General features: G+C 47.5%; 10 protein-coding genes and 1 pseudogene across 17 annotated transcripts in view; 8 read left to right on the top strand and 3 right to left on the bottom strand.

Moving 5' to 3' along the window:
- The window catches only part of EXOC3L2 (exocyst complex component 3 like 2), a 49,361-nt gene extending 38,227 nt beyond the window's left edge, over nt 1–11,134 (top strand). Inside the window, exons 10-12 of the mRNA XM_053401738.1 lie at nt 377–532; nt 4,239–4,360; nt 10,737–11,134. Coding sequence (XP_053257713.1) covers nt 377–532; nt 4,239–4,360; nt 10,737–11,049 — 591 coding nt within the window. The 3' untranslated portion in view covers nt 11,050–11,134. The remainder of the gene's footprint in view (nt 1–376; nt 533–4,238; nt 4,361–10,736) is intronic.
- A 25,819-nt stretch (nt 11,135–36,953) lies between these two features.
- Nucleotides 36,954–41,853, top strand: POLR1G (RNA polymerase I subunit G). Its single transcript, XM_053399141.1, has 3 exons — nt 36,954–37,056; nt 39,591–39,729; nt 40,764–41,853. Exons 1-3 carry the CDS (start codon nt 37,014–37,016, stop codon nt 41,851–41,853), a joined length of 1,272 nt encoding a protein of 423 aa, XP_053255116.1. The 5' UTR covers nt 36,954–37,013.
- Nucleotides 41,854–42,139: 286 nt separating this feature from the next.
- ERCC1 (ERCC excision repair 1, endonuclease non-catalytic subunit) lies at nt 42,140–60,114 on the bottom strand. Of its 3 annotated transcripts, none has more exons than XM_053401786.1 (10): nt 59,721–59,820; nt 52,653–52,744; nt 50,448–50,759; nt 49,574–49,677; nt 49,216–49,315; nt 47,291–47,367; nt 45,627–45,726; nt 44,710–44,781; nt 44,054–44,122; nt 42,140–42,441 (listed from the first exon to the last, which is right to left on the bottom strand). In XM_053401786.1, the coding sequence occupies exons 2-10, from the start codon at nt 52,731–52,733 to the stop codon at nt 42,388–42,390; spliced, it is 969 nt and encodes a 322-aa protein (XP_053257761.1). In that variant the 5' UTR covers nt 52,734–52,744; nt 59,721–59,820; the 3' UTR covers nt 42,140–42,387. The 3 variants fall into 3 exon arrangements, with proteins under 3 accessions (XP_053257761.1, XP_053257762.1, XP_053257760.1); XM_053401787.1 differs by having other exon boundaries at nt 52,634–52,744; XM_053401785.1 differs by lacking the exon at nt 52,653–52,744 and having other exon boundaries at nt 59,721–60,114.
- Nucleotides 60,115–60,188: 74 nt separating this feature from the next.
- On the top strand, nt 60,189–229,355 carry LOC128420217 (zinc finger protein 501-like). Its single transcript, XM_053401769.1, has 2 exons — nt 60,189–61,822; nt 229,345–229,355. Exon 1 carries the CDS (start codon nt 60,269–60,271, stop codon nt 61,685–61,687), a length of 1,419 nt encoding a protein of 472 aa, XP_053257744.1. The 5' UTR covers nt 60,189–60,268; the 3' UTR covers nt 61,688–61,822; nt 229,345–229,355.
- On the top strand, nt 65,501–79,469 carry LOC128420226 (B-cell differentiation antigen CD72-like). Its single transcript, XM_053401792.1, has 7 exons — nt 65,501–66,198; nt 66,302–66,391; nt 68,417–68,506; nt 71,851–72,123; nt 75,383–75,552; nt 77,563–77,639; nt 79,123–79,469. Exons 1-7 carry the CDS (start codon nt 66,129–66,131, stop codon nt 79,247–79,249), a joined length of 897 nt encoding a protein of 298 aa, XP_053257767.1. The 5' UTR covers nt 65,501–66,128; the 3' UTR covers nt 79,250–79,469.
- Nucleotides 83,476–95,457, bottom strand: LOC128420228 (uncharacterized). Of its 2 annotated transcripts, none has more exons than XM_053401794.1 (5): nt 95,178–95,457; nt 88,785–89,043; nt 87,108–87,141; nt 86,621–86,741; nt 83,476–84,258 (listed from the first exon to the last, which is right to left on the bottom strand). In XM_053401794.1, the coding sequence occupies exons 1-5, from the start codon at nt 95,233–95,235 to the stop codon at nt 83,951–83,953; spliced, it is 780 nt and encodes a 259-aa protein (XP_053257769.1). In that variant the 5' UTR covers nt 95,236–95,457; the 3' UTR covers nt 83,476–83,950. The 2 variants fall into 2 exon arrangements, with proteins under 2 accessions (XP_053257769.1, XP_053257770.1); XM_053401795.1 differs by having other exon boundaries at nt 88,785–89,056.
- On the top strand, nt 96,933–121,279 carry CIPC (CLOCK interacting pacemaker). 5 transcript variants are annotated; one of them, XM_053401771.1, is made up of 5 exons: nt 96,933–97,041; nt 100,002–100,181; nt 116,771–116,981; nt 119,241–119,422; nt 119,606–121,279. In XM_053401771.1, the coding sequence occupies exons 3-5, from the start codon at nt 116,792–116,794 to the stop codon at nt 120,482–120,484; spliced, it is 1,251 nt and encodes a 416-aa protein (XP_053257746.1). In that variant the 5' UTR covers nt 96,933–97,041; nt 100,002–100,181; nt 116,771–116,791; the 3' UTR covers nt 120,485–121,279. The 5 variants fall into 5 exon arrangements, with proteins under 5 accessions (XP_053257746.1, XP_053257747.1, XP_053257748.1 ...); XM_053401772.1 differs by lacking the exon at nt 100,002–100,181 and having other exon boundaries at nt 96,937–97,041; XM_053401773.1 differs by lacking the exons at nt 96,933–97,041; nt 100,002–100,181 and adding an exon at nt 107,969–108,582.
- LOC128420238 (cytochrome P450 2C20-like) lies at nt 126,048–137,223 on the top strand (annotated as a pseudogene).
- Nucleotides 143,710–157,242, top strand: LOC128420216 (cytochrome P450 2B1-like). Its single transcript, XM_053401768.1, has 9 exons — nt 143,710–144,441; nt 144,778–144,940; nt 146,969–147,118; nt 151,238–151,398; nt 151,618–151,794; nt 153,385–153,526; nt 154,549–154,736; nt 155,515–155,656; nt 156,892–157,242. Exons 1-9 carry the CDS (start codon nt 144,265–144,267, stop codon nt 157,071–157,073), a joined length of 1,482 nt encoding a protein of 493 aa, XP_053257743.1. The 5' UTR covers nt 143,710–144,264; the 3' UTR covers nt 157,074–157,242.
- Nucleotides 193,453–216,326, bottom strand: LOC128420212 (cytochrome P450 2G1-like). Its single transcript, XM_053401763.1, has 9 exons — nt 216,056–216,326; nt 212,691–212,853; nt 210,760–210,909; nt 209,050–209,210; nt 206,477–206,653; nt 204,502–204,643; nt 199,559–199,746; nt 196,991–197,132; nt 193,453–193,942 (listed from the first exon to the last, which is right to left on the bottom strand). The coding sequence occupies exons 1-9, from the start codon at nt 216,236–216,238 to the stop codon at nt 193,761–193,763; spliced, it is 1,488 nt and encodes a 495-aa protein (XP_053257738.1). The 5' UTR covers nt 216,239–216,326; the 3' UTR covers nt 193,453–193,760.
- LOC128420213 (cytochrome P450 2G1-like) lies at nt 226,833–243,442 on the top strand. The gene is made up of 9 exons (XM_053401764.1): nt 226,833–227,083; nt 233,000–233,162; nt 233,273–233,422; nt 234,461–234,621; nt 234,943–235,119; nt 236,683–236,824; nt 238,744–238,931; nt 241,097–241,238; nt 242,789–243,442. Exons 1-9 carry the CDS (start codon nt 226,904–226,906, stop codon nt 242,968–242,970), a joined length of 1,485 nt encoding a protein of 494 aa, XP_053257739.1. The 5' UTR covers nt 226,833–226,903; the 3' UTR covers nt 242,971–243,442.
- Nucleotides 243,443–243,793: the final 351 nt, after the last annotated feature.

Genomic DNA, 243,793 nt, shown 5'->3' on the forward strand with positions numbered 1-243,793 from the left:
TTTCTGCAAACAGTGGTACCTCGGGTTAAGTACTTAATTCGTTCCGGAGGTCCGTTCTTAACCTGAAACTGTTCTTAACCTGAAGCACCACTTTAGCTAATGGGGCCTCCCGCTGCAGCCGCACAATTTCTGTTCTCATCCTGAAGCAAAGTTCTTAACCCGAGGTATTATTTCCGGGTTAGCGGAATCTGTAACCTGAAGTGTATGTAACCCGAGGTACCACTGTTTTCCATAGGTTTTTGTATCCATTCTTCCTCATTTGCTGGGACTTCCTCTTCTGTCCATCTTTTGGGCGAGTACTGTTCTTGCCCCTGTAGCTGCATACATGAATAAGTTTCTGTGCAATTTAGGCAGCTGTTTCCCTGTCTCTCGCCAGATGTTGCTGAAGGATGTGCACCGCCGGGTGCTCATCGAGTATGTCCGGCCCCTGATGCGAGTGCGGTTCGTCTGCACCACTTCTAAGATGAGGACCAAGATGGCAAACAAGCTGCGGCGCGAAGCCAAGCAGCTGGAGGAGTTCTTCACCCACCTGGTGAGGACCATAGCTGTCAACTGTCCCTTATTTGGTGGGAAAGTCCCTTATCCCAGCGCCGTGTCCCGCTGCTGTCCCTTATTGATGATGTCCCTTAAATTTCCCGGGTTTCAAAGGAAGCAGCTCCTCTCCCTCCCTCCCTGCCGGCCAGGGAGGAGGGAGGCTCCAACTGTGTTGCTTGGCTGCATTGCTCACCCAATAAGGAGTCTAAGAACGACTGGGGGGTGGAGCTTGCATGCCTTGTGCCGATCAAATCGGCCGCATTGCCTGGGGACTCACCTTTGATCAGCGCTTCCCAGCGGAGAGGTGACGTGGTTTTCCTTGCCGCATCCCCTTTGCCGGGTTGCTGCGCTGTGGGAACCACCGCTTGAGGCTTCGTTTGGCTGCTGGCTGGGCTTTCTGCCTTTGGCTCGGAGGGGCTCAGAAGTTGAATAATAATAATAATAATAATAATAATAATAATAATAATAATAATTTATTATTTATACCCCGCCTGCAGACTGATACCCCATCACCGACAATTCACAACAGTGTGATAAAATGCCAGAATTATGGGGGGGGTTGGGGGGGACGTTCTCTGAACGTTTGGCAACACGTAATTTCCGAGTTGTTTTTTCACCTACTGCTAAAACGCCTTGCATTCTTCTACCAAAGCGAAAGTCCTGTTGCATAGTCAGATTTCATCAGGCACCCGCACAGGGGTGCCGAAAACTGAGCTTTCTTCCGTGTCCTTTACCTCCAGTCACCCCCAGCGCCAAGGCATTGTTTACCAGAGTTGTTTTCCTTGTTGTTCTAGGAGGAGGAGCTGTGGTAGTAATTATATCCCCTTCTCTGAGAATCATTCAAGGCAGCTTGCTGCAAAAATAGAAGCAGTGTTTTGTTTTGGTTTTTTAAAAAAGGTGCAATCAAAAACAAAAGCAGTAAAAATAGCAGGCCTTCAAAGGGCCGTAGCTCAGTTGGCAGAGTCTATTCCGCATGTAGGAGGTCCATAATAATAATAATAATAATAATAATAATAATAATAATAATAATTTTATTTATATCCTGCCCTCCCCGGCCAAAGCCGGGCTCAGAGAGGCTAACAACAAGTCAAAATAGCACAGTGTATATAAAATCACACAGTCAATTAATTAAAATACATTCTAAAATCAATTCAGAATCAAATTAATGGCAACCTTGGGGCTAGAGTTCTGTGAGGATTACAGAAGGAGGGGGTCAGGCTGTGCCTTGGCCAAAGGCCTGGTGGAACAGCTGTGTCTTGCAGGCCCTGCAGAAAGATGTCAAGTCTCGCAGGGCCCTAGTCTCTTGTGAAAGAGCGTTCCACCAGATTGGGGCCACAGCCGAAAAGGCCCTGGCTCTGGTTGAGGCCAGTCTAACCTCCCTGTGGCCCGGGATCTCCAAGATGTTTTTATTTGAAGACCGTAAGGTCCTCTGTGGGACATACCAGGAGAGGTGGTCCCGTAAATATGAGGGTCCTAGGCCGTATAGGACTTTAAAGGTTAAAACCAGCACCTTGAACCTGATCCTGTACTCCACCGGGAGCCAGTGCAGCTGGTATAGCACCGGGTGAATGTGATCCTGTGGCGAGGGATCCCATCTCCGACGGCATCGTCAGGAACCCTGCCTGAAGCCCTGGGGAGCAGCTGCTACTGCTGCCAGCCCCGACCGTCCTGAGCTAGATGGACCCAATAGTCTGACTCAGTATAAAGCAGAGGTATTAAGCAGAGGTTTGATGGCCATCTGTCACGGATGCTTTAGCTGGGATTCCTGCATTGCAAGGGGTTGGGCTAGATGACTCTTGGGGTCCCTTCCGATTCTACAATTCTATGGCAGCAGATTCCTTAAAACCAGCAGTCCCAAGAGCAATGTTCACAAAGTGTCAGGGCAGTCATCAGGAGCAGGTCAGCATTAAATCACATGGAGTAAGCCAACTCTTTATTTATCCTGGTCGGCTCAGGAGCACAGCAACTCTTCTCAGAAGGTCGTGCCCCTACGAGGCAGTTGTGGAGGCTAAAGATCCACGTCTTCCCACAGCTCCAAGTCTCCTCCTCCACCAAGTTCTTCCCCAGCAATCTGAGACTATGCCAACGTGCCTGTATCTTCCCTTTCTCTTCATGCCTCTTTGGGTCCTGGGAGACCAGAGGGGAGGGGAGCCTGTCGCGGCAGGAGAGGGAGACTCCCTGGCTTCTTCTGCAGTCTGCCTCCACTCTGCCTCTTGGACCCTCTCCTCAACAGCCTCCTCTTCTGCCTCTGAGTCTGGACTGCTCTCCGCCACAACCTCTTCCCGCTCACCAAATCCTGCTACCCTTTCAGCTTCCAGCATCTCCTCCCCACAGTCTGCTCATCCTCCTCCCTCTGACCACATCCCACCACCCCTGCCTCTGAGCTTTCTTCCCTTGGGGTTTCCCCCACTAGTCTGCACCCGGCCAGTCATGACACAAAGGCAACTTGAAATCAGCCGAATTGCTGAAATCCCTTTAAAATGGTAGAATGATTGGCATTAAAAGCCGGTCGGAAGAAGAACGTTTTCGGTGGTGCTCTACGAACAGCTCTGAAAGTTCTTCCTGGTGTTTAGCTTGAATCTCCTTTCTTGTAACTGGAAGCCATGGGTTCGAGTCCTGCCCTTGAGAGCGCGATGTGGCAGCCATCTTTAAATATCTGAAAGGTTGTCACATGGAGCAAGCTTGGGTTGGACTGGATGACCTTTGGGTCCCTTCCAGCTATGATTCTGTGAAAAAGATGGATGGCTGAGGGTGCAAAGATTATCATCTTCTGTCCCTGAAGCTGAGTTACAGGCGCCACCCAATATACCCCGGAAAGGTCAGGAAGGACGTGCTATTGTAGGTGCCAGCACAGAGGAGGTGTACAAGGGGATGTTGGGTCAAACAAAATAAGATCAAATCTTTATTATCGCGGTCCGTGACAACACAATGTAAAGCAAAACAAAATTTGTTGTTGTTGTTTAGTCGTTTAGTTGTGTCCGACTCTCCGTGACCCCCTGGACCAGAGCACGCCAGGCACTCCTGTCTTCCACTGCCTTCCCGCAGTTTGGCCAAACTCATGCTGGTCGCTTCGAGAACACTGTCCCACCATCTCGTCCTCTGTCGTCCCCTTCTCCTTGTGCCCTCCATCTTTCCCAACATCAGGGTCTTTTCCAGGGAGTCTTCTCTTCTCATGAGGTGGCCAAAGTCTTGGAGCCTCAGCTTCACGATCTGTCCTTCCAGTGAGCACTCAGGGCTGATTTCCTTCAGAATGGAGAGTTTTGATCTTCTTGCAGTCCATGGGACTCTCCAGAGTCTCCTCCAGCACCAGAATTCAAAAGCATCAGTTCTTCGGTGATCAGCCTTCTTAATGGAAACAAAATTAAAGAAGCATAAAACACGATAGGGAATGCTGGGTGTGGTTTGCCAGCTGCTGAGAGCCAGTGATAGCGGTGTGGGAGGGACCTGGGTTCAAATCCTCCACTCGAGCACGAGGCTCACTGGGTGTGACCCATAGCAGGGAGTTCCAAAGGTCAGTTCTGATTTTATTTTGTTTTTCTCCCCAAAAAATGTCATTTCCTGGTGTTTGTTTTGCAGAGGCAGTTCATAAACTCTCCTGTCTCCTTGAGTCGGAAGGGGTTATCTATAATTAACTCCCGTCCCTACTTTAAGGCTGCTGCTGTCCCTTGCTTGACCGTCTCCTGTCTCCCTCCCTTTCCTCACAGGAATCCACCTCGTCCTGGCTGGACAAGGTTGTTCCACACCTGGCAGAGATCATTGAGCTGGAAGACATCGCTGCCATTCAACTGCAAGTGGGCTTCCTCGCAAGAGATTTTCCCGACGTGCAGTGAGTTCCCGCACTCATTTTTTGTGGGGGTGGGGAGGCCAAACCTTCTTTAACTGCGGGGGGGGGGGGTTGTTGTAGCCATAAACATTTGGAGCAGAACATTTCCCAGATCTGAAGGCTAGAAAAAAAAACCAAAACAGGAAGCATCTCGTGAGAATGTAACATGGACAGCAGAACTTAACAAGAGGTTGTCTGGGTTTGCAGAGTGCATAGGAAGACATTGTCCCAGGGCACGGCGGCTGCAAAAAAATGGCGAATTGCATGCTAGGAATCATTAGGAAATGAATTGAAAATATAAGTCCCGAAATCATAAATGCCGTTAATGCAAATCTACGGTGCAACGTGTGCAGTTTTGGTTGCCTTGCCCCCAAAAGAGATACTGTAGAGCTGGAAAAGGTTCACAAAGGGCCACCAAAATGATCAAGGGGATGAAGAAAGGTTGCAGCCTCTGGGACTTAGAGAAGAGGCGGCATGATTTGTTGTTGTTGTTGTTTAGTCGTTTAGTCGTGTCCGACTCTTTGTGACCCCCTGGACCAGAGCACGCCAGGCACTCCTGTCTTCCACTGCCTCCCGCAGTTTGGTCAAACTCATGCTGGTAGCTTCCAGAACACTGTCCCACCATCTCGTCCTCTGTCGTCCCCTTCTCCTTGGGCCCTCCATCTTTCCCAACATCAGGGTCTTTTCCAGGGAGTCTTCTCTTCTCATGAGGTGGCCAAAGTCTTGGAGCCTCAGCTTCTGGATCTGTCCTTCCAGTGAGCATATGCCTGTTGTCTTTGTCCATGGAGTTTTCTTGGCAGGGATACTGGAGTGGCTTGCTGGTTCCTCCTCCAGGTGAAAGCTTAAAATCAATCAATCAATCAATCAATCAATCAATCTTTATTATGAAGGCGCCCTAAAGACACTAAAGCAAAGATTATGGGATAATACACACAGTGACTTGTGATCTCAATCACACACAGTCTGTAGTCTGCTGGCAGTAGGAGTACAATATGGGCATGTCTTTAAGTTAACACCTTACATTAAAAAACAGTACCAAATTATCGAAGGTTATTCACCAAAGCCAGACTAAACTTCCTTCTGCAGTGTTGGATGGCAGGTTGAAAGGAGTTCCCTACCAGGACAGACTTTGCTCGTGTGCTCAAGACATTGATTTCATAAAACATATTTTGCTGCACTGTGCAAAATATGAGCAAGCCAGGGCTGAACTGATACTACCCTTGCTGGTACCTTTCCCGGGAAAATCAGAGGCTCACTATGTCAGGTTCCTATTGGAAGACCGGACAAACGCTAGAACATTAGCAGCGGCGAAGTTTTTATCAGTGGTTACGAGAAGCTTATAAAAATGAGAAAGAGAGAACAGAGAAAAGTTTTTCTCCTCCTCTCATAGTTCTAGAACTCGTAGAACATTCAAGGGAGCTTGGACGCTGGAAGGATCAGGGCAGGTAAAAGAAAGTCCTTCTCCGTGCAGCACAGTGTTAAACTGCGGAACTCCCTGCCACAGGAGGCAGGGATGGCCACTAACTTTGATGGCTTTCAAAGAGGGATGGACAAAATCATGGAGGAGGAGAGGGCTGTCGAAGGCTACTAGCCATGAGGCCTTTGCTGCTGCTGCTAATAATAATAATAATAATAATAATAATAATAATAATACTTTATTATTTATACCCCGCCCATCTGGCTGAGTTTCCCCAGCCACTCTGGGCGGCTCCCAATCAAGTGTTAAAAACAGTACAGTGTTAAATATTAAAAACTTCCCTGAAGAGGGCTGCCTTCAGATGTCTTCTAAAAGTCTGGTAGTTGTTGTTCTCTTTGACATCTGGTGGGAGGGCGTTCCACAGGGCGGGTGCCACCACCGAGAAGGCCCTCTGTCTGGTTCCCTGTAACCTCACTTCTCGCAATGAGGGAACCGCCAGAAGGCCCTCGGTGCTGGACCTCAATGTCCGGGCTGAACAATGGGGATGAAGATGCTCCTTCAGCTTATTCCTCTGTCTTTGTGATGCTACTTCAGAACAGTTCCAGTTCTGAGTGGCTGCAGCTTCTGTGAAGCCACAAGGATGTCGGCAGGGGCCACCCAGGCCTCACCCAAGTCCTTGCCTGACCTCCTGATCCCACGCGAACGGGCCCTTGGCCAGCGCCAGGCAGCCTCGCTCCGTGCGAAAGAAGCACGAGCTCAGAGCTCAGTTATCCATCAAGGCTGCGATCTCCCATTGGGAGAGGAAAAGGCCCATCAGGTGGGGATGTGCGCAACCTGAGGCCAGCGAGGAAGCTTCTCGGGCCCTGAAACAGGACGCTCCAGACCTTGACCTCTTCCCTGCGGAGAAGCAAAGCCAGCGGCTCAGGGCCACAGCCGGGTCAGCGGCCGCTCAGCGCCTTTTCCCGGGCTGTGGCTGGAGGATTGGGCAGCCCGGTCGCATCTTCTGAGGGCGCAAGAAGAGAGACAAGGGAAGCGTGCTTAGGTGGGACTTCCTAAGAGGAAGAAAAACAGCTCCCCTGGGGGAACCAGCTGCTCAGGGAGGATGCCTGTCCTCGCGCTAGTTCTAAGAGGGAGCTAGATAAAGTTTCTCAGCGCTGCGGGAAAGGGTTGGGCTCTGTGGTCGGTTGACCCTGTGGCCGTGTGGCTTTAATCTCCACAGAGGTCCCCCCCCCCCCCTCTCTCTCTCTCTCTCTCTCTCTCTCTCTCTCTCTCTCTGCCTCTGGCATCCTCTGCCTCTTTCCTGAATGGGGCTGAACGTTGGGAGGTTCACGACAGATAAAGTCTTCCTTGACGCAGCATAAACTATGGAACTCCCTGCCACCGGAGGCAGCAGTGGCCGCCGACTCAGAGGGCTTTGTTTTTACTTCCCCCCCCCAAAAAATATTCATTTTATAGCACAGTTAAACAACACAGACAGAAAAACAAACAATACAAATTCTTGTCTTATCCTTATTTTTTCTAAACATTGTTAAGTGAGCTTCCCCAAGTCCCCCCTATCTGATTTTCATTTTACCTCACCTTTAGCAGTTTACATATATCATAATTTCTAGCCATTTTTTATCACACTCACTTTTACCATAAAAATCTTCACATTTTATCACAAATAATACTATTTTAAAATACCCTATCTTCTACTTCTAACCCTACAGCCTATATCCCCTTCCAGAACATATTCTTTCAAGTATTCTTTAAACTTCTTCCAGTCTTCTTCCACCGTCTCTTCTCTCTGGTCTCGGAGTCTCCTGGTCAGTTCGGCAAGTTCCATATAATCCACTGACTCGGAGGGCTTTAAAAGGAGATTGGACAAATTCATGGAGGAGAGGGCTATCGATGGCTGCTATGATCTGTCTCCACGGTCAGAGGGAGCAATGCTGAACACCAGTTGCTGTGGAAGGGAGAGAGCTCTTGTGGTCGGATCCTGCTTGCTGGTCTCCCAGTGAGGCATCTGCTTGGCCTCTGTGTTGAGCCTGTGCTTTGCAAGCAGGCGGGTTCGATCTCTTGACATTTGCATCCTGAGAACAGGATGTTGGACTCATGTTCCAATGGAGCCTCCAGGTCCAGAGGCAGTCTATCTAGATTCCTGGGTTCTTAGGGGTATTTGGCTACTACTCTGAGAACAGGATGGGACGTGGATGGCGCTGTGGGTTAAACCACAGAGCCTAGGGCTTGCCGATCAGAAGGTCGGTGGTTCGAATCCCCGCGACGGGGTGAGCTCCCGTTGCTTGGTCCCTGCTCCTGCAAACCTAGCAGTTCAAAAGCACGTCAAAGTGCAAGTAGATAAATAGGTACCGCTCCAGCGGGAAGGTAAATGGCGTTTCTGTGTGCTGCTCTGGTTCGCCAGAAGCGGCTTAGTCCTGCTGGCCACATGACCCGGAAGCTGTACGCCGGCTCCCTCGGCCAGTAAAGTGAGATGAGCGCCGCAACCCCAGAGTCGGCCACGACTGGACCTAATGGTCAGGGGTCCCTTTACCTTTACTGAGAACTGGGCTGGATGAGCCCCTTTTGGCCGGACCCAGCTGGCTCTTCTCATGTCCTTGCCTTCGCCCCCACCCACCACTCTTGCTTGAGCCCTGAAGCGGAATCTGAAGCAGGTAGCTCAAGTCCCTTAGGGATGCCAGAGGGTGTCTTCCTCCTTCCTCCAAGAATGGCCAGAGGAGTCACTCCCGGTTTTCCCAGGACGGAGGGGAGGCTGGCAAGCTATAAATACCCGCCGCCTGCTTCCACGCTGCCCTCGCAGCTCCCTCCAGCTACCAGCCGGCTGCGTCACTCGGCGAGGGTGAAGGCGCTGCCTTATCGTGCCTCCTCTGTTTGCTTCCCTTTCCATCTTCCTGCTTATTGCATCCTTAGGAATTGTTTCGGAGGCGACAGATTGCCCGCTAAGTGTGGCTGACGGACGTTTCCTGTTTTATCTGGACCCTTTCGGGTTTCTTGTTTCTTGGAAGAGGAAAGAGAGAGAGAGAGAGAGACGTTCAGCAAGCGAAAAACAAGCGGCTGGCCTTCAGACGGGAAGTGGGCTCTGTAGCAACTTCCTGGAGAGGGTGGCAGGGCGAGAACTGGACTGGCCGTGCTGGGAGCCAGAGGTCTCTGCGACCCTTCTAGGCTAGAGAGGTGCTGTCCTGAATTCTTGGAGGAAGAAAAGGTCTTGAGAATGTTGAGGACTGGAGCAAAAGTCTGCCCAGCGCCATGTCTCTAACTTCAGGCCTTAGGAAGTGAAAGCACAAACCTTGTAATAATAATAAAAAGAAATTTGTTGTGCCCATCTGGCTGGGTTGTCCCAGCCACTCAGCCTGCAAATGGATGGATCCAGATTAATTGTCAGCCTCTGGGCCCATAGAGCCCATCTTTCTCATATACAGACACACACATGCACACAGATCTGGAACCACAGGTCATCCCCGCATCTGGAGCCAGGGCAGGATCAGGCCCCTGACTCAGCCCAGCTGGTGCTTGTTGCAGGGGAACCTGTGCAGACTGAGGCTCTTCAGAATCAGGCCCCAGACTTGGTTCAGATGATGCCTGAGGCAGAGGATCCAGTGCGGACTGAATCTCCTCTGGTTCCGAGCGAGTTCTGCAGTTTAAACTTTCTGGCTATTAAACTGTTGCACAGCGGGAGCCTTGAACCCTGAAAGATTCCCCCAAAGTTGCCCTGCTGAGCAACCACCCTGATCCTTCCCTCTGAGCTTGCACCTCTTCAACCCAGCTTGCAGGGGAGAAGGGAACAGATCCTGTTGCCGCAGGAGTATGCAGGTCACACACGACCCCCCCACTTGGGGCATGCAGGGAGGAAAGAACAGTACCCCCTCCATCACCCAGAATCGCCACCCTCCCCGGACGGTGCTCCCAGAGAATTGCGGAGGAAGGAAGCTCTGCGCTTTGCCAGGCGAGACTTCATCTGAGAAAACCCTGCTACGGTGGGGGGTGGCAGCAAGGCTGTTGCGCCCGGGTGGCAGCGGTGGGGATGGTCAGCAGGGGACGGATGCAAATTCACAATTAGCAGAGGCCTTTCCGAAGAAGCTGGGCGACTTCCCCTCCACACCGCAGGGTTCTCCGGTGCTGGGAAAGAGGACCTCAGAGGGCCCATTAAAGCGGCGGCCAGCCTTGCGCCAGGCCTCTCGCCCCCACCTTATGGACAGCCGGCAGAACGGGGCTCGGCTGATTACACGGGCCCAGCGCCAGCTTCCTGAAGTTAACGAGACATCCGAAGCAGCAGCAGCAGCAGCAGGGCTTTAAATAAACTGTCTCGCAAAGACGCGTTTTTGTGGAGCCAGGGGGCAGCTCCTGCGGACCCTTGCCTCGCTTGGACCTGGGGGCGAGAGGGGGAGGACAGGACTGTTTGGGTCTGGGGTAGGGCTGGACCAGGGGTCAGCAACCTTTATCAGCTGTGGGCTGGTTCACTGTCCCTCAGACCATGCGGGGGGCTGGACTATATTTTGGGGAAAAAATAAAATGAACGGATTCCTATGCCCCACAAATGACCTAGAGATGCATTTTAAATAAAAGGACGCGTTCTAGTCATGTAAAAACACCAGGCAGGCCGCACATAGAACCCAGAGATGCATTTTAAATAAAAGGACACATTCTACTCATGTAAAAACACCAGGAAGGGTGTTGTGGCGGGAAGGTAAACGGCATTTCCACACGCTGTTCTGGTTCGCCAGAAGCGGCTTAGTCCTGCTGGCCACATGACCCGGAAGCTGTACACTGGCTCCCTCGGCCAGTAAAGCGAGATGAGCACCGCAATGCCAGAGTCGGCCACAACTGGTCAGGGGTCTCTTTGCCTTTACCTTTTAAGTCCTGTAATGTACTATGATAACGTTTACCAATGTAATATAAGAACGTTAACAAATAAATAAAATGCAAATTCAAAAAAAGAAGAAGAAACTTCTCTATCTCCTTCTGCAGGAAGAAGCACGTGTCTGCCATCTTGGACATCCGCGGTCTGCAGAACCAGACCCACCGGCAGGACGTCCTGGCCGCCATAGAGAGCCTGGAGCTGACTGAGGACGGGGAGGTTCCCTGCCTGGACCGGGCCTTCTTCAACGAGATCCCCACCAGCAAGGTCTTCTGCGTCCGCCTCCAGCTGCGCTGCGTCTCGGTCCTGGGGGTGACCGGACTCTCCCGGCTCCGCCAGATGCCTTGGCGACGGCAGCAGCAGCAGCGGCGGCGGCAGCACAGGCGGCGGTCCAAAGAGAGCGGAGCCGAGTCGCAGGTGTGAGGACGGGCGCCCCGCCAAACAGTGGACTCCCTGTCTCAGCCGCCAGGTTATGGGGCAGGGGCCTGGAGCCTCCCACAGGGGGGGTGCCTTTTCCGCCCCACCCCCCAAGAGCCTCCCACTGCAGGGCTCACACTCCGAACCAGGACTGTGGCACCCACTCCCTGCAAGAACCAGATGTATCTGTTGCCTGCATTTTATTCCGCAGCCCAGATTCCGCAGGCATCCTGGCTGCGTTTCAAAGTACCTGGGCGGTTGAAGGAAAGGACACCTCTCCTATTAACTGGGGTGCAGGTTTAAAACTTTAAAACTAAGGTTGCAAATGGGGACAGGGAGGGAGAATTTTATCCGTTAAAGAAGAATCCAGTTCTGCCTGGAACAGGGAAAATCGAGCCACTGGTGTATCATGAGAGATGGGCAAAATCATTTATTTAAGTCGTGTTGGGAACCTTTTCCAGGCAGAGGGCCACATTTCTTCTTAATTAACCTCCCAAGGGCCACAGGTGGGCGGTGCCAGAGGTCAAAGTGGGCGGGGCAATGGATGTAAATTTTTACCTATGTATAGTGGGCTCGATTCTGCGCATGCTCCCTCAAGAGGCAAACAAGAAACATCATCAGAGTTCCAGGCCAGGTGGAAACTTTCCAGCGGCCCAGGGAGGGGTGTGGCCTGGAGAATGTTCTGGGGGCCACATGGAGAGGACTCGGGGGCCACATTCAGATCCTGACACACACCTACAACGTGAACTGTTCACTCGTCGAGGCTCTGCTGCATAATTCAGTTCCTTATATGGCAAGAGATGTATTGGGGTCACCCGACCCTCTGCTCAAAGTTGGGGGCACACCTCCCCTCCCCCCACTTCCGCGACTCAGTTTCTCCCTTGGACCAGGGGGCGGATGGTTGGCACAGGGCAAAGCGAGGGTTGGAGTAAGCGAGGCCTTAAGGGAGTAAGTATACCTGCTCTGGATGTATGTATGTATAAATAAATAAATGCATATTAATTTAATACCACCCTTTCTTTTGCATATTTTGGGATGGGTGTATGGCTCTAAACAGCCGCCAGCATCTTCAAACGAGGCCTTTCTCTGCCCTTGGGAATGTGGCTGGGTCAGGAGGGGGAGGGCTGGTACCACCAAGGAACTCCTGGTCCGTGTCAGTCGTAGACTCGTGGAGCTAGGGAGTTGGAAGGGACCTCCAAAGGTCATCTGTTCCAACCCCTGCAATGCAGGAATCTCAGCTAAAGAAGCCCTGACCGATGGCCATCCAATCTCTGCTTTAAAACGTCCTTCCGAGGGAGGCTGTTCCACTGGCAAGCAGCTCTTATCCTCAGAAAATTACTCTTAATAAATTAGTTGGAAACTCATTTGAATCCAGCGGTTCAGGTCCTACCCTCTGGAGCAGCAGAAACAAAGCTTGCCTACAAGGAAGGTTCCACTTGCGCTGTGGCTAGAAAGCACCATTCCCAGAGGTTTTCCACTTGTAATGGGTCCAAGCGATTTCCTTTTCAAGGGCAAACACACTCTTTAGTGACAGATCGGAACAAATGGAGGGGACGTCCTGTATTGCTCTTTGCTCCGACTGAGCACTAAAGAGTGATTTTCCCCAGGGAAAAGCTGCGGGACCAGAGGAAGGGTGGAGAAGCCCAAAGAGAGAAAGACTAACCGCCTTCCAAGTCACAAAGGTCTTTCAACTGTTAACTGAGAAATCTGAGGGCTCCTTGGACAAAATAACAAGGACACCAGCCAGGAAGACCAGAGCAAAACAGCAGCCAGTAGGCTTGGTTTTGATTGAAGACTGTCGTGACAGGACTCCCACCTGCCACAAGGTGGACGAGATGGAAGCCCCAAACAAAAGAGCCCCAAACTTTTATTAGCAGCTAATCCCCATGTTACACCCCCCCCAAACTACATCACGGTTACATCATGAAAGGGGAGGTCTGGTGGCAGTAATCTGAGCATCCTGGACCCTGCCCCATGGTTCCCCTTGCCCTCCACCAAACACCCATCAAGTGTAACAAAAGAGATATTTACATTTCCCTGTTTCCCACCCAAGTTAATCACACCCTTTTGTCTTCATCTGGGTTTGTTGTTTCTGGCATGGCTACCTGTCTGGCACTCAGGTATCAGGAGGCCAGGAATTATCACTCAGGTAGAGGAGCTGCTGAGGAGCTGAGCTCGCATGTCTATATGAATTTCTGAAGTTTTCCCAGTGAGCCAGTACAGAGATGCATTTATCAGGGAATTCTTACATTTAGTATCGTGCAGCAAAGGCCCTTTGAATAGATAGGAAGAAACTGATGGAGTGTTTTGTGGGGACAAATCACAAAAGCAATTGTGCTGGTTTGGTGGTGGGCTGCATGTGCATGATATCTGCTGGAGGGGCAATCCCCCCCAACCTATACATAAATTCCTGCAACATCTACCTAGTCACCTGCTGGCAAGATCCACTCACAGCGGTGACCAGGCCAAGCGCTCCTGAAAGCCTGCCTTCAGGAGCTAATAGCTCAGAGCTTGAAAGAACAATCGCATGATGTTCTTGCTAATGTGTCTTGATTGCTTTTTAGAGGAGGGGGAAAGCCCCCCCCCTTTCCTCCCCGCCTGCCATTAGTCCTTCTCCGGTGAGACTCAGAAAAGCTTCCAGGAAGACCCTTGCCCACCCAGCCTCTCCCCCCTTAACGGCTGAGGACGGGGACTCCCCTCCCAACACATCCGCCCCCCCACCTCCCAGACGCAATAGGGCAGGAGCTAACCTGAGGCTGGCTTAATGAGTTTCCCAGCCACATGGCTTAATTGCTCTCACACAGCCTCCTTCCTTTGGGATCTGCTGGATCCCAGCGGCTTCCCCCAGTGCTGGAGGGGGCTGGGGCAGGGGGCAGGGCAGCGAGACGGAGTCAGGGACTCAAACCACCCCCCCCAGACATTTTGGTGCCTAAGGCAGAAAACATCCTATTCCTTCCTCCTCCAGTGGTGAATCATTAACAACTGAATGGCAGGTTTTAACTGTGCCCCAGAAGCTGTCCGAAGCAGCCCACCTCTGCCTCCTGTCCGACAGCATGGCCCGGGCTAGCTTGCCACCTGAGCCGTTGGTGGGGCTTTGTGTGACGAAGGTTCGAGGTCAGGCCCAGATCTTAATCAATTTGGAGACATGGTTTGCAGACATAATGTTCTCCCTCCCTGGGTCAGGGGACATAGTGAGTCAAAGGTAGGCTTTGTGTATTCCTGGAAAAGTCCGAAGGATGGAGGTACAGGGAAGACCTTGGCTGGCAGAGCGCTGAGGGGGCTGGTACAAAAGGTCAAGGCCAAGGTGGAGGAAGCAAGAGTGCAAGGGGCCAGGGTTTGCTATGGCCAGAGGCTAAGGACGCAGAAGAGGAATCTGGCTCAGGTCACATTTAAAGGTGACCTTTCCCCCTGCGCTTTCGGAAACCGGTTCACAAAGAACTGAATCACAGCCACTCTCTGAAATTTGCATGGCTCTGAATTTTGCACACAGTGCTGGGCCCGGGGGTAAGCCATGAAACGCAGTCCAGGACCGGTCCAGAATAAAAAGGTTCTGCTAGGAGTCAGTCCGACAGGGCCAAGGCAGGAAACCAGGCAAGGACAGGTACAGGATCTCAGACAGGATCTGGTGAACAGCAATGTTAACCTGGGGCGGGGTCCGACAGCCTTTTATCTTTGTCGGGGTAGCGGCCGGTCCTGATCCTCTGGCAACTCACCTCCCTGTTTTGCCCAGAGGCGAGCACTCCTCCTGCGAGTACTCAGGTCTCTCCTTCTCTCAGACCTGAGTCTCTGCAGCTCAGCAGATGTCGGTGGGTTACTAGACCCAGGGGCCACCTCAGCCTCCCCTGACCCAACCGGTAGTGGAGCAGCTGTAAGTGATGGCCCAGCTGGAGGCAACGAGGGAATCCCCACATCTGGAGCCAGGGCAGGCTCAGGCCCCGGACTCAGCCCAGCTGGTTGTTATGTACTGAGTTGAATAGGATCCAAAATGCAGCAATCTGATTGGTCCTAGAACAATAGGATTCAGAATGCAGCAGTCTGATTGGTCCTAGAACAATGCAGCAGTATGATTGGTCTGCAGGAGCCACCCAATCCAGCTCCAGATGGAAGTGAATCCACAACCTGATTGGCCTACAGGAGAATCCCGGAATTAGCCAACCACGTGCAGCCCATTGTGTAAATAATGTATATAAAGCAGATACTTTGGGGGGACTTTCATTCCTCCTCACAACTATGAGATGAATAAAGAGCATGAAATCCACTCTCGACTCAGAGTATATTTCACTTGTGTTTGCTGCAGGGGAACCTGTGCAGACTGGGACTCTTCAGGATCAGGTCCCAGACTTGGTTCAGATGGTGCCTGAGGCAGAGGATCCGGTGCAGACCGAGTCGCCTCTGGTTCCGAGTCTGAGCCTGAGTCCCAGGCCATCAAACACACCTCCACTAAAATAGTGCTCACAGAGCGGCACATACGAGGGCAAAGAATGCAATATAAGATGCCCATAGCAAGGGAAACGGTATGCAATAATGCATCCTATCAAGAATGCACAAATCGCTGTGCAAGAATGTTAGCAAATCCCCGATAAAAGGCTGCCAAATTTTCACAAGGGACTAAAAAGCACATTGCAAACTGATGTGCAAATGCAGAGAAGTGAGCTTTTGATTGGAAAAAGGAGGAACTGAGAGAACTAGAAACAGAGAGATTTTCCCTTCCCTAGCCAGAGCTAGGAGCAAATAAATTCAGGAGGAGACGGTGGAAGAGGAATTGTTTGTTTAAATATTTATTTATTTATTTATTTATTTAAACACACAAACACACACACACAGATATATTGTTTCTTTAAAACGATGAACCCCAAAAGATTACTTGCAGGGGTGCACTCTGCACATGGTCTGAGGCACTCTAAAAGAATAAAGCATGAGCCCAGAATGGATTCCCTTTTCAAATGGAATTCATTCCTTCTGTTTTGAGCTCCCAATTTCTGAGGGCAGGGTAAGGCAGGAAGGTCGCCAGGAGGGGACACTCTGTGCAGGCTCAGAGGTGCTCCACTCTGAGTGCCTGCAGCAGAACGTGACTTCCAGATGCACACAGAGCCTCTCGCCTTACATCTCGGCTGACAGGCTTGTGTCCTCTTCAAACTTAGTGCAGCCAACCAGCCAGGGATTTAACAAGCCTCCTGTTTTTTACTGCCCGCTGGGAATCGCTGGAGACAGGAGAACTGTCAAACACCCGCATATTCAAAAGCTGAGCCTGCAACAAAATGTTGTAGCATGACACCTTTGCCTCCTAAGATGAATGCCCCACCTGCTCAGAACTGCGACCAGCCAGCCAGCCGTGTCTGGATCCTAGATCCCTTCCACCTCTATGAGTCTAAAACCTCCCAATATCTTCAGATGTCTTCTAAAAGTTGTGTAGTTCTTTATCTCCCCTGACATCTGGTGGGAGGGCGTTCCACAGGGCGGGAGCCACCACCGGGAAGGCCCTCTGCCTGGTTCCCTGTAACCTCACTTCTTGCAGTGAGGGAACCGCCAGAAGGCCCTTGGAGCTGGACCTCAGCGATGGGGGTAAAGACGCTCCTTCAGGTATACTGGGCCGTTGAGGGCTTTAAAGTTCAGCACTAACAATGAATTGTGCTCGGAAACATACAGGGAGCCAGTGGGCTGATTTCTGGGGTGAGGATGGGTGGCGGTGGTTGTTTAAAATCTGTTTTGCATTTTCCCAAGCATATTCCTGCCCACTTTTGCTTCTCGGTGGTCCCACACTGGTGCCAGTCCTCGGAACATGCCTTTGCCGGAAGAAGAAGAAGAAGAAGAAGAAGAAGAAGAAGAAGAAGAAGAAGAAGAAGAAGAAGAAGAAATAATTTTATTTATACCCCACCCTTCCTGGCCAGAGCTGGGCTCAGGGTAGCTAACACCAATAAAATCACAGTAAAAACATAATAGGGGGAAAAGAGAAGGGGGAAAGACCCCCAGTTTAAAATACAGGTTAAAATGCAATTTAAAATGCAACCTCATTTTAAAGTAGCTGATAAATGATTTCATGCCTAAGCACCTGGCAGGTTGCCTGCAACTGGCTTGGAGGCAGGCTGCTTTGAACCAGCTTGGGCCTGTGTTCCTATGTGCCCTGGCAGTAGCTCAGCACCAGAAAGGCCCCAAAGATTAATCCCCAGCAACATCTCTAGGTAGGGTGAGGATCTGGGTCTGCCTGAAACTGTGGAAAGTCAGTGCTGCTAGCCAGTGCAGAAATTACCGTATGTTTTGCTCCATAAGATGCACTTTTTTCTTCCTAAAAAGTAAGGGGAAATGTTTGTGCGTCTTATGGAGCGAATGCGTGGTCCCTGGAGCTGAATTGCCCAGGGGCGAAAAGCAGATCATGCTCTCTTTTTTTGAAAGAGGGAAGGGGGTGTTGAAACAAAGCCGCTGATCGGCAAGCGATCGGGAGGGAGATAAGGGACGCTAGCGATAAAGGAGGCTGCCTGGGAGGGGGGAGGTAAAAGCCCATGGATCCTCAGGATTTTTGCATTTGGTCACCCCAAATTCACCATCAGATCACATAGCATGTCCATGGCTACAGCCTGCACCAAAAACACACACACATCCACTGTTTCGTGGGGCCACAATGGCGCAAAAACGTGGTTACAAAACACGGAGCCACGTGGATTCTCAGGATTTTTGCACTGGGCTACCCCAAACTCACTGTCAAATCACATGTCTGTGGCCACAGTATGAACCACAAAAATCATACATCCACTGTTTCATTCAGAATATTTTTTCCCTGTTTTCCTCCTCTAAAAACTAGGTGCGTCTTATGGTTAGGTGCATCTTATGGAGCGAAAAAGACAGTACTTAGCTGCATGGACCAGTAGTCTGACTCAGTATAAATCAGCATCCTCTGTTCCTACAGGGGCTGCCACAGTCCGGACACGACACCCATTGGCGGAAGCAGCGCACTGGGGCAGCACGGCCTGTCCCGGCGCACCAGCTATGTCTCAGTTTCTCAGGGACATTTTTCGGATTCAGCTCGGAAAGACAAACCTTCCTTCCCCCAGCCTCCTCCCCGCCGGCCCCGCCAGGGGATATTCCACCCCCAGCACAGCATCCCCTATCAATCCCTCTCGTGTCCTGACCTGTCCAGAAGTAAACACAGGCGGGAAAAGGCCGGACCATTTATCCTGCGAGATGTAAACTCTCTTGATGGATGAAGAATAGCTGCGGCCGTGGCCAGGGCCCTCCTGCCAACGCAGACGCCTCCAGGGACCACTTGGCGGTCTGCTTGTGTTAGGAAAGTTAACACTTGTCCTCGGTGACATTTCCTAGAACAGTCCTCCTCCTCTCCCCCCGGCCGCCATCCCCTCCGTCAAAAGCAAAACAAACACCCTGAGAAAAATGTCTCTGCCGGGATATATTCTGCGCTCTCAAACCCACAATTCTGGGTGACCAGAAAAAGCTTGCCTCCCTCTCCCACGACACTAGAATTCGTGGGCCGAATGCCAGACGGATAAAAGAAAGCCGTTCATGCAACACAGGGTTGAACTATGGAACTCCCTGCCACAGGAGGCTGTGATGATGTTGTAAACAAAATCTGCCCTTTCCCCCTAATAATCATAATCATAACCATTTATTATTTGTACCCTGCCCATCTGGCTGGGTTTACCCAGCCACTCTGGGCGGCTTCCAACAAAGACCAAAAATACACTAAAATGTCACACATTAAAAACTTCCCTGAACAAGGCTGTCTTCAGATGTCTTCTGAATGTCAGGTAGTTGTTTATCTCTTTGACATCTGGTGGGAAGGTGTTCCACAGAGCGGGTACCACCGCCAAGAAGGCCCTCTGCCTAGTTCCCTGTAGCTTTGCTTCTCGCAGTGAGGGAACTGCCAGAAGGCCCTCGGCGCTGGACCTCAGTGTCTGGGCTGAATGATGGGGGTGGAGATGCTCCTTCAGGTATACTGGACCAAGGCTGTTTAGGGCTTGCAAGGTCAGCACCAACACTTTGAATTGTGCTCGGAAACGTACTGGGAGCCAATGTAGGTCTTTCAAGACCGGTGTTATATGGTCTCGGCAGTCACTCCCAGTCACCAGTCTAGCTGCCGCATTCTGGATTAGTTGTAGTTTCTGCGTCACCTTATGGGGTATCTAAGAGCCCGTATAGAGTCCTTACATGGGTTCCCTATTGGTAGGAGAAAATAACAGAGACCAAGCAGAGAATATTGAGAAGCAAAGCAGCTAGTAAGCCTGATCTTTATTGATCTGTTGCAACAGGGTGCTCCCCTCACACGCAGGAGAAAGGAGGACCCAGAACCAAGATGTGCCTGCCCTTATGTAGTCATTTTAAATTCCCTGCCCTGGAGCTCAAAACCACCCCTCCATACATCATACATACATAACAGAAAAGGTGGACTACAACAGAAATTTGAGTGTTGTTGTTTTTCCTATCTGGAAGGTTTCCCCGATAATGCCTTATCTTATTGCCTTTCCTGATAGTTTGCCCATTCCTTTTGAAATGGTGATTGCTTAATTCCTGCGACAATGGGTAGCTTCCCTCACACACACCCTCCCTCCTTGCAGAAAAACATTTGGTCAGCTTGGGAGTCAAAATGGTTTCAGGAGGTCTTCCTGTGCTGCTCCAGACATTGGTACATTTATGAACATTTATTATATATATATGACCTTAAAATTCTATTACAATGACCGCCATGGATGGGTTTGAAAGAGGGTTGGGCAAATTCGTGGAGATGGCTAGCAGCGGCTACTAGCCGCAGTTGGAGGCCGCAATGCTTCTGAACGCCATTTGCTGGAAACCGCAAGAGGGGAAAGTGTTGCTCTTTTGCTCAGATCCTGCTGTCGGGCTTCCTATAATGATGAAACCCCTGTGTTTCAAACAAATATCAGTAATATCCAAAGACAACACGATGACCCACTGTTTCGTGGAATTCTTCTTCAGCACAGCTACATAACTTTATGACCACTGCTCCATAGCAATTGTTGTTGTTGTTTAGTCGTTTAGTCGTGTCCGCCTCTCCGTGACCCCCTGGACCAGAGCACGCCAGGCTCTCCTGTCTTCCACTGCCTCCCGCAGTTTGGTCAAACTCATGCTGGTAGCTTCGAGAACACTGTCCCACCATCTCGTCCTCTGTCGTCCCCTTCTCCTAGTGCCCTCCATCTTTCCCAACATCAGGGTCTTTTCCAGAGAGTCTTCTCTTCTCATGAGGTGGCCAAAGTCTTGGAGCCTCAGCTTCAGGATCTGTCCTTCCCATGAGCACTCAGGGCTGATTTCCTGAAGAATGGAGAGGTTGGATCTTCTTGCAGTCCATGGGACTCTCAAGAGTCTCCTCCAGCACCAGAATTCAAAAGCATCCATTCTTCAGCAATCAGCCTTCTTTATGGTCCAGCTCTCACTTCCATACATCACTACTGGGAAAACCAGAGCTTTAACTATACGAACCTTTGTTGGCAAGGGGATTTCTCTGCTTTTTAAGATGCTGTCTAGTCCATAGCAATTGTTGTTATACAATTCCATTCACCATATAGTTGGGTTTATGAAGCATTTGGAATCCATCAAGAGTGCATATTTTGTGACTTTCAGAGATTTAGAAGATTTCTGTTTATTTGGTTTTGCAGAGAGTGCATATTTCATATATTTCATATTGTTCAATGTTCTGTATAGATTATACAGAGTATATTGACATCGCATTGTTGTACTTGGTCACCGTGTTGCCTTTGGATATTACTGGGCTTCCCATGATGGGCAGTTGGTTGGCCACTGCGAGAACAGGGCGCCGGCGGACTAGATGGGCTCTTCTTGCATTCTTGTAGAAACTATGGGAGGAGCACGCTGAGGTTTGCTTACTAATTTATTTTGGAAAAACTATACAGTGCTTTTTCGTCAAACCAACCCACCCCGAAACCGTTTACGAAAAAGATAAAGCAATAAGCTCAACGGTAAAAACAATGCTTTGAATCATTCGAAAGATAAAATCAGGTTTGTGGTGAGCAAATGCTCCTCCACCCTTCCTGCCTTCCTGTAGCATCTCCTCGTCTCTTTCTTATTTGCAAAAAAGTCTGATTATTTTGAGAAGCAGGGGAGCTTTTTACGCAAAGGAAGAGGGTGCTCAGCCAACTTCCATTAAAGCAACCTGGGTTTTTACGTGGCCCGATAATCCCACCTGAGAACAGCAAATATCCAGTGTAAGGGAGTTCCGCAGGCCGTATCCATTTGAATAGAACGAGCAGTTCTGTCCTGAGCTGTTTGTCTCTTAGCTATTGAGTAGATGACCAGGTCTAAAGGAAGGGCAGGATGGGGGGGAAGAGAACCAGCCCCACAAACGAATCATTTCCAACTTGTGGAAGGGGGGCGGGAGGTCTGCTTTGAAACAGTGTCCAGCCCCAGAGAGGAAGAAAGTGGCCTCTATTATTAGCTGCCCCACAGATGGCCTGGCCAGCTTCCCCCACCCCACCCCACCGCCAGTCATGAGGCTGCCAGAGAAACGGGCCCGACTAGAATGAGGTGGCAAGGGAAGAAATAAATCTAGCGATAGCGTCAGACCTGTAGGTCGGTTAGGCCTTGAAGGGGGGGCGCCTGGCAGCCCTCCTCGGTCGGGAGATGCTTGGCGCAAAGGGTCAGGGCGCTGTGGGTCACAGGGCAGCGGCCTGGGGGAAGGAAGGACCCCGCCTTCTGCTGCCCCCCCTTTTCCAACTGCCCTCCTGCACGTATTCCCCCTGGACGGAGCACCAGAGGCGAGGGGGTGAGGGGGGTCAGAGGGATGTTTATTATCTGGGAAACGCAGGAAAACGCTCCAGCTCAGAAGTGCATTTCCTTCAAAACAGCCCTGCCTCTCCAAAAAAGGGATAAAATACGTTTTCGTGCAGGGAAGGGAGCAGCCCAGCGAGGGCCAGAGAGAGAAGGGGGTGGCGGTGCGTGAGAACGTCAGGAGAGCCTGGTTTTTGTACCAGGCAAGGGCCTTCTCTAGTCCAGCATCCTGTGGCCAAAAGGAACCTAGAAATCTAGATAGACTGCCTCTGGACCTAGAGGTTCTCCAAGAACACAACAGCCTGCTGAATCAGGCCAAAGGGGGCCCATCTGGTCCAGCATCACAGCGGCCAACTAGATGCCCATCCTAAGAAACCCACAAGCAGGATTCAAGTGCATGAGCAGTTCCTGCCATTCCCAGAGGTAGACTGCCCTGGCCATGGAGGTTCGGCTGTTTCAGTAGACCTTCATATGAAGAGCCCTGCGGGAGCAGGCCAAAGGGGGCAGTGGCCAAATATCCCTAAGAACCTTGTTGTTGTCGTTTAGTCCTGTCCGCCTCTTCGTGACCCCCTGGACCAGAGCACGCCAGGCACTCCTGTCTTCCACTGCCTCCCACAGTTTGGTCAAACTCATGCTGGTAGCTTCCAGAACACTGTCCAACCATCTCGTCCTCTGTCGTCCCCTTCTCCTTGTGCCCTCCATCTTTCCCAACATCAGAGTCTTTTCCAGGGAGTCTTCTCTTCTCATGAGGTGGCCAAAGTCTTGGAGCCTCAGCTTCAGGATCTGTCCTTCCAGTGAGCACTCAGGGCTGATTTCCTTCAGAATGGATCGGTTTGATCTTCTTGCAGTCCATGGGACTCTCAAGAGTCTCCTCCAGCACCAGAATTCAAAAGCATCCATTCTTCGGCGATCAGCCTTCTTTATGGTCCAGCTCTCACTTCCGTACATCACTACTGGGAAAACCATAGCTTGAACTATACGGACCTTTGTTGGCAAGGTGATGTCTCTGCTTTTTAAGATGCTGTCTAGGTTTGTCATTGCTTTTCTCCCAAGGAGCAGGCGTCTTTTAATTTCGTCGCTGCTGTCCCCATCTGCAGTGATCATGGAGCCCAAGAAAGTAAAATCTCTCACTGCCTCCATTTCTTCCCCTTCTATTTGCCAGGAGGTGATGGGCCCAGTGGCCATGCCTAACACAAAAAAACTTAAACATTTTCCCCGCCTCATTATATATCATTTCCCAGAAAGCTTTTACCACCCCACACTACCACCACATATGATAAAACGTACCCTCTTTCCTTTTTCCAGCACATGTTTGAACTGGTTCTATACATTTTGGCAATTTTACCAGGCGTCAAAATACCAAACGGCGCATCATTTTCCTATGATTTTCTTTCAACGAACAGGAGGGAGGCTATTTTAAGCTGCCCGTCTCGGGGGCCCTTCTGTTGTGAGGATGACACATTGCCATGGCGCTGAGCAAGCCGGAGGAGGGCATGGGCTGCAGGACAGAAATAACACCTTCTCGGCCTGGAAGGCAGCAAAGGGAAGGATGGCCAGACGGACGGACGGACGGGAGGAAATGCTTCATACGGATGCATCACCCACGTCAGGAGCTGACGGGGCAGCTGGGTCGGGCAGGCGCTGGAGCAGGGAGAATTGCAGGCCCGCACGCCAGGGGTGTGGATGGGTGTGAGAGAGACACCTTTAACATTCTCTCTTGTTTACAAATGTTTGTGCCCCGATATAGCAACCAGATGAGCTGTGAACAAGGGCTGGTCTTTGTCTAGGGGATTCCCTGTCTCCCCATGCCATGAATAATAATAATAATAATAATAATAATAATAATAATAATAACTTTATTTATACCCACTCTCCCTGAACAGTAAAATTACAATTTAAAAAAACAAAACCAATTTAAAATTCAGGTTAAAATATAATTTAAAATGCAGCCTCATTTTAATAGTAGCCCATAGATCAAAACCGTAAGGGGAGGGAAACATAAGGGTCAGACTGAGTCCAAACCAAAGGCCAGGCGGAACAGCTCTGTCTTGCAGGCCCTGCGGAAAGATGTCAAGTCCCGCAGGGCCCTGGTCTCTTGTGACAGAGCGTTACACCAAGTCGGGGCCAGTGCTGAAAAGGCCCTGGCCCTAGTTGAGACCAATCTAACCAACTTGTGGCTTGGGACCTCCAAAATGTTGTCATTTGTGAATCAGGAAGTCCTCAGTTAGGGATTCTTGAGCTGTGATTCCTTCATCACAGGGGGTTGGACTAGATACCCCTTGGGAGTCCCTACCAACTCTTCTTCTTCTTTGGCGATCCCTCGTAGCCGAGTAAGGTTGTCTTCCATAAACACGGCCTTAACAGTGCATCCGTAAGTGACTGTGGAGGCCAATTCTGGATCCACACGTCCTTCCACAGTGGGGACATTGGTTTCCAGGCGGGAGTTGATCACGGTGTGGATTTGCCAAGCGTGCCTTCCTCTTAGCACATTTCTCCCTTGCGTCCTGAGTTCGAGTGTCTTCAAAGCCCATGACACCTTTGGTAAAGGCTGTTCTCCAACTGGAGCGCTCACAGGCCAGTGTTTCCCAATTGTTGGTGTTTATACTACATTTTTAAAGATTTGCCTTGAGAGAGTCTTTAAACCTCTTTTGTTGACCACCAGCACTACGCTTTCCATTTTAAAGTTCGGAATAGAGTAGTTGCTTTGGAAGACGATCGTCAGGCATCCGCACAGCATGACCAGTCCAACGAAGTTGATGTTGAAGAATTATTGCTTCGACACGGGTGATCTTTGCTTCTTCCAGTACACTGGTATTAGTTTTGGGATTAGAATCATAGAATCATAGAGTTGGAAGAGACCACAAGGGCCATCGAGTCCAACCCCCTGCCAAGCAGGAAACACCATCAGAGCACTCCTGACATATGGTTGTCAAGCCTTTGCTTAAAGACCTCCAAAGAAGGAGACTCCACCACACTCCTTGGCAGCAAATTCCACTGTCCAACAGCTCTTACTGTCAGGAAGTTCTTCCTAATGTTTAGGTGGAATCTTCTTTCCTGCAGTTTGGATCCATTGCTCTGTGTCCGCTTCTCTGGAGCAGCAGAAAACAACCTTTCTCCCTCCTCTATGTGACATCCTTTTATATATTTGAACATGGCTATCATATCACCCCTTAACCTCCTCTTCTCCAGGCTAAACATGCCCAGCTCCCTGAGCCGTTCCTCATAAGGCATCGTTTCCAGGCCTTTGACCATTTTGGTTGCCCTCCTCTGGACACGTTCCAGTTTGTCAGTGTCCTTCTTGAACTGTGGTGCCCAGAACTGGACACAGTACTCCAGGTGAGGTTTGACCAGAGCAGAATACAGTGGCACTATTACTTCCCTTGATCTAGATGCTATACTCCTATTGATGCAGCCCAGAATTGCATTGGCTTTTTTAGCTGCCGCGTCACACTGTTGGCTCATGTCTAGTTTGTGGTCAACCAAGACTCCTAGATCCTTTTCACATGTACTGCTCTCAAGCCAGGTGTCATCCATCTTGTATTTGTGCCTCTCATTTTTTTTGCCCAAGTGCAATACTTTACATTTCTCCCTGTTAAAATTCATCTTGTTTGCTTTGACCCAGTTCTCTAATCTGTCAAGGTCGTTTTGAAGTGTGATCCTGTACTCTGGGGTGTTAGCCACCCCTCCCAGTTTGGTGTCATCTGCAAATTTGATCAGGATGCCCTTGAGTCCATCATCCAAGTCGTTGATAAAGATGTTGAATAAGACCGGGCCCAAGACAGAACCCTGTGGCACCCCACTAGTCACTCTTCTCCAGGATGAAGAGGAACCATTGATGAGCACCCTTTGGGTTCGGTCAGTCAGCCAGTTACAAATCCACTGAGTGGTAGCAAAGTCAAGACCACATTTTACCAGCTTCTTTACAAAAATATCATGGGGCACCTTGTCAAATGCCTTGCTGAAATCAAGGTAGGCTACATCCACTGCGTTCCCTTCATCTACCAGGCTTGTAATTCTGTCAAAAAACGAGATCAGGTTAGTCTGACATGACTTATTTTTCAGAAATCCATGCTGACTATTGGTGATCACAGCATTCCTTTCTAGGTGCTCACAGACTGTTTGCTTAATGATCTGCTCCAGAATCTTCCCTGGTATTGATGTCAGACTGACTGGGCGGTAATTATTTGGGTCCTCTCTTTTCCCCTTTTTGAAAATAGGGACAACATTTGCCCTCCTCCAGTCTGCCGGGACTTCGCCTGTTCTCCAGGAATTCTCAAAGATGACTGCCAATGGTTCTGAGATCACATCTGCCAGTTCTTTTAATACTCTTGGATGCAGTTCATCTGGTCCTGGAGACTTGAATACATCTAGACTAGCCAAGTATTCTTGTACTATCTCCTTAGTTATTCTGGGCTGTGTTTCCTCTGCTGAATCATTTGCTGCAAATTCTTCAGGTCGGGCATTGTTTTCTTTATCGGAGAAGACTGAGGCAAAGAAGGCATTGAGGAGTTCAGCCCTTTCTGTGTCCCCTGTTTGCATTTCACCATCTTCTCCTCTGAGTTTCTTTCCCACTGTTTCTTTGTTCTTCCTTTTGCTACGAACATACCCATAAAAGCCTTTTTTGTTGCTTTTAACCTCTCTAGCAAGCCTGAGTTCATTCTGTGCTTTAGCTTTTCTGACTTTGTGTCTACACGTGCTGGCTATTTGTTTGAATTCCTCTTTGGTGGTTTCCCCCCTTTTCCATTTTTTGTACACATCCTTTTTTAATCTTAACTCAGTTAAGATTGATTCAGTGAAGGGGACCCTTTTTCACAGGGCTGGTTTTCTGATACAGAGAGAAGGGCAAAGACCTAGGATATGCTTATTCTGTAATTGAATGTGTGTTTATTCTGCCTAGGGGTCTTCTTTCTCCTTATTTGGCCCATGTTTTTATGATTTTTGCACATTGACTCAAGCAATAACACCACAACCTGACCACTATCAGGGTGGGAATGAGTTCTATATCTGCTGAAAACATACCGATAACCCATATTTGAGCTGCAATGCCGCCCTGATAATGGATGTTCTAATCACAAGCCGTTCCAGATATAAGTATCAAGCAAGTTTGTGGTTACCTGGCTGTTGCAACCTTATGGCCTTTTGAAAAAGCAACATTTCTGTATCCAGGGCAGCTGTCTACCAGCTCCATCTGGTATGCAGGATGAGACCCTCCCTGCCCGCAGACTGTCTCGCCAGAGTGGTGCATACTCTAGTTATCTCCCGCTTGGACTACTGCAATGCGCTCTACGTGGGGCTCCCTTTGAAGGTGACCCGGAAACTACAACTAATCCAGAATGCGGCAGCGAGACTGGTGACTGGGAGTGGCTGCCAGGACCACATAACACCGGTCTTGAAAGACCTACATTGGCTCCCATTACGTTTCCGAGCACAATTCAAAGTGTTGCTGCTGACCTTGAAAGCCCTAAACAGCCTCAAAGGCCCAGTATACCTGAAGGAGCGTCTCCACCCCCATCGTTCTGCCCGGACGCTGAGGTCCAGCTCCGAGGGCCTTCTGGCAGTTCCCTCACTGCGAGAAGCAAAGCTACAGGGAACCAGGCAGAGGGCCTTCTCGGTAGTGGCGCCCGCCCTGTGGAACGCCCTCCCACCAGATGTCAAAGTGATAAACAACTACCTGACATTCAGAAGACATCTTAAGGCAGCCCTGTTCAGGGAAGTTTTTAATGTGTGATATTTTAGTGTTTTTTGGTTTCTATGGAAGCCGCCCAGAGTGGCTGGGGAAACCCAGCCAGATGGGCGGGGTACAAATAATAAATTATTATTATTATTATTATTATTATTATTATTATTATTATTATTACTCCTCACACACAGATCTCAGGGAACTTCACAGCAACATGAAAACACAAAATACATAATAAAAATGAAACCATCGCCCCGCTCCCTCAAACACAAATTAACAAAATGGGGCAAGCTGAGGGTGAGGGCAGATGCCCAGAGCTAAGACTTAGGAGTCCTTCAGACAACCAATTTCATAACGCCGGAATTCTTGGACATCCAAGGAAGATGAACGCCTTGGAAGATTCAGGAGAAGAGGTGATTCTTCTTCACCCAGTGCAGAGTTCAACTACGGAACTCCCTGCCACAGGAGGCATTTGAGGGCCACCAACATGGATGGCTTTCAAAGAGGATGGGGCAAATCCATGCAAGAGGAGAGGACTATCGATGGCTATGAGCCAGGATGGAGGCAGCAATTCTGAATTGCTGGTTGCTGGAAAACACAGGAGGGGGAAGTTGTTCTTGGGTTCGAATCCTGCTTGTACTCAAGCCAGGCTTGATTATTGTAACTCGCTCTATGCGGGGCTGCCCTTGAAGCTGACCCAGAAACTCCAGCGTTCCTCCAGGCCGGGGCCAGTGTTGAAAAGGCCCTGGCTCTAGTTGAGGCTAATCTAACTTCCTTAGGTCCCGGGACCACTAGGGTGTTGCTGTTTATGGACCTTAAGGTCCTCCACGGGGCATACCAGGAGAGACGGTCCCGTAGCTACGAGGGTCCTAGGCCATGAAGGGGGTTGGACTAGATGACCCTTGGGGGGTCCCTTCCATCTCTTCCAACTGTGATTTCTGTCAGCGGCCAAAGAGCTGTTGCATTTCCTGGCCTTCCTTCACCCCTGAGAGCAACCGGCCATCTCCCTCCCACCCCACCCCCCAGGGGAATAAAAAAGCAACAACCTTTCTGTCTGGTGCCACAAACTTTGCTTGAGATCATCAAGGAAGCAGGAACAGCCCCGCACTATTTTGAGACACATCCCTGGCATAAGAGGTCTGGTCCTCTGAAGGAAGCCCAAGCATCCCTTTGGCTGCGAGGTGAGCCAAGGACATGGGGTTGTTTTTTCTTCAGATTCCCTTCCCTCCCAGTTCTGGATCCCAGTCGACAAAAGAAAACCCGCTTCCTCTATGCCAGACAGACGAAAGCCTGGGGAATAAGCTATTAGGGGGTACTGAACGTATCTGTTGCGGAGGGGAAGGGGGGGCAGAGTGCGTAAAATGGGAGGGGCTTGGCAAAAATGTGCCACTCGGTCACTATATTGAATAAACAACAAGAAATGCTGTAATGTTCGGATGAGGGAAGAGGTTGCATTTCCTGGGCTTTTGACAGCTTCAAGTCATTTCCTGAATGGGCACAGAGAACGTGAAGATGTTGGGTTGAAAACTGATCGATTGAGTCATATGGCTCTTTCCTACAATGAGCTGCTATTAGAATTCATTAATTAAATTTGTACATCTTCATCTTCAGATCCCAGGGCAGTTCTCCACCCAAAAATTTACAATACAAAACCCCCCCACAAAATAATAATAGTAAAAATAAGAACAACCACAAAACAATCATCCCAGCTCCCTTCGAGCAGCTGCCCAAAGTTATGGTGAATATTCAAAAACTTCCGAAATGCAGAGCATTGGAAATACGGCTATGCAAAATGGGGAGTGAGCCGTTGAGTTATAAAATGACAAAAATTCTGCAGTTTGGCAAGAAATTCAATATTACCAACAAAAAGAAAAGAAAATGCAATCTAGGCTTAAGGACATAAAACCAAAGCAAAACAAGAGTTCAACGACAGCCGCGTTTGTGGTCTTGCTGCACGGCACCCCTGGGTGCTTGGCTTAAATGCAGTTCGGAGTGGGTGGGGTGAGGACAGAGGAAGAGGCTGCAGGATCAGGCCAAAGGCCCATCGAGTCCAGCATCCTGCAATCACAGTGACCAGCCAGTTGCCACACTGGGAAATCCACAAGGAGGACATGAGCACAAAAGGAAACTCTCCCATTCCTGCGGTTTTGGGCAACAGGCATTCAGAAGCATTGCAGACTGTCTGAAGGGGAACCATGGCATTTTGAATGTGCTTTGTGGCTTGGCTTTGTTAACAGAGAACTCTGAGGGCTCTCTTGGACAAAAAACAAGGACACCAGCCCGGAATACCAGAGCAAAACAGCAGCCAGTAGGCTTGGTCTTTATTGAAGACTGTCGCCACAGGACTCCCAACTGCCACCAGGTGGAACAAGATGGAAGCCCCAAACAAAAGAGCCCCCAAACTTTTATTAGCTGCTAATCCCCATGTTAAGGGACACGGGTGGCGCTTTGGGCTAAACCACAGAGCCTAGGACTTGCCAATCAGAAGGCTGGCAGTTCGAATCCCCACGACGGGGTGAGCTCCCGTTGCTCGGTCCCTGCTCCTGCCAACCTAGCAGTTCGAAAACACGTCAAAGTGCAAGTAGATAAATAGGTACCGCTCCGGCGGGAAGGTAAACGGCATTTCCGTGCGCTGCTCTGGGTCGCCAGAAGCGGCTTAGTCCTGCTGGCCACATGACCCGGAAGCTGTACGCCGGCTCCCTCGGCCAGTAAAGCGAGATGAGCGCCGCAACCCCAGAGTCGACCACGACTGGACCTAATGGTCAGGGGTCCTTTTACCTTTACCTTTTACCTTCTTCCAGAAGCTGAAAGAAATCATTTCTGGGGTGCGCACAATCCTGCTCTATCTCTGCAGCTTTCTTATGGCACCTGGAAGCGTAGATTTGATCCAAGGTGGGAAGAGTGCACCCAATTATTCTCTCCGCAGTCTTTACAACCCTGGACAGCATTGATTTTTCCCTGACTGTGCAGCTCCCAAACCACACACGCAGAGCATAAGTTAATACTCTCTCCACAGCACAATGGTAAAATGCCATCAACATTTTGGTCCTGTTCATCAACGTCTTTCCTAAACCACAGTGCCTGATTCTTCGTGGCGAAGAAGCAAAGGAAGAAAGATCTCAGTGGTGCAATAAGTGGATTTAATCAAATAAGCAGACGGGGGGGGGGCAAAGGCGAGGGAATGGGGTACAGGAGGGCAGCAGGTTCCAGGTGCTCAGATCAGACACCCCTGCAGAAATCTAGCCAGGTGACACCCCCTTTGCAGACACTCAGCCCCCCCCCAGCCCCTCCTGTAGAGTCAGGGCACCATTCCAGGGAGGAGAGAGCAGAAAGCCAAAGAAATGGGCAGGATCCTCCCTTCTCGTGGCTCAATCTCAAACCACATGCAGTGATGGCGACGCTGCCCCAGAGAGAAGAGGGTTCACTTGCAGGGCAAGAAGAATTGCCCTCCCCACAAGCCAGCTGGCAGTGCCAGGACAAATACTGGTGTTTTTTTCAGGGAGAAACCAGCCAAACGGGACGGATGAGAGCTCTGGGCGATGGGCCTTGTCTGTTTAACTTTGTGCCTCCACCACAGATTTTCTGGATCCTGACGCTGTGGCCATCATCGCATCCCTTGAGACCAAACCCCATACTTTTAACTGTGCACACTTATGCCTACAGTGGTACCTCGGGTTAAGTACTTAATTCGTTCCGGAGGTCCGTTCTTAACCTGAAACTGTTCTTAACCCAAAGCACCACTTTAGCTAATGGGGCCTCCTGCTGCTGCCGCACCGCTGGAGCACAATTTCTGTTCTCATCCTGAAGCAAAGTTCTTAACCCGAGGTAATATTTCTGGGTTAGTGGAGTCTGTAACCTGAAGCGTATGTAACCTGAGGTACCACTGTACTGCAGAACCGAAGTCTGCATATTGCTGTGGGTTTGGTGGGAGGGGTCAGTCTGGATGATGCCCTGAGTCCCTTCCCGTTCTCGGGATTGGAAGATAACAAGAACATCAGAAGAGGCTGCAGGATCAGGCCAACAGCCCATCTAGTTCCAGCATCCTGTTTTCACAGTGATACCCTAAAGCAGTGATGGCCCTCCCGCTGTTTTGGGGCGACAGTTCCCATCATCCCTCCTGACCCCTGGTCCTGTTAGCTAGGGATGATGGGAGTTGTAGTCCCAAAACAGCGGGAGGGCCAAGTTTGGCCATCACTGCCCTAAAGGGAAACCAGTAAACAGGGCCAGTGCAGAGTGCAAGAACCTTCTCAAGTGGCTTTCATTGCTGTCTCCAGTCACAGAGGCAGAGAAGAGCTATCCTGGCCAGCAGCCCTCTTCTCCACGATTTCTGAATCTGGGGAGGTGGAACGTAGGAGAGCGAGCTTGCCAAACCAGTTCATTCGTCTAGGTGAACGGTTCTGGCTGACTGGTTAGGCCTCATGACTGGCCTAGCCAAAGTTGCTCTGTGCCGTGGAACCCAGAATCGTAGCGTTGGAAAGGGGACGCAAGGGTCATCCAGTCCAGCCCCCTGCAATGCAGGAATCTTTTTGCCCGCGCGTGGCGCTGTGGGTAAAAGCCTCAGCGCCTAGGGCTTGCCGATCGAAAGGTCGGCGGTTCGAATCCCCGTGGCGGGGTGCGCTCCCGCTGCTCGGTCCCAGCGCCTGCCAACCTAGCAGTTCGAAAGCACCCCCCGGGTGCAAGTAGATAAATAGGGACCGCTTACTGGCGGGAAGGTAAACGGCGTTTCCGTGTGCTGCGCTGGCTCGCCAGATGCAGCTTTGTCACACTGGCCACGTGACCCGGAAGTGTCTGCGGACAGCGCTGGCCCCCGGCCTCTTGAGTGAGATGGGCGCACAACCCCAGAGTCTGTCAAGACTGGCCCGTACGGGCAGGGGTACCTTTACCTTTACCTTTAGGGCCTGAACACACGACCTTCAGATTAAGCATCTCAGGTGTTTCTAAAGGTAAAAAGGACCCCTGACTATTAGGTCCAGTCGTGACCGACTCTGGGTCACGCCTGTGCGGTGCTCATCTCGCTTTACTGGCCGAGGGAGCCGGCGTACAGCTTCCGGGTCATGTGGCCAGCACGACTAAGCCGCTTCTGGCGAACCAGAGCAGCGCACGGAAACGCCGTTTACCTTCCCGCCGGAGCGGTACCTATTTATCTACTTTCACTTTGACGTGCTTTCGAACTGCTAGGTTGGCAGGAGCAGGGGCTGAGCAATGGGAGCTCACCCTGTTGCAGGGATTCAAACCGCCGACCTTCTGATCGGCAAGTACTAGGCTCTGTGGTTTAACCCAAAGCGCCACCCGCGTCCTTTTTCAGGTGTTACTACTAGCATATAAAACCCTTAACAACCTGGGACCAGTGAGTTAGTTATTTTGCAGATTAGTTGCACTGCAGAAGGTGTGCGGGGGAGACCACAGATTCTAGAAATGCAAAATAACTTTTGCTAGGTTTTAATAAGTCTGCCTTCAGGGATCCAACTGTGGACTGATGTAAGTAAACTTATTTTATTGACTTTGAATAAGATTGTGGCGTATTTATTCTTTTAAGAGGGATTCAAGGGAACATACCAGGAACGTACAATTCAATCTGAGACAGACTGAACTGTATAATAGTGAGAGGCTCACACGAGCCTGCAACCAGCTATCTGCTGTGCATGTAAAAAGGGGGATGTAAACTCTGCTAAGTAAAGAAACTTGCTAATGCAAATCAGGAAGGATACTAATAAACAACATATCCTCCCCTGCCACCCTGAACATTCCCACACTTTGGAACTCCCTGCCTATCAAGCAGGCAACTTCCCTGTGCTCTTTTTGCTGACTGCAAAAAACATCCTTGTTTAGACAGGCCTGTCCAGATGCTTAGAAAGTTGGTGTGAACTTTACATTTTAGTATTTTAAGGTTTTGTATGTTTTAAACCATTGTTGTAAATTTCGCTTGATTTTATTGTTTTTTCCCCTTTTGTAAACCACTTGGAGGTTCTTGCTGATTTTTTTATTTTAAACAATCAAGTGGTATATAGATTTTGTGAAATAAATAAGAGCTGAGATTGCTACCCTGGAGCACTGGACAGCCATTGCTGCCAGCTGAGCTTGATAGATCAATGGTTGCACACGTCTGCCCGACAGTTGCTGGGGGTAAAAGATGAACAAACCCTGGAGAGACCTTTTGCCTTATGGGGACCCCACTGGGGTGTCTGGCTGGGCAATGAGAGAAAAAGGGTACTGGGCTCTGTGGGAGGTGAGGGCACTTAGGTCTGATCCTCTAAGCATGGCTGTCAACGTTTCCCTTTATTCCAAATAGGATTCCTCGCAAGAAGAGGGAAAAGTTGACAGCTGTGCCTCTAAGGCCGTTACCGATTTAGTTCTGGTTGGTTCCTGCTCCTCTGCCTCCCCTGCTCACACTCCTTAATTTAGTTAAAATAATCGTCTGGTGATAATCATACTGTTGCACCCCCAGCTGTGCATTAACCTTTTTTTTTCTGCTGCAAAATTCATTTTTAAAAACTCATTTACTCCATAAAAATTATACTCCGCTTGAAAGTAAAAAAACAACACACACCCTCAAAGCTGCTTACAAAAAGACAAAACAATAAAATCAAGGGAAACAACAATGCTTTAAAACATACAAGTTAAAATACCAAACCGGATTAAAATTCACATTATTATTTTTTACATACGGAAGCACCAACTGGCAATGCAACAGTGACACCCAGTGGCGTAAAGAAGAATTGCAGGGTACATATGGACCACAAATTATACACCGTAATATGCAAGATCACTCTCCCTTTTCCTTTGGATTAACCAAGAGTCACGACCCTGCTCACTAGAGTTGAGCGGGATCTTCATGCATCACCCACAAGCACACACTGCAAAGGCACCAGCCTCTCTGCTTCGCTTTGGCCACGAAGCCTGAATGAACATGAACTTTAAATAATAAATAACTAACCCACTTGAATTGATTTTGACCTTATTATTACATTTAAGAACATAAGCACATGAGAAGAGCCTGCTGGATCAGGCCAAGGGCCCATGTAGACCAGCATCCCGTTCTCACAGTGGCAACCAGATGCCACAAGAAGGATCTGAGCGCAAGAGCAACTCTCCCCTCCTGCAGTTTCCAGCAACTGGGATTCAGAAGCATCCCACCCTCCTGTGGGAGGGAGTTCCGCAGTTTAACTATACGCTCTTTGTTTTTGCAGTCTATGGGACTCTCAAGAGTCTCCTCCAGCACCAGAATTCAAAAGCATCAATTCTTTATGGCCTTCTTTATGGTCCAGCTCTCACTTCTATACATCACCACAGTGGTACCTCGGGTTACATACGCTTCAGGTTACAGATGCTTCAGGTTACAGACTCCGCTAACCCAGAAATAGTACCTCAGGTTAAGAACTTTGCTTCACTATGAGAAGCAAATGCGGCGGCGCGGCAGCAGGAGGAGGCCCCATTAGCTAAAGTGGTGCTTCAGGTTAAGAACAGTTTCAGGTTAAGAACAGGCCTCCGGAACGAATTAAGTACTTAACCCGAAGTACCACTGTACTGGGAAACCCATAGCTTTAACTATATGGACCTTTGTCGGCAAGGTGATGTCTCTGCTTTTTAAAATGCTGTCAAGGTTTGTCATCGCTTTCCTCCCAAGAAGCAGGCGTCTTTTAATTTCCTGACTGCTGCCACCATCTGCAGTGATCATGGATCAAACCTCTCCATTCTGAAGGAAATCAGCCCTGAGTGCTCACTGGAAGGACAGATCGTGAAGCTGAGGCTCTAATACTTTGGCCACCTCATGAGAAGAGAAGACTCCCTGGAAAAGACCCTGATGTGGGGAAAGATGGAGGGCACGAGGAGAAGGGGACGACGGAGGACGAGATGGTGGGACAGTGTTCTCGAAGCTACCAGCATGAGTTTGACCAAACTGCGGGAGGCAGTGGAAGACAGGAGTGCCTGGCGTGCTCTTGTCCAGGGGGTCACGAAGAGGCGGACACAACTAAACAACAGCAACTTCATTTTATCTTCTGACATTCAGCTTCACGGGATGTCCATGGGTTCTAGTGTTCTGAGAGAGGGAGAGAAACGTTTTTCTCTCCACTTTCTCCATGCTGTGCATAACGCTGCAAGCTTCTATCACGTCCCCTCTTCCTCGCCTTTTCTCTAAACTAAAAGTAAAGGGACCCCTGACCATTAGGTCCAGTTGTGACCGACTCTGGGGTTGCGGCGCTCATCTCGCTTTACTGGCCGAGGGAGCCGGCGTACAGCTTCCGGGTCATGTGACTAGCATAACTCAGCCGCTTCTGGCGAACCAGAGCAGCGCACGGAAACGCTGTTTACCTTCCCGCCAGAGTGGTACCTATTTATCTACTTGCACTTTGACGTGCTCTTTTTTAAAAAATTTTTTTATTAAGGATTTTCTTGTTTTACAGAAGTGTAGTGCCTCGTATTTGAACTGCTAGGTTGGCAGGAGCAGGGACCGGGCAATGGGAGCTCACCCCGTTGCGGGGATTTGAACCGCCGACCAGTGGCATAGCGTGGGTTGTCAGCACCCGGGGCAAGGCAAGTAATTTGTGCCCCCTAACCCGTGGATTTGCGCCCCCTAACCCTAACCCCCAGATGTTGCGCCCAGTGCAGCCGGCCCCCCTGCACCCCCCACGCTACGCCACTGCCACCGACCTTCTGATCGGCAAGTCCTAGGCTCAGTGGTTTAGACAGCCCCAAAAGCTGCAACCTTAACTCTGTTGATATGGATGCCCCAGCCAGCAGCATATATCCAGGGGCTCAAAGGGAAGTGAAGCATCTCTGAGTTTCCCCAACTCCAACTCGCTTATACAGTGGTACCTCGGGTTAAGAACTTAATTCATTCCGGAGGTCCATTCTTAACCTGAAACTGTTCTTAACCTGAAGCACCACTTTAGCTAATGGGGCCTCCAGCTGTCACCGCCGATTTCTGTTCTCATCCTGAAGCAAATTTCTTAACCTGAAGCACTATTTCTGTATTAGCGGAGTCTGTAACCTGAAGCGTATGTAACCTGAGGTACCACTCTATAACTTAAGAGCCCTGAAAAAGCGCGGGGGGGGGGGACGCATGGAGAAGACCCAATCCTAAGCACATCGACTCAGGAGCATGGAATTGTAGAGTTGGAAGGTCTCCCCCGGGGTCATCTAGCTCAACCCGCTGCAAAGCAGGAACACTGACCACCACAGCCGTCCCTAGGTGGGCTCGAACCAGCAACCTTCTGGTTAGCAGCCAGATGCACTGACCGTCCCTCCCCATCCCTTGTGCTGCCCCCCTGCTAAATCTCCCTGCTGCCAACCCCCGTTTGGAACAACGGCAGCTCTCTATAGAAAAATCACATTGAGGTCGGCGGACAAAAAATAAAGGGGAAAAGGCGAGCTCGTTTCCCCTTTAAGGGCGGGGAAGGTACCATTGTGCTCTGTCCGGGGGACGCCGCTGACGTCATCCGGCCGAGAGTGCCTGAGAGCGTGGAGCGTACCAAGAGCCTCCCCCCTCCGATGAGAGCCCGGAAGCGGCTGCGGCTGCCAGGAGCTCCACGTGGGCGCTGCAGCCATGGAGGTGCGGGGCGGCGGCGGCCGGAGCGGAGCCCCGGAGGGTGAGCTGGGGGTGGGGTGGGGCAGCAGGTTTTTCGGCCCCCGTTTCCCAGAAGGAGCCTAAGATGGGGAGGCTGAGAAGGGGGCGAGGCAGCTGCAGGGAAGCGGAGTGGAGCCTCCATGCTGGTCCTTTACCTTTCCCGCCCCGACCTGGCCACAGTGATCCATGCAACGGTCATCTCCAGGCTTGACTACTGTAACTCGCTCTACGCGGGGCTGCCCTTGAAGCTGACCCAGAAACTCCAGCAGGTGCAGAATGCTGCAGCAAGGCTCCTCACGGGGTCCCTGCCATGGGAGCATATTCACCCAGTGCTTTTCCAGCTGCACTGGCTCCCGATGGAGTACAGGGTCAGGTTTAAGGTGCTGCTTTTGACCTTTAAAGCCCTTCACGGCCTAGGACCCTTGTACCTATGGGACCGCCTCTCCTAGTGTGCCCCACAGAGGACCTTAAGGCCCATAAATAGCAACACCCTAGAGGTCCCGGGCCCTAAGGAAGTTAGATTGGCCTCAACCAGAGCCAGGGCCTTTTCAGTGATGGCTCCAGCCTGGTGGAACGCTCTGTCTCTTGAGACCAGGGCCCTGCAGGATCTGATCTCTTTCCTCAGGGCCTGTAAGACAAAGTTGTTCCACCTGGCCTTTGGCTCAGAATCAGTTTGATTCCCTCCCCCTCTTTCTTTTTTCCTTTCTCCTCCTGTGATGAGATTGCTCCCTAATTGTTTAAATGTTGTGTCTTAATCTTTCAAATTGTATTTTAGTCAATTAATTTAATTTAATTAATTAATTTAATAGTAGTAACACCTGAGATGCTTAATCTGACAGTTGTGTGTGCAAGGGCAGTGTACCTGCAGAGGGCGTGGAGCAGAGGGGGCCTGTGGTCCTGATGCCAAAGGGCCTGCAAGGTCTCCCTGATGTTTAGTCATTTAGTCATGTCCAACTCTTCGTGACCCCATGGACCAGAGCACGCCAGGCACTCCTGTCTTCCACTGCCTCCCGCAGTTTGGTCAAACTCATGCTGGTAACTTCGAGAACACTGTCCAGCCATCTCATCCTCTGTCGCCCCCTTCTCCTTGTGCCCTCCATCTTTCCCAACATCAAGGTCTTTTCCAGGGAGTCTTCTCTTCTCATGAGGTGGCCAAAGTATTGGAGCCTCAGCTTCAGGATCTGTCCTTCCAGTGAGCACTCAGGGCTGATTTCCTTAAGAATGGAGAGGCTGGATCTTCTTGCAGTCCATGGGACTCTCAAGAGTCTCCTCCAGCACCAGAATTCAAAAGCATCCATTCTTTGGCGATCAGCCTTCTTTATGGTCCAGCTCTCACTTCCATACATCACTACAGGGAAAACCATGGCTTGAACTATACGGACCTTTGTCGGCAAGGTGATGTCTGTGCTTTTTAAGATGCTGTCTAGGTTTGTCATTGCCTTTCTCCAAATAAGCAGGCGTCTTTTAATTTCATGGGTGCTGTCACCATCTGCAGTGATCATGGAGCCCAAAAAGTAAAATCTCTCACTGCCTCCATTTCTTCCCCTTCTATTTGCCAGGAGGTGATGGGACCAGTGGCCATGGTCTTGGTTTTTTTGATGCTGAGCTTCAGACCATATTTTGCGCTCTCCTCTTTCACCCTCATTAAAAGGTTCTTTAATTCCTCCTCACTTTCTGCCATCAAGGTTGTGTCATCTGCATATCTGAGGTTGTTGATATTTCTTCCCAGCCTTTCGCATGATGAGTTCTGCATATAAGTTAAATAAGCAGGGAGAAAATATACAGCCTTGTCGTACTCCTTTCCCAATTTTGAACCGATCAGTTGTTCCATATCCAGTTCTAACTGTAGCTTCTTGTCCCACATAGAGATTTCGCAGGAGACAGATGAGGTGATCAGGCACTCCCATTTCTTTAAAAACTTGCCATAATATAGTAAAGGTAAAGGGACCCCTGACCATTAGGTCCAGTCGTGACCGACTCTGGGGTTGCGGTGCTCATCTCGCTTTACTGGCCTAGGGAGCCGGTGTACAGCTTCCGGGTCATGTGGCCAGCATGACTAAGCCGCTTCTGGCGAACCAGAGCAGCGCATGGAAACACCGCCAGAGTGGTACCTATTTATCTACAGTGGTACCTCAGGTTAAGTACTTAATTCGTTCTGGAGGTCTGTTCTTAACCTGAAACTGTTCTTAACCTGAAGCACCACTTTAGCTAGTGGGGCCTCCTCCTGCTGCTGCGCCGCCGGAGCACGATTTCTGTTCTCATCCTGAAGCAAAGTTCTTAACCTGAAGCACTATTTCTGGGTTAGCGGAGTCTGTAACCTGAAGCGTATGTAACCCGAGGTACCACTGTACTTGCACAGTGCTTTTGAACTGCCAGGTTGGCAGGAGCAGGGACTGAGCAACAGGAGCTCACCCCGTTGCGGGGATTCGAACCGCCGACCTTCTGATTGGCAAGTCCTAGGCTCTGTGGTTTAACCCACAGCGCCACCCGCATCCCTTACTTGCCATAATACTGGGGGCTATTTACTGACCTCTCCAATCTCTCTTCCCCCCCCAGGACCGCTGCGTTTTGAGTGCCCGGAGGAGTTCGCTGCCAGCCCGTTTGCCCCTGGGCCGCCCCTCAGCCCTGAGTCACTCCGAAGCCCCTCGAAGCAGCTGGTGCTGATCAGAGCCCCCGCTAACTTCAGCCCTGAGAGGTAGCCATGTTTGTGTGCATGTGAGCATGAGCAAGCTATGGAAGCCTCAGGTCACCTTTCCGCAACCTGGTGCCCTGCGTGTTGGACTACAACTCCCATCAGCCTCAGCGTCACAGGGCCACACTGGTTTCAGCCGAGGGGAGTTGTAGTCCTGGGCACCAGGTTGGAGAAAGCTGCCTGAAGATGGGGGTATTTTTATTATTGTTAATTACCTTTATTGTTCACCTTTTTTTGCCACTCAAAAGCGACTTGCAATATTTTAAGCAATCACGTATGTACCTTAAAACCAACTTTTAAAAAAATCTAAAAGACAACGATGTAATTTATTTACAGTGGTACTTTGGTTCTCAAACTTAATCTGTTCGACTCCCAAAACCGTTTGAAAACCTTCCAAAAAACGTTCGCAAACTGGAACACTTACAGCGTTCGGGAGCTGATTTGTTCGGCAACTAAGCCGTTCGGGAACCAAGGTTTGACTGTATTTATTTTACACTAAAACGTCCCATCCATGCAAAAAGACTATAGAGACTTACAAGTCAAAAGCCTGGTTAAAAAGGAATGTTTTTGCCTGGTTCCAGAAGATATGGAGTGATGATGCCAGGGGAGCATCTTGTGAGGAGCCACCACTGAAAAGGCCCTGTTCTCATGTCACCACCCTGTGGACCTTTAATCAAGGGGGAACACGAAGAAAGGCCTTGAATGATGATTGGGCGGTCCAGGCTGGTTCACATGGGGAGAGGTGGACCTTGAGGCATTGGGGTCCTGAGCTGTGTACACCTTTGTTGGTCAAAACCAGCAGTACCCCCCAATCGCTCTTTTCTTTGGGGAGGAGCAGGGACAGTCTGCGAATGAGTGTGCAGGGTCAGGTCTGGTTGTTCCCAGGTTCTGCAAATACAGCGTTCGCTTGTGCAACCAACATCCTGTAAAATAATACCTTTTGAAAGCTTTGTTGCATCTGCTTCTGTGTGGAAATGCATCTGTGTCCTCTTCCATGGCTAACTCTCTCACATGTTCCTTGGTTCCTGCCCCCCCAGCCTCGAAGGCCACGCCGTGCCCCTCATGGGCTTCCAGATTCTGAAGGCGCCGCAGTCAGACGGGACCCAGAAGGTCTACCACGTCCAGGCGACTCCAGGGGACCGGGGTAGCAGTGCCCGCCTGCTCGTCCCATCAGGCCACTTGGACCTCCTCACCTGCGCACCCCCTTTCAGCAGCTCCCTGACTTTTTGCGAGAGGTACGGAGACCCCAGTGCCAACCAGCCCCTCTTCCCTGTGGCAGCCAGACCGGCCCCCCAGATCCCCGAAGGCCTCAAGCAGCGCTTCCTTCCTTTTGGGGGCTGTCTGAAGCGGCCCCCTCCCGTGCAGGAAGCTGCCGAGGAGCACCCGCGGAAGAAGAAGAAAAAGAAGCGGACCCTCGAGAGGGTGGCGGACCCCCAGGAGCACCCCCTGGTGAAGCAAGAGGAGTCCCAGGCGAGTGTAGGTCCGGAGGCAATTTCCGAAGGGCTGGTGGTGCAAGGGGAGATGGCCCCCGAGGAAGGGGCTGGGGAGGAGGGGCGCAGGAGCAAGAAGAAGAAGAAGGAGAAGAGGAAAGAAGAGCAGGAAGAGAGGGTGGTGGCACCTGGTGAGGCTGAGCCGAGGTCCCACACAGGGAGTAATGGCAGCCCCGAGGCAGGGGGGAAGGCTGCACACAAGCATAAGAAGAAACGGAAGCATGAAGAGGAGGCAGCTGTGGTGCCGACGGCCTTGGTGGGCCCTGCCTGCCTCGAGACCGAGCCGGGCAGGGAGCTGAGCAGCCTGGGGGGCAGCCCCCAGGCCTGCCTGGCACAAGTCAAAGAGGAGCCTGAGCTTAGCCCTCCCAAGAAGAAGAAAAAGAAGAAGAGGGAGAAAGCCGAAGAGGAACGGGGGACGGTGTCGCTGGAACCCAGCTCTGTGAAGCAGGAGCCGGGGGGTTGGGGGGAGCTGGAAGCCCCCTCTGGGCCACCCGGAGGAGAGGGGCAGTGGGAAGGGGAGTCCTCTGAGCCCAGAGCGGAGGAGCTCAGCCAGAAGCATCACAAGAAGAAGAAGAAGAAGCACAAGAGGGAGGAGGAAGCGTCATGGAAGGAGGAGGCGGCGAGCGAGCAGGAATGAAAAGCTGCCCTCCAGCTCAGGTCTGGGACATCTTGCAGGGTGGGGCGACAAAAACTCCTGCCTTTTCTGAGAACAATGTCCCCTCCACCTCTATGAACTCTACGCAGCTTGTCCGGTTGCTGCAGGAGACAGAGATTTGAAGGGGTCCCTGGTTTGCCCACAGCTGCTCAGATCCTTATTTTCTGCCTCTGGGTTAGATAAGGAGCTGTGAAGCGGGAACCAAACTTTCTTTTTCAGCAAAGCTTGCTCCCTCCACCCAAGAAGAATAAGGGAGAATCTGGGGGAGTGGGTTTTGCCACACAGTGGTTGTTTTATTGCAAAGTGGGTGGGGAAAAAGAGAAATATCGTTGGCTGCTGGAAAAATAAAAGGTTTTGTCCCCTTCCAGGAGGTTGTGCTCCTCTGCTGGGCTCCCTCAAGGCACTGCAGGCAGCTGAGTTTTTGAGCTGGGAGGTTTGAGGGGTGGGGGGACGGGGCGCCAGACAACAGACTTGCAGAGAACATGCTCCTGGTCTTCTCGCCACGGAGGCCCCGGCTCACTTGGCAGCTTTGAGGAATGGCTGGTGCAGGACGTCAAAGAGCCTTCTGGCCTGGAAGAAAAGGGGTGCCCAGTGAAAATTGGGGAGACAAATGTTCAGTGTGTGTAGGAGGGAGGGGGGGTTGTGGGGATTCCCATGGGTGCTGCTCTGGGGGGATCTGTGAGTGGAAAAGGAGGCTCTCTCTGTAACCCTCTTCCCCAAAGCAGTCCCAGCCCTAGGTAAAGGTACCCCTGCCCGTACGGGCCAGTCTTGCCAGACTCTAGGGTTGTGCGCTCATCTCACTCTATAGGCCGGGAGCGAGCGCTGTCTGGAGACACTTCCGGGTCACGTGGCCAGCGTGACAAAGCTGCATCTGGCAAGCCAGCGCAGCACACGGAACGCCGTTTACCTTCCCGCTGGTAAGCGGTCCCTATTTATCTACTTGCACCCGGGGGTGCTTTCGAACTGCTAGGTTGGCAGGCGCTGGGACCGAATGACGGGAGCGCACCCCGCCGCGGGGATTCGAACCGCCGACCATGCGATCGGCAAGTCCTAGGCGCTGAGGTTTTACCCACAGCGCCACCCACGTCCCTAGTCCCAGCCCTAGGAGACCCCAAAGCCATTGCAGATCAGAGTCCTACCCTTAGTCCCCAACAGGACAGATGCCTGAAACCCTGGACAGCTTGCTGCCAGTTAGATGATCTATTGTGGTATCAGGCAGCAGCTTCTGCTGCTATTTAAATCAGCTAGCTCTGTGTTGAGAATCGTTGAAGACTGGGATGTTTACTTTTCAGGATAAGGCCCACAGCTTAGCTGCTTGCGTCCTGAGATGCCTCTTATTACTTACTTTGATTTGCTGCTTCTGCAGTGCTCACTGTTCACCACCAGCAGCAGCCTCCCAGTCATTGCACACTTAGTTTCCCACAATGAAATCCCTGACTCCCTTCCGATCTTAAAGTCACTTTTGATAGGGCCCACGAGGCTACGCTGCTGCAGCTGTGTCACCCATGGGAAATGCAGCCCAGGTTGCAAATCCAGCCATTTTGCACTTTCTCCCCCTTCAGTCCTGAGAGCGAGGTAAAGGACCCCTGGATGGTTAAGTCCAGTCAAAGGTGACTATGGGGTTGCGGCGCTCATCTTGCTTCCAGGCCGAGGGAGCCAGCATGACTAAACCGCTTCTGGCGCAACGGAACACCGTGACGGAGACCAGAGCGCACGGAAATGCCATTTACCTTCCTGCTGCAGCGGTACCTATTTATCTACTTGCACTGGTGTGCTTTTGAACTGCTAGGTTGACAGGAGCTGGGACAGAGCAACGGGAGCTCACAACCGTTATGCAGATTCAAACCGCCAACCTTGCAATCGGCAAACCCAAGAGGCTCTGTGGTTTAGACCACAGCGCCACCCGCGTTTCCGTGCGCTCTAGTTTCCATCACTGTGTTTTGTTGCGCCAGAAGTGGTTTAGTCATGCCGGCCACATGACCTGTCTGTGGACAAACACCGGCTCCCTTGGCCTGAAAGCAAGATGAGCGCCACAACCCCATAGTCGCCTTTGACTGGACTTAACCGTCCGGGGGTCCTTTACCTTTTACCTTGCAAAGTACCTGACTACAGTACTACGATGTGGCAGGCCTTGACCTCCCACAAGCCGACGAAAAACTATTTGTGCATTGGACAGCTGTACCTTTTGGGGCCCGATCCCTGGGCACAGGGACAGATCCTCCTTGGAAGCTTGGATGATGCTTTGCAGCGACTACAAGGCAAGAGTTAAAAAGTTAAAAAGCAAGTCTAAGAAGGAAGAACAGGGCTTAAGAGTTCACAAAGTGTTCTGCAGCAGGGCTGGGGAACCCTTTTCAAGTCTAGGGGCCGTGTTCCCCGGACGGGACCAGAGGCCAAGGCAGGTGAAGCTGTGGATGCAAATACTACCTTTATACAGTAAGCTAGCTGCTACACAGACGCCCGCACCCCTCTCTGCCCGCCCAAAGAAGCATTATTGCTGCATTCCAGCTTGTCAGAAATGCTCAAGGAGGCTTTGAGGCAGGGCTGATGGGCGGTGGGGGCTAGGGAGACATCTGAAGGCCAGGCAGAAGAGGCTTAGAGGGCCACAATTAGTGCCCTGGCCTGAGGTTCCGCAGCCCTGTTCTGTAGGAGGGCCACAGGAAGTGTTTCCAAAAGGGAATGAGGATAGTGGTACCCTGAGTGTATTTTTAGCGCTGAAGCCGTCCCGTCCCTGCAGAATATCTCATTTCTGGGATGAAAGGGAAGGGCTTTTGGATCAAAGGGCATAAGCTGCCAGACTCTTGAAAACTTGCCCCTCCCATGCCAAGGAAAGACACTCACTCCGAAGGTGGTGAGCAGGCTCAGGGTGTCTGTCTTGTTCACCGATTTCACGCTGGTCAGGCAGTCTGTCACCTGCAATGAGAGAAGGAAGAAGAAGAGGAGTTTGGATTTGATATCCCGCTTTATCACTGCCCGAAGGAGTCTCAAAGCGGCTAACATTTTCCTTTCCCTTCCTCCCCCACAACAAACACTCTGTGAGGTGAGTGGGGCTGAGAGACTTCAGAGAAGTGTGAGTTGCCCAAGGTCACCCAGCAGCTGCATGTGGAGGAGCGGAGACGCGAACCTGGCTCACCAGATTACGAGACTACCGCTCTTAACCACCACACCACACTGGCCAAGCCTAGGATAGCTCAGTCAGTAGAGCAGGAGGCTCTTAATCTCAGGGTTGTGGGTTCAAGCCCCATGTCGGGAAAGAGATTCTTGTGTTGCAAGGGGTTGCGGTAGATGACCCTCGTGGTCCCTGCCAACTCTCTAATTCTGTGGAAAGCTCTGCAGCACCTGACCTGCAAAGGTGATGGTTGGGCATTTCTATTCATTTTGCAAACTTCAGAGAGGAATGAATGCAAGTAGCATTTCAGGAAAAGCACGCGAGGGAGATGCTTGGTTTTAGAGATGGCAAAGAACAGCAGGGCAAAGGGTGATCTGCCATACGTGTGGTGGTCAAGGACTTACGGCCACTGTCTCCTTAAAAACAGTGCTGCCACCATACCTTTTCCATCTGGGATAATTTGGATGACAGGCAGGGGAGGAAATAGACGCTGACAACCTGTTACCCAAGTGGCGGAGTTGGAAAGGGCTCTCTGTGTGTGAGAGTGGGAATAAAAAAGGGGCAATTAGCCACTAGGGAAGACGAGCCTGATCTAGGCCTGTGGCTCCCTAGCTAACACGGCTGAGGCTGGTGGGAAGGAGTTTCTTACTCTTGACAGGTAGTCCCGGTCCACTTTCTCCTTCAGCAAGTCGGCCGGCTTCTGCTCGTAGGCTTTGTAGGTTTCCAAGTAGCGTCCTGCTTCCTCTGGGCTGGAGAGGGGAAAGAGAAGCCGAAGGGCTCAGCAGACCCACGTCGGAACACAACACCCCCTGTTTCATGAGCAAAGCTTGCCAGCAAGTTTCATGGTTGCCTTTTTTTCCCCTGGGGGGAAAAATCTAATCTGTTGACAATGAGGACTGGAAACTTAGGTTCATCGAGTAGCTGACAAGCTGGGGATTCTGCACGTGGTGCAATGTGTGTCGCCACCTCGACAGGGGGGGGGCAGGTGTCATCTCATAAGATCTTGGGGGCTGGGAAATGCTTTCCAAAAGGGAGTGTCTCATTCCCTAGATCTTTGAAGCAATGCAACTGCGGTTGGAGGATGGATGGCAGCTAACAGATTAAGGTTGAATCCTGACAAGACAGAAGTACTGTTTTTTGGGGACAGGAGGCAGGCGGGTGTGGGGGACTCCCTGATCCTGAATGGGGCAACTGTGCCCCTGAAGGACCAGGTGCGCAGCCTGGGAGTCATTTTGGACTCACAGCTGTCCATGGAGGCGCAGGTCCATTCTGTGTCCAGGGTAGCTGTTTATCAGCTCCACCTGGTACACAGGATGAGACCCTACCTGCCCGTGGACTGCCTTGCCAGAGTGGTACACGCTCTGGTTATCTCCTGCGTGGACTACTGCAATGCACTCTACGTGGGGATACCTTTGAAGGTGACTCAGAAACTACAACTAATCCAGAATGCGGCAGCTAGACTGGTGACTGGGGGCGGCCGCAGAGACCACATAACACCTACACTGGCTCCCAGTATGTTTCCGAGCACAATTCAAAGTGTTGGTGCTGACCTTGAAAGCCCTAAACGGCCTCGGTCCAGTATACCTGAAGGAGAGTCTTCACCTCCATCGTTCTGGGAGTTCCCTCACTGCGAGATGTGAGGTTACAGGGAACCAGGCAGAGGGCCTTCTCGGTGGTGCTGCCTGCCCTGTGGAACGCCCTCCCACCAGATGTCAAAGAGAACAACAACTACCAGACTTTTAGAAGACATCTGAAGGCAGCCCTGTTTAGGGAAGCTTTTAATTTTTGATGTATTACGGTATTTTAATATTTTGTTGGAAGGCGCCCAGAGTGGCTGGGGAAGCCCATCCAGATGGGCGGGGTATAAACAATAAATTATTATTATTATTTATTATATATTACCCCTAGGGGTGGGCTGGGGCAGCCTGCCTCCTGATGCACAGGAATCCACCCTCTGCCATGGAGTCCAGCAGCAGAAAAGGCTTTGTAAATGGGAAGAGGCAGGCTGAGGGCTGGATTGGGAGGGAACTCGCTGAGCACACAGACCAGTCCGCGAAAGAATGCAGCCATCCGCCATTTTCTGGGGCAGAGCCAATTCCAGGTCCTGCTGCTAGAAATCTGGCTTTTTAACCTGGATTTGCACGCAGGATCTTCTGCACACCAAGTGCTGCTGAATCCCCACTCCTTACAAACTACCTTGGGCCAGAGTTAGACCACATTCAGGCCAGTGATTCAGAAGCTGGAAACTTCCTCTATGCTGTTGTTTCGAGTTTCTGCAGATGCCTCCCCGCCCCCTTACTCTTTGGTCCTCACCTCCAGGCCAGGATGAGGGTACAGTCAGCGAGGATGCAGATCTTGGCCAGCTCCTTCAGTGCCTGGTGTGGGTCTTTCTAGAGGGAACAAGGAAGGAGTTGGGAAAATGAGCCACACAGGTCTGGAGGGGGTAGAGAATGAAGGGTGGAAGGAGTGGGACGTGAGTGGCGCTGTGGCTTAAACCATAGAGCCTAGGACTTCCCGATCAGAAGGTTGGCGGTTCGAATCCCCACAACGGGGTGAGCTCCCATTGCTCCTGCCAACCTAGCAGTTCGAAAGCACGTCAAAGTACAAGTAGATAAATAGGTACCACTCCAGCAGGAAGGTAAAGGGCGTTTCCGTGCGCTGCTCTGGTTTGCCAGAAGCGGCTTAGTCATGACCCGGAAGCTGTACGCCGGCTCCCTCAGCCAATAAAGCGAGATGAGAGCCACAACCCCAGAGTCGGCCACGACTGGACCTAATGGTCAGGGGTCCCTTTACCTTTACCTGTGGAAGGAAGGGAATCTGGCTGCTGCGTCAAAGAAAAGACCCGCCCAGCCCAGGATCCCCTCTCTCAAGCAGAACGTGAAGGGAACAGTTCACAGTTGGCGTCTGGGGATTCCTCCGACGTCACGGAGAGGGAAAGAACACAAGAAGTGCCTGGTGGATCAGGCCAAAGGGGGCTCATCTAGTCCAGCATCCTCTTCTCCCAGTGGCCAAATACCCCAACGAACCTAGGAATCTAGATAAGACTGCCTCTGGGCTTGGAGGATCCATAAGGACATAAGAACCTGGCTCAGGCCAATGGCTAAAAATAATAATAATAAATTTTTATTTATACCCCGCCCTTCCTGGTTCAAAAACCGGGCTCAGGGCGGCTAACAACAAATTTAAAACAATTATAAAAGTAGCATGAAATACAGTATAAAAACATGAATAATAATAAAATTCAAAAATCACTTAGATAATCACCCGGGCTAGCTGGCTGAATTAGTCCTACTTGGGCCAGCGAGGAGGCCAGGGGAGAATTAGCTGTGGGGTCTCAGAGCAGGTGATCTTCATAAAAGGGGAGGGGGAGGGAAGAGAAGGGAAATAAAAGATCAGGCTGAATTCAAATTAAAGGCTAGGCGGAATAGCTCTGTCTTACAGGCCCGATGGAAGGAGGTTAAATCCTGAAGGGCCCTAATCTCGTGGGACAGAGCATTCCACCAGGTCGGAGCCATCACTGAGAAGGCCCTGGCCCTGGTGGAGGATAGTCTGACTTCCTTAGGGCCCAGGACCTCTAAACTACGTTTATTCATGGACCTTAAGGTCCTCTGCGGGGCAGACCAGCAGAGGCGGTCCTATAGATACAAGGGCCCTAAACCACAAAGGGCTTAGTTCAGTATCCTGTTCTCACAGTGGCCAAACATATACTCCAAAGGGAAACTGACAAGCAGGATCCCCTCTCCCTTCATTTAGGTTTCTAGCAACTGGTAGTCTGAAGCATTGCTGCCTCCAGCTGTGGAGCCAGAGCTGAGCCATGATTGATAACCTTCTCTTCCATGAATTTGTCCAACCCTCTTAGAACTATCCAGGTTGGTGGCCTTCACTTCCTCCTGCAGGCGTGAGTTCCACAGTTTAACTCTGCTGCATGAAGAAGGACTTCCTTTGGTCTGTCCCGAATCTTCCAACACTCAGCTTCGCTGCATGAATACAGGTTCTAGCATTAGGAGAGGAAAACATCTCTCTTACCTGCTTTCTCCTTGCCATGCGTAATTTGATAAGCTACCCTGACACACCTTGCTTGTCTTTTCTCTAAACTGAAAGAGAAGATGAAAAGAAGTGGCTTCTGTGGTCCAGGGACTGAGAATAGGGGATGGCGGATTTTGTGGAGCTGGCAGCCCGAGCCGGAGGGAAGGAGAGGACTGGAGTCAGAGGAGGTGAAGTGGTTCAAGGTCTCTCACCACATCGACCTGAAGCAGCAGCACCTGCAGCATGTATGTCTTTCCGAGGTGGCGCAAGCGTTCATGGATGTAGCCGGGGTTCAGGTTGTGGTACCGGAGACTGTGGGTGGCAGAGAGATAGAGAGAAAAGAAACCATTCAGAGCAAGTTTTATTTTGTCAAAAGGGGTGCACCAGCTGTGTGGGAGAGGCTGCCAGGCCCTTTAAATGGTCTTTGCCAAATCTCAGGGCACAGGTGAAATGTTACATTGCTGGAGAGACCCCTTTCCCAGCAAAGATGCTATATGGTTCAATGCTTGATTTGCAGGCTGCCTGAGCCGCTTGGGGTGTGCTCAGATGCTTGTGTCTGCCAATTCTCACCTCAGGAAAAGGGCACAGGTGCTTTGGCCCAGCACGTAATCCGGGACAATCTCGCCAAACTCCCAGGGCACATTGCGGATGAACTTCAGGATAGGGTTCCCCCTCTGAGGAAAGAAGGGGGTAAAGTGAGGAGTCAATGGGCGTCAGGGTTTCAGACGCAGCCCGAGGTCGTAGAAGCAACTAGGTGAGTGAGAGAGGAAAGTGGGAAGGCAGACACAGGAGGAAGGGGCCAGAAAGGAGAGGCAAATGATCTTGCCGCCTCCTGCCAAATTCTGCCAAGGCCCTTTTACATGGACACCTGGAGCGGTTTTCTTGACAGCTGTGAGCACGTGACACTTTCAGATTTAAACTGGGGCTCAGCCCTGGAAGCAGTTGTGAATGCCTGGCCTGCTCATACAGAGAAGGTAGTCTCTGAACATGTGCAAAGTGCTTTCTCCTTGCCCCCTCGAAGGCTGCCAAGATGGAGGAAGAATGGTTTACAAGCAAGGTGGGGCCTGGGGCTTTTCCCTCTGTGAAACTAAGCAGGGATGTCCAATGGAGAGAGTTTCTGGATTTGAGTTCAGGAGGTCTGGCCTGGAATTCCTGCAAAGCCATGGAAGTTTATACAGTAAGCGCGGTCGGTTCCACACATTAGCTGTGATTCCGGCATTGCACGGGGTTGGAGTAGATGGCCCTTGGCGTCCCTTACAATTCTATGGTTCATTTGGGATTTCGGAACTGCCCTGGGATCTGTTCGAAATCAACCACAGCTTGACCTACCAATCTAGAGCAGCCTCTGGGTGCCACGTAAAGCCAGCAGAATGGTCCAAAAGGGAAGGGGCTGAGAGAGGAGGAGGAGGAGTCCTTTGCCTGCTTGCCCACTCCCCTCTCTCACCTGACGGGGGCTGACGATGATGCTGTTGTGTTTGGTTCCTGGCTTTGGCGCTGGGTTCAAGGGGGGTGCTCTGTCTTCCGTTGCGCTTTGCACAACAGGGAGGCTCTTGTTTTCGCAATGTGGAGGGGGCACTCTTGGGAGAGCAGAGGCGGCGGTTGTGGCAACAGGTGCTCCTTGCTTCACCTGAGGAGCTGAGGAGGCCGCCACTTGTCCAACGACATAGTCTGCATACGATGCGCCCCCTGGCGCAACTGGGGCCTCGGAGGCTGGCGAGGCTTTGGCTGCAGAAGAGGGTTTGAAAAGAAGTTTCACCTGGAAATAGAGAGGGGGGGGGAGAGAATGTTGGGTGACTGAGGAATTAATTTTGGCTCTGTTGGAGAGGAGAGACGGTGGCTTCTGTGAGGGAGGGAGCTCTGTGCGTGTGTTGGGTTTCAGTGTGAGCATACGGGTGAAGATTATTTACTGATTATTTAATAATAATAATAATAATAATAATAATAATAATAATAATAATAATTTATTATTTATACCCCGCCCACCTGGCTGAGTTTCCCCAGCCACTCTGAGCGGCTTCCAATTATGTGTTAAAAACAATACAGCATTAAATATTAAAAACTTCCCTAAACAAACAAAGCTCAAAGTGGTTTACAATGGGAATAATACCACAAAACTATAAGTAAAAACAGCTCTTTATATCATTATAAAATCAGCAATAAACCAAAAACAGATTAAAACATGCACCAAACATTCTGCATGCTTATTTTGCATCTCTGGCTAGGCTTTTCTGGACAAAAATGCTTTTAGCAGGTGCCGGAAAGAGTTCAGTGAAGGCACCTGCCTGATATCCATAGGCAGGGAGTTCCTAGGTGTAGACACCACCACACTAAAATATTTCGTTCTTACAAATGTGGAATGGGTATTGTGTTGCACCTGTAACAGGGCCAGTTCCAACGATTGAAGCTGTTGAGTGGGCACTTGTAGGTGTTACGAAAAAGGAGCAATGCAGAAGCGAGCTCCAGGTGGCTGGAATGGAAAACAGGATGTTGACGTTATGGGACTGTACTGTGGGAACCAGGGACGGTCTATTCAGTGCACTGAGCTCCAGATGTTAGCTCAGAGTAGCACATGACCCTGTACTGGAAGTACATGGGTGGAGTTATTCTCTCTCTGCAGTTGGGATGAGAGGGTACAGACATGATTTCTCTGTACTGCTGGAAAGACAGGAATAAAAGCATGTAAATATATTTCTGTCTGTCTCTATCCCCTCCCTGGGAATGGGAGGGGGAGGAATGGTGTGTTCTTCTTCACGTTGGGAAGAATCGCCGATAAAGACCTCGCCTTGATCTTGCCAGGAGTCGCAGGCAGGGAGGTCAACAAGGATTCAAGCCGGGCACCTGGAGGGTGGCCAATTTCCTCTGGACTTCGCTGGCTCTGCTGGCTTGAATCAACAGTAGGCTAAGGGGATCTCGCAGGTGAACTGGTCTATGCTGCAGCATTCTGCACTAACTGCAACTTCTGGGATGAGTGTGAGGGAATCCTCACCCAGAGCACCTTGCAGCAATCCAGTCTGCAATCCAGTGCATGAACTACAGAGGTCAGACCTTCCCGGTTATGAAACCAACTGATGTCCATGTTAAAGTTTGTGGGTCGTAAATCCTTTGACCCATGGAGTCTGCTGCAACGGCACTGCAATAAATTTTATTTATTGCCACTCCGACAAACTTCAGTGGCGCCCACATGCTTCAACTCGCGCGCTGCCACTCTTCTCAGTTCGGACATTAGCAGAGTTCACACGCAGCGTAAAATGGCTTTGTCTGTGTCTGCGTGGTGTCTTCAATAACTCAGCTTGACACCAGTGCTTCTAATCTATCCCTATTTATTTAGAAGCATTCAAAAAAAAGAAAAGAAAAAACCTACAGAATCTAGCTGCATGTTTGCAGCTTTCTGTCTCTAACAAAAACGACAGGACCTTGCTAACGTTCCCAGACAGACAGACTGCTCTCCAAAGAGAGCTCAGCCCCCAAAGAGAATAGATCAAAGGAAAATGCCGGTCACGTGGGCAATCCACCCAGTGAATCAAGAATGCTCCTGGAGTGTTAACTCTTAACTGTCCAGAACCACAACAGTCCAGTAAGATTTCAGGGGTGGGGGGAATAGTCCTCAAAGAGAGATCTTCACAACCTCACCCAAAACCTCCCGTCATACCGGAGCGACGTCTTCATCGTCCATCTTCACAGTGAACTTCTTCCTCCCTTCCATTGCCTTCTCAGATGCTGGGGGCTCCATGTCTCCAGTTCCTGGCAAGAGTCAAGAAGGTACATCTGAAAGCCTTGCTCAGTTTCTCCACCTGCTGCTGTGGGATGCCAGCTTGCAGCCCTATGGCAGCACATGTGTTTTACAAGAGCAGCAGGCTAAAAGCTGGCATGGCACAGCGCTGAAAGATTCTCCTCTTATTTCATTATGTTCACCAGCTGCCAGAATCCAGAAGGAATACCTTACCCACCAGCCACACTGTTCAGTTTCTGTTAATTGGTTCTCATGGGAAACTTACAGATACTGGCTTCACACAATTAACTCAAGGCAGTGTCAATTTGGCAGAAAGCCAAGGTCTGCTTGACCTAGAAACTACTTACTCTGATTGGTTAACGACCAGCACTCAACTCTGTTATCTAGGGATTGCTAGCACAGTGTGGTGTGTGTGAGGTGTGTTAGGAGTAGGAGTGCTGTGTATGGTTTACAGAGAGAGAAAGAAAGGATTTATTTTGCTTTGTTTTGTATGCAGAAACTCTGCTGGTTTTATTTTTCCTTTTAATAAATCCTGTAAATAGTTATTCTGAGTCTAGGTGACTAGTCATTTCCACCTCAACTAGCTTCTTCGCTGTGCAGGAAAACTCTACTACGTTTGGGCTAAAGCCATTAGAGCTATGCCTGACACTTCAAAGTTCCATGAGGTTATGGGCATTGTGCTGCCAGCCTGAGTTGCGGTGGTGTCAGCATCAACGGTGTTGGTTCCAGTAGTTCCAGAAGTTGTTGTTCCTGTTGGTGCAGCAGATGGACACTGGCTGGTTCCTGCCTGTGGTGAGCTGGTGACGCAGTGGACACAAGGACAACAGCTGCAGCGTGTGAGTGCTGGGTGCTGTGGTTCCTGTTTTCTCTCTCGGTGGTCGTGAGTAGCTGGTTCCGGGTTCCAGGGACATCGCTCTCAAGATGGCCTCACAACCAGTTCAGATGGCTTTTGAGCGTCTGAATGACTCCAATTACTTGCTGTGGTCGGAACGCATGCAGGCAGTGCTGCAGAGGGATCGTCTCTGGCAAGTGGTGAGTAAGTTTCCTGCGAAGCCTGATGATGAGGACCTCGATAAAGACCAAAGAGCAAGGGCCACAATTGTCTTGGGGCTGGAAGATTCCCATTTGCCGTATGTGAGGGGAATCAAGTCAGCTAGAGGTGTGTGGCAAGCACTTAAAGAACTCCATGTGCGTGAGACAGCGGTTTCCAAGCTGTTCATTCGCAAGGCATTGTACAAGGCAATGTTACAGCCTGGGGTTACAATGCAGGAACACCTACACAGTTTACAGTTAAAGTTTGCTGCGCTACAGGAAAGAGACTGTGCATTAGACCAGCAGGAGAAGGTGGCTATTATTTTGAGTTCTCTCCCGGAAAGCTGGGATAATTTAGTTTTGTCTCTAGAAGGCATACAGGAGCGTGATTTATCAATCAGTTACGTTACTGGGCGTTTGATTGAAGAATGGCAGAAGAGGCAAGAAAGGTCGTTGGCTGCAGAGGCTTCTACATGTGGGCGGTTTGGAAGGAGTTCTCATGCCGTGCCAGAGGTGAAGCAAGAGCAGCGTGCCGGTGAGGAGTCAGCGTTTGCTGTTAGGCGTTGTTTCCGATGTGGGTCTTCAGCGCATCTAAAACGACAATGTCCAGAGTTGGTCAAGTCTCAGTGGCCGGTGCAGGAGCAGAGACGAGATCAGCAGCAGCAGCAGCATAAAAAGAAATTCTTCAAACGAAAACAGTCGGCTCAGCTGGTGACCGCCGAGGTCAAGATTGCTGATGAGAAACAAGCTGTCTGGGTGGTCGATTCGGGAGCGTCTCGGCACATCGTAAATTCAGATGAATTGTTTGTTTCCAAGAACTCAGCACAGCGCAGCCAGGTGGCTCTAGCAGACGGAAGTACTTCCGAAGTGATTTCGGGGGGTACAGTTTTTGTTCCTTGTCTTCGTGAATGCCTGCAAAATGTACTTTGTGTGCCTTCATTAAGGAGCAATCTGATGTCTGTAGATTGTTTGCTAAAAGCTGGGTTTAAAGTGTATTTTGAAGGAGACAGTTGCATTATTAAGAAGGCTGGTGAGATTTTAGGCACTGCTAAGTCAGAGGGAGGCTTGTTTTGGCTTAAAGCAGGATCTCAAGTTGCAGCAGTAGTCAGTAAATCTCAGCCTGCAGTGAATAACAAAGCTATACATGACAACTGTGTGCACTTATTGCATAGGAAAATGGGGCATGCTTGCTGGAAAAGTGTACTAAAAATGTCTGAATTGGCTGATGGGGGTGATTTAAAGAGTTGTAACAAGTACCTTGATTGCAATGTTTGTAAAAAGGTTAAAACCCACAGAGTCTCTTACCCCAGAAGTGACAGAGTTAGTGAGTCACCGCTACAGCTGGTTCACATGGACGTAATTGGTCCATTTGCTGTAAGCAGGGGTGGATCGCGTTTTTCATTAACAATTGTGGATGACGCCACGCGTTATTCTTGGGTTTTTCACATGAAGAATAAGGGTGACGTGTTCACTAAGTTTAAAGGCTGGGTGACATCTGTGGAAAGATTTCTGTCCATTAAACTCAAAAGGATTCAGACGGACAGAGGTGGCGAATTTATGTCAAATGCTTTTAGAGATTGGTTACGAAAGCGTGGCATTGGGCATAGAAAAACGAACGCTTTTTCCCCAGAGGAGAATGGCGTTGCAGAGCGAAAAAACAGATCTTTACAAGACATGATGTTTGCCATGCTTGATGATGCTGATTTGCCCATGTCTTATTGGGGGGAGAGCATGCTCACCGCGTGTTATCTCCAAAATAGGCTCTTTCATCAAACAATAGGTACAACTCCGTACTTTAAATTGTTTCAGAAAAAACCCAAAATTGACCATTTGCATGTGTTTGGATCAAAAGCCTGGGTGTTAATTCCAAAACAAATGAGGAAGAAGGGAGATCCTAAGACCAAACAGTTAGTGTTTGTGGGTTACCAGGAGCTGGGAAAAGGTTTCCGCTTTGCTGAAGGGACAAATGGCATTGTGATCTCCAGGAATGCCAGTTTTTGTGAACATAGTGGCTGGGAGAGACTACATGCCAATACTGAGGTTTGGTTTGAACCTTCCCAGGAGCTTCATGACTCTGAAGGTAAACATAGAGAATCAGAGTCTGAGGGGGAGGAAAGTTCAGATAAGAGCTCTCAAGAAAGTGGAATTAGCCAGAGACCAGTTGCTAAGCAACAAAAGAGAGGTCATAGTTCTGAGGAGGAAAGTGGGTCAGAAGAAAAATTTTCTCCCAGAAGATCTAAAAGACAAAACAAAGGAGTGCCTCCAGTGCGTTTTTCTCCAGATACTGCAAATGTGTTTAGTGTAATTGCAGAGCCCAAGAGTTTTCAGGAGGTGTTAAAGTTACCAAAAGAGGAGGCAGAGCTCTGGAAGCAGGCAATGGAGGAAGAGATGTCCTCTCTGAATGAGCACAAGGTTTTTACACCAGTAGCAGCGCCTGAGGGGGCAAAGATTGTAGGCTGCAGGTGGGTGTACAAACTTAAACCTCTGGTGACAGGAGAGTACAAATACAAAGCTCGTTTAGTGGCTCAAGGATACTCTCAGAGGCCTGGAAAAGATTATGACGAGACTTTTTCCCCTACTGCTAAGGCTGATTTTAACGCTTGGAGCAAAGAGAAAACTCCTGTTAAACCATTTTGATATCCAGACTGCATATTTACATGCATCAATATCAGAAGACCTGTATCTAGCCGAACCGCCTGGTTATGAGACAGGTTCCAATAGAGTGTTGAAATTAAACAAAGCTCTATATGGTCTTAAACAGGCTGCAAGATCTTGGAACAAATGTTTCCATGAGGCCTTAGTGTCATTTGGTTTCAAGCAGAGTACAGCTGACAATTGTGTTTATGTACGTGGTACAGGCAGTGATCAAGAGTTTTGTCTGATTTATGTAGATGATGTATTGTATGCTTGCAAAACAGATAAACAAACTAAAAGGTTTGCCAAGCAATTGTCCAGTAAGTTCAAAGTGAAAGACTTAGGCCCGGTTAGGACATATCTAGGGTTGGAAGTGTGCTGGGCCCAAGATGGCAGCTGCCTAATTAGTCAGCAGAACAAAGTTAAACAACTACTGACTACATACAGGATGCAGGATTGCAAAGGGGCAGTGGTGCCTATGGATCCAGGTTTCATAAAAACACTTCATACAGATGAGAGTCCTGAATTTGAACATCCTGATGTATATCATTCTGTAATTGGAAGTTTATTGTATCTAGCACAGTGGTCCAGACCTGATATTAGCTATGCAGTAGGCATATTAAGTAGATTGGTCTCAAAACCCACACTAAATGCCTGGAAAGGGGTAAAACAAGTTCTGAGATACCTCAAACAGACAATTGGCTATATGTTACAATTAAATTCTTCAGAGGATGAAATGTTGAGTTGCTACTGTGATAGTGACTGGGGAAATTTGCCAGATAGAAAATCTGTCACAGGACTGGTCATAATGGTCGGTGGAGCTTTAATCAGCTGGCGGTCACGCAAGCAAGACGTTGTAAGTGTGTCATCAACGGAATCAGAGTACGCCGCGTTGAGTGAATTGTGCAACGAGGTGATTTATTTCAAGCATTTGTTAACAGATTTAAATGTAAATTGTGGAGAACCAGTACAAGTTTACATTGATAATCAAGCTTGTATAACCTTAAGTAAAACAGAGGGTTTCAAATCGTGTTCCAAACATATCTCTGTAAAATACCAAAATGTACGTTGCTGTGTACAAGACAATGTAATCACCTGTACTTATGTATCAAGTGAAGAAAATGTAGCAGATGTGTTAACTAAACCATTGGCAAAGGTAAAGAACAAGCGAATGTGCAAGGGTTTAGGTTTGCTGGAAAAATAATCTCCTACATAGGTGTATTTGATGTTAATTGTCCAGCAGAATCTGTGAGGGGGTGTTCAGTTTCTGTTAATTGGTTCTCATGGGAAACTTACAGATACTGGCTTCACACAATTAACTCAAGGCAGTGTCAATTTGGCAGAAAGCCAAGGTCTGCTTGACCTAGAAACTACTTACTCTGATTGGTTAACGACCAGCACTCAACTCTGTTATCTAGGGATTGCTAGCACAGTGTGGTGTGTGTGAGGTGTGTTAGGAGTAGGAGTGCTGTGTATGGTTTACAGAGAGAGAAAGAAAGGATTTATTTTGCTTTGTTTTGTATGCAGAAACTCTGCTGGTTTTATTTTTCCTTTTAATAAATCCTGTAAATAGTTATTCTGAGTCTAGGTGACTAGTCATTTCCACCTCAACTAGCTTCTTCGCTGTGCAGGAAAACTCTACTACGTTTGGGCTAAAGCCATTAGAGCTATGCCTGACACTTCAAAGTTCCATGACACACACCCATATCCCAAGCACAGAATCACAGAGTTGGAAGGGAGTAACAGGGCCATCTAGCCCAACCCCTGCAAGGAAGGAATCACTGGGGGGTCATTTTATGTGAGAAGCAGACCTAGGCATGGGGGGCAGGCTAGGAATTATGTTTCCCTCCCCTTATGGTTTTGATCCATGGGCTACTTTTAAAATGAGACTGCATTTTAAATTGCATTGTAACCTGTATTTTAAATTGTCCCCCCCCCATTATGTTTTTACTGTAATTTTACTGGTGTTAGCCATCCTGAACCTCTGGCCAGGGAGGGCGGGGTATAAATAAAATTTATTATTTATTATAATAATAATAAATCAATAGTTTATATATGCATCGCAGAAGGTCAACGAAAACAAGTTTATGTTTACGACAACTAAATGCTTTCTGCATTCCAGGTAAATGTGTTTTTGTCTTGAGTGGGTGAAAACTGCTGAAATGCTTTTGGCTCCACCCAACGTGTTTGAGTGGGCACTGTTCGTTTATTCAGGACCTTCTCAGCTTTCTCACCCATTAAATGGGAGCAACGGGTCCCTAAGGGCATGGTATGAGGGCACCTGCCCTTTTGCTCCAGCTAAACAGGTCTGGGTGTGATTTGGAGTGGTTGGAGGAGACACTGTCTGGGAAAACTCTTTAGTTCCGAGCTGCAAGAAAGGCAGGCTAGAGATGGACTAATCTTAAAAAGCAGAGACATCACCTTGCCAACAAAGGTCCGTATAGTTAAAGCCATGGTTTTCCCAGTAGTGATATATGGAAGTGAGAGCTGGACCATCAAGAAGGCTGATCGCCGAAGAATTGATGCTTTTGAATTATGGTGTTGGAGGAGACTCTTGAGAGTCCCATGGACTGCAAGAAGATCAAACCTCTCCATTCTGAAGGAAATCAGCCCTGAGTGCTCACTGGAAGGACAGATCCTGAAGCTGAGGCTCCAAGACTTTGGCCACCTCATAAGAAGAGAAGACTCCCTGGGAAAAACCCTGATGTTGGGAAAGATGGAGGGCACAAGGAGAAGGGGACGACAGAGGACGAGATGGTGGGACAGTGTTCTCGAAGCTACCAGCATGAGTCTGACCAAACTGCGGGAGGCAGTGGAAGACAGGAGGGCCTGGCGTGCTCTGGTCCAGGGGGTCACAAAGAGGCGGACACCACTAAACGACTAAACAACAACAACAAAGGGATAACAGTGATCATTAGAGTGTAGGAACAGCCTGGCTGCTGGATCAGGCCAATGAATCGAACCATTTTAGTCCAGCCTCCTGCTCTCAAAGTGGCCGACCCGATGCCCATTATGGGAAACCCTCGACAGGAAAGGGATAAAAACAAAAGCATTAAAATCAGAATATTTGGGAGGGGGTCCTGCTCCCTTCTCCCCCAGCCTCCCTCTTCAACTGTGAGCTCTTTGCAGGCAGGGACCTTCCACCCTGCTCTTTTGTCCATTACAATTTATGTGTTGCTTATTATTGGGATATGGGGAGGGGTCACGACGTCCAAATTTGGGTTTTGTCAGAATCACCATGGTAACGGGGAAACGCCCGCCCCTTCCCCTTCGCGCCGTCCATCATAAATTCTGCCTCTTGATTGGACGGCCAGGGCTCACCTGCTCATGCGCATGCGCATCAGTTCTCGCGGCTGGCTCGTTCTCTCTGACTCCCGGACGATAGACACCGACGCAGAGCGCCCACCGAGTCTTCTTTAGCGGCCAGTGCATTTAATCCGAATAGCGGAAAGAGGCGCGGGGCGGGCAACGCGTTAGGCGACGCCGGGGCCGCTCCTTCCGGCGGCCGGCGGTTCCCGAGAGGAACCCGGATGTTTCTTCTTCCGGGCGCTCTAGCCTCCTCCTTCTCTCCCAACTCTATGGTTAAGGAGAAGCCAGGCAAGGCTTTTCCTGTCTCTGGGGCGAATCCGCCTCCAGAATATACGTATAAAAAAACCCTCTCAAACATTTATTTCCCTCACAGTCAACCGACTCAGGAAAAAGCAAATTTGTATCCACTTCCGGTTTCAACCTGGGCGCCGCCACGGGCACAAGTCGGAACCGGAAGTCACTCTAGCCCCCGTCCTCTATGGCAGTCCGCGTTGGGCTTCCGCCGGAAGCGTCGCTGAGGCTGAAGCTGAGGGGAAAGAGGCTTTTCGGGGTCGAGAGCCATGGCGCCCGAGGAGGCCCAGGCGGGGCCTTCGCTTCCCGGAGCGCCCGCCTTGCCCCGCTCCGGGCTGCGGGTGTCCTTCGCGGAGGTGGCCGTGCGCTTCAGCCCGGGCGAGTGGGACCTGCTGGGCCCGTGGCAGAGGGCCCTGTACAAGGAGGTCACGCTGGAGAACTACGCCAATGTTCTCTCCCTGGGGGGGAGCAGCGGCCCGGACCCCTCGGATCCCGCCTGGAGGGGAGAACCGGGGCGCTTCGAAGAGGTCCTGCGCTCCCTCCAGGTGGTAGTAAAGGAGGAGGAGGAGGAAGAGGCAGGCCAGGCTCTGTGTTCCCTCCAAGAGAGGCAGTCGCAGAAGGAAAACGGGGAGGCCAGAGGTTTGGCAGGTGATCCTATGCACGAAGGAGGAGGACCTTGTGCGATGCTGCCAGCAGGACCTGAGCGCATAGAGGCGAACGGGAGCGGCGTGCGCAGAACCCAGAAGACGGGCGAGAGACCCTTTCGGTGCAGCCTGTGTGAGAAAGGCTTCAAATCCAAGTCAAACCTTAAGGAGCACCAGAGAGTGCACACAGGAGAGGCCCCCTACAAGTGCGAGCTGTGCGGGAAGAGCTTCAAGCGCAACTCCGCCCTGACGGACCACCGGAGGATTCACACAGGGGAGACCCCTTATAAGTGCGAGCGGTGTGACAAGAGCTTCATGCGCAAGTCGAGCCTTACCATGCACCAGGTGACCCACACCACCGAGAGACCGTACGTGTGCCGAGTGTGCGGGAAAGGGTTCTGTTACAAGGCAAAGTTGATCGAGCATGAAAGGACCCACACTGGAGAAAGGCCGTATAAATGCTCAGAATGTGGGCAGGGCTTCAATTACCGCACCAGCCTTCAGGCGCACCAGAGAACCCACACAGGGGAGAGGCCGTACAAGTGCTCAGACTGTGGCAAGAGGTATACTTCTCATTCCAACCTTAGTGTGCATCGGAGAATCCACACGAAAGAGAAGCCTTTTAAATGTTCAGAATGCGGGCAGAGCTTCTATTACAGGAACAGCCTTAAAGTGCATTGGAAAAGCCACACAAGGGAGAGGCCTCACAAGTGCTCAGACTGTGATCGGAGGTATACTTCTCTGTCGGGCCTTGTTAAACATCGGAAAATCCACACTGAAGGGAGGCCTTACAAATGCCCGGATTGTGAACAGAGCTTCCAGCTTAGCACGCAGCTTACTGCACACCAGAGAAGCCACGTAGGAGAGAAGCTGCACAAGTGCTCAGACTGTGGTAGAGGGTACAGTTCTCAATCAAACCTTGTTAGACATCAACTTGTCCACACGAACAAAAGGACTTTTAAATGCTCGGAATGTGAGCAGGGCTTCCAGTTCAGCACACAGCTTATTGCACACCAGAGAACCCATGAAGTGGTGAGGACGTAAGAATGCTTGGACTGCAACAAGGGCTCTGCTTCTCCTTTCAGTCTTTTTAAACGTAAAAGAATGCACCTTATAAATGCTCAAAATGCGAAGCCAGGCCTTGGGCTGACTAACATTCAATGTCCTTCTAAATGTGTTGTGGGAATGTGGGGGTTTCCTGGTCTGCTCCTGCTTTTATGTATTTTGTGCTCTTATTTTGTATTTTAATGTTGTGAACTGACCTCTGATCTTCAGATGAAGTGCAGTATAATAAATGAATAAAATAATTGTAACTCATAGGTCTGAAGGAGGCCCTCTCTTGCCTGCCTCTTTCTCTCCATAGGGAGCCCCCGGCGTCTGGGAGGAGCAGCAAGTTGCCAAGACACTTTTGTTTTTTTAAAAAACTTTTGAAATAGCTGACAGTCTGCTTTTTTTACTTCTCTTGTAATAAGACAGGCAAGAAAGAGCAAAATGCTGCAACCCAAATGCTTTTTCCTTCCACCCTGCATTTATTATTGTTAGTATCTATTTATTTATATTCAAGGTGCCTTACAGATAAAAATAAGAACAGCTGAAAGCATAAAGGGGAGAGCCAGTCATTAAGAAAACAATTAAACATTAATAGAATTAAAACCGTTTATAGAGACATAGATAAGATTTCTAAAAACGAAAAGATAGTACAATGATACCTCGGTTTACATCCGCTTCAGGTTATATACGCTTCAGGTTACAGACTCCGCTAACCCAGAAATAATACCTCGGGTTAAGAACTTTGCTTCAGGATGAGAACAGAAATTGTGCAGCGGCGGCAGCAGGAAGCCCCATTAGCTAAAGTGGTGCTTCAGGTTAAGAACAGTTTCAGGTTAAGAATGGACCTCTGGAACGAATTAAGTACTTAACCCGAGGTACCACTGTAAAAACAACATGGCACCAGTCGCCTCATTACAAGCAGTCATTCCTCGAAAGCCTGTTGGAATAAGATCTTGGCAGCAAGGAGGGAGCCAGCCTGGTTTCTCTAGGAAGAGAATTCCAAAGTCTAGGAGCGCTTACCTCAAAAAGCACTTGCCTAAGTTCTGAAACTCCATCTGGGACCAAATCTATTTATTCTGCATGCAGTGTGCTCTCATTGGTGGTTTGGGAAACATTCTGCACACATTAGCCACAAACCATATCTTATCATGTTTCTTATGAAATACTGCATTTTGATTTCACTCAACCAGCTTCAATCCGAACTGAGAAAATGACCTAGCCTGTATTTTTTGCCAGTTACGTGTACACAGTTGTAATCTAACCCCTGATTTTAAGGACTCTTATACGACTTTCCCAATTGCCATTATGCAATCTATGGTGTGACTGCGTTTGGAATACCATGTACAGTTCTCGTCACCTCCCCTCAAAAAGGGTATTGTAAAAGTGAAAAGGGTTTTAGAAAAGGGCAGCCAAAATGGTCAAAGTGGATGGATGAGGAAAGGTTGCCATGTTTGGGACTTTTTCGTTTAGAGAAAAGGCGAGTAGGTGGCGGCGTGATAGAGGTTTATAAACTGATGCATAGCACAGAGAAAGATGGTAGAGAAAGGTTTTTGTCCCTTTCTTACAGTAGTAGAGGAATGCGGGTGGCGCTGTGGTCTAAACCACAGACCTAGGGCTTGCCGATCAGAAGGTCGGCGGTTCGAATCCCCACGATGGGGGTGAGCTCCCGTTGCTCTGTCCCTGCTCCTGCCAACCTAGCAGTTCGAAAGCACGTCAAAGTGCAAGTAGATGAATAGGTACCGCTCCGGCGGGAAGGTAAACGGCGTTTCCGTGCACTGCTCTGGTTCGCCAGAAGCGGCTTCGTCGTGCTGGCCACATGACCCGGAAGCTGTACTCCGGCTCCCTTGGCCAATAAAGCGAGATGAGCGCTGCAACCCCAGAGTCAGTCACGACTGGACCTAATGGTCAGGGGTCCCTTTACCTTTACCTATACAGTGGTGCCTCGCAAGACGAAATTAATTCGTTCCACAAGTTTTTTCTTCTTGCGAGTTTTTCGTCTTGCGAAGCACGGTTTCCCATAGGAATGCATTGAAAATCAATCAATGCGTTCCTATGGAAACCGCCTTCAGACCAGGTCCGGGGACAGTCTGTCCCCCGACCTCTTCTGAAGGCTGGGGGGGGGGGACAAGGGCTTTCCTCCCGACTGCCAGCTTTTTAAAAGCCCCCAGGACAGCGGAGACTTCTCTGCTGTCCCGGGGGCTTTTAAAATGCTGGCAGGCGGCAGCGAAGCCTTCGCTGCCGCCCGCCAGCATTTTCAGATCGCCCGGGACAGTGGAGGAGTCTCCGCTGTCCCGGGGGCTTTTAAAATGCTGGCGGGTGGCAGCGAAGCCTTCGCTGCCGCCTGCCAGCATTTTCAGATCGCCCGGGACAGCGGAGAAGTCTCCGCTGTCCCGGGGGCTGGCGGGCGGCAGGGAAGCCTTCGCTGCCGCCTGCCAGCATTTTCAGATCGCCCGGGACAGCGGAGAAGTCTCTGCTGTCCCGGGGGCTGGCGGGCGGCAGCGAAGCCTTCGCTGCCGCCCGCCAGCATTTTCAGATCGCCCGGGACAGCGGAGAAGTCTCCGCTGTCCCGGGAAGGCAGGCGGGGGGAGCAAAGACTTTTGCCCCCCGCCGGCCTTCAGAAGAGGTCCAGGACCTCTTCTGAAGGCCGGCGGAGATTTCCCTATGGGCTTTCTTCTTGCGAAGCAAGCCCATAGGGAAATTCGTCTTGCGGAACGACTCAAAAACGGAAAACTCTTTCATCTTGCGAGTTTTTCATTTTGCGAGGCGTTCGTCTTGCGAGGCACCACTGTACCTTTACAGTAGTAGAAATCATGGAAAATGAAAATGAATGCTGGAAGATTCAGGACAGATTAAAGAAAGAGGACTTCATGCAGTGCATAGTTAAAACTGTAGCACCTCCTGTGGAAAATATCAACAGATGATAATAGCCTATTGTGAACCACCCTGTGATCTTTGGATGAAGGGAGGTATACAAATCAAATCAATAATATTCCTAAGCTTCTTAATAAGCTGAAAAACACACTCAATATTTTACTCTGCTAAAAGCCTTCCCAGTCACTTGTTCTTTTGTCTCTCTCACACGTGGGTCAGGAGGTTTAAATTTTAATCTACAGATTCTTTCCCTTTCAAATTGCAACCCCTCGCATGGGAGGCAACCTAGTAAGGTAAAGGGACCCCTGACCATTTTTTTTAATTGTTTTTCCACATTTATCACAAAAATGACATAACAAAACACACAAGAAAAACACATTACAATACATTAAACACAAAGAAATTTTTTTTCTTCAAATACCTAATTCTCATTTCATTTATAACTGACTTCTTCGAAACCCCTGTAACTGAATTTCATTATATCACCTATATGACAGTTCTCCAAATTCATGTTTCTAATAATATTAACTCCTTTCATTTACTAACCTTCTCTCCTTTATTAATATTTTAATCCTTAATATTTACTATCGCATATTCTTATTCTACCCCTAAGCCTATTAAGCCTATTTATTATTTCCAAGAATTTTCTATTTATCTTATATCACAATATTTAGCTAAATATTCTTTAATTTCTTCCAATCCTCATGTATCTCCTCCTTCTGGTCACGGATTCTTTCAGTCAGGTCGGCCAGCTCCAAAAAGTCCAACATCTTCATCTGCCATTCTTCTATTGGTATTTCTTGTTATTTCCACTTTTTGGCTAATAAAAGTCTTGCCGCTGTCGTGGCATACAAAAACAGTCTAACATCTTTTTGGGGCATTTCCAGTCCTAGTAATCCAAGTAGAAAGGCTTCTGGTTTCTTAATAAATGTATTTTTCAACATTTTTTTCAACTCATTATAAATTTTCCCCCAGAAGTCTTTCACCTTGGGACACGTCCACCACATATGATAAAAAGTACCTTCTTTTTCTTTACATTTCCAACACTGATTATCATTTGTATGATAGACCTTTGCTAATTTCACCGAGGTTAAGTACAATCTATACATCATTTTCATAATATTTTCTTTTAACACAGTACATGCAGTAAACTTAATCCCTTTCTTCCACAGCCTTTCCCAATCTTCCAACATTATATGGTGTCCAACATCTCTTGCCCAAAGCAGGCTCTTCTTAGACTCTACAGCACATCTCAAAAATTACACGTCGGGAGAATCGCTTGCCAATCCCAGCAGCCTTCTGCTGCCCCCAGGGAAACAAACAGAAGTGAAGAGAAAGTTAGAGATGAGAGAAGACTTTCACTTCTCAAATGGCATCAGCACAGTCAAGGGAGGGTTTTTACTCATGCATGGCTGACTCCACGTGGTCTCCACAAGCTTCTGCTTACTGGAACCAGCGGCGACGAAACCCCTTTTCAGCAGAGACCAAGTGACTTCCCTCCAAAGTACCATAAGTCACTCTCGGGTGCCGCGAGAGCAGTGACCCGGGTTCTCCCATCCCCAGGATGTCTCAGGATGTGACCTACGTGGACCTGAGATTCGGGAAGGTTCCTCTGGAGAAGATCCAGCGGCAAGGTACTGCGCGGCTGTCTTTCTGTCTGTCCAAACCTCCCAACGGCTTTGCAGCTTTTTCAATACTAGGGCAAAGTTTGCTGCTCACTCCCATCTCCTTTTCCAGAGACAAATGAGGAGGAGCTCACCTACGAGAACGTCCAGGGAGCCAGGCCTGAGGAAGAAAAGGCCCCCAGCAGCTTAGAGCCTGCAAAAGGTGAGTGTTGAGTATTGCCCTGGTGAGGTAGGTCTTGTCCCTGCCAGGGAGACCTGCTGCCAGTAAGGACTGGAGGGAAGATGCTTGAAAAACCACCTTCTGACCTGCAGACCCCTTCAGGTGTTGAGATTGGCGGTGGGAGCCCTCTTGGTGGTTCCTCTCCCCTCAGAGGCTTCTGGGGTGGTCCAGGAGGACAGGGCCTCCTTTGTGGCGGCCCCTAAGCTGCGGCACCCTCATTGCACAGCTTCCAGAGGATGCTGAAGACACACCTCTTCCCCCTGGCTTTTGACCCTGGCTGTGTGTGTTTTTAAGGACCCACCTTATTTTTGTGTGACTCTAAGTAAAGGTAAAGGGACCTCTGACCATTAGGTCCAGTCGTGACTGACTCTGGGGTTGCGGCGCTCATCTCGCTTTATTGGCCGAGGGAGCCGGTGTACAGCTTCCGGGTCAAGTGGCCAGCAGGACTAAGCCGCTTCTGGCGAACCAGAGCAGCGCACGGAAACGCCGTTTACCTTCCCGCCGGAGTGGTGCCTATTTATCTACATGCACTTTGACGTGCCTTTGAACTGCTACGTTGGCAGGAGCAGGGACTGAGCAATGGGAGCTCGCCCCGTCGTGGGGATTTGAACCGCTGATCTTCTGATCGGAAAGTTTTAGGCTCTGTGGTCTAGACCACAGCGCCTCCCACGTCCCACCTTGTGTGTGACTGTAGTTTGTTTTAAATATGGTGCTCTAATTGCTGTTACCCTCCCTGGGACATTTGGGTAATGAAAGAAGTGTCTGCAGGACTAGATGGGCTTGACCCAGGAGGCAATTCTTGTGTTTAATGCTTTAGTTATTCCGGTAGTGATGCTGTTTGCTGCTTTGGGCTATCATTTAGGAAAGGGAGGGTGGTAGGTTATCTTTCAAATAAAAGCATAACGACAGCGCCTGCTTCTGAACTCTTAGGAACTAAAGGTTCTGCATACATAGGAGGTTTCTTGTCCACTTCTCTGTTTTGCTGCTGAGTTCACTGACTCCCAGTACGTTTCCGAGCACAATTCAGAGTGTTGGTGCTGACCTTTAAAGCCCTAAACGGCCTCAGTCCAGTATACCTGAAGGAGCGTCTCCACTTCCATAGTTTTGCCCGAACACTGAGGTCCAGCGCCGAGGGCCTTTTCGGTGGTGGCACCCGCCCTGTGGAACACCCTCCCACCAGATGTCAAAGAGAAAAATAACTACCAAACTTTTAGAAGACATCTGAAGGCAGCCCTGTTTAGGGAAGCTTTTAATGTTTAATAGGTTATTGTATTTTAATATTCTGTTGGAAGCCGCCCAGAGTGGCTGGGGAAACCCAGCCAGATCTTTCCCTGCCGCTCACAAATGCATTTCTTTCGTAGTTCTAATTTGGAAACAGCATGGTGTTTCATGAATATTGCTGTGAGCTGCTTTTTTCTGGACACGCAGATCCGTGGTTCCTCTTCCCTTTCTCCCCCACCCACAGCGTTTTAGAAGACATCCGAAGGCAGCCCTGTTTAGGGAAGTTTTTAATGTTTGGTGTTTTATCGTGTTTTTAATATTCTGTTGGGAGCCGCCCAGAGTGGCTGGAGAAAACCAGCCACGTGGGTGGGGTATAAGTAATAAATTATAGTATTATTAGGGGAGGGATCATAGAATTGTAGATTTGGGAGGTGGCCCCCCAAAGGTCCTCTAGTCCAACCCCTTGCACTGCAGAAATCACAACTCGAGAATCCCTGGAAGGTAGCCATAAGACCTCTTTTAAGAACCAGAGGCCCCAAAGGCAAACCAGGAAGCAGGATCTCTCCCCCTCCTGCAGTTTCCAGCAACTGGGATTCAGAATCATTTCCTGCCTCTTGACTGTGGAGACTGAGCAGAGCCACTTTGGCTAGGAGCCTTTGGTAGTCCTCTCCTCCTCCTCCACGAATTTCCCCAGCTCGATTTTGAAGCCATCCAAGTTGGTTGACATTCCTGCCTCCTGTGGGATGGAGTTCCACAGTTTATCCCTTCCTCGGGTTTCTCTTCTAGGGCCGAGGCGTCAAACCTACTATGCAGCCGTGGCCCTCCTGGCAGTCTCCCTCTTCTTCTTTGCCACTACTGTCGGATTCGTAGTCGGTTGTGAGTATTTATTTAAGCTGTTTGTAACCTGCCGCTCTTCAGGATTCACGTGGTTCACAAGATTGAGGAGCATCTTGCAGCAACACAGTATTTAACCGAAACACAGCCTGATGTGGAATCAGACAATATCTTCTTCTTCTTCTTCTTCTTCTTCTTCTTCTTCTTCTTCTTCTTCTTCGTCTTCGTCTTCGTCTTCGTCTTCGTCTTCGTCTTCCTTTTCTCTTCTTCTTCTTCTTCTTCTTCTTCTTCTTCTTCTTCGTCTTCGTCTTCGTCTTCGTCTTCGTCTTCCTTTTCTCTTCTTCTTCTTCTTCTTCTTCTTCTTCTTCTTCTTCTTCTTCTTCTTCTTCTTCCTTTTCTTCTTCTTCTTCGTCTTCGTCTTCGTCTTCGTCATCTTCTTCCTTTTCTCCTCCTCCTCCTCCTCCTCCTCCTCTTCTTCTTCTTCTTCTTCTTCTTCTTCTTTGGCGATCACTCGTAGCTGAGTAAGATTGTCTTCCATAAACCCAGTTTTAACAATGAGTCTGTAAGTGACTGTGGAGGCCAATTCTGGATCCACACGTCCTTCCACAGTGGGGCCGTTGGTTTCCGGGAGTTGATCACGGTGTGGATTTGCCAAGCATGCCTTCCTCTTAGCACGTTTCTCCCTTGCATCCTGAGTTCGAGTGTCTTCCAAGCCCATGACACCTTTGGTAAAGCCTGTTCTCCAACTGGAGCGCTCGCAGGCCAGCGTTTCCCAGCTGTCGGTGTTTATACTACATTTTTTTAGATTTTACACATCACTTGGGAAGACAGGAGAACTAATAGCAGTGTACTGGAAGAAGCAAAGATCACCAGTGTTGAAGCAAGCAATATACAGAGAACGTAACTGCACGAGCCGAGAGAGGCCAAATGCCTGCTCAAATATTTACCTGCCACTGGAGCTCTGCTAGCATTGGTGCTCAGTAGCAGCCATGTTCCCATGAGAGCATCAATATCTAAAAAGAGCTCTCAGGCTGGATCAGGCCAAACATTCACACAAGTGCCTGAAAGGGAGGCTTCACAGCAGGTCCTGAGTGCAAATGTCTTCTCCAACTGTTGATCCCCATTATCGGGTATTCAGAGGTAGACTGTGCCTGGGCATGGAGGTTCTGCTATCTCAATAGGCCTCCATAGGAAGAGCCTGGCTGCTGGGTCAAGCCAGTGGTCCATCTAAGTCCAGCATCTTGTTTGCACAGTGGACAATCAGATAGACAGGGTGGGAAGAAGACTGTAGGTGGGAAATAAATACACTAGCTAAGTGGTATTCAGAGGCAGGCAGCCTCCAGCCTCCAGCAGTTTCCCCTCCAGGGGAATGGGAGAGGTGGGAAATTGCAATTTCACATAGCCTAACTGAGGATTTCTTCAAAAACAGCTCTGGGTGTGTCTTTATTTATTTTTATTTTATAAAACGTATGCATCACTCAACTGTAAAACACTCCCCCTCTGCCCCCCCAACCTCAAAGGGGTTTACAAAAATTGACACAATCCAGCTACCACTTAAGAAAAATTAACAGCAGTGATTTAAAACTTTCAACCTGAGAGGCAGTGACTGGCCCAACGTCAACACTAGTAGACTTCATGGCCTTCAAGTGGGGATTTATTTATTATTTTATTTCATAAAATTTATACACCGCTGGATTGGTTTTTTAAAAAAAAACAACAATCCAAAAACAAGAAAAACAAGAAAAAATTCAAAGCCATACTTTGAAACATACAAACAGTTAAAATACTTGAAGCAGATTACCGTATTTTTCGCTCTATAACACGCACCTGACCATAACATGCACATCGTTTTTAGAGGAGGAAAACAAGGGGGGGGGGGGAATTCTGAATGAAACAGTGGATGTATCATTTTTGTGCCTCATGCTGTGGCCACAGACATGTGATCTGATGGTGAATTTGGGGTGACCCAACGCAAAGATCCTGAGGATCCATGTGGATCCATGCTTTGTAACCACGTTTTTGCACCATTGCAGCCCCAGGCAACAGTGGGTGCATGATTTTTTTGGTGCAGGCTGTAGCCATGGACATGTAATGTGATCTGATGGTGAATTTGGGGTGACCCAATGCAAAGATCCTGAGGATCCATGTGGATCCGTGCTTTGTAACGTTTTAAGTGGGGAGGGAAGGAAAAACACAGAAGGGACAAGGAGCACGAGAGGGGTGTGCAGAGAAGCAGCTGGCTAAGAATGCAGGAGAGGGGTTTAACGGGAGGGAGGAAAGGAAGGCAAAAGTTTCCCCCCACCCACCCACCCAAGCCAGCCCCCCCCCCTCTCCCACCTGCATGTTTTCCGGCTGCCTGCGAGTCCCTAAAATGCTTCCCTGGATGCAGCAGCACCGGAGCATGGAGAGGAATTAGAAGGAAGGACGTGATCCTTTCCTTTCCCCTCTGCTTGCCTGGAGGCGAGGGGATTTGCCTGCTCTTTGTTCCGTTTGAGCAAACAGGAACCGAAACAGAAGAGGGTGGGCAGTAAGACCCTGAGGCAGAATGCAGGAAAGCAAGTTTCCTCTCTTCAGGCGTCCCTCCTCCCTGACGCGCGATAGGATTTTTGCCTGATTTTTGCCTCTGCACTCGAGCCAGTCGGCTCCAGGGACCACACATTCGCTCAATAACACGCACAGACATTTCCCCGTACTTTTTAGAATAAAAAATCTGCGTGTTATAGAGAGAAAAGTACGGTAAAACTTCCTCTCTTTTTTAGTTTTTTTATTCAAAATTAAAACAAGACATTTTATCCAAAAACATATCATCCCTGTTTTCCCCCTCATCCCCCCATTTTTCCTCCCTCCCCCCCCAAAACCCACCCACCCCCACCCCCCGACCTCCCTCAGTTCCTGTCTTTGGTTTCTCTGAGACTGCTGTTTTCTGCATGTTACAAAGTTGTATAGATCCTCAAACTATTTAGCTGATTATTATCAATAAAAAGTTTGTGAATGTTTATTCAAAACCAGCCAAGGAGTCCAATTCGCTTTGTTGGGTCTTCAGATACTTTGTGAAAGGTTCCCATTCATCCTTAAAGTCACAGTTATGCTTGTCCCGTAGCTTATATGTCAGTTTTGCCAGTTCTGCATAGTCCGTCAATTTTTCTTGCGTGATTCTTTAGAATCAACTAAAGAATCAGATTAAAACTTCCTAAGCCGACGGGGCCTCACACCTGTTAGCAATTGTGGTGCAGCGTTTTGCAATGACCAAACGCAAGGGAAGCCCCACAGAGAGCGCATTGCAGTAGTCCAGCCTCTCTGCCCTGCTGCCTGCAGCCCAGCCCAGAACGCCCCCAAGAGAACAGCATTGTTGGCCCCCGGTCATCCACCTCCCCTGTGCTTTGCAGACTGGCAGGTCTCCCGGCAACTAGGCGAGGCTTCCCAAGCCCACGCCGCAAACAGCAGCGCCCTGGCCCAGAGGATCAGAACCCAGGAGGAGAGCCTGGCTGAGGCCCGGGAGATGCTACGAGAAGCCGAGGCGGGACTCAAACGCGCCGGGGAAGAGCTGAGGCGAGCAGAGAGCAATCTGACCTTCCTGCATCAGGACCAGGGCAGACTGGAAGAGAAGAACCGGGAGATGGAGACCAATCTGATGCACGCCAGATCTTGCCAGCAGATCGGTACGTCCAGTTTGCCCCCTATTCCAGCCGGGCTGGGAGAGTTCCCCTTGCTGATCGCTGCCGCTGGGAATCATGGTGTAATAAACAAAAATCTGCCCTTATTCCCTTATGGGGGACACAAGAGCACTTAGAGAGTCCTTTGTAGGTTCTCCATCGGTTGGAGAAAAATAACAGAGGCCAACCAGAGAATATTGAGAAGCAAAGCAGCTTGTAAGCCTGATCTTTATTGATCTGTTGAAACAGGGTGCTCCCCTCTCACGCAGGAAAGGAGGAGGACCCAGAACCTATATGTGCCTGCCCTTAAATAGGTAAAAGGTAAAGGGACCCCTGACCATTAGGTCATCGTGGCTGACTCTGGGGTTGTGGCGCTCATCTCGCTTTATTGGCCGAGGGAGCTGGCGTACAGCTTCTGGGCCATGTGGCCAGCATGACTAAGCCGCTTCTGGCAAACCAGAACAGTGCACGGAAACGCCATTTACCTTCCTGCTGGAGTGGTACCTATTTATCTACTTGCACTTTGACGTGCTTTCGAACTGCTAGGTTGGCAGGAGCAGGGACCGAGCAACAGGAGCTCACCCCATTGTGGGGATTTGAACCGTCGACCTTCTGATCGGCAAGCCCTGGGCTCTGTGGTTTAACCCACAGTGCCACCTGCGTCCCAGTACAGAACAGCAACACTTTCAGAAGGGAAACTAACTTCCAACCATACTCAGACTTCCTGTCTCACTCTCACTCAGACACTCACATGATGTATACAAAACACATTACAACAGTACCACTCGATGGGGCAGTTCAGATAGATAAAAATCCTAAAATATGCATGGCTGCTGCATTGCACCACGTACTATTTCAGACATGCGGATGATGCACTCATTAGGCGCACTATATTTAGGACACTTTCATTAATTTTCCCGTAAGGGGGTGATTCTTGCCCAGCAGAACCTGCACACAAAAGACATGTGCTCACACTTCCTGCGCTGTCTGTGCGACGGCGGCTGAGCGCTCTTCATGCTCTGATGCTCCAGCAAATGTGGGTGATGAGCTGCATCTCTGCCTTCATTTTTGTTGTCAAAACTGCCATTTGTTCATTTCTTCTTAGCTGCTGATTTCTCCCTAATGGCTACCACTCCTTTGTTTTCCAGAACCCCCCTGGAACACTTGTTTTCAACATTTTGAGCTACCTTGACCAACCACATTCTTTCTGCGGTGGCGGGGGGGGGGAGGGGATTCTCACTTGCGCTGGGCTGGGCTTCATGAATCACCAGAATGAGTTTCCCCCGTTCTGCCCCCAGTGCAATGGGAGATTCCCCTCCTTTTACTAGTGCTTGCCAAACTAAAGAATCTTTCCATATTGCTGGTAAAGGTAAAGGGACCCCTGACCATTAGGTCCAGTTGTGGCCGGCTCTGGGGTTGCGGCGCTCATCTCACTTTATTGGCCGAGGGAGCCGGCGTACAGCTTCCGGGTCATGTGGCCAGCATGACTAAGCCGCTTCTGGCGAACCAGAGCAGTGCATGGAAATGCCGTTTACCTTCCCGCCGGAGCGGTACCTATTTATCTACTTGACCTTCATGCTTTCAAAATGCTAGGCTGGCAGGAGCAGGGACCGAGCAACGGGAGCTCACCCCGTCGTGGGGATTCGAACCGCCAACCTTCTGATTGGCAAGTTCTAGGCTCTGTTTTTTAACCCACAGCGCCACCCGCGTCCCATATTGCTGGTACCCAGGGGCAAAAAATTATGGAAGCAGAAGGAATAAAGCAGACTCTCCCAGGTGCCCCTATTTTCCAGGGATATTCCCAAATTTACAGAAGCCGTCCCCGTTTTTGATTTGATCCCGGAATGTCCCACTTTTCCTTGGGATGTCCTTATATTCATCAGATAAATGTCCAGAGGGTCCAGAGTTATGCGGCCCCCGAGCCAAGGAGATAAGTAACTGTACAACCCTTAGAAGACACCTGAAGGCAGCCCTGCATAGGGAAGGTTTTTTAAAATGTTTAATGTTTTATTATGTTTTTATGTATGTTGGAAGCCACCCAGAGTGGCTGCAGCAACTGAGTCAGATGGGCAGGATATATATAATAAAATTATTATTATTATTATTATTATTATTATTATTATTATTATTATTGAATAGGACATCTCCATTTTCATCAGAGAAATGTTGGAGGGTATGATAAAGTAGAAAGCAACGTTAGGCCAGAACAAACATCAGTTGGCCACAATGACTGGCAGTCACAGGAGAATTGCCATCCGTGTTAACACCTGCCTTGATTTTACAGTTTTATATCTTATTTTTTACCCAAATTGTTTTATTTATTGCAAGATCTTTTGTTGTGCAGCATTCAAATAAGGGTAGTAATTGGGGGGGGGGTCTTATTTCTGGCCTGAGACAACCCTGGAGAGGACTTTGGGGTTTCTGCTAATATTACCCAAGTATGGGCTCTGGGGTCAATTAAATGTCTCACAGATGCCTCCATCTGTCTAAATGCATGGCTTTACAGTCAAGCAAAGAGTGCATAAGAGTGTATGGTTTTTCCCCCTTTCCCCTGCAAAAACCCATTCTTTAGCGCTGAATCGGTGCAAACAGCAATCTTTGGAAAACCTGAATTGCCATTTGTTCCAATTCAGCATTAAAGAGTGGATTTTCCTGGGGGGAAAGAGACTTGGACATGGACTGGAAAAATTCTGCCTAGGAAGTGAGGGGCAAAAGGGTAGTGTGGATGAGTCCTTAAAAGGTAAAGGGACCCCTGACCGTTAGGTCCAGTCGTGACCGACTCTGGGGTTGCGGCGCTCATCTTGCTTTATTGGCTGAGGGAGCCGGCGTCCAGCTTCTGGGTCATGTGGCCAACATGACCAAGCCGCTTCTGGCGAACCAGAGCAGCGCACGGAAACGCCGTTTACCTTCCCGCCGGAGCGGTACCTATTTATCTACTTGACCTTCGTGCTTTCAAACTGCTAGGTTGGCAGGAGCAGGGACCGAGCAACGGGAGCTCACCCCGTCGTGGGGATTTGAACCGCCGACCTTCTGATTGGCAAGTTCTAGGCTCTGTGGTTTAACCCACAGCCCCACCTGTGTTCCGGATGAGTCCTTAATGATCCCTGCCACCCTGCAGACGTAGCACAGACCAGCTTATGGAGCTTGTGGCCTCTGAACAAATAGCATCTCACCCCATTGGCTGGGGGTCTCTGAGGTGCCCTGAGCCCAGCTGGGAAGAGCTGCAGCCAAGACCCTCTCCTGGCCCATTGTTTCTCTTTCCCAGGCTGCTGCCCCCCTCAGTGGAAGCTTTTCCGATGGAAATGCCTGTGGGTTTCAGCGGAAAAGAGGACTTGGGCAGAAAGCAAGACTGACTGTGCGAACAACAAATCCCTGCTGCTTGTTTTGAGAGATCCCTGGAGTGCTGAGGAGCTGCAGCGTTCCCAAGTCTTAATGGTCTGGTGGAAACGGGTAGCATGGCCTAATGGGTGGGGTGAGGGAGGGAGGGGCTCCACCGTCAATCCTGAAGGGGGAACTTGAAGGCCACTCCATGCTCACAGCACAGAAAGGGGAAAGGTGAGGGAAATGTGGCGTTCACAGCCAATCTTAAAAAGCGGAAAGGACCCTGTTGCAACTTTGCTGCCTCTCCTCAAAGGCTGTCTGTTGAGGGATGCAGACTGGCTGCAGATCAGAGCAGGATTGGGCCCCTGCCTTCCTGCTTTTCCCCTTTATGTCACTCCTCCTTGCCGCCTGCAAGAGCTGCGAAATGAGGCAAGTATGGTGTATTTTTTAGTATAGTGTATTTTATAGTATAGTATAGTGTATTGTTTATATGCCTGTTGTCTTTGTCCATGGAGTTTTCTTGGCAGGGATACTGGAGTGGCTTGCCAGTTCCTCCTCCAGGTGGATCACGTTTGGTCAAAACTCTCCACTATGACCTGCCTGTCTTGGGTGCCCTGCTCGGCATAGTTCATAGCTTCTCTGAGTTATTCAAGCCCCTTCGCCACAGCAAGGCAGTGATCCATGAAGGGGCAGTGATCCATGAAGGGGATTTTTTGACCAAACTGCGGGAGGCAGTGGAAGACAGGAGTGCCTGGCGTGCTCTGGTCCGTGGGGTCATGAAGATTCGGACACGACTAAACGACTAAACAACAACAACATAGTGTATTTTAAAATGGGGTTTCAGAGTTTTTAGGGGTTTTTATAGTATAGTATGTGGGACACGGGTGGCGCTGTGGGTAAAAGCCTCAGTGCCTAGGGCTTGCCGATCGAAAGGTCGGCGGTTCGAATCCCCGCGGTGGGGTGCATTCCCGTTGCTCGGTCCCAGCGCCTGCCAACCTAGCAGTTCGAAAGCACCCCTAAGTGCAAGTAGATAAATAGGGACCGCTTACTAGCGGGAAGGTAAACGGCGTTTCCGTGTGCTGCGCTGGTGCCGGTTCGCCAGAGCAGCTTCGTCGCGCTGGCCACGTGACCCGGAAGTGTCTTCGGACGGCGTCGGCTCCCGGCCTCTAGAGTGAGATGAGCGCACAACCCTAGAGTCTGTCAAGACTGGCCCGTACGGGCAGGGGTACCTTTACCTTTACCTTTTTATAGTGTATTTTAAAATGGGGTTTTAGAGTTTAGGGGTTTTTGAATGTTTTATGTAGTTTTTCAATTTCATTGTTCTGTATGGGACAATGACAATAAAGATATCGTATATTGTATATCGTATATCGTAAGGGCTGTGATAAGGATGCGCTATTTTCGAGACTTCTGTCCTGTGGCTTTTCTTGTCCCAGAGCAGGAACGCGTTCCCTCTCCCTACAGTTCTAACCCCAGGAAAGTATGATATGATATGATATGTTTATTGTCATTGTCCCACACAGAACAATGAAATTGAAAGAGCTACATAAGACATTCAAAAACCCCTAAAAACTCTGAAACCCCATTTTATAACACAATATACTCCTATAAAAAGGACTGACCATTAGTTCCAGTCGTGGCTGACTCTGGGGTTGCAGCGCTCATCTCGCTTTATTGGCCGAGGGAGCCGGCGTACAGCTTCCGGGTCATGTGGCCAGCATGACTAAGCCGCTTCTGGCGAACCAGAGCAGCTCACGGAAACGCTGTTTACCTTCCTGCCAGAGTGGTACCTATTTATCTTCTTGCACTTTGACGTGCTTTCGAACTGCTAGGTTGGCAGGAAATATACTCTTATAGAGACCTCCCTAAGTAGCCGAACAGACAGCAGCAAAGAGCTCTGTGGAACCTCAACGATGGCCCTCTTGTCTTTGGGGCGGGTGTGGGGAGGGACGGTTTCCCTCAGCTGTCTTCCTGATCTGGCCCCGCTGAGAGGGAAATTGAGTAAGCCCCTTGGAAGCAGGTGCTCCCACCCAGCCATCAAACTAGCAGCCCCCTCTCTCAGTAGACATGGCGTGAGGCTGGTCATTCAGGACTCCAACGCTTTGCTTCTTCTCCTAACTCTAGAATTCTCTGCATTCAACACCATTTTGGATTGGGCTGAAAGGAATATTGAGATGGGTGGATGATTCACTCTATTCAGGGTAAGTAGAGAGGCACTGAGCTGTTTGCCACTCACTAAGGAGCAGAACGTAACACATATTTCAGCCCGGACACTGAGGTCCAGCGCCAAGGGCCTTCTGGCGGTTCCCTCACTGCGAGATGTGAGGTTACAGGGAACCAGGCAGAGGGCCTTCTCGGTGGTGGCACCCGCCCTGTGGAACACCCTCCCACCAGATGTCAAAGAGAACAACAATTACCAGACTTTTAGAAGATATCTGAAGGCAGCCCTGTTTAGGGAAGCTTTTAATGTTTAATAGGTTATTGTATTTTAATATTCTGTTGGACGTTGCCCAGAGTGGCTGGGAAAACCTAGCCAGATGGGTGGGGTATAAATAATAAATGATGATGATGATGATGATGATGACGACGACGACAACATGGTCCTGCCTCCTTTTAATGCCCAGCCAGACTATTGGCCTTTTATAATCTAGCTTGAAGGGTTGCCCTTCTCCATTCTCTCCCAAGCAGAGGCCCACTGGCCATTTGCAAGGATCGACACCTCACAGTGCAAAATCTCCCATTTTCCAGGGACAATCCCAGATTCACAGAAGCCGTCCCGGTTTCTGATTTGATCCTGGAATGTCCCGCTTTTCCTTAGGGCGTCCCTATTTTCATTGAAGAAATGTTGGAGGGTCTGGAGTTATGTGACCCCCTAGTCAAGGAGATAAGTAACTATGCAACCTTTAGAAAACACCTGAAGGAAGCCCTGTATAGGGAAGGTTTTTTTTAATGTTTAATGTTTTATTATGTTTTTATATACTGTCATACCTTGGCTCTCAAACACTTGGCTCCCAAACAAATCGGCTCCCGAATGACCTGGTTTTTGAACAATTTTTGGAAGCCGAACGTCCGGCACAACTGGAAGCAGTGCCTTGGTTTTTGAACGGTTCTGGGAGTCGAACGGACTCCCGGAACTCATTCTGTTGGAGAACCAAGGTACAACTGTATGTTGGAAGCCACCCAAAGTGTCTGGGTCAACCCAGTCAGATGGACTGGGTAACAACAACAACAACAATGGAATAGGACGTCCCTATTTTCATTGGAGAAATGTTGGAGGGTATGAAAATAAGTATTGGCCTTGGAAGAGCTCATCCAAACTTGATTGTGCAAGCTGATCTTTGCTGCTGAATCGGAGCAAATATCATTTGGGTTTTCTCTGGACTGATGTTTGCACTAATGAACTGGGTTTTTCCCTGTGGAAAGTGGTGGGGCAGGGGCAAAAGCACTTGGACCCATGCCTAGAAAGCGCAGGGCAAGTGGGAAACTGCGTAGACCCAGGCCTTATAGATATGGGGCCAGAGGGAGCAGAGATGAGCCCAGGGCAGCCGGCCTGTTTCACATTTGAGCCGTTTGGCGATGGTCAAATCTGGCTTCCAAAGTCACTACAGATACTTCAGAATGTGAGCATTACAAACGGCAAGGCAAGCTGTGACCTTTTTGCTTTGTTGATTAATATTCTTTCAGACCTCTGGAACTTAAACGTAAGAAGGAGTGTGTGCAAGTGAGCCAAGAAGGCCTGAAACAAGAATCCTGTGGCAGAAAGTCTCTGTACATCTGTCAAAAGATAGCCAAGTCCAGTCCCTGGTCATGAACAGCTGAGAGTCAGAACCGTTTTTGATCTGCTGCAAATCACCCAGAGATCTTGCAGGAGGTCCAGATCTATCTCCTCCTACCCCCTGGTCTGTCTGGTGGTGTGACCGCTCTTTTTTTACAAGATGCTCATGGCCCCAGCCCATGCACACACCTTTCCCAGTATTCAAACAAAGGCTAAAGACAGCAATCGATATCCGTGTTTTTGTGATACTGCCTATTTTGTAAGGAGTTTAAAATAAACTGCTTATTTCAGAATAAATTGGCACTTCTTGTTGTTATTTAGTCGTTTAGTCGTGTCCGACTCTTCGTGACCCCATGGACCAGAGCACGCCAAGCACTCCTGTCTTCCACTGCCTCCCACAAAAAACTCCTAAAAACTTTGATACCCCGTTTTTAAATACAATATACACCCATACAGACTCCTTAGGTAAAGGTAAAGGGACCCCTGACCATTAGGTCCTGTCACGGACGACTCGTTTGTCCGCAGACAGCTTCCGGGTCATGTGGCCAGCATGACTAAGCCGCTTCTGGTGAACCAGAGCAGCGCATGGAAATGCCATTTACCTTCCCGCCAGAGCAGTACCTATTTATCTACTTGCACTCTGAGGTGCTTTTGAACTGCTAGGTTGGCAGGAGCAGGGACCAAGCAACAGGAGCTCACCCCGTCGCGGGGATTCGAACCGCCGACCTTCTGATCGGCAAGTCCTAGGCTCTGTGGTTTAGACCACAGAGCCACCCGGGTCCCTCTTCTAATCTAAGAAGCATTTATTTACAGAAGCAATAAATCAGCATTCCGGGAGGTCATCAGCAAAACCGAAAGTATTCTGTCTCACAGAAGAAAGAGCAACCACCCCCCCTATATGGGACCACCCCCCCAGCGGGCAGGACACACACTCTGAGCTATTAACCCTGTAAGCTCTGGTTCTCTTCACACAGTCTTATTCATTTGTAACAAAAAGAAGTTTACTCACGCCCAGGCAGAGCACAGTGTGATCCCTGAAGGCAGGTTTTAGGCTTAAAGTTACAAATACAGTAGTATCTTGGGATGTGAACGAAATCCGTTCCGGAGCCCCGTTTGCATCCTGAATAGAACGTAAGAAGCGACTGCACGTCTGCGCGTGCACAGGTCGCGTATCACCGCTTCCGCGCATGCGCGTGAAGTCATTTTGACCGTTGGCGAAACCTGGAAGTAACATGCTCCGTTACTTCTGGGTGGCAGCGGAGCACAACCCAAAAATACTTACCCTGAAGCGTATTTATCCCGAGGTATGACTGTACATAGAAATAGGTTTCCCCCATATGGGAGATAACCCAGGGACAGTGGCGGAGCTAGCTGCTCGGGTGCCGGGTGCGGCGTGTGCATCCTGCAGCTGGGGGCAGGGCCATCCGCCCATGGAGGCAGGGTGCGCTGCGTGGAGCCTCTCCGCCGCCTCCCCCTCTGCTGTAGGGCGAGGCAGAGGGCAGATGCAAGTCCCACGCTGCCGTTTCAGGCAGCGCGGAGCCTGCAGGCACCCAAGCCACAATGTCACTCCCAGGAGAGATGTGTGGCTCGGGCACACTGCAGGCCCCAGGGGTAAGTGCCAGCCCTCGCGATGTGGTGCCCAGTGCCAGCCGCGTTACGTTTGTTGACTGAACTAAAAAGTTTAATGAGCACAATTTATTTTTAAATTCATATTTTTGTCATATTGTCACCCACCACTCTGTGATGACACCTGGGGCGGCCCATACACCCACACCCCCTTCCTCCACCACTGCCCACGGACTTCTGGCTGAGAGCCAGCAGTGCAGTCCAGGTGAAGCAGGAAGCAGACAGGACGAAAAAGAAGGGAGGTGTCTACGTGACTTGGCCTTTTACCAGGTCTGGAAAGATCACGCCCACCTACTGGTCACATGCAATGGAAAGATGCTCCAGCCAGGTGTAACAGAAAGTTCAACTAGCTGGACCAACAATCCCTGCATGTCCACTCTAGGCAAACAAGGAATGTTGTACTTGACTGCTCCAGTGGATTACATCCCACACCCATCAGCCCCAGTTTGCACAGCCGTATGATGCTGGATTTGATGGGAGGGGCAGTCTAAAGCACTTGTCGTGGCTGAACAAGTCTGAGAAAACTCAATCAGTGGTGGAATTTAGACCAGGAGAGGCTGAGCACCCCACATCTGAATGAATGAATGAATGACCCAGCCAGCAGCTGGAGGGCCTTACCAATGGGTTTTTGGTTTTTCAATAATAATAATAATAATTTAATTATACCCCGCCCATCTGGCTGGGTTTCCCCAGCCACTCTGGTCGGCTTCCAACAGAATATTAAAATACAATAGTCTATTAAACATTAAAAGCTTCCCTAAACAGGGCTGCCTTCAGATGTCTTCTAAAAGTCTGGTAGTTGTTGTTCTCTTTGACATCTGGTGGGAGGGTGTTCCACAGGGCGGGTGCCACCACCGAGAAGGCCCTCTGCCTGGTTCCCTGTAACCTCACATCTCGCAGCGAGGGAACCGCCAGAAGGCCCTCGGAGCTGCACCTCAGTGTCTGGGCAGAACGATGGGGGTGGAGACGCTCCTTTAGATATACTGGACTGAGGCCATCTTTTTAGATCAAAATCTCCACACCAGGGATGCTATATTAATGGCAAAGTTCTGAGAAATTATTGAGAGATCTGACGTCTTTTGAGCAGTTCTCCCATAGCGCTGCACCACTTAGGAGCATTAAGCATTACAGCTACGAATTCCCATGGCGTCTCAAAGGCAAAGAGGTTCATTATGTGTTATTTGCAATTGGCCGGTCTGTGTATACTTTGCACACAATGTGCTTGTGCGGAATGGCAATGGAACGTGTGCCAACTCTATGCGATGCGTCTAGTGATATTTCACAACAGCAGTAATTGCTAATAAGCGATGTCACAATCACCCAAACATTGCTAAGTCAATCAATAGCTGTAGTAGTACACAGGGAACCATTATCTCAATGTAAGCCTGAGGCGATAGAATCGAACATCCATAAAAATTGCAATTCAGCAGTTTGATGCTGGAGTCTCTTCCTGGAAATCAAGAACTGCCACGCTGAGGTCAGCAACAGAAGGTTGTCCTGGGAGGATGCAAAGTTTTTCAGATACTGCCATTTCCGATGTCAGATTTGTGTGCATTTATTCTGTTGTGCGAGGGACGCAGGTGGTGCTGTGGGTTAAACCACAGAGCCTAGGACTTGCTGATCAGAAGGTCGGTAGTTCGAATCCCCACAACAGGGTGAGCTCCCGTTGCTCGGTCCCTGCTCCTGCCCACCTAGCAGTTCGAAAGCACATCAAAGTGCAAGTAGATAAACAGGTACCGCTCTGGCGGGAAGGTAAACGGCATTTCCGTGCGCTGCTCTGGTTCACCAGAAGCGGCTTAGTCATGCTGGCCACATGACCCGGAAGCTGTACACTGGCTCCCTCGGCCAGTAAAGCAAGATGAGCGCCGCAACCCCAGAGTTGTCTGTGACTGGACCTAACGGTCAGGGGTCCCTTTACCTTTACTCTGTTGTGCAGAGACTGGCGTGCTGGTCCTAAGCAGAATACAGGATAGAAGCCCTGCGTTAGAAAGCCCTGAGCTAGAAAAAATAAAGAGAATGTGGAATGTCCTTTATGCATTTTAGACTGGGTGAAGAGTCCTTGGAATCCTCAGAAGGTGGCAGATTTTCCTTCCTTGGAGGTTTTCAAAGAGAGGATGGATGGCTATCTGCCAGGGACTCTTTAGCATAGCTGTCAACTTACAGATTTGAAAATAAGGGACCAGCAGCCTTGAAAATAAGGGGCCAGCAGCCAAAATAAGGGATCAACAATTACTTTGATGAAATACATATTTTGTTGCGTGCAAATGGCTTTAGATACCTATTAGGTCCATAAATTACCATATAGCATATATTCAACACAAAAAAACAGCAACAATTTGTTGTTGACAAAGCACAGCTGGACATAGAAAGGGCCCCATTACCTTCAGTAGCTTATTAAGGGGACATCATCAATAAGGGACAGCAGCGGGACATGGCGCTGGGATAAGGGACTGTCCCGCCAAATAAGAGACGCTTGACAGCTATGCTCTTTACGACCTGGAACCTACAGCTGCAGACCACAGCTCTCCTGATAACAAAGACTTTAAAACAGGGGGAGAGCAGGACCCTATCTCCACCATTGGTGGCACTGCACCAAGGTTAAGAAAGTCTGGCTACCAGTTTTCAAAGAAACCAGGAACCCCGGCCGAATGCAAATGGGCATGGTTAATTCTGTAAGAATTCACGATCAAACCTTGTGGTAGTTTTGTAGCTACACAATGCTTAGTTTTAGTCCTTTTGCTTTATGCTCCCCCCCCCAGCTGATGGAGAAAGTCCTTTGTGCTCATTTGAACCCTTCGTGATTTCCCCACTCTCTTTGTGGGGCAATCCCATTGCTCCCTTCTGTATTTTGTTGCCTTGGTTTTAAAAATCCTTCAATAAAAATTTTTTTTTAAAAAAAATGGGGGGGGGGAGGAAAAGGAGGTAAATCTCTGAAGCAGGAACCCCCACCCTTTCCAAACAAAGGGCATGTGTGGGAAATGTCTGCGAGGGGGTGCCAGACGAGCGAGTCCTGGGGGAGAGGGAGGGAGCAGAGCATCCCCTTTTGCCAGCTCCGGATTAGAAGGCCCGCAATTTAGCCCTTTAGACCTCTCCCTTTGGGGCTCCCAGAGGCTAGAAGGCGAACCCCCCAAAATCCACCATGTCTAAGTCCTGCTCCATCCCGTCGTAATCCAGGGGGGCCTCGTACTGCGGTTCGGAATCACAGGCCGACGGGTGGTAGCCCAGCTCCTTGAAGTCCGGCGGGTGGGGGTCTGCAGGGGGTCCGGCTGTGGATGAGCTGACCATGTGACCCATGCTGGGACCAGCGGCGGCGCCCCCCACCAGGAGGCAGGCGGCCTTCACCCCTGTGTTGGGGGGCTTGGGGCCGTGGCGGAGGCAGTGTGGGGAGCAGGTTTCGTGGCACAGGCTGGACCTGGCAACTGGAGAGAGAAGCAAAGGGCAAGGGGGGGTAAGGGGGGGGTAACCAGCCTCATATAGCCATCATGCTTGAGTCTAGTTAGCACATGAAGGGGTTAATGCCATAGAGTAAGCTGTCCTGCCAGGCTTTGCCTATGTCACTTCCCCTCACCTTGGGAGGAAATGGGCAACGAAGCCTTTTGTTGTACTCAGCCTACATGTAGATTCGGCATGTGAGGAGCTCTGACCTGCTCCCTCCAGCTACATGGCTTTAACCAGCCTCTTTCGTTCCAGACAAGGATGGAGTCTGAAACTCCAGCCTTTCCCACCTATCCTGATAGTTTAGGAACTTTTATCGTCTTGCTACCAAGCAAAGTTTTACTGCCTGTGCAACTTTTTACGACTGCTGTACAGAAAATCACATGAATCTGACCTTTGAAGAATTTGGTAAGTAAACCGTTTCATAGCTGACCAAATGTGTGGTCTATCTGTGTGCTAGGAAATACTTTGGGGTTCCACTAGAAAGGGCATATTTTTAAAGGTTTTACAGCCAAATTTCCATGCTTTCCTATGCTGCCTATTTTGTGATTGTTAAATCCCTGGAGAGGTTCTCTCACCAAAGATTACTTGCCCCAGACCTGGGTCTTGGCATCTGCAAGGAGACTGTGAGACTCAGGAAAGATGATTGGAGGAGAGTTAGCCTAGCTGGGCAGTTGTGATGGATGGTTGTTGTGGCAGCACCCGGAAGGCTATACAGCCTGCCTACCAATGGGAAACCCCCGAGCAGGATCCGAGCACAAGAGCCCTCTCCCCTTCTGTGGTTTCCAGTGTGATAGGAATTTTAAAGTCTTGGATATGTAATAAATGTTCATAAATGTACCAACCAAGCACATACATAGATCAGCACAGGAAGAACGACCTGAAACCATTTTTGATTCCCAAACTGACCAAATGTTTTCTCTGCAAGGTCAAAGGAAAATGGAAAAGCCTCCCCATTGTCTTTCCCTTCACAAATCCTGTCTTAAGGGTATGTCTGTGTATGAATAGGGAGAGCCTGTGACCTGGTTCAGGAACTAAGTATTTATCATTACAAAAGACTGGCCAGGCTCCCCAGGGTATCCAATCAAGTGAGCATTAACAGGTAACCTGTCAGACGAGATAAACAACGCACTCAGATTTCTGCTGTAGACCGCCTTTTCTGTGATGTAGGTATGATGTATCTGGGGTGGTGGTCTTGGGTTACACCCCTTCTGTGAGGTATGTATGATGTATGGAGGGGTGGTCTTGAGCTCCAGGGCAGGGAATTTAAAATGTCTATATAAGGGCAGGCACACCTAGGTTCTGGGTCCTCCTCCTTTCCTGCGTGAGAGGGGAGCACCCTGTTGCAACAGATCAATAAAGATCAAGCTTACTAGCTGCTTTGCTTCTCAATATTCTCTGGTTGGCCTCTGTTATCTTCTCCTACCAATAGGGAACCTATGTAAGGACTCTATATGGGCTATTGGATACCCCATAAGGGAAAAAGGGCAGATTTTTGATTACAACACCAGCAACTGGGATTCAGATGCGTTGCTGCCTCCAACTGTGGAGGGCAGAACACAGTCATCCTGGCTAGTAGCCACTGATAGTCCTCTCCTCCATTCATTTGTCTTAATCCTCTTTTAAAGCCATCTGGTTTGGTAGCCATCACTGTTTCCTGCGGCAGCGGGTTCCACAAGGAAATGGAGATATGGCTGGGCTGGCTGGGACATGTTGTCCCAAACATTTGGAAGGCACCAGTTTGGGGAATGTAGAGCAAGCTGGCTTCCTGTGTTCATTATGGTTGCCAGCCTTCCAGCTAATCCTGTCTGATTGGCGTGTCCCTTGCCCTGACCCAAAAGGGGATGTTAGAATTCCTGCTCCGTGATTGCAGTCATGGGATTGTTGTCTATCACATGACGGTGTATGTTTTGACTCCACAGAGTGGGAAGTGACGGAGACAGGATGTTTGTGTTCCTGTGTTCCGTGAAGTGGGACTATTGTCCTTTGTTCTTTTCCTCTTTGCTGTCTGATGCTAGAGAGAGAGGGAGCCATGGTGCAGTGCTCCGTGTGTGTTTATATGTAAATAAAGTAGATTAGCCAAAATGCTGAGTTGCTGAGGTCTGTCACGCGAACTGCGAAGACTCTGCGGATCCCTAAGTGTTTGCCAATGTCGGTTGACATCGGTCGCTGTGATGTTCCGGCTGAAGAAAGCTTTTGAGCTCCCGAACGATCAGCCAGGAGGGAGAGAACATGGCAGTTAGGCATGTGTCTCTACCAGGGTCCTACTCGAGTGTAGGCTGAGCTCCTGACAGGGATGCCCATATGTGGCCCACTGGTGCCCCACACAACCCCTGGAACCACTACCTTCTCGTCTCTCCGTGCTGGGGCTGGGAGACCCGCTGTCCCCAGCGCCTTTCCAGAAGCGTTTTCTCACTGGCGAGTTGATGTGGAGCTTGCAGCTGGAGGGGGATCCCTGGGAGAAGCTCTGCAGAAAGAAGCCGAGAATCACAGTCGGAAGAACCCCAGAGGGTCATCTAGATAGGCAAACTAAGGCCCGGGGGCCGGATTCGGCCCAATCGCCGTCTAAATTCATGTTTTTTCCCGAGTAGAATGTGCCCTTTTATTTAAAATGCATCTCTGGGTTATTTGTGGGGCATCGGAATGTGTTCATTTTTTTTCCTTCCAAAATATAGTCCGGCTATATATTTTGTGAATATATAGAATCAGCAAGACTTACAGCAGTAGTAAGAGGCCAATCAGACCAGAAACTGATAGAGGAGTGGACTCTTGGATGCCCCATAAGGGAAAAGGGCAATTTTTGTTTACAACAGTTTCCATTTCAAATCCTTACCTCTTTGACTTTTCTCAAGATGTTGAGCCACCGTCTGCAGGAAAAAAGGAAAACAGGATTTTGTGTTATGGATGCCGTCGTGCCTCATCACGTACTCTGCCCCTGCAAGCATCACTCCATTGACCCATCTGGCATCTTACGGTGCCGTAACTGCCTTGGCCTAAGGGTCAGAGTGTTGGACCAGGACCTGGGAGAGACCAGGGTTCAAATTCCCCCACTCAGGGCTTATCCACACTTGATCTTTCAAGGCAGTCTGCGCTTTGAAGCTCAGTGTCAAAGCAGCCCCCCCTTTTTTTTGTTCTGGAACTTTCCTTGCGGTAACCTGCTCTTTAAAGCAGGCAAATGGCCATCCGTGGAAAACCCAAATTGACATTTGCTCCGGTTGAGTGCGAAAGTGCAGGTTTCCATGGGGAAAGTTCTGGGGCAAAGCCAAGTGAATCAGACATACAGTGGTACCTCGGTTTACGAACTTAATCCGTTCCGGAAGTCCATTCTTAAACCGAAACTGTTCTTAAACCAAGCCACACTTTCCCTAATGAGGCCTCCCGCCGCTGGTGCCCTTCCACCATTCATATTCCGTTCTTAGACCGAGGTAAAGTTCTCAAACCAGGACACTGCTTCCAGTTTTGTGGAGTTCGTAAACCGAATCGTTCGTAAACAGGGCTGTTCTTAAACCGAGGTACCACTGTATATCCAAGCTAGAGCTTGGATAGCTCAGTTGGCTAGCGTGTGGTGCCGATAACGCCAAGGTTGCAGGTTCGAAGCGGCTTATTCCTGCCTTGTGGGGGGTTGGAATGGATGATCTTTGAGGTCCTTTCCATCTCAACCATTTTATGATCCTATGTCGCTTTTAAGCGCACACATGTGCCTGGTGCAAAAGGTCAGTGTGGTGAGTCCTCAGCCATGAGGTGGAGGTGGAGAAGCAAGCACAACGCATTGAGCTCCTTGGGGGAAAAGGTCAGATATAAATGTAAGAAATAAATACCTTGTAGGAAGAGGAACAAAAATAAGACTGCCAGTATCGTTGCACCTTTATGCAATTGTTGTTGTTGTTGTTGTTATTATTATTATTATTATTATTATTATTCAATCACAAATATGGAGAACAGTTTTAAATAGTAATGAAATACATGGTGTAAAGTTGGCACAGAGCCTAGAAGCATTTTATTCATACCAATGTTGCTCACATTTTCAGAAAACTTGATTTTTATATGCAGCCAATATAAAAAAGAAATTTGTTCTTTTTATGTCTCATGCATTCAGGTACATCTTTTTATGACAGCTTAAAAAAAATACAGCAACACATAACAAACATATTTAACTCCTGGGCCACTTTTAGTTGCATCCATTAAAATATTTACCAAGACGCGCTGAATGAAATCTATTCCTGTGCAAAACACTCTACACCCGAAATGTACCTGAAGACACAAGGTCAACCTCCAGTGTTCTCTATGGCTCTGCTGTCAATCCTGATGACGGCTAAGTCACATGCAACACTATTATGCAATTGCATGGTGTGCAACAATGCTAGGAATGTTGGAAATCTCCTCCGCAAGTTATAGTGACGATGACTAACTTGGATGTCTTTGAAAGGGGACTGGATGAATTTGCGGAGACCCCTCATGCAGCCACAGTTCCCAGCACCCGTCATCAACTACAGAAGGAGGGCTGGCCCACCTGCACACTTGGCCGTCAGGGGCGAGGAAGAGGAGGAACTTGCCGTCGCGGAGACTCAGCCCCAGGCAGCTGTCCGTCTGGGCCCCCAGAGGAAGGCGCGGCAGGTCGCAGATCTCGCTGCCCTCCAGGATGGCCTCGCAGCTGCTGCCCAGGGAGATGCCCAGCTCGGCCGGGGAGTCGGCATCCGGGCAGATGAGCAGGCTGCCGTCCAGCGAGACGACGAGGAACTTCTCCTTCCACTGCTTGAAAAGGAAGCCTCCTGCAAAGGACCACTTGAGGTCAAGGTTGGCAAGGAGATAGACGTCAGAAGCGTGAGAGCATTTGCTTTGGTTCAAGGCCAAGGAATCTCAGCCGACTAGCTTCAGAGGTGGAAGGTGTGACTTGCAGGCGGATATGAGCCCTGGGACCTTTCCACTGGCAACCCAATCTGGTTATAATAATAATATAATATAATAATTATTATTTATACCCCGCCCATCTGGCTGGGCTTCCCCAGCAATTCTGGGCAGCTTCCAACAAAATATTAAAATACAGTAATGCATCAAACATTAAAAGCTTCCCTAAATAGGGCTGCCTTCAGATGTCTTCTAAAAGTCTGGTAGTTGTTATTCTCTTTGACATCTGGTGGGAGGGCGCTCCACAGGGAGGGCGCCACTACCGAGAAGGCCCTCTGCCTGGTTCCCTGTAACTTGGCTTCCTGCAGTGAGGGAACTGCCAGAAGGCCCTCGGCGCTGGACCTCAGTGTCCAGGTAGAACGATGGGGGTGGAGACGCTCCTTCAGGTATACTGGACCGAGGCCGTTTAGGGCGTTAAAGGTGAGCACCAAGACTTTGAATTGTGCTCGGAAACGTACTGGGAGCCAATGTAGGTCTTTCAGGACCGGTGTTATGTGGTCTTGGCAGCCGCTCCCAGTCACCAATCTAGCTGCCACATTCTGGATTAGTTGTAGTTTCTGGGTCACCTTCGAAAGGTAGCCCCACTACAGTGCATTGTAGTAGTCCAAGTGGGAGATAACCAGAGCATGCACCACTCTGGTGAGACAGTCTGTGGGCAGGGAGGGTCTCATCCTGCATACCAGATGGAGCTGGCAGACAGCTGCCCTGGACACAGAATGGACCTGCGCCTCCATGGACAGCTGTGAGTCCAAAATGACTCCCAGGCTGCGCACCTGATCCTTCAGGGGCACAGTTACCCCATTCAGGACCAGGGATTCCTCCTCACCCACCCACCTCGTGTCCCCCCAAAACAGTACAGTGGTACCTTGGGTTACATACGCTTCAGGTTACATACGCTTCAGGTTACAGACTCTGCTAACCCAGAAATAGTACCTCGGGTTAAGAACTTTGCTTCAGGATGAGAACAGAAATCGTGCTCCGGCGGCGCAGCAGCAGCAGGAGGCCCCATTAGCTAAAGTGGTGTTTCAGGTTAAGAACAGTTTCAGGTTAAGAACAGACCTCCGGAACGAATTAAGTACTTAACCCGAGGTACCACTGTACTTCTGTCTTGTCAGGATTCAACCTCAATCTTATAGAATGGTAGGGTTGGAAGGGAGCCCCAGGGATCATCCAGACCAACCCCAGAACACCCTTGCCTCTTGGGGACTAGCAACTTCCTCTGCTCCCTTTTGGACGGAAGTGGGAATTATGCCTCTCTGGCCCTCTCCTCCCCTGTTCATCAGGCTCTCTCATTACTGAGTGGACGGATGGCTCGTTTATCCCAGAGAGTAATTTGCTACTAAGGAGATTCCGTTTCCATCAATCTGTCGCAGGCCGACGACGGGACAAACATCATGCACAGCAACAAACAGATTAAAACAATGATTAAATTCTCTCGTGGGCGCTTTGGGATTAGGATTCAATCAAATGCTAGCGGCAATAATCCCAAAAGGCCTGGGGTGGGGTGGGGGGAATGAAGTTTCATACCCTGCAACATTTATCCGATGAAAATAGGGATGTCCTATTGCATCCTACTACTACTACTTACTACTACAACAAATAATTTTATCATATATACCCTGCCCATCTGACTAGGTTGCCCCAGCCACTCTAGATGGCTTGCAACATATATAAAAACATAATAAAACATTAAACATTAAACAAAACCTCCCTATATATTGCTGCCTTCAGATGTCATTTAAAAGTTGCATAGACATACCCAAGGACAAAAGGAATATATTTTTGTATATAACCGCAGCCGCAAGAATACTTATGGCAAAATATTGGAAAACAGAAAAAGTACCACAATTGACAGAATGGCAAGTTAAGATTTGTGAGTTTGCCAAGATGGCAAAAAATGACTGCAGCAATCAGGGGCTGCTCCAGTCAAAAATTCTATACAGATTGGGAATGCATAGGTGAAGACATGAAGAAATATGGGGTTAAAGCAGAACTCTTAATAGGCAATTGTGTAAGGACGAAAGAAGTAATTATAATTTATAAGTTTTCATGTTATTTTATTTTGTTAAAGCAACTAGATAAAATATTATGTTGGGAAGATCTCACACAGGTGAAGGGAAGCAGTGGGAGGAGGGGAGGGTTAGGTTGAATTTGGGAAATAAAATAATATATGGGACAGCAAAGGATATAATAGATTCTAATAGAATAGCAATATATTGTAACCAGAATAGAAGTTCAAAAGGGGAAGTAAATGTATTTTTAGTATTTTCACTATTGTAATAGTTATTACTATCTCTGATTGGTAGAAGGCAATGTTAACTCAGACTTCTTTGTTTTGCTGTTTGTATAATTTTCTTCCAGTAGTGATGTATGGAAGTGAGAGCTGGACCATAAAGAAGGCTGATCGCTGAAGAATTGATGCTTTTGAATTCTGGTGCTGGAGGAGACTCTTGAGAGTCCCATGGACTGCAAGAAGATCAAACCTCTCCATTCTGAAGGAAATCAGCCCTGAGTGCTCCCTGGAAGGACAGATCCTGAAGCTGAGGCTCCAATCCTTTGGCCACCTCAGGAGAAGAGAAGACTCCCTGGAAAAGACCCTGATGTTGGGAAAGATGGAGGGCACAAGGAGAAGGGGACGACAGAGGACGAGATGGTGGGACAGTGTTCTCGAAGCTACCAGCCTGAGTTTGACCAAACTGCGGGAGGCAGTGGAAGACAGGAGGGCCTGGCGTGCTCTGGTCCAGGGGGTCACGAAGAGGTGGACACCACTAAACGACTAAACAACAACAACAACATCATTTTCTTAAGTCAATAAGTAAATCTGGGATTGTCCCTGGGAAATAGGGGCACCTGGGAGGGTCTGCAGTTGCCAGTGTGCAGCAGAGCAGCTCAGATAAACCAAGAGGGTTCAAGCAGCGTTTTTCCCTCTTGCAGAAGGTGGAGGAAAAGGTTCATCTTCCAAGCAGGAGGGGAACTTGTGGATGGAAAAGCATTGGGGCAAATTCACAGTCAGAACTGGTTTAGGGTCTGTGTGTGTGTGAAACAGGGCTGCCAACTTATCAACCCAAAGCCACCCCAGCTGGCTCCTCTGCCTTTAGGAGGAGAAATCTTCAAGGGAAGAAGCGTTGGAAGGCCTGAGTAATAAAATAAAAAAGGAAGTGGTTGGCAGTCCAGTTTTAAAAGCTCCTCAAACTGTAACCAGTAAGAGCTATTTATTTGTTGACTCTCATCTGTGCAGGCCACTCAGTGACACGTCTTCCCCAGAAGGCGCTCACACACGCAGAAGAAGGAATAAAATGCAATATTACGATATCACAGAACGATAAAAAGCTTTGTTATTTCCTTTTGCAGGCCAGGAAGATTACCCAGCTGACCAGAGGAGCTGGGGCAACTCAGTCATATGGGCCGAGTACAAATAAGAAAATTATTATTGTTATTACTGTGCTAAATTTGGGCCTGGGGTACCCTCGTCATCAGGGTTCGGGGTGAGCTGATCCTTTTGCACAGCTGGGAGATCTGGTGCTTTGGGTTTAATCAACTAAATTATGCAATTAATTAATTAAAGCTCTAGGAGCAGATTTTTTAAAAATGTAATTTAAAAGCATCCTGATTGACCTAGAAAGTTGTGGGTTTTTCCCCTGCCTGGGGAGAAAAACTATTTGCGTTCATCTCCCCAAAATCCTGTGAAAAAAGGGACACACAACAAGGGCAGAATCAGCCAGTTGTATCCCTTGCCTGGTGGAAGAAGATGCAAGACTGGTGGGATTATAAACAAATCATGACCCATGGTAGGGGTTTATTTATTTGTGCTGGGGCTCAATCCTGGCACCTGCTTCCACTCCAGTAGCAGGAATGAGCCCTGGGATGTATGAAAGAGGAGCTGTCCCTGCCTCTGAGCAGGTACAGAGTGTAAATCGCTCTCACTGAGGATGAGAGGGAGCCTTCACTGCTTTCTAGAAATTTAGTACCTGCCACAATGCAAAATTAGCCCCCTGTTGGGTAGAAGCTGCCTAGCTGTGGATTTTTTAAAATAACCCACAAAGTGTGGCTCACAGAAATTCAACAGGCACAGCTCATCACTATAACCATTCTGCTCCCCTCCCAAGGCTGAAGGCAACCACCACCTGTTGAATTTCTGTCTGCATAGCTGCTGGCACAACACAGGAGCTTGCTATGAGCAAGGGGCTGCTCCTTGCTCCGCTGACTTGTTTACACTTAGCCAGGACTTTAGGAATCCCTGGAGTCTGGGAATCTCAAACAGCAGATTCAAAGGGAAGGGGTCTCTTTTTCTTAATCTCAGATCTAATTCTGAATATTCCCCAAATGCTAAATCAACAAACCTACTTCCAGGGCTGAGCCTGAGCACAAGTCTCTTCCAGGGCTGAATCCCATAGCCTCATTGTTCCTTTGCTTGCTTGCTTTTGTATATTTATCTATTTGCAGAAATATCTGTATACCGCCTTCTCATGAAATATCAGGGGACGACAATATACAGAACAAAACTCATTAACAGCAGTACAGAGCAAGCATCACAACGACCAGCTGCTTGGGAACAATCACATATCTATCCTCTTCTTTCTTGCAAAACGCTGCATTCAGATGTGCCCCCCCCTCCAAAAAACACCCCCAGCTTTGATTAGAATTGAGAAAAAGAACAACCTTTACACATTTTAAGCTGGTGATTTTTACGCAGCCTGAGCACCTGGCTTCTGGTTGAGAAGTCATTAACCCGTTGTCGTGGGAAAGACACGATGAATGGGCCCTTTGAACATGTGCAGAGTGCTGTTTTGCGCAACCCTGAGCTCCTACACAGCTGGGATTAGGGAATGAAGCAGACATCTTCTGGGGCAGAAAGTGTGCTACTTCCAGATACTTTTGAGTCCCACCCCCCATAACTTTTGTCCCAGCGATTTCTCCGGGCTTGCTGTAGCATTTGCCTTTCCATATTCCTTAATCTAGACAGCATCTTAAAAAGCAGAGACATCACCTTGCCAACAAAGGTCCATATAGTTAAAGCCATGGTTTTCCCAGAGGTGATGTATGGAAGTGAGAGCTGGACCATAAAGAAGGCTGATCGCTGAAGAATGGGTGCTTTTGAATTCTGGTGCTGGAGGAGACTCTTGAGAGTCCCACGGACTGCAAGAAGATCCAACCTCTCCATTCTGAAGGAAATCAGCCCTGAGTGCTCCCTGGAAGGACAGATCCTGAAGCTGAGGCTCCAAGACTTTGGCCACCTAAGGAGAAGAGAAGACTCCCTGGAAAAGACCCTGATGTTGGCTAAGAGAAGGGGACGACAGAGGATGAGATGGTGGGACAGTGTTCTCGAAGCTACCAGCATGAGTCTGACCAAACTGCGAGAGGCAGTGGAAGACAGGAGTGCCTGGCGTGCTCTGGTCCAGGGGGTCACGAAGAGGCGGACACGACTAAACGACTAAACAACAGCAACATCCCTTAATCTAGACAGGGACTTTGCTAGCAACTCAAAAGTGCCACCGATTTGCATACCCACACATACACATTTATACATAAATACAGGTTTTTGAGCCAATTAAGCTGGGAAGTGGCTGTGGGAGCCTAGTGCATCGCTGTCAACTTTCCCCTTTTCTTGCAAGGAATCCTATCTGGAATAAGGGAATAAAAAAAGGGAAACGTTGACAGCTATGGCCTAGTGGTTGGAGCCAGCCCTCACTCTCAGCCTAACCTCCCTCACAGGGCTGTCGTGAGGATGAAATGGGGAGAGGGAGAAGTATGCAAGCCACCCTGAGGTCTTTTGCAGAACGCTCGGCAGCCCTGCAAGCAAAAGTGGTTTATTTCTTTAAAAAGCATTTTTTAAAAGAGGGGGTGCAGGAAGAGCAGGAGACCTAGGCAACAGCAGCAACAACAACAACATGGATTCTTGTTCTCCCCCCGCCCCCCAACAAGATGCCAGGGGCAGGATGGTGCATTTCTGCCCTGATGGAGCAGAGTGCCAGGGTGTGGGGGAGTTGGGGTAACTCACCATATTTGCGGAGGTAGCCCCGATGGATCCCTGCGGGAATCCCCGTGGCGCTGCTCATCCCGCTGGGAGCCACCCATCAGAGGGCAGCGTGGCGAGGAGGGGGCTGGCACAGGCAGGCAGAGGCTCTGAAAACAAGCCGACGCTGCTCTGATCGTCTAATCCCCGAGCATCCCTGAAGCAGCATCCCTCTCAGCCAATCAGAGCCCAGCTGGGAGCAGCCTCTTCACCTATTCACGGAAGGCAGGCTGGGGGTATGGAGGGCTGCCTCCCAGTTCAACCAGTCTGGCCACTGGCTAGATTCTTGGACTGGGAAAGACCAGGGATGATGCCTCAATACCCATGTGGGGTGAAGGGGGAGGAGACGGAGCCTTTTCTGTGGTGGCTCCTTGCTTTCGCAAGGCACCCTGACCCTCACTGAGGCACCGGGCAGGGCCATTTCTACTCCCTGCTGCCGGTTCTGCGACTTTTTCCTTTTTTCACTATTTATTTGATTTATTTCCCTCCTGCTTTCCTCCAAGGAGCTCAAGGTGCCACGCATGGCGCCCCTGCCTCTGTTTTATCCTCACCGCAGCCCTGTGAGGTAGGATGGGCTAAGAGGCAGTGATGGGCCCCCAAGGGCAAGCCCACTGGCGGGGTTTGAACCCGGGTCTTTCCCGGGTCCCAGGGCCAAGCTTTAAGTTTAACCACTACAACACACTGGCTTTGCCAACTTGGTTGCTGTTTCAGTTTGCTATTTTTAGGTTTGCTATTAGTTTGTTACAGTATTATTATTATTATTATTATTATTATTATTATTATTATTATTATGCCCCCCCTGCCAGGTTTACTTTAGCTAATATTGCAACTCTACAATTCCAGTTATGATTCCAAATACAGTGGTACCTCGGGTTAAGTACTTAATTTGTTCCAGAGGTCCGTACTTAACCTGAAACTGTTCTTAACCTGAAGCACCACTTTAGCTAATGGGGCCTCCTGCTGCTGCCGCGCCACCAGAGCACAATTTCTGTTCTTATCCTGAAGCAAAGTTCTTAACCCGAGGTACTATTTCTGGGTTAGCGGAGTCTGTAACCTGAAGCGTATGCAACCTGAAGCGTATGTAACCCAAGGTACCACTGTAATAACAATGATGATATTAATTTTATTATTTGAACCCTGCATATCTGGCTGAGCTGCACCCGTGCAATTTCTTTTCTTTTTCTACTTCCTTCTTTCTTCTCAGCCAACCCAGGAACAGCTGGAATAGCTCAGTCGTGGGAGCGTGAGACTATCAACCTCGGGGTCGTGTGTTCGAGTCCCACGCTGGACAAAAATATTCCTGCATTGCCCGGGGTTGGACTAGATGACCCTCCAGTTGGGTCCCTTCCAGCTACGTACTGCATACGATTCTATGAATGAGTTAGCAAGATTATAAGGAGGGGCGCGGAGCGGGGTCGGGGCAGGACAATGGACAGCCTGAGGATACGGCGGGTGGTCGCTGGGCGACGCCTTCCGCCCCTCGCCTGGGAAATCCACGCGTCGGCGCTCGCGTAACGTCGGAACGGTCTCTGTACACGTGAACGGGGCGCCGCCGAGACCCCTCCCCGCGCCGCCGCTCGCCCTCCTGCACGTGCCTCCCCGCCCGGCCCCGCCCCCGCACATGTCTCCGCGTTCTGTCCCCGCCCCGTCACGTGCCCGCGCACCGGGCTCCTCGCCTCGCACGTGGCTGGCGGAGCCGCCCGGGCGACCCGGGCGCCTGGCAAGAGCCGAGCCCATTGGCTGGCAGGGCCGCCGCTCAGAGCCGAGGGGCGGGGCTACGGCCGCCGCCGCCGCTGCTGCCGCGACCTTTGTGTCGGGGAAGGAAGGAAGAGCGGGCAGGAGGGCGCAGGTAAAGACCCCCCCCATCTCCGCCTCGGGTGCGTGGCTGCGGGGAGGGCGCGGGGGAAGGGGCGCCTTGCAGGGGGGAGGAGAACCGGCCCCGCGCCTGGGCCACCATTGCACAGCCCCCTCCCGGCAGCATCCTCAATGAGGGCTAGAAGCGTCCCGTGTCATGGGCCATAATTTGACAGGCTCCCCCCTTCAGTATCCTCAATGGGGGCTAGAAGCATCCCCATGTCATGGGCAGTGATTTGACAGGCTCCCCCATCCTCATCCTCAATGAGGGCTAGAAGCACCCCCATGTCATGGGCCATGATTTGACAGCCTCCCCCCTTCAGCATCCTCAATGAGGGCTAGAAGCACCCCCATGTTGTGGGGCCTGATTTGACAGCTCACCTCCAGCATCCTCAATGGGGGCTAGAACTGTCCCGTGTCATGGGTCATGATTAGAGAGGCTCCCCCCTTCAGTATCCTCAATGGGGGCTAGAAGCATCCCCATGTCATGGGCCTTAATTTAACAGGCTCCCCCCTTCAGCATCCTCAGTGAGGGCTAGAACTGTCCCCATGTCATGGGCCGTAATTTGAGATGCTTCCCCACTTCAGGATCCTCAATGAGGGCTAGAACCGTCCCTGTGTCATGAGCCATAATTTGACAGGCTCCCCCCTTCAGCACCTTCAGTGAGGGCTAGAAGCACCCCCATGTCATGTGCCATGATTTGGCAGCCCCCCCCTGCAGCATCCTCAATGAGGGCTAGAACCGTCCCTGTGTCACGGGCCATGATTAGAGAGGCTCTCCCCATCATCAGCCTCAATGAGGGCTAGTACCCCCCCGTGTCATGGGCCATAATTTGAGATGCTACCCCCTTCAGCATCCTCAGTGAGGGCTAGAATCACCCCCATGTCATGGGCCATAATTTGACAGGCTCCCCGCTTCAGGCTCCTCAATGAGGGCTAGAATCATTCCCATGTTGCGAGGCCTGATTTGACAGCTCACCTCCAGCATCCTCAGTGAGGGCTAGAAACACCCCGTGTCATGGAGTCTGATTAGACAGCCTCACCCCCTTCAAAGAGTGTTAGAACCACCCCAAATTACAGGGGCTGATTTGACAAGCTCCCCCTTCAAGCACCCAGTGTTGTGGGCCCTCATTTGACAGCCCCTCTCCATCCTCATTGGGGACTAGAACCGCCCCAGGTTAAAGGTTCCGATATGACAGCCCCTTATTCACCACCCTCAGTGAGGACTAGAGCTACAGGGTCTGGTTTGACAGCCCCCCCCCCAGCCCCACGGACTCCCTCCGAAGGTGTGGGCCTTCCTTCCTTGCCTGTTTTTAAGCAGGGGTTGGGCTGCCATCTGCCAGGGATTCTTCAGCTGCGATTCCTGCAACACCCGGGGGTTGGACTAGATGACCCTCAGTTCCCACCCTCTTGATTCTATGATTCGCCTTCCTCCATGAGGACTAGGGAGCCCCTTTCATTTGAGTGCCATGAGCTGTCCACCTGCTCCCCTGCTGCTCCCAGTGTGGGGCAGAAAAGGGGGTTGCTGGCTTTGCACCGCTGATGGACAGACCTTTGCCAGGGTCAGCGTCCTTCTTAGGTCTCTTGCCTCCCCCAGTAATAAAAGTTTTCCAAACGACCCCCTTCAAATTCATCTTCTGCCCGTCCCTCCCGGATTGAGATGCTGCTGGTGATGTTTGGCATTTGGACCACGGCCCACCCCCTTCCTCTGCCTGCTGCCTCTATTCCCCTTTACCCGTTAAGAGTTTGGGTGTAATCCTTGACGCCTCCCTTTCCATGGAGGCGCAGGTTATAGCAACAGCCAAGGCGACATTTTTCCACCTTCGCCGCATCAAGCAGTTGGTCCCTTACCTTTCCTGCCCTGACCTGGCCACAGTGATCCATGCGACGGTCACCTCCAGGCTTGACTACTGTAATTCGCTCTACGCGGGGCTGCCCTTGAAGCTGTCCCAGAAACTCCAGCAGGTGCAGAATGCTGCAGCGAGGCTCCTCACGGGGTCCCTGCCATGGGAGCATATTCACCCAGTGCTTTTCCAGCTGCACTGGCTCCCAGTGGAGTACAGGGTCAGGTTCAAGGTGCTGGTCTTGACCTTTAAAGCCCTTTGTGGCTTAGGGCCCTCGTACCTACAGGACTGCCTCTCCTGGTATGCCCCATGGAGGACCGTAAGGTCAATAAACAGCAACACCCTAGAGGTCCCGGGCCCTAAGGAAGTCAGATTAGCCTCAACCAGAGCCAGGGCCTTTTCAACACTGGCCCCGGCCTGGTGGAACGCTCTGCCTCATGAGACCAGGGCTCTGCGGGATCTGATTTCTTTCCGCAGGGCCTGTAAGACAGAGTTGTTCCGCCTGGCCTTTGGCTTGGAATCAACTTGATCCCCTCCCTCTCTTTCTTTTTTCCTTTCTCCTCCTGTGAAGAGGCTGCATTTTAATGTTTTAATGTTGTATTTTAATCGTGTTTTTTAAATTGTGTTTTAATCAACATGTTTTTATTATTGGTTGTTAGCCGCCCTGAGCCCGGTCTTGGCTGGGGAGGGCGGGGTATAAATAAAATTTATCATCATCATCATCATCATCATTATTATTATTATTACTACTACCCCAGATGCCCCCACTGCCGTTCAGCTAAATGCCCCCCTTGCGCACCCTGTGCTCTGGGAGTGGTGGTGTTCTGTGAGGGTTTTTTAGGGGTGGGTGGGCTCTGTGGTTGTTCCTGGTTATAACCCTGGGAGAATTGTCCGCTTTATGGCTCAGGACTGGGGGAACCTCTTAAGGGAGGGGGCAGGTGAGGGCACCCATTGCGAGGACCCCTCGGTGGTGGTGGGCGGAAGCAGGAATCATGGATTTTTTAAAAATACCCCATAAAATTGTAGAGTTGGAAGGGACTCCAAGAGGTCATCTAGCCCAACCCGCTGCAATGTCGGTGTCTCAGCTAAACGTCTGCTGTCCTTGTCCCAGGGTGGCTGTGCTCTCCTGCCTCCCTGTCTGAAACCCAGGACCCTTCCAGGTCGGGAGGAAGGAGGATGGAGTTCTGGGGCAGTCTTGTTTCCTGCTGCTCCGGAGGGCAGGACCTGGACCAGTGAATTCAGATTGCAAGAAAGGCGATTCTGTCTAAACATCAAGAAGAGCTTTTTGAGGGTAAGAGTTGTTCACCTGTGGAATGGACTCCCTTGCAACTTGAGGGGATATTTGAAGATGGCTCTCCTTTCTTCTCTCAGTCTCTTCTTCTCCAGGCTAAACATACCCAGCTCCTTCAACCGTTCCTCATCAGGCTTGCTTTCCCGACCCTTGATCATCTTGGTTACCCTCCTCTGCCCACATTCTACCTTGTCAACATCCTTCTTAAATTGTGGTGCCCAGAATTGAACACAGTATTCCAGGTGTGGTCTGACCAAGGCAGAATAGACTGGGACTATTACTTCCCTTACGCAGGTGGCGCTGGGGGTTAAACCACAGAGCCTAGGACTTGCCGATCAGAAGGTCGGTGGTTCAAATCCCCGCAACAGGGTGAGCTCCCATTGCTCGGTTCCTGCTCCTGCCAACCTAGCAGTTCAAAAGCACATCCATGCAAGTAGATAAATAGGTACCGCTCTGGCAGGAAGGTAAACGGCGTTTCCGTGCGCTGCTCTGGTTTGCCAGAAGTGGCTTAGTCATGCTGGCCACATGACCCGGAAGCTGTACGCCGGCTCCCTCGGCCAGTAAAGCGAGATGAGCGCCGCAACCCCAGAGTCGACCACTACTGGACCTAATGGTCAGGGGTCCCTTTACCTTTATTACTTCCCTTGATCTGGTCACTAAACTTCTGTTGATGCAGCCTAGAATAGCATTAGCTTCTTTTGCTGCTGCATCACATGGTTGACTTATGTTTAACTGGTGGTCCACCAAGACCCCTAGATACTTTCCACATGTGCTGCTAATAAGCCAGGTGTCCCCCATCCTATATTTGTGCATCTGGTTGTTTTTGCCTAAGTGCAGAACCTCACTCTTGTCCCTACTGAAACTCATTTTGTAAGTTTTGGGCCCAGTTCTCCAATCTGTGAATGTCATTTTGAATTCTGATTCTGTCGTCTGTGGCATTAGCTACCCCCCCCCCAAGTTTGGTGTCACCTGCATCCCCTCAGCTGCTTAACTGCCCCCCTATTTTATTTATGTTGGTACCCCTGTCCTTAAGCTTTTGGAAATGAGCCTTCTGAAAGTGCAGTGTGCGTGCCTGACTACACTCATCTTTCCCTTGCTTGTGTATAATGAAACCCAAGAAAACATGATCATTTCCTTCTAAGGTTCCCAGTGCTTCCACCTCGTCGATCGGTTCCTCTATGTTGGTGAGGACCAGGTCCAAGATAGATGACCCCCTTGTTGCTGCTTCTACCTTCTGGGAAATGAAATTGTCAGCGAGGCAATGGAGGAATTTGTTGGATATTACATTCTTGGCAGAGTTTGCGTTCCAACATATATCGGGGTAGTCAAAGTCTCCTATAACTACAATATCTTTCATTTTTGAATGTTTGGTAACCTGTTCTAGTTAGGCATCGTCTATATCAGACACCCACAGTAAGATCAGTGTTGATTCTTTCTCCTACAGTTTTTACCCATATACTCTCAATCTGTTTTCCATGCTCCAGGTCATGGATTTCTTCACAAGTGTACACATTCTTTACATATAATGCTCCTCTTCCTCCCTTCCTTTTGATCTATTTCTTTTGATCACCTCAATTCCTACATTCCAGTCATTAGTCTTATCCCACCAGGTTTCAGTAATGTATATTAGGTCATATTTGCCAACCTGTAGTAAGTGATCAAATTTGTCTTGCTTGTTTCCCAAACTCTGTACATTAGTATAGAAACAGCTGAAATCGCGAGTCCTTCCTCTGCACGCTGCTGCCTCTCTCCCCCTCAGTAGGGATTCACCTGCCAGCACCACTTGCCTCTTCCTTTTTCTGGGGAGCAGCAGGAACTTCAACCTTTGTTTGTTCTGGGGTTTGAAACCACTGTTCTTACTCTCTTTTGGCCAAAAACCGGTGTCCAAGGTGAGGGCGTGGAATCAGTTTTGTAGTTCCAGAGACACAGCAAGGCTCCAGACAGTTTTGCCTTTTTGGGTCACATTCCTCCAGGGTTGGGCGATCTTCTTTCTCCCTAGGGGCACCCCACCTGCGTCTCTTTTCCAGGTCAGTCCATTCCTGTCTAGTGAGAATTTCGTCATCTTGCCCTGTGGCTCGAAGTGTGAATAGGTGGGACTGAAGTCGCTCTACCTTCTTTTCCAGGAAGGCAGCCAGGTTGCACTTGCTGCAGGTGCGGTTTTGCACGTTCTCAGGCAGGAAGACAAACATGGCACACAAGCTGTGCATGCCACAAGCAACCAGATTGTCCTACGTGCACCTTTAAGGCTTGGTTGCAAAAAATCAACAGGCGCCCTGTGAATATTGCTGAGCTTAGTGTCATTGACAGTATGGGATCAGACCTGTAGTATTTTGTGTCCTAGGCCTGTTTTCCATGTGTTTATGTATCAGCCTTTGCCCACCTGGTGCCCTCCAGGCACTTTGAACTACAACTCCCATAAGCCCCAACCAGTTCACCAGGATGGGAATTGTAGCTTCTGCCGAGGGGTGATGTGTACCCCTTGATTCCTTTACATTTGAATATGGGAATCTGCTCTGTGTGTATTCAGGGTGATGTGAGGTCACACCCGTGCTGCCCAGGTTCACATGTGCAAGTCGACGCTTCTCTTTGCAGGCGCCCTAGTTTTGGAGTGTGCACGGATCATGGCCAATCCCCGAGCACACCCCCCCCCCCCCGTCGAAATAGAAGGATCCACACCCTTCCTTGGCGTGTGGGGCTGGTGGAAGCCCTGAGCTTTTCTTCCCAAATGCATAGCCATTCATCAGACCGTGTCTTGTTTCCCCAGCTCTGCATGTGGGCCAGTAGCCCAGGACTGCCCCTTCCAGCCGCTTCTGCCGTGTCTGATCTCGCACTCATAACCAGGGTTGCGTCATGTGGGTCCTGTTTAGTGGAACCAGTTGAACCAGAAGACAGCTTTTGGGCAGGGACGAGCCCCGGGCAAGCAGAAGGAGGTTGGAGAAAGTTCTGGGAACCAGACAGGCAGCTCTCACGTCGACTCCAGGACTATTTTAAATTTCCCTGCTTAGCCTGCTGCAAACAGGCAGTATCTATGGTGTTCTCGATCGGAATGGCCCTGCGTGGCTCTTCTCCCTTTCTCGCGGTGAGGTCTTTTGGGTGCAAGGGCGCAGATGTTTGTCGTCGGGCGGAATAAGAAGTTCGTCGCAAGAGGCTGTTGTCACCTACTTTGTCTTCACTGGGTTTGGCAGCCCTCCGTCCCCAACGCCAGTTGTCATGTTTAGTTAAGATGTGGCATATTCAGGACAGATAAAAGAAAAGGAAGTCCTTGCACATTGCATAGTTAATCTGTGGAACTCCCTCCCACAGGAGGCAGCTGTTGCCCCCCAGCCTAGATGGCTTTAAAAGAGGATTGGACAAATTCATGGAGGAGGAGAGGGCTATTGGTGGCTACTAGCCACAATGGCTTTGCTCTGTGCTTCACAGTCAGAGGCAGTGGTGCTTCTGAATTCCAGTTGCTGGAAACCACAGGAGGGGAGAGTTGCTCTTGTGGTCGGATCCTGCTTGTGGGTTTCCCTTTGGGGCATCTGTTTGGTGACTTGGCAAGTGCGTGTGCGAAAGGCCTCTGTTGAGTGGAAAGCTCTCTGCTTGAGGTGCCACCATTCCTCTGCTTCAAGGAATCTATTAAGCTGGGGTATTTGATATTGGCTCCCTTGGCCAATAAAGTGAGATGAGCGCCGTAACCCCAGAGTCGGTCACGACTGGACCTAATGGTCAGGGGCCCCTGTACCTTTATTTGATATTTAATAATAATAATAAAAATTATTTATAACCCGCCCTCCCCGGCCAGAGCCGGGTTCAGGGCGGCTAACACATGTAAAATTACAGTAAAAACATAATAAGAAAAAAAAACACAATTTGAAGTACAGGTTAAAATGCAATTTAAAATGCACCGTCATTTTAAAAGTAGCCCATAGATCAAGACCATAAGGGGAGGGAAACATAAGGGTCAGACTGAGTCCAAACCAAAGGCCAGGCGGAACAGCTCCGTCTTTCAGGCCCTGTGGAAAGATGTCAAGTCCCGCAGGGCCCTAGTCTCTTGTGACAGAGCATTCCACCAAGTCGGGGCCAGTACTGAAAAGGCCCTGGCCCTAATTGAGACCAGTCTAACCACCTTGCGACCTGGGACCTCCAAAATGTTGTCATTTGTGGACCTTAAGGTCCCCCGCGGGGCATACCAGGAGAGGCGGTCCCTAGGCCGCAATTTGCATCACCATCACCTTTTCCTTTAGCTTACTGATCTGCATGGAGGACCCAGGAGTGTTGCTCTTTTTTGAATTTGCTCTTTTTTTTGCAGTTCTTGTGAGATGTGGGTTCAGATTCTCCCTCTGCCGTGGTTTGGGTTTTGTGACCCCGGCCATTGCTGCATCCATCAGCCTCAGTTTCCTTTTTGCAAATTATAGAAATGCGTCATGATGTTGCAGGAAGGAGCAAATTCCATACAGGTTAAAGGAAAATGCTTTGCAAATGGAAATTGCTGCATGAGGGATTCATTATAATGGGCTGGGCTAGACTTTGCTTGTTTTTTCTGCGCTGCATTTTTCATCGCCCTGGATTTTGGGTTCCTGCTGAATTGCTGGCAGCGACTGGGTGCCTCTTTCGGGGCAGACTCAGAGTAGCCACACACCTGCTTAGGCTGGGGGTTGGGTTGGGGTGGTAATGGCCCAGAGCTGACCGAGCTTAACAGAAGCTCTCGCAGGACAAAATCCTCTTTCTTGCTCCAGGAATAGTCCGGGGCAGCAAAGTGCCGTTCCGTACGTGCTTTCTCTTCTTACAAGTTGAAAGGCCAGCCCAGAAAAGTTGTCCACGTTGTTGTTGGGTGGGAAAACACTGCGTTAAAGATTCAGCTTCAGCAATTCCGGGCACAACAACATTCACCCCCATCGTTCTGCCCGGACACTGAGGTCCAGCTCCGAGGGCCTTCTGGTGGTTCCCTCACTGCGAGAAGCCAAGTTACAGGGAACCATGCAGAGGGCCTTTTCGGTGGTGGCACCCGCCCTCTGGAACGCCTTCCCATCAGATGTCAAAGAGACAAACAACTACCAGACTTTTAGAAGACATCTGAAGGCAGCCCTGTTTAGGGAAGCTTTTATGTTTAATAGGTTTTGTATTTTAATATTCTGTTGGAAGCCGCCCAGAGTGGCTGGGGAAACCCAGCCAGATGGGTGGGGTATAAATAAATTATTATTATTATTATTATTATTATTATTATTATTATTATTATTACAGTGGTATCTCGGGTTAAGTACTTAATTCGTTTTGGAGGTCTGTTCTTAACCTGAAACTGTTCTTAACCTGAAGCACCACTTTAGCTAATGGGGCTTCCTGCTGCCGCCGCTGCGCAATTTCTGTTCTCATCCTGAAGCAAAGTTCTTAACCTGAAGCACTATTTCCGGGTTAGCGGAGTTTGTAACCTGAAGCGTCTGTAACCTGAAGTGTATGTAACCTGAGGTACCACCGTATTATTATTATTATTATTATTATTATTATTATCATCATCATCACTGTGTGGTCTGGGGGCTGCAAGCTTGGCCCGGGCTTGGCATCCCGTACCTGCAGATCACACCTTTCTGTCCCAAAATCTGACACATGGCTTTGCATTTTGATTTTGCGAATCCTGGGGCTGCTTCCTGGTTTCAGGCATAGGAGCCAACTCCTAAGGGCTGAGGTCCCTTCGACCCCCCCCCAATAGAATATTTGAGCCCTTCCCCCAAGTTGATGGACATTGCCATTCAAATGGTGTGTGTCTTGTTAGTGATTATGCAGGGTGGAGCTTACCTGCCCCCACCCCCAATATTTTATTTTAAGTTGGCACTTCTGGTTTCAGGACAGGACAGGTAAAAGGAAGGACTTATTCCTGCAGCATGGGCACTAAGCTAGATGGAGGAGGCAGCAGTGATTCTGAATATCTCCTGACCTTTAGGCTCTTGTGCTCGGATCCTGGTTGCAGGTTTCCCACAGGCGTCTTGGTCAGGATGCTGGACTAGATGGGCCCCCCTTGGCCTGATCCAGAAGGCTCTTCTTAGGATCCTGGAGGAACTGTGGATACGCACAGCTGGCCCAGGCTTTTCTCTGGGAATTCCCAGCAGCAAGAGGGCCTGGCCCTAGCAAAGGCACCTCCTTCGCTGCATACCCCCCAATCCTGTTAAAGTACGGCTGGGACAATCCAAGCGGCTTGGCTGCCTGTTCATATCCAGGCATCCTTTGCTTTTCAAATCCCAGAGGGTCTCAGAAAGTTTGCTGCGGACACTAGGCATTTCGAAAAGCTTCGCTGGCCGGAGCTGATTCGAACAATAGAATCCTGGAACTGTAGAGTTGGAAAAGGACCCCGTGAGTCATCTAGTCCAGCAGTTCTCAACCTGCGGGTCCCCAGATGTTGTTGGACTACAACTCCCATCATCCCTGAGCTCTGGCCTTGCTAAGGCCTGGGGGCCGAATCCGGCCCAATCGCCTTCTAAATCCAGACCGCGGATGGTCCAAATCAGTGTGTTTTTACATGAGTAGAATGTGTGCTTTTATTTAAAATGCATCTCTGGGTTATTTGTGGGGCATAGGAATTCGTTCATTGTTTCCCCCAAAAAATATAGTCCAACCCCCCCGCAAGGTCTGAGGGACAGTGGACCGGCCCCCTGCTGAAAAGGTTTGCTGACCCCTGATCTAGCCCAACCCCCTGCAATGCAGGAATCACAACTAAGGGGCAGGGGCACAAGTGGGGTCCTCCTTGACGCCCAGAGCAGTGCACCGTGTTGTGATGGGGGGGCTTAATTTTGTAGGTGCCGCGGGACTCTCTTTTTTTGTGCCAAATCTTCCTTGGCTTCCTGATGGAAGAAGTTAGGATGTTTCCGCCTGGAGGAAGGCAGTGGCTTTTCCGAGCGAGAATCAAGAGTTTCGCTTCCCATTGGTGCCTCCCCATAGAATTGTCAAGTTGCAGAGTTGCAAGGGCCCCCCGTGGGTCATCTAGTCTTACCCCTTTCAATGCAGGAATCTCAGCTGAGGCACCCATGACGGGTGGCTACCTGATCTCTGCTTAAAAACCTCCAAGGCAGGAGAGTCTCAACACCTCTCATGAGAGTCTGTTCCGCCCTGGGAACAGCTCCTCCAAAGCATCCCCCTGTTCCAACCAGCTTGCGACTCCGTCAGAAAGAAAGATAGGAAAGGAAAGGAAAGGAAAGGAAAGGAAAGGAAAGGAAAGGAAAGGAAAGGAGGAAGGAAGGAAGGAAGGAAGGAAGGAAGGAAGGAAAGAGAAAGAGAAAGAGGAAAAAAGGAAGGAAGGAAGAAAAAGGAAGGAAGGAAGGAAGGAAGGAAGGAAGGAAGGAAGGAAGGAAGGAAGGAGAAAGAGAAAGAGGAAAAAAGGAAGGAAGGAAGAAAAAGGAAGGAAGGAAGGAAGGAAGGAAGGAAGGAAGGAAAGAGAAAGGAAGGAAGGAAGGAAGGAAGGAAGGAAGGAAGGAAGGAAGAAAAAGGAAGGAAAGAAGGAAGGAAGGAAAAGGAAGGAAAGGAAGAAAGAGAAAGGAAGAAAGAAAGAAAAGAAAGAAGGAAGAAGAAGGAAGGAAAGAAGGAAGGAAGAAAAAGGAAGGAAAGAAAGAGAAAGGAAGAAAGAAAGAAAAGAAAGAAGGAAGAAGAAGGAAGGAAGGAAGGAAGGAAGGAAGGAAGGAAGAAGGAAGGAAAGAAAGAAAGAAAGAAAGAAAGAGGAAGGAAGGAAGGAAGGAAGGAAGGAAGGAAGGAAGAAAAGAAAGGAAGGAAGGAAGGAAGGAAGGAAGAAAAAGGAAGGAAGAAAGAAAAAGAAAGAAGGAAGGAAGGAAGGAAGGAAGCTAGCTAGCTTGTTTGGCAGTGCTTGTGTTTTTTAGAAACCCATGCTGGGTCTTCAGAACTATTTTATTTTTTGTGCTCCTGGAACAACACAAAACTGTTGGGACCGGAAGCGAAAGCCGGAAGATGCGTCCGCCTTCCCCGTCAGGAGGGAAGGGGGACTTTTCCTTTGTCTGCCCGTGTCTCATGCTTGATCCAGATTTAGTTCTGCCTGCCTCCTGCTCCCCTTGGCTGGGTGGGAGGGAGGTGTGGCGAGGGTGCGTGGGGAGAAGATGATGAATGGAGCGCTCTCTCTCTTTCCCTTCCTCCAGCTGCGCCTCGTGTGTGTGTGCTGCTCCATGTGACGCCGTGCTTCTAAGCCGTGTCCATATTTAGACAGCAGAGTCTCTGCCTCCCCCCCCCATGTGCAAGCACGCATGAGAGGGGGGGCGCCTCTCTCCCCTCCCCTCTCCCACAACTTTCCCATGGCAGATCAGACGGCCCTGCCCATAGACACCTCCCCGCACGTCCAGTTATGGCGGAAAGGTTATTTTCTCCCCGGCTTGGCTGGAGAGGGGAGCTGAGCCCTCGCCACAGATGATGGAGAGAGGAAGCCTTTGAGGTAGGGGTTTCGGACGGCAAAGTCGGAAGGGTGAGTGCTGAGCAGGTATGTGGGGCTCCATCGGGAGGCTGGCGGCTTGTGGGGTTGCGATATATCGATGGTGGACCTTTGGGTACGGCTGGTGTTGTGGGCATGGCTCGTTCCGTCTTCGACATCTCATTCTCGCTGCGGCTTTTGGGAATTTGTGGGTTGCAGGGGGGGCACCCAAACACACGCATCCTCCTGGTTGACCCCCAGGTTTCCTCTGCGTCGTCAGCTGGAGCCCACTGATTATTTTATTTTATTTTATTTTATTTGCCAGCTTTTATTACCTCCTAGGAGCCCAAGGTGGGCATCCATGCCTCTCCCCCACATCATTTAAACCCCAGAACAACAACCCTGTGAGGTAGGCTAGGCCCACAAGGTGACACCCAGTGAGCTTCATGCCCGAGTAGGGGGATTCCAACCCTGCTTTCCCAAGTCTTATTCCGGCGCTCTAACCATTACGCTACACTACCTTTCCTGATTTTTTCCTCCTAGAAGCTTGGAGATGTACAGAAGCTCCGGGTAGGGTGTTCTAACCGCCATTTCTTTTGTCAGACGGACAATGGGGTGGTTCTGTGCCAAGTTCCTGTGCACCTGCCTCATACATCATCCCCACAATTTAGGTGCGACCTCGTTCCTGGCGCCCCGGAATTGTGGCAGAGTTCCCAGAACGCCACAGGGGCCGAGAGTATGGGAGCACACCCTTGGCTTGTGGGCAGCGGGTGAATTTTGCTTTTTAAAGTGGTGGTGGGGGTGCATGGCAGAAGAGGTGGAACCCGACTGGGAGGTCTGCCCCAGTGGTTTTGGACCAGGAACAACCTGAATGCGCACACCTGCTTACACCAGCCGCCGCTTTCCTGCATTGCAAAGGGGTTGGACTAGATGACTCTTGGGGGATCCCTTCCATAGCTGCCAACTTTTCCCTTTTTTAAAGGGAAATTCCCTTATTCCGAATAGGATTCCTCGCAAGAAAAGGGAAAAGTTATGGTCCCTTCCCAGCTCTGCAGTTCTGCGACACGCCTCCACCCTGGCCGGATCCATAAAATTATAACCGTGGCACTGAGGCAGGGGTGGGGCAGAGGCTGAGCCCCACAGAGTGCAGCCTCCCTCCCTTCCCCCAAGGAAGGCGGCGGTGGTGGCGGGGACAGGGACGCATGCCTATACGCGCGAGGTGCGTGTGGGTCTCCGTGTACTGGGAACACGCTGTACACCATTGCGTAATCTTTGGCTCTGCTCGGGAAAACGTAGTAATTGAGCCTGCCTCTCTCCTGTCCGCCCCCCCCCCCAGTCTGGGCGGGGTGTAAACAAAAGCACATGGCTGGCCAGCTGACTGTGGCTGGTGAGGAACCCTTGGCTGCTGCCTGTGGCATGAGGAAGCATGTGGACTGGAGGGAGGAGGAGGAGGAAGGAAGGCGCACGCTCCCCACTTGAGAAAAAGCCCATATCATGATTGAATTCTGCAGGAAAGGGGTGGGGGGAGAATAAGTGCCTTAGGACTTAGTTGTTTATCTAATAATAATAATAATAATAATAATAATAATGGTAATAATTTATTATTTTTACCCGGCCCATCTGGCTGGGTTTCCCCAGCCACTCTGGGTGGCTTCCAACAAAAGATTAAAAAATACTTTTTTAAAAAGTTTTTTTATTCAAAATTAAAACAAGACATATTATCCAAAAACATATCATCCTTGTTTCCCCCCCATTTTTCCTTCCTCCCCCTCCCCCCCGACTTCCCTCAGTTCCAGTCTTTGGTTTCTCTGAGACTGCTGTTTTCTGCATGTTACAAAGTTGTAACTAATAATAATAATAATAATAATAATAATAATAATAATAATAATAATAAAAATACATTAAAACATCAGTCATTCAAAACTTCCCTGAACAGGGCTGCCTCCATCTATAAGGACTTAAGGGCAGCCTTACTCAAAGATTTAATTCTCCCAGCTGACAGGGTACTTGATTCACTTTCCTCCATTTTATTTATTTATTTATACATGCATACATACCTTGCCTTTTTCCCTTGACAGGGACTCAAGGCAGCTTATGAATAAAATCAGAGGAGCTAAAAACATAGAGATAGAATAAAAATCATTTTAAAAAACCAATTAAACATTAATGCAATTAAAACTCTGTGTTTAATATATAAATACTGTAATATGCACATATAAAATATATGGCATGGCATTGCAAGGGGTTGGACTAGATGGCCCTTCGGGTCCCTTTCCAATTCTACAATTCTTTGATTCTATGAAAATATAATTGCAAGAAATAATAATAATGCTAATGCTAATTTTAATATTTATATTCTGCCCCTCTGACTGGGTTGCCCCAGCCACTCTGGGCAGCTCCCAACAAAATATTAAACACACGCTGAACTCTTTAAAAACTTTCCTGAACAGGGCTGCCTTCAGGTGTCTTCTAAAAGCCACCTGAAAAACAGCACAGCGCCAGCCCTTTCACTCAAACCAGTCCATTCCCAAAGGCCTCTTGGAATAAAAGAGTTTTCACCAGCCGGCGGAAGAAAAAGGAAGAGGGAGCCGGTCTGACTTCTCTTGGAGCAGCCACCACCGAGAAGGCCGTATCCTGCATCCCCACCAAGGGGACCTGAGAGGGTGCGGGGGCTGAGAGAAGGGCCTCCAGCAAAGATCCCCAAACCCGGGCAAGGTTCCTATGTGGGAATAGGGTCTTTCAGGCAGCTTCGACCTAAGCGGTGTAGGACTTTGTAGGTCATAAGGAGCTCGAAAAGTTAAATCCTTCAGGAGAGCAATTTTTTATTTGAGAGAATGCATAGTTATCTTAACTTTGCAATGCTTTCTTTTGGTTGTTGTTGTATCTTTGGCCACACCGATTAATTAATTAATTAGTAATAAAGTATTGGTGCAACACTGCAGGCAGGTGGGCTGGATGGATGTAGGCAAATTTAACGCAGCTGCCACTTAGAAGCCGTTTTGATGTGCGCTGGGGAAAGTTGTCCTACCGGCTACCAGTGCCAGGATTGCATGCAACTTGAGTCCAGCGTGAACCCTGTGATTCCTGCGTGGCAGGGGGTTGGACTAGATGACCGTTGGGGTCCCCTTCCACCCCCCTCCCGCAGTTCTGTGATTCTATGAATCGCCATCTGTGGTGGGGAAGTGTCTTCTTCCCCTTCTTCTGAGTCCTCTCTGAGATTCTCTTTATTTATTTATTGTGTTTCTACGCAACCTTTTCCCACAAGGAGCTCAAGGTGGTAAAACATGGGTTTCCGCCCCACAACAACCCTGTGAGGTAGGTTAGACTGGGAGGCAGGGACAGTGGCCCACGGTCGCCCAGTGACTTGGCTTAATTTATTTATTCTTCGTTTTATAAAGCTTATACACGGATTGACATTTTTAAAAGCAAAACAAAAAAACCTCAAACCAGTTTAAAAAAAGGTAAAATGGTGAAAGCAAGGAAAGCAAACAACCACACATTTATGCGTACAAAAGACAAAATGCTGAAACAAATGATTCATGGCCGAGTCGGATTTGAATCCTGGTCTCTACCAGGTCAAGAGTCCAGCGCTCTGACCAATATGCGGCACTGCCTCTCTTAGGTGTGCAAGGAAAACTTGTGAGCAAGATGCCTTGCGCATTCACCTGCACAAATCCCCTTCTTACAGGTGTGGAATGTGTGAACGCTTGCATGTGTTTGCGTCCTCTGAAACAAAGTTCCCTATTGTGTTAGGAACCGTCTTGCATGTAACAACCCTTTAGATACATGATAGACACCTTCGGATCCCTGCAGGGGAGGAGGCAGAGAGGAGATATGCATCTGAAGGGCTGTCACATGGAATTTAGATCACGCTTGTTTCCTGCTGCTCCGGAGGGCGGGACCTGAACCGAGGGATTAAAATGTCCAGAAAGGAGATTCTGATGGAACATTAGTAAAAACTTCCAGACTGAGAGCCGTTCAAGAGTGGGGCAGACTACCTTGGAAGCGTGGAGGTTTTTAAGCAGAGGTTGGGGGGCTGTCTGCCACGGATGCTTCAGCTGTGATTTCTGCATTGCGGGGGGCTGGACTAGATGTCCTTCAGAGGTCCCTTCCAACTCTAGAATTCCACATGTCTATAACACAAAGCAGGGACACGGGTGGCGCTGTGGGTTAAACCACAGAGCCTAGGACTTGCTGATCAGAAGGTCGGCAGTTCGAATCCCAGCGACGGGGTGAGCTCCTGTTCCTGCTCCTGCCAACCTAGCAGTTCGAAAGCATGTCAAAGTGCAAGTACCGGTAGATAAATAGGTACCCCTCCGTCGGGAAGGTAAACGCCGTTTCCGTGTGCTGCTCTGGTTCGCCAGAAGCGGCTTAGTCCTGCTGGCCACATGACCCGGAAGCTGTACGCCGGCTCCCTCGGCCAATAAAGCGAGATGAGCGCCGCAACCCCAGAGTCGGCCACGACTGGACCTAATGGACAGGGGTCCCTTTACCTTTATAACACAAAGCAAGTTGTGGTTTCTGGTATTCTGTGGTTTCTGGCATAGCAAAGTGTAAAAAGGGAAAAAAACAGATTCCTTGCAACAGGTTGAAATTAAAACTTGCTAACAGTAACCCAGCGAAAGAACAGTGGCAAGAAAAATTGATGTGTTATGTGGAATTGGACAAATTGACAAACAAACTGTGTAATAAAGAGAATTGTGACTTCAAGGAAGAATGGGAACTTTTTTACAGATTACTTAAAAGGACAACAAAATCATAAAATCATAGAATCATAGAGTTGGAATAGACCACAAGGGCCATCGAGTCCAACCCCCTGCCAAGCAGGAAACACCATCAGAGCACTCCTGACATATGGTTGTCAAGCCTCTGCTTAAAGACCTCCAAAGAAGGAGACTCCACCACACTCCTTGGCAGCAAATTCCACTGTCAAACAGCTCTTACTGTCAGGAAGTTCTTCCTAATGTTTAGGTGGAATTTTCTTTCTTGTAGTTTGGATCCATTGCTCCATGTCCGCTTCTCTGGAGCAGCAGAAAACAACCTTTCTCCCTCCTCTATGTGACATCCTTTTATATATTTGAACATGGCTATCATATCACCCCTTAGCCTCCTCTTCTCCAGGCTAAACATGCCCAGCTCCCTTAGCCGTTCCTCATAAGGCATCGTTTCCAGGCCTTTGACCATTTTGGTTGCCCTCCTCTGGACACGTTCAGTTTGTCAGTGTCCTTGAACTGTGGTGCCCGGAACTGGACACAGTACTCCAGGTGAGGTCTGACCAGAGCAGAATACAGTGGCACTATTACTTCCCTTGATCTAGATGCTATATTCCTATTGATGCAGCCCAGAATTGCATTGGCTTTTTTAGCTGCCGCGTCACACTGTCATGATCTGGATTCCTTGGCAGGTTTTGAATAAACACCCACCAGTTTATTAGTTGAATGCATGATAGATAAGGCAAGGATATGTACAATTTTATAACATGCACAGAACAATATGTGCAGAGAGGGGAGCTGAGGGAAGTCCTGGGTGGGGTGGGAAAGGGAAAAAAATAATGTATTTGATTATTTGGACAACTAATTTATTTTGTTGAAATGTTATGTTTAATAAAAATGCTTAAAAAAAGAAAAGAAATTAAAATGTGCCCATGACCCCCCTCCCCAAGTCCCAGAGTAACCTTTCATTTCACATTGCTAGCCAGGAACATTCTCCTGCTTAGATTGAAACTGTGGCACTTCCTCTTGGGCCCGGATCCTGCTTGCAGGTTTCCCATTAGGGGCATCCGGTCAGCCACCGCGAAAGCAGGACGCCGGATTAGGTGGGCTGCTGGCCTGTTCATCAGCCGGGCTCTTCTTATGGAGCTTCCAGGTCCAGAGGCAGTCTACCTGGACTTGCCACTTCTTGAGGTTGTTTGGCCACTGCGAGACCAGGACGCTGGGCAGGATGGGCCCTGACCCAGCAGCCAGGCTCTTCCCCACGTTCTCAGCTGCGTGCTCCCTACGCAGGCAAGACGCTTGTTTCCTCTTTCCTTCCTGGCGAGGCTGTGTGGCCAAGCCCCAGAAAGCATCCACCCAGCTAGGTGTGAGGCTCTGGAGCAGCAGCAGCAGCCTTCTCCTTGTTATGTAATAGCTAGCCCTCCCTGTTTCAGTGCAGGAGGAGCAGGGCAGAGCAGCTGCTTCTAATCTGCAGCCTGCTCCTGCTTTTGGTTTTCTGCCGCCTGGCCCTTCCTTCCGCGTGTGCTTGAGCACATGGCAAGGCAAGAGGCGGAGGAGGAGGCAGACACATTGCGGGCCGTGTGCCCCGCCTCCCCCTCCCTCCCTCGCTGGTGCTGGCAAGGTGGAACTTTGCACAGACGCACATTCTCATGCATAGAGTGCTCCTGCCAAAACCAGGTTGCCGTGCTTATTCTGGAGAAGCAGGCAAAGGGAGTCGAGGCGGCAGCTAAATGCCTCGTGGGCCTCCTCAAGAGTCACCGTGTTGTGGAGTTGGAAGGGAGCATGAGGCTCATCTCCTAGAACCTGCAAGTCAGGAATATTTTGCCCAACCCACAGCGCTGAGAATGCGGCAGCTAGACTGGTGACTGGGAGCGGCTGCCAAGACCACATAACACCCATCTTGAAATACCTACATTGGCTCCCAGGACGTTTCCGAGCACAATTCAAAGTGCTGGTGCTGACCTTGAAAGCCCTAAACGGCCTCGGTCCAGAATACCTGAAGGAGCGTCTCCACCTCCATCGCTCAGCCCGGACACTGAGGTCCAGCGCCAAGGGCCTTCTGGCGGTTCCCTCCCTGTGAGAAGCCAAGTTACAGGGAACCAGGCAGAGGGCCTTCTCGGTAGTGGCACCTGCCTTGTGGAACGCCCTCCCACCAGATGTCAAAGAGAACAACAACTACCAGACTTTTAGAAGACATCTGAAGGCAGCCCTGTTTAGGGAAGCTTTTAATGTTTGATGCATTACTGTATTTTAATATTGTGTTGAAAGCTGCCCAGAGTGGCTGGGGAAGCCCAGCCAGGTGGGCGGGGTATAAATAATAAATTATTATTATTATTAGGAGGTCTCATGCTCTACCAATTAAACGAGCCATGATTATTTACTTGCCATTTGCATGGTTCTCCTCCCCATTTCCCTTTAAACCACCACAAAAGCGACAACCCTGCGAGGTATGTCAGGCCGAGAGCAAGTGACAATCCCGGTGAGCGTATGGCCGAGTCGGGGATCTGAACCCTGGTCTCTACTCCCGCCATTCTAGCCACTATGCCACGCTGCTTCCATTTAGCCCTGCAGGTCACCGGGCACCCCCTCCCTGCCTCTTAGGCCAGCCCACCTCGCAGGACTGTTCTGAGCATAAAGACTGTGGTGTTTACAGGATGGAGAACAAAGTTCAATGCATTGAGCTCCTTGGAGGAAAGAATAATGAGTAAATGCTAAGCCTGTTTGTCCAGTGTAGTCCTGATGCTTATCTGAATTTTCCCCCCTCCCAGTTATGCGCGTAACATCATTTTGAGCGTCTGCGCATACACAAGCGGTGAAAGCCGGAAGTAACGCGCTCTGTTACTTCCGGGTCGCCGCGGAGCGTAACCTGAAAATGCTCAACCTGAAGCACATTTATCCCGAGGTATGACTGTAGTTTCTTCTTCTTTAATGAATAAGGCTGGTGGTTTCCCCAAGGTTAGTGAATCTGCAGATCCCTAAAGCATGGGTAGGCAAACTAAGGCCTGGGGCCTGGATCCGGCCCAGTCGCCTTCTCAATCCGGCCCACGGACGGTCTGGGAATCAGCGTGTTTTTACATGAGCAGAATGTGTCCTTTTATTTAAAATGCACCTCTGGGTTATTTGTGGGGCCTGCCTGGTGTTTTTACATGAGTAGAATGTGTGCTTTTATTTTAAATACACTTCTGGGTTATTTGTGGGGCATAGGAATTCGTTCATTCCGCCACAAAAAAAATATAGTCCGGCCCCCTGCAAGGTCTGAGGGACAGTGGACTGGCCCCCTGCTGAAAAGGTTTGCTGACCTCTGCCTTAAAGACTCCCTCAAGAGGTTGTGGCCTCTACTTCCTTGGAGGTTTCTAAGCAGAGGTCAGGTGGTCATCTGTCAGGGATTCATGGCAGGGCTTGGACTGGATGACCCTTGGGGTCCCTTCCAACTTGACAGTTCTACGATGCTAAGTTCTCCTGTTCCACTAACACCCTGCTTTTGTCTCTCTGCCCCTCAGGGACCCAGGAGAGTCTCAGCCATGCCTTTGGACAAGACCTCGCCACTTGTGCACCCTTCTAAGCCTGGGAAGGAGAAGACCGCCCTGCCCGGGTCCCTGAAGGCAGGCTCTGAGGGCCACACGGAGGAGTCCAAACCCACGATGACGAGAGGCTCTGGCAGGAGGCCTCGCCCCCCTGCCAGCGAAGGGGAGAAGGACTCTGGATTTTCAGGTGCAGACCCCCCCAGTGGCTGCCCCCTTGCTGTCAGGCTGAGGGCCGGACCGTGGGGCTGCAGTTTGAGCAGTAAAGGAGGTCCCTTTCCCCTTCTGCTTTAGCTCTGGGATTCGAGAGGCCTCCTTGTCTAGCTCCTTGCAGCCCGGAGGCAGAGAGACTGGCTACTCAAGCATGGCAGCACCTTCCTTGGCTGACATTTTTTATTTATTTTATTTATAATTTTTTTACACCTCTTGAGAGTGTAAAGACTGCAGAGAGAATAATTGGGCGCACTCTTCCCACCTTAGAGCAAATCTATGCTGTCAGGTGTCATAAGAAAGCTGCAGAGATAGCGCAGGATAGTGCGCACCCCGGAAATGATCTCTTTCAGCTTCTGCCTTCTGGAAGAAGGCATAGGGTTATAAAGACCAGGACTAGCCACCTGAGAAACAGTTTCTACCCAAATGCAATTCTGGTTCTAAAGGCAGCATAAGGAGTCTCTATAGTATATTGTATTTTAAAATGGGGTTTCGGAGTTTTTAGGGGTTTTTGAATGTTTTATGTAGATTTCCAATTTCATTGTTCTGTATGGGACAATGACAATAAAGATATTGTATATCGTACAAACAAACCTTAAAGCGGTTTACAAGAAAAGATAAAGCAGTACACTTGTCACCAAGAAAAAGAAGAGGCAACAACAATTTAAAACTTTTCAAAAAGTTAAAATAACGGTAAAAACAGATTGGAACTCTCATCTGGGTAGGCTTGCCCAAGTGAGAAGGTTTTTAGCAGGTGCCGAAAAGTGCACCGTGAAGGCGCCTGCCTGATTTCATGAGGCAGGGAGTTCCAAAGCTGCATTTGTATGTGGCTCCCACCAGCACGTCTCAGCCTGAGCACGTGCGGAAAGGGGGCGGCCAGAGACAGGCCCCGGAATGAATGTCACCCTGGAAATATGGTTTGGTTATGTGATGGCCTGCTTCTAAGGAGAGGAAGCTGGATAATTTGAGAGGGGATTGTTAGTTCATGTTAATATTAGCTAATATTTACTTGAGAAGGGGACGAAGGATTTCCCTGTCATCCTGCAACACCGACCTGAGAAAGTGCCGCTGTCAAGAAAAAGAGCAAGCAACTTCAGAGATTGATTTGCTGCAATTATGGGTGCTATTCATGGGTCTCCTGTGTTGCACCCTTTCCAAAGCTTTTGTTGTCTGACCAATGTTTTGCATAAACCACACAAGTGCAGCTACAACTGGTTGAAGTTTTGTTTTTTTAATACACGTCTTGTGGGTCAGCTAGGTTATTGAGCAAGTTCACCCTGCAGATCACAGGTTTCCTTTCGCAGCTTGGTGCTTTGCTAAGAAGAGCGGTTTTTTCCAGTCTCAGAGGTTGGTGTAATGATATTCGTTAGGATAACCTCTGCTCACAAGAGAGTTTCATACTTAAGACGCTCCTAGATTGGCAGTCTCCTTAAATCAGAGCAATCCCACCTGGGTAAATGGCGATGAGGATGTGAACTGTCAAAGTCTTATATGTGGCATTCCGGTCTGTCGACTCCCTTTACAGTAGTACCTCGGGTTAAGTACTTAATTTGTTCCGGAGGTCCGTTCTTAACCTGAAACTGTTCTTAACCTGAAGCACCACTTTAGCTAATGGGGCCTCCTGCTGCTGCTGCGCCGCCGGAGCACGATTTCTGTTCTCATCCTGAAGCAAAGTTCTTGACCCGAGGTAATATTTCTGGGTCAGCGGAGTCTGTAACCTGAAGCGCATGTAACCTGAAGCATATGTAACCTAAGGTACCACTGTATAATGTAGCACTGGATTTTATTTTATTTATTTCTTATATTTACATCGCATCTTCCGCACCAAGGAGCCCAAGGTGGTGCACATAGTTCCCCATTCAGTCCCCACAACAACAACCCTGCGAGGTGGTTTAGGCTAAGAGGCAGTGATTGGCCCAAGGCTTCATGGCTGAGTGGGGATTCGAACCCTGGGCTCTCAGGTCATAGTCCGGCACTCTATCCACTGCACCACACTGGTTCTCAGATACGTTTCTGCCTGGTTTAGATCGGAGTAGAGGCACCCGTCTAATCTCTGGAAAAGCCGTCCTCCGTTCTCCCTCCTTGGGGGTTAACGCAGGTGCTTCTCAGCAGGCAGGGGTCAGGGGCTCCTGGGTGAGGGAATGAGGAAGGGCTGCTGGCTGCTGCTGAGGGTTTAATGACTGTCCTGCTTTTCCCTTCCTGACTGCCTTAACCCCTCTCCCCCATCCCTCTTTGGCAGACGAGAGCTCGGAGCACCTGAGCGGCGTGGAGCAGACGGACGCAGAGGACCAGCCTGCCTACCCACAGCGCCAGGGGGGCGCGTTGCAGCAGGCGGCGCAGAAAGGGCACGGGGGGCTTGCGGGCGGCGCCTTCCCCGGCCTCACCCCCGTTTACATTGTCAAAAACGTTATCCTCAAACAGGTAGCCCCTTTTCACTCCCACTCATCGCCTTGGTCCGCTTTGCAAAGTACAGGAGGGAAGGTCCCTGCCCCGAGGGGTGTGCAAGTCACGGGAGCCCCCAGTGGATTATGGGGAGGGACGGAGTTTCATCCACCCGGTGGCCTTCTTTTCTGACTTTTCATTCTCTGCTCTTCCTCCTCACAGCCCCAAGCAGCGTCCCCTGCCACCCAGCTCTTAGCCTGGAATGGCCAGCACCCTCTCAGCAGCACCCAGGGCTCTCCCACCCATGTTCTCTTGATCCAGCCGCCGTCGGGACCCTTGAAGCCGTTGCTTCCCAGCCAGAAGACTCCCACCAAGGACGCTGCCTACGTCCCCTTCCTCAGCACCTACCCCAAAATCGCTCCTCACCCGGGCTGTGACCCGCAGGCCAAGGGCATGGGAGGGTCCACCCAGGCAGGAGGCACCAGCAAGAACAAACGCTTCTGCCTGGAGGAGGCCTGGGTGTCGTCTTCTGAAGCTGCCGCCCCGAAAGGCAGCAGGGAGAAGCAGCGCAAGGAAGCGCCCGCCGCTTCCTCCGGCCAGCTCCTCGGCCCAGAGGTGCTTTCCCAGAACACGGTGTCCTCCTCCACGGGACTGGACTCGGCTGAGGGCAGGATGATCTCCCGAGCCTCCAAAAAGCTGGGCTGCAGCAGCTCGGGCAAGCAGCGCCGCTTCCACAACACCGTGGAGGTCCTGCGGAAGTCAGGCCTGCTGGGCATCACGTTGAGGACCAAGGAGCTGATCCGGCAGAACAACAGCACCCAGTGGGAGCTGGCCGAGCTGCGAGGGCACGCCCAGCTCCTGTGCGAGGCCGTCCAGAGCAATGACTTCCGCGCCTGGGCCCGCCTCCAGGAGGCCATGGACCGCTCTGCCAGCTACTGGGCCAAAAAGGGGGCCAGATCCTCTTACGCACACGCGTGGCAGCAGAGGCCGGCGGCCAAGCCCACAGGACCCACCACAGAGACCGCCGGGGAGCCCCTGTCCAGCTCGCCCATGAGCCTGTCGCCCACGCCGGACACTTCAGAGCATGTGGCGCTGCCTTAGCTCCTCTGCCATCATGCCCTGGGCTTGAAGGGTGTTGCTCCGGAAGAAAACCTCTTCGCAAGAATTTGTGTCTTGGCCACCAAGCCCTCAGCAACCCCAGCCTCTTGCCATTGGTGAGGCTGAAGAGGCCAGTGTGGAAGGCCGGATTCGGCCCCTCCTGACTGGACTGCTGACCTTTCAGTGGGTTTGTTGGCTGTTGAAGCCTGCTGTGTGCTTGTGGAGGGTTCCTGAGATAATCTTTGGGCTCCGATAAAATAATCTCAGCATGGGGAATTGGGTTGGGCTGGGCTCTGCTGGCCTAGTTTAGGATTGAAATAGCAGAGGAATTGTGTTCCCAGAGGCCGACAGGGCGAGGCCTTGGGCAGCCGGCACAGAAAGGTGCCGCTGCTTTTGTATCGATTCATCCCATTTGCTCTCAGCTGGGATTTCGGAGCAGCAAATGTTTTAATATTTGAAACAGCCAGCCCTGAGAGGAAGATGGAGAGAGCAATGTGGCCAAGGCCCGTCTAAGGAAGTGTATTTTAACTCATGCCTCTCTGGTAAGGAGCGCTCTCTCCTGCCCACTAAGTTGCTCCTTTGCTACAAAAGGAGTCTGTTTCCGTCTTGACAGAATAGCCTCCGCTCACCCATTTTCTGGTTTTGGGGGAAGCGATTCAATGATACTCAGACTGAAGGGTCTAGCGAGCGACATTCTGCCCCGTTAGGAGTTCTGCCTCACTAAAAGCTTGTTTTGCTCCGCTGCCAACAGAAGATGGTCCAATAATAATAAAGAAATGATGATGGTGATGATGATAATCTGGTGTGTTATTAACTGTAAAAGGTCACCTTTCCATTGCTATTTGTGGTGAGAAAGAGTTTGCCCCTTTGGGGGCTTTCCTCTAGGTCAGGACCCTTGGAAGCCTGGCAGTCTCTCTAGTGAAATGGGATGGCGGGAGGGTAAGACGCTGGATTTCTTCCCTCTCCCTTTGCCAGTGGATGTTGCAAAGAAAACAAATGGAGACTATTTCCATTTCTGTCTTCACCTTCATTTGTTTGACGCCTAATGTGATTGAAATCGAATGCAAATAGTGTGTTGTGGATTTCTTCAGCCACTGCACCAGTCAGCTTTATTTTGGTCTGAGGAAAAGCATGCCTGCGTTATCAGTGCTGGATGCCTGATTTAGCAAGAAGATACCGGATCCAGTTTGCATTTAAAGGCGAACCTACACAATTCACAATTTCCAAAACAATATGTGGAAACTATGATTTTACGGCATCATAAAACCTTTTAAATGTTTGCAGTGAGGAAAGAACTTCATTCGGAGTAGTCACCTCTCTAGACATAAAGTAACTCTCACAAAGAACAAACCTTACAAATGTTTGGTGTACAGTGGAACCTCGTGTTACGGACGGGATCTGTTCTGGAGGCCCGTCCGTAACATGGAACTGACGCAAGCCGAAGTGCTGCGTCTGTGCATGCGCATGGTGCAATTCAGTGCTTCTGCGCATGCGCAAGCAGCGAAACCTGGAAGTAACCCGTCCCGGTACTTCTGGGTTGCCACGGGACGCAACACGAAAACACGTAACCTGAAGCGGACGCAACATGAGGTATGACTGTAGTGTGACAAGAGCTTTCGTCACAGTAGCTCCCTGACTAAGCATCAAAGAACTCATAGGGAAACATCTTAGAAGGGGTTGGAGTGGGAAAAGATCTTCAGTCACACCAAGAGCTCCTACAATAAGCAAACCCAAAATTATGCTCAGTGTTAGAATTTGCTTCTGTATCTTTGATTTTAATTTTGCTCACCTCACTCTTTTTACTCATAGGCTTTTGCTAGTCCTGAGGCCTTTTGAGTCCAGTTTGCCTCCAGGCCGCCAAATGTAATGCAGGTGGAGAAAAGGATTATTATTATTCATTTCATTTCTGTACCGCTTTATATTTTGAAGAAAAATCTCAAAGCAGTTTACAGCATATTAAATCAATAAAACAATCCAGACAAACATTTCTGAAGAAAGTCAAATATAAAGCTCTGTCCCAGCTCCTGCCTACCTAGCAGTTTGAAAGCACACCAGTGCAAGTAGATAAATAGGTACCACTGCGGTGGGAAGGTAAACGGCGTTTGTGTGCGCTTTGGTTTCCATCAGAGTCCCGTTGTGCCAGAAGTGGTTTAGTCCTGCTGGCCACATGACCCGGAAAGCTGTCTGTGGACAAACCCCGGCTCCTTCGACCAGAAAGTGAAATGAGCGCCGCAACCCCAGATTCTCCTTTGAATGGACTTAACCGTCAATGCAGTGGTAGAGGAAGAGGTGTGGGTGGGTGCAGCCTGCCCCGGGTGTCATCACTGAGGGGTGTGTGTGACAAAATGAGTTACATTTTTTAAAAATTGGGCTCGCGAAAGTTTTTAGGAGTGACGTGGCGGTTTAGGCACCTGCAGGTTCTGTGCTGCCTGAAATGGCAGTGTGGAGCTTGTGTCTGTCTACTGCCTCTCCCTCAGCTGCTGTACAACTGAGGGAGAGGCGATGATGGACTATATGGAACTTGCCGAACTGATGGAGACTCCGAGACCAGAGAGAAGAGACGGCGGAAGAAGACTGGAAGAAGTTTAAGGAATATTTGAAAAAATATGTTCATATTTAAACCTTAGAATAGCTTTGGAAGTGGATATAGGCTGTAGGGTTAGAAGTAGAAGATAGGGTATTTTAAAATAGTATTATTTGTAAGTGATAAAATGTGAAGTTATTTTAAGTATGATTAAAAAAAAGATGGTTAGAAATGATGTTATATATAAACTGCTAAAGATGAAGTAAAATGAAAACCAGATAGTTGGGACTTGGGGAAGCCAATTTAACGATGTTTAGAAAAATAAGGATATGACAAGAATTTGTTCGTTTTGTTTGTCTTTTCTGTCTGTGTTTTATTTGTGTTATAAAATGAAGAATTTTTTTTGGAAAAAAAAATACAACTGGGGGAGAGGCGGCGGAGAAGCTCCAAGCGTTGGAGAAGCTCACCATGCCCCCATGGGTGTGGGTGACCCCGCCCCTGGCTGCAGAATGCCCCCCCCCCTTGCACCAGGCACCCGAACAGCTAGCTAAACCGCTGCATCCAGGGGTCCTTTACCTTTACCTACCAAAGCATCTATACTATTGTTTCCACTACAAGGGCCAAAATGGAGGCTGGAGTGCTGCTGGTGTTAGGCTTGTACCTAATGCAAACAACCCCCTAGCCTGATGACTGACACAACAGCAAGATTAAAGGAAGCGCAGAATGCAACGGATAGGGAGTGGATTTCAGGAAAACTGGCGGAAAGCATGGATAAAGGTGAGAACTACTACGCATGAGAAAAGCAATTTTGCTGGAACAGAACCATCGGGCATAGGCAAATCCTGTCTCGCCTATTTATTAGAGTTTTCCAAGTCCACAGGTGTTTTTGTTTTGTTGTTGTTTAGCCGTTTAGTTGTGTCCGACTCTTCGTGACACCCTGGACCAGAGCACGCCAGGCACTTCTGTCTTCCACTGCTTCCTGCAGTTTGGTCAAACTCATGCTGGTAGCTTCGAGAACACTGTCCCACCATCTCGTCCTCTGTCGTCCCCTTCTCCTTGTGCCCTCCATCTTTCCCAACACCAGGGTCTTTTCCAGGGAGTCTTCTCTTCTCATGCGGTGGCCAAAGTCTTGGAGTCTCAGCTTCAGGATCTGTCCTTCCAGTGAGCACTCAGGGCTGATTTCCTTAAGAATGGGGAGGTTTGATCTTCTTGCAGTCCATGGGACTCTCAAGAGTCTCCTCCAGCACCAGAATTCATGAATTCCAGTTCTTTTCCTATTCTCTTTCTGTGCTGGTTTCCCACTTATGGAATGCTCTCCCCGGGGGTCTCACCTGGCATCTTCACAAATACTCCTGACGCAAAATAGCAAACACTGTTCTGAGGCAAGACCTAGCTAAAGTTTAAGAAGAGGAGATGTGGAAGAACCAGTTCCTGCTCACAATATAGGAAAAGCTACTCGCTTTGCATGCAACTTTCCCCTTCCTAATTCTTTCAGTTTCTCTTATAGCAAAACTGAATCAGGAAGACGGCTTCACAACTCTGTATTCGACAATTATTTGCATCTAAACTCTCTCCCCCCACCAAATAGTTATTAAACATATGGTCAAATAATGCATTACACAGGCCAGGTGTCCTGTGTAATGCATTATTAAACCTTTTACTTCATCATGTTTCTATAGTGGCATTTCAAGCCACAAACCTGTTTTGTTGCTTTTAAATCATTGTGAAAAGGTAAAAGTAAAGGGACCCCTGACCATTAGGTCCAGTCGTGGCCGACTCTGGGGTTGCGGTGCTCATATGATTTTAAAGGGACCCCTGACAGTTAAGTCCAGTCGCAAACGGCTCTGCGGATGCGGCGCTCATCTCGCTTTCTTGGCCAAGGGAGCCGGCGTACAGCTTCTGGGTCATATGGCCAGCATGACTAAGCCGCTTCTGGCGAACCAGAGCAGTGCACGGAAACGCCGTTTACCTTCCCGCCAGAGCGGTACCTATTTACCTACTTGCACTTTGAGGAGCTTTCGAACTGCTAGGTTGGCAGGAGCTGCGACTGAGCAACGGGAGCTCACCCCATTGTGGGGATTCGAACCGCTGACCTTCCAGTCGGCAAGCCCTAGGCTCAGTGGTTTAGACCATAGCGCCACCCACGTCTGCTTTGCTTAGGGGGTGGCTATATGCCAATGAGCATGCACCCTGATTTGATTGCAAGGCTTTCACACACCTTCCTGACAATGATTTGTTCATTCCACACTTTGCAATGCACTTCCCTGTTGCTTTCCAAACAGCAAAATGGACCTCCCCCTCTATTTAAAGTGGATTTGTTGCTTCAATCCACTTCATTTGCACAGACTTAAAAGTTTTGAATCCCTCTATAAACTGAGATAATAATAATAAAATTATTATTATTAATAATAATATAAAATAATAATAGCTGGACCATTAAGAAGGCTGATCGCTGAAGAATGGATGCTTTTGAATTCTGGTGCTGGAGGAGACTCTTGAGAGTCCCATGGACTGCAAGAAGATCAAACCTCTCCATTCTGAAGGAAATCAGCCCTGAGTGCTCACTGGAAGGACAGATCCTGAAGCTGAGGCTCCAAGACTTTGGCCACCTCATGAGAAGACTCCCTGGAAAAGACCCTGATGTTGGGAAAGATGGAGGGCACAAGGAGAAGGGGACGGCAGAGGACGAGATGGCTGGACAGTGTTCTCGAAGCTACAAACATGAGTTTGACCAAACTGCGGGAGGCAGTGGAAGACAGGAGTGCCTGGCGTGCTCTGGTCCATGGGGTCACAAAGAGTTGGACATGACTAAACGACTAAACAACAACAAAATAATAATATTAATTTATTATTCATGCCCTGCCCATCTGGCTGGCCCCCCCCCCGCCACTCTGGGCAGCTCCCAACAGAACAAAAAAGCGATAAAATGTCAAACATTAAAAACTTCCCTAAACAGAGCTGCCTTCAGATGTCTTCTAAAAGTCAGATACTTGCTTATTTCCTTGACGTCTGATGAGAAGGCGTTCCACAGGGTGGACGCCACTACTGAAAAGGCCCTTTGCTGCAGGCATCTTGAGTTTCTAATCTTTCTAATCTCCCTTCCTCATTCATGGGCAGGTAGGGAGAGTCCCATAGGGGCATGTAACTTTCTAGGAGCATTGCCCAGAATTGCTTATGCAATTCGAAATTCCCCTGAATTACAGGTTTTTATTCTTTCTGCTTGCACTTTTACACAAATAAAATTTTTCCATCTCTGTGAGGGGGAGGCTCCTTTGATTTATAGGCAGCGCTTGGGATGCCCATTCACTTCTTTGCAGAACCAAAGTACCAGGAGCAGCAAACTCAACGAGGGCCGTCTGCTCCCAAATGGGCCTCTTTGGAGTGTTGCCCTTCTTGCTGGTCTCCTGCATCACCTTCTTGCTTATCCTAATCCGGAGGAGAGATGCCACAAAGGGCAAGCTGCCCCCAGGCCCCACCCCGTTGCCTTTGCTGGGCAATTTGCTCCAGTTGGATGTTCGGAACATCATAACATCTTTTCAGAAGGTGAGTGTGGGTCTCTGCTGCCAGCAGGGCTGGGGGCTGCTATGTGAAGGAGGTGTCCCGGTGCCATTTGGAGTGGAAGAGGAGGAGCTACCCCTAGGCAGGATTTGTTACTGCAGAAAAAGAGGAAACTGCCTTATACAGACTCAGACTATTGATCCATCTAGTCATGTTTTTTTCTGCTCTGCACTTTGCTCCAGTTGAATATTTGGGACATCATCGCGTCTTTTCAGAAGGTGTGTGTGGGTCTCTGCTGCGCAGCGTTGGGGGGGGGGAGACAAGGGGGCCATGGCCCAAGGCTCACAATTTTGAGAGGGTGTGAACCACATGCCCCCATGCATGGATCCTTGTCCTGAGGTGTGATTGATTGATTGATTGATTCTCTTGATTGATTACTGTAGAAAAAGAGGAAACTGCCTTATACAGATTCAGATTACTGATCCATCTAGTCAATTTTTTTCTGCTCTGCACTGTCCGGCAGCAGCTGTCCAGGGTTTTAGATGGCAGGGACTGGACTTGGGTCCTTCTGCATGCAAAGCATGTGGTCTTCTACTGAATCACACCCTTTCACGCTGTCGCTTTCCATCCAAGTATCAGGTGTGTTCTTTGTCTCTTGGCAGCTCCGGGAGCAGTATGGTCCAGTCTTCACTGTCTACATGGGCTCCCGGCCAATTGTGGTGCTGTGCGGTTATGGAACCATAAAGGAAGCACTCAAAGATAATGCAGAAGCATTTGGAGGAAGGGGACCAATACAGGTCTTGGATGACACCTTGACAAAATACGGTGAGTGGCAGCATGAAAACAGAAATTTGCCTTGCAATGTTAGAGGAAGGCTTTTAATTAACTAATTAATTACCATATTTTTCGTTCTATAAGATGCACTTTTCCCCTCCTAAAAAGTAAAGGGAAATGTGTGTGCGTCTTATGGAGTAAATGCAGGCGGGAGGCTCTGCTCAGAGCTCCCTTTAAAGAGCCGCGTGGAGTGTGTGTGCGGCTCCTTGGGGGCTTTTCCCCCAGGAGGGAGAAGGGCTGCCCTTCTCCCTCCTTGGGGAAAAGCCCCCAAGAGCCGCACACACACACTCCATGCGCTCTTTAAAGGGAGCGCGGCTCTTGGGGGAGCCTTAGCCACACGCAGCCTCTCCCTGGCAGGGGATGAAGGCTCCGCTTGCCCGGGAGAGGCTGTGTGCGGCTATCCCATAAGCCAGGACAGCAAGCGGGATCACTGCGCAGCGATCCCGCTTGCTGTCCTGGCTTCTGGGATTCAGAATTTTTTTCCCTTGTTTTCCTCTTCCAAAAACTAGGTGCGTCTTATGGTCTGGTGCGTCTTATAAAGCAAAAATATGGTGATTAATCAATCTGTATACCACCCTATACCCCTAAACCTCAGAGTAGTCCAGGAAGGGTTGTGGTAGAGTACCTGCTTTTGCATGCAGAATGTCCCAACTGCAGTCTTTGGCGTTTGCACGAGACCCTGGAGAGCAGCTACCAGTCAGTTTGCTGAGTTTGCTGATCCGGTGGAAGGCATTCCTGCATTGCAGAGGGCTGGACCAGAGGACCAGGGGGATCCCTTCCAACTCTATATATCTAAGGAAGATTTCTATGTTCCTTTTCTTCCTATTATCCCTTTCCGGCTTTGTGAATGTGCTGGGAGTGATGGGAGACAAGGGTGAGGCTTAAAGAATCACGAGCAGTCTGAAGAGAGGTGCAGGCATGAATTTGTCTTGTTCTGTTGGGGTAGCACTACAAAACTTGATTTCCTCTGGATGACAGAAATCCAAAGATTTTTTAGGTCTTCTATGACAGTGCTTCCTAATTACCTAAGGAACACCATGGAGTTTTCTTGGCAGGGATACTGGAGTGGCTTGCTGGTTCCTGCTCCAGGTGGATCATGTTTGGTCAAAACTCTCCACTATGACCTGTCCATCTTGGGTGGCCCTGCACGGCATAGCTCATAGCTCCTCTGAGTTATTCAAGCTCCTTTGCCATGGCAAGGCAGTGATCCATGAGTTTGACCAAATTGCAGGAGGCAGTGGAAGATAGGAGTGCCTGGCATGCTCTGGTCCAGGGGGTCACGAAGAGTCGGAAACGACTAAACAACAAGGAACACCTGTTTTTCAAAAGCCAAGCTACGAAGCCCCTACTTTTGAAAATTTTGATAACTCTATGGTAGTTACCGGTGCAAAGCAATCTTTTGAACAAAATGTGGGGTAGCCTAGCCTAATAAACAAATAATAATAATAATAATAATAATAAATAAATAAATAAATAAATAAATAAAAAATATTTATATCCCACCCTCCCCAGCCGAAGCTGGGCTCAGAGCGGCTAACAACAGGAAAATGATAAAACATTCTAAAATCATTTCATTATAAAATTAATTCCAATCAAATGAATGGCAACCATTGGGCTAGAAGTTCAGTGAGGATTGCTAAAGGAGGGAGTCAGGCTGTGCCCTGGCCAAAGGCCTGGTGGAACAGCTCTGTCTTGCAGGCCCTGCGGAAAGATGTCAAGTCCCGCAGGGCCCTAGTCTCTTGTGACAGAGTGTTCCACCAGATCGGAGCTACAGCCGAAAAAGCCCTGGCTCTGGTTGAGGCCAGCCTAACCTCTCTGTGGCCTGGGACCTTCAAAGCATTTTAGGTATACTAAAAACAGACTAGGACTGAGCGATATCTGGTTTTCAACATCATAATAAACTAGGAGCTAAAGACTGCAAAATTCTGATATATCACGATGTCTGAAATTGGAGAACAGGCGTAGGGATGATGGAAGGATCGGATGAGTGCACCAAGCCTCTGTCAGCGGGAAGCTAGTGAAGATGCACATCCTTTGTGGCTGCTGCTGCTTTCCTGCTGGCAGAGAATAGTTGCTCTGCTTTCTGGTAGTGCCATGGTGCCTTGAAGTGAAGGCGATCAGCTGCCCTGTTCTCCATCAGTGTGAGGGGAAGGGAGAGCTTTGCAATAGGCTGCCTTGTTTTCCCTCAGTGTGAGGCAACTAAGATTAGCAGCGTTATTGGTATATTGCTGTTCATTGCTGGGTCAAAATCATGATTGCAGTGTGATTTCAAAACTGATTTTGGCCAATAAACTGAAAAATTGCGCAGCGCTAAAACAGTCCATAATATCTGTTATGATACCATGCAAAAATGGCATTAAATTAGTTTGGGGGGAGGCAAGGGATGGGGCCGCAGTCTCCCTGGGTATGTTCCACAGACCTCCAGGGGTCCCGGGACCCTGAAATGGGAGCTCTTTTCAGCCTGAAAACTGCATTCCCCCATAGGGGGGACTTTCCAAGTATGTTCACGACACTGGTGGGTGGAGCTGCAACCAGGAGACGGACGGACGGACGGACAACAGGAAAAGGTTTCCAAGGCCAAACATCTCCCAACTCGTTCCATTCTTAATCTACCCCTGCTTCACTTTCACCTCCTTTATTTCTATTATTTTACTGCTCTGCTACTCCTTTCATTCTGCCATTTTCTCTTTTGGTGTTTTCCGTGTTGCCTTCTCTGATTTGTGGAGCGTCTCTCCATTTCCAGGAGTGGTTCCAACCAACGGAGAACGTTGGAGGCAGCTTCGTCGCTTCTCCCTTCTAACACTGAGGAACTTTGGGATGGGGAAGAGGTCCATCGAGGAGCGGATCCAGGAGGAGGCCCAGTTCCTGGTGCAAGTGCTGTGGAAAATGGAAGGTGAATGTTCTTGCCACTCGTCTATGCTTTCCCTCAACAGGCTGAAAAGGTTTAATATTGCCACAGTAGCCCAGAGAAGGAGTGCTCTTTTTTCTAAGAAAACAAAATGGAATTCTGCTCAGATTTGGCGAATCTCCCAGATACATGCCTTTTGATTCTTTTGCTGAATATCCTTCCATCTTCCTAAAGATAGGGCTGCCATACACCTGTATTTTCCCAGACACAACTGGGATTTGGGCAGCAGAGTGGCGTCTAGGCAGATTTTTGGCGAATTGGCAAAATGTCTGGGAAAACCCAGATGTATGGCAAGGCATAGCTGTCAACGTTTCCCTTTTTTATTTTTATTTTTTTAAATATTTTTATTAAACAGTTTTTATAGCCACACAAACAAAACATAACAACGACACATACATAAACAAACAATAACAGAAACAACACAAAAAAAAACAAGTATCATTTCATATCCTAATTTCTTAAACCTTTCTTCCTCGACTTCCTCATGCCTCCCTTTTCTGTATTCCAAATTCTAATCAATTACTCAGCAAATCTTCCCTTATTTTGCTTTAAATTTAAGCTAATCTTCCTTATTCTCCTTGTCTTAACCATTGCTAATAGTAACCATTTACTTTCCAGTCCAACATCATTCTAACTTTCATTAATTTTGTAGTATTTCTTTAGATAGTCCTTAAACTTTTTCCATTCTTCTAACGTTTCCCTTTTTTTAAGGGAAATTCCCTTATTCCGAATAGGATTCCTTGCAAGAAAAGGCAAAAGTTGACAGCTATGATGGCAAGGGAGTGGTAATTTTTAAAATAAAATCCATAAAAATTACCAAAAAGCCCCAAAACTTAATATTTTGGGGGAGATGTTCCCCAAAACTCAACAACTTTGTCTGGATCTTTTGGGAATATGGCAACCCTACTAAAAAGCCCATTCATGATTTTTAACTGAGTTGAGTTTTAGGTGCAGAATGTTTATGTGTACACACAGACTAGATAGATTTCAGTTAAGACCCAGGGTCTAGTTACAGAAAGGTAGCCGTGTTGGTCTGCCATAGTCAAAACAAAAATTTTTTTTCCTTCCAGTAGCACCTTAAAGACCAACTAAGTTAGTTCTTGGTATGAGCTTTCGTGTGCATGCACACTTCTTCAGATACACTGAAACAGAAGTTGCCATAAAAATTACCAAAAAGCCCCAAAACTTAATATTTTGGGGGAGATGTTTTTAAGTTTGGTAATGAGTTGCAATTCAGCAGCTTCTCTTTCCAGTCTATTTCTGAAATTCCTTTGTAGTAAAACAGCTACTTTGAGATCTTGTATAGAATGTCCTGGGAGATTGAAGTGTTCTCCTACTGGTTTCTCTGTCTTGTGATTCTTGATGTCCAAACTTAAAACCATGGAGAGACCTGGTCTGAACAAAGACATTGGATTCTTATCTCATTATACATGACAAAGCCATTTTTCACCTTCTCACCCCTTGCTTTTTCCTGTAAGACCTATTGCAGTCGTTAAGAGTCGTCAACAGGCTCATCACAGCTATCTGCCAATCACCCATTCCCACCACCCTTCTGAGCAATACCCCTCCCCACCTTCTCACTATATAGAAGGATCTGGCAACTTCTTTTTCAGTGTATCTGAAGAAGTGTGCATGCACACGAAAGCTCATACTAAGAACTAACTTAGTTGGTCTTTAAGGTGCTACTGGAAGGAAAAAAATTTTTTTGTTTTGACCCAGGGTCTGTGTTCCTTTGGAGAATTGAGACATGGCGGAGACCATTGTAGCTTTAAGGAAGTCCAGATCTTGCAGCATGATCCTTCAAGAGGATCCTGCCCAAGATGGATTCCAGTCTTTTTTCTTCCTTCTTCTCCCCAGCAACCCTTGCTGAAGTCACCCTTTTCCTGTCACCTCACACCCAGTTCCCTGGCCACCTTCCATATCCCCAGTCTCCGTCCCCACCTCAAGGCAAGGGGTGGGGGGCAGTTCACAAATTACAGAGGAAGGAAAGGAATAGAACCACAGCAACACCAACACTGTTTTTCTGAGGAGCTCATCCTCATGAACATTACCACTCCAAGACATTTTGACACATGACTAAAAGACCAAGATGTTGCCCCACCCTTTCCACATACAGAAATCAACCAAACTGGCCATTGACTCTTACTTTAAGACTAGTCACTATGACCATGATGCTTGAAACAACAATAAATTAAGGTGTTTCAAGACTAGCCACAAGATCATTTTCTCCATTACACTTGAAGAATACCAGGGTGTGATAAGCCTGACAGGACAGCTTACTCTATGGTCTTAAGCCCTTCATGTGTTCATTAGACTTAATCATGTTGGTTATATGAGGCTGGTTATCTCACAACCTTGCTATGTACTGCACAGATGCAGATATCTGAACAGCCAGAGTTTGCCCGCTCTGCAGCAGCCATGTTCCAGCAGAAACCATGCATGGAGCGAGGGAGAGTGGTCGGATAAATCAGACAGTAGTAAGGATTGGACAAATCCGCTTTTGCTTTGACTCTCTTTTGCTGGTTAGCTGCAGCCATTTCAAGAAGAAACTATGGAGGGGTGGGGGCCAGAGACACTGGACAAATCACAGATCAGAAATGATCACATAGGAAAGAATGGAAATTTTCAGCCCATTATGTGAAAACTCCTTTACCCCTCCGCAGGGCACCCATTTGATCCAACCATTCACCTCAATCATGCCGTCTCTAACGTTATCTGCTCCATTGTTTTGGCAACCGGTTTGAATATGAAGACAAGGACTTCATCTTTTTACTTGACACAATTAGGAAAACCTCATCAATTATGTTGTCCACCTGGTTACAGGTAAGGAAGTGGTGGGAGGTCTCTTGGATGTCACAGGCTGCTTCCTGTATAACCACAGGAAGGAAGAGTGTTAGCTGGTTCATGCCCTCAGCTGCCTCTGCCTAAATTTCTCATAAACTTAATTGCTCATTTTGCTTCTGGAGGACGGGACATGGTTCAGGAGCTGAATATTAAGTTCCAGAACATGGGATGCATGGCAATAAGGATGGGTAGGTCTTGATGAGGCTGCATGTCCTTTTTCTTCACAGATCTGCAATTTTTTCCCAAGCTTAATGCAGATCCTGCCTGGGCCTCAGCAAAAATTGCCCAGGTACATGAAGAAGTTAACAAACTTCATCTCTCAGAGGGTCGAGATGCACCAGGAGTCCTTCGATCTAAATTGCCCTCGGGACTTCATTGACTGCTTCCTGGCCAAAATGGAACAGGTAGCAGTATTTGGGATTTGTATGCTAATACTATTGTTTTATAACATTGCTGCGTCTTCCTCATCGCCCCTGTGACTCAAGGACCTTTGTGGTCCCTTCCAACCTTACAATTCCATGATTCCCTAGGTTCTGCCAAGCTCTCCCTAGCTCTCATTTCTTTTGTAGAAGACACAGCTGGGGAACCAGCACAACATGCTAGATATGCCCCCAAACACCTGCCACCACTCTTTGAATTAACACCTTCCCTGCTCAATGGCTAGGTTCTACCTGCACAGTTCTCCACTTCTTGTAGTTTCACCTGGTTCCTGAGCTTGTGAGCTTCTCATTGGCATCTGGTTGGTCATTGTGAGATGCTGGACTTGATGGGCCAGCAGGATGCTGCTTCTCATATACCTCTGTAATTCAGCGTTATTTTTTATCAGTCTATCCTGTGATACTTTGAATCAGATTGGAAAGGAAATCTTGCCAGCCAGCTTTCCATAAAACCATTCTGTAGATGTACAAATTAGCCCCAGGTTTGATAACATTGCTCTTTTCTTCTTCTTTCTGTGTCAGGAGAAAACAAACCCAGCTTCAGAATTCATTCATGAAAACTTGGTTGCTACAGTTCTCAACCTGTTGTTTGCAGGGACAGATACAACCGGCAACACCATCAGACAGGGGCTTCTTGTCCTCCTCCGACACCCAGAAATGGAAGGTAAAAAAGCAAGGTCAAATCTGTCGCACTCACTCTTGTTTCCTGCCTGTGTGGATGGCTGATGGGTTCCTCCCTTGCTAAATAAACCAGGACTCTCTTTTTCCAGCTCTAACTGATGGGATCTTCTCCCTTCAACTGGGTCAGAACCCTAGTTCCTTCCTTTGATCACACTGGGACTTATAGGAACCAACTTGAAGAAAATATTGGAGGTGGGCAACCAGGGTTTTTATTCCAGGGGGAACTCACAGGAACTCAGTTCTGGCACTTCTCAGGTGGCCGCCATTGCCACTCTAAGAGAACAAGGTGAGTTCCGGCACCTCTTTTTCTATAAAAATAGCACTGAGGGCAACCCTCCACTCCTGTACTTCCCCTGCTTCCACACTGCTGCAGAGCACGTCTTCCTTTGCCATGTGCAACTGCCTGTAGGCCTCTCCTGCTCCCTGACTGCATGCAAGAATGGTCCTTTCCATCTCCTTCTACATTCTTCTGGTAACCGGAGAAGCCAGAGAACAAGCCTTCTACATGCAAAGCAGGGAGGTCCATCTTGCTCATACTTTCTATGCTGCCTTGATATTAAATTGATGTGGGGTTTTACAAACCTCTAAACTACTGAGCCATGGTTCCTCCTCCTATAACTATATCTAACAATTCCTATGGCCTGTTAGCACTAATCCCACCGTATTGTTTATAGCAAACATCCAAGAGGAGATAGAGCGGGTCATTGGGAGGAACCTCAGCCCCTCCTATGAGGACCGTAATCAGATGCCCTACACAGAAGCCTTCATCAGTGAGATCCAGCGGTTTCTAGACATCGCACCAGTGGCAGCTCCTCATATGGTCACCCAGGAAGCACATTTCCGAGGGTTCACCATTCCCAAGGTAAAGTGAGTCGTGTGGCTAACAGAAATATTAGTTCAGATTTATGCCTGCAGCTTTTGCCCCACTCTTTCCAGACAAACGTCTGCGTTTAGGTTTTGTTGCTTTTTGCTGCACAAAAACCTGCTCTTTGCCACTCGGTTGGAGCAAACATCAATTTGGGTTTTCTGTGGGTTGCCATTTGCTCCAGTTGAGCTTTAAAGAGTGGTTTTTCACACGGAAAGTTCCCGAGCAGCAACAACAACATGAAGAACAAGAACACAACACTCAGACATGGAACATGTACTGTGTCTGGAAAGAGCGGAGGAAAGGTAAGTTTGGATAAGACCTTAGAGATGGAGGTGTGCACGTCTGCTTTCCAAACAATAGCCAGGTATTCAGATCACCATGAGCTCAAAATCTACAGTGGCCCAGATGTAGAGGAAGCAGAAGGAGGAAGCATCTAGAGGAAGAAGGAGTTGTCAGTTTGCAGCACCCAAAGGACTAAGTGGAGAGGCAAGATAGCCAGAGTTCAGATTTCCCCTAATTGCCTAAAAGCAATCCCTCATCAGTGGGAAAGGACTCTAGGAGGGCAGTGATGTACATCAGTATACATCAGTACATCCTGTAATAACTGCACTAACCTACCTTAGATTACTTCAGCCATCTTTACTCCTATATTTGAAGTAGGTTGAACTAAAGTAATGCTAGTATTTTAAAGGAAACATAAGAAGAACCTGCTTGATGAGGCCACAGGCCCAACAAGTCTAGCACCTTCATCCCACAGATGCCCATGTGAAGCGTACAGGCAGAACTGGAGGACAAGAGCCCTCTCTGCGCTTGTTTCAGTCCAGCCACTGGTGCTTTGAGGCATGCTGCCTTTGACAGTGGAGGGAATGTTGTGTTGAGACATTCATTCCCAGAAAGAACACTCAAAGTTGCTAAAAGTTACTGGAAGTTTCCAGAAGCTGTGGGAATGCTGGTTTGTTTACACCAGGGGGCAAGGTCATCACGGCGAGAGCTGTTCCTACACATGCACAGCTTCTGTGCTGGAAGAATGAGAGATTGTTTCGTTTGTACTCAACTCTCGAACTGGAAGGATGTAATCCGGAGAGGTGGGGTCTTGAGGTGGGGCCCTGCAGCTACCCAGGGCAAGGCCTGCAATGTTTTAACTGAACCTCTATCAGGGCTCCGATAGAAGCTTGTTTCCCGGTATAGTTCTGTAACTGTTACAGTTTTCGAACGGTTTCAGGAGTCGAACGGACTCCTGGAACAGATCAAGTCCGAGAACCAAGGTACCACTGTATGCCCCTGGCTCCTGCCAAGCCATGAGACTCTTCCCAGGCCACATGTAGTGATTCAGATAAATTGAATGATTCCCTATGGAGGGTACCATCTCCTAATCAGCAGAGCATTGTCCAGTCCTTAAGGGATTTGAACAAGGGATAAAGGCAGACTAAAGAGGAAATATCTGAACTGGGCCAGTTGCAGTAAGCATTGCCTCCGGGGTCTGTGTCTTTCCTCTGCAGGGCACCACCGTTATTCCTTTCCTGTCATCCATCATGAAGAGCTCCAAGTACTATGAGACACCCAGGAAGTTCAATCCTGGCCACTTCCTGGATGAAAACGGGGCCTTCAAGAAGGTGGAAGCCTTTCTGCCATTCGGAGCAGGTGATGGGCCTCTGTTTAATACGTCCAGAATAGAGAGGAGGAGCGAATGAGAGGGTTGGCTTGGTTTAGTCTTAGGAGGAATCTAAGGATCTGTAGTGGGAAAGAGAGGGGGATGCAAAAGAAGAGCAAAAAATGTTGGATTGTATGGCCTGGGAAATATTGAGTTAGGACTCACCCTGTATATATAAATGGAACTCCTGTTTCTTGCTTTTCCAGGAAAAAGAGCTTGCCCTGGTGAAGGTATGGCCCGTATGAAGATTTTTGTGTTCCTTACAACACTGTTGCAAAACTTCCATCTGAAAACGCCCAAGCAGCGGGAAGAAATTGACATTGCACCAGGAGTGGAAAGTAATGGACATGTTCCCCGGCATTATCAGCTTTGCGTGGTTCCACGGTGAATGGTCCTTGATACAAGAGAGCTGAAATCTCTGGGAGACTTGGGGGACTGTCCATTGTGTCTGTTTCTTCTTAATCTGAACTCCTTTCTGTCTCTCTGATTTGGTGATAATATTGACACAATGAAGGTTTGTGTCTGAATAACTGCTTTGAAAACCTTCAGCATAGATTTCAGTGTAAACGTTTTATGGTTGAAAAACTGTTTTGAAAATCTCTACGACTAAATTGCCGTATGCACGGATCTCAATATAAAAGGAGTCTGCCCATTCTGAATTTCTTCTGTTTCTGATTGTTCTCATGGTAGAAAAAGGTAAAAGGATTATTACCCAGGAGAAGAAAGCAAAGATCTTGAAAGTTAAAGTGAACGTCATAATTTGAATATCAAAGAAATGACAACTGAGGTAGTTCACTTAGGGGGAAAAGTTGAGGTATTGAATTTGAAACTCAATCAGGCAAATGAGACAAATTTGGACTTACTAAAGGAGTTTGATAATCCACAATGTAAACCTAGTCTTAACCCTAATGGAATTCCAGAAGGGGATAAGGTGGAAGTTCTTGTACATATAGACTCAGTGTTCTGTCTTAGTATACATATGCATTCGAAGTAAAAAAAAAGAGAGAGAGATACAAAGGCAAAAATGTCCTTCCTTAGAGCAAGTCAAATGATAATGAAAGGATTTAGGGGGAAGGAATCATGGAATGGCCCCTCCAGACATTATTTTTACTGAGCATTGTTCATGACAACAAAGCATAGTTCAGAAATGGCAGGTGCTGCCTCACTTCATCAGTAGCTGGAGAGGGAGACACCATATCAGTGACAATGACCAAAAACCAGTTCTGAGAACAATCTTGACTTCCATACAACAAAGGTTCATTGTCATCATGTTAAAGAAAAGCAATCCAAAGACTAAAGATTTGGGAGTACCGCCTTCTGTTGCTGGGAAAACAAAAGAAAGTAATTATTAAATTGTTTAAAGCAAAGCAGAAAGCTTGATTGATGGTGGAAATAAAGATTTCAATGGATGATAGAAATTTCAGTATCTTTTTTTGTTCCCTGCCACTAAAGAACACGAGAAAATGAAAGTGGAGCAATCATTGCTAGCTGTGAGAAAAAGAATACGAAGCAGGAACACAAGAAGTGTGAACGTGCCCAGTCTCCCTTGATTAATATGATTCGATAAATATATGAATCAATGGTACAATTGCCCTTGGAATACTATGTGCGATTCTGTTTGCCTGACCTCCAAAAGGAAATTGTAGAACTGGAGAAAGTTATTATTATTATTAACAACAAACAACAAACAACAACAACAATTTACTTATACCTCAGCTTTTCCCCCTGATAGGGACTCAAGGCAGCTTTTGGATAAAATAAAACAATTAAACATGAATAAAATTAAAACCACCCACAACCCACCCACATCACATACAATTACAGCAAAAGCAGAACGGCAGCAGCCCATTTGTTAAAAGCAGTCGGTTTCCAAAATGGAAGTCAGTGCAATTGAAATGAAACTAAGATTTCTCCAGGGCAGGAGCGTTTCTCTGTGGGATGACAGCAGGGGGGAAATCAACGAGCGGAATTGTTTTAAGAGGGCTTTTTCCCTAGGGGGTACTGAAGGGCACACAGTACCCATACCCCCCTCTCTCTTGCTTAAAAAGTGTGGTACTTAGTGTAACAATTTCATGGTCAGTACCAATGAGGCATCTGATCAAGGCCTGTATTTTAAAATGAGCTTAAAGATATATTTGCAAATGTTTGTATGTTTCATGCCAGGCGGAAACCAGCTGGCTAAGTACTCTGGTAGTTGTTTATCTTCCTGCTCTCCTGAACAAGGGCCCCCCTGATTTATAGCAGTAGCAGGAGACAAGTTTCTCAAAGTTGTAAAAGGGAATTACAGGCTGGGAGCAAATGTTACACTGACCCTACATATTACAGAATACAATCAAGCTGCAAAAACACTAATTAAGAGTTGGTAAATAGTGACTTCCGGGTTAGCGCCAACGGCTAATGGCGGATTCCCTCCGAGCTCCGGAGGGAATCGGCTCTACAGGATTAGGTTCGTACCGCTGCGGCGACGCGGAGACCCTTAAAAATCACAGGCGGTGAAGCCTGTGAACCTGGTGACTTGGCGGGCACCATTTGCGCCCCCCCGACCCGCGAAGGAGCCTTTTTAAAGGCTCCGGAACGGGGGACGGGGTGAGCGGCGCGGTGCTGTGAGTCGTCTGCTTCTCCTGTGGAGTGAAGCCGCGTGCCATGGCCGGAGAGCGCTGACTTCTTCTTGTGATTTGGACTCCAAAATAATAACCCGTGAGTAGTACGGAAATTGGATTTTTAAAGAATTTTTTTTGAAGAATTAGGTACGATCGGGGGAGGTGTAAACAGGAAGTCAGCCTCCTCCTCCTGTAAATAATCTAAAGCAAGGACCTGCTAACTAAGGTCGAGAGAACTTTTTCTTTTATCATTTGACAAAAGACATTAATTTCATGATTTGGCACTAGAAGAAATCTTACTGGAGGATAAGAGCTAATTTTGGGAGATGAAGTGCCACCCCCCCGGACCCAGGAGCGATCCGTGAGAGAGCCTGCTGAAGGTATTGTAAGAGTTTGACAGCTGTCAAATTAGCTGTCAGACGGAAAGAGAGAACTTTGTTTCTGTTGCTTCTGCTGGCTATATTTGTTACAATTTGACTATATTTTGTTGAAAACAAGGAAGAACTGATACAAACTAATCTGATTTTTGGATTTGAACTGGAAAGAACACTAAGTAACCAAAATCCCTCTAGAGGGGGTTTTGGGACATTACAAGAATGGCTGAAGGAGGGGAAATTCAAGCTGAACTGGACAGAGTCTTTGTTCTCTTGGGAAAGTTACAAGGCCAAATTGATGTTTTGCTTACAAATGTTACAACTCTGGATTTAACAGTAAACAAATTCATTGAATCTGACAAGGAATCGACACAGGAAGTTCATGCAGCTGAACAAGAAGAGAAACTGGAGAGTTTTGAGAGTGGGAAGAAAGAGATATATGGTGTTCCTGAGAAAGAGGAAGGAGGAGCTGTAATTTTACAGAGGGCAAAGGAGAGCCAGAGGCCTGGCATGATGGCTGTAAAGGAAAATAAGAACTTGATGGTGAAAATTTGGTTTGAATTGGAGACTGAAGAATGGAGAGATCTTCTTGTGTGGAGATCTGAAGACCTATGGATTACAAATCTGATTAAAATGGATGCTGCTCTGTCCCATCTGGAGCAGCCGGGGAGTTATGTGAGGCTGCTGTTTGTGGACTTTAGCTCAGCTTTTAACACTATCCTCCCCCATAGACTGGTGTCCAAGCTAGAGGCGATTGGACTCTCCAACTCCACCTGTCTCTGGGTTTTGGATTTTTTGTCAGAACGTTCTCAGAGGGTTAGAGTAGGGTCACATATGTCCACAGCCCTTAGCCTTAACACCGGCTCACCACAGGGTTGTGTGTTGAGTCCCCTGCTCTATGCTCTCTATACGTATGACTGTACAGCCACCTATTCCAGCAACAAAATCATCAAGTTTGCTGATGACACTACGGTGGTAGGGCTCATTTCAGGAGGGGATGAGTCCGCCTATCGGGACGAGGTGGAGCGGCTCTGTGTTTGGTGTGGAGAGAACAATCTGGCTCTTAATACGGCTAAGACCAAGGAATTAGTGGTGGATTACAGGAAAAAAAAGGCGGACATTCAGCCCTTGCATATCAATGGGGAACGGGTGGAGAGGGTGGCGGAATTCAGGTTTTTGGGAGTAACTATCGATCAGGGCATGACTTGGAGCGCAAATACCACTGCTCTGGTGAAGAAGGCCCAGCAGAGAATTTATTTCCTCAGACTTTTAAAGAAGAACAATCTGAGTGAGAGACTGCTGGTGTCCTTCTACCGAGGCTCCATAGAGAGCATTCTTACATACTGTATTTGTGCTTGGTTCTCCAGTTGTACAGCTAGGGAGAGGAAGGTGCTCCAGAAGGTCATAACCACAGCACAAAGGATTATTGGTCAACCTCTCCCATCTTTGGAAGAATTGTACGGTTCCCGTTGTCTTAGGAAAGCAAACAACATCCTGCAGGATTCATCTCACCCGGGATACAGTCTGTTTGCACTACTGCCTTCTGGCAGGAGATATAGAAACATCAAGTCAAGGACAAATAGACTGAAAAACAGTTTTTACCCGAGAGCTGTGGCCCTTTTGAATGCTGTAACTCGATAGTGTGACCTGGGAGATTGATGGGTGTGGGTGTGGCTGGAATGTGGTTTGTTGGTTGTTGTTGTTGTTTTGCTTTTGTTGTTTTTAAGGGATGGCATCCAATTTCGTTGCACTTGTGCAATGTTGCACGTGTGTAATGACAATAAAGAATCTATCTAAGTTGGAGCTTTTGGGACATTTGGATTTAAAAAGAGTAAGAAACAAGACTTAGGCTCCAATTTTGAGTGTGGAGGTCTGGCTGGAAGAAATATGGACTTTATTGGACTAGAGCTTCTTCGAGATTTGGTGTTTAATACTAAGAATTATCCAAAAAGCCGGCAGAGAGGAACTGAGAGAGAATTGAGAGCCTCGGACGTGAGATCCCCAGGCTGAGAGTAGACTAAGACTGATGGACATTTGTTGGGGATTGAAACCGGGAAAGTGGGGGGGTTGAGTTTGGGAATCCAAAGGGGGCATAATTATAATTTGTTTTGTTTTTATTTTATTATATGTATGAGAATTGGGGAAATCGTGGAAGGGAATTTAGGTCGACTTTAGAAAAAAGGCTTTAAGTATGAGAACAGATGTGCAATTATTGATGTTTATAAGTTATAAGTTATAAATTTATAAGTTAAAATTGGTTTTTCTAAAATGACTGAAATGTAAAAAGGTTAAAAATTGGGGACAAGAACTTGTTGAGCCAACAATTTGAACTGGAATACAAGAGGGGGAGGTGGGGGGAAGTCAAGAAAATATGTTATTGAAAGTGAGGACTTTGAATTTTATGTGTTTTTAAATCTTTCTTTTTTGTTTTGTTTTCATATTTGTGTTTTTGTGTTTTTATTTGACTTTTTTGGATAATGGAAAAATCTTAATAAATATGTAAGATGGCGACGAAGGTAGTAGCCTAGTTAACTTTGTCCGCTTTTAGATTAAGTTTTAAGTAGTTTTAAGTAGTTTTTTTTCTTTAACCCCCTCTGGGCTTTTATTGTTTTATTGTTTTAGATTAAGCTTCAAGCAGTTTTAAGTAGTTTTTTTAAACCCCTCTGGGCTTTTATTGCTTTATTGTTTTACCACCTGATTCGAGCTTCAGCCTTGCTGCCTTGCCGCACCCCCCGCTGTGCATTTGGTGTTGTGGAGCTGAGTAATCCCCTGAAACGAATGAGTGGGGAAGGGAAGAGATCTGGCCTGACTCCCCTGCCGTGAAGGGATCCCCCGCCACTGGAAAGGAAAAAACTCCCATCAGACTCTAGCCATATTTTCCTAAGGTTTAAGGTATACTGAGAGAGTTAAAGGGCAATAAATTTTGGGAAGAGCTAATGGGAAAAGCAGCTGGCTGGGAAAGGGGGGTGTAAACTGAAGAGGCTTCTTTTGAAGCTGTTTTTACTGAGTTCCTTTTTTACTTTGCAAAGGCCTTTTCTTCTAAAAAGCTATCTATGTTATGTATGAGATTTGTTGGCTTAATGTAATTATGCAAAGGATTTAGAAAGTAAGAAATGTTAGATTCTTATGTTAGATTCTTATTTCATTGATGGTGTGTGAGAATGTGAACCCAAGATCTCTGTTTCGATAGAATTTAATACCATGAGCCATTTGTTTTAGTCATTTGTTTTGGAATGCAGGAGCAACAGGGGCAAAAGGTGATCTGGTAATTAAGGTGCCTTGTCAAGGCAAATGTAAGATATATGGCTACTTGTCTGCCATTTATGGATAGAAGGAAATATAGCTCTTTGTCTCCCATAAAAGGTAATAGGAAATGGATGTATCTTTTATGATTGGTTCTAGCAAACAGCCAATAGGAATTTCAACCAGGCTGATTGGACAGAGGCAGCCAAAGGAGGAGCAAGGGGGCTGGGCTGAGGGAATATAAGTGCTGGCCATCAGGGCTGAAAGGCCAGAGCTTTGGTAACCATATACCACTGTGTCTCTCATTTATTTGTCTGACAAATAAATTATTATTTTAATTTCTCTATTGCTGCGTTGAATATTTCATTCCAGCTAAGCGTTAACCACAAGCAGGGTGCTACACCGGCACTTATTTTTCTAGGAAAAAAGCATTAGTTTTAAGAGTTGTCTTAAATGTCAGAGCTCAAGTTTTTTTTATTTTTTGGAAGGAAGTAAGAGGCGATAGGCAGATCCTCTGGATACTGGGGGAAGTTGAATTTCTCAGAAATTTCAGAGTGTAGGGTTGGCTCAGCTATGTCCAGACCAGCAGTGGGGCATCTCCAATTAGGCCTATCAGACTGTACCTTTTGGCCCCTTAAGCCCTTTTGGCCAAGCCACACATCCCACCCTACCTTTGGCATCATGCATGATGTCAGGTGTGGGGCAGTGTGGTATGCCCCACAAAGGACACTGCGATCTGCAAACAACAACATCCTGGAGATCCTGGGCCTCGGGGAGAAAAGGCTGGCCTTGAATTTCAGTAAGGCCCAGAAGCTCTGTGCCTGGTATGACCTCACTGAATACAGTCCTCTAGAGTTACCTCTGCGCGCTGAACCCAGAGGCACTGCTATTGCTGGAAACAGACTCAGCCTCCCCTATGCAGCAAAGGTCTGGTCAATGAACAGCCCAAATACATGAAACTATGTAGACTTTCTCCCCAAAATAATGTCACTGAATGAACTTTTCTTCAGATCATTGCCCTGGGGCAATCGGGGGGGAAATTAACCTCTCTAGTCATGAGGAGTGTCCTCTGTTGCCTTCCTTGCTGATACCAATGTGCAGAGGACACCAAAGTGTGCTGGCAAAACTCATAATAAATAAGTTATGCAAACTGACCTTTATCCCTGTTATTCTTAACACTGGCTCATTTGTGGAAAATAGTTAATCTTTAAATGAGTTCAGGCTCCTTTGATTTATAGGCAGCGCTTGGGATGCCCATTCACTTCTTTGCAGAACCAAAGTACCAGGAGCAGCAAACTCAACGAGGGCCGTCTGCTCCCAAATGGGCCTCTTTGGAGTGTTGCCCTTCTTGCTGGTCTCCTGCATCACCTTCTTGCTTATCCTAATCCGGAGGAGAGATGCCACAAAGGGCAAGCTGCCCCCAGGCCCCACCCCGTTGCCTTTGGTGGGCAATTTGCTCCAGTTGGATGTTTGGAACATCGTAACATCTTTTCAGAAGGTGAGTGTGGGTCTCTGCTGCCAGCAGGGTTGGGGGCTGCTATGTGAAGGAGGTGTCCCGGTGCCATTTGGAGTGGAAGAGGAGGAGCTACCCCTAGGCAGGATTTGTTACTGCAGAAAAAGAGGAAACTGCCTTATACAGATTCAGATTACTGATCCATCTAGTCATGTTTTCTTCTGCTCTGCACTGTCCGGCAGTAGCTCTCCAGGGTTTTAGACGGCAGGGACTGGACCTGGGTCCTTCTGCATGCAAAGCACATGGTCTTCCACCGAATCACACCCTTTCACGCTGTCGCTTTCCATCCAAGTATCAGGTGTGTTCTTTGTCTCTTGGCAGTTCCAGGAGCAGTATGGCTCAGTCTTCACTGTCTACATGGGCTCCCGGCCAATTGTGGTGCTGTGCGGTTATGGAACCATAAAGGAAGCACTCATAGATAATGCAGAAGCATTTGGAGGGAGAGGACTGATGATGGGTATGGATGAAAGCATCAGGGATTATGGTAAGTGGCAGCTTGAAAATGGAATGTTTGTAGCAGAAATGAATGCAACTGAAAGCTTAGATGGGATAAATTTATCTTGCAATATTAGAGGAAGGGCCATAGCTCAGTGTCAAGAGTACCTGCTCTGAATGCAGAATGTCCCAGCTACAGTCTCTGGCATTTACTTGAAACAATGGAGAGAAGGCGCCAGTCAGTATACTGAGCTGGGTGGACCACATGCCTGACTCGATAGAAGGCAGCTTTCTATGATCCCTGTCTTCTTCTTATTTTTGAACATTATCCATGTAAACCCAATAATAAAATAGGACTTCATGAGTCAAACATATAAAAAGTAAATCAAACCAAGCCCAGCCTGGGATGCTACATGCACAAGAAGCAACAATAAAGCAATTTATCTGGATATTTGCGATGAGATAACATACAAGTGGAGAGTACCATCATAATAAATGAGAAAGCAAGAGGTGTGGTGCACTTGATTTACAAGATATACCAAAACATGAAGCTATAACTGAAGCCACCAGAGGGAGAAGGAGCGCTGTGAGTCTATAATTTAATATAGCTCAGGACTGAAGAACTACTTTTAGTCTGAAAATTGCATTCCACCATAGGAAACTTTTCAGTGATGTGCAGGACTGTGGTAAGTGGTGCTGGAGCCAAGGTGTGGGGGGAAGAAGAGGAAAAAGTTTGCATGGCCTTTCCTCCTTCCTTCCTTCCTTCCTTCCTTCCTTCCTTCCTTCCTTCCTTCCTTCCACCTTCTTTCTGCCACACACACCTCATCCTTCCATCTGTTCTATTCTCAGTATTATCTGAGCTAGATGGACTGACTCAGTATTCTTGCATTCCTGCATGGCAGGGAGTTGGACTAGAAGTTCATAGGGATCCTTTCCAACTCTATCATTCTAATGCAGCTTTCCTATCTTCCTTTACTAGGGATGGGGGAGAAATTTGACTCGATTTTCTCACTTTCCAGTGTTCTCACTTTCTCCCATTTCACTCCTAGGAATGGCAAGGTCAACCAATTTGGCTTTTCTAGACTTCTCATTTTTCCACTTCTCCACACCACTTTTCTTTAAAAACAGCAACAAACCTCTCCAAAATTCTCCAGTGTTTTAGTTCGGATTTCTCCTAGTAAGCACATTTTTGTGTGCCGTTGTGACTAATGTCCACATTTTATCTTTGCAAGCAATTTCCCCCAATACAATGCATTTTGATGTTATTTTCACTGTTTCACGAATATATTTTAATGCCTGCTTTCCACTGTTTTTATAAATATTGACTGGAGAACGGCACTGCAAAATTTGGACAAGTGCAAATTTTGAAGTGTGGCTGTGTTTCAGTTCTCCTATTGTTTTGCAAAGTATAAATGAGTGTGAATTAAATGTGAACCGAATCCTATTTAATGTAGGGAAGCTGCTTCTTCTCTCTCCCTTCACAGCTGCCTCTTCCTCCCTGCCCTCATTCTCACCTTCTCTCTCTCCATCTTCCATTTCTTTCTTGTTGCCACTGGAAAGCCAAACTCTTGTTGGGATGGTTGGGAGGTCCCAAGAAGGAGAGCCATAGGCCTGGTGGTTGGTTCCTGTGGTCCAGAGGCCTGCCACCCCTGAGCTGATTCAAGGCGGTGAAATTATGCCAAAGTCTGCTTCCCCTCAGCTCATGCCAACTGTCCCTCCATCTTTCTGTGCAGTGACTTCCATGCCAGGGCTTCCTCTATAACTGCTGCAATGCAGGGGGTTGGACTAGAGGACCCCTGGGGTCCCTTCCATGTCTACAATACTGTGATTCTATCCCTCTTCATCTCAGAGAAACCAGAAACACATTGCTTTTTCCAGTGTTCTCTGTGTGGCCCTTCCATCTTCTTTTGGACCTGACTTGTAGTGAAGAAAATGTCCCCCCTGGAACATATGTCCCTGTGAGAATGGGATTGTTAAACTAGAGGGAGGTTCTGTGTGCCATTGTTTTCCGTGTAGCGCCTCCATCTTTTCTCCCCCAGTCTTCTGCCTTTTTTGTGGCGTTTTTCTCCATTTCCAGGCGTGGTTTCCACCAACGGGGAACGGTGGAGGCAGCTGCGTCGCTTCTCCCTCACAACCCTGAGGAACTTTGGGATGGGGAAGAGATCCATCGAGGAGCGGATCCAGGAGGAGGCCCAGTTCCTGGTGGAAGCCCTGAGGAAAACAGAAGGTGAACGTTTCCCCTCAGAAGGGGCACTGTGTTCTTTTTGACATTGTCGTAGCAGGAGGCGAGGAAAACGATGTTGGAACGGCCGCTCATCCTGCCAAAACACCCGCCATGCTTTCCTCACAATCATTCAGTCCCCTGTCAAATAAGTGGGTCTGGCTTTCCTCCTTTACACCTGCCCCGTTGCCCACAGAGTTTGTCATCTGGTTTCAGGAGATGGCGTTAGTCCCTCAGGAAGATTGTGGCATATACAGTGGTACCTCAGGTTACATACACTTCAGGTTACATACGCTTCAGGTTACAGACTCCGCTAACCCAGAAATAGTACCTCGGGTTAAGAACTTTCCTTCAGGATGAGAACAGAAAACGCACAGTGGCAGTGGGAGGCCCCATTAGCTAAAGTGGTGCTTCAGGTTAAGAACTTTGCTTCAGGATAAAAACAGAAATCGTGCTCTGGCGGCACAGCAGCAGCAGGAGGCCCCATTAGCTAAAGTGGTGCTTCAGGTTAAGAACAGTTTCAGGTTAAGAACAGACCTCCAGAACGAATTAAGTACTTAACCCGAGGTACCACTGTAAAGGATCTCCTTCCTCCTTGTGTTCCAGCCCAGATGTGCAAAAAAGGGTTTAATCACCACAGAGGGGTCCATTGTGGTGCCAGATTCTGTGGTTTTCTGAGCGCCCGGCGCCTTCCCTCAAAAACTCAGCCAGATGAGTGGGGTATAAATAATACATTATCATCATTATTATAAACCATGGGTAGGCAAACTAAGGCATGGGGGCTGGATCTGGCCCAATCGCCTTCTCAATCCGGCCCCCGGACAGTCCGGGAATCAGCGTGTTTTTACATGAGTAGGATGTGTCCTTTTATTTAAAATGCATCTCTGGGTTATTTGTGGGGCATAGGAATTCGTTCATTTCTCCCTCATAAAATATAGTCCGGCCCCCGATGAGGTATGAGGGACAGTGGACCGGCCCCCTGCTGAAAAAATTTGCTGACCCCTGTATAAACCTTGGGCTTGTCTGCCTCCGTTCCCTCTTCCCTCAGAGACTTGAGGGGTGAGACATCTGGTGAGGAACCAGGATTGTTTCTGTGGAGAAATAAGACCCATTTTCCTCTCTCCTCAGACCAGACAAGGGATGTGAGGAAACTGAGGAGATACCAGGGAGCCATCCTCTAGCGGAGTCCTTTTCCCGCCTTTTTCCACTCTCCCGCCATGAAGAGGCTAGATGAATGCCAGGCTCAAAATGGCTGCCTTTCTGCCAGGAGCTGCCTCTTCCTTTCTCCCTTTCTCTCTCTCCTCAAGGCCTGGAGGGTGAGGGGAGCCTTTCCAAGGCCATGGGCCTTTAGAGGGCCACAGGAGTTGCCTCAGGATTTTGTTTTTTAAGGAGGATTCAAAAGGTTTTCCTGCCCTCCCGCCCCCCAGAGTAAGCCCTTCTGAACAGCTCGACCGTCCAAAATAAATTAATGACTAGACATGCCTTGTTCTGAAATAAATTAATCACTAAACATGCCTCACGAGTCCCTGAGGAATTTGAAAGTTTCACCAGAGGATGTCTTGGTATTGCATTTCTGGGTGAAACTGCAAGATGGCCTTGTCCCTTTCCCTTATTTCCTTAGGCTTTTCCCTCAGCTATTGAAAAGGCAAAGTTGCCTCTCTTTTACCACAACTTTCCAAGTCATTGTCTTAAGGAACTCTTGAAATTCACTATATAGAGTTTCATTTTCTGGGGCACAGTTTGCACATGAGGGTGGATATAACCCTCTGTGTTTTCTGCCTACGCCTTGACAGTTCAATATTAAATAAGAGTGCATTCTTTAAATGTAAAATCATTTTTCTTCTTTCCTTTCTCTGTCCCTCTGGAAAGTTTTTAATAGAATTAAGGAGAATTTCTATATCTTGCCTAATTAAGAGGAAGGACAGCCCCCAAGCTTTCTAGTATTCCACAGCATGGCAAGATCCTGCCCATGTGCAGAGGTTTATTTGGCTTCATCTAGCTGGAGAAGCATCGTTTGCATATTTCTGGATGCTGTTAAAACATTCAGGAGCTATTTTTAGCTAAATGCACCAGTGTCCATTGTTGTTGTTGTTGTTTAGTCGTTTAGTCGTGTCCGCCTCTTCGTGACCCCCTGGACCAGAGCACACCAGGCACTCCTGTCTTCCACTGCCTCCCACAGTTTGGTCAAACTCATGTTTGTAGCTTCGAGAACACTGTCCCACCATCTCGTCCTCTGTCGTCCCCTTCTCCTTGTGCCCTCCATCTTTCCCAACATCAGGGTCTTTTCCAGGGAGTCTTCTCTTCTCATGAGGTGGCCAAAGTACTGGAGCCTCAGCTTCAGGATCTGTCCTTCCAGTGAGCACTCAGGGCTGATTTCCTTCAGAATGGAGAGGTTTGACCTTCTTGCAGTCCGTGGGACTCTCAAGAGTCTCCTCCAGCACCAGAATTCAAAAGCATCCATTCTTCGGCGATCAGCCTTCTTTACGATCCAGCTCTCACTTCCATACATCACTACAGGGAAAACCATGGCTTTCACTATATGGACCTATGTTGGCAAGGTGATGTCTCTGCTTTTTAAGATGCTGTCTAGGTTTGCCATCGCCTTTCTCCCAAGGAGGAGGCGTCTTTTAATTTCGTGACTGCTGTTACCATCTGCAGTGATCATGGAGCCCAAGAAAGTAAAATCTCTCACTGCCTCTATTTCTTCCCCTTCTATTTGCCAGGAGGTGAGGGGACCAGTGGCCATGATCTTCGTTTTTTTATCTTGAGCTTCAGACCATATTTTGCGCTCTCCTCTTTCACCCTCATTAAAAGGTTCTTTAATTCCTCCTCACTTTCTGCCATCAAGGTTGTGTCATCTGCATATCTGAGGTTATTGATATTTCTTCCAGTGATCTTAATTCCGGCTTGGGATTCATCCAGCCCAGCCTTTCGCATGATGAATTAAATAAGCAGGGCGATAATATACAGCCTTGCCGTATTCCTTTCCCAATTTTGAACCAATCAGTTGTTCCATATCCAGTTCTAACTGTAGCTTCTTGTCCCACATAGAGATTTCTCAGGAGACAGATGAGGTGATCAGGCACTCCCATTTCTTTAAGAACTTGTCATAGTTTGCTGTGGTTGATGTAGTCAAAGGCTTTTGCATAGTCAATGAAGCAGAAGTAGATGTCTTTCTGGAACTCTCTAGCTTTCTCCATAATCCAGCGCATGTTTGCAATTTGGTCTCTGGTTCCTCTGCCCCTTCAAAATCCAGCTTGCACTTCTGGGAGTTCTCGGTCCACATGCTGCTTAAGCCTGCCTTGTAGAATTTTAAGCATAACCTTGCTAGCGTGTGAAATGAGTGCAATTGTGCAGTAGTTGGAGCATTCTTTGGCACTGCCCTTCTTTGGGATTGGGATGTAGACTGATCTTCTCCAATTCTCTGGCCACTGCTGAGTTTTCCAAATTTGCTGGCATATTGAATGTAGCACCTTAACAGCATCATCGTTTAAAATTTCAAATAGTTCAGCTGGAATATCATCACTTCCACTGCCCTTGTTGTTAGCAGTGCTTTCTAAGGCCCATTTGACTTCACTCTACAGGATGTCTGGCTCAAGGTCAGCAACCACACTACCTGGGGTACACGAGACATCCATATCTTTCTGGTGTAATTCCTCTGTGTTTACTTCATGGACAAAAGCAACAGGCATATAAAAGTGTCCATTAGGTATATTCTTTCTCCTGAGGAATAATAATAATAAAAATTTTTATTTATATCCCGCCCTCCCCAGCCGAAGCCGGGCTCAGGGCGGCTAACAACAATAAAACAATACAAAAGTACAACACAAACAACACAACACAACACAAAATCATTCATTATAAAATTAATTAATTAAATTCAAGCCACTGGCAGCCCTGTTTAGGGAAATTTTTAATGTAGGATGTTTCATTGTGTTTTTAATATTTTTTGGGGAGCTGCCAGAGTGGCTGGAGAAACCCAGCCAGATGGGTGGGGTATAAGTAAATTATTACTATTATTATTATTATTATTATTATTATTATTATTATTATTATTACTCCTTTGAACCACAGGATGCAACCTGGCATCTTAGGTGATGTTGTCCCCATTTTCCACCTCCGCAGGGCACCCATTTGACCCGACCTTCTACCTCAGCCATGCCGTCTCCAATGTTATCTGCTCTGTGGTTTTTGGCCAGCGGTTCGAATATGAAGACAAACAGTTTGTCTTTTTACTTAATGTGATCAACAAATCCTTCCGGCTCATGTTTTCCACAGCGTCGCAGGTAATGGAGGCACCTGCTCACCTGGGACAAGAGAATGCATCCATAGCCTCCCGTAACCTGGTTATTTCATGCCCTCCACTTTTTAAAAAAATGTCTCATTTTTATTTGGGTGTGGGTTGGGAGGACATAGTACAGGGCTTGGGCATTAAGGGGTCCAGACCATGGGGTGCAATACAATGAGGAAGCTTAGACAGTTATGTCTGTTATTTTTCTTCAAAGATGAAGAATTTTTTCCCAGGCCTGATGCGGATCCTGCCTGGGCCTCACCAAGAAGTGCCCAAGTACATGAAGGAGTTAATAAACTTCATCTCTCAGAGGGTCCAGATCCACCGGGAGTCCTTCGATCCAAATTGCCCCCGGGACTTCATTGACTGTTTCCTGGCCAAAATGGAGCAGGTACTTGTTGGGGGGAACTGTGTGTCTCCCAGTTATTGGAGGTTGACCTTCTCAACAGTCTTTGTTCTGACATAAAGGCCTCATCCAAACTTCCTTTTGTGCTGCATTTCTAGGCACAGGTCCACACTTGAAAGCACCGTGTCTAAATGCTTCCCCCTTTTTCTTTTGAGTCCCATGATTTCTCCATTACAATCTACTCTTTGCCAATGAATCGGAGCAAACAGCAATCCATGGAAAAACCCAAATTGCCATTTGTTCTGGTCCAGCATCAGGGGCGGAGCAAGGGGGGGTGCGGTGGGTGTGGACCGCCCTGGGTGTCACCACTGAGGGGGGTGACAAAATGCTGGGCGGCACTCACCATGGGGCCTGCAGTGTGCCCAAGCCACGCATCTCTCATGGGAGAGACACGGTGGCTTGGACGCCTGCAGGCTCTGCGCTGCCCAAACGGTACGCCCGCTCCTTCCCCCCCCCCAACTGTAGAGCGGCTGAGTGGGAGGAGGCAGGCAGACTCCGGAGGCCCCGTGGTGTGCCCTGCCCCTATGGGCAGCTCATCCTGCCCCTGGGCACACCGCCCCAGGCACCTGAGCAGCTCCTGCACCAATGTCCAGCATTGAAAAGCGGGTTTTCCTGCTTTTATTTTTCCTGGCCATGCCAGGAACACCCTGTTACTCCCAGCTGACCGAGGACCCCTGCCCCGGGCCACAGACAAGTTCTGCACTGGCCTGGTAATAATAATACAGTGGTACCTCTGGTTATGTACTTAATTCGTTCTGGAGGTCCTTTCTTAACCTGAAACTGTTCTTAACCTGAAGCACCACTTTAGCTAATGGGGCCTCCCGCTGCCGCTGTGCCGCTGGAGCATGATTTCTGTTCTCATCCTGAAGCAAAGTTCTTAAGCCGAGGGACTATTTCTGGGTTAGGGGAGTCTGTAACCTGAAGCATCTGTAACCTGAGGTACCACTGAATTGTTCGACCACACTTTACAAAAGTTAAAAAACTTACAATGCATTAGAATAAAAATTCTATTGAGTCAGATATCTAAGGTGAGGGGGACTAGAAACAGCTGCCATTACATAGCGTAAAAATGAAAAATAGAAATCTACGGCCAAACACTTCTTGGTTCCTTACCAAGCCAATCTCAAAAGTAAAGGTAAAGGGACCCCTGACCATTAGGTCCAGTCGTGACCGACTCTGGGGTTGCGCTCATCTCGCTTTATTGGCTAAGGGAGCCGGAGTACAGCTTCCGGGTCATGTGGCCAGCATGACTAAGCCGCTTCTGGCGAACCAGAGCAGCGCACGGAAACACCATTTACCTTCCCGCCGGAGCGGTCAAACACAGATGTCTTCATTTTCATTAACTTGTATCCAGTCAATCTCATTCAGGGAATGTATAAACCAAAATATTTCTATGTAATAGAGGTTGATAATATACAGCACAGTTGATCTTTCATAATTGATCTAAATATATGGAAAGCAAATCCTGCTGGCCATACACCAGCCTTCCATAAAATATGTGTGTAGGCATGCTGATTGGCTCCTGGTTGTATAACTTGCTCTCTTCTTTCCTCCTCTTCTTCCTCCCTGTGTCAGGAGAAAGGGAACCCAACTTCGGAATTCCATAATGAGAACTTGGCTGTTACGGTTCTTAACCTGTTCTTTGCAGGGACAGAGACAGTCAGCACCACCCTCAGATACGGGCTTCTCATCCTCCTCCGATACCCAGAGATAGAAGGTGAAAAAACAAGACCAAATCTTCCTCACTCAGTCTTGTTGCCCGTCTTTTGGGCTGCCTTATGGGTTTCCTTCCTTGCCAAATAAACCAGGACTCCCTTTTAGCTCTAGCCTATGAAAGTTCCATTGGGACAAAACCTGAACTTTAGCCTGCCCAGGTCCTTTCTTTGATCACCCCGGGGCCAGAACATCTATGGCAAGCACTCCTACTATTCTAGGGTTCACACAGGAACAGTGGTGGTTTGAAGTGAAATTGCTACTGGGAATAATCTGGAGTAGTTTTAGACCATTGCTAGCAGCTTCTTGAGATGATGGGGCAGGTTGTTGGCTTTTGCATGACTGGAAGGTAGCCAACTGTCCAGTGTTAAGAGTCACACCTGTTGCTCCATCCACTTTTGGCTTTGGTTCTACCCACCATTGTCATGTGGCCCCTGAAAGGTTCTACACAAAAGACTACGGTCCCTGCTTTCCAAAAGGTCTTCCTTACCCCCAGTCTAGCCCCTTCTTATCTGCTTTGAGTGGCGGCAGCACCCCAGGCTCTCAGGTGGAGAATGGTTTTTTCTATCAGCTTCTACATTAATCCTTTAATTGGAGATGCCAGAAACAGACCCTTCTGTATGCAAAGCATGAGCTCCATTTTGATTTTACTTTCTACACTGTTCTGATATATATCAGAATTGGAGAATAGCTTGTACCAAAGGCATCAGGGAACTTTGAAGAAGCACGAACTCAGGATGAAAGGGAGATACGTTTGGCAAATCCTCACCATGATCAACTTGCCCCCAGAAACCTATGTCCCTAATGTGGAAGGATGTGTGGATCCAGAATTGGCCTCCACAGTCACTTATGGACACACTGTTAAGACCATATTCATGGAAGACAATCTTAATCAGCCAAGAGTGATCGCCAAGGAAAGAAAGGCTATCAAAAATCTTTCCTCCTCCTATAAATGCATATATCTAACCACCTCCCACCGCCTGGGTACCACAGTTTATAGTTTTAACCCTTCTCTCTTCTTTACAGCTAAGGTCCAAGAGGAGATTGACCGTGTCATTGGGAGGCACCGCAGCCCCTCCTTAGAGGACCGGAGTCAGATGCCCTTCACGGATGCTGTCATTCATGAGATCCAGCGCTTTATAGACGTCTCCCCACTGGTACCTCCCCATTCGGTGACCTGTGACACACATTTCCGGGGCTTCAGCATTCCCAAGGTGCGGTGAGCCATGTGACCAACAGAAGCATTAGTGACAGGTCCAAAATCCTACCTGCAGGTGTACAGATGCAGCTGTGCACATGTGTGTTTGCACACACACATCCCTGTGCAAGAGTAGAAAGCTGCAGTGGTCTAGATGGTTGTGCTTCCACTTTCCAACATTTACAGGAAGCAGAAGGAGATGTGCGTCTGTGTAGTGCAGCAAACTCGAGGACTAATCAGTGAGGTAGGATACCTGTGGTACAAATCCCGCCTAATGGACAGGAAAACAGTCCCTCATCACTGTGGAAGGACTTCAGTATGGCAGCAAACTCAGTCACACACAACATCCTGTTATAATTGTGCTGTCTTACCTTAAATAACCTGAGCCATCTCCACTCCTGCAGTTGAGGAGGTTTGAACTAACTATGTTTCTTATTGTATTATTAATGCAGAAAGTTCAAGAGGTTTAAGGTGTAGGTGGGTCTGGCACAGGGTGAAAGGCCAAATGCAGGATAAAGAGGAAACAGAAGGCCCTGAACTGAATCAGTTGCAGTAATAATAATAATAATAATAATAATAATAATAATAATAATAATAATAATTATTTCGTATTTCTACTCCACCCATATGGCTGGGTTTCCACTCTGGGCGGCTTTCAACAGAACATTAAAAACATTTAAAACCTTCAAAGTCCATGCTGCCTTTGATAGAGGCTACTCTCCAATTCTGATATATTTTATATATTTTATATATCAGCAACATTTGCTTTTGGGGTCTCTGTCTTTCCTCTCCAGGGAACCACAGTAGTGCCATTCCTGTCGTCCTGCCTGCATGACCCCCAGCACTTTGAGACACCGAGGAAGTTCAATCCTCGTCACTTCCTGGATGAAAGAGGGTCCTTCAAGAAGAATGAGGCCTTCCTCCCATTTTCAACAGGTATTGCACATCAGCTTCATGGTAGGGAGGAACGCATGGGAGGGTAGACTCGGCTAAACCTTAGAAGCAATTAAGGATGTGAAGGAGGAAAGAAAGAGTGAGAAGGGCAAGGGTGTTGGGTTAATTAATAGGAAAATAAGTCTTGGATTGAGCATTGTGTTAGTGTAGCGGGAATCTTTGCCAATAAAGCAGACACGGGTTCTTCCGAGAAAAGCCTTTATTTGCCGCAGCAGGCTTTTCGTGGGATCTTTTCCCAAAAGCTAAAAGCCCCAACTTCAACCAGAGCTGGGTATTTATAGTATTGAACAAACAACTTGTCACGTGACATAATAGATGTGCATAATATATGTGCATGTCCAAAGCAAGATTATAAACTGCTACATAAGCAAAAGCTGAAGTCCCAGGAATCCAACCCCCACCAGTACATGATTGTCAACCCTGCTGTAAATAACTCTTGGGTGCGGGGAGGGGGGGGGGAAAGAATTCTCAAGCAGACTCTGTCTGCTCACAAAGAACCTGTGGGATAGCCATGGACCACTTAGGCAGGTAAATCCCACTGTGTTCTGTTACATGGATAGTATGCATGTTGGGGACCCGGATGACATGTAGCCATTTGCACCATGTCCCAGCTGTGAGCTAAATCTTTGTGATTCACCTATTAGCTGTATTCTTGCCCCAATGGGGCAGCCTGCAAAATCATCAGTTTCATAAGGCAACAGATTACCATAACTCCTCTATTAGAAACACACTCAAGGAGTTACAGGGATACACATTATCACATTTATTGTGGCCCTCTGGGCCACCACCATATTTGGAGGAATAATGTTTTAAAATTAATATTACTATTAATTGTCAGGCCAGTGCAGAGCTTGTCGATGGCCCGGTGCAGGGGTCCACTGTCAGCTGGGAGTAACACAGGGTGTTCCTGGCATGGCAGCATAAGTCTGGCGGGGCCCCCTGGCCAGCTTATCATTCGGAAGCCCAGAGCAAGTGTCCCCAGCTGCCCCTCCCACCCTTTGCACAGGCCTGCATGTGGAGGAGCGGAGACGCAAACCCAGTTCACCAGATTATGAGTCTACCACTCTTAACCACTATACCACACTGGCTCTCTCACTGGCTTACTATCAAATTTGCATACTGCCCTTCACCCGAAGATCATAGGGCAGTTCACAACATAAAAAATACAAAATGAAAACACAAAATACATAATAAAATCCTATTTTTTGTTTCTCCAGGGAAAAGGGTCTGCCTTGGCGAAGGTTTGGCCCGTATGGAGCTCTTCCTATTCCTCACAACGGTGTTGCAAAACTTCCACCTAAAATCTCTCCAGGAGAGGGAGGAAATAGACATTTCAGCGGATGTGCGAGGCAGTTCAAAGCTTCCCCCGCCTTATAATCTTTGTGTGGTTCCCCGGTAAATGGTCCCTGCTGCATGAGCGCTGAGATATTTGGGGGATTCCTCTTCTATCTCTCTGATTGGGAGATAATATTAACACAATGAAGGTTTGTGGCTGAAAAACTGCTTTGAAAATCACTGTGACTAAAGTGTGTTATGTGTAGATCTCAATATAAAAGGAGTCTGCCCTGCTTGCACTTCTTCTGTTCTTGATTTTTCTCATGGTAGAAAAAGAAAAGAGAAGAAAGCAACAAATAGGAGAAATGCAGAATGTCTTAAGAGGAGAATTTAAGATCTTTAAAGAAGATATATGTGAGTACACAGACACATTGGAGGAAGTGCCTGGGATATGCAGGGTTGTGTATGCGTCAGTTTAGTCTAAACACCTTCTCTCTGTCTCTGAATGGAAGATAACACAGTAGATACTGTTAAGTTGTGGGTGAACATATCAGACGACACAGCGATTCTTCAAACAGCTCTTGTTTATTCACAGGCCAGAACAGAACTGAACTGAAGGGTTCAGCCAGCCTGCTTATATAGAGCTCCAGTACAATGCAACTGTAACAATGTTCTGTAACTATCCAATCACTGAACATCATTTTCAATCCCTTATTTGCATTTGTGGACCTGAGTGAAAACTATCTACAGTATTCCCCTGCTGGCCCAGGGTGAGAACATCAGTACATAACACATGCCTGCAAGTCCTGGAAGACCTGCTTGCTGCCTTGCAGGATTTCCCCCACCTCCTTGGGAGGGTAAGGCCCTGACTGACTCCAGCTCCAAGAGATGCGGCTGCTGAGGAGGCCAGAGGCCATCTTTAGTGCAGATCCAGGTCATCAAGCCTGAGCCTGAGCTTCCACAACTGCCACCAGCCACAAACCACCCCATAAAATGCAGTAATCTAACCTAGAAGTTAACAGAGCATAGGCAGCAGAAATCGGCTGAAGCCCTGCTTTTCTGCAGTGGGTGGAGATGGAATGAAAATTGGGGTCTCACCCTGACACAGGGCTCGTCCACACTTCCGTTTTCCCAAGTTTTCTAGGCATGGGTCTGAGAGATTTTTTGTTTCCCTCGCAGCTTTCCCTGGGAAAACCCCCTGCTTACTGCTGTATCATAACAAACATCAACCAGGTTTTCTGCATTGCATCCATTGCATTTTTCAACAAAGACTTTGCTGAAAAAGCACAGGAAGGCAACAGGGAAAACCCAGAGGAATTTGCTGGGTTTAGATGTCACCGCTGATGAATTACTATTTTCTCAGTCAAAGTTAGCAGTATAAACATTGAAGCAGAATGTTTGTTGAAAACCCAGCCGTTGTAAGTTGGGTGGGGTGAGAAGGTACATAAGGAAAGCCCTCAGAAGCTAACCCTGGACGTATCTCCTTTTATTTTTATTTATTTTTTATTTCCAAAACCGAAAAAAGAAAAATTACAAACATCAAATTCAACATCCATATTCATTTTCTAACTTAAACCTATTACATAATTAACTAAATTAAAACATACCTAATCACTCTAAACTTCTCTTTGCTGTATACAAATACAACAGTTAGAAATTTTATATTAAAGCTTTTATATTATAAATAATATTTCAAATTCCCCTAATCCCCCGTTCCCATTCACAAAAGCACAAAGATTCACAAAATGTTTAGGGTACGTGTTGTTGTTGTTTAGTCGTTTAGTCGTGTCCGACTCTTCGTGACCCCCTGGACCAGAGCACGCCAGGCACTCCTGTCTTCCACTGCCTGCCGCAGTTTGGTCAAACTCATGCTGGTAACCTCGAAAACACTATCCAACCATCTCGTCCTCTGTCGCCCCCCTTCTCCTTGTGCCCTCCATCTTTCCCAACATCAGGGTCTTCTCCAGGGAGTGTACCCCTGCATATCACCAGAAAAACGCACTGCTCAGAAGCAAGCCTCATTGAGTTAAATTGAACTTTATTCCAACTTATTCAAAGGGAACATTAGCAAAGAAATAGTCCCACCCTGTGGGAAATTGTGGGATTTAACTTCTGAGCCAAGGGTGCTTGGATACCAAACGGCAAGACTGTAATCTGACAGGCTAACAATTCCGGTTGCACCTCTGAAATCAGTATGTCTTTCTGTTGACACCAGGCGTCCTCCCTTAGAAGAAAGACTTTAAAAAACCCATGATTCAAGCCTAAACTCCACAACCAGATTTTGCTTCCCTTAGGAGAACTTGCTTGTTTTATTCTGCATGGGTTGCGGAAATGGTGGTGCTTTGTACATGACAGTGGGTCTTTTGGACGGGAACGCAATTCCTGTGCACCTTTTACTCAGAAGCAAGCCCATCAGCGCTCCTTGCCTCCCTCGTAAACGGGGCTTGGCAGCTGAGGTAGTCCCTCAACCCAAAACACCTGCTCTATAAGCGCAGGGTTCCTCCAAGGATCGCAACGGGGTCAAGCGCACCTGGAAGACGCATAATGATGCAGAAACAAGCCCCGTTGCAATCTAGGGACTTGGGTTGCTGCAGCATCCGACAGGAGGGTCTTACTCGAGAGTAAGTCCCGTTGGTGTCATTGGAGGCTGATGCAGAAATCATGGGGAGTAACACGGCCATTCCATTAAATCATTTCCAGCTGCCGACGCAGAGCAGAGCCAAGCGGTTCTCCCTTTCCTGCCTGATTTTGCCCCCTTCTTCATTCGCTACACCTGTGCAGGTGTTCGGAGGAACGCGATTGGAGGAGAGGTGAGGGCGGGGTCGGAGTCTCAAGGCTTCGTGTTTGCTATAAAAGGCTGTGCGGGGAGCAGAGTTCGCCATTTGCTTTGCGCGGGGGAGACTAAAGGGAGGGAGGATGTGTGGAATTGCGTTTGCTAGGTAACAAAATAGCTTGGTGGGCTAAGACTTCTGAAAAGTAGAGAGGGATTTATTTAGCAAGGGACTCGTTTTGCAGCATCTCCTTAACATAGAAGTTTCTGCTCCAGCCTTTGAGGAGGGGTTTTTTAAATATATAAACTTGTTTGAGAATACTTTTTGAAAGACTGCAGATAATTTTTTTTAAGTTTTTAAAAAATATGGGAGTGGGAAGCTTAGGCTTGGAATTTCCTACCAAAAAAAAACTAAGGGGTATTCCTTTAATAGAGGTTGCTACTTTAAAAAAATAATAATATGTGAGTTTTTACTGGAAATAAATTTCTAGGCGGTTTACAATATTGCAAAAATATCCCTGAAAATAAAGGGGGCGGAGGCACAGTTTAAAACAAAGCTTTTAAATTAGCTATGAGGTAGGAAGCTATAAAAGCTGGAACTGAAAGCAGTTTGTGTTTTCCTCACCAAGAATCAACAGCAGTGCACCCAGCAAAATGGTGCAATTTACAGAGGAAATATTGTGCTCCTCTAGAACTAGGAAAAAGTTGATGCACCTATAAGGTTATAGTTGATGGGTCAAAGGACCTTTCCAGCTGTAGTATATATGCAAGATAATAGGCTGTGAAGTTTCACTCTCTTACACAAGAGCCAGAAAGTTTGCTGTCTGGAAGGGGCTGAAATCTGAAGAATGGCAACTTCTAGTGCAGAGTTTGAGACCTTCCTCACTAGGCTTGCGTGAAAGAGCTGGAAGTTACTGAGGTCTACCAGTCCCCAAACAAAATGGCAATAGACGGAGGTGGGGTTTGGCATAACCAGCTGGAAATCACGAGTTCATACTGACCTCTAATCCAACTTCAGAAATAGCCATAGTGTTTGTGACTGAGTTCCATATATCAGCTTTTTCTCTAGCCAAGTAAGACACTTGCTCTAGGGCACTGGGTATTCTCCCCATTTTAGGCAGTTTGCTGACCCAGAGGCTCGTGAGTGCAGAAGGCTTTTTCTTTTACTGCCCCCACCTCCTTATTTGCAGCCAACAAGCCTTGTAAACATTTAATAACAATTTTATAACTACTATAACATGATTGAAAAATGCAATACATTTGAAGCAATGCAATTTAAAAACTACATAATTAAAATGTTGGACAGTATGTGTTACTGCTCCAGGTCTCCAGAAAGTCAAGGAACATAGGGGAAAATTTGTTGCATATGGCCATCCATATAACATCACATGTGATTGTGTGCTGGTCTCGGGGGGGAATTACTGTGCGGCGTGGTCTAAGTCTGGTCCTAGGTCGAGGGTAATGAGGCTGTCCGTCAGGGGCGAAGCGAGGTCCAAAGCGAGGAGTCGGGCGTGGTCAGGAACTCAGGAGAGCAGGTCAGGGTGCCGGCAGGAACAGGTTACCAACGATGTTGCTCCCGTAACCTGGGACTGGGCTGGCTGGCCTTTATCTCCTCTGAGGCATAGGGCGGCCCCGGTCCACAGGTGACTCGCCTCTCCTGGCCTGAAGGCGAGCACTCCCCCTGTGAGAACTTAGTTCCCTCCGCCTCTTCCCTGAGCCTCTGCAGCTCCAGAGAGGCTGGAGGGTTACTGGACCCTGAGGCAAACTCACCTTTCCCTGACAGGGCTGAGAGAGGAGCACCTGCAGGCAATGGGTCCTCAATCACCTCCGGAGCCAGAGTGTCTGCTCCTGAGGATCCAGCACAGGTGAGGGCCCTTCAGGTTTAAGCCCCAGCCCCGGCTCTGCCGGCCCTGGAGGCGGGGATTCCTGTGCAGGCTGGGATTCCTCAGGTTCAGCCTCAGAATCCGATTCCCAGGCCATCACAGATTGCCATAATACATGGCAGTGTATTAGAAGTTACAGTCAGTGCTGATTTTTTGGGGGGTAAGGTGGGGTATGCATACCCCTAAACATTTTGTGAATCTTCATACTTTTGTCCATTTACTGTATTTTTCCAGATTTGAACTATGAAATAGTGAATTTCTTGAGTAAAAATGAGAGTGCCCCTAAACATTTTTTAAGAAAAAAAAGTACTGGTTACCATCCACACACTTTCACTGCGCAGATACTGTTGGTGTTTTGCAACTTTGACCTGTTGCAGACCTTAGCCAGACCTTAGCAGAGCATACACAGAGTTCCTCAAAAGCAATCAGTTGCAGGCAGGATGGACGAAGCAGAAGCAGTAACTTGTTACTTGTAGGTGTGTTTATTATTTATAGCTGTCTTCAAGTTACTATGTACAAGAACAGAACAGATACTCGGATCTTAACTCTCTCTCTCTCTTTTTTTCCTTTCACTCCAGATCTTTTTATTTTAGCAGTGTTCCAAGATACAAAACAAAAAACAAAAAAACACCATAGTATCTAAAGAATTCATCACTTTCTTACCAACTGTAGCAAGGGATGCTAAGAGATTGCAGTGACCAGCCTGCTGGCCCAATGCAATACACTGCAAAAGTATTTCTGGCCCACCCTATGTCCACATAGCGTTGAAGCTCAGCCACTTGCTTCCAGGTCATTCCCCAAGAGCCCTTGATTCTTCTTTTTTTTAAATAAATTTTATTCATTTCACAACAAATAAACAAAAACATGTATAGTTTCACATCCAATTTTCACAAATTACATCTTTTTGGACTTCCTTCAGCTTTTCCCTAAATCATCCATAGTTATTTATTAAAGTACGCATTCCCAATGTTTATATTGCCATTAATTATAACTTTCTTTTTCTGTCCCCTTTCAGCAATAGTTCTCAATTTTTTCACAGTGCTTCTCTAAATCCCTCTAACGTTATCTGTCTTTCACTTATACTTTCCAGATATTCCACAAATTTCCCCCAGTCCTCGATGAACTTTTGGTCTCTTAACTTAACTCTCTTACACCAAACAACTCTTAGACTCCACACTGACCAAACCACTAACACATTCCAGTCAGTAGGTCATAAATCATTACGCCTGTGTGAGACCTTGACCAAATGGTAGAACTGTTTCAAGACCTCTCTATCTCCAGGCAGAAACCCTCCTTTCTGCTCAGTCATTGTTGGCTGTCGGCCAACTCTTAATTGACTCTGTGTGAAGCTGCACAGAATTTCACGTAGTCAAAAACCCAACACCCCCTCACAGCTCACACAGTGCAATTAACTTCTGAGCACATACAAAGTATTTCACCCAACTTTGTTCTGCAAACCCAAGCATTCACACATTTGCCTGTTTCTTACAAACCACAACAGTTTCGTCAAGATGCCAGCAACATTTTGAGCACTCTGAACATATTCACATGCAATGACATTTCTCTGTACATCACACAAAACATTTTGGTATTTTACCGCCACATGTTTGGATTTAGACTTAAACTGTTCAGTTTTACTGATCGTAATACAAGCTTGATTGTCAACATACACCTGAATTGGAGAATTGCATTGTATGCCGAAATCTCTCAGCGACTGCTCGTAATACACTAATTCACTGCAGAGCTCACTTAATGCTGAAAATTCAGCTTCACTGGATGACACACTGACTATACTTTGTTTCCTGGACTTCCATCCAATTAGTGACCCGCCAAAAAACCACTAGCCCAGTAATTGATCTTCGGTCAGGAAAATTTCCCTAGTTGCCATCTGAGTAACACGCAAGTATTTCATCACCTGCTGAGCTTAACTTTAAAATACTACTAGCAGTATGCTTCAGATACCTCACAACACATTTTACTGCCTTCCTGGCACTCACAGTAGGTTTAGACACTTGCCTGCTCAAAATCCCTACTGCGTAGCTGATATCAGGCCTACTCCACTGCGATATGTATAGCAGACTCCCAATAGCTGATTGATATAAATCAGGTCGCTCAAACACTGTGCTTTCATCAGCTTGCAAAGACTTAACAAAACCTAGATCCACGGGAGTATTTGCCCCTTTGCAGTCCTGCATTCTGTATGCTGTTAGCAGTTGTTTGATTTTCATTTCCTGGCTAAGCAACAAACTGCCATCATCCGCCCAGCACACTTCCAAATCCAGATAACTTTTCGCAGAACCAAGGTCTTTTACTTTGAACCTTTTGGCTAACTGCGTGGGAAACGCTTTGATCTGTTTACCTGTCTTAGAAAGATGGAGCAAATCATCTACAAAGACCAAACGGAACTCTTGTTTGTCATTAGCGCCATGCACATACAGACAACTGTCTGCAATGCTGCGTTGGAAACCTAGAGAAACCAAATTCTCATCTAAACACTTGTTCCAATTTCTCTCAGATTGCCGTAAACCATGTAGTGCCCTGTGTAGCTTGTACACATTGCCCGACCCAGACTCAAAACCCGGGGGTTCTGCTAAATAGAGTTCCTCACTCAAACTAGCATGTAAATAGGCTGTCTGGATGTCATAATGGTTTACTTTCAGCTTGCGTTTTGCTGCAAGTGCCAGCAGCAGACACAGACTTTCGCTTCTAGCTGTAGGAGTGAACACTTCGTCAAAATCAAGCCCGGCCTCTGGGAAAAACCCTGAGCCACGAAGTGTGCCTTGTACTTAAAATACCAGTGGCTAAAGGCTTGAGCTTGTAAACCCTCCTGCACCCCACTATTTTAGCTCCTTTTGGCGGCGGTGTGGGTGTGAACACCTCATTCTGAACCAGAGAATCCTTTTCCTCCTGCATAGCGCTTTTCCAGAGCAAAACTTGGTCTTCTGGTAACGCCAGACCTCCTTGTAGCTTTGAGGTTCAGCAGCTACATGAAAAACATTAGCAGTACCAGGTTTAAAACGATCTGGGGGTACACCTTTATTCTCCCTCTGAGACTTTCTGGGAGTAAAACTGTCTTCGCTTTTATTGTCATCCCCCTGAGATTCTCGCCCTCCTTGAGGAGATTGGAATTTCTCCTGTGGCGAAAACTGACTGCCATTCTCATTAGCCTCAACAGAAGAATCCTCTTTTGTGTCTGTTTCTGGTTTTCTTTTAGCACTCAAAGATTCTCCCTTTGATATTTGAAACCAAACTTCAGAATTGGCACGCAGCTTCTCCCAGCCGCTATGCTCACAGAATGTAGCAATCCTTGAAACAACCAGCCCATTTTTACCAACAGCAAACCTGTAACCTTTGCCCAAATCTTGGCAACCTACAAAAATAAGCTGTAGTGCTTTGAGAGAACCCTTTTTACGCTGTGCTCGAAGCACATGAACCCATGCCTTCACACCAAACGTACGGGCATGATCAGCTTTGGGCTTCTTGTTGAACAATTTGAAATAGGGTGTTGCTCCAATTGATTTATGATACAAGCGATTCTGCAAATAACAAGCTGAAAGATAAGCTTCAGCCCAAAAAGCTTTTGATAGACCAGCATCCTCAAGCATTGAGTGCATCATCTCTCGTAGAGATCTGTTTTTCCTCTCAGCCAATCCGTTTTCTTCTGGAGAATGGGGGTTTGTTTTTCTGTGACCTATTCACTTTGTCTGTAACCAAGACTGAAGAAGTCCAGAGACAAATTAGCCTCCGTGATCAGACTGCAGCTTTCTCACTTTGAAAGAAAACTGCCTCTCAACATAAGCCACCCAGCCTTTGAACTTGGTAAACAATTCACCTTTGTGCTTCATAGGGTAGACCCAACAGAACCTTGTGGCATCACCTGTGATCTTTAGCATATAACAGGAATTACCCCTGCTGAGTGCGAAAGGACCAACCACATCAGCATGCACAAGTTGAAAAGGATTTTTGCTCACCCTCTCACTTCTGGGATAAGACCTTCAGTGGCTCTCGACTTTCTTAAAAACATTACAGCATAGCTGTCAACTGTCCCTTATTTGGCAAGAAACTCCCCTATCCCAGCACCGTTTCCTGCTGCTGTCCCGGATTGATGATGTCCCTTAAATTTCCCGGGTTTCAAAGGAAGCAGCTCCTCTCCCTCCCTCCCTGCCAGCCAGGGAGGAGGGAGGCTCCAACTGTGTTGCTTGGCTGCGTTGCTCACCCAAATAAGGAATCTAAGAACGACTGGGGGGTGGAGCTTGCATGCCTTCTGCCGATCAAATCAGCCGCGTTGCCTGGGGACTTGCCTTTGCTCAGCGCTTCCCAGCGGAGAGGGGATGGTGGTTTTCCTTGCTGCATCCCCTTTGCCGGGTTGCTGCGCTGTGGGAACCACCGCTTGAGGCTTCGTTTGGCTGCTGGTTGACTAAAATCCCTTATTTTGGCTGCTGATCCCTTATTTTCGAGACTGCTGGTCCCTTATTTTCAAATCTGTAAGTTGACAGCTATGCATTACAGTCAAGATACTTGTCACAACCCTGTAATTCACACCCATTACTTAATTCTGGCATTTTGGTTACACTGCACCAGTGGGCATGACCTAATCTTCTGTGCCATAGATGCAAACATTTTTTTATGAGAAGCCTCATTTTTACATACAGGTTGTGTATCATTGCTAGCTAGTACAGACTCTTGAACACAGTCTTTTAGCACAAACAAACCATTTTCTGCCACAGCCCTCCCCAATGTCTCTCTGCCTTCCTGGATGTCATAGTAACTGTCCCGAAAATGCACTTAAAACCCAGCTTTCAGCAGACAGGAGACGGACATCAGGTTGCTCCCCAGCGAAGGAACACACAGAACGTTGTCCAGATGCGTGCGTCGACAGGAGACAAAAACAGAACCACCCGACTCCATGTCAGATTTCCTCCCGTCAGCCAACGCCACCTGGCTCCGTGGTGTAGAAACCTTCTTGGCAAAAAGTTAGGTAAACTCTGCTGAACGGTTTAAAGAGGTTTTATCACCTTTCTCTCGCAGAAGTGGTGAACAATGACAAAGTTGTTTTAAAGATGATTCGCCAAACTGAAGTCTTGGTCAAGAGATTTTATTCCCTGACCGGGTACAAGCATTACAGTAGCAAAGGTATTTTTAACTGTTAACAATGTGCTGTTAATTGCTGTTTCTATCAAAGTCTCTTATCTCCCAAACTTGAGATGGCTGCTGTGACTGAAACTTTCCACATTCTACGCTCTGAGTTTCTCCCTGGAACACCAGTCCTGAAAGACCTACATTGGCTCCCAGTACGTTTCTTCTCTAATTGTCTTTCTCTAATTGTCTCAGACAATGACTAAACCTGCCTCTTCGGTAATGACATGGTCTGGTCTTAGCATAGCTCCTTCTCCTTCCCGTGATCACTGAGATCTGGTGTCCTGGAACCCGCCGCAGCCATTCTGTTGGCTGAGGCCCACTCTCAGGCAGCCCTGACCCTTTCCCCTTAAAAAGCAAAATACAGTGGCCTAACAAAATAGTAAAGCAAAACAAGCCAAAAACAATTAGACTAAAATAAAACTAATCCCCACCCCACTCAACGTTTATCCCACCCCAAACCAAAATAAAATAAAGTAAAAATACATAAATAAAAACCACCGTTCACAGTGGTGCAACAAAGTAAAAACACTTTTAAAACATTTTAAAATACGCAAAAACATTTTTGACATTTGCTGCAGCAGTAGCAGCACCACCACCAGTGCCCTTAAAGCTGTGGCGGTGGTGAGTGTGGGCCCCGCCACTTGGCCTGGTGGAATTGGCCTGCAGGAGGGAGCGGCCTTCCCCAGCTCTCACAATGGCAGCAGCAGCATGGCTGGTCTGGTCTTAGCGTAACTCCTCCTCCTGCCTGTGATCACTGAGATCGGTTGTCCCAGTGCATCCCCCCCCCCAACCCGTGGCTGGGACCCACTCCCAGGCAGCCCTGACCCCCTCCCCTTAAAACAAATAAAACCTATATAAAAACAAAACAACACAATAAAACAATAAAAACCCAAAACAGTAAAAATTACAAACATACCAAAATTAAACAAATTCCCAAACCCGACTAAACACCCATCCCACCCCCCACCCCTAAAAATTAAAAAAGGTAATTATTTAATTTTTTTTAAAGAACTTTGCACTGTTCTGAGTTCTCCTGGGCAGCCCAGATGGTGAGAGGCAGGGACAGGACCTGCAGGCACTCACAGCAGGGGAGTCCTCCTGGGCAGCGGCAACAGTCCTTATGAGGCCTGTCAGACCCCGCCCTGGGCCAGATGGTGAGAGGCAGGGACAGGACCTGCAGTATATGCCTAACTATACTCCCAACACGAACAGAAGTACAAGCATAATAGTTTCAAAGAAATTCTCGGCTGATTCCGCACAGGATCAGGACAGGCCCTCCGCACGACAATGGCCCCACATGGCAAGGTGTGCCAGGCGAGGTGGACTGCTGCCAAAGGGTCTGCGATTTGCAAGTTAGCTTCCTAAGGTTTTATTCCTCTTGAACCCATGTGGATTCAAGACTTAGAAACCAATCAGTTCTTTAGATTAATTAGCAATTCTCCAATGGTTACGAGGGGGAACAATAACTTGTTGCGTTCGCAAAGTAAAGGAAGGATTGAACTCTGATTAATAAGAATACACACAGAGGCTTGAACCAGCAAGACTCTGGGAAGGGTGCGGATAATCGTGTCTCTCTGTGCTTGTCCGTGTCGGCAGCCCCCTGGCCCAGGCCGTTTTTTATTCACAAAAGAACTTTTTACAGAGTGTTCGCAAGAACCAATCAGATTTCTTCTGAGCATTTCCACAAACCCACGTGGGGAGAAAGTTAAACCACTAAAACTAATTAAGCACAAATATTTCTGGGGTAAATAAGTTGAGAACTACAAAGAAGAGTATCTGGCAACCCGGAGGTAATAAACAAGCAAATACACATATGATAAGGAGGATGGATATTTATTATTTGTGTACAGGAAGGTTTAAGAGAGGAGAGGCATTGCATCCTCATCATCTGCCTGCATGTGTGTCTGTATCACATAAAGATCTCTAGCAGACATTCCTGGAGGTTGGCGTGGGAAAAATGTAGTGCAGAGAGAGAACAAGGAAGGGATATATTGTTTTGTCAAATAACAGGCCAGGTGAGCACCCATGCAAGCATTGTATATGGCCAAAGTAGGGACTCCCACTAAGGAAGCCACCAAAGAAGTATACTCTGCTTTGAAAAACTTTCAGCATGACGTTAAGGGCGCTTTGAGTGCTGCCGCCTGTTTTGTTCTAAAAGTGAGCGACTAAGGCATAACTAACGTCAATCGGCTAAGCAGCATTGAGCATCAGATAAATTGGCGGGGATGTAGTTATAACTTCTTTGATTACACGTGAAAAAGCAGCCATCTGGTAAACGCACATGAGCATAATTAAAAGCAATCTGCTGAACACGTGAATAATTCCAAGTTGACCTTCCTGTGTCCAGACAGTAAGTTGCTTTCTTACTGCAATTCACAATCTGAGCACAAGAGGTGTCTGATGGTGCTGCAACTCTAGGTGTGTATAATGTTATAGCATCCAGGGGTAATTTTTGTATCACCTGTCCCCAATCATGGAGATTGGTATAACTAATGATACCTTTAGAAATCCATTTGGAAAACCAATTTCCCAGGTGCGTGACATGTGCCATATGAAAAGCTGTGTACAAACAGGAATCATACAATTTCCTAAGTCAGTGTGTATATCATATGTTTCACTCAAACAAAAAAATGAGAGACATTAGGAACTTTAGCTAAACATATTATAGCTATGACTATAGAAGTGTCAGGAGAAAGATAGATACATTTGAGTACTAGGTATCAAGAAACAAATAATATACATGTTAAAATCAGCATAGAGTTCATATGTAGCTGAGTAATTAGAGCTACTAAAAAAGTCTCTGATGCTTCTGGAACACCAGAATGCTAAAATCGCATCCTGGCATCAGAGGTCAAGGTCTTCAGCATTCCCCATGTAATCTTCGGCATCCCTCAGGCTTTTGAGGATGGACACGACGGACTTTTGCACGGGGCTGCTGAGCCTGTAGATGCGGAGTCAGGGTCATGGTCCTTGCAAAGTCTGGAATGGGATTCTGCAGGCCTTGGTGCCAGCGCATGTCTTGGCCAATAGGGATGGATACAGCGACCTGGAATCCACACAGGACCTGAGGAAGTAAGAACAGTAGGGCATACTGCCCCTAGGTAATTAAAGGAACAGGTCGCTCTCACTGCAGGTTGGGGAGCTGCTGGTACGTCACTAGAGGGCATTCCAGAGATACCTCTTTCCTACAATGGCATTTCATAGGAGAAAAATTATTAGGAAAGGAAACAGTTAATTTAAGGTAAAGAGAACAGTAGTTAAAGCGCAGGAAGGACACCCATTATCAATATCCTTAGCTTGTGTCATAGGAATGAAAAAAATATTTTATCAGCTGCATACTTCCCTGCTGAAAAAATGCATGGCTGTCAATTGCATTAGAAAATAATGGACAGAAGGATTTCAAAGCAGAATCAGCATGTTGATTTCCTTCTGAAATTATATCCTTGAATTCTGTATGGGAGCAAAATGTGAGCAGCATAGAAAGGCATAGTTCTAGGCGTTAAGAAAGATATTTCAGTGTCAAGAACAAAGAGAGTAGATTAAAATCTAGCATAGGAGAAAGATAGGAATTAGCCAAATGTGATTAAAATATATCCCACTTCACACAAAAAGTCACAAAATGCTGTGTAAGTGTAGGCTGATCTCTGCCAGTTTCCTGATTAGCTGCAAGAAAATATGCCAGTTATTTTCAGAATCCCTATATGTTAAAACATTCTCGAGTTGTTGAATAGGAACCTGTTTTTGGACAGAAACCAATTTCTAGGGTACCTGTTGAATTAAAACTAGGCGTGAATCTTTAGGAGGGTTAAAATAAACTATCCCAAGTTAATCAGTAAATGCAAACTGATAGGAAGGAAAAGAACTCATTAAGGACTCGTGCTCCTGTTTTAGAAAAAAGCAAATAACAAACAGCAATATCAAATCCAGTGTTAGGCAAATCAGAGAGTAGCCACTCTAAAAATCACTATTCTGTCAGCAGCGTCTGGGGGAAAAAGTAGCCCTGTAGGTGAAAGCATTGTATTAAGAAAAATCACGAATATGAAGTGACTCCAAAACTCTGCAACTGCTGTAAAGTAAATTCATTAGGAATTTTAAGTTTAGGGAGGAAAGGAGAAAAAAACAGTCTGCAACATGTGATGAAGAGTGAGTCTAACTGTCTGAGGTAGAATCAGACCTGTATGCTATGTCTTAATTTTATAAACCACCATAGGGAACTGGAACTGAAAAGTAGCAAGTTCTGCTGTCAGTAGATTCAAACCAGCACTTCCCTTAGCGGCATGGTGCAGATTTGTCACAGGAGACTGTGTGTTAAAAGCAACTGTGTTAGAAGAGATAGCTGGCTCTGCTAATTTAGCTTCAGTAAAAGACTGACAATCAGCTGGCACAACAGTCTTTGTTCTCTCATTCAAACCCAGGCTGGAAGGCCATCTGTTGTGCCATTGCCTGCCTTTAGCAGGATGAACTGAAGGAGATTGCTGCTAGGAGGGCAGATTTGTGAGTCTCGGTGTCAATATTCTGGCAAGGCTTACTCATTTGAGCAATCTCTGTTTCTGGCTTCTGGTACATCGGTTTAAGAGCAGTCTTGCAATCAGCATTTTCATTTTCCAATTGTTTCACTGAAACTTCAGAGTCTTCAAGGTTTGGAATTAAAGTACTGGCTCCTCTTAGCCCATCAAGAATACCATGCAAGCCATTTTCTGTCACACTTCGCTTCAATTCTTTTAAAACTGCGAAGGGCAATGATTCATGGGCTCTCTGTTCCTGTGCATTCTGAACAACAGGACAGACTGCTAATAATGGCAAGGTGTCGGCTGTTTTTTCTTCACTGCTTCCTTCTGCCATATTTGGAATAGTCAATTTTTGCACTGTGGTCTGAGCCCTTTGCGGGCATTGATCCAAGGAATTTACATTCGACCCAGGCAAATCTTTGGCAAAGGAAGGTGCCAATGGAGTTACTTTTGGCATGACCTCAGATTCCTCAGAGAGAGGCTGGAAATCTAGAGGCTGAGATGGAGGGAACAATATTACGGTATTTTTAAAATCAACTACGGGTTGCAACAATATGGGAACATTCATAGAGACAGCTGGTGGTTGGAGCAAAGGGTTAGAAAGCTTTTCAACTGCGTCTCTACACAAACACCAGGTGTGCAAGACTTGTAGAGATGACTCAGGATGTCTATGGAGTGCATCTCCCAGCTCATTCCATTTCTCAATGTCATTGAGTACCCCCCTCTGGAAACCAGGGGCACAGTCTAGCAATCTCTAACAACAATTTTTCTACTAGGGGTGCTAAATGCTTATCATGCCCTGCCCGAGCTAGCAAAAATAACAAATTATTCCTATGCTTTTCCTGCACTTGTGAAAGCGTGCTTCCCATGATCTCACCTGAAGGGTAATAGAGGCGCGTCTTTGGGGTTCGTTCCGAGCGAATGAGATCCTAAGTCCGGGAATCGTTTTGCAGGAGATGATCCACCGCGACCGAGGGATAGCAGGTTGCTAGCTCCAAGGGGAGTCCAATCCTGGAGGTTTCCTTTTGCTGAGGTACCTTTTACAGGCCTCACACCCTGAGGTGCCTTTTACAGCCTCACACGGTTCTTTTAGGTTTGCCTCACACGGTTCCTTTAGGTGGCCTCACACAGGGCACCACTATGTTGCGTTCGCAAAGTAAAGGAAGGATTGAACTCTGATTAATAAGAATACACACAGAGGCTTGAACCAGCAAGACTCTGGGAAGGGTGCGGATAATTGTGTCTCTCTGTGCTTGTCCGTGTCTGCAGCCCCCTGGCCCAGGCCGTTTTTTATTCACAAAAGAACTTTTTACAGAGTGTTCGTAAGAACCAATCAGATTTCTTCTGAGCGTTTCCACAAACCCACGTGGGGAGAAAGTTAAACCACTAAAACTAATTAAGCACAAATATTTCTGGGGTAAATAAGTTGAGAACTACAAAGAAGAGCATCTGGCAACCCAGAGGTAATAAACAAGCAATACACATATGATAAGGAGGATGGCCAGGAGGACAGCGACTGTTATCACCTTAATGTGAGATCTGCTTCCTGGCCCTAAGATTAAGATCCTACATCAAATAAACTTGCCCACTGTCTTTGATGACCCAGGACGCCTGCCTCTCTAAGTGTGTACGTGCTTTGTCAGGCAAGGGGAAATGGGCAGCAGAGGCCAAAGGACATGAATGTAGAATCTTATGGGATTTAATCAGAAATTATCGTCAATATATCAAACCCAGTCAACACAATGTCTTCATCGTGGACACGATGGCTTGATGTATATTTTATAATTCCTCATGGTAATCCCATCTGACTCCTACAATAACTCAGGCTCGTTAGGAGACTGAATTCTGTTTATCAAAAGATCTTGAAGATTAAAGCATTCCCAGAACCAAACCGGATTCTTTGAGTTGTAAATTAACCAGATAACCCTCTCATTCTGAATCAAATGCTTCTGGGTCTGGATTACATATTGGGTTAGTTCAGATTTGTCCACCTCCAGTTCGGAAGGGGGAAATTGGGTGCCGTACACAGGGGAGGGTCTCCCAAAGAGTAACTCATATGGGGATAGGTTCAGGCGCCCCCGCGGGCATCCTCTGAGGTTATGTAGTACGAAAGGGAGGGCACTGACCCATTTTAATCTGGAGGTTTTGCAAAGTTTTCCCAACTGGGACTTGAGTTGTTGGTTCATTCTTTCAACTTGTCCAGCGGATGGGGGGTGGTAAGGGGTGTGCAATTTCCATTTAATTCCTAATGCTTTTGCTATTTGTTGAACGACATCTGATGTAAAATGAGATCCTCTGTTGTAGCACCCTGCTTGTGGTTAACACTTAGCTGGAATGAAATATTCAACGCAGCAATAGAGAAATTAAAATAATAATTTATTTGTCAGACAAATAAATGAGAGGCACAGTGGTATATGGTTACCAAAGCTCTGGCCTGCCCTTTCAGCCCTGATGGCCAGCACTTATATTTCCTCAACCCAGCCCCCTTGCTCCTCCTTTGGCTGCCTCTGTCCAATCAGCCTGGTTGAAATTCCTATTGGCTGTTTGCTAGAACCAATCATAAAAGATACACCCATTTCCTATTACCTTTTATGGGAGACAGAGAGCTATATTTTCTTCTATTTATAAATGGCAAATAAGTAGCCATATAACATTTGCCTCAACAAGGCACCTTAATTACCAGATAACCTTTGGCCCCTCTTGCCCTATTCCCTGCAAAACAGATGGCTAATGGTTCTAATTTTATCTTAAACAGAGATCTTGGGTTCATCTCCTCACACACCATCTATGAAAGATCTCCTTCTTTGGAGGTCTTTAAGCAGAGACTGACAACCATATGTCAGGAGTGCTCTGATGGTGTTTCCTGCTCGGCAGGGGTTTGGACTCGATGGCCCTTGTGGTCTCTTCCAACTTTATGATTCTATGAAATGAGAATCTAACATTTCTTACTTTCTAAATCCTTTGCATAATTACATTTAAGCCAATATATTTCATAACATATATAGTTTTTTAGAAGAAAGGGAACTTAGTAAAAGCTAAGCTAAATTCTAAGTTCTCTAAAGATTCAAAGCAGTTTCAGAGAGCTGCTTTGCCTAGTCTAGCTGCTGTTTCTATTTGCCCTTTTAACCTTACGAAAATGTGGCTCAAGTCTCTAATGGGAGGCACAATAATTCTTACTATTTACCAACTCTTAATTGTGTTTTGCAACTTGATTATTCTGTAATTTGTATGGTCAGTGTGACCTTTTGCTCCTAGCCTGTAATTTCCTTTTACAAACCTGAGGCACTGCTATAGATCAGGGGGGCCCTTGATCAAGAAGATAAACAGCTGCCAGAGTATGGTTTCTGCCTGGCATGAGAGATACAAACATTTACAAATATATATTTTTTTAAGCTCATTTTAAAATACAAATCTTGATCAGATGCCTCACTGTCACTGTCTATATGCCTTGGGACTCTGAAACGTGGTATAACTTCGTGTAATAAGGCTTTGGCTACTACTTGCGCTGTAGCCCGGCGTGCTGGGAAGCATTCCACCCAGCCGGAAAGCTGACCGATGACGACAAGAGCATGTTTGTAGCCCTGGCCAGGGGGACAAATCTATAAAATCTACTTGCAAACTTTCTTCTTTTTTTTTGAATTCTTTTTATTGATTTCAATTAAACAGAAAAAAAACAAAAAACAACAAAAAGACAAAACAATAAAGACACATAAACAAAACACTCACTAATTAATTAATTACATAACACTGATAGACTTCCCTCCATTTCGGTTTTGGACTGTATAACAAAGATTATCTCTCCGCAGTTTCTTTCTACAACCTTTATACCTCGTAGGATTTATGTTAAACCTACTGTGATTTTTAAATTTCTTAAATTTGCTTCAATATATGTTGTAAATTTATTCCAATCACTAATAAACTTTGTACCTTTCTGAAATCTGATTTTCTGCGTCCTTTTTGCCAGTTCTACATATTCAAATAATTTAGTTTGCCAATCCTTAACAGTTGGGATATTTGGGACCTTCCAATTTTGGGCTAGCAGTATCCTAGCGGCTACAGTTGCATATTGAAACAGTCTTCTTTCTTAATCTCGTCTCCAACCATTCCCAAAAGGAAGGCTTCAGGTTTTTTTAGGAAATGTGTATTTTTTAAAATTCATTGTATATGAGTTCCCAATTTTTTTTTATTTCTTCACAAGACCACCACATGTGGTAAAAATTGCCCTCCTTAATTTTACATTTCCAGCATGCTTTATCTCCGGTCTTGTACATTTTTTTCCAGTTTCACAGGTGTGATATACCATCTATACATCATCTTTTCCATATTTTCCCTAAGAGCAGCACAGGCTGTGAATTTCACCCCCTTATTCCAAAGTCTCACCCAACTATCATATTCTAAATTGTATCCAAGATCTGTTGCCCATTTTATCATAACCTCCTTTATCGCTTCATCTTTGGTGTCCACTCCAGCAACAGGTTATACATTTTAGACAAGAGTTTGGATTTACTTTCTAATACCTCTACCTGAAATCTGGATTTCTTTTCACTCAATCCCTGTCTTTTTATTTTTTAATTCTTCATATGTTCTAATTTTCCAACCTTTTTCTGTTCTTACCAGAAGATCTTCATAAGTCCATCTTTCCCTGCCATATTTATTTTTTGATGTTAAGATGTCAATTGGGGATAACCACCAGGGGGTATTTCTTTCAAGCAGTTTCTTATTCTTTTCCCATACCTCAAGCAGAGGTCCTCTGATGATATGATTGGAAAAGCCCCTATGTACCTTCTCCTTGTTGTGCCACAGATATGCGTGCCATCCAAATCTTAAATTAAAGCCTTCTAGGTCCAGTAAATCTGTATTTTTCAACATTATCCACTCTTTGATCCAGCAAAGGCACGAGGCTTCGAAATATAATCTCAAATTTGGTACCGCAAATCCTCCTCTGTGAGTAATTTAAATTTAACTCTTGGTCTTTTCCCCTGCCATATAAATTTTGAGAGGGTTTTCTGCCAATCTTTAAATATAGCGGTCCCCCTAATCACCGGAATGCATTGAAATAGGAACAACATTTTCGGAAGTATGTTCATTTTAATGGCCGCCATTCTTCCTGACCATGAAAGTTTTATTCTGTTCCAAGTATCTAAGTCCCTTTTAATCTCGTTCCAGGTGCTTGTATAGTTGTCCATTATCAGATTTATATTACAGAAAGGTAGCCGTGTTGGTCTGCCATAGTCAAAACAAAAAAATTTTTTCCTTCCAGTAGCACCTTAAAGACCAACTAAGTTAGTTCTTGGTATGAGCTTTCGTGTGCATGCACACTTCTTCAGAAGTGTGCATGCACACGAAAGCTCATACCAAGAACTAACTTAGTCAGATTTATATTTTTCATAGTTAGCCATATTCCCAGATACTTTACTTTTTTTACCACTTTAATTCCTGTTTGTAACTGTAATGGTTATGGGGTTGCTCGTGCGTAAGTTGCCGCCACTCCTGGCTAGGTGGCCTGGTTAAACCTTTCCTGGCTGGACAGCCCCTCACTTCGTGGCTGTTCAGTCGCTGGCAGAATCCGACAGTGGGCGTTTCTTCAACCTTTTCCAACATAAAAGTTCTTTGACGCCCAGTCTCCTCCTAGCCTCCCTGCACGGAAGCCTTCTGCGCAGGGTGGGCGTAGGTAGCGGAGGACCTGTGCTCTCTCCGCTGGTGTCCAGTGAAGAGTCCCTGAGCCTGCTCTCCGCTTCCCCCATTGGCCCCCCTCCATCCCTGGTGTCGCACTGATTTTCTTCCCCAACAGGAGACCTGCCTCTCTCCCTACTTGGCCCCTCTCCAGCATCGTCGTGGAGCCCCTCCTCCTCCTCTCGTTCTGATGGCAGTTCCCTGACAGTAACTCTAAATGGTTTCTTAAATCTTACCCCATTTTCTTGGTCATCATTTTAGTTTTTGTTTTGTTTAGTCTGAAACCGGATAGTTTCCCGAAATCCTCTAATAATTCTATTCCTTTGTCAACACTTTTTTGCGGTTCCTCTAGTGATAAAACCAGATCATCAGCGTATGCTTTCAATTTATATTCTTTTACCCCAATTACTTCTAACACCATTATGAACAAAAGAGGTGACAGAGGGCAACCCTATCTTGTACCCTTCGAGATTTCAAATGAATCTGTTAAATTATTATTAATAATAAGTTTGGATTTTTGACTCAAATATATCGCTTTTGTTCCTTCCAAGAATCTACTTGCAAACTTTCGAAGATTTGCAAACTACTTGCAAATCTACTTGCAAACTTTCGAAGGGAACGAAAGCCCATTGTCTGGCTCCTGGAGGGCATCTAGCAGTATGTTTCGGGTTGAAAGTCTGGCAGGTGTGGCAGTTCTTTACTGCTGCCTTTGCAGCGAGGGCTAGCCCTGGTGCATACCAGCAGCGTTGAACGGTATCCACGAGTTTGTCCCTTCCCCAGTGGGTACACTGGTGTAAGATTCTGAGGTGTTTTGGTACCCAAAGTTTAGGCATTAGGAGTCTCTTATCAGGGAGGTACCAGATGACATCTTGCAAAGAGGCCCCTTGCTCTTTCCAACCCTCTAGCTCCTCTACGGTTGCTGTCTTATACATTTGTTCAAAATCTTTTTTTTTTTTTAAAGACATTTATTGAAGTTTTCAAAAAATAGAGAAAGAACAAAAACAAAACAAAACAAAACAAAACAAAAAACAATTAAAAACACATAAAATTTACATTCCTTACTTTCAATGCCATATTTCCCTGACTTCCCCACACCTCCCCTTCTTGTATTCCAGTTCCAATTTTTAGCTCAACAAGTTCTTGTCCCCAAATTTTACCTTATTATATTTAATTCATTTTAGTTAACCAATTTTAACTTATAAACCTCAGTCTTTATACATCAGTACTTATTCTTAAAAATCTTTTTCTAAGGTCGACCCCAATTCCCTTCCACGAATTTCCCATTTTTATATTAGTAGCAAAACAGAATAAAAACATTTGTTCAAAATCAACATCCGAAGGAATTTGAGCTCCTTGGAATTCGTTATCTGGTGATAGGGGCTGTAGGGCTGCTTCGGAATGCATTGAAATAGGAACAACATTTTCGGAAGTATGTTCATTTTAATGGCCGCCATTCTTCCTGACCATGAAAGTTTTATTCTGTTCGAAGTATCTAAGTCCCTTTTAATCTCGTTCCAGGTGCTTGTATAGTTGTCCATTATCAGATTTATATTTTTCATAGTTAGCCATATTCCCAGATACTTTACTTTTTTTACCACTTTAATTCCTGTTTGTAACTGTAATGGTTATGGGGTTGCTCGTGCGTAAGTTGGCCTCGGGGAGATGTATAGAGTTCATCAGGCGTTCAACTAAGGGTGTGCGGGCAATCTGGGTACCTGCAGCTGTCAGGAAACCCCTTTGGAGCCAAATCTGCCCTGTAGCATGAACCAGTCGGAAACAATATCTTGAGTCTGTATAGATTGTAATTCTTTGTCCCGCCCCCAGTTCACAGGCTCAGATGAGTGCAATTAGTTTAGCTGCCTGTGTGCTATATTTGGCATGGATGGGGCGAGCTTCTAGGATGTCAGTGGCAGTCACGACTGCGTAGCCACTCTTATGCTCTCCTCCCACTATCTTTGAGCTCCCATCTGTATATATAATGAGGTCTGGGTCCTCCAAGGGGGGGGGAATGTAATCTAGGTCTTCCCGTGGTTTCTCAGCGTGACGAACTACTTGGGAGCAATCATGATGTGGTGAGCCATCATCAGGGAGGGGTAGGAGAGTTGTGGGGTTAAGGGAATTCACCCTTTTGATTGCTACATTTGAAGGGCTGAGGAGGATGGCCTCATACCTATTTAGTCTTTGTATAGTAAAACGTTGGCACCCCTGTAGGTTAAGGAGGGTGGCTACAGCATGGGGGACATTTCTAGTCAGGTCGTGCCCTAACACAATCTCTTGTGCCTTTCCCAAAAGTAACGCTGCTGCTGCCACTGCTCTGAGGCACACCACATTTCCCATGGCCGTGGTATCTAGTTGGAGGCTCTAATGGTTATGGGGTTGCTCGTGCGTAAGTTGCCGCCACTCCTGGGTAGGTGGCCTGGTTAAACCTTTCCTGGCTGGACAGCCCCTCACTTCGTGGCTGCTCAGTCGCTGGCAGAATCCGACAGTGGGCATTTCTTCAACCTTTTCCAACATAAAAGTTCTTTGACGCCCAGTCTCCTCCTAGCCTCCCTGCGCGGAAGCCTTCTGCGCAGGGTGGGCGTGGGTAGCGGAGGACCTGTGCTCTCTCCGCTGGTGTCCAGTGAAGAGTCTCTGAGCCTGCTCTCCGCTTCCCCCATTGGCCCCCCTCCATCCCTGGTGTCGCGCTGAATTTCTTCCCCAACAGGAGACCTGCCTCTCTCCCTACTTGGCCCCTCTCCCTACTTGGCCCCTCTCCAGCATCGTCGTGGAGCCTCTCCTCTTCCTCTCGTTCCGATGGCAGTTCCCTGACAGAGGCTATAGTAGGTAACTGGTCTGTTTCTGTCGCGAATTTCTCGCGGCGCTTTTAGCAGAATGCTCAGAGTCCCAGGTTCTTTGGTGCAGTATTGCTTAATGTGAGCTAAATATATATACAAATATCTACAGAAGCAGTTCATATAATCAGGCAGAGTACCTGCACCTTGAGGCAAAAGAAGACTCCACACTCATCTACACCACTCCTCCACCACCACTACTATTTAACAGGCTTTACTTTTAAACCGGTGACAGCCAATCACATTACTGCTGAATCATTCTGACCCAGCACTTCCACAGAGAGTATTGCATCAGCCTGTTGCAAACTGAAGCCTGCAGACTTACTTACACAGCATCCTGTGAATCCCAACAGTTTCTTCCTTGGAAGGGCTGTGTGAGGACACCTGAAGCTACCCCTTTATTTTCATGTACAAACAGGGAGAAGGGCAGCCGGAAGTCAGGGGGTCCAAGGGCAGGTGAGGATCTTAATTCTCGCTTGATGGATTCAAAAGCTTCAAGTGCCTCTGCAGACCATTTGAGTTGTTCTGGGGCATTGTCATGGGTCATGGCAGTGAGGGGACGGGTGAATTCTCCATACCGGGGAATCCAGGCACGACAGAACCCGCTCATCCCGATGAAGCCTTTAAGTTGCCTTTTTGTCTTTGGAAGGGGTAGTTTTGTTATAGCTTCTATCCTGTCGGTGGAGAGGGCACGGGTCCCTTCCCCCAAGATATGGCCCGAGGTATTTTACTTCTTTCTGGCAATGTTGTATTTTCTTTGGGGACACCTTATGTCCTTTGTACGCCAATATTGTGAGGAGAGCTATGGTGTCCGATTTACAAGATTCTAAGTCCCGCCCACATAGTAAGATATCATCAACGTATAAAAGGAGGGTGGAGCCTCCTGGAAGAGTGACATCCAATAGGTCCTGGTGCAGTATCACTGGGGATTCTACGTATCCCTGAGGGAGTTGTGTCCATGTTAACTGGCTGGTTTGCCAAGTAAAGGCAAAAAGGAATTGACTTTCTGCATCCACAGGGATACTGAAGAAGGCAGAGCACAAGTCAATGACTGAATAAACTACAGTTCCCTCAGGAATTGTGCTCAGGAGGTGGTGAGGGTTAGCTACTATGGCGTGTCGGGGAATAACAAAGGAGTTTACAAGCCTTAGGTCCTGAACTAAGTGCCATTTTACGGGATTCGTGTGGGGCTTACAGACAGGAAGTAGGGGGGTGTTGCACGGAGAGGCGCAAGGAACTAGAATAACCATTTTTAAGAACTCAATCATTGGGGTGAGCCCCTCTATTGCTTCTTTTGGTAGAGGATACGGTCTGGTGCAGGGAAAAGGCAAATCCTTCCTGTAATTTACCTTTACGGGAGTTGCAGACTTCAAAAGTCCAACTGATGTGGATTCGGTTCCCCATAGCCAAGGGAGGACCCCATTCAGGAGTTCAAGGGGGAGGTCGAGGTTCTTGTTATCTTTTTTTTAAAAAATCACTTTTATTGAATGATTTTATGTTACAAAAAACAATACAGCCATACTACCACTAAATATAATTAAGAAATAAAAATTACATACATCAATATTTAGTTTGTTATTTGTTATTTACCGTCTTATTTCCTCCCAAACATTGCATACAACAACACACATATGTGCAGACACCCACACACCCACACCAGCACACAAAAGGATAATAATGATAATAAATATTTTTCCCCTTTTATCTTCCAAAATCTTTTCTTCAACTTTGACTTCCTGTCAAGTCCCTTTGCATATATTTTATCTTACATTTGAATGTACACAAAACAATAAACCTTTCTATATAATTTTTCTAATACATTCTGAAAACATAATAAATCCTTATTTGTTGTCCACCTCCTTTTAGTTCCTTTATCACTCAAATGCTAGCACGGAGTCAAAACTATTATTGTATTTTTGAACATATCTTCGATAACCATCCCATTTCCCTGCAAATTTTTGCTTTGAGTTTCCTCTGAGTTTACTAGTCAGTTGAGCCTTCTCCACCAATTCCTGTAATTTGATTTGCCAATCTGTTATTTTTGGAGCCTCGTGATCTTTCCATCCCTTGGCCACAAGTATACGAGCCGCTGCAGTTACATACAAGAATACCCCTCTTAGATTTTTTGGGATCTCTTTATCTAAAATACTTAATAGAAATGCCTCCGGTTTTTTAGTAAAAGTTATCCCCATCATCTTTTTTAATTCTTGTAAGACCCCTTGAAAGTTGAAAATTGACTCATTGGGCATATGTAGGTAAATTCCCTCCTGGCCACATTGGATAGTGGCATTTAACTTACAAAGCAGATCCCTTCCTAAGAGATTGACGGGGCTAGACGTCAGCAAGAAAGTGTGTTTAACTGACAAAGGTCCGACTGACACTTTGGCGGGCTTGGAGAGGGGGCAAATTCGGGGGATTCCGTCTAGTCCCATTACGGTCCTAGTTTCTTCTTCCGGGGCCAAGTGACTATTGATAAGGGTAGAATATGTGGCTCCTGTATTGAGCAGGCAGTCATAGGATTGTCCATCTATCTGCGTGGTGCAGATAGGATCAGAGGAAGATAGCTGTAAGATTGGACAGAGAAAAGGAAAAGAGGCGGGATCTGCTTCTGATTGTCAGTAATCACTGTAGTCTTCCATCACCATCTCATGGGAAGAGTTTGCAGAGCGATTTGGGTGGTTGAAAGGATTATGACTATTAGGTGGATTCCTGGGTCATGGTATGGGAGGAGGAGGAGCCATCTGGGTTTGCACTTGAAAGGGTCCACACATAGGAGTGGGTTCCCTGAACACTGGGGCTGGTTGGCTTCTCTGTATTCTGGTCTCGAGGTCTTTGGGTCTCTAAAGTCTGCTGTCCTTGTTCTGGACTCCTGGAGGCCGGTCAATAGGGGGCAATATCTTTTTATATGTCCCACCTCATCCCAATGGAAGCAGGTGTGCCTATCTGGCTGTTCATACCCCCTTCCTTTTTGCTTTTCCCTGAGAGGGGGAACCCCGGTGGCCTAGGCTAGCACTCGTGGGAGCTCTGGTTTTTGGTCCTTCCTTTTCCGTTCCTCCCTTGAATTAAAGACGGATTTCGCAATGGAGAGGATCTCGTTTATCGTTTTTCCATAACAGCATATGCCAATGTTGCAATTACTTTAGCTTTAAATACTTTCAAGGCGGATGGAACATGAAGAGCCCCGTCCGAAAAGAAAAAGCACAAAAGCGCAAAGGATAGGGCCTTGGCCTTGTTTAAAATGTGTGCAATATGCGCCTTCCAACCCAGATTATATTGGAGAAAAACTCCCAGATATTGAAATTTATAGACCTGTTCCATAGGTTTTCCATCTTATTGCCACTTATAGGATTTCCGACTTTTTGAGAAAATTAGTACTTTTGATTTAGATTGATTTATAGTGAGAGAATTTGTTTTACAATATGAAACAAAGAGTTTTAATGCTCTCCTGAGGCCAATTCTTGAGAAGGATAAAATCACAGCGTCATCAGCATAGAGTAATAATGGGCAACGATAGTTTGCGAGACGGGGGGCATGGATGGTTTCCTGAAATTCAGCCAATGGTATCCTCATGTCACTAATGAATAAATTGAAAAGAAAAGGAGCTAGGATACATCCTTGCCGGACTCCTCTGTTGATGGGCACAGAGTTTGTGAGATCGCCGGCTGGGGTTATTCTCACCCTAGCAGTCGACCCCTCATGCAGCTGGATTATTAACCATAAAAGTCTTCTATCAATTCCCCATCGGGCAAACTTTTCCCAGAGTAACCTTCTGGGGATGCTGTCAAATGCAGCCTTAAGGTCAATAAAAGCCGCACAAAGTTGGCCTCGGTTTGAAGAGGAATATTTCCGGGCTAGGTGGTGCAAGACTAAAACATGGTCCGTAGTTGACTGGTTTGGTCTAAATCCTGCTTGCTCGGGGCCTATCAGTTTCTTTTCTTCAGCCCATTGGGTAAGTCTGTTCAGCAGAAAACGTGCGTATATCTTTCCAACTATTGACAGTAAACTGATATTCCTATAATTCTCCGGGTCGTCTGGGGAGCCTTTTTTATATATTGGAATTATAATAGCGTCCTTCCATATTTTTGGCACCCTTCCAGTTGCATTAATAGCATCAAAAGTAACAGCCAGGATTTTTGCCCACCAGTCGGAATGTAGTTTTATGGCTTCCGCCGGGACCAAATCTGGCCCAAGGGCTTTGCCGATTTTAAGCTTAGAGATTAAATTCAAGATTTCATCGGGGTCAGTAGGAGCCCAGATGGGGAGATGATCAACTACATCATCAAGAGCGTTGGTATTGGAATCTGGTGATGCAAAATATTTCCTTAAAAAGGATTCCCAGACCGGGGCAGGAATTATTGTTAAGGGGTATCTCCTTGATCTTCTATTAACCAATTGCCAAAATTGCCGTGAGCTACATGAACTAGAGGCGTCTATAAGCGCCTGCCAACGATTTTGTTGCCACTCTTTCTTAGCCATTTTCTGGGCTTGCTTATATGCTGTTTTTGCTTGCTGGTAATTCCTAGGTAATACTAAAGCACCAGAAGATTTATATTCATTGTAAATGGCACAGAGATGTCGTCTAGCTTGTTTGCATTTTAAGTTAAACCAAGGGGCACCAGTCTTAAAATGGGCCCGATTTACTTGGATGGCTGGTACTGTAAAAAAGGGCATAAGATCTTCTGTAAGCAGAGAGAATGAATTAATAATTTGTTCATGCCCATATAGATCCAAATCTAAAACAACATAGGTTTGAATTATCTCTTGTTGGAAAAATTCCATATATTTTTGGGCTTGAGTTACTGACCATTTTATTCCTCTCACTTGTTCTGCAGTATTTATTCCCATATATATGGGGTGTCTAGACTTGATAGACTGCCAGTCTAGGGAAAGCTTGGCACTCAAGGGGAGATGGTCGCTCATTTGCACGTTTTCTATTTTAAAATAAGAAAAATTTGGGAATAAATCTCTAGAAACAATAAAATAATCGAGAACACTATTTGTAAGTGTGCTCAAATGAGTGAACTCACCCGGAATATTCGGGGGACAATTTCCGTTTAAAATTATCAAATTCAAACGTAAAATCAGCTGATAAAGAAGGGTTCCCGCTTCGTTAACCCTATTATCTTTCGGTTTTCTCTGTATATAGGGGGGGAGGTCCAAGTTCTGGTGATCATTTATGACCCACCATTTGGCCTTGCCTAGCGCTTCCCAGTTTGCAGCTGTACGAGCATTAAAATCACCTCCCATGACTGATGAAATATTTGGGAACTTAGTGTAACAGAAAGTTAGGTGTTCTTCAAGTGTTTCCCATTTGGAATGGAGGTCCACTAGCTGCCCCCCAGGGGGGAAATAAACATTTGTTACCAGTAATTCAAATTTCCCTCCTGAGATCAATCCTGTAATCGCGTAAGGAGAGGAAGATTTAACAAGCGTAAGTTTGCCTGGCATATAGATCTTTAAAAGGTTCAATAAATGGGCTTTATGCTCTTCTTGTGACAGAAGTCCTGGAGGTTTAGGATAATTTGATAAAATGAGTTTGTTTCGGTACAGCACCAGATTCCAGTTTTTATTTGTTAGATTTGTCAGATTTCTCTTCTTAGAGGGAGTGGTTTCATCCACAGATAGAATGTCAAACCATGGATCTTGGATCAGAATGTCTTGCTTGGAGTTAGGTGTTGGGGTAGGTGTTAATTGTTCCAAGCAATCCATCGCAGCGTCAGGGCAAGGGTTTATAGAACGTTTTTGCTTAGAAGATTTCCTGGTTAAAAGTTTCTCAGTGTTCCCACTGGTCTCGGTTATTGGAATACTCTTGAGAAGATTAAAAAGCTTTTTAAAATCCATTTTTTTTATAACGCACTGCTTTAAATTTTTTTACATTTCTGCTCTTTTTTACCCTTATGGGCCTCCTATTCAAGGCAGTAGCCCTACAAGATCTCTTGGCCTTCCTTGGTGATTTGTTTTTGCAGGTGGTAGGAAGGAAGTTGTTATTACTTTTCAATTCTACAGTCACCCCGCTGGATTCCCTACAGAGAGTTTTGCAAGTGTCCATCATTATAGTGAGGATTTTTGTGCAGGTGGTCAGATAAGATTTTATATTTTCAATATCCTCAGTTAAAAGCACAAGCCATTTGGTAACTGACAAATCCTCATCCTCATTTGTCTCAAGTTGGAAGCAGGAGTCTCTTGATGTTTTAGGGTTTTCCGAGGACATCTCTGCAATTTGTTTTAACATTAGTTCTTCCACTTCATGGGCTTGAGATGGTTCAGGAGAAGCTTGGGATTTAAGTCTCTGTTTTGGGAGTACTTCGATGACTGTACCAATTGTGTTTGGATTTACTTTGGGCTTTATTGGCCCTTTGTTGTGGTATTCTTCTACACAATCCTCTCTCTGCACAGCCGGCCATTCAATGCAGGAGGGAGAAGTTTCAATTTCCTGCTGGTTCTCACTCGGCTTGGCTTTACTCCTATTCTTAAAGGGCCGAGTGCTTTTTGTTTGTGCTCCCTTTAGGGTGGCTCTTTTAGAGAGGGATCTTCGATCACTCCGATAAAAGCCTGATGTTTTACAGCCACTCCTGGTCGTCACCAAATCAAAATGTTTATTCGGCTTTACGCCCATCATGAAACACAACACAACAAAACAAATCAAATAAAACAGCGGACTCGTACAAACCACAAGTAGTATAACACAGTTCACAACTCACAAGGACAGATATTAGCCGTTCATAAAAAAAAGTTTAAGATTAAGATTAAAAATTTTAGGCACTACACTAAAATCAATATCTGATGTCATTATAGAAAATTCTTATAACTATCAATAATCAGCTAACATTCCATTCCGTCTCTTGTACGAGAGGACGGCTGTTAGGAATTTAGCAACCTGTAGGGTAATATAAGGATCCACATCTTGAAGAACCCAGGCAAGCTGTAGGTCTACTGGTTTGTCAGCCATAGGCTGGATTATGGAGTTTAGTATACTAGCACGGGCTGAACTGTACAAAGGGCAGATAAACATAACATGATGTAGAGATTCAGATGTTTTCATTTCACAAGCACACATTGAAGGGACTTGGCCCTTAGTGAATCTATGTCTCAGCACGTTTCCTGGTCGTCACCATTATTTATCTTGCAAAGGTCAAGTTGGTAAGACTCTCACCTCGGCTCTTTAGCTCCGTTGGGGTTCTTTCCGGGACAATGGGATCGATTCCTGCAGTACTTCTAAAGCAGCACTGTCCTAATCCCACCGGCCTCAATTTGTTTGCCTCAATTTCTCAATTTCTTTGCCTCAATTTGTTTCAATGGGAGAAAGGGAACTTTTGTCACCAATGCAAGTTGCAGTACTTCTCCTATCAAGCTGGTGGTTGAACCATGTTCCTCCTAATAATCCAAGTTTTTAGCCAGTAGAGAAAACAGCAAGTCATTGACAGCAACAGGCTTCATCAGGCATCCGTTTTTGCAATAGGACAAATTGAGCAGTAAAACAATAAAACAATAAACTAAAAGCAAAGATAAGCGATGAGGTGATAAAGCAGCTGGTAAGACGTTAGAACTGTGAGTTTAAAACCAAGAAGTGGCTAAAAACTACTTAAAAGCTTAACTGAAAGCAGGAGAGCCTGACTAGGCTGCTGTCTCCGTCGCCATCTTGGCTCCTCCCTCTCTCTGGGTCCACGAGAGCTCTCCGTCAGCTAGGTAAGATCTAAGTGCCTGCATCTTTGTGATGTTAAAGGAGCCATGGGGCGGCCATTGAGATGCCGGCTCCAGATGGTGGATGAAAGCTACCCATGAGAAATTGCAGAGGTCTCTCAGTTTAGACTTGGAGAGACCTTTCCTCCCTCTTAGTTCCTTCCAGCTTCAGAGAACGAACTGGAGAGGGGTATCGGAGTCCTCCCTGGGGCAAAAAGGCTTCACGGAAGCCTTGTTGCCAGGAGGGTGTCCAGCCTGGATGCTTAGAGGCGTGAGTTCCCATCTCCCTTGCTTCTAAAAGGGGGTTTGCTCCGTAAATTTCACTAGGAGGTAGAAGAACAGACACAAGAAAGGGACAAAGATGGGGGGGGCAGAGAAAGGAATAGTCTATCAGCATTCAATTTATCTTGATTAAACCTTGGTCTTCTATGAACAATTGTCTACAGGTTGCCCAGTTGTTCTCCATATTCAGTCTTTTTTATGACCGAAGCCACCAGCGGGGACAGCCACCATGGAGTTAGTGGTTCTAGTAATGGTTGATGTCTAGTCCATACTTTATACAAAGCATTTCTAAGAATGTGATTGGTAAACCCTCTGTGGACTTTAGCCTTATTATAACCAAGGTAGGCATGCCACCTGAACCTGTTGCTGTAGCTTTCTAAATCCAAAATAATAATAATAAATAAATAATAAATTTTATTTATATCCCGCCCTCCCCAGCCGAAGCCGGGCTCAGGGCGGCTAACAACAATAAAACAATACAAAAGTACAACACAAACAATACTCTAAAATCATTCATTATAAAATTAATTAAATTCAAGCCACTGGCCACCATTGGGCCAGAGCTCCGCGAAGATTGCCGAGGGAGGGGGTCAGGCTGCGCCCTGGCCAAAGGCCTGGCGGAACAGCTCTGTCTTGCAGGCCCTGCGGAAAGATGTCAAGTCCCGCAGGGCCCTAGTCTCTTGTGACAGAGTGTTCCACCAGGTCGGAGCCACAGCCGAAAAAGCCCTGGCTCTAGTTGAGGCCAGCCTAACTTCTCTGTGGCCTGGGACCTTCAAGATGTTTTTATTTGAAGACCGTAAGTTTCTCTGTGGGGCATACCAGGAGAGGCGGTCCCGTAGGTACGAGGGTCCTAGGCCGTATAGGGCTTTAAAGGTTAAAACCAGCACCTTAAACCTGATCCTGTACTCCACCGGGAGCCAGTGCAGTTGATATAGCACCGGATGAATGTGATCTCGCAGCGAAGACCCCATAAGGAGTCTCGCTGCAGCATTCTGCACCCGCTGGATATTAGATCTTAGAAATATCTGTTCTTTCTAATAAAATCCAGTCTTTTATCCAGATTAGACACTCTGCATCATAGTATAATCTTAGGTTAGGAAGTGCAAACCCACCTCTTTCTCTCTTGTCCATCAGCAATTTGTATTTTATGTGGGGTTTCCTATCTTGCCAGATATACCTTATCAGGTCTTTACTCCATTCCTCAAAGCATTTAACTTAACTCCATTCCTCAAAGCATTTAACTATGATCGAGATCATTTGGAAGAGAAAAAGCATTTTCGGGAATACACTCATTTTAATTACTGAGATTCTTCCCCAAAATGACAACTTTAACCTGGTCCAAATCTCTAAATCTTTTTAAATTTCTTTCCAAGTTTTTTTTTATAATTATCATTGAAAAGATTAATGTACTTTGTTATTTCAGTTCCCAGATATTTTGCTTTTTTCACTATCTGTAAACCCAATTTCCCCTACAATATCTTTTTCTCCTAATCCCAAATATTTTTAACCATGAATTTGGTCTTTCTTCTGTTTAGCTTAAAACCAGAGACCTTGCCAAATTCTGTTATCTTTTCCAATGCTTTAGGGATACTCAACTCCAGATCTTCCACTGTTAAAATTATGTTGTCTGCAAAGGCTTTCAGCTTGAAAACTTCTTTTCCTGTCATAATCCCTTTAATTTCTTCTTCCTCTCTCAGTTCCGAGTTGAGTATTTCCAAAGTTAATCTGAATATTAGGGGAGAGAGTGGGCAGCCTTGTCTCGTGCCTTTTTCTGTGGGAATATATTCTGTTTTCCTGCTATTAATTATCAGACTGGCTTGTTGTTTCTCATAAATAGCCTTTATGCCCTTGGAGAATCACTCTCCCATTGTTGATATTACTTTTCTTAGAAATCCCCAGTCTTAGAAAATTCTCGATTATAAATCAAGAAGTAGAATGGAAAATAAAAACTTAAGGCAAAAGAATTTGCTAATAAATCTGGGGAATTATTGGCTAGGCAATTAAGAACGGAACAGAGGCTTCCCTAGCCTCGCATTCAGCCATTTCTAGCTCCAAGATTGTCTGGTTCTAGCTCCGGACCGTCTCCTGCAGGCACTGCTTGCGCTCCAGGTTCTCCTCCCTCTGACCTGTGCTTGGCTGTCCTTCAGCTCTGAGTCCAAGGCACTGCAAAGAGAGGTCAGATCCTGCAGTAGGAGCAGCAGAATGAGCTCACCATGCTCTTCTCAGGCTGCCGCTCAATCACTTGGCCTGCCCCTCCAGTTGCTGGTTGAGGGTCTTCAACTGATGGAGCTCCCCCTCCAGCTTCTCTCTCTCTCTCTTTTTTTAAATAAAATATTTATTAAAGTTTTACAAAAAGAAAAAAGAAAAAGAAAAATACAAATAAAAAACAGTTCCATCTTTCCATTACATTCTTTCATTTACCTAGTTTCCGGACCTCCTCTAACCTCCCGTTTTGTATTCCAGTTTAATTTGTCAGTTCAGCAAATCCTTCCCCTCTTTGCTTATCCTAATCTTTAATCTTAAAATAATGTAATATTGGATTTTTACTTATTAATAGTCCATTTTTTCATACTCCTTATAGCATTATAGCTAAAAACCACATAACTTTTAATCCAACATCATTCTAACATTCATTAATTTTGCAATATTTCTGTAAATAGTCTTTAAATTTCTTCCAATCTTCTTCCACCAACTCTTCTCCCTGGTCTCGGATTCTGCCGGTCATTTCTGCCACTTCCATATAGTCCATCACCTTCATCTGCCATTCTTCCAGGGTGGGTAGATCTTGTGTCTTCCAATACTTTGCGATAAGTATTCTTGCTGCTGTTGTGGCATACATTAAAAAGGTTCTGTCCTTCTTTAACACTGTTGGCCGACTATGCCCAGAAGAAAGGCCTCTGGTTTCTTCAAGAAGGTATATTTAAATACCTTTTTCAATTCATTATATATCATCTCCCAGAGAACCTTAATCCTTGGGCACGTCCACCAAAGGTGAAAGAATGTACCTTCTGTTTCTTTGCATTTCCAACATTTGTTATCGGGCAAATGATAGATTTTTGCAAGCTTGACTGGGGTCATGTACCACCTGTATATCATTTTCATAATATTCTCTCTTAAGGCATTGCATGCCGTAAACTTCATACCTGTGGTCCATAACTGTTCCCAGTCAGCAAACATAATATTATGTCCAACATCTTGTGCCCACTTAATCATAACAGATTTCACCGTTTCATCCTGAGTATTCCATTTCAACAGCAAGTTATACATCCTTAGTTTTGGGCTCTAACAGTTCTGTTTCCAATTTTGATCTTTCCACCTGGAATCCAATTTTTTTGTCCTAATTATATGCCTCCATTATTTGATAACCACCCCCCCTCCAGTTTCTCCTCCCTCTGGACCTACTGGGAAGAGTTGCTGCGATCACTAGGCCTGTGCTGTTTTGGTTTCTTGAATATAGAGTTAACTTCACTTAGTTTTTCTTTTATTGCTGTCCTGTGTTTGACTCCAGCTCCTGACACGAGTTCATGGCCTGATGTGAGAAGGAGGACATTCTCATGTTTGTCCTAAATTAACCTGCCTGCCCTGGTCTCCCTGGACTTTCCCCAAGTTCTAATATTGTGCAGCAGAGGCAGAGAAACAGCAATCCAGGTCTCGTTTCTTCCTCTCCACAACAGCCAGCGGTGACTACATTATATCCTTTATTAGGCATAGCAAACCACACATTATCAAACAGACACCGTATACAAATTGTGCAAAATACAATCTCAACACAACAAGGTTTGTCCCAGTCAGATCTTTAACTCCAGAGAAAATCAATTTACATATATAACACAAGACAACACTACCACATCACCGATCAATTAAGAACCACTAAATCTCTTTATAATGGCCCAGTCTTTCTACATGGACAGCACTCAAAAATTCAACCACTATTAAAGTAATTTGATCATTCCTGTCCGAGAGCAGGTCCTGAACCGTTGGTAGCATAGAATTGAGCCTGTTGAGTTGTAAGGCCTCTAATAATTGTCTTCTGGCATAAATGCCAAAATCACAAGAAAAGAAAATAATGCTCCAAAGTATCAGGTTCCTGTTTACTACATTTGCAGAGACGCTCTGGTTTTGGGAGAGCTACCCTAACCATTCAGGGACTACCCTGACCATTCAGGGAGAAGATGGTGCTGATGTGGTCTGAAATATAGTCAGCAGAGGAGGCATCATCAGAAAGACCTGAGCCACAGGGTACCGTCCACCTCTGGGATGTCCTGTAATTTTGGTTTTGTCACACCCCCCCCCCCCCGCACAGGGTCCCTTCCAGGTGTTCTGGACAACCACACCTCCTCCTCAGCCCCATCATTATATGGTTGTGCTTGCTGGAGGGTGTCATGGGGCTTGACTTAGACCCATAGCTGTCAACTGTCCCTTATTTGGCGGGAAACTCCCTTATCCCAGCGCTGTGTCCCGCTGCTGTCCCTTATTGAGGATGTCCCTTAAATTTCCCGGGTTTCAAAGGAAGCAGCTCCTCTCCCTCCCTCCCTGCCGGCCAGGGAGGAGGGAGGCTCCAACTGTGTTGCTTGGCTGCGTTGCTCACCCAATAAGGAGTCTAAGAACGACTGGGGGGTGGAGCTTGCATGCCTTGTGCCGATCAAATCGGCCGCGTTGCCTGGGGACTCGCCTTTGCTCAGTGCTTCCCAGCAGAGAGGTGAGGGTGGTTTTCCTTGCTGCATCCCCTTTGCCGGGTTGCTGCGCTGTGGGAACCACCGCTTGAGGCTTCGTTTGGCTGCTGGTTGACTAAAATCCCTTATTTTGGCTGCGGATCCCTTATTTTTGAGGTTGCTGGCCCCTTATTTTCAAATCTGTAAGTTGACAGCTATGCTTAGACCTTGAAACTTCCATTCCAAAAGTCCGGAAATCTCATCTGTGCGGCTTCATTCCATGGTTTATAGCACACTGGCCACTAACTCCCAGGTATCACCAGTAATGTTTAGTGTGTTGAGCTACTTCACCAACACAGAGTGTGTGCAGTGAATGGGGTGTAGAAATAAGAAAGCTGTTCAAGTCTTTGCAGATGACTTGGTACTAACAATAGAACCACCATTATCCCATGTTCAAGAAGTATTAGAAGAAATAGAAAGAAAACTAAAATGTTAGTTAAAAATATGAAACAAGATTTGGTGGATATGTTGCAACAGCAGATTGGTATAAAGCAGTTAAAAAAGTTAAATATTTAGGAATTTGGATAACATCAAAGAATATAGATTGATTTCAAAATAATTATACAATGATGTGGAATGGAATTGAGAGATCTGGAAGTATGGAGAAGGATGAAACTATCCCTATGGGGAAGGATATCGGTTATCAAAATGAACGTGCTACCAAAAATGTTATTTTTGTTTAAATCAATTCCAATAATCAAGGGGGCAGCGATATTTAAGGAATGGCAAAAAATAGTTTCAAGATACATCTGGCAGGGGAAGAAACCAAGAATCCAATTCAAATTGTTAACAGATGTTAAAGAAGGGGCTTGGCTTTGCCAGACTTGAAATTATATTATGAAGCATCATGCCTCTGTTGACTGAAGGAATGGATGTTGTTAGAAAACAGATTTGTTGGATTTAGAAGGTTTTGATAATAGGTTTGGTTGGCACGCATATCTATGGTAGAATAAATAAACAGTTTCAATTAACCTATTATCCTATCACATTCCTTTCTGTACCCTGTCCAGAAAGTAACTCCCCTTTTATTAGACAAAAAATCAAGAGACCAAGGTGTGCAGCTAGGTAGGTCAAACTGCCAACCTGGTTCCTGAGTAGCGTTATTGACCACTTTCAGATAAAGAAAAACCAAGCCAGGTTGCTTGACTTAGACCCTGAAACTTCCATTCCAAAAGTCCGGAAGCTTCATTTGTATGGCTTCATTCCTTGGATTATAGCACATTGGCCACTACCTCCCAGGCACCACCCCTAATGTTTAGTGTGTGTCCCCCAAACCCCCACCCAATTAAATTTGTTGCCCCTTTCCCTGCCCCGCTTCTCAACCAATCGTTCCTCAGCGCGGAACAGTGCAGAGCTGGTAGGCGGGTGGGATGTTTGCAAAACCGTTTGCTGTGGCTGTGAGGTCGATGTCCTCGGGGTTGTCGGGGGACTTGAGCGTGAAATGTTGCAGGATGGAAGTCAGGAAGACAAAGAGCTCCATGCGCGCTAGGCTTTCCCCGGCACAGATCCTTTTCCCTGCAGAGAGAAGCAAGCAGCACTTTATGGCTTTAGTCTGGTGTTTGATGGTGCATATTTAATTTACCGTATTTTTCGCTCTATAAGACGCAGCAGACCACAAGACGCACCTAGTTTTTGGAGGAGGAAAACGAGAAAAAAAATATTCTGAATCTCAGAAGCCAGAACAGCAAGAGGGATCGCTGTGCAGTGAAAGCAGCAATCCCTCTTGCTGTTCTGGCTTCTGGGATAGCTGCGCAGCCTGCATTCGCTCCATAAGACGCACACACATTTCCCCTTACTTTTTAGGAGGGAAAAAGTGAGTCTTATAGAGCAAAAAATACGGAATTTTATTTTTTTTACAAACTGTTATTTGGTTTTTCAAATTAAAAATTTACAGAGATGATGATGTTGTTGTTGTGGTTTAGTGGTTTAGTCGTGTCCGACTCTTTGTGGTCCCATGGACCAGAGCACGCTAGGCACTCCTGCCTTCTTACAGAGATATATAAATAATTAAAACAAGATTCCAAGGAATCTCCTGGACTTCCATCCTCCCCTGTGTGGGTCCCATTATTAATCATTTCCTCCCACATCTTTTATGATACTCCAAATCCTTTGCCTGTTCCATTATGTCCAGTATTCAACCTTAAACTACAAGTGATACTCCAATCCTACTAAAGATTTTAACTGTTTACAATGGTCTTTAAGATAAGTTGCAAATTTTCCTCATTCCTTATTAAAACTTTGGTCTTCCGATGGTGCAGAAGTTATCCCTCTACAGTGGTACCTCGGGTTAAGTATTTAATTCGTTCTGGAGGTCCATTCTTAACCTGAAACTGTTCTTAACCTGAAGCACCATTTTACCTAATGGGGCCTCCCGCTGCTGCCGTGCCGGCAGAGCACGATTTCTGTTCTCATCCTGAAGCGAAGTTCTTGACCTGAAGCACTATTTCTGGGTTAATGGAGTCTGTAACCTGAAGCATATGTAACCTGAAGCATATGTAACCCGAGGTACCACTGTAATTCTGCAAGCAAGCTCTTCCCAGTTCTTTGCCATATGCGAAGATTGAGCCTTGTGCCCTGCAGGAGTTCGGGGGGGGGGGGAGTGTGAGGTGGCAAAAAAACAAGCAGCTAAAAGCTCTGCTTCCTGTCCTCTCAGGGAAAGTCCTTCTGCTTTTAATGCTGCCATTAAAGGCACACAGCTTCTGCCTGGGGAAGATAAACAGAAAGAGATAAAAGGCAGCCTTACGCAGGACAAGGCCAATTTTGATTTTTTTTATCTCTGGTCAACAAAGGTCAAAAACGTTCCACGTCTGAAGTGACAAAACGCTTCGAAGCACAAGCCATTCCTATGCGCATTCTTTTTTGTCCTACAACTATGTCACCCCACAGATGCCCACTAGAGGGAGTCTGGTTCATTCTTCTGCAAGTGGCAAGGTCCGTGGATGTATAAAACACAGACAGATGTGGAGTGGTCTCCTTCCAGGTTCATTTGTGGCACTACTGTTTTGGTCTCTTCTCCAGTGATAGGAAGCACAGATAAAGCAGCAATGTCCCCTTTCTGCCCCCAATTCCAAGAAAACCCAAGGTAGCAGTGAAGGTAGTCTATTGATCTTTCTAACTCTGGCCTGACCTAATAATAATAATAATAATAATAATAATAATAATAATAATAATACTTTTTTATTTATACCCCACCCTCCCTGGCCAGAGCTGGGCTCAAGGCGGCTAACACCAGTAAAATTACAATAAAGACATAATAGGAGAAGGGGGAAAAATTAAAATACAGATTAAAAATACAATTTAAAATGCAGCCTCATTTTAATAATAGCCCATAGATCAAAACCATGAGGGGAGGAAAACACAAGGGTCAGACTGAGTCCAATCAATCAATCAATCAATCAATTAATCAATATCTTTCTAGGTGTTACTTTTATTTATTTAATAAGATTTTTTTAGACTATCTTTTTAGGCAACTTAAGCATTCTAAAAAACGGTCACGCCTCTGCACACATTGTGTGTGGGATATATACTTGTGTGCAAGAGCAAGAGATTTTTGCATGCTGTGAAAGGCTGGAGTTTAGCCAGTTGAGAAACAATTCAACTTTTCTGCCACCTGAGGGGTGATTGTGTGTGGGATATTGGCTGGAAACCAGGCTCTGTGGCCTGGGGAGGGCAGCAGCAGATGGATAAGGGGGGGTGGGGGGCAGATGAAACACTCCCTGGTGTGGTCGCAATGACAACCCAAAGCTACTACTTGCACCAGGAGCAAAGTACTCTATTGGAGTGTGCAGAGTTTTCATGATTAAAAACGTGTTCATTCAAGAGACTTGGAACAAAAATTTTATAGAAATAGATTATGATGATCTCTCCCAGCGGCTGCATGTAGATGTTGAAAAACCTGAGGGAGAGGACGGAACCCTGAGGCACCCCACAAGTGAGAGCCCAGGGGTCTGAACACTCATCCCCCAACACCACTTTCTGGACACGGCCCAGGAGAAAGGAGCGGAACCACTGTATGACAGTGCCCCCAGCTCCCAGCCCCTCTAGATGGTCCAGAAGGATGTTATGGTCGATGGTATCAAACGCCGCTGAGAGATCCAGCAGAACTAGGAAACAGCTCTCACCTTTGTCCCTAGCCCGCCGGAGATCATTGACCAGCGCGACCAAGGCAGTTTCAGTCCCATGGTGAGGCCTGAATCCCGACTGGAAAGGATCTAAATGGTCCACTTCTTCCAGGCGTGCCTGGAGTTGTTCAGCAACCACTCGCTCTCGCTCAGTCAACCTTTCGCTCAATCAACCACCTCACTCAATCAACCACCTCTTTCAGCAGGTCTGGGAAGGCTCCCTCACAGAGGGAAGCATTCACCACCCCAGGAAGCCCATCGCCCAGCCCTTGGCTAGCTTTTATAAGCCAGGATGGGCAAGGATCAAGGAGACAGGTGATTGGTTTCACTCATCCAAGCAGCCTGTCCACATCCTCGGAGTTAACAGATTGGAATTGATCCCACGCAACTTGACTAGACAGGACTCTAGCACTCTCCCGCCCCACCCTCCACAACCTGGTACCTGTGGAGAAGGGCATGAAGGCGTCGTTCTTCTTAAAGCGACCCTCTTCGTCCAAGAAGTGGCCTGGGTTGAAGTTTTCGGGGTCACTGAAGCACTCGGGGTCTTTCAGCACAGAGGTCAGCAAGGGAATGACATCCGTGCCCTAGAGGCAGGTGAGAGAAGGAGGGACAGAGATGGGTCGGGATCTGCCACAGCCTTAACTCAGAAGGCAACTGGAAGCCTCGTAAAGGTAAAGGGACCCCTGACCATTAGGTCCAGTCGTGGCCGACTCTGGAGTTGCGGCGCTCATCTCGCTTTACTGGCCGAAGGAGCCGGCGTACAGCTTCCGGGTCAGAGAGCCAGTGTGGTGTAGTGGTTAAGAGCGGTAGTCTCGTAATCTGGGGAACCGGGTTCGCGTCTCTGCTCCTCCACATACAGCTGCTGGGTGACCTTGGGCCAGTCACACTTCTCTGAAGTCTCTCAGCCCCACTCACCTCACAGAGTGTTTGTTGTGGGGGAGGAAGGGAAAGGAGAATGTTAGGTGCTTTGAGACTCCTTAAAGGGAGTGAAAGGCGGGATATCAAATCCAAACTCATCATCATCATCATGTGGCCAGCAGGACTAAGCCACTTCTGGCGAACCAGAGCAGCGCACGGAAACGCTGTTTACCTTCCCACCGGAGCGGTGCCTATTTATCTACTTGCACTTAGATGTGCTTTCGAACTGCTAGGTGGGCAGGAGCAGGGACCGAGCAACAGGAGCTCACCCCGTCGCAGGGATTTGAACCGCTGACCTTCTGATCGGCAAGTCCTAGGCTCTGTGGTTTAACCCACAGCACCACCCGCTTCCCTACAGAAGCCTCTTAGCAGAACCAAATAGAACAGGCAGTGCAAACCACAAGGGGCCCCCCTCACTTTTCTGGAGAGATCGCCCCTGATTGACTTGGCCTCCCTCCCTAGAAGGACTGAATTTGCTCTTCAGGATCTCCTTGCCAGCCTCAAAACTCCACTCTCAATGGCAGCCAGGCAGGTCAACTGGCCACCTTCCCTGGTGCTTCTCATGGGAATGGCTTGTTGAAGGATCTTAGCCAGAACCTGTTGAATGTAGCAGAGCATAAGCAGACTGTCCAGAAGCAGTCAGTTGCAGGCAGGATGAAGCAGGAACAAGACGCTGCTGCTAGTAACTTGGTTACTTATAGGTGTATTATTTACAGCAGAATCACAAGTTACTATATACAGTGGTACCTTGGGTTAAGTACTTAATTCATTCTGGAGGTCCGTTCTTAACCTGAAACTGTTCTTAACCTGAAGCACCACTTTAGCTAATGGGGCCTCCTGCTGCTGCTGCGCCGCCGGAGCACGATTTCTGTTCTCATCCTGAAGCAAAGTTCTTAACCTGAAGCACTATTTCTGGGTTAGCGGAGTCTGTAACCTGAAGCGTATGGAACCTGAAGCGTATGTAACCCAAGCTACCACTGTTAAGGATACAGGCACAGATCTTAACTCTCACAGAACAAACTCCAATGAACTCTCAGAACACACACTGACCAACCAACCAGGAAGGTCATTGTTAAAGTTTGTGGCTCGTAAATCCTTTGACCCACGGAGTCTGCTGCAACCGCACTGCAATAAATTTGATTTATTGCCACTCCGGCAAACTTCAATGGCGCCCACACGCTTACACTCGCGTGCTGCCACTCTTCTCAGTTGTCGGACGTTAGCAGAGTTCACACGCAGCGTAAAATGGCTTTGTCTGTGTCTGCGTGGTGTCTTCAATAACTCAGCTCGACACCAGTGCTTCTAATCTATCGCTCTTTATTTAGAAGCATACAAAAACAGAAAAGAAAAACCTACAGAATCTAGCTGCATGCTTGCAGCTTTCTGTCTCTAACAAAACGAAACTACCTTGCTCACATTCTCAGACGGACTGCTCTCAGCAGCCCCCAGAGAGCACAAAGGAAAATGCCAGGGTCATGTGGGCAGTGCACCCCGTTAATAAGAACACTCCTGGAGTGTTAACTCTTAACTGTCCAGAACCACAAGAGTCATGAGTCATCATGCCTATTTGGAGACCTCGACCAATAGCAGAGTTGTAACCAAGGTCCCGGGTGGCGCTGTGGGTAAAACCTCAGCGCCTAAGTTTTGCCAATTGCATGGTCGGCGGTTCGAATCCCCGCGGCGGGGTGTGCTCCCGTCGTTCGGTCCCAGCACCTGCCAACCTAGCAGTTCGAAAGCACCTCCGGGTGCAAGTAGATAAATAGGGACCGCTTACCAGCGGGAAGGTAGACGGCGTTCCGTGTGGTGCGCTGGCTCGCCAGATGCAGCTTGTCACGCTGGCCACGTGACCCGGAAGTGTCTGCGGACAGCGCTGGCCCCCGGCCTCTAGAGTGAGATGAGCGCACAACCCTAGAGTCTGGCAAGACTGGCCCGTACGGGCAGGGGTACCTTTACCTTTACTAACCAAGGTCCCATATCTCTAGGCAGAATAACTCCCTCTGCTCAGTCTTCTTGGCCTTCGGCCAACTCCTTAATTGCTTCTGTGGGAAGCTATATCAAATAGCACGTAGTCAAAAATCCCAATATGGCTCACCTTAGGCAGCGTGTAGCCCCTGAGCTGCACCGTCCGGGTCAGGGCGTGGGGCAGGTTGGTGGGGATGACATCACTAAACCTCTGGATCTCGTGGATCACCGCATCCGTGTACGGCATTTGGGCCCGCTTCTCCACCGCCGGCACGCGGTCCCTCCCGATCACATCGTCGATCTCTCGGATCACTTTTTCTGCAGCAGAGACGGGCAGAGGACAGCGTTGGGCTGCCGTTTATGCTACGTGTGGAAATGCGGTTTGAAACTGGTTTTAACCCAGAGAACACCCCGAACTCTGGAATTTTGTGAGGCTGCGCAGAATTAGCCACATCAACATAGGAAGGGGCGAATCTTTTCAATTTCATTTTTCCAAATTTCAGTTTTCCACATCAGTTTGCAATAATAAAAAATAAAGTGTCACCAACATTTCATTGTGAATTTCTCCTAATACCGTATACACATTTGCATGCAGACCTTTTTAAAAAAGTAACTTTCCCTAATATAATGCAGCTTTTGTTTATTTTCGCTATTTTTTAATTAACTATTAATATTTCTGCAAAATTACATTGTTACACATTCTCCCATTTTGTACAGTACATTCCAAATTACATGCCATATATATCTATCTGCGAACTTATATTTCCCTTGTTTCTACCATTGTGACCTCCCTCCAGCCCAGCACGGCTTCTTTTGTTTTTCATTACTTTTAAATTGTGTTATACATAGTATTTACTTATTCCCCATAAGTCATCTTTTCTTATTTTTTACTTGACTTTACAAACTTCAGTCAATACACATCAATAGTTGTGTTTTGGAACAATGTTTTGTCATATATTCTTCTACGCATTCCCAGTCTTTTCTCAATTTCTGATTTGATTGGAATCTAATAGCTGCTGTCATTTTAGCCAGTTCCATAAATTCACAGCTTGTTTTGCCAGTCTGCTGTTGGAACAATTTCCCCTTTCCAGTGTCTAGCTATTAGTATTCTGGCAGTAGCTGTAGCATATAAAAGCACTTTGTTCTTATCGGAGGGGATGTCCGGTGTAACTCTACCTAATGGAAATGATTCTGGCTTTTTCTCAAAAGATGTTTTAAACATCTTTTAATTCCTCATGTATGCTACTCCAGATTTTTTTTATTTTCCCACATCCCCACCATACGTGGTACATCGTTCCTCCTTTTTGCATCTCCAACACATATTTTAATTTGTATATCTTGGGAGTCATGTACCACCTGTACATCATCTTCATCAGGTTTTCTCATTGTGCAGCAAGAAGTACCGGTATATCTGATAGCTTGCTTCCACAATTTTTCCCATTGATCCATCTGAATGGTATAACCGAAGTCTTGGGCCCACCTGATCATCACCTCTTTTACTTCCTCATCTTTTAATTCCCAATCTAACAACAAATTAGAAGTTTTGGATAGTCATTTCTTTGTGTTTTGTTATAGTTCTTTTTGTAATTTAGATTCTTTTGCAAAGCCAATTTTCTTATCCAAATTAAAGATGTTTAATTGGTAGTATTGTAACCAGTCTGTGCAGTGTTGTTTGAGTTCCTCAAAAGTTTTCAATTTCAATTTGCCATGTTCTTCTTTTATAATTGATAATATGTAGCCGAGTTTTTCCCCATATTTTTTTTAAGTGAGATCCTCCAAGGGTGAGGTCCACCACAGAATTATGGGTTCTAATGGAGCTTGATATTTTATCCACACTTTATATAATGAACTCCTAATTATGTGATTTAGAAACCCTTTATCTATCTTAACCCATGTTATAGACAAGATAGTCATCCCATCCATACCTACTATTCCAGCCCTCAATATCCAGTATATCTGTCTTAACTAACTGCATCCACTCTTTAATCCAGCATAAGCATGAGGCTTCATAATATAGTCTTAAATCTGGAAGAGCGAAGCCCCCCCCCCATCTTCTGGTTAGTGTGTTTCACTCTTTCTAACCAGCACAAGGGTGAATGATCAGTTTGGACTTTGAAATTATTCCCCCACAAGTAGGGACGGAGTTTGACCAAAGCCCAAACCAAAGCAAGACATTCCTTTTCAACAGTGGAATAATTCTGCTCACGTGGTAGCAATTCTTTGCTCAAATACACAACTGGACGCCAGGCTGCCCAACCCAGTCTGGCTAGCATCTGTCTGTACTACAAATGGACGCTGCTGGTTGGGTGCAAGCATCACTGTTGAGCTCATTAATCCCTGTTTTAGCATATCAAAAGCACACTGACACTCCTCAGTCCAGGCCACCTTAACAGGCAGAGATTTCTTTCGTCAAAGGGGTGGCAAGGGTTGCAAAATGGTTAATAAACCTTCGATAATAATTCACTTGCCCAATGAAGGACTGCACATCCCTTTTTGTCTAAGGGCAAGGTCATTCCTGTACACACTGGACCTTGGCCTCCAGGGCTTTGATATTTCCAGACCCCACCCTGAACCCCAAATAGATCACCTCTCCTTGAGCAAACTGACACTTGGAGATCTCCACCGCCAGGTTGGCTTCCTGTAACCGCAACAAAACACTCTGCACGTGCCTAAGATGCTCCCCCCAGGAATTAGAAAAGTTAGCCAAGTCATCTAAGTGGGCACAGCAAAAATCACTCATATCATGGATCAGAGAATTAATCAATCGCTGGAATGCCGCGGGCGCATTGCACAATCCAATCCCTGAAACGAGAAGTAATCAACTAGAAATATTATATTGTGGAAATAAACTAAGCTTTTTGAGTTTTATTATTTAGTTTACTTCCACAAAAAAATCTAGAGGGAAAAGGTGTTATGTGGTCTCAGCAGCTGCTCTCAATCACCAGTCACCAGCAGCACCTTCAGGTCATGTGGGTATCCCTTGCTGATTCTAGTATCCGTCTGGTCAGGACCAGACCCGGAGGCAGGGCTAGTCCTCAGACAATGACTAAACCTGCCTCCTCTGTAATGACATGGTTTGGTCTTAGCGTAACTCCTCCTCCTACCCGTGATCACTGAGATCGGTTGTCCCAGTGCATCCCCTCCTGTGGAACATGCCCCAGCCATTTTGTTGACTGGGACCCACTCCCCGGCAGCCCTGACCCCTCCCCTTAAGAACAAAATAAAACCTTAAAAAAAGCAATAAAACAAAAAAAGAATACAAACAAAAAACCGTAAAAATTACAAATACATCAAAATCAAACAAATTCACAAGCCCAACCAAACATCCGTCCCACCCCCACCCCCCCACATACAAAAATTCAAAAGGAAAAAAGAAAATTTTAAAACATTTTAAAAAGAACTCTGCGCCCCTCCGAGTCCTCCTGGACAGCAGCAGCAGTAGCAGCAACCGTCCTTATGAGGCCTGTCAGGCCCCGCCCTGGGCCAGGTGGTGAGTGGCAGGAGCGGGGCCCTCAGTGTGGGCTAGGATCCAGGAGACAGGTGGTGGTTTCACTCGTCCAAGCAGCCTGTCCATATCCTCAGAGGTAAGAGATTGGAATTGATCCCACACAACTTGACTAGACAGGACTCTAGCACTTCTCAACTCTAACATGATTGGGTTCTGATCTGATACTGATTTAGGTTGTATTTCTACCTTTCTAATTTTCAAGGTTAAATTGTTTGTAACCCAGATCCCATCAATTCTTCCTGCCGATTGTTTTGCCTCTGAGTGATGCATGAATTGTTTTTCATTTGGGTATTTATGTCTCCATGCGCCTTTTAAATTTAAATCTTCTGCCATTTGGAAGAAGGATTGTGGAAGTCTCCCTTCTTTTGATTTCCCCCCTCTTTCTGTTCTATCTAATTCCAGTGAGGTGACCCCATTAAGATAACCCATTAGAACAATCTCTTCATTGATATGTTCTAAGAATTTTTCCTCAGCTGATTTAAAATACTGTGTTTTATTTCCATTTGGTGCATAAATTCCTACAGCTATTATCTTTTCTATCCTTCTTGTTAATTGCACACCCAGTAATCTGCCTTCTTCATCTTTAAAAATTAATTTTGACGCTATTTTTGGGTTTACATATATAACAATTACCCCCTATTTTGGATACCAGAGGTGATAAATTCGGTTCCTAATTTCTTGTTATTCAATACTCTTCTGTGTCTTCTAGCCACATGTGTTTCCTGCAGGCAAATTATGTCCCATTTTTTTCTTTAAAATGTGTTCTATTTTATATCTTTTTGTTTTATTATTTAAGACATTAACATTCCAAGAAACATGCATTCTTATGCATGTTACTTGACTGGGATGTCGCCTCGCAAAATTCAGAGAAGTGTGAATTTTGAAGATTGGCTGTGTTTCAGTTTGCGTATGGTTTCAGAAAGTGTCTTTAAATGTGAACTGAATTGAATCCCCCCCTTCCCTATTGCCAATGGATTATAGCCCCCAAAGTGCTTCCCTTGGAAGTCTTGATCGCCACACAGATCTGGATCTTGCTTAAATACACAATGTTCAGAAAACATAGCCAATTTTTCCTATGGAGATCTTCTTGGCATCTTGCTTATATGGTGTCTCTGGGAATGTGCCAGAAGGAGGATATTAAAACTGATTCCCATGGGTAATATTAATTTACAAGGCCCTTAAGAAATTTGGGCCCAGGATACCTTAAGGATTGCCTAATTCCCTGCCTGATCACTGCGGGCTTAAGTGGTCCCCTGTGGTTCAGTTGGACAGCATGTACTGAGTCCTGAATGTTACACAGGTGGGCCTGATTCTGTGGGAACTCCTTCCTGGCTGAGATCAAACAGGCAACTCTTGAGGGATGGCAGACTGACCTCTGTCCACAATCTGTGCCCTCCGCCAACTCCCTATTTTCTCTTCCTCTGGATGGAGAAGCCTCAAATTAAGACTCCATCACCCACTGCTGGCCCACAAAAGATGGCCAACCCCACTCCCTAAGATAATGCATCCCCTTTTAAACTTAACCTGTAAATGCCCTCCCTTGGCTCGCACCTGTCCCCTATTACCTTGCACCTCTGGATATTTCATCAGAATCAGGAATCCGAAACGGAGTGTGGAGCTCACGGTCTCAGTCCCAGCAACGAACAGGTTGAGAACGGTCATGATCATCGTTTTGAGATGAAACTCGCTCAGAGGGTTTTTGCTCTCCTTCAACAAGAAGAACAATAATTTTTATTTATTTACACCCCACCCCTCTGGCTGGGTTTCCCTAGCCACTCTGGGTGGCTCCCAACAGAATATTAAAAACTTCCCTAAACTTCCCGGAGGCAGGGATTGTTTTTCTCCTCCTGCCCATGAGATCAGGTGTCCCAGTGTATCCCCCCTGTGGAACCTGCCCCAGCCATTCTGTTGCCCGGGGTCCACTCCCAGGCAACCCTGACCATCTCCCCTTAAGAAGAGAACACAAACTATACAATAAACCAATAATACAGTAGAAACTAATAATAATTTTAGTATAATTGTAATTATTATTATTAAACTAATCCCCAGCCCCAACTAAAGGTTTATCCCACCATCAACAGAGCAAAAACAAAACAAAAACCCCAAAATTTAAAACGCCACAGTTTAAAAACTATTTTAAAACATTTAAAAGCATTTTTGACATTTGCCCCAACCCCAAAGTTTGTTCCAGTGAGCCTGGGCTCATCAGTCCTCACAGCAGGACAGTGTCTCTCTGGCCTCCCAGGAATCTGAAGCAGAGATGGGTGAGTCTGGCCCCCGCCTCGTAAGTCAGGTGGAAAACTGTCTACCATCCTCTTCAAATTGGTTACCTCCACAAAATGATCGATCTCTTACTCCGTCTTTAAATCCCGTCTTAAAAAGGCAACGCCCTTAAGGTGTTCACACGCTTCTCTCAAACACAACAGGCCTGCAAGGTAGGCCGCCGTCATTATTCTATTTATTTAGGGAGCAATCCTATGCTCCCTGGGGAGGGTGGCTGAGAGGCCACAGGAGCCTGTGAGATGGATCACCTGGCATCTCTCCCCCCCCAACTCATAGGACTAGATCTACACCAGCCATGACTCTGAAGTGTACTAGATTCTCTTCCACTGAAGCCAAACGGAGAGCAAAGTCAAAGGCAGGGGGAAAGAGAAATTAGCTGCCCACATTCCACACTGGCCACAACGAGCCAGCATGGCAGTTGCTTCGCCACAGATTCTCTTTGCCAGTCTCTCCCCATCCCTCCCCATGTAGGAGCATGCTTTTATTTATAAGTTTATATTCCACTCTTCGGTCTATGTGCCCCTAGAGCAGATTACAAGATTTCCATTTAAAACACACACACAAGCACAAGAATAACCAACCATTTAATATAATACTTTGTAAGAAAGAGTGGAGCAGCCAGAAAGTGCCAGCTTTTAAAACAGAGCTGAAAAGATCTAATATGGCTGGTCCAATTTTATTTATTTATTTATTTATTTATTTAATTCATATACTGAGCTATACCCAAAGGTCTCAGGGCAGTTCACAGAAAAGACCAAAATACATAAAAGCAAAATAAAAACAATAACTCAATAACCCACCCTCCCAAAAGAGCCACATTTTAGAAGGGTATGGGATGCCCATCCGGTCAACCAAAGGCCTGGTTAAAAAGGAACGTTTTTGCCTGGTGCCTAAAGGTGTACAGTGAAGGCACCAGGCAAACTTCCCTGGGGAGAGCATTCCACAGACCGGGAGCCACTGCAGAGAAGGTGCCATTCTCTTGCCACCCTCCGGACCTCTCGAGGAGGCGGCACACAAAGAAGGGCCTCTGAAGATGATCTCTGAATCCAGGTAGACAATAAAGAAGTCTTGCCCTGGTGCCTGAAGGATATCAGTCTGACTAGTCTGCCTGTAGACAACCCTCCCTCCCCTCCTTCTGTGGTCTCCATTCGCCTCATTTCACCTCTGAAGACCCCCAAGGGGGCTGGTTGAGGATGGAGAAGGCTGTTGCTATGGGCAGCTAGCCTTTTATAACCCACGGTTATAAAAGGAGGATACCTTTTTCATTTGAATAAGGAAGCAGTCAATAAAATCCCGGGGGTTGTCTGGGTCCAGCGATGCTTCGTTCACCTTGACCCTCTCGGCCACAAAGTCGTAGATGTCATCCAGGTTCCGGAACATCTTCTTGTGGGGTCCTGGAAGGAACCTCATGACCCATGGAAACATCTCGTACAGCTGCATGAAGAGCAATGATCTGTCATGTTTTGAGCATTCGACCTTCAAACACCTTGATGTTGCTTCTGACACCCACAGCCTTCCCTCAATGATGGCTCATTATGAAATAAATTTAGCGTTATGGCAGTCCTCCCTAACTTGGTGCCCTCCATGATGGTGGAGACCACGAGAGATGGCCAAGATGGTGGTGAGGCCTCCACCATTATGTATCTGTACAGCCCCCACTTTGCCCCCACCTAGCCCCGACTTGTCCAGGTAAGCAGCAGTTGACTCCACCGTTTGAAGGCTATTGCTGCAGCTCTGCCCCAGTGGAATTGGAATTTGAGAGAACCTGGAGTCCAAAACATCTGGAAAAGACAAGGTTGGGGAAGGCTGGATGAGTCTCTTGTGTTCTCCATCTTCTTGATACCCCTTCTGATTTTCAAAAACTTCCCCACCAAAGAGATTTCCATCACATTCGATCACTCACTACCATCTTTGGGGTCACCAGTTTTCTTTTAGTGCTGCCTGATCCTGGATGTCGCTCCCAGGAGGCCAATTACAGTGGTCTCATTTTCCCTCTCCTGCCAACCTAGCAGTTCAATAGCACATCAATGTGCAAGTAGATAAATAGGTACCGCTGCAGCGGGAAGGTAAACGGCGTTTCCGTGCGCTGCTCTGGTTCGCCAGAAGCGGCTTAGTCATGCTGGCCACATGACCCGGAAGCTGTACACCGGCTTCCTCGGCCAATAAAGCGAGATGAGCGCCACAACCCCAGAGTCGGTCATGACTGGACCCAGTGGTCAGGGGTCCCTTTACCTTTGCCTTTGCCTTTACATTTTCCCTTCTCCTAAAAATCTTATGCTTCCCCTCCAAGTAGTCTTATCTGTTTTAGCAGATCTTCTTCAGTGGGTCTTAAATCTGGGGTCTCCCCTCTGGAAAAGGTGGGATGGTCTCAAGAAGAGCCACCCAGAACTCTCCCAGGGTGTTTCAGTGCTGATTATGAATGGATGAATGAAATCTTTATTGCGAAAAGCTATAAGCCGTCACAATGCGTAGGACACAGATAATTAATTAAAAACTGAACAGCAACAACAGCAAAGCAAACATACAAAAAATGCAAAAATCACACCTGCATATGTTAAGCACTCCACTTTTTTCCACACTCCCCCTTATGAGACTTATCTTGGTGCCTAGCTCTCAATTCACTTGCGGCCAGGGCAAATTTTGCAACCTATGAAGTAATAAATACGCTATTGATAGCCAGCAAAATAGAGATTTGCTCAAGGGGAGGTCGGTTGGAGAGAGAGCAAAGGACATCGTAAGAAATAGTGTTGAATGTCCTTCACCTCCCCCGACTCAGAGTCTTTGGTAAATGGGGGTGTTATTAAATCTTCCTGTTAGATATGCGGAAGGGACGCAGGTGGTGCTGTGGGTTAAACCACAGAGTCTATGGCTTGCCGATCAGAAGGTTGGCGGTTCGAATCCCTGCGATGGGGTGAGCTCTCGTTGCTCGGTCCCTGCTCCTGCCAACCTAGCAGTTCGAAAGCACGTCAAAGTGCAAGTAGATAAATAGGAACCGCTCTGGCAGGAAGGTAAACGGTGTTTCCATACGCTGCTCTGGTTCGCCAGAAGCAGCTTAGTCATACTGGCCACATGACCTGGAAGCTGTACGCCAGCTCCCTCGGCCTATAGAGCGAGATGAGCGCGCAACCCCAGAGTCGGTCACGACTGGACCTAATGGTCAGCGGTCCCTTTACCTTTACTAGATATGCGGAAGGCATACACTGAAGACGCAAAGCTGTGCATGCTTTTCTAAGTGGTGACTGGTTATGGGGCTGGTATTCCTCAAGCATGAAAGATTTTGGCTGCTCCCACATCATCATCATCTAAATGCCAGCCTGTTTTTCCTCCCATTTCACCTGGATTTGCCCTTTCCCGCAGAAGATCTGCTAAATTAAAAGCAGAAATGGTTGTCTATGCCTGAATGACCGGTTTGCTAAGCTAGGCCTCCCACCTGGAAGCACCTTAGACAGGCGGAAACAGAACACTTGTCAAACTGGTGGCAATAAAACTCCACACATTAAAAAAAAGCACGTCAGTGAACCTTCCTTTGGTTTGTCCTGCTGCCTCATTAAGGTTCCCGAAGTAGAAAAACAACAATGTCACCTGATCTTGCTTCTGCTCTCAGACCTGGAAGCCTACCAAAGAAAGTGACTCAACAAAATTTTGTGCGGAAGGGCCGAACTCGATCGACCTGTGTGTTGCTCAAATCACAGCTAAGTTAAAGATTCATCAGGCTGGATTTGCTGCCAGCCTCGGCCTCCAGTGACGAGAAAGGGGGCGGTTCCTCTAGGATCCCCTTGTAGGGCAACATCTGAAGCCCACCTTCCTCGCTCCCCAGCCAAAGTTCTCACCTGGCCCCAAGTGTTGCTCATCAGCACAAAATTCTCATTGATCTTGGCCAGCAATGAGAGGAAGTCTTTGTCTTCGTAGTCAAAGCGCCGGCCAAAAACAATGGAGCAGATGACGTTGGAAACTGACCGGCTCAGGAAGAACGTGGGGTCAAAAGGGGAACCTGCAGGGAGAATGGGAGCCATGACATGAAAACCAGGATTCAACCCCTGTCTTTTGCTAGTGATGAACTTTGCAAGTCTGGGCCTTAGTCTGCAGAGTAGGCAAGCCAACGGCCCCTGACCTATCACCCTTTCAGGAGCTGCGCACCTGTTTTGTGCACCTGGCATGAACTGTGTTTGGGGTTGGGAGGTGAGGGAAGAGTGTAAATGGAATGGTAACCGGGAGGAGGGAATTGAGCAGAGAACAGCAACTGGGAATATGGTGGTTGGAAGGCAGAGAGGTTGGAGGCTGGTCGGGATTCAGTGGGTGGGGTTTAGGGGATCGCTTGTTCTCATTGCATTCATTCCAGGCATTCCAGTTTCCTGTGAATGTATTAGCAATGTTCGTTGTCAAACCTTCTGGCCATTGATAACCCTGGATATTGCCCTTCAGTTCTGCAGATGGAAGAACATTAAATTTAATGCTTTCCTAAATTTTGGAATAGATTGATCAGATGATCAGCAAGAATGAGAGCCTGCCCTCTGTTGGAAAAATAGAAGCTGCATTTATATAATTTTGCAACCCGATATCCCAGATGCGTTGGTGTATGTTTTCTTTGGCTTTTACATAACAAGAATGGCATTTTGTGAGAATCCTAGACTGAGTACTTTCTTATTTACTATCTTCTTCCACCTTGACTGAAATATATCAGTAAGGGTCAAGGGAGCCAGAACCTTAGGCATGGACAACAACAACTCTGATACCCCATTTTAAAATACAATATACTATGGAGACCCCTTACACTGCGTTTAGAACCAGAATTGCATTTGGGTAGAAACTGTTTCTCAGGTGGCTAGTCCTGGTCTTTATAGCCCTATACCTTCTTCCAGAAGGCAGAAGCTGAAAGAGATCTGCGCTATCTCTGCAGCTTTCTTATGGCACCTGGAAGCATAGATTTGATCCAGGGTTGGAAGAGTGCACCCAATTATTCTCTCCGCAGTCTTTACAACCCTGGACAGCATTGTTTTTCCCCTGACTGTGCAGCTCCCAAACCACACACACAGACCATAAGTTAATACACTCTCCACAGTACAATGCCATCAACAGGTCCTTTGAGAGATTATTTTTCCGGAGGATTCTCAGAAAATATAACCTCTGCTGTGCTCTCTTCATCAGGTCTTTGCTGTTTTCTCCCCAGTTAGGTCATATCTCAACTCCATTCCCAGAAATCGAAACACCGAGACCTGTTCCACAGGCTTCCCCTCAATAATAAGTGGCCGAATATTCAATTTACATTTCCTAAAGTCCACAATAATCTCTTTTGTTTTCTTTAAGTTAAGGAGTAAGTTGTTTTTCCTGCACCACTCCTCCAACTGCTCAACTTCCTTCCTATAGGCCGTCTCCCCCTCTCTAGCCGTGATTAAACCAACCACAGTTGTATCATCCGCATTATTACCTTGAGATGCCATTGTGGATTGAACCTGTGACCTACATGCCAAGCAGTTGCTCCAGCACGGAGCTACGGCCTTCTCCCTATTTCACAGTATAAGAAAGGAGGAAAATATCCTGACCGTCAGTTTTTCTGAATTCCTCCAACAGGAACTGGGACTCTTCCTGGATCCGCTCTTCGATGGACCTTTTTCCCATTCCAAAATTCCTCAAGGTGCTGAGTGTGAACCGTCGAAGTTGCTTCCAGCGTTCCCCGTTGGCAAAAGCAATCCCTGAAAATGCAGAAAACAAACAAACAAAACCCAACCCCTTCAGCAGCCAATGGCAGCAAATGGGGGACTCTACAGATTCCCATCCTTCCAGATGTGTTTCCCCTGCTTTGATTCTTCTGGATGACCCTGTTTGCGCATTAATCTGCTCTCATGTTGGGTGGTTCACAGAGCCCCAGCAGAGATTTAAAATCATAAAACATGCAGCAAAGTAAAGCATGGAAATAAATAATAATTTTTTTATCATTTATACCCCGCTGGTTCAAAAACTGGGCTCGGGGCAGCTAACAACGAATTTAAAACACTTAATTGTAAAAGCAGCATAAAATACAGTATAAAAACATGAATAACAATAAAATTCAAAATTCTGAAATCAATTTGGGGGAAATCCATCTAATAAGCATTGGATAGTCACCAGGGCTAGCTGGCTGAATTAGTCCTACTTGGGCCAGCGAGGAGGCCAGGGGAGAATTGCCATGGGGTCTCAGAGCGGGTGATGGTCATAAAAGGGGAGGGAAGGGAAGGGAAATAAAAGATCAGGCTGAATTCAAATTAAAGGCCAGGCGGAATAGCTCTGTCTTACAGGCCCAGTGGAAGGAGGTTAAATCCTGAAATAAAGGCTGTTAGACCTTTAAAATATCCCCTTCTTCCAAAGCTCCCTACTTCACTTAGCTGAGAAGGAGACCACCTGGTTGATAAGCTAAAACTGGTTTACTTACAGACTCTTCAAAAGTCACCTCCAGAAAAGACAGAGGTAGTATTTTGGGTTCGAAAAAGTAGTAAACGTTTCTAAATTTGTATAGAAGTACAAAGGTGGCTTGCTAAAGCCATGCAGTCTAAGCATCCAGGTTAGACCTCCTGAGTGACAGGGTTCACATGGTGGAACAAAAGAGAACAAAGGGTTTGGTAAATTTTCTCCCAAGGTGAGGGGGTGTGGCCTAGCTAAGCCTGGAATGGTAGCTTACTCTGTGGTCTTAACCCTTCCATCCATTAATTAGAGTTAAACATATTGGTTATACGAGCCTGGATATATCCTACATTTGGGACTGGTACTCCCAACATCCCCAGCCAGTTCAGCAAGGATGATGGGAATTGTAGTCCACCAATATCTGGGCGCCAAGGTTGAAGGGGTCTGCTCTAGGCAACCAGGGTTGTTTGCAAGCACTGAGATGCTGTCCAACACCAAGAGGTGTTGTGGTCAGAGCTCCTTAAAAAGGTAAAGGGTAAAGGTAAAGGGACCCCTGACCATCAGGTCCAGTTGTGACCAACTCTGGAGTTGCGGCGCTCATCTCGCTTTATTGGCCGAGGGAGCTGGCGTACGGCTTCCGGGTCATATGGCCAGCATGACTAAGCCGCTTCTGGCGAACCAGAGCAGTGCACGGAAACGCCGTTTACCTTCCCACTAGAGCGATACCTATTTATCTACTTGCACTGGCGTGCTTTCGAACTGCTGGGTTGGCAGGAGCAGGGACTGAGCAATAGGAGCTCACCCTGTTGTGGGATTCGAACTGCCAACCTTCTGATCGGCAAGTCCTAGGCTCTGTGGTTTAACCCACAGCACCACCCGTGTCCCTTAGAGCTCCTTAGAGAGCTACATAAATAAGAAGAACTGCAAAAGCGGATGAAGGTGAAGACATTGGGCCGTTGATATTCTAGAGTAGCCAAACATGCTTCAGTTGGGTTGCTTACTGGGAATGGCCCTGCAAATACACTAATATGGAAGACTAGTACAGACTTATTCCTGCCGTGGCTCCGTGTAACTGACTGATCCCTTTGGAACTCACCAAAACCCTGAACGAAGTCGTCCACTGTGGCCAAGTACCCTCTACTACTGAACTCTTCGGCATGGTCCACCAGGGCTTCCTTGATGGCCTGGTATCCATACAAGACGACCACCCGTCTGGGTCCCAAGTGAACTGTGAACACTGGTCCATACTGGTCTCTTAGCTGAAATGGGAACCGGGCAAGGTCATTAGTGATCTTCCCTGAGACATATCGTATTGGCTCCAAGTTATTTTGCGTTGTCTTGAGCCAAGATAAAAAGCCTAACAAATTCCATAAGAATATGCAGAAATGGCGAAACTTGCCGGAAGAATAAGAAATGAAGATAACACATTGGAAATGGTTTATTGAATATATACAGATGAATTGCAAACAGATAAAGACATTGGCAGGATTATTGTAATAACCTGCAGTTTCATAAGAGAGTATATTTAAAGTAGATAATTAAATGAGTAAATTGAATGAATTTGGATACGCAGAAGATATTAAAAAATTAATTTAAAGAACTGCAGAAAGGGTGGGGGAAGGAAGTCAAACTTTGAATGTTAAATTGATCGTAAAACTAATGAAATGTATAAACTTGAAAAGTATAAATAAAAACTAACAAATTTAATAAGTAATAAGTAATATCCCTGCTATGGGACACAGGTGGCGCTGTGGGTTAAACCACAGGGTCTATGGCTTGCCGATCAGAAGGTCGGCGGTTCGAATCCCCAAGACAGAGTGAGCTCCCGCGACGGGGTGAGCTCTGGCAGGAAGGTAAACGGCTTTTCCGTGCGCTGCTCTGGTTCGCCAGAAGCGGCTTAGTCCTGCTGGCCACATGACCCAGAAGCTGTACGCCGGCTCCCTCGGCCAATAAAGCGAGATGAGCACCACAACCCCAGAGTCATCCACGACTGGACCTAATGGTCAGGGGTCCCTTTACCTTTACCTTTAATATCCCTGCTAGCCTTTGCCCCTTGCCATGGCCTATCTAGCACAGCCCTCTCCAACCCGATGCCCTCCAGATGTTTTGAACTACAAACAGAGCCGTCCTTCCCATTGGGTTTACTGGTGCGTTGCGCCAGGGCGCCGGCCTCTCAGGGGCGCCCCAGTGAGTGGGGGAGCTGTGCGGCTTTGCCGGTGGCCTCCCCTTTCCCTCCTGCACACCCGCCAGCTACACCCCATCAACCATATGGCTGGCAGGTGTGCAGCTTCCTTCCCAAGCCTCCATGGGAGGAGAGCGATCCCCGCAGAGGCTTGGGAAAAGGTCAACAACTCTGGGAAACAGTGGGTGGGGCGCCGGAGGGATCTTTGCACCATGGCGCCGGATATGCTTAAGACGGCCCTGACTACAACTCCCATCAGCTCAAACCGGCGTGGCTGCATAATGCTAGGGGTGATGGGACAACTGCTGTGCTGGCTGGAGCTGATGGGAAGTGCCCCACACTGCTACATCTCGGCGCCATCTAGGTTTCCTACTTGACTACCAGTTGCTGCTCTTTGAGGCCTTAAATGGAGGACGGTCCAACTGCTGCTTCCTGTTGGCATGCAAAGCACCCGATCCGCCATGGAGCAAGGCCCCAACCTGGTGCTCAACCCAGACTGGCTGCATTCACGGCGCTGGAACCTGAACCAACAAGGGTGCCTTGGTATCGGTTTTGGTGCTATTGCGTTACCTCCCAAAACGCCGCAGATCATGGCGCAAGGGCCCCAGCCCAGCTCCAGCGCTGGAGTCACGGTGGTAAATCCCCCTTTGTGTTTGTTCTCGCCACAAGGCTCTTCTTCTGCCCCCAGAAAGAGCCGCACCCGCCCTGCCACCCTGACAAGCCTTGGCACATTTTCTCCGAGAGGGTAACCCGATACCCTTTCAAAGGGCTGCACCTCTTGGGAACAGGCGGTGGCTGGGAAATTTAATACCCACCACCTCTGCAATCTCCATGGGCACACAGGCTTATCTCGCTGTAGCCAGAGGTGGGTATTAATCCCAGTTTATTAATGCACATCTGTGGCCCACTTTCGGTTAATTAAAAGAGACTGAAATTTGCTGCTGGTTGCATCCACTCGTTTGCTTTCCTCCTGCAAACGATAAGCCAGACTTGTGCCTGGAAATGGCCTTCAATCTAAAAGCAGATACAGTGGTACCTCAGGTTAAGTACTTAATTCGTTCCTGAGGTCCGTTCTTAACCTGAAACTGTTCTTAACCTGAAGCACCACTTTAGCTAATGGGGCCTCCTGCTGCCGCCGCGCCGCCGGAGCACGATTTCTGTTCTCATCCTGAAGCAAAGTTCTTAACCTGAAGCACTATTTCTGGGTTAGCGGAGCCTGTAACCTGAAGCGTATTTAACCTGAAGCGTATGTAACCCGAGGTACCACTGTAGAAAGATATGCAAGAAAGGAAAGGAAGCATGTGAGGGAGAGGTATAGAAATTTAGAGGTGAAAACAAAGCAAAGATGATAGATTGCAAAGTATTCCTTAAAAGAGGGGAAATGGGATAGGCCTATGAAATTGCTCAGGGTCAGAGGTCCAGCAAAGTCAGCAGAAAAGGAGCTAGACCAACAATGGAAAGTGCAGTTTTATATGTTAGGTAGACAAGAATTCAGAGCAGAGCCTAACAAAAGCAGGAAATAATAGAAAGAGAATAGAATGAGAGGAGGGTTGTTGTTGTTTTGGTCACCTTGTCCTCCCGCTTTAATTTTCTTTCTTTTTTAATTACAAGGTTCTAGCCCTCATTATTCTCCTCTTGGCACTTGTCCTGAGGCAGGAGAGCCTCAACGGAAAGGGGCAATGGTAGATCACTTGGTCCTCATGCATAATAATAATAATAATATAATAATAATAATTTATATCCCACCCTCCCCAGCCGAAGCCGGGCTCAGAGCAGCTAACAGCAATAAAAGTAACACAGCATTCTAAAATCAATTCATTCTAAAATCAATTCTGAATCAGATTAATGGCAACCATTGGGCTAGAGTTCTGTGAGGATTACCAAAGGAGGGTCAGGCTGTGCCTTGGCCAAAGGCCTGGTGGAACAGCTTTGTCTTGCAGGCCCTGCGGAAAGATGTCAAGTCCTGCAGGGCCCTAGTCTCTTGGGACAGAGCGTTCCACCAGATCGGGGCCACGACCGAAAAAGCCCTGGCTCTGGTTGAGGCCAGCCTAACCTCCCTGTGGCCCGGGATCTCCAAGATGTTTTTGTTTGAAGACCATAAGGTCCTCCAGGAGAGGCCCTGGGTGCATGGCTACTGAAAGGCTGAAGTCATACAGGTGATGATGACAAAGATATCTCTTCCCCTGAGGCTCTGGAGAGCTGGGGCTGCCAGCCAGAGTGGACAAGACTGGACAAAAAGTCTGACCTCGGCAAAGACGGGTGCCGTCGCCACGGCTTACCTTCTTGAACGACGTGAGCATGTCGTGGGTCTTCAGATCCAGCAAGTTGCCCAGGATGGGGAGGGGCGTAGGCCCCGGGGGCAGCTGCCTTCTCTGAGCCATTTGGCTCCATGCTGAGAGAAGGACCAAGGCCGAAAGGCAAACCACCAGCAAGGCCAAGAGGCTTTCTGCCAGCTCCAACATGCCCGAAGCAAATGGAGAGGGAGGTTTATCTGGGGACTTAGGGAACTAACAGAGCCACACCTGCCCTCGCACGGTGGGGCTGATGAAAGCAAACAGAAATCAGTGTGACTGGCGCAAATCTTGGAAATCTTCACCTTTATAGCAGAACCCACTAGCCTTGGTAAACATAATTTGTACCCAGCCCAGCCCTGAAAATGCTGTCTACGGCTGTATGCCCTTTGCTCCCAACCCCCAGAATGTAAATTGCTTTTGGTGCATGAGATGGCAGTTTCTTCATGGCGAGTTCCTGCACCTATTTGTGTTTTTTTAAAGTATTGCTTAAAAGCAACAGCTGCAAGAGGAGCAGGTGTTACAGCAGAAACAACCATTTTGTGGAACCTCAGAGATCGAGGCCATCATACACAGGTTCTGAGAGATCTGCATTGGCTCCCAGTACGTTTCCGAGCACAATTCAAAGTGTTGGTGCTGACCTTTCAAGCCCTCAACAGCCTCGGTCCTGTATACCTGAAGGAGCATCTCCACCCCCATTGTTCAGCCTGGACACTGAGGTCCAGCGCTGAGGGCCTTCTGGTGGTTCCCTCATTGCGAGAAGCTAAGCTACAGGGAACCAGACAGAGGGCCTTCTTGGTAGTGGCGCCCACCCTGTGGAACACCCTCCCTTCAGATGTGAAGGAAATAAGCAGCTATCCTATTTTTAAAAGACATCTGAAGGCAGCCCTGTTCAGGGAAGTTTTTAATATTTAACACTGTACTGTTTTTAACACTTGATTGGGAGCTGCCCAGAGTGGCTGGGGAAACTCAGCCAGATGGGTGGGGTATAAATAATAAATTATTATTATTATTATTATTATTATTACATACGAAAGTTTTAAAGCATCAAAGCAGCCTCCCCCAAGTGAGTGCCCACTGGATGTTTGGGACTGCTACTTCCCTCAGAGTTAGCCAGCGCGGTCATATGCTGCTGGGGCTTATGAGAATTGTAATCCAGGAAGTCAGGGGGCACTAGGTCGGCCGGGGGAGGGAGGTGCCTTAAAAGTTTAAGGTGCCAAAAGCACTATCAGTCCTTAAAATAATGGAGCTTGTGGATAGGAAATGGAAGGAGGGGTTTAGAAGAACCAAAAGTTTCGTTTTCCATCCAGCAACTCTATCCATTCAATTGCCTTTTCTTTTTAAATCCAGGTTATGGCGGGGGGGTGGGGTTGGGAGAGCAGCTTGCCTCCTGCTCAGGGCTCTAATACTAGCCTCCAAGCAAATTTTTATGTCCCTCCTCCTAGACATCATTGAATTTGACAGTAGCAGCAGCAAAACAAAACAAAACGAACTGGAGGGACAAACCAATAGTTGAAAGAGCAAAAGAAACGCTGGTAGAATTATTTGAAATTAATAAAACACAAGGATCAGATATAAATGTAATTTGGGACACAAGCAAGGCCTACATGAGCGGTTTTGGGATACAACAAATGGTTCGGATAAAGAAGAAAAAGGAAAATAACATACAAGAAATAATAAGACAGGTAAGAGACAATGAAAAATAACTGATTAAAAATCCAAAAAATGAAAGGATAAATCAAAATATAAAGATCCTACAATCACACATTTCCAATCTATTAAACAAAGAAGTAGAAAACAAAACTAAATGGATGAGACGAAGATATTTTGTATCGGCCAACAAGCCCAGCAGGATGTTAGCCTAGTTTATAAAAAACAAACAAACAGAGAGAATTATAAATAAAGTAATAGATCAAGGGGAAGAAATAATTGACCCCAGAAAAATCAAAGAAATTTTTATAAATTATTACAAAAATTTATATAAAAGGAACATAAAGATGGAAATAAAATAAGAGTATTTGCTACAAAATAAATTACTGTCAATTGTAGAAGAAGAATATAGACATCTAAATTCTAACATAGAAACAGAAGAAATTGTACAAGTTATTTTTGTATGGGTGATGATTTAAATTGTCTTAAGTGTTTATTATAGTTATTTTTTATTATCTTCATGTTCTTAATTTTTGCTTTTGCTCTGTTTTTGCTTTGTTTTCGTCTTTCTTTCCCCCCTCTTTTTTCCTCTTTTGTCTTTAGTTGATATGTTTGTATGTTTTGCTTTGTTTGTATTTTCAATTAATTCAATAAAAAATTCACTAACAAAACAAAACAAAACAAACTTTCAAATCACCAGAGGGATCATTTAGTGACCATGAAGTGGCCATAGTCTCCCTCCTTAGCTGATCCACACATTCGTGTTGTGTGTGTGTGTTTGGGGTAGCTATGCACACAGCTGACGTGTGGCCCCCAAAGGGCCCCTCTCAGACAAAGAAAAGAGAAAAGAAAAAAGTTAGCTCTGTTCCTGAGGCCTGTCGGTTCTTCTTGACCAGACTTGCCGATAAGGAGGATAATCTCAAAGGAGGGAAGTGGACCGGGGAGAGGATAAAAACAAGGCAGGTTTATCCAGCCTTGGGTGGAACCGGAGTAGAGGACTGTACAAACAAACCCTCCCTTCATGCCATTTGGCATGCTAAGGGCACTCCTGGGTTGCCAGGAGGTGTGAGAGACACTGAAATGAGAACTGTGAGAAAAGAGCTGGCAAAAGAGGCCAAAGGCTGCTGATTGACAGACCCAAAGCCCAGGTGGATTTCCCTACCTATTTTGCAAACATTTCCCATTTTACCACACCAGACTTGGAGTGTGAAATTCTCTTTCTGCAAGGGAAGCTTTGTGATTCAAGGACCCGTCACCCCCTTGGGGATAAGAAAGACACATGGACACAGTATGTTAGGTTAATGGGCTAAAAAAAGGCCACAACTTTATTGATTACAGCATGTGAGAGGTATTGGCTTAGGCACTGGATAAAACAACAGAGCGTGACTCCATCCCCTCAGGGAGGGGTGAGTCTAACAAGGGTTAACCGCCAGTGGGAGGAGCCTGTTGGTGCAAATAAAACTGGAAGCTCCCCCTGATGTCACCGGGGGGTCATGCCATGGCCCTAGCCACCAGCAAGGGCGTCGGACAGGATCCACGGCCGCCGGATTCCTTTATTCCACCCATACTCCACCCATAAAGTGGAGGGGTAGGCGATGGCCACACCCTGCCTTCCAATATACAAACATATTCCAATGCCTAACCGCCAATACCTAAAAGTTGTGACGATTTGCTACGAGGTAGGCGAAAAACCTGGGACGTGGGTGGCACAGAGCCTAGGACTTGCCGATCAGAAGGTTGGCGGTTTGAATCGCCGCGGCGGGGTGAGCTCCCGTTGCTCGGTCCCTGCTCCTGCCCACCTAGCAGTTCGTAAGCACGCCAGCACAAGTAGATAAATAGGTACCACTCTGGCGGAAAGGTAAACGGCATTTCCGTGCGCTGCTCTGGTTCGCCAGAAGCGGCTTAGTCCTGCTGGTCACATGACCCGGAAGCTGTACGCTGGCCAGTAAAGCGAGATGAGCGCTGCAACCCCAGAGTCGGCCACGACTAGACCTAATGGTCAGGGGTTCCTTTACCTTTACTTTTAGGCTAAAAACCAAGTGGCCGGTGCCAATTTGCCAGTTGGATAAAAATTCCTACCGGGTCCCTTGGACAACCAAGGCTACCAACCACAGGTCCATAGCAATGTCAAGAACGAAAATCCGACGAAAACCAGCAGCGGAATGAAAGGGAAGTGCTGCCGCGGCCACATGTGAGAGGAAAACCCCGCCCCCAAGTCTCCACCTGATTGGTTGGCTACCTGGGGGTGTGGCACAGGGGCTGGAACGCTCCCTGACAATGAGGGAAATGACTCCTGCTCACAACTCCTCCCAGGCTTTATCTCAAAATTCAAGACTTGGCTGTTCTTGATGTTTGGCGCTTATTGCGATTTTGGCACAAATCAATGAAGTGCCTTTGGACCCGCCCAGGATGTCCTTTTTATTGCACACCCATCATGGTTTGTGCTCTTGGTGTTATTGCGGCGGCTAATGCACAGGGCCACTTTCAATCCTGTTTGTGCCCTCAAAGGGCTGGCCAGCTGGGAAAGCTCAGTCTTTAGAGCATGAGACTTTTTAATGTCTGGGTCATGGGTTCAAATCCCACGCTGCGCAAAAGATTCCTGCCTTGGAGGAGCTTGGACTTAGATGACCCTCATGTTTCCTTCCACCTCTACGATTCTACATTTTTGCTTCATTTCCAATCAGTGCATACCCCAGCTGGAATCCCCCTCCCCTTTCTGGCCCTACTTTTCAAATAGGAAGCCACTTAAGGTTCCCTCCTTTTTGTGCCAGCTGGCCAGATCAGCTCAAATCTGGACTGAATTTGCTTATCACAACTGATTAACCTTCAGAGGTTTTATGCAATCCATCCACTTGCTAGAAAGGGCTAAAGGTAAACAGAGTATGCCATGAAAGGTAAGCAGGGCAAAGGAGAAGCCACTCAGATCACGGCAGCTTGAGAGCAAATAATCAGCTGGAGAACAGCAAGAAAAATGGGATCAATTTTACACAGAAAGTCCAGAACCTCTGGGGATTATCAGAAGAGCCTGCATTCCACCACCACCCCAGCCCATTTATATCCCACCCCACACTTTCAAATTTTGGGGTGGTTAACTGTTAAATCCCACAAAACCAAAAAATTGTTGTTGTTGTTTAGTCGTGTCCGCCTCTTTGTGACCCCCTGGACCAGAGCACGCCAGGGACTCCTGTCTTCCACTGCCTCCCACAGTTTGCTCAAACTCATGCTGGTAGCTTTGAGAACACTGTCCAACCACCTCGTCCTCTGTCGCCCCCTTCTCCTTGTGCCCTCCATCTTTCCCAACATCAGGGTCTTTTCCAGGGAGTCTTCTCTTCTCCTGAGGTGGCCAAAGTCTTGGAGCCTCAGCTTCACGATCTGTCCTTCCAGTGAGCACTCAGGGCTGATTTCCTTCAGAATGGATAGGTCTGATCTTCTTGCAGTCTATGGGACTCTTTAATAATGCATTAAATTTGCAACAGAAAGAACTCCTCAGACAGTATCCAATGACAGTGGCAGGAGCTGCCTAATGGCCAGAATCGACAGCCAGGTTTTAATGGGGCATCTGAAAGCCAGCAGTGTGTAAGTGCTAACTAGATTTCCAGCGGGAGAGAGGCCCAATGAAGTGGGGAGCCATCATGGAAAAGGCCCATCCCAAAGTCCCGGCCAAATGCCCTGTTGCTGAAAGGAACATGGATGGGGGGAAAAAGGGTTTGGAAAATAAGGTGGTATTATAAGCTGTAATGCTTTAAATTAAGGATTTGCTGAACAAATAATCTTAAATGGAATACAAGAAGGGGAGGTATGAGGAGGTCAGAGAAACTTGTTATTGAAAAGTATGCTTTATGAACTATATGTTTTTTTAATTTTTTTGCTTTTTTTTTGTTTGTATAAAAAATTGGAAAATTTAATAAATATCTTAAAAACAACAACAACAAATGCCCTGTTGCTGGTGGCAGGGGCAAAGGAGCAAGTATTTTCATCCCAAGTCATTCAGACCTTTGTACACCATCTGTGCATAGCTGTCAACTTACAGATTTGAAAATAAGGGGCCAGCAACCTCGAAAATAAGGGATCCGCAGCCAAAGTAAGGGATTTTAGTCAACCAGCTGAAATACCAAGTTAAAAGGGACTAGATAATTTTGAAGAGTAGTGCCGGTTTTTAGCCCTTCATTTCCAGAGGTTGCTGCTCAAGACACCAGCTGATGAAACACTGCAATTAAATAACTACAAGCAGCAACCACTTTTGCGCAAAACGAAGTCCAAGCGATGAAGATGCTGCTGCAGTTCTGTATCTTTTCTCTCGTGCTCCATCTGCAGCTCTCAGTTCCATCAGGCGGGGCGGGAGGAAGAGAGAGGGGCGAAAATAGCGCCCGAAGTAAACCCGCAGATCAGACCACCTATGCTAGTCTACCACTACAAATCTATGGGAGAAGTGCTTGCGGTCCTTCCTCCGCTTTCCCCCTCTATGATTAGCCCTTGGAACACCTGCCTCCTCCTCCCCCCTCTGAACTGCTTTCTCCATGGTTGCCCTCGCTCTCCTCTCAAGGCTCCTCAGCAATTCATAGGCCACGCTAGGCTGCCCATCTCATCCGGGTCCTTCGGCAGTGCAGCCGCAGTACGGCCTAGCGGGAGCAGCGGCAGTGGCGACGGGTAGAGGGGAGGCCCCAGGCAGAGATGCTCAGTTCGGCGGCCGCGAGGAGGATGGCGGCAGAAGGGCCCGAGGCTCCCACCAGTCCCGGCAGGGAGGTGCTCCCGGGGGCCGAGGCTGGTGAGAGGAGGCCGGCGGGGGGCAGGCCGGGCAGCCAAGCAACACAGTTGGAGCCCCCCTCCTCCCTGGCCAGCAGGGAGGGAGGGAGAGGAGCTGCTTCCTTTGAAACCCAGGAAATTTAAGGGACATCATCAATCCGGGACAGCAGCGGGACACGGCGCTGGGATAAGGGAGTTTCCCACCAAATAAGGGACGGTTGACAGCTATGCATCTGTGGAACCTTGAATTCACCTCAGAGATGTTGTGACAGTCTAGAGCAGGCATGGCCAAACCTGGCCCTCCGGCTGTTTTGGGACTCTAATGTCCAACTGGTGATGATGGGAGTTGTAGTCTCAAAACAGCTGGAGGGTCAGAAGAATATGTTTCAAACCTTTCCATGCATTTTCGGGGGGGGGGGTTACTTACAAGTCTACTAAGGATTCCAATAGAATAACACAAATCAGGTCTACTCCATTGTGAAATATATAACAAACTTCCAGTAACTGAATGATATGTTTCTGGATTCACAGGTTCTGAACACTCCCCTTCATTTAAAAAACAAAACAAAACAATTTCCATTGGGGTTTTCACGCTTTTACAATTCTGCATGTTGTTTCTCTCTATATAGTTAATCAAATTTTTAATTACTTGGAAAGTTTCACTTTTATGTTTCAGTAAATAAACCCATGTGTAACGATTGTAGTAATCTACTAGAAGAAGGAAATATTTTGCTCCTCCTTCTGACTCGGAAGAAGGCCGAAAAAGGTCAGAATGGAATAGAGGAGGAGGAGGAATTTGGATTTGATATCCCGCTTTATCACTACCCTAAGGAGTCTCAAAGCGGCTCACAATCTCCTTCCCCTTTGTTACGGTAAAATTCCGGGTGCGAGACTGCTCAGCCACCCGGCTCGTCGGACTAAGTCCGCGGGTCCTAGCGGAAGAAAATGAGCTCAGCCGGAGACAGGAGCAAGATGCGGAGATCCAAAGTTTATTGTGCAACAGGTTCAAGGCGAGATTGAACCCCGAGAATGGGGTGACATCAACTTTTAAAAGTTCCCTCCAAGTCCCAGAATACAGTGCAAGAAACGTCATGAATACATTATGGGAAGGTTGGGTTTCACAGCTTACATCATGAATATATTACAGAAAGGTGGGGTTACACGCATTAGCATTTCAGGGAAGGGAGGGGGTAGTATGCAGAGTGAGAGATATGCATAGACAAACACTTCCTAAGTACCGGTGATGTTAGAACAATGGTCCAGATATGCATCGTCTGCCACCTGGCATTGCCCGAAGGATGGGCTTGGCAGAACGATCTGACCGGATTAGGGTCTTCCTGTGTACGTGACTCTTCGCTTGAGGGATTATGGAGGCAAGTAGGGTGTCATAGAGTCCCGAAGGAGCTGAGTCAATTGACACCAGAACGAAGGAAATCGGTACTATGGTTGATTTTATATGAATTTTAGAAGTTTTAGCTTATTCGAGTTCACTCTCATATTGTTAATCGAAGTCGGAAGTAAAATGGATACATTGTTGCAGATTTTGACACTTTCAGGGGTTCAGGAGTTTCAGTTCCATTGTTCTCCCAGCAGGGAGCTGTCAGCAACTTGTCAAGAGGTTAAATGAGGCGTGCAGAGCTCGCTGAGCTAGCTCTGCACGGCGAATGCACGGTTCTGATTGGCCAAAGCGTGGCCATTATAGCCTATGGGAGATACAATTTGACACGGTCTACCCACGTTAGAAATGGAGCGAGAGGGAAGCTTAAGAAAAGATGGTGGGCTTATTTCGCCCGTGTAGAAAGAGGGAAAAGTCCTTTATTTATAGGACTAGGGGTACAGTGTGGTGCTTGTGCAACGGTGTGGGGTTTGAGGGGTTAGGGGAAAGTTGGGAACCGTCGAGGTCATCGCCTCGGGTCCATTGGTGGTGGGTGGAGGGACCAAGAAAGGTACCCCCCCTTCCGTATCACCTTCCTCCCCCACAACAAACACTCTGTGAGGTGAGTGGGGCTGAGAGACTTCAGAGAAGTGTGACTGGCCCAAGGTCACTCAGCAGCTGCATGTGGAGGAGCGTGGAATCGAACCCGGTTCACCAGATTACGAGTCCACCGCTCTTAACCACTACATCATGCTGGCTTTTGCTGACTCTGTTGCTTTTAGGATAAGACCCACGTTTACTCTTTGATTCTTTGCATGCATTGCAATCAAGGAAAACGGAACAATTTTTCATTTTTACTCCTTTACTCAATTCAGGTACTTTTGCTATGCTGCAAAAATTTGAATGTCCTAACCGACAAGGCCACAAATGCCGAAGAAACTTCTGGAGTGCTTTTCAGGAACTATTAATCTGTTTTGTGAAGAATGTATCCCTAACAGCCAGATCCCTCACGCCTCCTTCCCAAAGCCCTGTTCCTCACTTACCCAAGTTTGGGAATGCAACGTGAAGGCTGTGGCAGTCGGTGTGTGTCCAGTGTTGCTGAGGACTAGCCCTTGGGCCATGTGTTGGACAGCCCAGCTCTAACCACTGTGCCACCACTGGCTTGTGGTGTGAACTCAGGGAGGCAGTGGCAGGGATGGGGCCTTTTCAGCCATGCAAAGTTCCTCACCAGGGATAAGTTTTCCTGGTCTCAACTTGGGTGACCTTTGAGTGCCAGTCATCATCTGCAGGAGTGCCACTGATCATTCCCTGATTTGGTGAGGCTCACTGGAGAGCAAGAAACCGAGATGTGGGCATCTTCGGCCCATTCCTGTGGAACACTGGCAACAGAGATTCAGCAGGCATCTTCTGTGCCAAGTTCTAATTTTTATGGTTTTATTGTATGGTTTTTTTATGTTTTGTTGCTGTAATCTGCTTTGAAGATTTTAATGGTGTAATGGTATATAAATATTTTCATAAATAAATGAGATATTCCCAAAGTAAAGGAAGGATTGAACTCTGATTAATAAGAATACACACAGAGGCTTGAACCAGCAAGACTCTGGGAAGGGTGCATATAATAATCTCTGCGTCTCTCCACCCCTCGGCCCAGGTCGTTTTATTCACAAAAGAACTTTTTGCAGAGTGTTTGTAAGAACCAATCAGATTTCTTCTGAGCATTTCAACAAACCCCACGTGGGGACAAAGTTAGATCAAAAGAAATTCTTTTAACTACAAAGACTACTCTGAGCATGCATACATAATCTGAGAGTAAATAAAAGAGGACTAGAGAAACTCCAGAGATCACAAACAGGAGTAAACAGGAGAGGGAGGAAGGATGGCAAGGAGGATAGGGAGCTTTATCACCTTCCTGTGAAACTATTTCCAGGCCCTAAAATGAACATGCTGAGATTAACATATCAGAAAAGCTACATCAAAGAATCTTGCCCACTATCTTTATGGCCCAGGATGCATGCCTGGCAAAGCAACTGGGCTGTGTACGTGACTTGACAAGCAAGAGAAATGGGCAGTAGAGGAAATGGCCAGAGATGCAGAGGCTTGTGGGATTTGATCAGAAATTATTGTCAATGTATCAAACCCAGTCAACACAATGCATTCATCGTGGACACAATGGCTTGATGCATATTTTATAATTCCTCATAGTAATCCCACCTGACCCCATACTCTGGATATTTGCACTCCTACAAATAAATCTTACTGCTAGTTCCAGAATTGTTTAACTTCTGTGGGATTCACTTGACTTTCTTGCCAATGGCTACATTAGTTGTTTTTCTTCAAGTGCAGTTTTGCAGCCCAGGCCTATGCACACAGAATCATAGAATTGTAGGGACTCTTAAGGGCACCTAGGCCAACCCCTTGCAATGCAGAAATCTTTTGCCATTAAATCCCTGCTGGGAGATCCAGCTGTTGTATGCTGCGCTTTAGTTAGCAGGCCACATTTTTGATACCCCTGTGTTGTTCCTTGTATTAGTGAAGAAAGCTGGAAACTGCAAGCTGAAAACAAATGTTTATTTAGCTGTAACATAGAATACGTTAACCACGAGCAACCTTCCTCAGATTCTAGCTGTTTCCCTCTCTACTCCAGCCAGGCCTCTCTCCAATCCCTCTTCCTTCCAGCCCCTCCACTCAAAGGAGGCTTTTAGTCTTGCATCACCCTCAAAAAATAAAATTTCATAACAACTTTGGAAGCAATAAGCAATTATCAGGAGAGTTCAAAAGCGGACAACGTGACTTTTGACTAGAAAACACTAGATAAAAAAAGTTTAAAGTTTAAAGAATGTGACACAAACTCTCGTGCTCCTGGAACAAATATTCACAATCCTGATAACCAGGAAATAGATGATTAACTTTTGGCATAGGTTTATTGGGATTAAAGCTCTCAACAGGTTGGCCTTGTGGAGTTACATAATGCAGAAGGTGGGGCCAAATCCAGCCTTGATTCAGTATCTAGAACCCTGTCAAAATGGGACAGTTGTCTGCACTGGGACAGACTGGCAGTGACCTCCATCATGGACCTGGCCAGCATTGTAACTCTCCTTCTTGTCATCTGCTTGACTTGGCTCCTCATTTCGGCAGCAGTGAGGAGCATATCGCGCCATGGGAAGCTGCCCCCTGGACCCAGGCCGCTCCCGGTGATTGGAAATTTCCTGCAGATCAAGTCATCAGAAACTTTGAAATCCCTCCTCAGGGTGAGTTGACTGCCTCTGGGAACCAGGGGCAGAAGGTGCAGTCAATTTTGGCTCTCTGCTTCTCAGTTTTCCAACCTTAAATTCAGTTCTCAGTATTTCTGGAGAAATTTGAGAACTATTTTTTTAAAAAAGAAATCTTCGTGGAAATTTACCAGCGTTTTAGTGCAAATGTCTCCTTATAAACACATTCCCCCTTGCATGCCCTTTTGACTAATGTGCACATTTTTTCTAGTGATTTCCCTGAATATTTCCATTTGCATGCACCCTTTCCTGTGGTGTCTTCATTTGTCATTGTCTGGCTGGAGATCTGCGTTGCAGAACCTGGATCCGTGTGCTTCAGTTTGTGCATGGTTTGGGAAAGTGAAAGGTTGGTAGATTAGCCTTCTAATGAAAGCAGAACCAGATTTCTCCTCTAGCCCTTCTAGGAACAGAGCACCCAGGAGTCAAAGGGAAATTCAAATAATTGCAATGCACAGAGGCCTCAGTTTGCCTCCATCTCTCTCCTCTTCCATCTGCACCCTTTCTCTTGCACAGGAATATGCTCAAAATACAGTGCTTCCCCAACTAAGCGTCTCCGTGTCTTCTTTGTGGCTTTCTGGATATTCCTGTCTCTCTGCCTCTCACCAAAACACCTTCCTCCATCTCTCTCCTTGTAGCCCTGCCTGCCTGCCTCTAGTTGGGTAGATTAGATGACGGTTGCCCTGTCCGTCCAAAAGCTTTTATAAAGAGAGACACCTTTGATGAAACCTGCCTCCCCTTCTTTTCATACACAAGGGAAGTAGATAGCAAATTTCTCCCACCCGTTTCCAAACAGGTCTGTAGACAGCCTACAATGACCCATTAATGTTCTAAGATGATGTAAAATGACACTATAACCTCAATGCTATGTTTGTTTGTTTTTTGCAGAGATTGTATTAAATTTTAATTTTAAAAAAGGAGAGTTGACACACTTGGTAATCTTTTGCTTCTGTTTTCTTTGGATCCGTATGTTCACCCGTTTGCCTGATGCCAGCTTGGTTAAATAACACAAAAACCCCTGTTAGGACTCGCCCACTCTTACCTTTGCGCTGCCCTTCCCTGGCACAGGTCTGTGTTTGAAAGCTCCCTGTTTGAACACTTTCCCCATTTTGCCCTGTGCTTTCCCCATGAAAGCCCGCTCTTTACTACGGAATCGAGCAAACTGCAATCCTCGAAAAACCCAAATTGCTGTTTGTTCCGATTCAGCATTAAAGAGCAGCTTTTCCTGGGGAGGTGCAAAAAGAGCGTTACTGCGAGTAGAAGTAACAGTAGTAAATCCACTTGCCTACCTTTGCAAGGTTGTTGTGAGGACCAAATGTTGAAGTGCACTTTCAGCACTCAGCAACCAAAGCATGATTCTTGCTAACTTCTGAAAGCATTTTTTCTTTTTTCTTTTTTTTAAAAAACCCAACTCAACAGCAATCCTACATCTTTCACAACCCTCCCCTTCTTTTTAAACTTTCCAACCTGTTTTGCATCCTGGTAGGCAGCATTTAACTAAACAGCATTTAACGATAAGGTCCGTATAGTTAAAGCTATGGTTTTCCCAGTAGTGATGTACGGAAGTGAGAGCTGGACCATAAAGAAGGCTGACTGCCGAAGAATTGATGCTTTTGAATTCTGGTGCTGGAGGAGACTCTTGAGAGTCCCATGGACTGCAAGAAGATCAAACCTCTCCATTCTTAAGGAAATCAGCCCTGAGTGCTCACTGGAAGGACAGATCGTGAAGCTGAGGCTCCAATACTTTGGCCACCTCATGAGAAGAGAAGACTCCCTGGAAAAGACCCTGATGTTGGGAAAGATGGAGGGCACAAGGAGAAGGGGACGACAGAGGACGAGGTGGTGGGACAGTGTTCTCGAAGCTACCAGGATGAGTCTGACCAAACTGCGGGAAGCAGTGGAAGACAGGAGTGCCTGGCGTGCTCTGGTCCAGGGGGTCACGAAGAGGCGGACACGACTAAACGACTAAACAACAACAAAACAAAAACACCTGTGGACTTGGAAAACTCTAATAAATAGGCGAGACAGGATTTGCCTATGCCTGATGGTTCTGTTCCAGCAAAATTTTGTAATGACTATTTGGTCATGAGTTTGACCAAACTGCAGGAGGCAGTGGAAGACAGGAGTGCCTGGCGTGCTCTGGTCCAGGGGGTCACGAAGAGTCGGACACGACTAAACGACTAAACAACAACAGGCAGCATTTTGGAGACTCTAAATTTGGATAGAATCCTAGAATTGTAAAGTTGGAAGGGGGACCACTAGGGACATCCAGTCCAACCCCTGGCAATGCAGGGATCTTTTGCCCAACATGGGACTTGAAACCATGTGTGACGAAAAAGTTGGTTTTGCTGGACCGGTTGGATCAATAAGCATTTCTTTCTTTCCCTGCCAGCAAATGGTTCATGAACGGCAGCCTCCAATTGGCCGTGGTTCCAGGAGGGAGCGTTTAAAAGGAGAGGATTTGAAGAGAGACAGGAGAGTTGAGAGGGTTGGTTGAGGTGGGTTGGAATTGAGGTTGGGAGATAGAGTAGGAGACGGGTTGAGCTTGGCTTTAACCATTTGCCTTTGAGAAACAACTGTGCATTACAGTGAAAATTGTTAAGCAACACCCCCCCTCAATGCTCAGCTATGTTTCCCCTGGTGATGAAATACTGGTGTGTCAACATAATGAGGCTTTTTGTTCAGGTGTTGCTGGCATCATATTTCATACATGTCTCCATTTATTTAAATATTTGTACTCATACTTTTTTGTTCAACAGCAGGATCCTCACGGCAGCTATAACTCCCCTTGTTGGAGGTCTTGTGGTTTATTTTCCCCTGCAAAGAGAAATGGATCAGGCGGCTGGGAGGATTTTGTCCCCCCCCCTCAAGTGATATTTATCGAATTTTCCACTTTTATCATATTCACATTTTGTTACATAATTCTATAGCTTAATACATTATAAGAGCATCAACCTCCTTCTCTCCCTTTTTCTGACATCCACACATCTTTCTATATTCTTCTCATTTCTATTATCACTTATTTACCTTCGATCTTATTCCAGTATTTCACCTTGTTATCGGTAACTCAGTTCCTTATATTTACATTACAAAACATTTCAATTCAAGCCTACAAACGTTTTCAAATGTTTACAATTTTCTTTCATGTAAAATATAAATTTGTTCCAGTCCTTTTGAAACAGTTCGTCACGCTGTGGGGAGGATTTTGAGCAGCAAAATGATCCACGAAAAAAGGATTAAGTGCCTGGGAATGCCAGCCACTGCTTTAACCAAATTTGCCCTCCCTGCCAGCACCTTCTTTAAAGAAAAATAAAAGTGTTGGATGATTCATTCTCCCACCTGATATGGAGTTTGGCTCTATATAAGTGAGAATGCTCATTTGGCTGATGAAACCCTGAAGTGGGACTCTGAGCCAGGTCTCATAGAATTATAGAAAGGGACAATACCACTGTATTGTTGTTTAGTTGTTTAGTCGTGTCCGCCTCCTCGTGACCCCCTGGACCAGAGCACGCCAGGCACTCCTGTCTTCCACTGCCTCCCGCAGTTTGGTCAAACTCATGTTGGTAGCTTCGAGAACACTGTCCCACCATCTCATCCTCTGTCGTCCCCTTCTCCTTGTGCCCTCCATCTTTCCCAATATCAGGGTCTTTTCCAGAGTCTTCTCTTCTCATGAGGTGGCCTCAGCTTCAGGATCTGTCCTTCTAGTGAGCACTCAGGGCTGATTTCCTTCAGAATGGATAGGTTTGATCTTCTTGCAGTCCATGGGGCTCTCAAGAGTCTCCTCCAGCACCATAATTCAAAACCATCAATTCTTCAGCAATCAGCCTTCTTTATGGTCCAGCTCTCACTTCCATACATCACTACTGGGAAAACCATAGCTTTAACTACACACGCCTTCATGGATCACTGCCTTGCCATGGCGAAGGGGCTTGAATAACTCAGAGAAGCTATGAGCTATGGCGTGCAAGGTCACCCAAGATGTACAGGTCATAGTGGAGAGTTTTGACCAAACATGATCCACCTGGAGCAGGAACCGGCACGCCAGTGCAGTATCCCTGCCAAGAAAACACCATGGACAAAGACAACAGGCATTCTGTGTATATATGACTGTAAATAAAGCAGTTTTAGAATTACGATTGACTCTTTCTTCTGCTGTGATATGCCAGAAGACAAGTGTGCTCCTCTCAGGAAGCAGGGGTCGCTTATCACCAGTCTCTCTGGACTGAGGGAGATTTACGGCTAGGGAGGACCACCGGAGAGATACGCCTGAGTCTTGGGAAGTTGGTGGCCTTCCCGGGCGTGTTTCCAACAAATATAAGGGGGGCGGAGCCAATAGTAAGCATGCAGTTGGCTCCGGAGCTTCACCTACCCAAACCCTCCCTTTGTCTAATGGATTGATTGTAGGTTAACCATTTTCCTTCCAGGTCAGCGGGCATTGTTATGGTCTTATGATGGTTGCTGTTAAAGGACAGGGAAGGAATTTTTCCAGCATTGGCAGGTTTCGCCTTCCCCATAGCAATTGTCACAACTTTGGCGGTTTTATACCTTGGGCAGAATCCTTTCGTCTATCTTCCCTAAATGGGAGGGGGGGTGAAGTGGTGACTCACCCCCCCCCCATGGCAGTAATTCTAGGGTTCCCCATTAAAGGCTTTTTTTTTTTGAAAAGGGAGTCACTGGACATACGCTGAAAGGTTGTCAGTAAACTCCTCTGCGTTGTGCGGAAAAGGGGCTGTCTGCACGAACAGACGTCTTGCGGTGTCCACTACCTGGATCTGATTAACCCCAATGTGCCTCAGTCCAGTGACCAGGGGACTGGGAGGGGTACACGCCCAATGCCTAAGCTAAGGTTTTCCTACATCTGAAAGGGTTGATAAAGTTGTGGCCAATTTTAATCCCATAACACGTTGTCATGAGTTTTCATTCCTTCTGGTGGTCTCTTGGGAGTCGGGGGGTCTCCGCCTGGGCACGCAATTGTGAGTTGGAATATCCTTTCTTGCAGTCTGAATCAATCAGTCCAAACCCTAGCCCTCCAAGAGCAGCAGAAACAAGCTTGTTGCATCTTCCATGTGATAGCTGTGTCTGAAGAAAGCTATCATCTCATCTCCTGGTGCTCTTTTCTCCAGGCTAAACGTGCCCCTCAACCATTCCTCATAAATAAGTCTTGTCTTCCAGACTCTTGATCATCTTAGTTGCCCTCCTCTGCACGCCTTCCAGCTTGTCAAGATCCTTCTTAAACTGTGGTGCCCCAAACTGGACATAGGACTCCAGGTGGGCTCTGAACAAGGTGGAATAAAGCAGTACTATGACTTCCCTTGATCTGGAGACTAAACCTCTGTGGATGAAGCCTAGAGTTGCATTTTCAGCCTAGAGTCACGTTTTAGAGCCTTCTGGGTCAGAGCCATTTCAAAAGACAACATTAAAACTAATTCTGTCCACACACCACAAGAGGGTTTAGTCAGAAATGACATTTAACCTTGCAGAACTGTCCCATGAGCATCTTGACACTTGCAGAGCCAGTCTGTGTGAGACATACCAGTCTCAAAATTTTATCAAAACAGGAATGGAAGCTTGCTTTCATGCATTTTGTCCCCTTGCTTGATAAAGTGCATTTTGGTGGCAGGCAGAGGCCCTCTGAGCATGTGCCGAAAGCCTCCTGCCTGGCATATCTCTCCTTCCCACAAAATAAGAGTCTGAGGGAATTCAGTGAACATATTTTAACACAGAGATGAATGTTCAAACCGCCCTGTTGGATCAGACAAAGGCCCAGCCTGATTCCAGCATTTATGCTGTCGGCTTTTGTAAGAGTGCCAATGAATTGTAAGAAAAAGAAGCAGTGGATTAAAGACTGTTCTGTTTTTTAAATTTTAAAAAGTAGCCTTTGGCCTTTCTCCTGTGCAGCTGCGCGACAAATACGGCCCAGTGTTCACCGTCTACTTTGGAAATCGCCCGATTGTGGTCCTCTGTGGGCATGAAGCTGTGAAGGAGGCCCTGATAGACAAGGCAGAAGAATTTAGCGGAAGGAAAACCAACCCCACGCTGCAAAGGACCTTTGATGGTTATGGTGAGGAGGAAGAACCCAGGGTGGTCTAACTTGCAACACAGGAGTCTTGTGTCTGCTGTTTCCTGGCTGCTATTCAATCCCTCTCCCCTTTCTCCTCCCCATACCTGCAGGGGTGGTGTTTTCTGAGGGAGAGCGCTGGAAGCAGCTGCGACGCTTCTCCCTCACCGTCTTGAGGAATTTTGGCATGGGGAAAAAAACAATTGAGGATCGGATCCGAGAGGAAGCTCAGTTCCTGCTGGAGGAATTTCATAAGACCAACCGTGAGTAGGCCAAGTGAAGGGCAGGGAGGAGGAGGTCAGCCCCACCAGGCTGGGCAGAAGCACGAGCTCCGAAGCCCAGGCAGGCTGGGGAAGGGAAGCCTTTTTGTCCCAAAGGCAATGACAATTTCTGGGCTCCAGAAGGATAACGGGCAGGGAGGAAAGAGCATATACATTGCCCCCAAAATAACGGATAAGGAGAGATAAAGGAGGACGCGGGTGGCGCTGTGGGTTAAACTACAGAGCCTAGGACTTGCCGATCAGAAGGTCGGCGGTTCGATTCCCCGCAACATGGTGAGCTCCCGTTGCTCGGTCCCTGCTCCTGCCAACCTAGCAGTTCAAAAGCACATCAAAGTGCAAGTAGATAAATAGGTACCACTCCGGCAGGAAGGTAAACGGCGTTTCCGTGCGCTGCTCTGGTTCACCAGAAGTGGCATACTCCTGCTGGCCACATGACCTGGAAGCTGTACGCCGGCTCCATCGGCCAATAAAGCGATATGAGCACCGCAACCCCAGAGTCGGCCACGACTGGAGCTAAGGGTCAGGGGTCCGAGCAACGGGAGCTCACCCTGTCATGGGGATTCGAACTGCCGACCTTCAGATCAGCAAGTCCTAAGCTCTGTGGTTTAACCCACAGCACCACCCACGTCCCTAACATGCATAAAACTATTAACCAATAAAAGTAGAGTTCGGAATAGTTCTCTGTAACAAATATGCAATGAAACATGGTTGGGAGGCTCAGGGCCAAAGGACAAATTGTTTAAAAGGCCTGGGTGAGTAAAAAGACGTTCACCAGATGCAAAATAAGACCATAATGATAGCACTGAGCGAGCTCTCTGGGAAGGCTGCTCCATAGCCAGAGAAGGTCTTCATTCTAGTAGCCTGGTCAGCAATAGGTGTCTTAAGTTCTGGTTAGGGACTGCAGATGATCTTTTGAGAATAGTTTGGGAGAGGACTTTGCAGGTGTTCCACAGTTCCTCACACTTCCAAAGATATCTTGGCCCCTTCAGCACAATGCGTCTTCCTTCCCTGGCATTGCAGAGAAGCCTTTCGACCCCACCTTCACCCTCAGCCGTGCCGTCTCCAACGTTATCTGCTCCATCGTCTTTGGCGACCGCTTTGACTATGAAGAGAAGGATTTCCAGGCCCTGATGAAGATGATGAATGACAGCTTCCGGGAGATGAGCACCGCGTGGTCTCAGGTACCCAGTCTCAAAGCAGACAGAGCACAAATCCATTTCCCAATCAGACACCCTCCTGATATTGTTGGAATGGAGCGCCCATCATCTTAATCATCCCTGAGCATTGGCCTTGTGGGCTGTGCTCTGTGCCTGATGGGATTTGGAGTCTAAGCTCATGTGGAGAGCAGAAGGGCACCAGTCTGGACAAGGGTCTGAAAGCCAGCCGTAGTTTATTACAGCTACTTATCATCTAGTGGGGCCTCCTTGGCTTGCAAGGAAGCTTTCCTGACCCTCAGGAGGCATTCCTGGTCAGCTGCCGGTGCCTTTTCTTTCTTCTTGCAGTTCTATGACATGTATGCCAGCATTCTGAAGTACTTTCCAGGGCCACACACCAAGATCTATGACATTCTGGAAGACATGAGAGCCTACATTGCCAAGAGAGTGAAGAAGAACAAGGAGACCCTTGACCTCAATGCCCCTCGTGACTTCATTGACTGCTTCCTCATCCAGATGGAAAAGGTACCCTGTTGGCATATGACATGAGGTGGGATTTCCACAGGAAGCTATAGGGTTCACACAAGGCTCACTAAGTCGCGCATCACTTATAAAGTGATGCGATCTCTGGACTGCCACAGGGGCTCTGCAGATTCTGCTGCTTGCTAGCACACCTTGCTGATAATACACTCTGCAAATGCTTCATGATCAGGTGTGCCACCATTTCAGTCACTGGTGAACCTAGAGTGTGCAGGTGATGGTTACAGGTGATGAGCGGTATTGGTTTAGGCATTGGTCCTAACTGACTATATCCGGCTTCAGCCCGTCCGCTAGAAGTCCGGGAAGGGTTAATCACCAGCAGGGGGAGTCCTGCTGATGCACATCAACTAGGAACTCTCCTGGGGTCACCGCTAGGGGGCGTGCCTTAGGCCCTCACCTCCTTAGGCTTTCGAACAGGGCCATGCCCCCTGGAATCCTTTATCGGACTACCCTTCAATATGCGGGGCAGGTGATGGAGTAACCCCCCCTTCCATCTACAGAGCAATACCAATGCTTAACCACCGATACCAAGAAAGTTGTGATGATTTGCTACGAGGCGAAAACTAAGTGGCTGGTGCCAATTTGTCAAGTGGAAAAATTCCTACCAGGCCCCTCAACAGCGACCAACCAAGGTCCATAGCAAGGTCAAAAACCTTATAGGGCGGGAGGGTGGGAAAAGCAGGAACAGCTGGCAGGCGGCAAAGAGGGAGATCCCTGGCCACGTCCTGGTTAATATAGGGCAGGCGACGCCCCCAGAGCCAGCCGATTTGGCTGGCCAGGAGGTGAAGCGGCCAGGAATCCCCCCAATTGCGCGGGGGCTGGGTTCCAGCCACCGCTCGCGTGTTGGGGCTATGAAGCCCGCAACTCCAGTTCGCGTGCCAGACCTCAGCAACTCAGCATTTTGGCTAATCTACTTTATTTACATATAAACTCACACGGAGCACTGCAACATGGCTCCCTCTCTCTCTAGCATCAGACAGCAAAGAGGAAAAGAACAAAGGACAATAGTCCCACTTCACGGAACACAGGAACACAAATATCCTGTCTCCCTCACTTCCCACTCGGTGGAGTCAAAACATCCACCATCATGTGATAGACAACAATCCCATGACTGCATTCACGGAGCAGGAATTCTAACATACAGAAGACCTTTTTGATAGTCACACCCACCCCATGGAAAGCCCTCCTGGAAAACGTCAGAGTTCAACAGCTATATAATTTTTCACAGACATCTGGAGGCAGCCCTAGTTTGAGAAGCTTTCAATGGTTGTTGTTGGTTTTCCTGTATTTTTGTTGGAAGCCACCCAGAGCGGCTGGGGCAACCCAGTCCAATCGGTGGGGCATAAGAAATTTATCACCATTATCATTAATGATCTGATGGGGTGACATGTGTCCAGCTTGCCTAGTTTCTCTTCACCCCCATCAGACAAGTGACGTCCTTCTTCCATCAAAGGACTATACCAGAGGCAGCAGCCCTGAAACCAACTCCCCCTTCTTCTCACCCCCTTGGTGGAATCCTGATGACATTGGCTTCCTGTTTGTCTCCAGGAGAAAGGCAACCCGTCCAGCGAATTCAACACCAAGAACCTAGAACTCACCACACTCAATTTGTTCTTTGCTGGGACGGAGACCGTCAGCTCCACCCTGAGATACGGGTTTCTGTTTCTGATGAAACACCCCGAAGTGCAAGGTAAGGAAGGGAACCAGCACACTGCCGCCATGCTGATTAAAGCCCAACCTAGCCTGTTGGGGGGGGGAGTGAGTAAGTAAGGGGGGGGGTAAGACAGAGGTGTGTAAAGTTAGGCTTGGTGTGGAGAAAGTGGGTAGGAACAGTTCTAACCCAACAGAGCCATCCAGTGAAGCTGAAAGTTGGGAGATAACACAGTGATGAACTATGGAACTCACCGACACAAGATGTTGTGATGGCCACTGGGACAGATTTAAAAGAGGACTAGACCAACCCATGGAGAATAAGACAAACCATGGCTCTTAATCACGATGGCTATGCTGTACTTTCACTGTTGGAGGCAGATATGCTTCTGGCCTGACCCAGCAGGGCTTTTTATACATGCTGTTTTTATTCCCTGTATTTTAATAGACTTGGGTTGTTTTTTTTTTAAGGATTGATTTTTAATTCCATCTGAGTTGAATTAATTATTGAATTGAGTTGAATTTTATTATTACGGCCACAGATCAGTTCCGGCTCACTTACAATATCAGGAAAATCATAAAACGCAACAGGAATACATTGAATTGGAATTGGGTATAACAGAGACAATTCAGATATAGCCGCAGTTAAAAATATATATTAAATCTTGATCACTAAAATATAACCTAAAATTGTCATTTAAAACCTTAATCATTTTGGTAATACAGCTTGTTCCCTAAGTTTTATGGCAGTCGCACAGAATTTGGCCACCCTTAGCGTGATCTCTAGGTCCTTGTCCTCTATCAGGAGGTTTAGACATTGAAGTTCGGACCCATTTGGAGATTTTTGTATAACAGGAGTGATAAATACCAAGCATATATCCCCATAGAAACTGCAGCGTAAGAAGACATGAGAGACAGTTTCTACCTCCATCAAGTCGCAGGGGCAGACTCGTTCCACGTACAGTGGTACCTTGGGTTAAATACGCTTCAGGTTACATACGCTTCAGGTTACAGACTCCGCTAACTCAGAAATAGTGCTTCAGGTTAAGAACTTTGCTTCAGGATGAGAACAGAAATTGTGCTCCAGCGGCGCGGCGGCAGCAGGAGGCCCCATTAGCTAAAGTGGTGCTTCAGGTTAAGAACAGTTTCAGGTTAAGTACTGACCTCCAGAATAAATTAAGTACTTAACCCGAGGTACCATTGTATGGTTTACCCTCGAATCTGCCCTGCAATAAGGCAGATGGCAGCACGTTGAATCTAGCGAGGGTAAATGACCGTCTGTATTTGGGTATTTGTAATTTTGACAAATAATTTGCTGGGGTAAATCCTCTCCCCTTATCTTTTATCGCTGGGTGTTTATTCATCTCGGTCACATGGCAGAATTAATCATTTATTAAATGGTTACCTTCTCATATGCTTTTAGCTTTTTGTAATTTTTATTTTACCTGTCTTGTTTTAATTTGCATAAGCTGCCTCGAGTCTGGAGAAATAAATAAACATTTAGCTAGGTTCAAGCTGAAAACTGAACTGCGTTTTGGTGCTAGAAATCTTAGGTACAGTCATACCTCGGGTTAGATGTGCTTCAGGTCGAGTGTTTTCAAGTTACGCTCCGCGAAAACCCTTAAGTAATGGAGCTACTTCCGGGTTTCGCCGCTCACGCATGCGCAGATGCTCAAAATGATGCCATGTGCATGCACGGAAGTGGCAAAACACAACCCGCGCATGCGCAGACGCACCATCGTGTCTGCGAACGGGGCTCTGGAACGGATCCCGTTCGCATCCAGAGGTACCACTGTAAACGGATAGCTCAGGCAGTGGACTACGAGACTCGGGGTCATAGATTCAAGCCCCATGTTGGGCCAAATATTCCTGCATTACTGCGGGTTGGGCTAGATGACCCTTGTGGTCCCTTCCGACTCTGATTTTCTGACCCTTCTCTGATCTAAATGCATTGGACAGCAAAAATGCACCAGGAGATTGACCAAGTGATTGGCCAGAACCGTGCCCCCAACATTGAAGACCGGAGCCAGATGCCTTATGTGGACGCTGTCATCCACGAAGTGCAGAGGGTCAGTGACCTCATCCCCATGAACGTGGCCCACTCTGTGATGCGCGACACTGAATTCAGAGGCTACGTCATCCCTAAGGTATCAGTTGTGGGGCAGGGGGGATAAAAAGTGTCTGGGACACAAGACAATGGGTTGTTGTTCTTGTTGTTTAAAAGAGATTGCGTGGCGAGTTCCCGCCTCCCACCAGTGGAAAGTACGACACATGACACCATAATTAAGGTTAATGGGCTAAAATTGGCCACAACTTTATTGGTTACAGGTAAAAGCGGTATTCGCTTAGGCATTGGTCCTATCAGACTATCTGGCTTCAGCCTGTTTGCATGAAGACTGGGAAGGGTTAACACCAGCGGGGGGAGCCCTGCTGATGCACATCAACTAGGTAACTCCCCCGGGGTCGGGCCCTGACCTCCATAGGCTTCGGACGAGGCAACGCCCCCCGGAATCCTTTACCAGACTACCCTTCAATATTTGGGGGTGGTGATGGCGCTCCTCCCCCACAACAGATCTGCATAACAATACCCCTACCAGTGCCTAACCGCCAATCCCAGGGAAGTTGTGACGATTTGCTACAAGGTAGGCAAAAAACCAAATGGCCGGTGCCAATTTGCCAAGTGGAAAAAATTCCTACCAGGCCCCTTAACGGCAACCAACCGAGGTCCATAGCAAGGGCAAAAGAGAAACCTTGAAGGGCGGGTGGGTGGGAAGCCAGGCAGCTGAGCGGTCCAAAGTGGGCGATCCCAGGACCGTGCTTGCCTTAAATGGGGCAAGCCACACACCCCAAGACAGCCGATTGGCTGGCTAGGGGAAGACGCGGCCTGGGGATTCCCCAGATCGCGCGGGGCTGCAAGCCAGCCTCCTGAGGTCGGAAGTGGCTTTAGCAACATTCACAGATTTGTGCCTTGCCACCAACATCTGCCCACAACTGCAAGAGTTGAGTCTTCATCCGGCACAGAATCAACCTGTTGGAGCCAGGATGAGGTGATGTTGGCTCCTGCTATTGGCGGGTATTTGGCAAAGGAAAAGGACTGGACGCCCTCCAGGAGAGTCTTAAAGATTTGCCAATCCGCTAAGCAGCCTGCACCAACCTAGTGCTGTCTAGGTGTCTCGAATGGCCATGCTGGCTGGGATTGACCAGAGTTGCATTTCAAAACATCTACAGGGCACCAGGTTGGCAAAAGCTGCCAACATAGTACTTAAAAGCAACAACAACACAACAGCCAATCCTCAAAGGATGACCGGGGCCCAGCTGGTAAAGTCTCAGCTAGTTTGCAGGGTGCATGGGGACCATAGCGGTCAACTTACAGATTTGAAAATAAGGGATCAGGAGCCTCGAAAATAAGGGATCAGCAGCCAAAATAAGGGATTTTCAGAGCACAGGTATGTTCAACTTCTGAGCCCCTCCGAGCCAAAGGCAGAAAGCCCAGCCAGCAGCCAAACGAAGCCTCAAGCGGTGCTTCCCACAGCGCAGCAACCCGGCAAAGGGGATGCAGCAAGGGAAACCACCGTCACCTCTCCGCTGGGAAGCGGAGCAAAGACGAGTCCCCAGGCAACGCGGCCGATTTGATCGGCACAAGGCATGCATGCTCCACCCCCCAGTCGTTCTTACACTCCTTATTGGGTGAGCAAAGCAGCCAAGCAACACAGTTGGAGCCTCCCTCCTCCCTGGCCAGCAGGGAGGGAGGGAGAGGAGCTGCTTCCTTTGAAACCCGGGAAATTTAAGGGACATCATCAATAAGGGACAGCAGCGGGACACGGCGCTGGGATAAGGGACTTTCCTGCCAAATAAGGGACGGTTGACAGCTATGATGGGGGGACATCTGTCCTCCAACACCTGGCCTCTAGTCCTCACCCTCCAGACATGCCGCTTGAAGCAGCTGGCCCACTCTGCCTAATGGCAAGGCTGGACCTCCTCTTGGCTTAAGCTGAACTACAGCCAGAGGTGGAATGCCTCCCTGACCCCAGACGGATGCCCACAGTGATGCTTCTGTAGAGTGGGGGGACGGGGACCTGTAGATCAACTGACCGTTTGACCAGATTGCATGAGATTTCTGTGGGTCAGCTACCCACGTGGTGCCTTCACATTCAGGCAGGCCAGTCTGTAGATGTCACAGGGAGGAGTTGGCCGGTGGCTGAATGTGGCTGGCAATCCACCAGTTGAGAGAAGTGGTGGAGAACTTCTCTCTCTCAACTTTCCCTGAATCTTTGCAATTCTGACCTCAATATTCTCTCCCTCTTTTTCCTAGGGGACAGAAATCTACCCTGTGCTCCACACTGTCCTGTTCGACCCCAAGAAGTTTAAAAGCCCATTTGCTTTCAACCCAGAGAACTTCCTGGATGAGAATGGGCGCTTCAAGAAGAATGACGCTTTCATGCCATTCTCCTCAGGTAGATGATAACAACAACAACAACAACAACAACAACAATAATAATTTATTTATTTATACCCCGACTATCTGGCTGGGTTTCCCCAGGCACTCTGGACTGCTTCCAACAGAATATTAAAATACAATACTCTATTAAACATTAAAAGCTTCCCTAAACAGGGTTGCCTTCAGATGTCTTCTAATGGTCTGGTAGATGTTTTCCTCTTTGACATCTGTTGGGAGGGCGTTCCACAGGGCGGGGGCCACTACCAAGAAGGCCCTCTGTCTGGTTCCCTGTAACTTGGCTTCTCCAGCAAGGGAACCGCCAGAAGGCCCTTGGCACGGGACCTCAGTGTCCGGGCAGAAAAATGGGGGTGGAGATGCTCCTTCAGGTATACTGGACCGAGGCCTCCTCTTAAACCAGGCTTCCTCAACCTTGGCCCTCCAGATGTTTTGAGACTACAATTCCTATCATCCCTGACCACTGGTTCTGCTAGGTAGGGATCATGGGAGTTGTAGGCCAAAAACATCTGGAGGGCTGAGGTTGAGGAAGCCTGTCTTAAACACTTTTTTAATTTTTATTTTGGAAATGAGAACCTCTCCCATCCTCTCCTCCTTCACTTTTTGAAGTTGTGAATGTCGGACTTGCGTTCGACCGAGCGACTCTTCCGGAATCGCCCTTCTCCGATGTAATTAACGACCTGAGCCTCTGATAAGGCTCCAAGCACGTTCCCCATTCCGCAGAGTATCCAACACAGGGAAGGAGCTGAGATAGCATGAGCTACATGCTAAGAGTTTTATTACTAAGCTACGCAGACAGAAAAGAAACATATCCTCTCTCTGTGAGAGCAGAGAGCAACCAATAAACAAAGGAACAGGAAACCAGTAACGTCACATCCGTCTCCCGTGAGACTTCCAACAGTATGTAATCTCTGGAATGTAAACAGAGTCTTGTGACTCCAAGAACTGCACAGTGGCAACAAACTAACAGTGAACCTGGGTCTCCTACAGAAAACAAACCTTCATTGCACTATGGCTTTTACTTGGTCGTTGGTAGTGTTTACACATACCCTACTCCCTAACACGCACCATAATAAATAAATGTGCAAAGGAATGGGGAGACGTTAATAAAAAATATATGCGCAAAATCTGCTGGAAGGAAGTAATTGGTTGTAGGTGGGGCTGCCAACTTTGGTCGGTCAAAGTAAGGGACAAGTCTGGGGTTGGAGTGGGGGAGACAATTGGTTCCTTTCCAGCTCTACGATTCTATGAATCTATAAGCCCATTTTACATCCACAGTCTGAAGAAATACTTCCTTTTGCCATCCTAGATCTCCTGTCCCTAAGTTTCACTAGATGACACACACACTCACACAGAAAGATCTGCCAAAACCACAAGAACAACAACAGGGTTTTAGTCCTATAAGAGAGGAAAACTCCCCTCCCTCCATTCACATGGATTTCAGCTGTTCTATTCACGCCCCAAGGACGTTGGACTTGACCGAAACCTGGCCTCTAACCCCAAAACCCATGTCTTTCCTCCCTGCTGATTCTTCTCCCTTTCGCCTTGCAGGGAAACGGGTGTGTCTGGGTGAAACGCTGGCCCGAATGGAGCTCTTCCTCTTTTTCACCACCACCCTGCAGAGATTCCGGCTGAAGCCCCTTGTGGACCCCAAGGACATTGACACAACCCCCCAGGAGTCCGGCTTTGCCACCATCCCGCCCTTCTACAAGCTCTGCATCATCCCGCGTTGAGTGGAGACCAAATCTTCCCTCCCCCGCCACTGTGCTCTTGCGCAAGCTGGTCTCTCTGGCTGCTCAGGGAGAGGGGAGCGGTCTTCTTCCCTTTCCTGGCCCTCGCCCAAGGGCTTCAAGATTTTGCTCTCAAATCAGGCCTCATTCTTACCAGTGGACTGGGCTTCCTTCGGCTGGGTCTATGCCTCTCTGCGTTTATCATCCTTCTTTCCCCATTGCTGCCCTTCCCATCCTCTCCTCTGCTGAGCCCAAAGAACTTCGGTGCCTCTTGAATTTCCATCTCCTTGCAAAGTGTGTTTAAGCTTTGACCTTACGCCTGAAAAGAAAAGAAAAACTTGCAGCATTTGCTTCTGGACTTGTTGCTTGTTATACGCTGGCAGGTCCCAAGAATTGACATGGTAGACCCCCAACCATGGCTCCTGCCCTGTTGCTGTGGACTTTTAAATAAAGCATGATGGAAAGTGGGCGTAAAGCCAGGTGTCCCTGTTATGTGGCATTTGCACGAGACAAGCAAAGGAAGTACTGCATTTTTCGCTCTATTAGGCGCACTGGATCATAGGACGCACCCACCGTATTTTTTGCTCTATAGGATGCACTGGACCTCAGGACGCACCTTGTTTTAGAGGGGGAGAACAAGGGGGGAAAATCTCTCTCTCTCTGCTCAGCGCCCCTCCAGCAAAGCAGCCCCTTCCATTTCTCCTCCCGCTTGGCTGAAGGGGCGCTGCGCAGCTCTCCCTCTCTGCTGAAGCCAGGACAGTCTTGCTCTCCTGGCTTCAGGAAGCTATCCCTGAAGCCTGGAGAGCGAGAGGGGTTGGTGCACACT

Source organism: Podarcis raffonei, chromosome 8, assembly GCF_027172205.1.
Source record: "Podarcis raffonei isolate rPodRaf1 chromosome 8, rPodRaf1.pri, whole genome shotgun sequence".
NCBI lineage: Eukaryota > Metazoa > Chordata > Lepidosauria > Squamata > Lacertidae > Podarcis > Podarcis raffonei.

Excerpts from the sequence above, each read along its gene's own strand:
- POLR1G (XM_053399141.1), top strand. The coding sequence starts at position 37,014 with ATGGAGGTGCGGGGCGGCGGCGGCCGGAGCGGAGCCCCGGAGG. Across the intron at positions 37,057-39,590 it reads CCGGAGCGGAGCCCCGGAGG|GACCGCTGCGTTTTGAGTGC; the intron begins GTGAGCTGGGGG and ends TTCCCCCCCCAG. Across the intron at positions 39,730-40,763 it reads GCTAACTTCAGCCCTGAGAG|CCTCGAAGGCCACGCCGTGC; the intron begins GTAGCCATGTTT and ends CTGCCCCCCCAG.
- ERCC1 (XM_053401785.1), bottom strand. The coding sequence starts at position 59,831 with ATGCACTGGCCGCTAAAGAAGACTCGGTGGGCGCTCTGCGTCGGTGTC. Across the intron at positions 47,368-49,215 it reads TGCTGCTTCAGGTCGATGTG|AAAGACCCACACCAGGCACT; the intron begins GTGAGAGACCTT and ends TGTTCCCTCTAG. Across the intron at positions 44,123-44,709 it reads GCCTGCTCACCACCTTCGGA|TCGCTGCAAAGCATCATCCA; the intron begins GTGAGTGTCTTT and ends CTTGCCTTGTAG.
- LOC128420217 (XM_053401769.1), top strand. The coding sequence starts at position 60,269 with ATGGCGCCCGAGGAGGCCCAGGCGGGGCCTTCGCTTCCCGGAGCGCCC.
- LOC128420226 (XM_053401792.1), top strand. The coding sequence starts at position 66,129 with ATGTCTCAGGATGTGACCTACGTGGACCTGAGATTCGGGAAGGTTCCT. Across the intron at positions 66,392-68,416 it reads CAGCTTAGAGCCTGCAAAAG|GGCCGAGGCGTCAAACCTAC; the intron begins GTGAGTGTTGAG and ends TTTCTCTTCTAG. Across the intron at positions 68,507-71,850 it reads TGTCGGATTCGTAGTCGGTT|ACTGGCAGGTCTCCCGGCAA; the intron begins GTGAGTATTTAT and ends TGTGCTTTGCAG.
- LOC128420228 (XM_053401794.1), bottom strand. The coding sequence starts at position 95,235 with ATGAGCAGCGCCACGGGGATTCCCGCAGGGATCCATCGGGGCTACCTC. Across the intron at positions 87,142-88,784 it reads CCTGACGGCCAAGTGTGCAG|ACGGTGGCTCAACATCTTGA; the intron begins GTGGGCCAGCCC and ends TTTTTCCTGCAG. Across the intron at positions 84,259-86,620 it reads CAGCACGGAGAGACGAGAAG|TTGCCAGGTCCAGCCTGTGC; the intron begins GTAGTGGTTCCA and ends TTCTCTCTCCAG.
- CIPC (XM_053401770.1), top strand. The coding sequence starts at position 116,143 with ATGCTCAACCTGAAGCACATTTATCCCGAG. Across the intron at positions 116,173-116,770 it reads TGAAGCACATTTATCCCGAG|GGACCCAGGAGAGTCTCAGC; the intron begins GTATGACTGTAG and ends TCTGCCCCTCAG. Across the intron at positions 119,423-119,605 it reads AAAACGTTATCCTCAAACAG|CCCCAAGCAGCGTCCCCTGC; the intron begins GTAGCCCCTTTT and ends TCCTCCTCACAG.
- LOC128420216 (XM_053401768.1), top strand. The coding sequence starts at position 144,265 with ATGGGCCTCTTTGGAGTGTTGCCCTTCTTGCTGGTCTCCTGCATCACC. Across the intron at positions 147,119-151,237 it reads AGCCCTGAGGAAAACAGAAG|GGCACCCATTTGACCCGACC; the intron begins GTGAACGTTTCC and ends CCACCTCCGCAG. Across the intron at positions 151,399-151,617 it reads TGTTTTCCACAGCGTCGCAG|ATGAAGAATTTTTTCCCAGG; the intron begins GTAATGGAGGCA and ends TTTTCTTCAAAG.
- LOC128420212 (XM_053401763.1), bottom strand. The coding sequence starts at position 216,238 with ATGTTGGAGCTGGCAGAAAGCCTCTTGGCCTTGCTGGTGGTTTGCCTT. Across the intron at positions 204,644-206,476 it reads TCCTTATTCAAATGAAAAAG|GAGAGCAAAAACCCTCTGAG; the intron begins GTATCCTCCTTT and ends TTCTTGTTGAAG. Across the intron at positions 199,747-204,501 it reads GAAATATCCAGAGGTGCAAG|AAAAAGTGATCCGAGAGATC; the intron begins GTAATAGGGGAC and ends TCTCTGCTGCAG.
- LOC128420213 (XM_053401764.1), top strand. The coding sequence starts at position 226,904 with ATGGACCTGGCCAGCATTGTAACTCTCCTTCTTGTCATCTGCTTGACT. Across the intron at positions 233,163-233,272 it reads AAGGACCTTTGATGGTTATG|GGGTGGTGTTTTCTGAGGGA; the intron begins GTGAGGAGGAAG and ends CCATACCTGCAG. Across the intron at positions 233,423-234,460 it reads GGAATTTCATAAGACCAACC|AGAAGCCTTTCGACCCCACC; the intron begins GTGAGTAGGCCA and ends CTGGCATTGCAG.